The 249,049-nt window shown below is 41.1% G+C and overlaps 2 protein-coding genes across 8 annotated transcripts in view; both read right to left on the reverse strand.

Annotated features, from left to right (window-relative positions):
* Nucleotides 1-73,570, reverse strand: part of SNED1 (sushi, nidogen and EGF like domains 1) — a 269,441-nt gene extending 195,871 nt beyond the window's left edge. For 2 of the 7 annotated variants that reach the window (XM_089665825.1, XM_089665812.1), the window contains exon 1: nt 70,950-73,570. In XM_089665825.1, the coding sequence (XP_089521951.1) occupies nt 70,950-71,147 (198 nt within the window). In that variant the 5' untranslated portion in view covers nt 71,148-73,570. The remainder of the gene's footprint in view (nt 1-70,949) is intronic. The other 5 variants (XM_089665804.1, XM_089665792.1, XM_089665819.1 and 2 more) reach the window with 4 other exon arrangements.
* An 11,309-nt stretch (nt 73,571-84,879) lies between these two features.
* On the reverse strand, nt 84,880-243,189 carry CROCC2 (ciliary rootlet coiled-coil, rootletin family member 2). Its single transcript, XM_089665869.1, has 36 exons — nt 242,997-243,189; nt 202,029-202,182; nt 200,928-201,073; nt 194,586-194,738; nt 186,034-186,117; nt 179,638-179,744; nt 179,151-179,316; nt 169,421-169,527; nt 168,999-169,211; nt 162,465-162,540; nt 139,103-139,192; nt 135,278-135,463; nt 134,833-135,023; nt 133,781-133,963; nt 131,948-132,092; nt 131,333-131,479; nt 130,641-130,871; nt 129,557-129,750; nt 129,339-129,466; nt 126,033-126,202; nt 124,818-124,997; nt 124,443-124,577; nt 123,800-123,943; nt 123,387-123,625; nt 122,280-122,439; nt 121,492-121,659; nt 118,513-118,864; nt 117,146-117,315; nt 115,954-116,065; nt 101,027-101,190; nt 100,327-100,767; nt 98,548-98,697; nt 94,713-94,892; nt 92,397-92,528; nt 91,818-91,997; nt 84,880-88,224 (listed from the first exon to the last, which is right to left on the reverse strand). Exons 1-36 carry the CDS (start codon nt 243,042-243,044, stop codon nt 88,153-88,155), a joined length of 5,898 nt encoding a protein of 1,965 aa, XP_089521995.1. The 5' UTR covers nt 243,045-243,189; the 3' UTR covers nt 84,880-88,152.
* Between the last annotated feature and the right edge of the window lie 5,860 nt (nt 243,190-249,049).

Here is a 249,049-nt window from a genome sequence, read left to right on the forward strand (position 1 = left end):
CCTTTAGGCCTCATGCACACTGGACATTATAAAAATGCCAGAAGTGTTACCACGTTAAAAACGCGAGTTTTGCAGCATTTTGCAGCTGTTTTTCATTAGAGTTTTTTAGCAATAAAACACCTTTCTGATATTTTTAAATCCCACTTTACCATAATGCATCACTGAATAGTCATTGTGTAGTTGTTTAGTCACCATTTTCAGAGTAGAGAGCACTAGAACAGAGATAGCAGTGCGTTGTTCAGAAGCAATCTTTTTTTTGTGTTTATTATGGATCATGTAATGCAGAAAATTGATGAGACCATGCTACTAATTCTGTTAAGGACGGTGATAAGACAGAGATAGCTGGAGGAGAGAAGCAGCTGTTGACGACGATTCTGGACCCATCCTTTGATATCCCGTTGTGTATCCTCTGGATATTTTGCCAACATGTACACTGGGCTGCATAATTATCAAGAAAATTTTTTTAACTTTACGCACATGTCCATTATATCTTTTGATGATCTTCTGGAGAGGCTTCAACCAAGACTAAAAAGAGTTGACACCAAGATGTGGATGAGCATTTCACCAGAGGAACGTCTCCTTATCGCATTCATTTTTTTAAACATATCCATAATTACTGTACATACTTTGGAAATTGAATGTTTAAATATTTACATCTTTTGTTGTAGCATATTGGCTTTTAAAATTTTTTATTACTATTATTTTTTTTACATAGGCGTATTTACACTATATTGCCAAAAGTATCGGGACACTGGCCTTTACATGCACATAAACTTTAATGGCATCTCAGTTTTAGTCCGTAGGGTTCAATATTGAGTTGGCCCACCCTTTGCAGCTATAACACCTTCAACTCTTCTGGGAAGGTTGTCCACAAGGATTAGGAGTGTGTCTATGGGAAGGTTTGACCATTCTTCCAGAAGCACACTTGTGATGTCAGGCACTGATGTCAGATGGTAAGGTCTGGGAAGTTCAGGACTCTGTGCAGGCCAGTCAAGTACCTCCACCCCAAACTTACTCATCCATGTCTTTATGGACCTTGCTTTGTGCACTGGTACGAAGTCATGTTGAAGCAGGAAGGGACCATCCCAAAACTATTCCCACAAAGTTGGGAGCATTAAATTGTCCAAATGTCTTGGTCTGCTGATGCCTTAAGAGTTCCCTTCATTGGAACTAAGGGGCTAAGTCCAACCCCTGAAAAACAAGCACATACCATAATCCCCCCTCCACCAAACTTTACACTTGGCACAATCCAGTCAGGCAGGCACCATTTTCCTGGCAACCGCCAAACCCAGACACATCCATTTTACCAAAGAAGCGTGATTCGTCACTCCAGAGAACACGTCTCCACTGCTCCAGAGTCCAGTGGCTGCGTGCTTTACACCACTGCATCCAATGCTTTGCATTGCACTTGATGATGTAAGGCTTGGATGCAGCTGCTTGGCCATGGAAACCCATTGCATGAAGCTCTCCGTGCACTGTTGTTGCGCTAATCTGAAGGCCAGATGAAGTTTGGAGGTTTTTAGCAATTGACTCTGCAAACAGCTGGCGACTTCTGCTCACTGTGCGCTTCAGCATGCGCTGACCCCGCTCTGTCATTCTACGTGGCCTACCACTTCGTGGTTGAGTTGCTGTTGTTCCCAGTTGCTTCCACTTTGTTATAATACCACTAACAGTTGACTGTGGAATATTTAGTAGCAAGGAAATTTCACAGATGGACTTATTGCACAGGTGGAAACCTATCATGGTACCACGCTTGAATTCACTGAGCTCCTGAGAGCGACTCTTTCTTTCACAAATGTTTGTAGAAGCAGTCTGCATGCTTAGGTGCTTGATTTTATACACCTGTGGCTATGCAGGTGATTGGAACACTTGAATCCAATAATTTGGATGGGTGTCTCAATACTTTTGGCAATATAGTGTATGTTGTAATCATATAAAATTTTGATTATTATATATTTTATTCTAGGTTTCTGGGTTTCGTTGCACCATTATTTTTTTATTTAACCCCTTCATGCTTAAGGCTAAAACAAATCCTAATGCCTAAGCACAGTTCCAGAATTGCATTGCTGCCCTCGATGCGAAGCATGTGAGGGTAAAAAAGCCTCCGCACGCTAGCTCTCTGTATTTAAATTTAAGAAAAATATTTTTCTGTAGTTCTCCCTAGACTGGCCAGTGCAAATCTACACTTTGTGCATGTGAATGTTGGTGCATACGGGAGCTAAGGATATGTGCGCATCTTCAGACAATTTGCCTTAGAATGTGGCCTACATAAAGGACACCTCAACATTCCCCCAAGTAGGCCTCTATCCTGCAAAAAAAGTGTCAAGTCTGCCAATGGTCATTGTGGTGGATAAGGTGTTCAGACTCGCTGAGAATTTAATGCAGCCATACAGTGGTTTCGGACTCAGCCACACATATTTAGTTATCTTCTCAGCTCTGCCTGTCACGTTGTAGAATGTGCCTTTGGTATCCTCACAGGATAGTAGAGAGTCCTGCTGTCATGCATTCAGCTGGACATTGAGAATGCCATTAAAATTTATACTTGCCTGCTGTGTCAAGCACTGGAGAAACGATGCCTGCACATCCAAGTTAGCATGTCCAGTTCATGGACCTACGACGTGTTATGATCATTCGCAACCAGTTTGATTAATTTTTTGTATCACTGGATGGTGAATTGTCATGGCAGGATCAATATGTGTAATGTTATCAATCTGTTTGGTTTGCAGCAGAATGTAAATATATATGACATATACGTGACATATACTTGAGCTCAATACAGATGAAGACCTTTTCACTTTCCATCTGCGGATGGAAGAGATATGAAGTTGACCATGCTAACTACATACGTGAACTACATGCAGGTGGAAAAATGTTCACTTTCCGTCTGTGAGTGGAACAAATATGCAGTTGGCCATACTAACTACATATGCGAGCTACACAGAAATGGAAAAATTTTGTCCATAAAAGGAATTTCCTATTTGCACACAGGTCAGACACTGAAAACAAGAGCAGAAAAGCACACTGGGAAATATAGGAATTTGCTGTAGAAAAGTGGCCAAAAAATAATGCTTTAAAAAAAAGTTTGATTCTCAAAAACGCTCATAACTGCCGGATAGCTACGTTTTTCAGTGTTAGAGCATTTTTACAGCTGAAAAACTCTTCGAATGCAGTAGTTTTGAAGGGTTTTTCTAGCCTGAAAACACTGAAAAAAGCCTGTGCTGGACACATAGGATAACATACTGTGGAGTTTAATGACTGCATAAAAAAAATGCCTTACGCCAAAATCAGCAGCTGTAAAATCGTCCAGTGTGCATGAGGCCTTAGTCTTGTACAATTGTACAGACTCCTCTCATGTAGTGACATTGCTTACTGATTTTTCTGCACACTGTGAGCTTCTCTCAGTGTGCATTAGAAGTTGCAGAAAATCAGACAGAGCCCTGCTTGTCCCTTAGTTTGAGGACACATCATCTAGCCTTTTCCTCCATAGACTTACTGTACCGGACCTGCTCCTTTCTTTTGTTGGATTTCAGTTCTTCCAATCATATGAGCTCAGCATTACATGTGGGTGTTACCTACATACATATGGACATAGGACAGTCCACTGCTTGGAAAGCTGAGGGCACCTGAGAGAAATATTGAGGTAGAGTGCAGTAATGTTTTCAGGAAGCTATGTACATGATTAAACTTCAGCTATAATGTTTGTTTAGATAAGAAGGAAAATGTGTTCTGCTTGTTATAATTAGTCAGTTGTTGATTGTAATTATATAATGATGGTATAATGATGCAAAAATTAAATAATGATTTCATGTAAAAAAATAAAACAGGCTAGTTGTACTGAAGTCGATCGAATCTTGACTTCAGTACAACCAGCCTGCCCATACACTGATCGAATCTTGACTGGTCCCAGCTAAACCAGCCAAGATTTGATAAAGTGGAATTAAAGTCAAAACCTAACTAACTCTAAGCCTCCTCTCAGTCACATTCTAAGCCTAATCTATCTAGCCCTGTAAAGAAAACAATCACTATACTTACCTGTTCTATAGCCATTCCAGTCCGGTCCCACGCTGAGCTGTTAGCAGTGGCTTCAGTGTGTAGGAGTACGTAGGAGAGACAGCCGACAACAGAAGCCCCATAGTAACTCTGTGAGTGATGTTACTTCCCAGACGTTTTCCAGCCATTGTCAGTTGTCTCCTGCACACAGAGGGCACTGCTTGAGACCAGACCAGAGCGGCTGCAGAACAGGTAAATATAGCACTTTTTTGCTTTGCAGAACTAGATAGATAAGCTTTAAATTGTGGCTTCTAGGTTTAGAGTTAGTTAGGTTTTTTCCTTTACTTCCACTTTAAATGTATACTTTGCCAATAGTGCACAACAATGGTCACTGATTAGCAGTGGGTGGAGGAATCTCCACTGACAGCTAACCTTTTACACAAAGGGTCCGATCAGGTCCGCCTGTTCGTTTTTCGACCTGATCAGATGCTTCATTCAGCCCTATGGACCGAAAAATATATATATAAAAAAAAGAAGGGGACCCGTCCTCCTCTGTCTAGGTGGATTGTAGGGTAGTTGGTTGTCTAGGCAGATCAGAGGGTAGTCGAGTGTAAACGGACAGACAGCAGTCCATTTACTCCCCATAGAGCAGAGCGGGCTCCTTCCATGTCTGCTCTGCATCAACGAAGCAGACACTGATGGCTCATCCACCTGCTCTTCTCAGATCAGCACGCGATTAGCGGACAGATTCCCTGCTAATCAATACAGAGTCCACTCCACGTGCAAGGACCCTTAGAGTTGTACTTAATAGTCTATAATATTTTGTACTAGAACTCGGTATAGTTTCCCTTCAATTTCATTTTTATTCAAGAAGCCCATTGTACATTTTGTGGAAAATTACAAAACATAAAATATTTACTACAGTAAATGATTTACATAGCAAACCACAAACATGCAATAAGAAAGAAAATGCAAAAAAAAATGAAATGAATAAAAACAGTCAGTATTATTCTGCATTCAGCAAAAAAAAAGTTATAATGCTATCCGATGGGAAACCTTTCTGTTTATATTTTAATCCTGCCATTCTTGCACTCCACATAACCACTCCTTGAGGAATAGCGTAGAATTACCCTGAGAACATACCAGTAAAAAATAAAGTCATTCTAATTGTTATTTTCTTGTTACTAAGCTGCATGACCAGGGGATTCATTTCTGTAATGGGAAGAAGCCTCAGATAACAGAACATCCAGTCTCCCCTCTTCTTGCTATAGTTAAATAAACAAATATTATATATACGATGAAATCTCTGTCATGTAAACAATTTAATCTTTACGCGTTCTTGCTGACCTTAATTAAACCATTCCCAGCTTTATGTGACTCGCTGAGGTTACATGAGGTCAGACCCAGACTGCTAACACTAATATTTACATGATGCCCCAGTACACTCATTGTACTTCCCTTAGGCATAGTCTGGTTATTCACACTAGGCTGGTGGGAACGCGTTCTTTTTAAAGGTAGATTCTTGCTCCTGTTCTTGCTAAGTGAGAGCACCTATCTCTGCCCCTCCTCCATACAGCTGTGTGCATTTAAGATTTTTCTGAATTGGAATCTTTCATCTGACAGTAATAGAATGCAGTGTTGTGGGACATTAAAAATTGCAACATCCATTTCTCAGTAGGAATGCCTGACTCCAAAATAGACAAAGGGCAATATTTAAGAAAACTGACGCCACTGAGGATCATGAATCCAGTCCAAAAGCACAACACATGGTGCAATAGGATGACTACTCTTCGAATCTCATTGACAATATGACAGAGATTCTTGGCTGTGAAATGCAGACTCTTACTTAGAGAGGAACCCTGGGCAAACATCTACTGTAAATGCACAGTTGTAATACATATATGTAGGTAATCTCTATCTCTTGTTATCAATTTGCATGGTGAAGTTTGGAGCTTTTCTGTAAGCATGTGTCATATATATATATATATATATATATATATATATATATATATATATATATATGTACACATGATGCTCATACTTTTATCCTAACAATGTTAAACTCACAAGATTTCTGTTTTTACTTTAGGATCACTTTGCAGCATACGTATTTTAGTTCAGGGATTCATGGAGTAGTAAGAACTCTTAATTTCTATACTCACTAGAATGTATTGAAGCTCATTTTCAAGCCTTGATGCAAGGATGAATTATGCCCTGTGTGCATGCATGATAGTTACAGTAGATCAACCCAGCCTGGCCAATCTAGATGGCTGTAGGGTGCCAAAATTGGAAGAAGACCAGCAAAAGATTTCAGTGACATCACATCACTGGAGGAAGTGAGCATTTGGGACATTAGTTCTCCTTTATGCAATGGTATTCTCCATATTTCTGTTATTAGATGTGTATTTTAAATTTCTTTGCAGTGGAATCATAAGCAAGAGGCCATATAGCATTTCAGGATTTCTAGTGTTAACATGTGGCTACACCCCTTTAGGACCCGATAGATAAATCCACGTACAAGCTATTGGGATTTGAGCACAGGTATACCTTGTTTCTGTTTCTCAAACAGCATTCTATGGAATCTTAGCATTCATCCAGGGTTACAAGGGGATTCTTATGCAATAAGTTATTTCTGCCTACAAATAACTTACTGTGACACTGATCCAATTTTTCATTTGCAAGTGGCGCATTCTTTCCATTGACCATCAATGTAAGGGACTATTCTGCCTTTGTCTATTGGGCTCCACTCTTACTGAAAATCAATGTAAGGGGCTCCTAATCCCAATGGCCAGCAGTGTAAGGTGGCTATTTTCCCAACAAACACTATTGCAAGAGGACATTTCACTGACCACCATTTTTCCACTGGCCAACAGTGTAAGGTGCCATTTTTTTCCCACAAACCATCAGGGAAACAATTCTATTTTCACTGTCTGCATTTTTTTTGGGGGAGCCAAATTACTCTTAATTTCATTTCTTTGTTACTAGTGGAAATAATTTTGGCATTTGGAGCAGTTTTCAAATATGCTAAGTAGGCCACATTCCTTACTTACTGTTCATGCTAATGTATCATGAGCCACAGCTATAGTAATTATTAGCAGGTGTTCCCTGTGACCTAAAATTTATTTCAGGGTTTCCTCCATGTTAAAAAGTCTGAGAAAGGATAAGTTAAACTGTGCCCTTTTGTCTAGAACAGTGGTGGGCAACCTTTTTTTTCAACTGAGCCAAATCTCGCCAAAACCATGATTGAAATTTATTTTGAGAGCCACATTTTTAAAACTGAAAATACATCTCCCATATAGTAATTCATCCCCCATAGTGTAATTCATCCCCCATGGTGTAATTCATCCCCCATAGTAATTCATCCCCCATATAGTAATTCATCCCCCATATAGTAATTCATCCCCCATATAGTAATTCATCCCCCATAGCAATTCATCCCCCGTATAGTATTTCATCCCTCGTATAGTATTTCATCCCCCGTATAGTATTTCATCCCCCATATAGTATTTCATCCCCCATATAGTATTTCATCCCCCATATAGTATTTCATCCCCCATATAGTATTTCATCCCTCATATAGTATTTCATCCCTCATATAGTATTTCATCCCTCATATAGTATTTCATCCCCCCATATAGTATTTCATCCCTCATATAGTATTTCATCCCCCCATATAGTATTTCATCCCTCATATAGTATTTCATCCCCCCATATAGTATTTCATCCCTCATATAGTAATTCATCCCTCATATAGTATTTCATCCCCCCATATAGTATTTCATCCCTCATATAGTAATTCATCCCTCATATAGTATTTCATCCCCCCATATAGTATTTCATCCCCCCATATAGTATTTCATCCCTCATATAGTATTTCATCCCCCCATATAGTATTTCATCCCCCCATATAGTATTTCATCCCCCCATATAGTATTTCATCCCTCATATAGTAATTCATCCCTCATATAGTATTTCATCCCTCATATAGTATTTCATCCCCCATATAGTAATTCATCCCCCCACATAGTATTTCATCCCCTCATATAGTATTTCATCCCTCATATAGTAATTCATCCCTCATATAGTATTTCATCCCTCATATAGTATTTCATCCCCCCATATAGTATTTCATCCCTCATAAAGTAATTCATCCCCCATATAGTATTTCATCCCCCCATATAGTATTTCATCCCTCATATAGTAATTCATCCCTCATATAGTAATTCATCCCTCATATAGTAATTCATCCCCCCATATAGTATTTCATCCCCCCATATAGTATTTCATCCCTCATATAGTAATTCATCCCTCATATAGTAATTCATCCCTCATATAGTATTTCATCCCTCATATAGTATTTCATCCCTCATATAGTATTTCATCCCCCCATATAGTATTTCATCCCTCATAAAGTAATTCATCCCTCATATAGTATTTCATCCCCCACAGTACTATTCCCCCCCCCCCCTTCTAGTAAGCCAAGTCCCCCGTGTCAATTCACTTACCTTTTGCGTTCCTGTCGCTGTCTTCCCGCGCCGTTCGGGTCTTCAGGGCGGACTGTGAGAGGAGCCTAGCTCCCCTCCCCTCACGTTCGGCACGCTGCCCCGCCTACACACATCCTGACAGCCACATCCGTAGGCCGGATTAAAAGGTCCGCGCGGACTTTTGGGGCTGCCAACCGAGAGGAGGCAGGGGAGCGGCCGACCGAGAGGAGGGAGGGGAGCAGGCGCCCGGCACACAGAAGAGCCGCATTAGACTGGGTAAAGAGCCGCATGTGGCTCGCGAGCCGCGGCTTGCCGACCACTGGTCTAGAAAAATAACTTGCTAGAACGAGTGGCAGGCTGACCCCTACGGGGGCCCTCTGCGATGGCAAAGAGGCAGTAAGTACATCTAGAGGAAGCCACAGCTGAGAGATAAACTCTAACAACCCATACCACATTTAAACAATAAAAGGAGATCATTGCACAGAGAGATGGAAGATGGTATTGGTTAAGGTTGAAGGAAGATACCACCTTAGGAAATAAGAAGGCCTTAAGACAACTTTTTCTCAGTGAAGTGCAAGAAAAGGTTTCTTAGAGGACAAGGCTGCTAACTTAGATACTTATCTTACCAAGGTGATGGCAACAAGAAAGGTCACCTTGTGATTGGGGATAGAGAACCAGATAATTTTGATAGGTTCAAATGGAAGTTTTTGAAGAACCAACATATTCAGGTTGAGGTTCCATGTAGCTTCAAGTGGACATAAAGGCAGAAATATGTGAGAAACCCTCCACCCAGAGGTTTTAACAAAGAATGAGAAACAAGAGGTCTTTGAATAAGAATCATTGGGGTCTATATCAGTGGTCGGCAAGCCGCGGCTCGCGAGCCACATGCGGCTCTTTACCCAGTCTAATGCGGCTCTTCTGTGTGCCGGGCGCCTGCTCCCCTCCCTCCTCTCGGTCGGCCGCTCCCCTGCCTCCTCTCGGTTGGCAGCCCCAAAAGTCCGCGCGGACCTTTTAATCCGGCCTACGGATGTGGCTGTCAGGATGTGTGTAGGCGGGGCAGCGTGCCGAACGTGAGGGGAGGGGAGCTAGGCTCCTCTCACAGTCCGCCCTGAAGACCCGAACGGCGCGGGAAGACAGCGAGAGGAACGCAAAAGGTAAGTGAATTGACACGGGGGACTTGGCTTACTAGAAGGGGGGGGGGGGGAATAGTACTGTGGGGGATGAAATACTATATGAGGGATGAATTACTTTATGAGGGATGAAATACTATATGGGGGGATGAAATACTATATGAGGGATGAAATACTATATGAGGGATGAAATACTATATGAGGGATGAATTACTATATGAGGGATGAATTACTATATGAGGGATGAAATACTATATGGGGGGATGAAATACTATATGGGGGGATGAATTACTATATGAGGGATGAATTACTATATGAGGGATGAAATACTATATGGGGGGATGAAATACTATATGGGGGATGAATTACTTTATGAGGGATGAAATACTATATGGGGGGATGAAATACTATATGAGGGATGAAATACTATATGAGGGATGAATTACTATATGAGGGATGAAATACTATATGAGGGGATGAAATACTATGTGGGGGGATGAATTACTATATGGGGGATGAAATACTATATGAGGGATGAAATACTATATGAGGGATGAAATACTATATGAGGGATGAATTACTATATGAGGGATGAAATACTATATGGGGGGATGAAATACTATATGGGGGGATGAAATACTATATGGGGGGATGAAATACTATATGAGGGATGAAATACTATATGGGGGGATGAAATACTATATGGGGGGATGAAATACTATATGAGGGATGAATTACTATATGAGGGATGAAATACTATATGGGGGGATGAAATACTATATGAGGGATGAATTACTATATGAGGGATGAAATACTATATGGGGGGATGAAATACTATATGAGGGATGAAATACTATATGGGGGGATGAAATACTATATGAGGGATGAAATACTATATGGGGGGATGAAATACTATATGAGGGATGAAATACTATATGAGGGATGAAATACTATATGAGGGATGAAATACTATATGGGGGATGAAATACTATATGGGGGATGAAATACTATATGGGGGATGAAATACTATACGGGGGATGAAATACTATACGAGGGATGAAATACTATACGGGGGATGAATTGCTATGGGGGATGAATTACTATATGGGGGATGAATTACTATATGGGGGATGAATTACTATATGGGGGATGAATTACTATATGGGGGATGAATTACTATGGGGGATGAATTACACCATGGGGGATGAATTACACTATGGGGGATGAATTACTATATGGGAGATGTATTTTCAGTTTTAAAAATGTGGCTCTCAAAATAAATTTCAATCATGGTTTTGGCGAGATTTGGCTCAGTTGAAAAAAAAGGTTGCCCACCACTGGTCTATATCAACAGATCATAGTACTTAGGGTTTTCCAGATTAGACTGGAGAAAAAAATAGGATGTGTACCACTGAGTATTTACTAGGATGGAATTTTCTTGCTTTGCACCAAGCGAAGTATGCTTTTTAAGTTCAATAGTAGACCTTGCGAAAGGTGGAATTCTTGGGTTTAATATGCTAAGGAACAAGCCATTCATATAGACCCTAATCCCTTAGGCTCTGGGCTTCAACAGCCATTCCCTAAAGCCAGCAACTGGGAAGCACAGTGGTTAACCATTCCTTGGAACCACTGTTACTACTGACATCAAATTTTGATTTAGTTTTAGTCATAGTCTTTTGACTAAAATGCCATTTTACTTTTAGTCGTATTTTATTCATCTGAATTGAAACTGAATTTTATTTTTGTTTCGTTTTCGTCACTGAGAACATGCAGCTGATGAAAACTATGACAAAAATATGTTTGTCTACAAAATTAACACTGCTTGCGACAAGAAATCTGGATAGTCAAGAAGAGCCCACAGACAATCTGCCAGGAATCTGATGATGTTGGAATACCACACCTGCCTGGACCAGTTTGATGTAATGAGTAACTCCAGAATGCCCTCTGTTTTGATCCTGCAGAGCAGACAAGGGAAGACCTTCAGAGAAGGGAAGGCATAGATCAGGTTGAACTGATTCCATGGAGCAACTAGTCAGGGCTCTCCATCCATAGTCACCAGCTGCCACGTGTGTCACTTCTGCCGGGGGGGGGTCCACACCCTCTGAAAAATACTGCCCTAGGCAAATACCTTGTTTCCCTTGTGGTAAATATGCCCCTCAAACGCTCTTGAATTAGGAAATCCACCTGTGTTGAAATTATATATTCTGGTATTCAGGAAGGTAGTAGCAGCAGTTCACTTTTTCACTATATACAATATTGGGCTAAGCGCAAAGATTTTCTTCTTTTTCACTTAGGAAATCCACCTGACAACTTTTATTGCCTGTAAAACACAAGCTAGACAGTGCTGCAACATGAAGTTCTAGCCAAGTTAGAATCCAACTGGCTTTCTTTGGAGCTTCAGGACTTCCTTTTCCTCCTTTATAATTGATGTATGCCACTGCTGGGATATAGTCTGACTGAATCCAGATCACATGACCATGCAATTGAGAAGTCCAATATTGAAGGAACAACCGACTCCAGTATGCCAACCAGGAGACGAGCTTCACTTGGGCGATTAAGTTTCCTGCCCCATGAAGATACACAGGATTCTTCATTGTCTGACATCTGTAGTGAGAATCTTCCAGAGCAGTGGGATAAAGGATTTTCCTGACTCCCAGGCTGAATTTGTGAGCCACCATGCCAGGAATAATATGGTCTTGGGTGTCAGATGCATGTAATGTGCTTTCTTGTCCCAAGCAGCGAGAATATTGAGTTGCAGTGGTTTGGAGTTCAAATGAGCAAAAAGGAGGCCACCATCAGACCCAGACCTCTCACGTAAAAGCAGAAAGTAGGACAGCTCTTAGACTGCAAAATCCAAAACTAGGATTTAGGGATCCAAATGTTCTCCCATTGAAAGATACCCTTGAACTAAGCAGTATCTAGAAGGAGACCTAGGTAAATGTTATGTCAATTCGAGCACTGAGTTCTGAGGGTTCAGGATCCAACTGAACCTTTGGAGAGGCTGAACAGTGTGATTGATATTGACTGATAAAGTCTGTGCTGACTGTTCCCTGAGTAGGAGGTTGTCCAGGCATCCCAGAATGGCGATGTCTTGAGATTATTGCAAAGCCAGAATGGGAGCCAGATTGTTTGTAAAAACTTAAACTGCAGTGGACAGCCCAAAGGGAAGGACAATGAACTGGTAGTGGTGAGTATTCACAGTAAAATGCAGGATGCTGAGCACTTTAAAATGGGGGGATTGCCTGCTTTTGTTGAGCAGACAGTGAACAAATTGGAGTAGAAATTCTGAAACATTTCTTGCTCTGAAACAGAGGCAATAACTCCTTGGGAGAGGAGTTGCGCCAGGGAGGTATGGAGGTCTGATAATGGTTATGGGGACATTGGCAGATGAGACAGCATAAAGCATGATGGAGGTAGAGATTAAAATACCAGACTGTAACCCTTGGATAACACGTCTTTCACCTATGCATTTGATATGCTTTCAGATCAGGTGGTTACAAAGGCTAGCAGGTGTCCCTTCATTGCGAGGAGGACTTGCTTGCAGGTTTGAGTGGTTTCGGCTTGTGGATTTGGGAGGTTTTCAGACTTGCATTTGCATTTAGAAGTCTGGGAGAAAGGCGTAGAAATATGTACCACCTGAGTTCCAAGTTCACAATACTGATCTTTGGCATAAATTTGGACATAGTTGCAAAAAATCCTCCCTGGATAATGCAGAGAAGGGAGCTAAGAAGTACAGTCAACGAAATGTGCAGGAAAGGGCAATCCAGGCTTTTAGCATCAGGTCCAAAAGAAGATCTCTGCAAACTGCCCTGGAGCTGTTCATGGATTAAGAGCTTCACAGGACTGTTGCCCTTGTGCTTATGATTTGCCATAGCATACCTCCCAACTTTTCCTCACTTGGAAGGACTATCCCTTCTTTGGAACCAAATCAGCTGTCTCCTATTTTGGACAGATGTGTAGGCCTCTATAATAAATGTAATACTTAACCAGCAGTATTATAATGCGCAAAACTTTTCACACAAACCACCTTATTATCATGTTATTAAAAAAAAAAAAGTGATGAAAAAGCACTTCTAGGTTTTGCCAATCACTTTTTGCTAGTTAGTTCATCATGGGCCACATAACTGGGGGTGTGGCAGGAGGTATGTCCCTCTTTCCCATCTCAAAAAGTTGGGAGTTATGCCATACTGCTAGAATAGAGGTGAGCTAAAGCAGAATGCGTACTCACATACCTAGCTATAGGAGCGAGAGAGTTCAGGGGACCCAAGTCACTGTACGTAGTAGCGAGGAGCACTTACTCTCAAGTGAGTGTGCTGCTAATTGTATCTGAAATAGAAGGAACCATAAATATACATTTTCTGCATCTTTTATTCACACATTATAAGCAAAAGGCATACAAACAAACAATCGATGATCTTCATCTCCTCAAGATTATCAAATTATTCAATGAGTGCCTGAAGTATACATTCCAAAGCAAAACTCTCTACAGTTAACAGAAAACATATGGGGTATGAAATCCATTTAGGGAAAACATTATTGCCAAACATAGGTCTTGATTTCCACGTTTTATATTTGCATACAGCTGTATAATATCTGGAGTACTGATCATCAGATCTGACCTGCACTGCAAGCAAATGCAAACAACTCAGTTTACCACACATATGGTTGATGAAAAAATTCTAAAGTTATTTTCAGATTAACCTGTGTCTAAAAAAATCTTGCCAATCAAAACCATCATCGATTGTTCACTAGCTAAAAACTGATGAAAGTGGGGAGTCTTTCTGAATGGACAGCGAGTAGGTAGCTGATACTCTACTCAGTGATAATTACATGCTTGTGATGGATGAGATGAGGGGCACAATTTTAAGCATGCTTCACCAAGGGATGGGACTACTAGAAAAAGAAATGTAACTTCAAAAATTGTGAAACTGACAATGACTTGAACTAATTAATTTTCAAAGTTACAGGTTTTCTTAATGAATGTATGTACAATTTATATACACTGCTCAAAAATTCAAGAAACACTTTTTAATCAAAAGTATAGCATCAAGTCAACTCCTGGGATATTGATCTAGTCAGTTAAGTAGCAGAGGGGGTTGTTAATCAGTTTCAGCTGCTTTGGTATTCATTAAATTAACAACAGATGCACTAAATAGGCATCAATGAGATGACCCAAAACAGGAATAGTTTTACAGGTGGAGGCCACTGACATTTTTTTCTCTACTCATCTTTTCTGGCTGTTTTTCACTAGTTTTGCATTTGGCTAGGGTCAGTGTCTCTACTTGTAGCATGAAGCGATACCTGGACCCTACAGAGGTTGCACAGGCAGTCCAACTCCTCCAGGATGGCACATCAATACTTGCCATTGTCAGAATGTTTGCTGTATCTCCCAGCACAGTCTCAAGAGCATGAAGGAGATTCCAGGAGACAGGCAGTTACTCTAGGAGAGCTGGAAAGGGCCATAGAAGGTCCTTAACCCATCAGCAGGATCGGTATCTGTTCCTTTGTGCAAGGAGGAACAGGATGAGCACTGCTAGAGTCCTACAAAATTACCTCCAGCAGACCACTGCTGTGAATGTCTCTGACCAAACAATCAGAAACAGACTTCATGAGGGTGGCCTGATGGCCCGACGTCCTCTAGTGGGCCTGTGCTCACTGCCTAGCACCACAGAGCTCGATTGGCATTTGCCATTGAACACCAGAATTGGCAACTGGGGCCCTGTGCTTTTCACAGATGAGAGCAGGCTCACCCTGAGCACATGTGACAGACGTTAAAGGGTCTGGAGAAGCCTTGGAGAACGTTATGCTCTCTGTAACATTGTTCAGCATGACCGTTTTGGTGGTGGGTCAGTGATGGTCTGGGGAGGCATATCCATGGAGGGACGCACAGACCTCTACAGGCTAGACAATGGCACCCTGACTGGCTTTAGGTATCTGGATGAAATCCTTGGACCCACTGTCAGACCCTACGCTGGTGTAGTGGGTCCTGGGTTCCTCCTGGTGCATGACAATGCCCATCCTCATCTCATGTGGAGACAGTATGGAGGCAGTTCCTGGAGGATGAAGGAATTGATACCATTGAATGGCCCCCACGATTGCCTGACTTAAATCCAATAGAACACCTCTAGGATATCATGTGTCGGTCCTACTGATGCCGCCAAGTTGCACCTCAGACTGTCCAGGAGCTCAGTGATGCCCTGGTCCAGATATGGGAGGAAATACCCCAGGACACCGTCCGTCGCTTCATTAAGAGCATGCCCTGATGTTGTCAGGCATGCATACAAGCACGTAGGGGGTCATACAAACTACTGAGTACAATTTTGAATTGCTGCAATGAAATTTCTGCAAAATGGACTAGCCTGCTGCATCATTTTGTCACTTTGATTTTCGGACTGTCTTTGAATTCAGTCCTCTGTAGGTTGATCATTTTCAATTCCATCAAATGATTGGGCATCCTTATGTTCCTAACACATTACCCAGTCCATATCAGTATAGATATCCAGCATATTTTTCCTCATTGAGATCTGATGTGTTTTCAAAGTGTTCCTTTAATTTTTTTGAGTAGTGTACGCACACACATACACAAACACACACACACACACACACATATATATATACACACAGAAAAGACTATAACTATTTTTAAAAAAGCGCCCCCCCACACACACACACACAATCCTCCTACCTATCCTGCATACCCTGTATAAAAGATCTTTTTATATAGGGTATGCAGGATAGCTCGAGCAGGAGGGAGGGAATGTTTTTAAGAATAATTAGAGTTAGCCTTTGTTACCAATTTAATTTAAAACTGATCCTAGATTGTAAGCTCCAAGGAGCAGGGCCCTCCTATCCCTCTTGTATTGATCTGTATTGTTGCTGTATTGTCTCCCGTTATATTGTAAAGCGCTGAGCAAACTGTTGGTGCCATATAAATCCTGTATAATAATAATAATTTGCAGGCAAGAGAACAAACACCAATCTAAGTTGGTCCACTGTTCTACCTCCACTGACATAATATTAGGTGCTGGCCCTGTTTGCAGCAGGCTTCGTAGCAGGAAAGAGAAAAGATTTTAAATGTGATGTTTTGGATGTGCAGACAACCCAATCTTTTCTCTTTCCTGCTATGATTTGCAAGCAAATAGTTAAATACACAGTTAAATGCACATATGGGTGCTGTTATTCTTTCCAATGTATTTATTTTCTGTCCATCCTTTGATTTACACATCCTACCAGATAGCAGATCTAGGTTGGCAACCTCACATCTTTACTGCAGTTAAAGCATATGAAAACCCTAACAATAAGCTTCTCTTATATGCTCCCTTTTGTCGGTAAATATATCTCTGAAAGCATTTTATTAGATCTGCTTAAAGTGATATTAAAGGCAATGAAAAAGAAAAAAAAACATGATATACTTACCTGCTCTATGCAGTGGTTTTGCACAGAACAGCCTTGATCCTCTTTTCGGTGCCCCATTGGATCTCCCTCCTTCCTGCCGAGTGTCCCCAGAGCAAGCAGCTTGCTATGGGTGCACCCAAGCAGGCTCACGCCCAAGCCCCTGCTCTGCGTGTCCATTTACACACAGAGCCGTAGCTCTGCCCCACCTCCTCTCTCTCATTGGTTCACTGGCTATGACTGACAACAGTGGGAGCTCCCACTGCTGTCTCAGCCAATGAGGAGAGAGTCCCCGAAGGCCAAAGGCTCTTATGCACATCGCTGGATCATGATGGGGCTCTGCTAAGAACTAGGGGGGGCTGCTGAGAGAAGGTAGAAAACCTTGAGCCTTTATACCCACTTTAATAAGTGCAAAAAATAGGATTTTGTTATTTACCATAAAATCTATTTATTGGAATCCACTGAGGGACATGGGAATTAAAAAATAGTTGGGTTATACTGCTGCCTGCAGGAAGTTGGGACACTGGCAAACAGGCAATTTGTAAGCCTACCCCTGTATAACCACTCTTCTACCCAGCATGCCTCAGTTTTGTGTAAAAGCAATACCAGGGGAAAGCAAAAAACACAGAGGGGTGAGGCCTGTGTCCCTCATGGACTCCAAGAAATAGAATTTAAAGTTAGTACAAAAATCTTATTTTCTGTGTCGTCCATTGAGGAACACAGGAAGTCCAAAAAATGTCTAATCAAGGGGTGGACAACAGCCACATACAGGCCCATAAAAAGGTACTAGAGATTGTCTCTAATAGAAAGCTGCCTAAAGGACCAATGCATAGATCTAAACCTGATGTGATGCTTCCCCACAAGACAGGGGAAGCTACCAACAACCAAGGGAAAGCCACACAGGATGAGTCTGATTTTCACGACCAGGACAGAAGAGGTTACCACCAACGGGAAATGACTCACTGAAAGGAACACACTGCTGAACCAGCGAGAGGATGTGAAACCAGAAACTCTTCAAAACAGGTGGAACAACATTATGGGTTTATGCACAAGAGGCTTTTATAGGCATATTATACACCTAGCATAATTTTCCCGTGCTTGGGGATCCACAACTGCCACATACCGCCTGCCATACAAGTGAATGGTTGTACACAGCTGTGCTCTTGTAAACAACGATGCTTCTTTGCATCGTGCTTACACTCACATCATACATATTTTACAAATGCGGAAGTTGTGTCACCTTTACAAGAACATGGGCACATACAACTATTCACTTGTATGGCAGGCTGTACTGTGCATAGCACTGGGAAATTAGGCTAGGTATGCAATATACCTATAAAAGCCCCATGCACATAAACCCTTAATGTGGAAATCAGATGCTTTTATGTGGAAAAGGGAAATTACCTGGTTGGAGTCTGTACAAGACGATACTGTGCAACCTGTGGATAAGCAGACAGATCCTCTACTGATTACAACGGAATCCACCTCATGTGAAAGGCCTTTAACATGAATTGTTAGACAGGGTCAATTTGTTTTTTTTGCAGGCTAGCTGGTAAATGTGCTGGGAAATCTGTTTGATATGAGTGTTGCCCTTCCATATGCACCTTACTGCAAATTCCAGTGATAGGTTGGGGTGGCTGCCACTTTTTTGTACAGTTGGTTGAAAATTGATCCGGAGATGTACTGGATGTCTTCAGCTGCCATTGTGCTCTTGCTGGGTGTCCTGTGCCTCCAAGGAGGAGTGGCTCCCTCCAGGAAAGCCTGCCCTTAATCTAGCCACTGCTAAATGAGCTCAAACTTTGGAGACTCTGAAAATTATAACGTTAGGCCCACAATACACAGAGGAGGCTTGAAAGGGACCTTATACTAAATTAATGGCCCCCCTCACCCCCAACACGCACACATTCCCAGTGTATTCTAGAGAGGATTAACTGGAACCTCCATTCTAACACCTCTCTAGCTGCCACTAGCCATAGAGTAGAATGGGTCATCTCCAGAGTGAAATGAGGAGGGCAAGGGTGTTTCCTTATGCCTACAGAACAAACTGCATAGGTTCTGAAAGTCCTCAATGAAATGTCTTTTATTTTATGAAGAATGGATATGCTGGAGAGCAAACACATGTCAGCTCAGGGCCACAACTGAGACGGACAAAATTGCAACTGCATGTTAAGTTAAAGTGTTACTAAACCCCAGACCCTGCATTCACTATATCTGGTCTCCCACAATACACAGAACATGAAAATGCAATTATTTTAGTAAATATAACTGCATTTTCTCATCAGAAGTTAGAGCAGTCTTGTGTCTTCTATCAGTGTTCAGCAGAGCACTAGCTAAAGCAGGGGTGGGAGAACTTTTTGACTTGAGGGCCGCAATGGGTTCATATATTGGACCCGGGGGCGGGACCAAGAGTAGATGAATGATGTGTATGTGTCATCCATAGTAAGTATAGTAATATTCCCCCATAGTAAGCATAGTAATTAATCCCACATATAGTAATTCATCCCCCATAGTAATTCATCCCCCATATAGTAATTCATCCCCCATATAGTAATTCATCCCCCATAGTAATTCATCCCCCATATAGTAATTCATCCCCCATAGTAATTCATCCCCCATAGTAATTCATCCCCCATATAGTAATTCATCCCCCATATAGTAATTCATCCCCCATAGTAATTCATCCCCCATAGTAATTCATCCCCCATATAGTAATTCATCCCCCATAGTAATTCATCCCCCATATAGTAATTCATCCCCCATAGTAATTCATCCCCCATAGTAATTCATCCCCCATATAGTAATTCATCCCCCATAGTAATTCATCCCCCATATAGTAATTCATCCCCCATAGTAATTCATCCCCCATAGTAATTCATCCCCCATATAGTAATTCATCCCCCATAGTAATTCATCCCCCATAGTAATTCATCCCCCATAGTAATTCATCCCCCATATAGTAATTCATCCCCCATATAGTAATTCATCCCCCATAGTAATTCATCCCCATATAGTAATTCATCCCCCCTATAGTAATTCATTCCCCATATTAATTCATCCCCCATATTAAGTCCCCCCTGTGTCAATTCACTTACCTTTGCTCCGCGCGTTCCTCTCGCCGTTCCGGTGTAGCATGAAAATCTGTCTCCTATGAGGATCTGTCCCCCTCGACGTATCTGCGCATGTGCCAGTTTCAGGCATTAGCAGCCGATCGGCGATCTCCGGCACATGCGCACATACGTCGAGGGGGACAGATCCTCATAGGAGACAGATTTTCATGCTACACCGGTCTTCAGGGCGGACTGTGAGAGGAGCCTAGCGGGAGCCTAGCTCCGCGGGCCGGATTAACAGGTCCGCCAGGCCGTATATGGCCCGCGGGCCGTAGTTTGCCCATTGCTGAGCTAAAGCTTGTAGAAGGTGTTTTATTTCTGCTCTAGGAGGATGCAAAACCCCTGACCTCTGTCCGGACAGTGCGGATTGGCTCTGTGCTGATCACATGCACTCTAAGAAAAAAAAAAACCTCTCTAGCAATACACACCAAACTGAGCATGTGTAAATGCCTACAGTTGACTCTGTCTTATCAGGAGATAAGAGGTGGTCGCTTGAAAAAGGGGAGGTTCAGAGAAGTCAAGATCAAACAACCTTTTTACACAATGCAGAGGATTAACCCCTTAGGTTCCACAGTGAGTATAATAAGCATGCTTTACTGCTTATACAGAATGATTTTACTGTTGTGGGTTTAGTAAAACTTTAAGGGAACTGTGGTAACCTGCAATGTGCAATGCAGTATCTATCCGCTATACAGCTCAACAGGGTTGTGAAAACTCTGTGGGTGAGAAGGTTATGGATCTTCAAGCCCATGTAAGGAATGCCTAAAGAGGGAGGTTAGTAGTCATGCCTTTTGTAATTATGTCAAGAAAGAAGTACTTTTTATTAAAAACATTCTAATAAAATAGAAAGGAAATGTGCCCTACTGAATAATGTCAAGCACTGATTTTAATTATAGGTCTGCTTTGCCGAAAGGCTTTCATGGTGAGTACCTTTTCCTTCTGAGCTCCAAATCAAATGCCTATTTTGTCTTAAAACCAAAATCAACCTCAATTTACATAATCCTCATTTTAATTGTTTCATAGTGGCAGGTCAAAATAAAATTACATAGCTGCATCACAACAGTGCAGCTACTAGGTCGTCCCTGTGGGATCTTTGTAATTCAATTTAGAAAATATTGTGCAACATTTGCTTGGCAGAGAAGTAATGCCAGATTAAGGATCCAGCATAAAAAGCATGTGCTTTACTTAAAGTGGTAGTAAACTCATTTGCAAAGAAAAAAAAAAGTTTCCTGCTGCAAGGTAATATCATAATGTGCTAGTACGCATTGCATTATAGCACATAATGAAAGACTTACCTTGGAACGAAACCCTCCAGCGGCGCACTGTCACCACTGCAGAAGGCTTCCATCTTCACCTGGTCTTCCTTCTGGGTCCCCAAGCTGCAGCTGCTTGAATGGCTGAGACGCCAATGACGTCACTCCCACACATGCGCACAGGGGTTTCAGCCATGGCACACAGCTCTGAAGGAACGGCACGGTATGCCATTCCTTCAGAGCACAAGTATCAGTACTGTCACCGGCTGCTGCTCCATAGAATATCTCCTAAACGGTGACATTTAGGAGATATTAATTTTACCCACAGTTAAGTTTTATTATAAACTTACCTGCAGGTAAGCATATTAAAAGTGACTTTACTACCACTTTAAACTGAACAAAACCATAAAAATGCATGTATGACCAAACATTTCTATAGATTTTAAAATATAAACATAACTAAATAACAATAAATACATCTGAGCTGTCATGCAACATTTCTGAGTAACTGCAAACATTAGAATATTAGCACACAAATATAACCTTTATCCTTATCTGTTAAGTGCAATCCCAAGACGTATTACACAACTGCCATTTATAACAAAAGAGACACAATTCTGAAAAGGTAAAAATGTTTCGGCCAATGGCATCCTCACTTATTTTTTATCTTGTTCAAATGGTTATAGTTTGCTGTTAGACTTGTGTTTAACCAGCCATGGGATCGGAGTTGGGAAATGCTAGTAGTTACCGGTAAAGCATTTGCCTCTAAATTACTGCAACAGAAAGTCTGCTCCCTACAATGTTGATGTAGGAGATAGTGGCACCGAAGACTAGTAGTGGAGGACTAGGAGGCCATAGCATGGAAGAGACCACAGATGTTAAGACCTAGGTGCTTGCCAAGTTGAAATCAAAGGTGTCATCTCTGAGTTTCCTTTCCGTCAATGGGAAAGCACTGGCAACATGGCCAGAGTGGAAATTTAAATGGCAACAACCTGTAAGAAGGTGCAAAACTTTAAGAGCTAAATCTCTATAAAACCCATTTACTATAGAATCATAGGCTAGATCACAAATTTTACGCCTCTGCCTTCAAAGGCTGTTGGGAATCCTTTGCTACATAAGACCATATAAGACTGCCAGATGTGCACCAAATTGGTGCCTGATTCTGTCACTAACTTGTTTGATGAATCTTGCTCAGTGCATCTACAGTGAGTATGTACTTTCTATTACTGAAGATTACACAAAAAATGTTTATATTGCTTTTATATTTGTTCATGCTTGCAGTTCCATAGTTACATGAGGGCATGTCACATACAGTAGATTTGCAGAATCTCCCTTAAGTGGGTAACTGTATTTCAGACTGACATGTTTACAGCCTTGATAAGTGATTGTTGGGACTGAATGGAAGCTTTTTTTTTACAATTAACCTTTCTATACCTTATATGAACACATAGCCAAAGCTTTTATTTTAGATCTGGAGTAGGGAAGGGTTAGAGCTAATTGTCAGTCAATGGCAAAATATAAGTAACATATAATTCATTATGCTGCAGAATCAGCAGTCCTGCATTGTACGTGAGAACACTGAGGAACCATCCACATACTAGGAGCAGAGGAGAGCCTCAGCTGTCAGGGAGAAAAGAATAAGAATAAGTTAAAGGATAAGTTCACCTTTGGGAACATGCACCCACAGCCCTCCTCCTTATGACAGATAATACAGGGAGAAGTCTCCCCATACTATCTGTCAGATTGAAAACAGAGCCCCGCCCACGCGGCCGTGTCATTTATTCACAGACTTTCATGAATGAATGAACTGCAAGTCCCGACAGCCTTAGCGGCTGTGGGCTTGTAGCTTTCAATGAACTGCCACCGTGCTGTGGAGCCCCGTGGTAATTCATTGACGCTTCGGGGTTTATTTACTAAACCTGGTTGACTCAGAATCTTGTCCACTTCTGCATAAAAACCAATCAGGTTTTATTGCTGGAGCTTAACTGAACATGCTGAGGTTAGAAGCTGATTGGCTACCATGCACAGGTGCCCAAGATTCTGAGTCAACCAGGTTTAGTAAATAAACCCCTTTCCTGTCAGTATATCTGCTTGACCATACATCCCATACGGTAAGCAGATATTCTGAAAGGTCTGCAGGAGACCTACATGGCATCAGCGATCTACTAAATGGCGAACCACGGTCCGAATACAGACCGAGTGACAGTCCTGTCCGGACCGTGGTCACACCACTTAGAAGTCTGAGTGGACTCCTCTCCTCCCATCGCTGCAGCTGTTAGTAATCAGGAGCAATGGCAGGGTGGACTCCTGTTCTGTATGTACTCTTCTGCCATGGCCGTTGTCGCTGCTGCTGTTGAATTTCAGGAGGGAAGAGGGCAGGAGGAATGGAAGGAAGGACTCCTCATCTGAATGTACCAGCTTGCTGCTGCTGAACTCAGAGCAGGTAGGAGGGCGGGAAACACTGCAGGTCTACAGGGGAGCGGGGAAGGGGAGCATAACTTTCTTGTGGGTCACTTGCTTTTTACCAGGAAAAGTTGGGCAACTCCCACACTCAGGGAAGACCTTTTATTCCTCCCGTCCTCCTCCCTGCTCTGAGTTCAGCGACGGCAAGCCAGTACATTCAGAAGAGGAGTGTGATAAGGGGGGCTGTGAAGTGAGAGGGGGGAACTGTGATATGGGGGACTGAGAAGTGAGAGGGGAAGCTGTGAATTGGGGGGGCTGCAAGGGGGGCTGTGATATGGGGGGCTGTGACATGAGTGGGAGGAGCTGTAAAATGGGGGGCTATGATAGGTGGGATTTGGGATTTGAGGGGGGAGCTATAATACTGGGGGGCTGTGATGTGAGGAGAGCTGTGATATGGGGGGCTGTGATGTGAGGAGAGCGGTTATATGGAGGAACTGTGATACGGGGGGCTGTGATGTGAGAAGAGGGAGCTGTGATATGAAGGGACTGTGATGTCAGGAGAGGGGGAGCTGTGATGTGGGGGATTGTGATTGCAAGGGGGACTGTGATGTTTGGAAAGACTGTGATGTAAAGGGGGACTGTGATGTTTGGAAAGACTGTGATGTAAAGGGGGACTGTGATGGAAGCAGGGCTTTAACATTGGGGAGCTCTGATGTGAAAGGGAGTTGTGATGTACGGAGGGCTGTGATGGGAAAGGGGGGGACTGAGAACATTAATGCAAAGTGGGCTGTAATGTGGAAGACCTGAGTAATAGAAGTAAAATGAGTTTCGGCCCTCTGCAGAAAGAAAATGTTACCAACCGGACCTCCGTGAATTTAAATTTAGTACCCCTGCTTTAAGCATTCCTTTACTTTAACCGCTTCATGACCGCCCTATAGCAGATATACTGCTACAGGGCAGCACGGGTGCACAAAATCACATATATATATGTGATATTGCATTTCCGAGTAGGGGGTGCCCTGCCAGCGCTGCTGTTCGCGGCCGCAGCTGTCAATCACCGATGAGTACTCGCTGGCGCCCAGTAGTTGCTGAGCATCTCCAACGGGGAGGAGAACTGTATGTAAACAATACAGTTCTCCTCCCTGTCAGCTCGTGCACACTGCTTTGGATGGCTGTGCACAGCACAGCCATCCAGTGTGATTACAGTGAAGCACACAAACAGAGCTTACTGTGAAACATCACAGAGCACACAGTTAACCCCTTGATCGTCCCTAATGTTAACCCCTTCCTGCCCAGTGCCATTAGTACAATGTCAGTGCTAATTTTTAGCACTGACCACTATATTGGTGTCACTGGGGATGTCAGTGACACCAAGTCAGTCCCCCCCAGTGTCAGAATCCCCCCCCGCGCTATCAGTCGCTGATCACCACCATTACTAGTAGAATTTTAAAAAATTAAAAAATTGCAGTATCTATACCGCCTTTAGTAAACGCAAACCAATTAATTTATACATATTGGGTTTTTTTGTTAGCAAAGGCATGTAGCAGAATACATTTTGGCCTAAATTTATGACAAATTTTGATTTTTTAAATTTTTTTACTGGACATGCTTAACCACTTGCCCTCCTGAGAATTTACCCCCCCCCCTCCCCCCTCCTGACCAGGCCAGTTTTTGCACCACCAATTAAAGTAATGAACATGAATATATTGCCAAGGATTCTTTACTTATTATATACTACCCCTGTAGGATTACCAAAATAGTTTTTAGGCAAATATGTAGACTGATTATAGAATTTGTTTTGCATTGCAAACAACCTAAATTGACGTACTCAATACTGCGGAGACCAAAAGCGCATGGGGGTTTAGGTCTCCATGATATTAATCTATACTATGGCATTAGTCCATATTTTAAATTGGCGTCAGGACACCACGGATAAATTGTGGTTCCTCCTAGATAGCAGATCTCAATTTGGCTGGCGCACCTTGGATCCCGCTGGTATAAAACTTTTACCCAGTTGGCAAAGATTTTTCCTGGCGCGAACCCTAAGTGCTGGAGAAGTTGCTTACAAGAGGGGTCATTTATACATATATAGTGGTCGTGTCCCAAGACGCAAAAGTGTTGGAAAGCTATCTCACCGTGGATACAAAATACCTCTTAAAATAATCCAGTATTCTCCCCTCCACTTGCTTTTCCATTACACTCCTTTCATCAAGTCATAGCAATATAGTGTTACCTGGCATTTTCTAAATGCTACCAAAAGTCTGATACCCAGGTTTTGGAAGCAGGAACAATACCCTACAATATTATAATGGAAGAAGGAAGTTGATAAGATAATGGAAGCTAAGTAATGGGTTACTTACAACTAAGGATGAACAGGATAAAATCTGGCTGGATGTATTATTCCTTTGAAATAGATGGTACTACTTAGGGGACTTTGCCCACTCCAGCATGATCCTCAAGGCCATTTATTCATCTTCCCCCAAAAGATCCATGAGCTAGGCTGGTTCTTTTCGACTACTTTGAATTCTCAGGTTGTACTACCCTGGGTTTTAATTGATTTGTCCTATTATATCATGCCTTACACTGTTCATTCTTTTGTATTTGAGAGAATGAAGATTTCAAGCATGAGTATCCACTAACGTTGGGTGTGTTGTATGGCATTAGATTTCACTCATAATTTCATATAATGCAGGTTTGACTTTTCTCTACAAAGTTCATTCATTCAAAATGTTCTGATTATTATCTTTTTTTCTCTTTCCCATTGTAGCAATTATGTAATACTATTGATGTATTACAGACAGGTGACTTTTGTTACCTTTGTGCTTCTTTTACCTGGTACTTGTCTCTCTCTGATGCTCACACTATAGACATGTTTAAAGTGTTACTAAACCCACAACAGTAAAATCAGTCTGTATATGCATTAAAGCATGCTTGTTATACTCACTGCGGAACCTAAGGGGTTAATCGTCTGCATTGTGTAAAAAGACTGTTTGATCCTGACTTCTCTGATCCTCTCCTTCTTCCAGCGTCCCCCTCTTATCTCCTGATAATACATATTGTGTGGAGTCACTCTGCATATGCTTAGTTTGCTGTGTATAGCTTGAGAGGTTTTTTTTTTTTCTTGGGAGAGTGCATGTGATCAGCACAGGGCCAATCAGCATTATCCAGACAGAGGTCAGGGGTTCTGCATCCTCCGAGAGCAGAATTAAAACTCCTCCTCTAAGCTTTAACATGTGCTCTGCTGGACACTGATATAAGTCACAAGACTGCTGTAACTACTGGTGAGAAAATGGTATTTTTTTGTACTGTAAAATCCCTTTCTCTGAGTTCACTGACTGACACAGCGGCTTTTTCTTTAACATTAAAGAAGCAGTGATTTATAGCCCCACCTACAGGAGTAAGACACTAGGCAGGAAAAAAAGACTTGGCACCTCCTATGGGCAGTCCTCTCTGTTTATAAAACCCCCTCTCTGCTATAGGTCTCCAGTCCATTACAAGCAGTGTCAAAGGAGAGATCACCCCAGAGGGGTGGGTGCTGTGTCCGTCAATGAACTCAGAGAAATGGATTTTAGGGCGAGTACAAAAAAATCCCGTTTTCTCTTACGTTCATTGATGGACACAAAGGCTTTTTCTTTAACATTAACGAAGCAGGGATGTCCCCAAGCAGTGCCAGAATAAGGGGAAGGCAACCATACAATGTAGAAAGAAAAAACCCCAGGTCAACAAGCCAACACTCCAAAAGACCCAAAAGGGGGCGACCCAGGAGCCCTAAACAACTGCCTGCAACAGTTTGTGGCCAAAACTAGCATCAGAGGATGCCAACACATCAACTTTATAGAACTTCATAAACATGTGCACAGATGACCAGGTCTGCAAACTTGAGAAACAGATGCCTTATGTTGGAATGTCGGAGTGTACTGTAACCGGAAAGGGAGGTTCCTGCCCCTTAACATTATATGCCTGAACAATCGCCTGCCGAATCCAACATGAAACAGTAGCAGAAGATGCCACCAGGCCCTTTTGCGGACCATCCGTGAGGACAAAGAGAGAGTCGGACCTCCAAAAGGCAGCCGTTAAAAAGAGGTACATGTGAATCGTGCGGACCACATCGAGGGAACGCAGGGCCACCTCTTTGGGGAAAGTCGGTCGAGGACACAGTGAGGGGAGAACAATATCCTCAATGAAATTCCAACACCACCTTTGGCAGAAAGGATGGGGAAGGTCGAAGCACCACCGTATCCTTGTGCAAAACCATATAAGGCGGCTTACAGGACAAAGCAGCCAACTCCAACACCCTCCGAGCAGAAGTGATAGCGACAAGGAAGGCAACCTTTTGGGAAAGCATAAGCAAGTCGATTTCCTGAATGGCCTCAAATGGTGGCTTCTGAAGAGCCAACAGCACCAAATTCAAATCCCACGGTGACAAGAGGGAGCATACCTTTGGGACCACATGACGAACACCCTGAATGAAAGTACAGACCAAAGAATGCGTAGCCAAGGGCCGCTGAAAGAAAACAGCCAGAGCAGAGACTACCTTGATTGTACTCAGCGCAAGCCTCTGATCCACACTCCATTAGAGGAAGGCCAACATCTGAGCCACAACAAAGGAACATGGATGGAACCCCAAGGCTTCACACCAACCAACATAGGCTCTCCAGGTGTGATGATGAATCTTGAGGGAGGTAGAATTATGGGCCTTCAACATAATGGGAATCACTGAGCCAGACAACTTCCTGTCCTCCTGAACCTGGCTCTCAATTGCCACACAGTCAAAGCCAGCGACGGTAAAGCAGGGTGGAAGACTGGACAGAAGAGGCAGCCTCCAGGAAGTATCCACCACCATTCGCACCATACCACAGACGATGAGGCCAGTCCGGAGCAATGAGGATGGCTAGGATCCCTTCGGCCTCTATCCTGTGTAGTAGACAAGGAATCAGTCAAAGGGATGGGAAGTCGTAGATGAGAGTGTACTGATCCCACAGCGCCACCAACTCATCCGCTGCATCTGCCAGGGGATCCAACAATCGTGCCATGAACCGTGGAACCTTCTGATTGAGGCAGAAAGCCACAAGATCTATATGCGGAGTTCCCCAGTGAATGCAGAGCTGATGAAACACTTCCGGATGTAGGGCCACTTGTCCTGATCCAGCGTCTGGCGGCTGAGATAATCTGCTTGCCAGTTTTTGACGCATTGAATGTGTATGGCGGAAAGAGCCACAAACCTCTCCGCCCATTGCAGAATGTGAGATGCTTCCAGCGCCGCTGCTGCACTTCTCATGCCCCCCTGATGATTGACATACGCCACCGCAGTGAATCCTGGTCGGCAGACCTGATAGATGGTCCATCCAATGTGTCAGCGACAACCTGATCATTCGAAGCTCCAGGATATTGATGGGTAAGCAAACTTCCCCCGGAGTCCAGCGACCCTGAGCAGAGTCCACTCCCAGGGCTCCTCTCCAGGCCGACAGGCTGGCATCTGTCGTGTCTACAGTCCAGCAAACGGGGAGGAAGGACTTTCCATTCTGTAGAGCCAGGGACCTCATCCACCAAAGAAGGGAGGTCCTCGCGACTGTTCCAGGTGAATCCGAAGGTCCAAGGAGGCAGAAGCCCTATTCCATTTCGAAAGGATTTCCCTCTGCAGTGTTCTCATATGAAACTGGGCATACGGAACCACTTCAAAGGTAGCCACCATCAAGCCTAACAGCCGCATGCAAGAGACGCAGAGAGGGCCGCTTGCAGGCCAGGAGTAGCTGAAACGCCGACCAGAGCTTTAACAATTTCTCAGACAGAAGGAACACCTTGGCCTGCTCCAAATCAAAAACCAGCCCTAGATACTGCAGGTACCTGGACGGAGTCAACACCGACTTCCTGAGGTTTAGGATCCACCCGAGATCCCGTAGAGAACTCATGGTGATCTCCACACTGTCCAATAGCGAGGAGCGAGTCTTCGCATACAGGACCAAATCGTCCAGGTAGCTGCTCACTTCAATCCCCCGTTGTCTCAATAAGGCCAGGATCGGGGCTAGGACCTTGATAAACACCTGCACCCGGGGTGCGGAGACCAGACCAAAGTTCAACACTACAAGTTAATAATGCGCGTCCCTGATAGCAACCGTAGGAAACGTTGATGCCCCTCGCAAATGAGGATATGCAGGTAAGCGTCCTTGATGTCCAAGGAGGCCAGGAAATCTCCCTAGCAGAGGGAGGCCACCACAGAGCGAATGGACTCCATCTTGAACTGTGAACCCACACGAAGAAATTCAGGGCCCTGAGGTCCAGGATTGGACGAACCCCGTCCACATTGGGAACAGTGAACAGGTTGGAGTAGAAGCCGTGAAAACACTCCGAATTCGGTATTGGGACGACCACTCCATGGAGCCGCAGTTCCTGCACAGCCCCATACAGGGCTCACAGGCAACCTGGCGAAAGAAGCAGATTGGATGGGAAAAATCTGTCCGGCGGAAAGGAATGAAACTCTGTCTTGTATCCTGACAGAATGATCTCATGAACCCACTTGTCGTGAATGCGGGAGGTCCACAGGCCCTGAAACCTGTGAAGACGCCCCCCCCCTAGAAGCGGGTGCGGCAATCCTTCATGCTGAGGGAGAATTATCCGTGAGCTTGGAGGACTTCTGGGGCCAGGGATGCTTGGTGCCACCTGCCAGGGCCTTAAAGGACCTAGAGCCCTTGGCTGCAGAGCCAGAGGGACAAAAAATGCGTTTATGTTCCGTCAACGTTGGCCCCAACTTCCGACGAGGTTTCTTCCCTTTTTTGGCCTGAGGGAGGAAGGTGCTCTTGCCCCCTGTAAGGTTCTTGAAGATGTCATCTAGGGTAGTGCCAAAAAGACGGTTGCTCAGAAAGCGCAGGTTCGCCAGAGCCTTTTTGGAGATCTGGTCTGCCGACCAACACTTGAGGCAAAGGACCTGCCTGAGCACAACGGCCGAGGCAGACAGCTTTGAAAGAAGTGGAGCTGCATCAAGGGCAGTGTCACAAATGTACTTGAAACCCTGGACCAACTGGTCCACCAGCTTCACATACGCTTGGGGCAACTGACTAGAAGATAAGCCTTGACGTAGAGCCTTGGCTTATTCTGTGATTTTCAGTGGGCCATTAGGTATGAGATATGTATTCATTGTGCCAGGCAGAACCAGTGCTATAAAGATCATACCTGGATTTCAGCTTTAGAAACTGAAGCATAACTTAATCAACATTGTGGCAGGTAGGCATTGTGGCAGGTTACCCCCTACTGCACTGCGATGCCCCTGATCACTCTCACTGCGGCTGACAGATTCGCCCAGTATTCAACTGGACTCATTGGCTGCAGAGCATCTTGTACATGCGCACATTAGTTCATTTATCCATTCAATGGAAAAAAATGTCTACCTACCATCAATATTTCATGCAACGCTATTGCTGTAAACCACTCAAATATTATATAAATTTTTCCCTGGAAAATAAAAAAACACCTAACTGTTTATTATCAAACATAGATTTCTACACCTCTCACGATATGACTTTTTCACTCACTTGTTTTTTTAAGGAAATAATGTTTACTTTTTATTATGGTCACAAATTAAAGAACAAGAGGTACTCTCAGCTACATTTCATTTTTTTTCAGTTTCTCCTTTTTAAAGACCTAACTGGTCTTCCCTTTCCCAGATGTCCTTAGTGTATGTACAGGTAAAACAATTTTTTTTGTTTTGAATGTCTGTTGGGTTTTTACCTCACTTTCTGTCCCATTGACAATATTATCACCAGACAGAGAGTAACATAATTTTAGTCTTCTATTAACTAAAAAAAAAAAAATTCCATCAGTGTTTCCCTCACTGTCTGTCTGGACAGTAGGTGAAGGAGAAATCTACTAATGGAAACCTAGAAAGCAGTAAAACCAAAGAGGGGTTCTAGTCCTTTCACACTTTATCCAAAATCAAACAAAATGTTTGGCTCTACATACTATTTATGACAGCTTCATAGCAAGGTTCAACCAGGACCAGAGTGGTTGAAATGGAAGAGATTCTACTGCTCTTAGTGCTTTGCGAATATTGTTCCTCACATGCACCCTGTATTCTTTGTAACACGAAATAAAACGGAATCACTTTGAGTCAGAGGGGGGCCATGCTTTTTAAAGGAGACATACAGCCAAAGCTCTTTGGCTGTACTTCTGTGGATCACAGGAGTGCAGTTCCTTCTGCACACCTGTGACCTGTTTCAGCCGACAGCGGGCTAAAGTCCACTGTCAGCTGACGTCACTCAGTCAGTTCAGGCTGGGGACAAAAAAAAACAACCATATGGTTGGGATCCACCCATGAGCCTGGACCAGCACCTGGCTCAGTCTTCTCAGCAAACTGCTGAGAGCCTGAGCCAGCCGCTTCTGCCCCCTCCACAGCCCAGTGCTCCGGTGAGCGTTGGGGGGCAGAGCAGACTGTCAGTCACTGCTCTCTGCTAAGAGCAGCAGGGAGAGATGAGCGATCAGCGGTGTCTGATCCATATAGCTATGGACTCTACACATTACATGTTTTGTCTGATTGGTGAATGGCGATCTAATCAGGTTCGCCTGTCAGTTTTTCAGGCAGACCTGATCAGAAGGTCCATGCATGGAGGGAGGGGCCGAAACATGTCACCACGAGGACGTGAATGAGAGGAGCTCCGGGCACCTACCGCTGGAGGAGATGACCGCTGCGCAGAGCACAGACAATCAGAGTACAGCCCGCATACAGCACCCAGCCTCTGCTCTGTGAAGTGGGAAGGCCATCTGCGATCTCTACGCAGTCTCTATCGGGATCGTGTGTGGGGAGGCGGAGTTGACACGGAGGTGAAAGCTGCAGAGTAGGGAGAGAGGTGCTGGCCCAGAGGCTGGACAGAGCAGGAGCCAGGTTGGGTCTGCAGGAGACCAGGTGGAGGTAGCTGCAGACTGCGACAGAAGAGGGCTCCTATCCTTTAAGAGTTCAGGTCTGGGGAGCAGGAGAGTGCGGGAAGCGGAGACGCCCTTGGAGACTCAGCCGCCGGGCTGAGGCTAAAGAGTGGAACCCGGTGGAGGAGGAGGGGGTTGAGTATAGGAGGTGAGTCCCCCCCCACCCACCCTACTCCTGGGGAAAACATCACTGGGTGTCTGGGGGTCCCTGTCACTGAGCTCTATTAAATTGCTCCCTCCTTCGTGGTCAAACTCTGAAATAACTAATCGTACAAACTAAAGATCGGAGTAGGCGTGCGTGGTTTGAGTCTCACCCCAAAATAGGAATCTCGAGTGGGGATTCCATGGCAATATGTAGGCCATTTGGTTTTTAGGGGTAAGATAATTAGGGAGCGGGGAGGGTGGGTAAGGGGATGTTATAGCTGGGGAAGGGAGAATGTCCATATCCTAAACTGTCTGTATCTGTTATCTCTTGAAGGAAAGCCAGTAAGATAGTGTAACTATAGTAGAAATGAGTCTGATTAAGTTTATGACCTACAATGTAAAAGGGTTGAAATCCCCGATAAAATGACACAAGATACTTAGGGAAATCCATCAACACTCTATAGAAGTAGTGTTTCTTCAAGAAACACATATAACCCGTGATATGAATGTTAAATTATATTCGAAGTATTATCCAGTGTGGTATTATGCTGACTCACCAGTTAAAGGAGCCAAAGGAGTATGAATTAGGCTCTCAAAAAATATTAGCTTTTCTCTGGAAGGTGGATTGGAGGATCCAGAGGGTCGGTTCCTATTTCTGAGGGGCAAACTACAAGGATTGGAATATAGATTAGCTAACATTCATTGCCTGAATAAAAATCCAGTGATTTTTTTAGAGGGGGTGTTAAGGAAACTCTCTGAATTTAAAAAGGGAAGTCTGGTCATGGCTGGAGATTTCAATTTGTGTTTGGATTCTCAGTTGGATACGTCATCAGGTACACAGAGAGGGGGGGGGGGGGCAGGAAATTGAAATTATTGAAGAGGTGTTTATATCAATATCACCTGGAGGATGCCTGGAGAGTAAAACATCCAGGAGAAAGCGAGTATACCTTCTTCTCTCATGTGCATGGTTCGTATTCAAGACTGGACTATATAATGATAAAGCATAGACAGTTGGAGTCATTGCTCTCACATAGAGGTCATGTCCATTTCTGATCATGCTCCTGTCACAATGAGACTATGAGTAGGAGGAGGCTAGGATAAAATAACTATGTGGAGACTAAACAAAATGCTTATACAGGACCCTGAAGTAGAGAAAAGGTTAAGGCTGAAAATTGAACAATTTTTTTACCTCAATGAGACTAATGAGGTTTCAGTGACCACAGTCTGGGAGACATATAAAGCGTACATTAGAGGAATACGGATTTCTATAGGAACAGAAAAAAAAGAAAGAACGGGGGAAAAAATGAAGGTGACGGAAGAGCTTTACAAACTGGAACAGTTACATAAAAAAAGATAGGAATAGACATACGTCAGAAGATAATCTTTAGAGAGATGAGTTAAAAGATCTTATGGAACAAGAGTCAAGGAGGATACTTAATGTGGTCCACAGGAAAGATACCAGTGGGGGAATAGACCCGGAAAAATTAGGAAGTTAAAGAGTAAGAAATCCCAAAATTTTATAGAAAAAGTTAATGATGGGAAAGGAGAAGTAGTGTACACTACTTCTGATATTGCTAATAGATTTCAAAAATATTATAGCGAACTGTATGATGTGAGTTGTAGAAATCAAAAGGAAATGGAGGAGGAAAAGAAAAGAATCAGGCAGAAATATTTAAGTGAGGTCGAGTTGCCAAGATTAGCGGAAGAAAAATTAGAGGCCCTTGAGAGAACTATTACCCTGGAAGAAATTAACTTAGCCCTAAAGAACACGGTTGGAGGTAAAAGCCCAGGCCCTGATGGATACGCAGTGGGATACTGTAAAAAATGTTGAGATCTTCTTGTTCCTAAAATGTGTAGCTATATGAAAGCACTTGGGGAGGGGTTGGAAATGAGGGAGGAGTCATTACAAGGTCATATACCAATTATCCTTAAAAAAGGGAAGGATAGCTCACAGTGTGCCAGTTACAGGCCTATATCTTTATTAAATATAGATACAAAACTATATTCTAAGGTACTGGCAACAAGACTGAAGGGTCTGATGTCGGAATGGGAACATCTGGATCAGGTGGGCTTCATCCCTGGAAGAGAAGGTAATGATAATGGTTTAAAATCCTTGATTCTTGTACAAAGAGCTAAGAGAGGGAAAGTGCTGGCAATACTCCTATCGATTGATGCTGAAAAGGCTTTTGATATGGTTAATTGGGGATTTATGTATGATATGCTAGCACTAGGAATAGGGCCTAAAATGCTAAAAATGGATAAAAGGGTTGTATAATAGTCCGTAAGCTGCGGTTAAGGTTAATGGATCCCGCTCTCAGTTTTTTAGAATGTACAATGGCACTAGACAATAATGATCCCTTTCTCCTTTGTTATTTGCACTGTCCTTGGAACCTGTCTAGGCGGCGGCAAGGATGTGTGTAGATAAAGCAGGAATAAAGATAGGTGAAGTGGAACATAAAGTAGCTGCATACGCAGATGATATGTTCTTTTATATTGTTAATCCTAGAATAACGTTGCATAATCTAAAGAGAGAATTAAAATAGTACAGTGAGCTCTCAAATCTGAAAATAAATCTGGTAAAGTCAGAAATTTTAAATATCAACCTTTCAATGTCAGAGAAGCTGAGCTTACAAAAATAATTCCCATTCATCTGGAGGGAAAAGGAAATAGGCTACTTGGAAGTAAAATTAACCCCCTCAATAAAAGGTCTATATCAGGCAAACTATATCCCCTTAATAAATTAAATTAAGGAAGAGGTAAGGAGACTTTCAAAGGGTGGAGCCTCTTGGATAGGGCGTATAAATCTGATAAAGATTGTGATAGTGCCAAAAATTCTGTATACGTTCCACATGCTTTTGGTGCACCTTCCAGGGTCTTTTTTGGGATAATAAAGAAGATGATACTCAGGTTCATATGGGCAAATAAGAAACCGAGAATCAGTTACGAGGTCCTGAGTAGAGCAAAAAAGAGAATGGAGGTTTGGGATTGCCTAACGTGAGGAATTATTACCTAGCAGTGATTTTATCACAAATAGTAGATTGGACATTTAATTCACAAGGGAAGGGATGGGTAAATATGGAAGGGATTTTAAGTAAGACACAGAGAAGAATGTATGGATACCACATAGGTTTCGCACATTGGATGTAAACACTAGTTCACTGACAAGGAAAGTTCTGAGTGTATGGAATAGAATGTATAGGCAAGAAGGATGGGAATATAATTCAATACTGACTCCCTTGGTGGGAATGGAGTAGTTCCCCCAGGGAAGGATAATATTTCCAGGAAATGGATAAAAGATAAGAATGCACGTTTGAAGGATATATTGAATAGAGGGAAATTGCACACTTTTCAAAACTTAAAGAAGAAAAAAGATTTATTTATCACATTTGATGAGTGGGGGTATTGTCAATTAAACCATTTTGTTTCAAGGTTTCCACAAGCACTGAGGACGTCAGATGACATGAATCCATTTGAAAAATTGTTAAATGAGAATATGGCCCCAAAATAAGCCACCTCTAGGATATATAAGATCTTCATGGTTATGGAAGTAACTGATCCTCCGGGGTTCCTGGAAAAATGAGAAAAGGAGCTTGGAACAGAATTGAATGCACAACAAAGGAATAACATTTGTAAATTAACACACAAGGTGATAAATATGAGCACAGTGGAAATTAATTATAAATGTCTGGCTAGATGGTTTATTACAGCAAGTGTAGCACACAAGAAACAAGTAGATATCTCAACAATGGCACATTTATGGTGGGTTTGCTCGATAATACTGGATTACTGGAAGAAAATAATTCAGTACACTCAGGAAATATGTGGGATGACTGTACAGAGAGATCTGTGGAGGTGTCTATTCTATAATTTTGAGCCCTCAGTGAAACTATATAAAAACAGGGTACTTTAATCACTAAATCAGTGCGGCTAAGGTTCTGATCCCCAAGTTTTGGCAGGTTCCGGAAGCACCAAGAATTAACGAATGGATAAGAAGAGTTGAAAATATCTATAGGATGGAAAAATTATATCACATAGAGGAGGATAAAATAGAAAAATTTAGGAAAATGTGGTGTAGTTGGTCAAAATTTAAAACTTCTGAAATATACACTGAACTGGTTGGAGCTGAGGAGGAAGTTAGGAGAGAGCCTTAGTGGAGAATCTGAGAGAGAGTAGATTCAGATACAGACAAATAATTATGAGAGCAGATATAGATTAGGAAGGAGGATGTGGATGGGGATATTGGGTTGGGGGGATGGTGGGTAGGTGAGTGGGGGTGGGATTAATGTTGGGGGAAAATGGAAGTATGTATATGTGAAATATTTTTGTAATCAAATTGTTCTTTTTGTACTGGAAAATCAAATAAAAGATATAATAATATTAAAAAAAAAAAAAAAGAAGGTCCATGCATTCCTATGTATAGACAAGTCCGTTTACACCCACCTACCTCCGGGTCTGACTAGCTAAAAAAAAGCAGAAGGGGATCTGTCCTCTTCTGTGTAGGTGGATCAGATTGGCAGGTAGTCAGGTGTAAATGGACAGCAGAGTCCAAAGAAGTTCCACTTTAAGGTGTAGGTATACTGTTCTATCCTTCCCAGCAACACTTGTGCTTGGCAATGTACTTTCTGGCACAGTTCCTTCAAATGTCTGCTTGTGCCATCACGTAACATCTAATTGGTTACTAAAGGTACCATTCCTTTTCCTCCATTTTTTGCAATAAGCACTGTTGAGTACAATCTTACATAATAAAGAAAAACACAGCCCTGCAGGATTACAGGAAACACAGAGTCAGTATTTATGAATGGTATCATACTCTAAAAAATCATATTTGTATATTTTGCTATTGATGGCTTCCATAGCAAAATGTGCTTTTAGTTTTGATTTTCCTGGGTGTCAGCCAAGCTGACAGCTGTCACCTGGACATTTGCAGTAAATGTCTCCCGGGTGGCATAGTCTTTGGGGTAACATTCAGTCCCAGTTCTATAACATAGGATGATAAGCTGACAGCTCTGCAAACATAAATAGTAAAAATGCTGATGAAAGGGAAAACTGCAGTAATAACTTTCTCTGGGGCACAGGTGCTGCCTATTGAAAGTGTTGCTTTAATAATGAAATCTGTAACATGATGGCTGGCTGCAGTCAAGTTTCAGTTAATTTACTATACATCAGTCTATGCCTCAGTGCAGCTTTCAGTCAAATTACAAACACATATTTCCAAATAGTAAAGAAAATTATATTATGCAGTTTATATTACCCACAGCCCCATAAATATTTTTTTTAGCAAAAGACATGTAGCAGAATACATTTCGGCCTAAATTTATGACGGAATTTTTTTTTTTACTTGACATGTTTAATAGCAAAAAATCTTAAAATATTTTTTGCTTATAGTGCAAAAAATAAAACAACGCACAAGCGAGAAAATACCACCAAAAGAAAGCTTCATCTGTGGGGAAAAAAGGACATAAATTTCATTTGGGTACAATGTTGCATAACTGCGCAATTGTCAGTTAAAATAACAAAGTGTGGTATCGCGAAAAATGACCTGGTCAGGAAGGGGGGGGGGGGGAATCCTCTGGAGGGCAAGTGGTTAAAGAAACCCCATGTGGCAGACTTTGCGGATTGTGTGCGGACACAGTACAGGAGATGACCAGAGACTGCGGACACAGTACAGGGATGACCAGAGACTGCGGACACAGTACAGGGATGACCAGAGACTGCGGACACAGTACAGGGTATGACCAGAGACTGCGGACACAGTACAGGGATGACCAGAGACTGCGGACACAGTACAGGGATGACCAGAGACTGCGGACACAGTACAGGGTATGACCAGAGACTGCGGACACAGTACAGGGATGACCAGAGACTGCGGACAGTACAGGGATGACCAGAGACTGCGGACAGTACAGGAGATGACCAGAGACTGCGGAAAGCACAGGGATGACCAGAGACTGCGGACAGTACCGATGACTGCTGACCTTTGGGGAGGGAGGGGGAGCGGGTACCTGAATTTGACAGGTACCCGCTCTTACTTCCGCAGAGTTTTTTTTTTATCTTACCTGTTCCTTTATCCAGCCGCGCGCTGTCTTCCCGGCTTCTGTAGTGTGGGCGCTCGTCGGACAGCCGAATGCCCAGTGCGCATGCGGGAGAAGCGCTGCGCTTTGTGATTGGTCCGGCGGCTTCTGGGATCTGTCATGTGTCCCAGGTACCGCCTTACCATTCACAAAGAGCACTGCTTCTTGCGCATGCGCACTTGGGACCCGGCTGTCACGCACACTACAGAAGGCGGGAAGACAGCGCGCCGCTGGATAGAGGGACAGGTAAGGTCCCACTGCAGAGCTGAGCGGCCGGCCCGGTATTCTGACACGGCGGCGGTGGAAATACCGGACCGGCCGCTCTATATTCGCTCCATAAGACGCACTGACATTTTCCCCCCTTTTTTGGGGGAAAAAAAGTGCATCTTATGGAGCGAAAAATACGGTATTCTCCTGGCGTGCCCACAGATAAGGCTCGGCGTGCCGGCTGTGGCACGCGTGCCACGGGTTCGCCATCACTGGTATAGACATTTCTCTTTTTAACAGCCCAGCTGCAGTTCTCCTTAACTTAACTCCTATGTGAGGGAACTTTGTTTATTGCTTTAATTATGTTTTTTAATCCTTCAGTTGTACACGCTGCATACATTAATGCTGACGATTATCATTGTAAACAGACTGTCCTGTCATACTACATAGTCTTGTTGCATAGAAAACTAATGCAGTCATTGCATCTAACTGGTAAGCTGCATTATGATAAATGTTTGCTTTTGCGTTTAAAGCGGTAGTAAAAAAAAAAAATCTTCTCCCTGCAAGGTAAGAGCATAATGTGCTGGTAGGCATCGCATACTGGCACATTATGAAAGACTTACCTGAAAACGAAGCCCTCCAGAGGAGTGATGTCATGGCTCCCCAAGGCTTCCATATTCACCCGTCTTCCTTCTGGGTTCGCAATGTCGTCACTCCCGCATTTGTGCAAAGGAAATTTCGGCCGCGGCACGGCTCTCAATGGACGGCGCATGCCATGACATCACTGTTGCTTCTACAGTAACTATCTCCTAAACGGTGCACATTTTGGAGATATTTCCAGTTTCTACAGGTAAGTTTTAATAAAAGCGTACATGTTGGTAAAAGATGGAAAATAGAGTTTACTTCCACTTTAATATCGCCTTATGAATATGTAACAAAATGCACCATTTAAAAAAACACTGCTTTTAGCATTAAGCTACATTTTGCTAGCATTGCAAGATGCAGGGTAACACAATTAGTGCAAACAAGCCCTAAAAACTCTACAGCATCCCATGCATGTAAATCCAGGGCCCACTTTGGGCAGTATGTCATAAAGTTCTACACAGAATTATGTAGTAAATATTTTTTTTATACACATGCAAACAGAATAGCTTGCAGTGGAAATGCACAGCAACAGACAAGTCAGAAGAAGGAATGTGGAAAGCAATATTGGCCATAGATAGATCAAAATTTGGATAATTCAGCAGGGATTGGCCAAATTTTGATCCATCTATGCCGTTCCTGCTAGAGAGAAGTCGATCTGACAATCGGCTACTCTTGACCAGGAATGTTAGTATATTTCACTTATTCAGCGCATGCAGCCAATCAGTGGTACCGGCACTGAAACATGGGAGAAAGGGGAAGAACCTACAAGAACCTGTTATTTCTAATCCCAGCATGAATAGAGTGGTGGTGGTAGAGGGAAAGGAATGCTCATACCGCTGTATCGGTTGACATTACAGTTTTTTTGGCTTGCTTTGTTTGGAGACCATTGTCTTTACTTCTTTGGCTCTAGATGTTGTTGAAACCATGAGACCAATCGCACTTACTTAAATCTTTCAAATAAATAATGAACTAAAATGGGTCAGGTTTGAGAGTCATCCTGAAGATTAACCTGGCTGATCTGCTTTTAAACTGGATTTAGACGAAACTGATTACATTGCTCAGCAGTAACAATGTAAGTGGATGTAACAATTTAATGAATCCTTTGAGGAGAACTATTGTTTTGACATACTGTAAATCTCTGTACTAGCATTAATTGTAATCTCTGTGCTAATTTAAATGAGCCTAAAATTGTAGTGCAGAAGTAAAGTCACATCACGGATCACATTATCAATGGGCAGATTGTGTGGAACATTTTATACATCAGCATGTATATGTGACCATATACATGTAAACCACAGCTTTTTCAACCATTATCAGCATCATACGCTTCCATTTACTGTATTTATACATATTATTTTAATAATGTGAATTCAAAAGCCTCTTCTTCTATGCAGGTTAAGTATTAGTGAGTGCTAGACATAATATTACCTGACTATGGAATTTTGAGCAAAAAATAAACTTTATAAAACTTAAAAAAAAAAACCTTTTAATAAACAGAGGTGTGGACCCAGCCATTTATACTTGCACAATTATATAACTATATTCCAATTAAGAATGTTTCATAGTTTCAACCATAAATTGGAAACGTATATGAAAAGGGAGTGCAGGGGGATATACAGTGCTATTGTAAGCAGAAAAACTGCCCGGAGCATTGAGCCAAGTGCCACAGTAGTTACACAATTTCTGACTCTGATTATGCTGAATCCACCGATATCCGCGGCTTACCTCATCAACTTACGAGACTTTAAACAAAACAAAAAAATGTTGAAAACCACAGGGCTGTTAACGAGAATCACAAGCCAACTCTCAGATGTATGCCAGAGTTTCAGCAGTCTAGAATCTAGGACCATTACAGATACCCTTGAAGACTACAGCTCCAAAATATATATACAGACCTGGAATTTGATTAAATCATGGTCAAAATGTAAGATCTTGAAAACCGGTCACGCAATGCTCTTTGGAGAACATCAATTTTGACTCAAAGTATGGAAAAAAGCTAAACTCCCTAGCGGCTGATTTTTAAAAACCGGTCGTTCTTTAAGATATTGCATAAGCCCTCTTTTTGCCCTAAAGAACTACATAATTAGAAGGTTTATTTACGTTCACTGAAATAAGCAGTAGGTTTGTGTTCAAAAGGCTCATGCAAAACACTGCGCAACCTCCTTAGTTGCCCAAACTAACTAGCAGAACATGAAAAGGATTGAAAGACTCATCTCCACCCTCAAAGATGGACCAAGACAATTTTTGATTGAGTCCAAGATGCCAAATCAGGCATCTATCTTTGATTGCAGTGAAGAAAAATTCTATTGTATTCACCAAAATGCCTTTTGAACCTAGCTATGGACATTTTTCTCCAGTTTACTTTTTCCTATACAGAAGACTTTTTAGAACCAGACTGTAAACTTCTACTATTTTGAAACTCGTTTTCTTTGATAAACATATACAATTCACTAACAAAATCATGGCTAGTAGAATAAAAAATAAAGTTATTTTAAGTTGAATCCACACACATCGAGTTGGCATCATACTCTTAAAATTTGGCCTCAACATCTTACATAAACAATAAATAACTAAATAAGGCCAAAAACATACATTCCTGCCAATCTCACTGAAATATATTCCAACATTTTTCTACCTACATTATGTTTGCAACACACCAACGTATTTATTTATAGCACAAAAGCAAACTTAGTTTAAATGTCTGAAGAATGTAAACATATGGCGGGACCAGGAAAAGGAGCCCATTTCCACAGCTTTTTTTTGCCCTGGCAGTTAATCCTCTTATCACAGGGTTTACGCACTCTTACATACCATATTAACTCAAACATAAAAAGGAACCCTTGTGAGGCCCTCCTTTTTAAACCCATCAAATCACTTTTCCGGGCAGAATGCGAGTTAGCGACGCATCTTTTTAATGCTGCGAAGCTTACAATAGCTAAAGCTTGGAAAACTCCTGCTCTCAGTTTCGAAGCAGTAAAACATTGCATAAATGATATCATGGTCAACGAGAAATTGACATACAGTTGCAAGAAAAAGTATGTGAACCCCTTGGGATTACGTGGAGTTTTGCATGAATTGGGCATAAAATGTGCTCTGAACGTCATCTAAGTCACAACAATAGAAGAACACAGTCTGCTGAACATAATACTACACAAACATTAGATGTTGCCATGGTTTAATTGCACATAACATGTAAACATTCACAGTGCAGAGAGGAAAAAGTATGTGAGGCCCTAGCTTAATGACTTCTCCCAGAGCTAATTGGAGCCAGGAGTGAGCCAACCTTGACTCCAATCAGTGTGATGATATTGGATGTGTTGCTGACAGCTGTCCTGCCCTTAAAAAACACACACCTGTTTTGGGTTTACTGGTTTCAAGAAGCATTGTCTGATGTGAACCATGCCTCGCAGAAAAGAGCTCTCAGAAGACCTACGATCAAGAATTGTTAACTTGCATGAAGCTGGAAAGGGTTACAAAAGTATCTCCAAAAGCCTTGATGTTCATGTGTCCACGGTAAGACAGACTGTCTACAAATGGAGAAAGTTTAGCACTGTTGCTACTCTCCCTAGGCGTGGTCGTCCTGTAAAAATGATTGCAAGAGCACAGCGCAGAATGCTGCATGAGGTAAAGAAGAATCCCAGAGTGTCAGCTAAAGACCTACAGAAATCTCTGGCACATGCTAACATTTTTGTTGACACATCTACAATAAGGAAAACATTAAACAAGAATGGAGTACATGGGAGGACACCACGGAGGAAGCCATTGCTGTCCAAAAAGAATATTGCAGCACGTTTGAAGTTTGCAAAAGAGCACCTGGATGTTCCACGGCACTACTGGCAAAATATACTGTGGACAGATGAAACCAAGATTGAGTTGTTTGGGAAGAACACACAACACTTTGTGTGGAGAAAAAAAGGCACAGCACACCAACATCAAAACCTCATCCCCACTGTAAAACATGGCGGATGGAGCATCATGGTTTGGGGCTGCTTTGCTGCCTCAGGGCCTGGATGGATTGTTGTCATTGATGGGAAAATGAATTCCAGAGTTTATCAAGACATTTTGCAGGAAAACGTACGACCATCTGTCCGCCAACTGAAGCTCCGCAGAGGATGGGTGATGCAACCGGACAATGACCCAAAGCATACAAGTAATTCAACAAAACAATGGCTGCAACAGCACAGAATACACCTTCTGGAGTGGCCCAGTCAGAGTCCTGACCTCAACCCGATTGAAATGCTGTGGCATGACCTTAAGAGAGCGATTCACACCAGACATCCCAAAAATAGTGCTACACTGAAACAGTTTTGTGAAGAGGAGTGGTCCAAAATGACTCCAGATCGTTGTGCAGGTCTGATCTGCAACTACAGGAAGCGTTTGGTTGAGGTTATTGCTGCCAAAGGAGGGTCAACCAGTTATTAAGTCCAAAGGTTCACATACTTTTTCCTCCCTGCGCTGTGAATGTTTACATGTTATGTGCAATTAAACCATGGCAACATCTAATGTTTGCGAAGTATTATGTTCAGCAGACTGTGTTCTTCTATTGTTGTGACTTAGATGAAGTTCAGAGCACATTTTATGCCCAATTCATGCAAAACTCCACATAATCCCAAGGGGTTCACATACTTTTTCTTGCAACTGTATATTCTTTCTGATTCTCACAACCGGTTCCTGCATGTTTGGCAACCCTGGATTTCATATGTATATCCTTCATGTTTTGATCATACATCATTAGCACTGTGATTTCTTGAACACGTTACCCCCCCGAGACCATTCTTCTTATTTCTTCTTCTTCTTTTTTTCCTTTATCTTTCTCTTAATGACTGTTCTTGGGGTCATCGTGTCTCTCCTGTTTATGAGCTCTACCTACCCTAGCACCATTCTTGTGACGCAACTAGGAACAAATTGCAACTTTCAGCCAGGGTGTGGATGACCCTTCTTTTTTTACATTATTCGCTCTTTCCCTTTCTTCTCTTTTCTGGTTCTTTTCTAATATTTTTTTGCTAACTCTTCTTTCCTACAATGTATTTCGTTGTCTTGGCTTCCCACCGTTATATTGGCTTTAGGGTCAAATAAGCACAGTAACTCCGTGAGATGTTATTCTTCTCTTGTATGGTAGGGCTTGTTGCCCTTAGGTTCTACTTCAAATATCATAAGCTGTTACTGGTTGTTATGCTTGAATTAAAAAAAAATGTCAGAAAACCATTTTCACACTTAGTTTTGGTCCTTTGCAACTGCCACTTGTATACTGTTGCTTCTAATATTTTGTCATGACTTGCTGCTGTAATTTGTACTACAATGTATACATTTTTCTGATGTTTTTGTTATTTGGCTCTGTATCTCTGTGTGCCATTTGTCAATAAAACCTTTTGTTAAAGTAACCTCTTCGCACAACCCAGTTAAGCCTAATTTAATGATAATTCACTTAGGAAATCATGCAACTGCAGCTTGTTCGTAGATGCTTTATGGACTATTACATGACCCACAACCCTAACCCTTCTTCCAAGTGTTATTTGTATATTAGAAGCCTTGATCAGGGTATACACACAGAATTTTTTTTTCTGTTCAACCAGCAGTTCCCTGCATCTATAAAAGCAATGTAAATATAGGGATTTCCACCACTGCGCTATTGTATTCTGACAAAGGGACTACCCTTCATCAGAATACACAGACCAGCGCTGCAGTCATTGGCTGCATGCGCTGATCGAATGCTGGTTTTCCAGCAGGACCATTCAACAGAAGCTGGTCTAAAGACTGGCTTTTGTTGAACAGAGAGGAGTACTCATGTACCAAAAGTCGTCTCATACCTGCTGAACCAGACAAATTTTGTTAGGTGTATGGCATGCTTTAGGAAGTATTTAATATATCTTATACTCTTCGCTTGTGCCAAAATGCTTTTTGAACTGTAATTTCTTTCTGCCAATTCCAATATATTAAATGCATGGACTTTGCTCACAGTAAGCAAAATAATATGTTTGCTTTACAGAAGGTACAAAAGCATATTGCACCTAACTTCCCCAGGCTCCTCCACTGCCCTGATCTACAGCCAAAGCTATAAGAAACTCCTGGGCAAGTTTATACTATCTCAACATTTTTTTAAATAACAGCCCTTGTGTGTGTCATGTGTTTCCCAAAGGACAGGCTAATGCTTACTGTGCCTCCTATGAAGCAAACCTGATACTGGTATGGGGAATGTAAAAGATTTGTTTTAGACTGTCAATATTGTTCTCCCTTAACTGTAAAACTACTTTGCACATACTAAACTAAATAGGTCACATATTATCAGAAAAAATGTGTAATGCTTGAAATACTTCACACCTAGGGCTTTGGTCACTCGGTGATCATAGAGAAGGCTTTGGTGACTGAAATTCAAGCATAGCCAAACTCAGTTACTCTTGCTCAACACTAACTCTCCATTTTGGGATCAGGTACCCTGACAGGTTAGGCATATAAGGAATATAGTGGAAAGGATACAACTCTTCTAAAGAACCATCGTACCAAAACCTGATGTTAGTTTCAAAAGAGACCATAAATTTAGGCATCAAACAATTTCCTACAGAGAAAATAATGAAAACATCACGAGAAAAGAATTTTACTCTGGAGTATCAATCAGCACTTTGATGTGAGTTTTCAATAAAAGAAAAAACACAAGGAAGATATCAGAGTTCCAAAAGATATAAATTTATGCCCCATAAAGTATTCAAGCTGATAATTCACACTTTTCCCACAATTTTCAATTTGCACAATATATTCATGGTTGTTAACAAATATTTCTTTCATATTAAATATATCCTAACTTTTGTTATATACATTCAGGGAGATGATAATATCTGCCCATTGGTTTATCTGTGTATTCAGGTTTTATAGTTGCTGATTTATTCATATTTTTAATGAATTGCTATGAAATATTCAACTTACTAAACACCCTTTTCAATCTGGGGGACACACAGTAGAGCATACAGGTCAGGCTTACCTTTTGGTTAGCCAGGGCAATTGTTTATACTGGCCAAAAGGCCCGCTATCTACTGTACATGTTTTTGTAAATCAACCCCTTTGTCTTGGAATGGCTGCCATAAACGAGCTTGTGGTGCCTGTTTTGCTAAACTGCCCTTCATTCAACAGATTTGGGTTTCCACTAGTTTACTTTAAAGTGTACAAAACATAATCAAAGTGCTAAACAGTACAAATAAGAAATCACATAATACAAATTGCACTAACATAAATCATGTTAAACCAGCTTAAAATGTAACACAGCTCAGGAAAAACCACACCGCACGCAGGGCTGCACCCAGCGTGTGTTCCCCGGGCCAGAATATTATGCGATTTGTAATAAAAAATTACTACGCAATGAAGGTTCCCTCTTTCCTTTTGATACTCTTTATTACTTGAGGTTGCCATTTCACCCTTTGTTCACTATCACCATAGGCTGCTATTTCTGGAAGTGGAGAAAGGAATCTGAAGGAGAGCGGAGACCATAGGAGAGCCATCCTTTAAAGAGCTTGTATGCTTGTTATGCTGTTGGCAGGGGATTCTTCCCATCAGGTGAAGGTGAGCACATCAGAAGATGCACGGATCACTTTTTTCTGAGCATGAAGTCACTTTATTTTATGCAGAGCACAAAGCACTTCACTAAGGAAGAGACTTTTTTGGAATATTTGTTATCTGTGCAATTGAGTGTCACATATCACAAACTGGTTTCATTTTACGTTGGTCACAATGGAAATAATGTATATTACTGACCGTATTTTGTTTCTTATATGTATTGTTTAGCACTGTGATTATGTTTTCTATTATTTAGTGTTTTTTACACATTGCGCAAAATCATCAGTACCGTTTATAGTTGTATAACGTGGGGTTTCTTCTACTTTAAAGTGTGACTTTTAAAGCTTAACCAAAAAAAGTGTCACCTCTCATGGTCATGCTCTGACCTTCCCCACCCACATTCCTATTGACCATCAAATGTGATATGAGTTGTGGTTCACTGTAGGAGGTGAGCTAAGGCACAACCATGAAAGCTATGGTGGGAAACTGCATGATAGGGTATCAAGCTAACAATTCTTTATTCTTCATTTCATTTACATTTCATAGTGTTGAAATAGCAAAGACTTTCTACACCCTGTGTGCATAATGATTTTTTTCAAGAAATGTGTACAAAAATGTTTGTGTCCTGGAGCATTTGTAGCAGTTGAGATGAATATAAAGACAATAAAATTTACCTTTGTTTAAAGTTGCTGACTGAAGAGGGGCTTTGTCAATGCAAAGTGTAATTAGGTTAGGGTTGAATAAATTTATAACAGTTTTTGTGCTGATCTGTTCCATGTTTAGGAACTATAATAAAACTTCCAAACCCACTTCCTTGTGGAAGAAAAATATGCATGAAATTTGGAGTCTGCTACCTTACAAATTAAAGTACATGTATAACACTCAACCATTTGAAAAGACAGTTTAAAGATTCTACAACTACATTTTTGCAGCAAATGGGTGTTTTCCTGTGGCTGATTTTGTACCAACATAAAACAATGAAGTTTGTATTCCGGTTTACAGTGCCATGGGGGAATGCGTACTTACATAAATAAATAATAAATCTAAGGTCTTTCATTTTTAATCACCAACATCTATTAACTTGAATACAATTGTTAAAATAAAATTATCACTATTATGCATAATTTTAAATCCTACCGACTGTTTATTCAGCAGATAAATGCAATTTTTCATTTCCCATGCATTTATTTATGTTTCCCCACATTTACATGCAGACTAAGCGGTCAACATACGGTGAAAGTGACAGGTGTAGGGACAAACTATTGCACTGTGTGGGGTACTTAAGAAGTTGCAGCAAAAACCTCTTTTTCCTTTTTTAAAAGAGAAGATTTAAACCAGGGGTGTCCCACAGGTCAAGTGTGGCCCAAATGGCTAAGAATGCAGCCCAACACAAAATCATAAATGTACTTAAAAATGCTGATTTTTGTGGGAATCTTTTTTGTAAAAATGCCTTTACACTTAGCGAACACATGAGGCCAAAGAAACAGTTGACAGTGTCTGTTTACTGTACTTTTATAAGTTTTATCTTTCCAAAGAAAAATATCCCACTCTTCACAATCATGCCTTATTCATGTCATGAATTTTTGGCACCACCTACAGTATCTCACAGAAATGAGTATGCCAATCACATATTTGTAAATATTTTATTGTATTTTTTCATGAGACAACACTGAAGAAATGACACTTTGCCACAATGTAAAGTAGTGAGTGTACACCTTGTATAACAATGTAAATTTGCTGTCCCCTCGAAATAAATCAACACACAGCCATTAATGTCTAAACTGCTGGCAACAAAAGTTAGTACACCCCTAAGTGAAAATATCCAAATTGAGCCCAATTAGCCATTTTCCCTCCCCGTGTCATGTGACTCGTTAGTGTTACAAGGTCTCAGGTGTGAATGGGGAGCAGGTGTGTTAAATTTGGTGTTATCGCTCTCACTCTCTCATACTGGTCACTGGAAGTTCAACATGGCACCTCATTATTATTATTATTACATCGAGTTTATATAGCGTCAAAGGGTTTACTCAGCGCTGTACAATAGAGGGGGACGACGACAATACATGAAATAGTACAACAACAACAAACAGCACACGAGGGGTTAGAGGGTCCTACTCTTTCAAGCTTACAATCTAGAAGGGAGGGGATAGTGGTACAGGAGGAAGTGGCTGTGGGGGATGGAGTGGTAGGAGGAATGAAGGAGGGCGGCTGTTAGGTAAGGGTGGGGTACCTTACCTCATGGCAAAAAATGCTCTGAGAATCTGAAAAAAAGAATTGTTGCTCTACATTAAGATGGCCTAGGCTATAAGAAGATTGCCAAGACCCTGTAACTGAGCTGCAGCATGGTGGCCAAGACCATACAGCAGTTTAATAGGACAGGTTCCACTCAGAACAGGCCTCGCTATTGTCGACCAAAGAAGTTGAGTGCACGTGATCACCGTCATATCCAGAGGTTGTCTTTGGGAAATAGACATATGAGTGCTGCCAGCATTGCTGCAGAGGTTGAAGGGGTGAGGGGTCAGCCTGTCAGTGATCAGATCATACGACGCACACTGCATCAAATTGGTCTGCATGGCTGTTGTCCCAGAAGGAAGCCTCTTCTAAATATGTTGCACAAGAAAGCTTGCAAACAGTTTGCTGAAGACGAGCAGACATAGCTTATTGGAACCATGTCCTGTGGTCTGATGAGACCAAGATAAACTTATTTGGTCCAGATGGTGTCAAGCGTGTGTGGCGGCAACCAGGTGAGGAGTACAAATACAAGTGTGTCTTACCTACAGTCAAGCATGGTGGTGGGATTGTCATGGTCTGGGGCTGCATGAGTGCTTCCGGCACTGTGGAGCTACAGTTCATTGAGGGAACCATGAATGCCAACATGTACTGTGACATACTGAAGCAGAGCATGATTCCCTCCCTTCGGAGACGGGGCCGCAGGGCAGTATTACAACATGATAACGACCCCAAACACACCTCCAAGATGAACACTGCCTTGCTAAAGAAGATGAGGGTAAAGGTGATGGACTGGTCAAGCATGTTTCCAGACTTAAACCTTATTGAGCATCTGTGGGGCATTCTCAAATGAAAGATGGAGGAGCGCAAGGTCTCTAACATCCACCAGCTTCGTGATGTTGTCATGGAGGAGTGGAAGAGGACTCCAGTGGCAACCTGTGAAGCTCTGGTGAACTCCATGCCCAAGGGGGTTAAGGCAGTGCTGGAAAATAATGGTGCCCACACAAAATATTGACACTTTGAGCCCAATTTGGACATTTTCACTTAGAGGTGTACTTACTTTTGTTGCCAGCGGTTTAGACATTAATGGCTGTGTGTTGAGTTATCTTGAAGGGACAGCAAATTTACACTGTTAAAACAAGCTGTAGACTCACTACTTTACAAAGTGTCATTTCTTCAGTGTTGTCACATGAAAAGATATAATAAAATATTTACAAAAATGTGAGGGGTGTACTCACTTCTGAAGTTTTGCTTCATTCAGTTTACTCAGATAGGTACATTACCTAGATCAGATCCTTGAGCATGCAGAAGCCATAGCACAAACCTAAATGACTACATCATATACTGTACATAAATTGTCAAAATAGCATAACTTTTGGAGCAGGGTGTCCAACCTTCAGTCCAAAACAGCTATAAATGCGGCCCAACACAAGAACCTAGACTTATAAATGTTGATTTTGTTTAAACTTTTTTCTAAAAATGTGTTTACAATTAGCAAACACATACAGCTGAAGAAAAAATTGACAGTGCCTATTTATTGGACTTTATAAGTTTTATCTTCCCAAAAATAAATATCCCACTCTTCACAAACATGTCTTATTAATGTCACCAGTTTTGGCAGCACCTATATTTATGAGCAACACAAAGGCCAAAATTAGAACCAAAATATCTGATAAGCACCTTGAGAATTCACTGAGAATTGTTACTACCACCATCGAGTGACTATACTAAAGTAATCCAATCATTAAAATGAGGTCAGCAATGTAGTTTAAAGGTGCCCTGTCCCAAAATAAAATATACAAAGTTTGCCTAGTTACTGCATCTGCTCTTCTTAAAGGGGAGGTTACTAAGGGTAAACCTATTCCCACCCCCATTCTAAGCCTAATGTAACCCTGTAAAGAAAAGATGTGTATACTTGCTTATTCTGAAGCCACTCCATTACGGTCACATGACCTCTCCAGCAGCGGCTTCTGTGCAGAGGAGAGATCGCTAACAACGTCTGCATTGAAGCCGCCACTGACAACTGATCATGAAACCTGAGCAGATCAGAATAGGCAAGTATAGACATTTTTCTTTCCTTTCACAGGGTAGTTTGAATAGGTGGGAGTAGATTTAGCTTTAGTTAGCTTTTGACTGAACCATGCCCTGATCCAAATACATTTCTAAAGACCTTTAAGATGCTTAAAGATAAGCAAGTATACAAAAGTATATATGTAAAAGTGTTCATCAATCCACTGTAGGAAAAAAGTCTACAAACAAAAAGTAAATACTGTATTGTTGCTACTCTACCTATCAGTGAGCAATTTACAAAAACAGTGCTGAATGCAATGCTGAAACAGATGAAAAAGAAACCAAGATAAGGACACCACAGAAGAAAATCATTTTTTGAACCACTTTTTGGACCACCAGAATGTTTTACCCCTTCGTGACCAAGGCATTTTTTTTGCTATTCGGCACTTCGCTACTTTAACTGCCAATTGCTACACCGTACCCAAATGAAACTTTTATAATTTTTTCACACAAATAGAGCTTTCTTTTGGTGGTATTTAAAGTGATACTAAACCTGAAAACCTTTTTTACCTTAATGCATTGCTTGCATTAATGTAAAAAACGTTTTTAGTTTCCCTATGCTCCGCCTTCCCTGTGTGGGGAAGAGAGGGGAGAACAGATTAGAGCTGTGCATGGCTGAATCTCTTCTCCCCTCGCTTCCTCTGCACAGGAAATTGAACAGCAACAGAAGCCATTGGCTCTTATTGCTGTCAATCAAATGCGGTGAAGAGGAAGTGGGGGAGCGGGGCTAAGTCCCACTGTGTGTGTCTATGGAGCGCGGCTCTGTAGACACACAGGTCAGGAACGAGCAGGCAGCGCGTGTCCCCTAGCAAATGGCTTGCTATGGGGACACACAAACAACAGGAGGAGCGAGGATCTCCAGCAGGGGACCAGAGAAGAGAAGAAACGTGGCCGCTCTGTATAATACTACTGCACAGAGGCGATGAGTATAACATGTTTGTTATTTTAATTTTATTTTTAAATCTGCCTTTAGTAACACTTTAATCACCACTGGGTGTTTTTATTTTTTTACTATATAATCGAAAAAAAAACACCAAAAATTAAAAATAATAACATATTTTTCTTAGTTTCTGTTATAAAATTTTGTAAACAATTAATCTTTCTTTATAAATTTATGCCAAAATGTAGTCTGCTACATTTCATTGGTAAAAATATTATTTAGTCTGTGTGAAAGTTATAGAGTCAACAAACTATGATATATACAGTTAGGTCCACATATTTGGACACAGGCATCATTTTAGTCTTTTTCAGGTATTTATCAAAAAAATATTCAAGCTATAGTTATATAATGGATATGGGCTGAAGGCGCACACTCTCAGGTTTAATTTGAGGGTATGTACATCCAAATTGGAGGAAGGGTTTAGGATTTACAGCTCTTAAGAATAGCCAACCCCCCTTTTTCAAGGGACCAAAAGTAATTGGACAATTGAATCAAAAGCTGTTTCATGGCCAGGTGTGGACTACTCCTTCATTATTTCTTCAACAATTAACCACTTGCTCTCCTGAGGATTTAACCCCCTTCCTAACCAGGCCTATTTTTGTGTTACGGCGCTATGTTACTTTAACTGACAATTGCGCAGTCATGCAATGCTGCACCCAAATGAAATTTACTTTCTTTTTTCCCCCAGGAATTGACCTTTCCTTTCGGTGGTATTTAATCGCCTGCGCGTTTCTTATTTTTTGCACTGTAAAAAAACAAGACCAGCAATTTTGAGAAAAAAACAATATTTTTGACTTTTTGCTATTAACATGCGCAGTACAAAAATTTAAAAAATCAAATTTCATCATAAATTTAGACTAAAATGTATTCTGCTACATGTCTTTGCTAAAAAAAAATTTGTGTAAATTAAATGGTTTACGTGAAAGTTTAGCATTTACAAATGGAGGTATAGATACTGGAATTTTTTTTTTTGTTACTAGTAATGGTGGCAATCAGTGACTTACAGAGGGACTGCGGCGGGCATTCTGACACTGTGGGGAACTGACTTGGTGTCTCTGACATCCCTAGTGACACTTTACTAATAACCCTGGGCAGGAAGGGGTTAACATGAGGGGAGATCAAAGGGTTAACTGTGTGCTGGGAGTGTTTTACTAGGGGTCTGTGTCAGTGTGTTTCACTGTAAGCACACTGCTTTGGATGGCTGTGCTGTGCAAAAAAACTAAAAATCCCAGTGGTGAATAATTACCACCAAAATAAAGTTTTATCTGTCTAAAAAAAATTCTAAAAAATTCATATGGGTACAGTGTTGCATGACCGCGCAATTGTCATTCAAAGTGTGATACAGGACAGGAGGGGCTAAACGTGTCCGAACTTCAAGTGGTTAAGTAGATTGCGTTTGTATATTTTAGGAGCCATTGATGTAGAAGTGCAGGGCCTTTCTCAGTTATTCACAAATTAATTCTTGCATCTTTATCCTTGCCAGATTCATAATTCTTTCCAATAAGGCTGTACGATATACACAATTATGCAAAATGCACCAAAATAGATCTGTATCATAGAAATTCTGAATGTGTATACATTATGTGCTTCGGGTGACATCTGTCTAGCATTAAGTTTATGGTGCATATCACATGCTGCACTGGAAACACACAGATGTACATACATGGATAGTGATTCTACTGAGTTTTCCTACATGTAGCTATATTTTTTAGAATTCGAAATGGCCACATCTTTCTGATCATCAGCCATCCCAGTGATTTTGGATGGATACTGTTAGAAATGTTTTGTCTATGCTTACCACAAGATCACAGTAGAATTCATTCAGTGGGACAGGCAACAGACAGTGGTACATTTTCACAGCCAGACAATATTATTTCACAAGATTATAATGGAGAAGAAGACTTTTCATAGCGCATAAGTTTACACTTTTTTTTGCCTATGTACTACCCCAAGAACTCTAAAATGTTTAATAGCTTTAAGCGAGAGTACCACCTACTGGTGTCTCTATTTACTCACCTACTCTTTATTCAAATATGCTAACAAGACATGTTTAGTATTTAACTGTCTTAAAGAACATTGTGCTGCACCTCTTCCCATTGGTTTGTCATGTAACAAATGCCCCTGCAAACGTTATGTGTTTGATGCCACAGTGCTTGAAGGACACCCTTAACAACTGATTGAGCAGTCCACGCCATGGCATTGTTTATATGACACAATGCAATGAAATATAGGACAAGTTTATTCAGAACAAGTAATAGTTACTCTACGCCCATTTTAGTACTGAGCTGGGAAAGTAAGGTAGGTTAGGGTGGACCGCTGCTGACGCGTCACTTTCAAGGTACCCACTTTATTTCCAACACATTAAAAGCAATCCTGTGATTTTGGTTCTCTAAATATAGATGTTTTGCTCAGCATAAATGAGTATACCCCTTTTGAAAAGTCAGATTTTGTATTTCAATGGTTCTTAATAACTGTTGTAAACAATTTAACAAGAAGGATTAGAGCAAAAGACACACCCACGCAGGGGCTATCAATGGTACGTAAAAAAAAAAATCAGTATAGTAAATCCAACAATGCAAGAAGCGTGCCCATGTAGGGGCTATCAATAGCACATAAAATACAGAAACAGTGATATAAAACCAACAAACATTTCCAGCCAAAGGCAAAGATCTATAGCCTCACGTAATCAAACAAAAAAGAAAGGAAAAAAGAGTAGAGGAAAAAAAGAGTAAAGGAAGAAGAAAACAAGACCAGAAGCAGTGTTCCGGGAATGCATTTACCATACAGCGTCATAAACTCAGACTAGCTGGGGGCAGCGTGGGAAAAGCATGTCAACCACGGCTTCCATATTTTCAAACATTTTCATTGGGAGTCATTACGGATACTCGACATCTGTTCATTGAGCATCAGAGTGGTCATAGCCACAGACGGGCTCTTCCATCCCTGGGCAATTTTTCTAGTAGCCTACAGACACAGATAGGAAGCCAACTTCTGCTGATGAGCAAACAGCGTATAGAGAGATAGAACAAGGTGTAAAAAAGGCCAAAGACCCTCCTGGAATTACCTAATTGTACTCCTATTGCGATATCGACACTTCTATGGCTTCCCCCTGCCCTGCGCCCCATGGCACTGAGTCCAATTTTGCTCCATGGCTTACAAGTGTGGGACTCGGTATGTTACTCCAGTGGCCTAATGTCACCTTTTGTCAGGGCTCCAGGGTATGACCAGAGGTATGTGAACTGACGCAGGGAAACGCAGGCTTCAGATATGTTATAAACAATATAATTTATTAACACTAACAATACATAAACGCAGTGCAATACTAAAACATAACACAGTGCAAACGAACCGAACCCAACCACCCACAGATAACAATACATACAATGCAAGCGTCGTCAGGCAGGCCGGGTCAATAACAATCGGGCAGGTAGGAACAGGAGGAGCAGGCAGAGAGTAGTCAGGTCACGAGCCGGGTACAGCAACTAACGGGCAGGTAGGTAACGGGGGGTCAGGCAGAGAATGGTCGGGGTCACAAGCCAGGGATCAAACAGGAGAAGTCAGCAGAGGTCCGGATCAGGCAGGGTCAGCAACGAATCAATCAGACAGGGACAGGGATTCAGGTAACAAGATACAGGGGCCCAGGAAAAACACACACCAAGGCCCAGACTGCAGGTCTGGCCATCCCTTAAATACACCTGCATAATCAGCTTCAGGTGTTTGGCTGGCTGCAGGGTTGAGTCTCTGATTGCTGGGAGCACCTGCTGGCCAGCCCTGGTACTGCAGCCCACAAGGCAGGTGAGTCCCACCATTACTGGCAAGTCCATTCCTGACACCTTTTTTGCCTTTGCTCTTAATCACTAACAACCCCCTCTTCCCACCAGGTTTAGATCAACCAAGGGCGTTTTCTTGGTGGGTGACCAATGGTTTTTCACAGGTACAACACTTTTTGACCTCTCGGTCCTTCCCTACCTGGAATTCTCTTCAGAAGTCACGGGATGTCCCTCTGGCGGAATGTTTTCGTTACCTTCAATTGCAGCATTGGCTGCTCTCATTGCGGGGCACTTCTGTCTTCCCGTACCAGAAATCTGCCTTTGAACTGCTTTGCCAACAGCAACCGGGCGCCCCAGGCCTTATTTCCCTTCTTTATGCAGCTTTCAATAGACGCTCGTCGCATACTTCTTTTTCATATGTCGTTCAGTGGGAGCGCGACCTGGGAGTGGCTGTGGATCCGGGGGACTGGAATAGGGTCTGGTCTCTCATAGCTAAATGCTCATTTAATACGAGCACGCTGGAGGTGGCTTACAAGGTATTGTTTTGTTGGTATTGGGTTCCGGCTCGTTTGGCACAGGCAAATCCTGCCTGCAGTGATCGATGCTTTCGGGGTTGTGGCCATCGTGGTGATTTATTGCATATCTGGTGGTCATGCATGAGGCTGCTTCGTTTTTGGTCTCGTGTGTTTGGCCTCCTTTTCACCTTGTTCCATCTCTCTATACGACAGGATGCTCGGTATGCTTTGCTTCATTGTCCCATACCAAGCCTCTTGGCTCATCAGCAGATGTTGGCTTCCTATTTGTTTTTGTCGGCCTCTAGAACAATTGCTCAGGCCTGAAAGAGCCCATTTGTCCTCTTCAGGGAGTGCGGGAACGTATGACCACTATGATGCTCAATGAACAGATGTCGAGTATCTGCAACGACTCCCAATGTAAATTCTTGAAAATATGGGAGCCGTGGTTGCAATATACCTTTCCCACGCTCCCCCCGGCTAGTCTGGGGATGTGATGTTGTTCGGCTTTGGCGTTCTTGGATCCCTGCTCTTGGTTTGGTTATCTTTTTTCTTTCGTACTTCTCCTTCCTCCCCCCCCCCTTTTTTTTTTCTGTTTGCTTTTGGTGTGGCAGTGGATAGCTGCCTTTAGTCTGAGTTATTATCAGTGTTATATTTATGTTTTGTTATTTAACCGTTTCAATACCGTGCAATTTTACACCTTCCTGCCCAGGCCATTTTTCAGGTTTCAGTGCTCTCACACTTTGAATGACAATTGCGCGGTCATAAAACACTGTACCCAAACTAAAATTTTATCATTTTCTTCACACAACTAGAGCTTTCTTTTGGTGGTATTTAATCACCGCTGGGGTTTTTATTTTTTGCTAAATTAACAAAAAAAGACCAAAAATTTTGAAAAAAAAAACACATTTTTCTTTGTTTCTGTTATAAAAGTTTACAAATAAATAATTGTTCTTCATAAATTTAGGCCGAGATGTATTCTGCTACATGTCTTTGGTGAAAATAACCCAAATTAGGATGTATTTTTTAGTTTGCAGGAAAGTTATAGAGTTCACAAACTATGGTATAGATCTGAATATTGATCAATCCTGAAGTACTGACAGCCAATCTAATTTCTTGATGTCCAAGAATGTCAGAATAGTACAGATATCCCCAAATGACCCCTTTTTGCAGAGTAGACAGTCCGACGTACTTCATAAGAGGCATGGCGAGTTTTTTGAAGTTGTATTTTTTTGTCATAATTTTTCGGAAAATGAAAAAATTAAAAAAATTATTTTCACTATTTGTTTTTTTACATACTGTCACCAGTGCAGTACAGCATCATCATATAACTGGCATGGCGGTGAACAGGGACACTGACTGGTGACAGTATGAAAAAAAATATATATATTTTTTATTTTTTTATTATATTTAATTTTTTATTACATTTTTTTTTTTTTTTTTTTAAGATTTTTTTTTTATTTTACTATACCATAGTAACATTGTACTACTTTGGGGAAGTGATCAGCATTTTTTTTTTTTTTTTACACAATTTGCTTATAGCAAAGAATTACTTTGCTATAAGCAAGCATTTACCTGAATGAAATCGATTCATTCAGCTTTTTTTTTTTTTTGTTTTTTTTTTTTTGTGCTTAGCTGTGATTTGGTCACAGCTAATCACATGACATGTGCATGTGATTAGCTGTGACCATTCACAGCTAGGCACTAGTATACAATGGATGGCATCATGAATGAAGCCATCCATTGTATACAACTGTCATGTGACCTGCTGTGATTGGTCACAGCAGGTCACATGGTACCAGCAACGGGAGCCGGTACTCGGATCTGTCATCGGCCGTGTCCGAGGTGCACGGCCGGTGACAGATCGCACTGCTGCGCCGCTCTGCATTAGCGCAAACTGCGCATGTGCGGGAGCACGCCAAATGGCGTGCACCCGGAGTGCAGAGGCACATTTGAAGCCGCCAAACGGCCATTGGCCGGGCGGCTAATGGTTACGCCCTGCATGGGCGATCTTTTGCCCTGTTGGTGTTAGAGCACTGATTTCTTTAATTTTCTACTTCTTGTTTGTGCAATTGATAGCCCCTGCGTGGGCGTGATTTGTTGCTCCTGTGTTAATTGTTAATATCTAATAAAAACCATTGAAATACAAAAAGGCCAAAGACACGAGTACAAAAACAAGGCAGCCTCGGACATGACCACCAAATATGCAACACATCTCCACGATGGCTGCAACCCTGAAAGCAGCAATCACTATAGGCAAGGTGCGCCTGGGCTATACGAGCCGAGACCAAATACCAACGAAACAGTACTTTGTATCCCGCCTCCAGTGCCGTATTAAATGAACATTGAGCTACAAACGCTCCCACTGGACAACATATGATAGAGAATTACGCTTATCCAAACCCGCGGAAAAGGAGGATTATTGATAATCGGGAGCAAGGGCAGAAAGGACGACATCAAGCCACTAAAGTAGCGTACCGAAACCCACACTTGCAGGCTGTGGAGCAAAATGGGACTCAATTTCCTCAGGCGTGGGGCCGGGGGGAGTCATAAAAGCGTTGACATCAGATTTTAATCAATATCTCAATGAACAGAAAACAATTTCCAAAATTTTGACAAAACTGGGTTTTAAAGAACATTTGATTAGCTCATTACATGAAAATACGGCTAATAATATAACTTAGATTACAAAATCTTCAGTGCAAAAATGAATACACCCCACAACAAAAACTACCACATCTAGTATTTTGCATGACCTCCATGATTTTTAAGGACAGCAATAAGTCTTCTAGACATGGAATGAACAAGTTGGCGACATATTGCGACATCTATCTTTTTCCATTCTTCAAGAACGACCTCTTTTAGAGCCTGGGTGCCAGATGGAGAATGATGCTGAACATGTGTGTTTTGGATCATTGTCATGTTGGAAGAGTGCACAGTGACCAAGGGCACAGAGTGATGGAAGCATCTTCAATTGCAATATAGAGCTGTACATCTGTGAATTCATGATACCATCAATGCAATGCAGCTCCTCGACACCAGCAACAATTATGCAGCCCCACAGAAGGACACTGCCACTACCATGTTACACTGTAGGCACCATGCATTTTTCTTTGTACTCCTCACCTTTGAGACGCCATACAGTTTTGCAGCCATCAGTTCCAAAAATAATTATTTTGGTTTCATCACTCCAGAGTACAGAGTCCGAGTTGTCTTATTCTTTTTTAGCATGGGCTCTGGCAAATTCTAGGCTGGATTTTTGTGCATGGGTTTTAAGAGATGCTTCCTTCGTAGACAACACCCATGCATGCCATTCCTTCATAGTGTACACCGTATTGTGTTACGGGAAACATTCACCCCAGTTTGGTTTTCTACTTCTAACTGCAGTGAACTTGCATGCTGATTTTCTTCAACCCTTCTTATCAGAAGACGCTCCTGTCAAGGTGTTAACTTCTGTGGATGGCCTGGACGTCTCTGTGAGGTGGTTGCAGTTCCATCTTTGTTAAATATTTGTACCACTTTTGCTACAGTATTCTGAATGATAAGTAAAGCTTTGCTGATCTTCTTGTAGCGTTCACCTTTCTTGTGTAAAGAAATTATTTTCTTTCTCAGGCCTTGTGACATTTCTCCTTCATGTGGTGCCATTGCTAACAGCATGAAATGGGAAGGGGTTTTCATTGTTCAGTAACGCCCCTGTATAATCAACTGTTTGCTGTACACCTGTTTAATGAATAATTAGACTCACCTGTAGTTGAATTCTTGTTAATTAGGATTTTGTTGTCTATAATTTATCTTTGCTCCTAAGACTTTCATTGAGGTGTATTCATTTTTGCAACATGGTGTTGAATTAATTTGTTAGGAAAAATACTTTTTTGTGTGTTCAAATGAACAAATCTTGTTTACAATCAATGACCTGCATTTGTGGGAGTATTTTGTAGTATAGTGTCCCACAGAAAATTTTGATTCTGAAAGGAAAGTAAAGGTTTTCTGACAAATCTGTTGGCGTGTACTCATTTATGCCGAGTACTGTACACTGACTAGCACATTATAAAATCTCATGCACTCTGGAACAAATACTCTATACATGGTAGATTGCTATGACTACATTCTGTCTTAATTAATAAATTTCATCAACTGTGCTTCAAATAGGTCAATCAATATATATTGCTTGGAAAGTAAAAATCACTAGTGTGCCTGAGAAATAATATTTTATTTACCCTAATCTCTGAAATAAAACTGGACCAGGAGAAGGCTTTCTCAACTAGAGTTCCTCCAAAGGTTGCTAGTGGTTCCTCAAGCAATTAACAATTTCTGCCTCTCAGATGGATAATCACTGACAGCAATATTTTTTTTCAGCTATCTGTGAGGGCGGATGCTCCCCAATGACCACAAATACAAGGAGCATTCTTCCTAGAGACAATCATACTAATGTAGCTGTAGATATAGCAATTATTAGCAGGGGTTCCTTGAGACTAATTTAAGGGTTCCTCCATGTTAAAAAAGGTTGAAAAAGTCTTTGAGAGTCTTTCTTTAGGGTTCATTCAAACACATTTTTCCCTCCAGGTTAGTAAATTCAAGAGTTATATGCAGTGCTCACTTCAATAAAAGAATTAAATTTTCGGATAAGCCAAGAATTGTTTATTGAAAACTTCACGTATTTAAACTTTAACTTTGAATCAGTAGATCATTTCAGATTTTTTAAGATACAACTTAGAACCTTTGTTTTTATTAACACTATACAAGTTGGTATATATAGGAAAAGTAAACAGAAACCACTTTTGGAGGAATGTGGTCGTTATCTCTCACTATCACATGCATGAAAGACATAGTTATGATCCTAGGCTGACCAGCTCCCAGTAAACATATTTATATTAGAGTATGGGGAAAAGCAACTAACTGGAGAGTGGAAAGAATCTGCAGATCAACAAAGTTCTAGGATCCTTGCAAGATACAGTATCTATATATGAAATGTTATACATGGATATTTAAAGCTATTTCTTTATTAGGCTGCATATGATAATTTCTACAAACATAAGAAAGACAGTCATGGTTAAAGTAAATGGTAATTCAAAGTGAGTACAAAGAAAAAATACATAGGTAGAGATTATATACAGTAAACACTAAAATACAGGGAGCGGCAGTTATATTGAATTCTCAACTTTACTGTAAAAAGTGAAGCTGCTACTTGTAAAAAAAAAGTGATTTTCAGCCAGAGAAATCGCTGATGAAGTGGGAAAATGGGAAGGTATGTACAGACATTTTGGATATCCCATGATGCCAGGTATTCTTTTTGTTTCAGAGAGGCAATTACTGACCTCGTAGATTCCATGTAGAATTTTGTAATTTGAAGGAATCTGTTGATGGAAACCACTGATTGAACCCACCCACGTCTGTGTCCCACAGAGAGGCACAGTGTAACAGACATCCCCCCCCCCAACTCAAGAGAGTGAGGGCACCCCCTTCATTGAGAAAAGAGCATTGAGGAAGGCTTTAAGGCTTTTGTGGGCCAAGCCTTGTGCCAAAAGAAAGGGCTGAACTTTATGAGGTTGCAAACTGGGTAAAGTGGGCAGGAGCTCGACATTTTGAGGAACTAGGAGATCCTATGGAAAAGGCTTTTGGAATCTTCCTTTGAGGAAGTAACATCTTTCCTCCAGTGACCTATATGATAAACTGGTCAAGTGCCTCACCAAACAGAAGTCTTATTTGGAAGGGCATACATGTAATGTGCCTTTTATTAGCAGTTTGAGTTTTCCAAGTGTTCAGTCAAAAGATTCTGTGCATGTGAATGGATATTAGAGCCATCCTGGAAAATTGTCTCATGACATGTTCTAGGGTATCCACATAAAAAGCAGACCAGAAGGCAATTGCTGCAGTTGTTCTGTAACAGAATGATCCTGAAATACAAGGTCATGTTGATTGTTTATTGTCCTAGTCCAATTAACTGCAGTTTGACATACTCAAATGGCAGCGAGAGATGGTTTAAAGGCTGGGCCTGTGAAAGCAAAAAGAGCCTTAAGGAGAGTCTCGCACCTTCTATCTCCAGAATCTTTGAAAGAAGTAACATCTTTAAAAGGTACAGTGAGATATTTATTTTTAACAGAGACGGCAGGATCAGTCATAGGATTTGCTTCCTGCAAACTCTTTTTCCACTAAATGAAGATCAGCAAAGACTTTGGGGGGAAAACAAAATCCTTTTTGGCATGATCCTGTTGCCACTCCCTAGCCACCCTGCAGCAGTTTTTAGAAAAAAGTGGAAAATATTTTTTTTTTTTTAATTTTCTGCCTTTTTTCATTCATTGCGCAAAAAATAAAAAACCCATTGATGATCAAATACCACCAAAACAGTTTCATTTGTGTTGCATGACTGTGCAATTGTTAGTTAAAGTAGCACAGCGCCATATAGCAAAAATAGCCTGGTCAAGGGGGTATAGGTAAATCGTCTGGAGTGCAAGTGGTTATAGACTGTAAATTCTATATGTTCATGCACAGGGAATATTTTGCAGGATTTAGTGTTTCTTTGTACCCAAATGTCCATGATGAGACAGAGGAGTGCAATGCCAAGGCTCTTGCAGACATAAGCAATGAGCTCTTCAATGTTATGTTAGCAAGCATGTTGCATGAAGCTGCCTCTTCAACATAGTGGCAATCTAGGGAAGGGAAATTTTCCACAGGTTCTTCCAATACTGCCTCGATATCCTTTTCCTTTCGTGTCTGCATCCTCTAGGACTGGCAGATCAGGATCAGACTCAAGCTGAGAAACAGGAACAGGAGAAGAAAAGGGCGCTTCTGAACCCTGGACAAAGATGGCTATATTAAGGCCATAATCTGACCAAGGAATTGTGACATAGATGCAGAAAATTCTGCTTTTGTCAGATCGGCCACATGTTGCGTGCTGAAACAGAGCTAGAATCAGATACAGACGTTGTTTGAACTGGGTCCTGCTCCTATGCAAGGGATGTATCGTCACTCTGTGGGAGCCTTCGGCAGGGCAACTGTTCACCTGCAATTTCGAACAGGTTTCCTATCACATGGTGTCCACCATAGCTACAAGTGAGGGTATTTCCCCGTCAGTACTCGCGGAGTAAAGTGCAGGAAATTGCGTAGGCATGTCTGTAAGGAGTACATGGTAACCCAGGTATAGACCATCCTCTAGTGAATCCCCATGGCAAAAGTGTGGGAGGAAGTGACTGAGTACCTTATTAGGGCTCCTGGAGGAAGTGGTGTTATATGATGTAAGACCGGGTCATCCATCTGAGCTCTGAGCTCTGAGAAGTTTAAATTTTAATGCCAAGTTTAAAACGTATGCACCATGAAGTGAGTACATTCCAAACATAGCCCCGTTCTTTACAGCAACAGTCAGAGATACAGGGTGACCTTGTCTTATATGTCCACGATGCTGGACTGTATATATTAAAGTCCAGACTTTGCCCGTCATGGTGGGCATGCCCCATAGCGGCCTTTAGGCACTGGGTTCCATAGCGATGGACCATGACCCTGGACCTGTATAGCACTCTATGGCTGCCCCAAAGTGTTGCACCAAGTGCCAAAGTGAACGCCTATGCAGGATCCAGTGGCCAGAGCTGGGTACAGCTCCCAAAGTTTTACTGAGGTTGCACCAATCCGGATACACTGCTTCTATGCAGGAAAAAGACTGAAGTGTTGACTTAAGAATTTGAATAAAAATAAAGAATTAGTGAAGTGAATTTCTCCATGAAGGTAAAGCGGTCCATCACCTTTAGACACTAGCAGAAACCAGAGGATTCACAGAATAGGGTAAGGTTATACTGGAGTTACCCCGCTTGCCAGAGTCCAATCACCTGAAGGTATGCCCCTATAACTCATGGTGTTTAAATATAATGCCTATACTGTTCAATCAAGATATTCAGCTTTTTGTTTCATTACTGTACCTAAAACACTGTGATGACTCATTTGCAGTCTGTGGTATAAAGCAATATAAAGCACATCATAAATCTTACATACACAATGAGAACAGAGATGTACACTAACACTTAATTTAACCTGTGTGTCTAGGAAAGTAAACAAACTTCTATGTGTACAAGTCTATGCGTTTCATGTGTGCAGCTAGAAAATGTTCTGCTTTGAAGAATAAAATGTATATGTGTTTTTAATCCAGCACTGCTGAGATCCTCTGCTTCCAGCAATTTACATCTGGATTTAGTTCCACTACTCCAAGGAATTAAATAGTCAAATTTCCACATTTTTTTTCCTTTCAGTTAGAAAAAAACTTTACAAACTTTAGGGAGTGGAGTTGCATACTAAGAACAAATTGTTTTCACTGGGGCAAAAAGCTTTCTATATTGTTGCATAAGCTGTATAAATTGTTATAAAAGAAGGTCAGATGGCAGAGACCTTATTCCCCTACACCCACCCACCTCTCTCCAGTCTTATAAATACTGCCTTTTTCTATGGCGTTAACCCTTCTGCTCTCCGAAGTATTATCCCACTGTACACACACTGAACATGATTGTTTGAGTCACGATTTGAACACAACACAATATGTGTCTAAGTATGTTGCAAGAGCCCGTAAAGCCACTGATTTGGGATTTCCTAGGAAAAAAAACACAGTCCTCGGTTCCTCTACTATCTGGCTGCAAATCAAATGTTGAATCTCTACACATTTTAAATAACCAAACACTGTATCACACTTTCATATTTAGCAGGATAGAAATGATCACAAAAAGACCCAGCAGAATCATCATTAAGCAGTCTCAAAATGACTTGAACTCCACACAGAGTTCCTACCACATTTGTTGGTCATTTGGCTTTCCTTAGAGTGGCAATCTCACAGGCATGGTTCACTGGTTCTGTGTACCCTGTAGAGTCATTTACAATATCTTGGTGCTAAATAAATACAAGAATTAAATAAAGGGGCTATGATATAGGAAAAGTCAAAACTGTACTGACCTACACAGTGGTGATGGGGCAACTGGGCTTAATAAATGCTGCTTCTGCAGGAGTTTTGCAGGGTTTTTTCTGCCTGTAGAAGCAGCTCAATGTTATCCTATGTGTCCATGCACATTATGACATTTAGAGGAATATTTTAAGATCAGTGTTTAGAGGCAGAAAAAAAAACTCTTCTGGACTGCGTTTTCTGGTGGAAAAACATGCTAAACACGTGTACAAGAACACTTTATATGAGCATGTTTTTCTGCCAAAAGAACTGTTTAAGCCCAGTGTGCATGGCCTCTTAAGATGGGTACACATCATCAGTTTCTTTTTTCATTCAACCCAGTGGCTGAATGAAAAAAACTGAGAGCTCGATAGGAACTTGTTATACTAACTATCCAATGATAGTACAGCGATCTCCCTGCTAAGCTACTGTGCTCTGACAGGGGGACTACCCATCAGCCAGAACACACCAGTTGGCCATTGGCTGCCAGCACTGATCAGATGCTGATCAGATGCTAGTTTTCCAGCATGCCCGTTCGGCCAACTTCTGTTGGACAGGCGTGTGTACACAAGGGCCAAATGTTGGACGGTTTCTATTGAACCGGCCGATATTGACCGATATTCGGCCCATGTGTAAGGGGATTAATAGGACATTTATTTGATACATTCATTGTGACAGTTATATCAGTATTTAACTCAGCTTGATAAACCTCAATCTGAAGACTGAAAGAGACAGGTGAAAAATTGCACCAGAATAGTGATTGCATTCTATCAGCTGCAGTTACTGTTCAAGTATTCTGACAGCTGCAGGTGTTGGCTGTCAGAATGCAATGGTCATTAGGGAAGATTCCTCCATCCATGCTGTTTAGCATGAATGGAGGAACCTGTTGGATTTCTTTCATTATGCCTGCAGGTTGAACGAAAGAAATCTATGGTCAGCTTAAACGAAGATGATTGTAACACTGCCATCCCTGTTGAAAGAAATCATATGCTGTGGTTCCTCGTACCGGCTACTACATCACTACAGGACATATGAGCCTGCAGGAGAAACCACATTCTGAGGGGGAGCAGAATTTCAACACACCTGTAACTTGCATATATACAGCAGCTGGGGAATTAGCAAAGCGGCAAAGTTTCAAGACATCGGCCTCCAAAAAGACAAGTATACTGCATCTTCTTTTACAGTGTGGGTTTTACTTACGTAGGACCCAGGAGGATTATTTTAAGCAGAAAGCTTTCCCTTTAAAAAGACACTGGAGTTGATTTACTAAAAGCAAATAGGCTGTTCACTTTAAGTTTACTGAATGATTCAGTTTGCAAAGAATACCCCAACGTGCAAGGAAACTAAAAAAAAAATGCATTTTTACCTTGAACATAATTGAATGGATGGAAGCAAGAAGAGTTTCACCACAATCACTATGTTCCTTAGCCCTTGCAAAGAGCTACTTCGCTTGCAAAGTGAACAGCGCCCCACTGTCACCTTGTGAATCATTCCCATGCAATAATGCTTGGATCTAATATCCAATCACTAGGACCGAGCGCTGTCACCTGATTGAGGGAGTGATGTAACCACCCCCCCCTAGAGTCAAAAGCAAAGCAATGTGCAAATTTGCAGAATATGCTGGATAGCAGACACAGCTTTTTTATTTTTTAGAGATGCTGCAGGATCTATTTTCTGTTTACCAAAGTACAGCCTGAGAAGTAGATCTGGCAGCAATACTTACTTTCAATTCATACTGAGAGGGCAAGTTATCATCAGGGTGTGTCACCATGGCGTTCTACAGTCACAGTGTTCTGCTGCAGAGGGCGACACTCATGTATTCACACCAGGGACACTCTCTGCAGGGACCATGCAGTATCAAGTGACTGGCCAGGAGACTTGAAAAAATTAATTAGTAAAACTAAAAAGCATAAATTACTAGTGAGGGTCAAATGGGAGGGGGAAGCCTGGAGTCGGGCTTTTAGTGTCGTAGACGACAGTAAATCAGATTCATTTTAAGTCTCATCACACCATGTGTACCATCATGTAATTTACAGTCTTTTTCAAAATACACAAAACATGGCAAACAAATATTGTTCACAACTTGGTTGTCACCAATGTGGTGAACTGGTTGCTGGATTTCTGAGGCATTGTGATCTGTTTTGCCCTTTAATTTACCTGAACTGGTTCCTGCAAAGATGTAATACAGCGCTTCCAAAAGGCAAGGCAATACACATTACTGCTATGCATTTTCCTGAGTATGCTTTAAAACATATTTGCTAAGAACAAGACCTTTCTGTAGACTTATCAGATAAAAGGTGATATACATATGAACACTTTTATCTGCTTTCTTTGCTCTGTTTTCTACACATATACACCAGTGTCCCCTAACATAAAGTATGTTCCTCTGACATCATTTTTTACACCTGAAAAGTCAGGTGTATATGTGTTATGTATATGTGTAGAAAACAGAGCAAAGAAAGCAGATAAAAGTGTTCATATGTATATCACCTTTTATCTGATAAGTCTACAGAAAGGTCTTGTTCTTAGCAAATATGTTTTAAAGCATACTCAGGAAAATGCAGGAAAAAAAGTCGGGTTAACAATGGCAGCATGTGCAGCATTTAGCTTGCAATAGATGGCTGGGTATCTACAAGTTCTGCCAGTCTTCATAATGCTCTTACCTAGCATTACAACTGTCCTAAATCTGTGATAACACTGCATTTAATATGTGTGCTATAGAAGAAATATTCCCTTTTATGAAGTTACAGGAAGGCAGATTCACAATATTTCTCAGTATGTTAGAGCAGGGGGTCTCTAAAATTTCAAAAGGGCCCTTCAAACTTTAGGGGGCCGGACTGTGGCCAGTGGGAGTAGAAAATGCCCTGGCATCAGTGGGAGTAAACAGTACCATAGCCTTGGTGGTCAGTGGGAGAAATAGTGCCCCATCATTGGTGTCAGTGGGAGAATTAGTTCCCCATCTCTGGTGTGGGTGGGAGGAATAGCAACCCATTGTTGGTGTCTGTGGGAGTAATAGTGCCCCAAGGGCACTTTAAAGGCTAGCAAAGAGCCACATTTGGAGTTTGGTTTCCTCTGTGCTACAGAACTCAACTGAATGACCATGGGCTCTATCAGACATGTCCAACACACAACACAATTTTATCTGACCATGCTCAGGCTGCTCAAATAGCTACAGAAATCTGTGCATGAATTATCCAAGGAAATGCTTGACTCTAATATTTAGCTTGCAAATCTTCATGTTTCAAAGACGTCAGGTTAATACTATACCTATTGTTTACTTTTAAACAAGGAAGTGTTCTAAATGTATATGACTAAAGAGTTTAACATTTCATGAATATTTATCAACCCTGAGCCACAATTACAGCCCATGGTAACAAACTTGCTTCTAGAAAGTATCTTATTACAGAACTAAATGTACAGGTTCTAAGTACTTTAACTGCTCAGCTGTCCGAAGACTATGGCTCTTCACACCCCCCCCATGCACTTTGCCCAGCACTTGGCACCTACAATGCTCAATAAACCCCATAAGGGAGGACGTAGCACTATTTTTACCCTAGGATCATGGAGCATAAGTTATAAGGTTCTATATGTGTACAATAAACATTGTACTGACCTTATCAACAAAATCCAACATTTTCTCAGCAACTTTCTAGATGTACAAGTCTTTCGAACCATACTAAATGGTTTGCTTCCATTCAACAGCAGACATCTTAACGGTAAGATAATACACTAGTTTGGCAAGCAAGATCCTACAAAAATATTGTCAGTACACTATATACATGTATTGTTTGTGGAAAAATTTACATGCATATCCTTGTCCCTTCCCACCTACAGTCCTAGGCTAGGATGCAGACAGCTCCTGTTATGTAGCATCCTTCTTTGCTAGGACCCAAGTGGCTCTTGCCACCTAGAGTCCTTCATTGCTAGGATACAAATGGCCTTTCAGGACCAACATGGCAATTCAATAGCCTGTAATCAAGCTGATTACACATTATTGATATTTACATAACAGGCCTCAAAAGACCAGTACATTTGTGGTGGGTATACATGTAAACGTTACATGTATAGAGCGTAAAATACAACCCATGCACAGGACTTTGGACACTGATTTTTCTATTTTAAATTTTACAGATGTAAGTGCAGTACAGGTTTACTGATCTTTATGCAGCTGTATACATGGGCCAATAAAAAATACATCTGAAAAAAAGGCTGTACTGAGAAAAACACATTTCTTTCTTCCTGGCTGTGTGCAAGGCCATTTGATGCTCCAGTTTTGCATAGTTGATTCACCTGTCAGGTTGTGTCTCTGGTAGCTGTAGTGCTGAAGGATTCCTACCAGAATTCTTTGTTCTGCTCACGGACATTACAAAGCTTGGTGATGGTGTTATGCTCCCCCTGATGGATTTTCCATATAATAGAAACCAACAATTTGTGAATCCAACTAAGACACAGTGACACCTTTGTTATTGCCTTGAGAATGGGGAACAAACTACTACCAGGACACCTTACTCCTGGAGCTTCTGTGAGATGGTGAATGAATAAAACCACCAATGCCAAAACAGAAACTGAAATACCAATTTGATCTGTTGTTTGCCCTAACATCATTTGTCTTAGGTGCAAAAGTGCCAAAAAGGTAGTAGTCACCAGAAGGTATGCCATTTCCTTATTTACTAAGAGAGTGCTAGGTGCAATGACCTATGGCAAAAAAATCACATTTCAGTTTAATAAAGTGAAACGAAAAAAGCTGATATCTGGATAGTTGTCTGCCAATAGTCAATACACTTTGAACTGCCTTACTCTGCAATGCGTCTACATTTAGCAATTGTGATCCACATCAAGTTAGTATGAATGGTCAGCATGATGTTACATAGTATTGCAGTTATCTCTTTAAGAGTAATCTGTGTATTATTCAGCATGAATATCAGTGTAGTTTCAGGGTACAGTTTAAAAGAGGTTTCCTTTTCCATACAAATGTTCAAATTCCCAGAGTTGTGGTACTTAGCTAATATTTAATCATAAGCACTTAAAAATGACCCAGTTCAGCTTGCGCACAAGATACAAAGAGAATAAATGTAGACAAGGTATCATTAATGTGTTCAATCTATTACTCATCATTTCTATATCCTACTGGAACACTCTACATGATTGATAGATAAAGTCTATTAGAATGGCAAGGCAGGAAACTTTCTTTTACATCTATGTCAAGATAACAATGAATAGTAATGTTCTGTAATATACTCACATAAAGACCGCTGTGCTTGTCCCCAAAGAAAGTAAATGCTCTAGAGATAGGTAGTAATCCTGATCCACCATCGTCTTGTCTTCGGGTCACTGAGTCACCCTCTTCATGGCCAAAGGCATAGAAATCGGACAACGGTACCAAGCCATGTGCAGTAGAAAATACATACCACAGAAGCAAGATCTGGGCAAGTGAACCCATTCCCAGAGATGACAGCACACTAACCAGGGTGATACTGCTGGACACAGATAGTGTGTATGATGCCCTATACTAATATAATGGCCACACCACACTGCCACTATTCAAGTCCTTTCTGAAAACCACTGATGACACTGTCCAATGGCTTGAGGTCTTATATTTCTCCCAGAACATAGTGCAACTGTATCATCTTTATGTTGTCTTCTATAATTGTGCAATTAGGTTGGGTTATAATTATCACTACACAGCAACAACCTCACTAGTCCTTGTGATATCCCAAATTTTGCAAAGGATGTGAATTCCGTCAGCCTACCTTCTATCTCTGGCATTACTCATCCAGCCTCATAACCAACAGAATCATCTCTCTCTTAAACTGTACAACCCCCTTTGCTCACTTTCTCCTGCATTGTCCCTCTTTAACCATTTCCCTGAAATGTTCTTTTCTACAAGAATATCCACCAAGGTGTGCATGAACCACACGTCAACAAGCAGGAAAACACTGTGCAGCCCTTTAACCAAGCCTATATCCCCTCTAGGACCTTCAATGCATCTGCCACTGCACCATCTCTGACCTACAATGTTCCTACACTAAGTCTGAACCAGCCTGCTCCTGTAGAACCCCTACCAACCCTGATCCAGCTTTCCCATGTGGAATCCCAAGCAACCCTGAACCAGCTTTCCCATGTGGAATCCCAACCAACCCTGAACCAGCTTTCCCCTGTGGAATCCCTACCAACCTGTCCCTCTGGTATCCCTATCAGTGCTGAACCAGCCTGTGTCTGTGATATCTCTACCAACCTTGAACCAGCCTGTCCTGTTAGTTCCTCTACCAATTAGTCTGTCCTTTTGTTACCCCTATCAACCCTAAACCAAACTGTTCCTCTGATGTTCCAATCATCCCTGAGCAATTCTATCCCTCTAGTACCCCCACTTAACCTAAATCAACCTATCCCTATGCTGCCAACTCTATATAGTACCCCAACAACCCTGAACCAGCCTGTTCCCTGTTACTTCTACCAACCCATTCCTCTGATACCTCTAACAACCCTGAATCAGCCCGTCCTCTGGTACTGCTGCCAACCCTGAACCAGCCTCTCCTCTATTACCTCTACCAACCCTGAACCTGCCTGTCCTGTGGTACCTCTACCAACCTTGAACAGCCCCTCCTCTGGTACCTCTATCAACCCAGAACTAGCCTGTTTCTCTATTACCTCCTCCAACCTTGAACTGGTTCATCCATCAAATACCCATACAACAATGAACTAGATTGTCCACCGTTACCTCTACTAACCCTGAACCAGCCTACTCCTGTGTCAACCCTGAACCCACTGGTCTTGGTTCAATTCTCCCCAACCCTGAACCCTAGTTTTCGTTTATATCTCTCCAACCCTGAACCAGCCTGTCCCTCTTTTATTTTTCAAACCCCAGTGTATTTTGTTCTTCTATTATCTCTAACAACCTTGAATCAATTTGTCCTATCTCCTCTATCAGCCTGAACCTGCCTGTGCCACCGATACACCTACCAACCTTAAAGCTGCCTCTCCTATTACCTTCACCAACCCTGAACCAAGTTGTCCCTCTGGTACCTCCAGCAAACCTAACTCAGCCTGTTCCTCACTCTACCAACCTTGAATCAGCCTGTCCTATGACCTCTACCAACCCTGAAGCTGCCTGTCCCTGTGGTTCCTCTATCAACCCAAGCTGTCCTGGTGGCACCTCCAGCAAACCCAAAGTAGCCTGCCCCTGTGGTACCTCCACTAATCCTGAATCAGCCTGTCCCTGCAGTCCCTCTACCAACCCTGAAGCAGCCTGTTCTATTACTTCTAGCAACCCTGAACCAAGCTGTCCTGTAGTACATCCAGCAAACCTAAAGAAGCCTGCCCCTGTGGTTCCTCTACCAACCCTGAAGCAGCCTGTCCTATCACCTCTAGCAACCCTGGACCTGCCTGTCCCTGTGGTACCTCCACTAACCCTGGACCAGCCTGTCCCTGTGCTACCTCCACTAACTGTGGACCAGACTTTCCCTGTGCTACCTTCACTAACAGTGGACCAGCCTGTCACTATGGTACCTCCACTAACCGTGGACCAGTCTGTCCCTGTGCTACCTCCACTAACCCTGGACCAGCCTGTCCCTGTGTTACCTCCACTAACCCTGGACCAGTCTGTCCCTGTGTTACCTCCACTAACCCTGGACCAGTCTGTCCCTGTGTTACCTCCACTAACCCTGGACCAGTCTGTCCCTGTGCTACCTCCACTAACCCTGGACCAGCCTGTCCCTGTGCTACCTCCACTAACCCTGGACCAGCCTGTCCCTGTGCTACCTCCAATAACCCTGGACCAGCCTGTCCCTATGGTACCTCCACTAACCCTGGACCAGCCTGTTCCTGCGCTACCTCCAATAACCCTGGACCAGCCTGTCCCTATGGTACCTCCAATAACCCTGGACCAGCCTGTCCCTATGGTACCTCCAATAACCCTGGACCAGCCTGTCCCTATGGTACCTCCACTAACCCTGCACCAGCCTGTCCTTATGGTACCTCCACTAACCCTGCACCAGCCTGTCCTTATGGTACCTCCACTAACCCTGGACCAGCCTGTCCCCGTTGTCCCTATACTAACCCTGGACAAGCCTGTCCCCGTTGTTCCTATAGTAACCCTGGACCAGCCTGTCCCTATGGTACCTTCACCAACCCTGGACCAGCCTGTCCCCGTTGTCCCTATACTAACCCTGGACCAGCCTGTCCCCGTTGTCCCTATACTAACCGTGGACCAGCCTGTCCCCGTTGTCCCTATACTAACCGTGGACCAGCCTGTCCCTGTGCTCCCTCTGTGGCAGGATGTCCCTATGACAGTCCCGAGACAAGTTGTCCCTCCAGCTACAATGTACCCTGTGCTCAGTCCTCCACTGATAATCCTGCCCATGCCATGCTGTCCCTGGGTTACCTTGCTCCCCTCAGCCTGTGGCTGTCCCAGGTGGTGTCCCTGTGCCCGGTCCCCCCGGTGTCCTCCCGGCACCTAGTGACTGCTCCCTTTGTAGCTCTCAGCCCTCCCTATCCAGGCTCAATGCACTCTGATGAGTCTCGCTGCGCTGCCTGCGGCTCAGTGACACTGAATTCTCTGTTCAGAACTTACTGGGGGGTTCTGTCCCCTCCCCCATTACTCCAACAAACCCCCCGGAATGAGAGGAGGGGGCCCCTACCAATCAGCTGCAGCCGTGTCCGCGGTGACGCCGTCTCTTAAAGAGCCCCGGAGGGCCGACCGTGAACTGGTTAAAGTCAGAAGTTTGGAGAGGAGCTGAGGAATGTGTGAGGCTCGGTGCAAAGCATCATGGGACTCGCAGTCCGCCCGCTGTACGGGAGAGCAGTGTACGGGATGGCGGGGGATGCTCCTGGATGGCTCCCTGCTCCTGAGGGGACGAGGACTGCGCGGGGACCGGCTCTGCAGCCCGCCCATTAACCCTTAGTAGCCCTCACCTGTAGTTCTACAGGACTAACATATTCCTCCTGGGACTTCAGTCCTTCCTGAGGCACTGACCTGAGACCAGTGTGCAGACCAGGAGTTCTGACCAGAGGGGCTCTTTCACATGGGCGGTGAGGGCCGCACACAGCCCCCAGTTAGGGTTGCCACCTCATCCCTTTCAATCCGAACACATATTAATTACACAGGTTCTGTGGTTGTCCAAGGTGGTCATTAGAATGTGGCCACCCTAATCAGAGTCCTGGAACCAGGTGTTTCCAGTCAAGAAAACCTGTACAGATCAATGACGGGTGGCCATGTCACATGTGGAGACATTACCTGAGGTGAGGGGCGGAGGTGTACACCTGGATGTGGGCTGTCTCCAGTGGTACACATCCATCCTTGATCTCAGGTGATCGATCTGTGTGACATTGATATGTCCACAGCCAGGGGCAGACTGACAAGTCATGGGGCCCCTGGGCAATAGGGGATCATGGGGCTCCTGTGTCCCTGCCCAAACTCAAAAAAGCCTATGAAAAATGTACCAGGGGTATCTCATAGGGCCCCCTACTGACCCCGGGCCCTCAGGTAGTGCCCGAGTTTCCAAATGGTCAGTCCGCCCCTGTCCACAGCTGAGCTGTACCCAGCACAAAAATACATCCATTTGGGCAGTCTACATCCCACCCTAACCCTCCATGTGCATGTACCTCCATTGAGTCAGGCAACCAGTGTTTTTATGGATGAGGTCAGCTGTGGCAGCACCCATATTTGTCTCATCCAACCTTCCTGGCTGTATCCTACTCTGTCCACCTTTAGGCAATCCCTGACACCCATGTCTTCAGTAGAGGTCTATTCTGCATCTAAGGCTTTGTTCACACAGATGTACCACAGCGTAGCCCCCTGCATGGGTCGTGTTTACTCACATGGCGATGCACAGGTGCTCCATGCATCCCCTTTCAGACAGCCCCATTCATGTCAATTGGGATGCCGTACTCCCAATTGTACATCCGTGCAGGTGAGGGTGTACGGCCTTGAACGAACACTGTCTGCGCTGCCATGTATCCACTTCGCCCACATGTAAAATGTTTATATGTGACTTTGTCCATGAAGCCAATGTGTCTGCATCCACTTCTTTGGGGTGTCTGCACACAGCTTCAAGATGGATGCAGATGCAGTAAAAAGCATCTCTGTATGGAGGATGGGACTCAGCACCCTTCTGAACGAACCCTCAGGCAGGCCATGGATGGTGCGAATTTCTTTCCTGCAAGGGTCAGTGGCTTGAAATGGCCCAGAAATGCAGTACAGGCACTTTTCTGCCTACTCTTCCATTGTCCTTTCTGTAATTGGTGGCATTATCTCCAAACAGTATACTAAAATGGCACCCCTAAATGTAACAAGAGCCTGACATCCATCAAAATGAAGGAGGCCTGAATGAGCATTGTTGCTAGTAACCAAGACAATGAAAGACTTGAAAGAGACTCCAGTGTCCACAGCAGGGACGGGCTGACAACTCATGGGTCCCCCGGGCAATAGGGGATCATGGGGCCCCTGTGTCCTCGTCTACACTCAAAGAACACCCAAAAAAGCCTATGAAAGGTACCAGGGGCATCTCATGGGGCCCTTTATTGACCCCGAGCCCTCGGGCAGTGCCCGAATTCCCAAATGGTCAGTCCGTCCCTGGTCCACAGTCATCAGTGCTGCCAAATGTAATTGCTTTGTTTCCTAGCTTCCACATCATCCTGCCACAATGGCCCCATTAGCAAAGGCCCTTTCCCCCCTATTTATTTTATCATTTTCCTCATTTACCCTTGTCTAGGCACATGTCCAAGCACATAAAGGGTAAAAAGTATTGGGAAGTTGGAGAACTTCAGCTAACATGTCCTTTCCACAAATAAATTCTAAGGAGCATCTCAGTTATCTCTACCCACAAATGCTAATTATCTTTTTAATGTATTTATTTTCTTTTTTACATCTCTGTTTCCTTGTATGCATTTATACATATCTTTTGTTGGAATGTAAAAAACGTGCTTTAAAAATTACATGTATTAAAAATGTTATTGGTAGTCACTATGATAAATTGCTCGTTTGAATTGAGAGCTTGTTATAATTCCACTACAATAATCCGATATATTCATTACTCTTGATTCTTGCCCCCTGGAAGTGCTATTCTAATCAGTTTCACAGGTAAAATGATACCATACTTTAAACCATTGGTCTCCAAACTGTGGCCTGCCGGCCAGATGCGGCCCTTTGCTTGCTTTTATCTGCCCTTTGGGGCACTATTTCATCTACTGATACCAACAACTGGGTACAATTGTCCCCACTTACACCAATGAAGGGGGCACAACTCCTTTCAATAACACCAATGATGGGGCAGAATTCCTTTCACTGACACCAAACAATGGGGCATTATTTTTTTTCCACTGACATCGGGACCTTGTCTACTCCACCTGGCCGCAGTCCGGCCCTCGTAAAATCTGAAGGACAGTAAACTGGCCCTTTGTTTAGAAAGTTTGGAGACCCGTGTTTTAAACCATTGTTTGAAATGCTATATTTACCTGTACATAATATTTTTTGCATCCTTCAAATGGGGACACCTATGTCTGGATTCTCATCATCATCTTTAGAAAATGTTGCAGGCATTAATTCTTTGACCAGCTTAACTTGAATTGTTTTCCCCTTTCAAAGCCACAATGATGGAGTTGTCTTGTAGATAGACTCCTCAGTTATTTATGTATGTCACATTTTTAAGGATCCATTGGAGGAGATGTAATTACGTGACTTGACTTTGTTACGGTTGTTTCATCTAGGCAGGGTTAGGATTTTAACGAAGATATGTTATGTATTGCCAAAAACAATGATTCTATTTGAATAAATAATATTATTAAGTTTGCGCATTTTAAAAGTTTTACATCTTTAAACACGCACATGGAAATGTCTGGTGGGCTCCCCCTGGTGCTTTTTAGTGTCATTGCAAATGTAATTTTTAGATTTTTTTTTTTTTGCAGAAATCATAGCTCTGCTTTACTGCAGTTCTATTTCAACTGCAAGAACAGGATGTGATTTGGAAATCACAGGTATAGAATATTTTATTTTAAACAATAAATAAATAAAATTACACACATAGATCCACAGAGGGGCGTGAGATAGAAAACATGCTACTTGGAAAATACAGGAAAAAAACAGGAGGGGTCTGCCTTTATGAAAATTTCTGTATTGAGTTAGTGTTACAATAGAAGAAACATGAGCTAAACTGAAAAGATCTGATAATCAGAATTTACTGGAAACTGAAAAAAGCATTTAGTTAAAGTGTGTCTAAACCCAAAAACAAAAAAGTAATATATTGCAAAAATGTAAAATATTTATAATTCCATAAAAAATATACTTATTATCCTTGCGTATCTATGCATGGCCCTCAACTGTACCTATAGGAGACAAGGTAGTTATTCAAGCTGCACTTTGTTCATCTCCATTACATGGGTGATGATGGGGTTAGTACCTAACAGTGTTTTATTCTTTACAGGTTACCTTACGAGAAGGTAGTCGCTAAAGATGTTCTTAGCCATGAAAAAGTAAACTAATGCAGGCACTAAATTTAAAGACTGTTAAGCTGCAATATAATAGGACTTTTGTACTTTGCAGTTCATTGAGGGACACAGCTTCATGATGATTAAGCAGCCTATGGGTTGTTATGCTGCCTACAGGAGAAATGGACATTAATCACTAAGAAGACTGAAGGCCAGCCTTTTTTGAGGCTATAAACCCTTCCACCTCGCACCTGCTCAGTTGTGCAAGCAGTGCAAAGAGAGAACAATAGCATAGGAGGGAACTGTGTCTCTTAATGGACTCTTAAGAAAAGGATTTTAGGTTGAGTACATAAATCCTGTTTTTGCTATTGTCCATTGAGGGACATAGCTTGATAATAATCAAATAACCTAGGGTTGTCCAAAAACAGTCCAAACAACACGAAGCAGATGAACAAGGAAAAAACAAGGGCAATAAATAGCTGCTTGCAGAAACTTTCAACCAAAACTAGCATATGATGAATCAGACACATCAACCTTGCAGAACCTTATGACCACAACTGTCATCTGTGGAAGCAGACACATTGACCTTGCAGAACATTTTGACTAAAACTAGCTTCTGTTGAAGCAGACACATGGACCTTGCAAAAACACAAAAATGTATGTGCCAAATTTGTGGCACTAAGGCTTGTGATGACAATCCCAAGAAACACTCACTGCCCTAGTAGAATGGGCATTAATAAGGAATGAAGGCACTTAATATCACAAATCATAAGGCTGCACAATAAGTTATCACATCCACTCAGAAATAGTGTATCTGAGAGAGAACATCTGTGGGACCTTCTGGAATGACAAAAGGGCATCAGTCTATCTAAAAGAAGCAGTGTAAAAAAAGGTAAAACTGGATAGCCCTCCAAGCAATGGAGATAACCTCTTGGGGTAAACCAGTGCTAGACACAATGAAGGCAAAACAATATCCCCATTTAGGTTAAAGGGCAAAACTCACTTTGGGTAAAAAGGAATTCTGTGGTCCTAAGCAACCTTAGCCTTATGTAAGACCAAATCAGGTTTCCTACAGGACAATGCTGAAAACTCTGAAACTGTTTTCGGTGAAGTAATGGCCACAAGAAAGGCTACCTTAAGAGACAGTAACACCAAGGGGATGTCCTGAAAGGTTTGAAAGGAGGTCCTTTTAATACCAACAATACGAAATATAAATCCCATTGTTGGAGAGAAGACCTAACAGGGGAAACAATGTCTGTAAACCCTTTTATAAGAGTGCATCTCAGCAAAAGATGAACAACAGAACACAGAAAAAGAACAGACAGTGCTGACACCTGCCGTTTAATGCTGCTATGTACCAAATGTTGTTATACCCCCAACTGGAGAAATCAAAAAACACATCCCACTGAAAAAATGAAAAAAAGTCTATAACATTTTATAAAAAACCTTGTGGAAAGTGGATATGCAAGCTTTGAGCCTGGTTGGAATCACTAAATCCAAAATAACACTGTCTCTTCAATCCTAGGTTTCAACAGCCAGGATATCAAAGTCAGTGAATGAGAAGCATGATTGGACACTAACATAACAGTATTGGTTCTGGAGCCAATTCTGTTCAGCTTCTTGTTGAGTTGAGAATCCACAACTGGTATTCCCCAACACTGGCATGGGTCCCAGAACACCTCCTGATGAAGAGACCATTCTCCCAGGTTCAGACATTGTTTGCTGAGAAAATCTGCCTTCCAGTTCAGCACCCTAGAATGTGAACTGCAAAGTTTGCTGGAATCGGAAACTCTGCCCAGGGCAAGATAGACTCTACCGCCATTGACATAACAGCACACATAGTGTCCCTCTGATAAATGTTGTAGGCCCTAGCTGAGGTATTGCCCAATTAAATTCAGATCAAGCGACTAGTTAGAAGGCAGGTCCAGTAAATTAACAAAAATGCATATTGCTCATAATTCAAGGATGTTGATTGGAAGCATCAATTCCTACTCAGATCGAAAAAATCATCTAACAGGGCAGTGGTGAATTTATCCACAGGCTTGGTTCATTTAGTTTGTCATGCAAGCTCAAAACCTTCTAAATCTGAGGAAGTGGAAGAAGGCTTGTGGGCCTTGGAACTGGAACCTGACTTAAAGGAACATAAAGAAACAAATTCATTCGGGATCAAAAAGTGTCAATCTGCGTCATTAACATTTAGATGTGCATGGAATGAGTACTCATATCCCCATCACAATTTTAGTGATTTAGTCCAGCGAAGAGCCAAAAAAGACGGTCTCCCATGAATGATAGGTGTAACAAAGTCTATCTTTCTTACACACTTGCTCTTTTGATGACCAACACTCAAGGAATGTCAGAATGTAAATCTGGAGAGTAGAAGCCAGTACTGGAGACATAGCCCTCTGTTTCCTCTTGTACCAAATTGTATTGTAACTGTTATGTCTACCTTCATTTTGTAAAGCGCTGTGCAAACTATATATATTAATATATATAAATACTGTATAAATACTGTATAATAATAACCCAACTAGCAATGTAGAGTGCCAGGAATGGCTTAGGGGCAAGAGATTGTTTGCCTAGGTGTTTCAAATATTTATAGATAAAATATTAGAATAGAAGATGATAAAGAAAACACCTTGGTGGAGCGTTTAGGTCTATGAGAACTGGGCCCATTTACCGGTAAAGGGGGAGAAACAGTAGAATATTTCAATTTAGGGTGGATCTGCATTAATAAGAAAGGACAAGGATTCCTTCTGTGATGGTAAAAAAAACTGCTAACTAAAATTTAGGTGGCAAAATGTATTTTTCTAAGAAAGGAAGGAGCTTAGCATTCAACAATGAGTCCCCTGGAAGTTCTCTGACAGAATCAGAGATATTAGGCCTCTATGCATCAGACACCCCCAGACAAGGTGATGATGGGTGTTTTTAAACCTCTGCAATCAGGTTGAGCCACTGAGATATAAAATCTTAGCATATCTAAAGAAACCTCCTCATCTGTAAGACAGGAAGAGGAATAAGCCTCAGAAGAAGAAAAAGTGGGGGAGTTATAAATGGCCAGTGGCTCCAGTGGATCTGAATGATACCTATGAGAAACGCATATGGTGAAATCCTCTCCTGCACCAAACACAGCTTTGTCCAAAGTGCAAATTAGGTCATGATAAGCTGCCAGCAAGTTTACTAAAACTTTAGCAATGTGCTGCATACACCTACCCTGAAGAGGAAGTTTTCTCCAAAGTGAGGTTTCATCTAATTATTATACAGGCTTTATATAGCGCCAACAGTTTGCTCAGCACCTTACAATATAACTTAAGGTTTGTTGTCCTTTCAGCCACAGTGGAACAATGACATATGTTTTTTATTTTTTTAGGCTTACTATTAAAATCATTCAGGGGATAAATGATGGTGTGCTAAAATGTGAAAATGTACTGCACTAAGAAATTTGGATGACGAGAATGGCGTAGTGTGTGATTCTGGAAGGTGAGTAGAGTGACTTATTCAGTGTGTCTCTGACAGCTCTCATCAAGTTGATAGTTCTGTGTATGTGTGAACTTTGTAAAGCAGCAGGGTCAGTGTTTACACAGTAGTGCTATTCCTTAAATCATCTTCACATGCCATAACTATTCATTGCAGGAAGAGAGAGCCCTTTTACTTTTTCAGTTGAATCAATCATGAGTTTTGTTATTTACATTCAAATTTGTGAGCGTCATTTACACCACAAGTACATATGCTGGACAATTTGGAAAGCCTGGAATTCCTGCTGTCAATGGCAAAGTGTCAGAATGACACTAATTACTATATTGTTAGCTTGTACCTTTAGCTGCTTCTTGTTTCTTTACATATATTACCACAAGTTTGCAAACTTCTGTATGATGGGGCTGTAAAACACAAGGCACTAAAATGTTACAAAGGTTTCTTTCTTGAGACGGGATAACATCTAGTTTTTTTTTATTAAACTACAGATCCTATAATTACACAGTTGCTAACATTTTAAAATCATTCCTAGTTATACCTTGAAGCTGCAGTAATATACATAAGCTCACAGCACTGTCCCAGAAGACAGAGATGCATTTTAATATCCCAAATACAGAATTACATACAGGGAAATTATAGTTGATTGTACTGATTCATTATTGTGGTGTTTGACTTTCACATTTTTTTAAATACATAAGCTCCCTTTATTTGTGTTACTGTTTTAGATATTTACATTTGTAAATTAAAGCAGAACTTAGGACATAAATACCAAGCTAAAAATGATTAGCCAATTAAACTATAGAATAACAAAACCAACTTTTGTTGCAATATTCACCTTCGATCCAGAGCATTCCAAAGACACAGTACTTTTTTTTTTACAACTAGATGAACTAAGTCTGATTGCCATCTTCTTTCAACCCACTTCTTTTGAGCACAGGTTGCCCTAAACAGTCGGGGGCTGGTCAGTGAAAGAAGAAGCAGCACAGTGATAAGCTGATCTTTTGGTCACTCTGCTTTCTCCTCCCATCAGCATGCTTCTTGTCAGCACATGAACTGATTGACTCCTTGTACTGCTGTTCTTCTCATACTCCAGGCCTGCTATACACAGACTAAGGCTGATACTAGATCATGTTCAGGTATTTACATTACTTATATTTAAAAAATGTTGCCATTTGTTTGTACTGTTGATAAACTGGGGAGGGGCACACTGGACACCTTAGCTTCCATTGTGCTTTATGCTGGGTGTCCAGTGCGCCCCTGTGCCTGTAAGGTGGAGTGGGCTTCCTTCAGTCTCACCTGCCCTCAACTATCCATTAATATACATGTGCTTCTAATATGGAGGTTCTCAAAATTATAGAGTTAGGACTGCATAAAATAATAAGATGCCATGAAGAGGCTCTGCAGCTTACGCATGTATTTGCAAATGTGTGCAAACTAAACCCCTGTTTTTAACGCAAACCATTAGACAGGACAATTTGGTTGGTTGCAGGCTGGTCAGTAAGTTGAGCTGGGAATTTTTCTTTTTTGTAGTTTGACTTGTATTTAAAAAATACATTTATGCCCCTTTTACACAAGCGTCCTCTGATCCAATCAGTAGAGGATCCATCAATAGTTCCCTAGCTGAATTAGTGCGAAATGGAGTTTGTCTATACATTAGGTCCACCTGAGCTGCATGAAAAGGGCGCGAATGATCTCTTAATGGTTGTAGAGCTACATTATTTGACTATGTCTACTTGGAGGTCAGTTTTAACTACTGAAGGAAACTCTACATTTTCCTCAATGTCACTACTTAAAGTAGAAGTCTATCCAACTTTTTTATTTTTTTAATAGAGTTGGGAAGGGTAGTTTAATAGAGTTGGGAAGAATCTATGCAAGTTTGAGTTCAGTGACCCGCACCCGCATGCACATGGATGTCATATTAGGACAAAGTGGCTGTGTCTGTGCAGCTGTGTGTCCCAATAGACAACAGTGGGACTACTGGCATTGGGATGCATGCAACACCCCATGTGAACAAGGCCATATATGAGGGGCGTTCAAGTCAAACTATGACTATTGAGTTTATATAATAAAATAACAATTTTCAAGAAGTGGAAACTGCATTTATTTTTCAACATACTCCCCTGCTACATTTATACACTTATCCCAGCATTTAACTGATGCCTGGAAAGCTTCGGCATAGAAAGTGGAAAGCTTCGGCATAGAAAATTTGTCAGTACACCTGAACCATCTTAGGAATGACTGTGTTCACTGTTCCCACAGAAAGATAAATCTCTTGTGCAATTTGACGACAGGTTATGCATCGATTATGCAGGATCAGGTGTTCCTTGTGCTGAATGTTCACAGGAATGGCTGCTGTGAGCTGGGAACCACCACAGCCAGGATCATCACTGATGGACGTACAGCCATCTTTAAAATGTTTACACCATTCAAATGTCTTACTGCAGCTGAGAGTCGCAACACTGTACTGTGCTTGAAGTCTTCTGTAGATATCTGTGGGTTTTATGTCTTTGTTTATCACCACATGCTGTTCCATGCATGCACTAACACTGTTGTCTGCCATCTCCAATGATTCTCTGGACTGGCCTACGACATATGCACACCTATCAGTAATAGGACACACTTACTACTGCATGTAGTACCACCGCCCTAGCATCCCTTTTTATAACCGTAAAATTAAAAGTCCCGGTTTGACTTGAACGTTCCTTGTATATTGGAAAGACTATTTGTTCTCCTTCAACTGAATCACAAAGTAATTTTAAATATTCTAAATATAGTAGAATGGTTTTTACTCTTTCCGTGTTGCTCTGGGTCATAAATCTGAATCCCACTGAGCACACTATCTGCACTGTGTTTGCAAGTCCTCCTATGTTTGTGTGGGTTTCCTACCAAAAAACATACTATTGGGGTTAGCAGGCTTCCTCCCTAAGTTGGCCCTAGTATGTGTATAAGTGTGTGGTAGGGATGTTAGATTGGTGGCCAGGAACTGCTGTAAATGGTGCTTTATAACATTTATATAAATGCGGGAGATAATAAATGAAAGAATTGCATGTACACACCAAAATCTACAGGAATAACACAAATATTTCATTTGGAAGGTAAACCAATTTAACATTTCTCTTTATATATGACTGCAGTGACAACATACTGTATGTATGGAAACAATTAAACTCTATCTACAACAAAAGCTGTTACACTGCAATACAAATTATTTTGTTTCCCTGCACCTTTCCCTTCTCTTACAGGTATACATCAGACATTTGTTTAGAAATCACAAGATAGTCTTGTATGAAAAGAGTTTATTAATACCAAAATGTTTGCAGATAAAAAAAACATGACATGATATAAATGAAATGATATAAAAACAATTCTGTTTATAAAACACTGTTCCACCACAAACATGTATAGTGTATGTCTAATATAATTGCAGATCAAGCAGCAAAGGTCCCTATTGATTGGCCGTTTATGACTGCAAATTAAGGGAGCTTGTTATTTTACAGAACACATTGGGGGAATTAAATGAGGTTCCTATGCCATTATAAAAGCACAGGGAACTATTTCAGAATGAAAGTGAAACTGACATGGGTGCCTAATTAACAAAAAGGAACTCTGCAGTTTAATACAAAAAGTTGGCGCAGATCCCCAACAAATCAAACATGGCATATAGGAGTTGAACTGTCTGACACAATCACAGCATAGAAAACGAAGATCACTCCTAATTAATAAAGGGGCTTGCATCCCTTTGTTAATAAAGGGCAAGGTCTGCTCCATTTTCCCAGTTTAGAAGGGTGGCATAGGCTTTATGCCTGTACCCCTATTGGTGGTTATTTCCAAGAACTAGCTGCATACACCCACATACACTATTTAAGGATATGAAGTTAGGAATCTGTTTTATGGATACCTGGCATTAAACACCTAATTCTAACCCTGTGTTGTACAGTACTACTGCTCCAGTAACCTAATTTTCAGTAAAGTTTTTGTATGATTATCCCTGACATATGTTCATCAGCAGGTTTATTAGGTTGGTGTGTCCGGTCAGCCCCCTACCTACCTCCTTTTACCTATTGTCATTTGAAAGAAATGTTCTCTTTTGTGAATCTGTTGAAAAATGTATTTACCTGAAGATCCTGCCAGTAACAGCAGTTCCTGTTGCAGACTGACAATGCTTATGTGGGGCACACACAAGAAGTTTTTTTATGTTCAATCCTGCGATGTTAATGTGGCGATTTTCCCTGCTGTGCCTGCCAGAACACACTGATCAACGCTCACAGCCACTGGCTGCCAGTGCTGATTGGATGCTGGTTTTCCAGCATACCTGTTCAACAGAAGCCAGTCATGAGAGAGAGCTGTACACAGACGTCTGAAAGTTGGCTTGTTCCTGCTGAACCAACTATTTTCAGCCAATTTTTGGCTTGAGTGTACCCAGCCTTAGCCACAGCCTTTCATGTAGAAGCAGTGATGTCAGCCTTCTCTATGAGCTCCTTTAGTTGGCCATTGGGCTGCATATCTGATGTGACATGATAAGCAGACCAAACTGAAGGAGTTACATACTGTATATAGAAAACAGATTGACATTGGTTGTATTTCACACTTCAAGACATTTTTTTCTGTAGTGTTCTGTAAATGTTGAAAATTTTTATAAGCTGACATAAAATCAATGTATCTTGTGGTTACAAAAGGTACATATGACTAATTCAATAGGCAGACGAAAAACACAGTCCAATAACGCAACCAAATCAGCATTCACTTTACTACATTTATACAGGAAAGTGATGATTTCTGGATGGCTGTTGTTGGGATTCCGCTGCAATATTGAATACGATCCATGGTCTTTTATGTGATATAGGGACTGACTCAGAAAAAATTGAGAAAAGAAAATGAGAACAATGGCACAATCTTTTCTATTTCCCCCCATAGGATTAAAACAGAACTATTATTTGATGATGCTTCAAGTAACTCTTTTATAGTAACTACAGTACTTATTTTCTTTTATATAGTTTATTATTTAGTCTCAAAGCCTCCTATGCAATATTGGCACAGAATCTCTTATGTGGTGTGATTTCACAGCAAGTTATATGATATAAATGCATATGAACCTATACTAAGTAGGAAGAATATTATATTTTGATTTACCTTGATTGTCAGACTAATTTTCATTACCATAATTTTACTGATATAGAAATTGACATAGATCACACCATTTTTCATTAGATGTGTATGCAAGATTTTTATGGTAATGTTTTATTGGTTATTGCTTCTTTTTTTTTTCCTTTTAGCCCTGAAGAAGGGGGAGTCCTTTCCCCCTTCAAAACATTTTGGCTGTGTCTGATGCTTTTAAACATTAAACTAATCAAATAAACTTTTCATGTGATATGAACATTTGAACTAGGCACTCTTCAATATACATGCAATATTTAGAATGAGCTGTATATAAGTGTGAGGCTGTGTAGGAATGCTGGCCATGCACGGATTGAAAATGGAAGTCAGGAAAGGTAGACAACCTGGGTTAGTGTAGTTTACAGTAAACTCACAACTTTAATTAATATGACATCATATTATTAGTCAGTTTGAATGCCATCTATTGTATAAGATGTGACACTGGACTGGAGGAAGGGAGACCTACAGATAATCAGGCAGGGCATCTAAGGATTCTGCCTCTCTCAAGACAGAAGATTGCAGCTATCCATGCCCTAGATACACCCCTCTTTTAAGGTTTATAGGGACTTTGACAATAAAACAGGGGTTATGTTTTCAGAACATATTATTTTAGATAATTCTAGAAATACAACTGTATTGTGGTTGTAATGTATGGTAGATCTAAAAATGGTGTGCTGTGTTTATCATATAAATATATGCAGCAGTTTTACAGAGTCAAAAGTCCATAGAAATTCCAACAAAATCAAGGGGGACATCAAAGATTATCTCTGGCTATAAATCATACTTTTTTTCATGTGATTCCTAACCCACCACTCAAGGAAAAACCCACCTTATCTATTTATTACACCAGTCACAGTAAAAAAAAAGTTTTATAATAGGACAGAAAATAATTCACATTTATATAATTGCAGCTGATACAAATATGATAGTCTCCAGTCACTTAATTCAACATGTAATCGAAAGCTCTATTCAGAAATATATAAAGGTTGCCATTTGTGACCTCCTTCAGAAAATGCTATCTGGTTGGCTGTTTCTGGCTCCCATACTTTCTGAGTCACTGACATAGAACTAAAATGCAGCAAACAAAGTCACAGTGAAGTCAGAACTTCTGAAATGCATCTTTTCCAAGTCAGAGATTAAAAAAGCACTGAAGCCATTGGATCGGTGATACAGCATCAATAGAATTTTCAAAAGGAAAGGTCAACAATGACAAGTCAATATTTCTTTCAGTACAGGTTTCCTTTAATAGACAACTTTTTATGTCTATACCTGTATAAATATAAAAAATACATGCAAGTTTCTTGACTCTCCTCTTTACACAAGATTGTCAATAACTCATCTAGCTACAGGTAGTTTCAGTTTGCAGCTTCAGTACTTTGGTTATACTCTTCTCTGCCAGGTTAATGGGCGGAACGTAGGGCTTGTTGTCTGCGTTTCAACTCTTGGTCTGTTTGCTCCTGTAGAGTGCTCACCTATTAAATTAAAAGGAAACAACATAAGTACCTATACATTCTCACTGCAGAAATACTGTTTATAAGGTCAGCATCATTGTGACTTTTTCTTCTATTTCTGATTCAGGCATAGGCCTATAACCATCACTAATACAGCTGTTTACATTATTCCTTGCATTTCTCAGAAATATCAAGCACTGGAATTTTAAAGGGTAAATCAACACAGATAGACTGATATGCTGGCCATACATATTTCTTTTCATCAGCCTTTCACTGAAAAATTAGTAAATGTGACAGAACAGTCCACAGCAATCTGTCACACATACCGTAATCTAAGAATTTCCTAGTTTCAAGCAACCAAACATGCAAAATTGGGTGTAAACAGATCAAAAATGCAGTGGTCCATATATATTTCCATCATAACATTAACTAGTAGGTCGCTCAAAACCTGTAAACGATGTGCACCATGGTTGATGAATGTTGTTTTTCCAAGTGAAAGACTATTAAAAGCTTTCAAAAATGCCCTTTCTTAGGCCAACATAAGGAAACACATATCGGTGTAGAGTGGACAAACTAATAAATTCTTTAGAAGAGCAAAAAAACATAAGATCCACATATAAAACAATTTTTAGTGGAGGTCTTGAATTTACAACCCATTTGTCAGTGATTAATTGCTGGGGTTGCTAACATGGAAAATCAGAATTAAATGACACAGAGAGCACACTGGCATGGTCCTGGAAAAATAAACAACTATGCTGCATTAAAATTGTGCTTCACAAAACTTTCTTCAAGTCCCACCAACAGTTTATGCTTTGTATATAATGAAAGTTAGATGGGGATAGTCACAAAACAAGAACTATCACTTGAGGACAAGTTTGGGAAACTATGAAATAACAGGACTAGAACTGAACACATTATTACTGTTCATGCTGCTTTTCCCCAACCAAATTGAATCTTTTTAGATACATCTTAAAGTGGTTCTAAAGCCTAAACATTTTTTACCTTAACGTATTTCTTGTATTAAGGTAAACATTGCAATGTATTCCTTGTATTAAGGTAAACAATGCAATATATTCCTTGTATTAAGGTAAAAAATGTTTAGGTAAATGAATTACTCCCCAGCACCCCCCCCCCACCCCAAAATGCTTAACTGAGTCCTCACTCGATCCAGTGCTGTGCCCACTGTGCCCCGCTCTCTTCCCTCACTTCCCCAGTCTCACAGGCTTTGCTGGGCCAGCATTAGCCATTGGCTGGCACACAGAGAAAAGAAGTAGCCGGGAGCAACAGCAGGGAACAGGTTCGGGACCACTCTATGCAATTCCATTGTAGAGAGCAGGTAAATATAAACCTTTTTGGGGTTTTTTGCATTTACAATCACTTTAACTGTTGCCCAACACATTATCATAAAATCCTAGAAAAAAGTTGCCAACTCTCCTACTAGCTGAATGGAAGGATATGATTAAAGAAATTATGAGACTGAATGACCCATATTTTATGGTATGATTTGGCAGCTTATCACAAGGTTTCCTTACTTCTGCTGACAATGCACTTGGCTGATTAATAAAGTATGTTTACTGCCAATTTCACCTCTTCAAAAACATTTGACATATAGACTGGTTTTTGTTTTCCTGTAAATAATGCTTTCTGCAACAACCGCTGTTAGAGTTACTACAAAGATTCATCAGTCACAATTCAGCACTTTAAACTGGCACAGTACATTATTTCCAATTGAAACTCGCACTTCTTAAACCTTTTGAATACATTTGCTACAAATTTGCTGCAGATCCCCAATACCTTAATGTGGGCTCATGATGGCACATCTGGGCAAATAAATGCACCTGAATTTGTTCTCTGTTTTATATCTAAAGCACTACTCTCTTCTGATTACAAGGAAACGTTCTGTAATTCGTGCTTACCTTGTCTTATATTTTGGGATTCACCAGATATCACACACTTATACCATATACCTGTCAAGTAGTCACACTAACCCTGATAACCTAATCACAAAGGAGCAATAAAACATGATATACAGTTATGCCTAGTACACATGATGAGATGAGAAATTTGGACGGAAAATATTGCTTTCAAAGTGATCGTCCGATAATCTGATCGTCAGTACACAGCTTTCGAGAGCTGATCATGACAGTTCAGGCAATATTATTCGAAGGGACAAGCATGAAAATTTTTTTCGTGTGATAACAAAATGAAGATTTTTGTTTAACTACTTGCCCTCTAGAGGATTTACCCCCTTTCCTGACCAGGCCATTTTTTGCGTTACGGCGCTGCGTTACTTTAACTGACAATTGTGCAGTCATGCAACGCTGCACCAAAATTACATTTACATCCATTTTTTTCCCACAAATTGAGCTTTCTTTTGGTGGTATTTGATCGCCTGTGTAGTTTTTATTTTTTGTGCTATAAAAAAAAAAGTCCGACAATTTTGAAAAAAAAAACAATATTTTTGACATTTTGCTATTAAATATGTCCAGGAAACAAATTTTAAAAATCTAATTTTGTCATAAATTTAGGCCAAAATGTATTCTGCTACATGTCTACATGTAAAAAAATCCCAATATGCGTAAATTATTTGGTTTGCAATGAAAGTTATAGCATTTACAAATGGAGGTATATATACTAGGATTTTTTTTTTTAATTTTTACTAGTAATGGCGGCAATCAGAGCTTATAGCAGAACTTCGGCGGGCATTCTGACACGGAGGGGAACAGACTTGGTGTCACTGACATCCCCAGTGACAGCAATACAGTGATCAGTGCTAAATAAAAGCTGTGACACTGGACTAATGGCACTGGGCAAGAAGGGGTTAACATGGGAAGTGATCAAAGGGTTAACTGTGTGCTGTGTCCATGTGCTTCACTGTAAGCACACTGCTTTGCACAGTCATCCAAAGCAGTGTGCACGAACTGACAGGAAGGAGAACTGTTTTGTTTACAAGTTTACAGTTCTCCTCCCCTTCGGAGATGCTCAGCAATCACCGGGCGCTGGCAAGTAATCACTGGCCAGGGCCTGTTGATTGACAGCAGCGGAGTTGAATTTCCCTACCCGGAAATGCAAAATCACGTATATATATGTGATTTTGCGCATCCGTACCACCCTGTAGCAGTATTTCTGCTATGGCGCTGTCGTGAAGCGGTTAATCCGTACAGTATTTGACCCATTTATCATTATCATTCAAAGTGAAAGTAAAAGAAAATCCCTAATTTTGGTTTATGCCCAGAAAAGTAATAAAGCGGAAAACTTCAAATGGGGACACTAGTATTGGTGGCCTGGGGGGAACAAAGGGATTCCCTTCATTTGCAGAGATTTTCTTCCACTTCCTGTTTTGGCTATAGGACAGGAAGTGAAAGGATTCCCCCCAATGGGACACAAATGGCAAAAAAAAAAAAAACTGACAGGGGTTATAACAGTCGCATACTCTATCCTAAATGAAAAAAAAAGTTTTGCTTCTAGTTCTACTTTAAGGCATTTTTTTTATTGAACAACAGAAACCATTATCTGAAAGATTCCAACCTAGTAGATCCATTGGAGCAAAAAAGACATCTGCTTGTCATCTACCCCTGTCAGATTCTCAGTAGAAGACAGACCCATTGGTTTACCTGTTCCTCCAGGCCTCTGATCCTCTGCCTGTGTGCTCTCTCTCTGTTCTCCAGTGTGATCTCTGCCTGTTGCTGAGCAATGCGAAGCCTCTCGCTCTCAGCGTCCAGCTCCTGCCGATGTCTCACACTCACTTCCATCAGTCTCTGAGAGTGAGCTCGTTCCAGATCTGTCATCTGAGCCTGTTCACAGACAATGGAAATATTACTATTTTACCTGGAGAGCATACATTAACACCATAGAGAATAACCACTATTAAGCTAGCTGCATGTTCAGGGATCTATTTATCTACTAATCTTTCAATGAAAATATTCATTATTCAGGAAGTGTAGGGTGATCTCCCCATTGCTCAGGAGCTAGTAATAGTATAAGTAATATGAATAGAAAAGGGTAAATTTGAATTTATCTTGTCACTTCCTGCAATTGTTCATTTCCTATAGGTACCATCATCTCATTGTTTATGACATGTGAAAGATCATGTGATATCTCCTCCCATGTATAATGAAATGTGATATATTCCATGTAGGGCCAATTTTAGTCAGCACCTAGCTCTGCTGTTGCATTAACAAATGGGGTGTTACCTCCAGGTACTGATTCTGTCTTTGGGATTCTGCCAGATCTTTTCTCAGGGAAATCAGCAGTTGGTTGATTTGTTCCTTTTCTATATTGAGGCGTTGTACTTCCTCCTCCAAACGCAGCTGCTCGCGTTTTACCTGAATGAAACACAAAACTTTACACCTAGATAACCACAAGAAAATGAATTCACAAGTATGACAACGTTAGGCTCCATGAACATGGGGCGTTTTAATAATGCTGGTAACGTTAGCTATGTAAAGTCACATTAAAAACGTGAGTTTTTAGTGTTTTTTAGTATTTTTGTATTAGTGTTTAGTGGTATTGTGCTGTGTTTTTTCCACTTTTTTCTGTGTTTGTGTTTTTAAGCATTTTTTAGAGGTTTTTTTGTCATAAAAACATCCCAAAATACTGGTTTGCTGCGATTTACCTCGTTTTGCCACGTTTTTCAACATTAGAGCATTTTTACAGCTAAAAAACTCCTCTAGAAACCCACTAGTTCTGGGGTTTTTTCCAGCCAAACAACGCCCTGCCAAAAAACGTTGATTACAGTCTATGTGTGCATGGACACATAGGATAATATGCTGGGGAGTTTACTGACTGTAGAAAAAAATGCCAAAAGCCAAAAACAGCCGCTGTAAAAACGTCAAGTGTGCATGAGGACTTAAAAGGCTAGAAAAACAAAATACAAGAAATAACAATGCTGTTACATTTCTATTACCAGAGTTATAACACAGAAATTGATGTAATATCTTGACAGAAACTGCTTCATTATCTCAGCTTTGATGTTTATTTATTCATGCAATTAAAAGGACAACAGTTTATTCCTATTAATATATGTGCTAGAAACTCAAATAGTACAGTGAAAATGGGATGTAAAGGAAAGCGAGCTTGATCCCAGAATCTGATGGATATCTAAGTATACATATGAAAGAGAAGAGTAGATGATCTTTCAACATAAGAGTGTTTGACTAAAGACAGTAATCATCATAACATAGGGGTTGGAAGAAATTCAGGATTTTAAGACAAATGTTTAAATGATCTTTTGGATGAACTTTGTCAGAAAATTTGACTGTAGAAAATGTGTAAATCTACATTTTTTATTTGATTGCATGCCTATTTTTCGATATTGGACACCTGGAAGCATCATAAAATGAATATTTTATTTATAAAACAAATTACTGTTAGGAAAGAGACAAGCAGATGGGAGTGAGTGGGGAAAGGTTTAACATTATATTATATTTGAGTGACTTATAAAGCACATTGCTTTCAGAAGTGAAGAAACACTTTTAGAAAGCTCTTGTTATGATCTAATATATATATATATATATATATATATATATATATATATATGGCTTTTTTTCTCAGAGAATAGGTGCAGGGACTCCCCCTTCGGAGTCAATTCTTGTCTCCGCCCCCTACCCACCTCCAAGCATTGTCCCTCTTAGTTCCTCACCCTACCCACCCCCCAGTAACTTTTAGAGAATACACGACCAAGTATCTTTTTGAGGTGATAAGAAATTTGTATGCAATGTGTTAATGATAACAATAAAGCAGTAAATTAGATCCCCTGCAACCAGCAACAATAGACCACCCCCAGCACCAACACTCAGCAAAAATAAACACCTCCCCCGCAAAAAATACCCCCCCAGCAACAATAGCTCTCCCAGCAGCCAGCATCAATATACTTTCTAGCAGCCAGCAACAACAGACCCCTCCCTACACAGTATGTCCCTCCCAGCAACAAAGGACAAACCCCTAGCAACAATAGAACCCCAACCAGCAACAATAGACCTCCCCAACAACAGCAGACCCCCCAGTGACAATAGATCCCCAGCAGCCAGCATCAATAGACCCTCCAGCACCCCTTGCCATGACATACAATCAGTGCTGGAGGTGCCGGAACTGTGCTCCCCCCGCAATCTCACTGAAAAATTGCCCTGTATATATATATATATATATATATTTATATATATAAAGAATTAGCACCACTTTTTACTCCCACGTACAGGTACACTTTGAGTGTGAAACTCTTCAGTATTGCGGAATTGTACAAACACACAATTAACGTGTCCACCCTTCTTCCAACTCTTACACCAAAATCAATATTTCTGGCTGTGGTTCTAATGACAGTACATTATAAAACTTTATAGGTAAAAGCTAATACAGTGTGATTCAATATTGTGGGAAGAAATTCATGACACCCATGTTAAATACTATGTTACTTCTATACACATTGCTAGAGTTCATTATATACTTTACAGCTTTGTATTATCGGTAGGTAAGACACATTTTTACATGCTGGAAAATGTTCATACACTGACCTTTTCCAATGCATTTCTCAGATTGTTGTTGCCTTTCTCCAAAAGGACTGTAGAGTGCTGCATACCCTGTTTGTCAATCTCAGACTGTGTCTTGTCACCTTGCAGAATCTTCACCCTTTCCTGCAGCTCAAGAATCATGACTCCCTGCTCCTTCTCCCTCTGCTGTTGCTTCAAGAGAGCCTGCAGGAGACAGAACCTTTGTATTTCAATATACAACATCCTACACAGGGAATGCAGTGTTAGAAAAAAGTGCTACATTACACATGACTGTATCTAGTGATCATGCTGTCACAGATTCCTTTTTCCATGGGATCCATCATTTTTGATACTAACCACATTACATTATTATTATTGAAGGCCCAATAACAGACTTGGGAAAAGCATTCCACTAAAGTATATAGAGTCTCTGTTTGCATGGGGGTGCAGTACAAGTGGGAGAGAGTCTGAAAGTTTGAGGCAGGGGTGTGTGCCAACCTGCCAGGCCTAGGGTTGGCGATAAAGAATAATACACTAAACCATTAGAGAGAAAAATGTTGACTGGAGGAAGCTTGTAGGAGTCTAGTGATTCCTTTAAAGAGCCCTTTCAATCCTTTTCCTTCTACTCTGTTGCTCGATTTTATTTGAAGCTACCAAGAACGTTAGCAAAATAAACATTTAAAAAGTATGTATAGTTGGAATTTAAATTATGTATAGCGAAAGTTTTAATTTTGGATACCGTAAGGAAAGGTTAAAATCACAGTCAGTTTTCTTGTTGTCTACATCCTGTTGGAGAAATCTCATTTTTTTTAACAGGTACATTTTATTAAAAAATCTGCATATACAGTGAGAAACAGAAGTATTTGAACACCCTGCGATTTTGCAAGTTCTCCCACTTAGAAATCACGGAGGGGTCTGAAATTCACATTGTAGGTGCATTCCCACTCTGAGAGACAGAATTTAAAAACAAAAATCAGGAAATCACATTGTATGATTTTTAAAGAATTTATTTGTCTTGCACTGCTGCACATAAATATTTGAACACCTAAGAAAATCAGTGTTAATATTTGGTACAGAAGCCTTTGTTTGCTATTAAAGAGGTCAAACGTTTCCTGTAGTTCTTGACCAGGTTTGTACACACTGCAACAGGGATTTTGGCCCACTCCTCCACACAGATCTCCTCTAGATCTCTCAGGTTTCGGGGCTGTCGCTGAGCAACACGGAGTTTCAGCTCCCTACAAAGATGTTCTATTGGATTTGGGTCTGGAGACTGGCTAGGCCACTCCAGAACATTGATATGCTTCTTACAGAGCCACTCCTTGGTTATCCTGGCTGTGTGATTCGGGTCGTTGTCATGTTGAAAGACCCAGCCACGACCCATCTTCAATGCTCTGACTGAGGGAAGGAGGTTGTTGCTCAAAATCTCACAATAAATGGTCCCATTCATCCTCTCCTTAATACAGTGCAGTCGTCCTGTCCCCTTCACAGAAAAGCACCCCCAAAGCATGATGTTACCACCCCCATGTTTCACAGTAGGGATGGTGTTCTTGGGATGCAACTCATCCTTCTTTTTCCTCCAAACACGACGAGTGAAGTTTAGACCAAAAAGTTCTACTTTGGTCTCATCTGACCACATGACTTTCTCCCATGCCTCCTCTGGATCATCCAGATGGTCATTGGCAAACTTCAGACGGGCCTGGACATGTGATGACTTGAGCAGGGGAACCTTCCGTGCAATGCATGATTTGAAACCATGATGGCGTAGTGTTCTACAGACAGTGACCTTTGAAACTGTGGTCCCAGCTCTCTTCATGTCATTGACCAGCTCCTCCCTTGTAGTTCTGGGCTGATTCCTCACCTTTCTTATTATCAGTGATACCCCACGAGGTGAGATCTTGCATGGAGCCCCAGTCCGAGGGAGACTGACAGTCGTCTTTAGCCTCTTTCATTTTCTAACAATTGCTCCAACAGTTATTTTCACCAAGCTGTTTGGCAATTGCCCCGTAGCCCTTTCCAGCCTTGTGGAGGTCCACAATTTTGTCTCTGGTGTCTTTTGACAGCTCTTTGGTCTTGCCCATGGTAGTAGTTGGCGCCTGACTGACTGTGGGGTGGACAGGTGTCTTTATAGAGCTCAGACAGGTGCTACTAAGTTAGATCAATGAGTGGAGTAGAGGTGGACTTTTTAAAGGCACAATAACAGGTCTTTGAGAGCCAGAATTCTTGCTGTTTCTTAGGTGTTCAAATACTTATGTTCAGCAGTGCAAGACAAATAAATTCTTTAAAAATCATACAATGTGATTTCCTGAATTTTTTTTTTAAATTCTGCCTCTCAGAGTGGTAATGCACCTACAATGTGAATTTCAGACCCCTCCATGATTTCTAAGTGGGAGAACTTGCAAAATCGCAGGGTGTTCAAATACTTCTGTTCCTCACTGTACAAACAGGGTGCAGCTGACATAGTCATTGCATATCAAGCAGTAAAAGGGAGTAGTAAGGGGAAATCACATTTTATTTAATGTCCCAGAGCTGCAACAGGAAGTGAAAGGAAATCTTTATAAATTCAACAAGCAGCCAAAATTATACTAAAAAAGTTTGTTTGCTGCCAGTGTGCTGCAGACGGTCAACATGTCACCTGCTGAATCAAGGCTAGAGCTCTCTATTGAGCAAAAGTCATATTTCTTACTGAATGGAGTGGTCTAGTTCTGACTGAGCAGGGGGTGATGGACCATTGCAAAAAGGCCACTTTACTGCAGCATGCAGGTGGTGGACAGGCTTTTTTACTATTACTTTTTTACTTTATAGATTAAACCAGGGGTCAAAACTTTCTAGACAAAGGGCCAATTTACTGTCCTTCAAACTTTTGGGGGCCGAACTGTGGCCAGTGATAGAAGAAAATGTCCTGGCGTCAATGGGAGTAAACAGTGCCCCATCGTTGGTGTCAGTGGTAGGAATAGCATCCCATTGTTGGTGTTAGTGGGAGGAATAATGCTCCATCGTTGATGTCAATGGGAGGAATAATGCCCCATCCTTGGGGTCAATGGGAGGAATAGTGCCCTATCATTGGTGTCATAGGAGGAATAGTTCCCCATCATTGGTGTAAGTGGGAGAAATAATGCCCCATCATTGGTGTCAATAGGAGGAATAGTGCCCCATAATTGGTATCAATTGGAGGAATAGTGCCCCATCATTGGTATCAATTGGAGGAATAGTGCCCCATCATTGGTATCAATAAAAGAAATAGTGCCCTATAATTGGTATCAATAGGAGGAATAGTGTCCTTTTGTCAGTGTCAGTGGAAGGAACTATGCCCCACTGTTGCTGACAGTGGGGGGGATAATGCCCCAAGGGCCACATAAAAGCATGCAAAGGGCCACATTCGGCCCCCTGGCCACAGTTTGGAAACCACTAGATTAAACCATTGATAAATCTGTAATTACTTATCCTTTGCTGAGAATTCAACTGAGCTATAAAGGTAAATCCTGCATACATTATTACATTAACACTAAGCATGTTACACCTAACAGCAGCAGCAGCAAGGATAATAGAAAATGCATGTAACTGAAAGCAATTAATGTGTGCAAAAGAAGAATGGAAAGGAAAGTAAGACAAAAGGAAATGATGGATGGTATTTACACCTGAGGAGTCTGTATACAGATATGTCATACAGAAAAGGTTTTGGAAAGATCTGAAAATATGGAGCAAACTGTAGTCAAACATGGGCAGGGAGCATGTTAGTACCATGAAGACTGAAGAGAAAACCTGCACTAAAAAATACTCTTTGGAATTCCAATTAATTATCCTATCAGTTTTCAAGTATCCTCTTTTAAATAGTCTCCTGCCCTTCATGATCTTGTCTCACCTGCTGCAGATCTTCTGCTCTTGCCTGAAACTCTCTGCATGCCAGCTGTATGTCCCCCAGCTGCTGCTGCTGCTCCTGCACTGTCTGCGAGAGACGCAGGTTCTGTCTCTTGCTGTCGCTTAGTGCTTGCCGGACAGAATCTAGGCGCTCCTGAGAAGGAACAACAAAACACCTTGTCATCAGAAGCTGAATAATTCATTGTGGGATCTAATGTATCTTATTTATTTCTACATATCGACATTTGCAAAAAAGTCATATAGGTAAAAGCCTGCAGTGGCAAAATATGGAAAATGGAAGCAGAAGGATCCATCTTTCATTATTATCAGTGAGAACAATCTGAAGTTAATTAAATTAATTGTTATATGATTTTCACAAACTTGTTCTTCACTTTTATTGGTATTAAATATAGACATCTGCAGATTAGCATCTCATACACTTGCATTGTTAGGGAACAGAAAAGCTGTGAATCATAGTATATTGCAATGCTGCCCCTATGCACATACTGTATGTCATTACAAATTATTATTATTATTATATTGGATGTATATATTTTATACAGAGACAAGTTTTTTTTAACAATTAACACATATTGATAAGATTATTTACATCAAACCTATTTCTTTGATTCTTTGATAAAATCTTGATTTTATGTGAAAACATTATAATGACTATACCTTTCCTTTAAATAGGACATTCACTTTTTATCATTTGGCTCTGAAATCATAGTAACCCATAGCAACCAATACGAATGCACTTTTACTACAGTCACAAGTGCAATGGATTCTGACTAGTGGCTATCAGTACTGTACCTATGCTAGTAATACACAACTTGAATTTTATCAAATTTTAGCAGAATTGGATGAAATTAGAGCCAGTTGCGGACACCAACGACTTGGGAAACTTCAATTTGAAAATGAAGCTGCTAGCTGCACCCGGCTAGTATGGGTGCCCCTGCTTAACATGGTGTTATTCAGGCTGCAGGAACCTTTCCTCTTTTCCTAGTTCTGTCTTGCTCTTCTTTCTTCCCCCTCCCCACCCTCTTCTCCGTCCTGTCTCTACCATGCCCACTCTTATATTCCCTCCTTTTTTTGTTTTTCTCTCCCCACCCCTCCCGCACCCAGCTTGAGGACCCCCCCTACCCTCTGTAGATAGGGGTCCCCCCACCCTTTCTTTTACACTTAGCCTGGTCCTTTGTGGTTACCCCCTGCCCTGTTGGTTGAGGGTAGATGGTTCACAGTCTTGTATATTCAAAATGTATGCATTGATATTGTGATTATTTTTCCGTACTGTTCAAGTCCCCTGTGTGGGAACTATGTGTCACTCCTGTTCATTTTGACATGTTCCTCTATTATTTAAAAAAAAAAAAATTGTACCACAAAATAAAGTTGCTGGGCAAAAAAATTCACTCAAACAATGACTGCATTCTATCAGATGCAGGCACTGTTCGGGTATTCTGACAGTCGTGGGAACAGCAGCCGTTAGAATACAATGGCTAGCAAGGAAGATTTTTCCATCAATGCTGCTTTGTGTGGATGAAGAAATCTATGTCCGTATGGCTAGCCTTGGTTTCTTAAGCCGTGCTCCTGAACTAAATTACTATGTACTCCTAGATTGTAAACTCGAAAGAGCAGGGCCCTCGAACCCCTCGTGTATCACAAAGTATTGTTTTCGTACTGCCGCATGTTCTGTCTCCCTTTGTAATGTACAGTGCTGAGCGAACTGTTGGCACTTTATAAATACTGTATAATAATAATAATGTGGAGATGGTGGAGACATTACCTGTAGGACACGTCTATCTTGCTCAGCTGCTGTCAGAGCTCCTTGTAATCTGTTCACATCTTCCTGCAGGTTACCCCTGCCAGCTGCTGCTTCTCCTAGAGCCTGTGTTAGCCCCTGTGATTTCTCCTGCAGCTGTCTTTCTCCATCCTGTGCCCTAGACAAGGCCAGGCTCAACTTTTGCACCTCTCTCTGTAAGCCAGCCTCTCTGTCTTCACTCTCTTTCAAATGTTCCTGTAAGTCTTGCGCTTGGTCCTGTAAAGCCAGAACTTCTGCTTCTCTTTCTGCTAGACAAAGCCGTGTCCTCTCCAGTTCCCCTTCTAGAGAGCGGCGCCTGAGTTCCAGATCTGTACTGCGGTTCTCTGAAGCCTCCAGTATTTCTCTCAGGCTCTTACATTCCAGCTCCTGTCGGCTTTCACAACTGCGAGCCCGACACAGTCGCTCCTACAATAGTGCAGATTGTAGAAAAAATTATCTGCAATATTCACTTTCAATGCAGAGATTTTTTTAGGTTCGAGTAGTGTTTGGTGGCTTAAGAAGCTAAAGAAAAAGTTATTGTTTACTGGCTAACTGAAGTAAAAATATTAATACAAAACCTTTTGTTAGGGGTACATATATAGGGAAGTTTCTGATCTTTAGGTGAGGAATGCTCAGAGAAAACTGAATTGAATCATTGCTCATGCTCTAGTGCCATGCTACATACCTGTAAATCCCTCTTCTCATCGTCACACATACGTAGGCTATGCTCCAACTTCGATGCACGTTCAATTGCAGTTTGACGTTCCATCTCTACCTGACGCAGGTTGTCCTGCAGCAATCGCATCTCTGTGTGTGCTGTGCCCAGCTGTTCCTCCGTCTTATGTTGGCCTACAAAAAGTGATAATATAGGTCACCTGCACAGAAAGTAGGAGAACATTTGTCTCATAGGAAAACAGACATAACCAAAATCTTGACAGGTGTTCTAAACTTCCTCACTATACTATTAAAGGTGTTTTATTGCTGTCTATTGCTTGATGGATAGGGAGGAGCTTCCTTTATTTCCTGTTATGACACCCATCAAATCAATAGGAAGTGGTGACATTTTCCCTCACTTCCTCATCTGTCTAAAACATGTCAAATATATAGAAGTTGAGGAAAAATCTCCCAAATAGAAAAACATAAAAAAGTTGATGGGATCCAACCTTTCCACATTTGAAAAAAATGGCTGGAGTTGGGTTTTAAAGTGGACTGGAGACAAAAAGTGAAGATTTGCCTTGTCATAGGGAAATGTTATTTGTGCCTAAGCAATACCCAGAATAATTTAGCTTTTGCCTGGAACTCCTCCTAAAGAACAGAAGTGTAGTTCTTGTCATGTAAGAGTGCCTTGCCACTCCTGTGTTTACAGCTGCTTAATTGTATATCTGCAGTGTGAGATCTAAGGCACTGCTGCCTCTGACTCTCAGGCGATTTAGAGTGGGATCTGGTTATGTCACTACAGTGCTGCTCACTGTACTTCTTACTAAAGGCTCTTATATAAGGAAGCAGAAACCCTGCCTCTATATATAGACACAGTGCAGAACACGGCTTGATGAATCAGTAATGGGGGGGAGGTTAGCTTCAAGAAGATCACGGGCAAAACTGGACGCAAAGATGGTGAGGACTGCGCATCTGTAAACTGAAGGGAGAAGTCGGTTTCGCACATGGTATAATCCTTATATCTCTAAAGTTCACAAATCTGCAACAAATTAGTTAGATTCAAGTCTGATGTTTGTGGCCCCAGCCAGTGACATTTTTGAAATGATATTCTTTCTCTGATCCCCTTCCACATTAGAACACAGTCCAGAACATCTATTAAGCCTCATAGCTGTGTATCAATCCTTACCAGTTGGAGGATCATACTGAAACCCAGAAATTCGTATTCAGCATCAGTGGTGTATTTAGGTTTTGTGCTGCCCTAGGCAACACAAAAATTGGACGCCCCCCCCCTTCACGGCGGAGAGTGCCTGACACTGACCACCAACACCCCTGCCCCATTCCCCGCACCCAAGAGAGCCTTCCACTTACACCCAACCCCCCCCCAGCAAAAGATAGAAAGACACCTTCACACCGCTGGACATGGGACACCTTCACACCTCTGGACACCTCGGGAACGACAATTGGGCTCTGCATACACCATCAAGCAGCCCACAGCCTCTCTCGGATCACACCTGGTCCCCATTCTTTATATGTCCCTTCTTCCAGGGGGCAGTGCTGCCCCCCTAAAAAATGCCACCCTAGGCAAATGCCTTGTTTGCCTTGTGGTAAATATGCCCCTGTTCAGCATACCAAAAACTATTAATTACAAGATTCCAGTGTATAGCATTTCTGAGCCAGGTCTAAATATTTAAACCCATTAGGAAGACATTTTTAAAGCCAACAGCTTAATAATAGTATTATTATTATTATACAGGATTTGTATACCGCCAACAGTTTACGCAGCGCTTTACAACGTAAGGGCAGACAGTACAATTACAATACAAATGAATACAGGAGGATTCAGAGGGCCCTGCTCGTTAGAGCTTACAATATAAGAGGGAAGGTCAAGAGCTGCAAAAGGTGATAACTGTGGGGGATGAGCTAATGGACAAAATACATGTACAGTTGTTAGGTAGGGGCAGGATAAGCCTCTCTGAAGAGATGAGTGTTAAGGGATCGTTTAAAAGTGAACAGAGATGGAGATAGTCGGACACATTGGGGAACGGAGTTCCAGAGGATGGGAGCGGCTCTGGAGAAATCCTGAAGGTGAGCATGGGAGGAGGTGACAAGGGAGCTAGACAGCAAGAGGTCTTGGGAGGAACAAAGAGAACATTTTGGTTGGTATTTTGAGACCAGGTTAGCGATGTAGCTAGAGGGTGAGGTGTGGATGGCTTTATAAGTTGTTGTAAGTATCTTGAATTTTATTCATTGGGTGAGTGGGAGCCAGTAGAGGGACTGAAAAAGAGGGGTGGCAGACACTGAACGGTTGGCAAGGTGGATGAGTCTGGCAGCAGCATTCATGATGGACTGGAGGGGGGATAGCCTATGTAAAGGTAAGCCAGTAAGGAGGGAGTTGCAGTAGTCAAGGCAGGAGATGACCAGGGAGTGAGTTAGAAGCTTTGTGTTGTCATTGGTTAGGAAGGGGCGTATCTTGGAGTTGTTGCAGAGGTTGAGACAGCAAACTTTGAATAATAGATATTATGGCACATCGTATATATTTTGGCTTGTGGGGGGGAAAGCAGGCCACATTCTTGGGTGTTTTGCACTGCAGAACCAAAATCCAGCCATGTTTTATAAACTATTTTATTTATTACAGGTATTTATATAGTGCTGTCAATTTACGCAGCCCTTTATATATACAGTTGTGTTTAAAATAATAGCAGTGTGTTGAAAAAAGTGAATAAAGCTCAAAATCCTTCTAATAGCTTTTATTTCCATACACACAAATACATTGGGAACACTACACATTCTATTCCAAATCAAAACATGAAGAAAAATATATCAAATTTGTGTTGTTCCTCTAAAAAAATTGAAGAAAAGTGAATATTAGACTGTTCAAAAAAATAGCAGTGTTTGTATTCTTCTTTACAAACTCAAACATTCACTATTTAAACTGAAAAATGTTTGAAGATTTTGCTTTCCTTTGAATCACTTAATTAATATTTAGTTGTATAAGCACTGTTTCTGAGAACTGCTGTACATCTGTGTTGCATGGAGTCAACCAACTTCTGGCACCCTTGAACAGGTATTCCAGCCCAGGATGATTGGACTACATTCCACAGTTCTTCTCTATTTCTTGGTTTTGCCTCAGAAACTGCATTTTTTATGTCACCCCACGTTTTCTATTGGATTAAGATCCGGGGATTGGGCTGGCCACTCCATAACATCAATCTTGTTGGTCTGGAACCAAGATGTTGCACGTTTACTGGTGTGTTTGGGGTCGTTGTCTTGTTGGAACACCCATTTCAAGGGCATTTCCTCTTCAGCATAAGACAGCATGACCTCTTCAAGTATTCTGATGTATTCAAACTGATCCATGATCCCTGTTATGCGATAAATAGGCCCAACACTGTAGTATGAGAAACATCCCCATATCATGATGCTTGCACAACCATGCTTCACTGTCTTCACAGTGTACTGTGGCTTGAATTCAGTGTTTGGGGGTCGTCTAACAAACTGTCTCCAGCCACTAGACCCAAAAAGAACAATCTTACTTTCATCAGTCAACAAAATGCTGCACCATTTCTCTTTAGGCCAGTCAATGTGCTCTTTGGCAAATTGTAACCTCTTCAGCACATGTCTTTTTTTCAACAGTGGGACTTTGCGGGGGCTTCTTGCAGATAGCTTGGCTTCACATAGGCGTCTTCTAATTGTAACAGTACTCACAGGTAACTTTAGACCTTTTTTGATCTTCCTGGAGCTGATTCTTGGCTGAGTCCTTGCCATTTTGGCTATTCTTCTATCCATTCAAATGGTAGTTTTTCGCTTTCTTCCATGTCTTTCAGGTTTTGCTTGCCATTTTAAAGCATTTGCGATCATTTTAGCTGAGCAGCCTATCATTTTCTGCACTTCTTTATATGTTTTCCCCTCTCCAATCAACTTTTTATTCAAGGTCTGCTGTTCTTCTGAACAATGTCTGGAACGACCCATTTTCCTCAGAATTTCAGAGAGAAATGCACTGTAACCAGCATGTACAACATTTGCTGCCTTCCTTCCTTAAATAAGGGCAATAATTGCCACCTGTTTTTCAAAGAATGAATGACCTCACTAATAGAACTCTACACTGCTATTATTTTGAACATGCCCCTTTCAATTAGTGATTCAATTACACAGAATCAGCAGCATGAATGTCATGACTGTTGGGTCTGTTGGATTTCTATTACTCTACTACACCTGCTAGTAAATTATTTGCCATGTAGAAATATAATTTCTACCAAAAACAGTGATTGATCAGGTTAGTGATGTCTGATGCTATTATTTTGAACACAACTGTATATTATACATTCACATCAGTCCCTAACCCTCAAGGGGCGTACAATCTAAGGTCCCTAACTTACATTCATACATACACATACTAGGGCCATATTTGACAGGATCCAATTAACCTACCAGCATGTCTTTGGAGTGTGGGAGGAAACCCATGTAGGCACAGGGAGAACATGCAAACTTCAGGCACATTGTGGCGTGGCTGGGATTCAAACCAACGACCCTAGTACTCCCAGGCGGAAATAGCTAACCATTTAACCACTGTGCTGCCATAAATCCTGATCTGATAAAATGATATTACTTAGACAGTTTTATCAGTAACAGACCATGGAAAGATTTCCCTTCTAATTCTGTTTCAGTGACGATGGCTACCAGGTCAAATAGAAGGGGTGAATTTCACACAGATAGTATTGAAAACCTGAGAGACTTTCTAACCCTTTAATACTCTATCCAAAACAAACAAACAAACAAACTGCGCATCCAAAACAAACAAAATGTTGGCTTTAGGATGGCCATACATTATACCATTTTCTTCAGAATTTTTCTATAGATTTACCAAAAACCATATAATATGAGTTCAAACCTAAAAAACACTTTCAGTTGTATCCAATTAGGCAGGCCCTTGCACTACATAGTTGAAGGTAAATCTAAAGGAAATTGGGCAGAAATTGGAAATAAGAAATAATAAGAAATTTATATAGTGTATGGCCAGCCTTAGATTCACTTTACATTTACATTAGTGAGGGTTAGTATTTGGGTTGAGCTTGAGGGGTGCCTTAAAGGATGAGTTCACCTTTGGAACATGCTACATGTTCCAGCAGTTTTTAGGGTGGAACACGTAACATGTTCCCATGGCCACAGCCGCGTGCCCGCCACCCCCCCTCCCTCTGACAGATAGTACGGGGAGACGTTTTCCCACACTATCTGTCAGATTTGAAATCAGCGCGCCCATGTGGGGCTCTGCCTACACATGGCTGCGTCACTCATTCCCAATGTTCTGTGAATGAATGCCTACAAGTCCCGAGTGGGCTTGTAGTTTTCAATGGACTACCACTGTGCTGTGGAGCGCTGTGGCAGTTCATTGAAGCTTCCTGTCAGTATATCTGCTTGACCGTACATCCCGTATCGCAAGCAGATATTCTGAGAGGTCTGCAGGAGACCTGCATGGTATCAGTGATCTACTGATCGCTGGTGCAATGCTTTCCAGGCTCCTTTGGACAAAAATAATAAATGCACATTTTTTTTACTGGAAAAAAATGTGCATTTATTATTTTTGTCCAAAATGTGAACTTATCCTTTAAGGTAGGGCATTGCTCTCTGTCCTGGTAGCTCTACACCAAAAAATATCAGCATTCATCTCCCCAATCTGAAAGCTAATGTATTAAATACTGTATTTCATACTTATCAAGAATGAAGATAATTCTGATTCATCTGTTATCATGGGAGCAATTTGTTTTCTACATCTGTTTTCTTCCAGTCCAGTAAGCCTGCTGAAGGACTGTGTGAACATGCTATCTTTCCCTTCTGCCAAATCTAAAGTGGCTGATAACATAATTCATGAGGCTGGGTTTGACTTGTGAACTCCAAATCAGCAGTTAAACAAGAACTGCAGGATAAGAGTGCAATGCTCACTCAGAATATTTGGCTGGAACATGGTCTGTATTCTCACACAGACATCTATTACAGAAAAAGAACTTGATATTGGATTATTTACTTGTATGTAGTACTAGTTGTAAACATTTCAGATCAGTTAGTTAAACCTCAACATGTCTTGTTTCTAATAGCTTGGAGTGTTTGCTGCATCTAACTGGAAATGTTAGGATTAACAGTAAATATAATTTTATTGATATATTTGTAAACTGGTTAACATTAAGGATAAAGAAATTAGTAAGTTTGCTGACATTAATTAAAGGGTTATGTCACACTGGGCAATATCCCTAATAGAAAAGTAGTGGATTATTAGATAATTAGCTGAATTATCTATTTAAGCCACTATGCCCAATAAACTTTGGAGGAGATCAGTACAGTAAGGACCCATTCACAATGGTGTGTTAAAGTGTTACTAAACCCACAACAGTAAAATCAGTCTGTATATGCAGTAAAGCATGCTTGTTATACTCACTGTGGAACCTAAGGAGTTAATACTCTGCATTGTGTAAAAAGGCTGTATGATGCTGTCTTCTCTGATCCTCCCCTTCGTCTACTGTCCCCAGTCCATCTGCTGATAGTACAGAGCTCTAGGAGTCACTCTGCACATGTTCAGTTTAGTGTATATTGATAGTTTTTTATTCTTTGGAAAGGTGCATGTGATCAGCGCAGGGCCAATCAGCACTGTCCAGACAGAGGTTCAGGGTTATGCAACCTCATAGGACAGTCAGAGCAGAATGAAAACTCCTTCTACAAGATTTAACCAGTGCTCAGCTGGACACTGATAGATGTCACATGACTGCTCTAGCTGCTTATGAGAAAAGGTATTTAGCAGTTTATATTTACTAAAATAATTGCATTTCCATGTTGTGTGTATTGTGGGAGACCAGATATAGTGAATGCAGGGTCCTGGGTTTAGCAACACTTTAAGTTAGAGACTCTGTCACCAGACCACTCATTTCAACAACAATCTTCTGTTCATTTAACATACAAGATTGTATGTACTTAAGGTATTTTATGCATGTTATTACCTGTAAAAGCCTTGCTGTGTACATATCCAATAGAGCCCAAGACACCCACTGGGCACCGCTATCTAGAATGTAATGTCAGCAACCCCAGCAGACTTAGGGCTGTCACATCAGTGACACTCTACAGCACAGGTGTCAAACTGGCGGCCCTCCATCTGTTGTTCAGAGTGGTAGAGAAAAGAAAAGCACTGTGATAATAGGATTTATACAGTGCTGTGACATAACAGATATAAAAAATATAGCTGATTGAGGACAGTGTTCACAGATAACCTTCTCTTTAACCTCTTTGCTCTCTCACTATCCAATTACAGTATTGATCAACCTGTATTGCTTTAGCTGGAGTAAAGAAAAGTAATACCAGGACGTGGCTTTGGTGCAGGGCTCTCTGAATTTAAAAAGTAGTTAAACAAAATGTAAAGTTTCTACTGTGTGTTTAGTTGTATGCTTTCACTTTTGCTCTACAGGTCTTATAGAAGTATACTGAGAGCTACTGTAAACATACAAAAAGCAAGAAGAAAGGTCCAGACTGGTAGGAGGCAAACAAACACGGTGGCAGTCCATATCCTAAAGAACTCAGTATGTACCCATAAAAGAGCTTTGGTCATACTTTTCTCTTAAATTGTTATACTATAATCATGTCATAGTTTTAATATGCCTCTCTGGGACAGCTGTTGTGCTTGCAAAAAGAAGAAATTGCATTTATGTGTGTTTTTAGGTTGCAAAGAGTAACAAATCTAATTTTATCCAAAAAAAGCAGTATTTTTTAATATCTTTTATGGGAGCCGTAAAGTGAGACTATCATGCAGGACAACAAAAGGGTGGAACTAAGAGCGGGAACTTAAAAAACCTTAGTCCCTTAAATATACCATTGAAACTATTTTGTTATCTCTCTTTCGTAAGTGGAAAGAATACTTTGTGGACTACAGAAGATCCTCACAAATGTTATGGAGCTGTGAAGGGAGGTGTTCAGTTGGCTTAACCTACTTTCTACACTTTTGCTCCTCCATAGATACAGTACAGATCGGGGGGCATAGTTACAGATGGGGTGCTGTTTTTGCGTGAGTGCTGTTTTGATAGAGTGCTAAGAAGCAGTTGAACACATCAGTCTAATCATGGCTCCCCTGCTTTTCACAGGCAAATGCTGCTATCTGCTTTCTCCACTGTAAACTGCAACAACGCATAGACTCCTATTAATTACAGAACAAATAGTGTATATATATTTTGTCTATGTTGATTAGTTCTTACCTCTAGTTGCACTCTTTTTATGACTGTGGCCTGTGTCTGGTCTGTGTTTGAGAAACATCCCCCCAATTCATGTGATCCTTATCAGTTCCTAATTGGGTGGAGAAGAGTGCTCATTTGACCATCTCCCTATAAATTTAGATCAGCTCATGGGGGGTGATCACAGATCGGGGGGCATAGTCACAGATGGGGTGCTGTTTTTGCGTGAGTGCTGTTTTGATAGAGTGCTAAGAAGCAGATACAACAACAAGAAACTCTACTGCATCCCTTCCTTTAGATTGTAAGCTCCACGAGCAGGGCCCTCCTATTCCTTCTGTACTGAAATGTATTGTAATTGTACTGTCTCCCTTATTGTAAAGCGCTGCGCAAACTGTTGGCGCTATATAAATCTTGTATAATAATAATAATAGATAGACTGCAAGCAAACACCCTGGGAAACATCTCTTACAAGTCTGAGTCCCACTCCGTGTACCTTTTAATATGTCCCCTCTACTCCTCCTTTTCATATTACTATCCTGCGTTCCCAAAATCTCACTTACTGTCAGGGCTCCCAGGTGTGACCAGAGGTGTGTGACTGACGCAGGGAAACGCAGACTTCAGATATGTGATAAACAATATAATTTATTAACACTAACCATACAAACATAAACGCAGTGCAATACTAAAACATAATACAGTGCAAACAAACCAAACCAACCACCCACAGATAACAGTACATACAAGCAAGCGTCGTCAGGCAGGCCGGGTCAATATCAATAGGGCAGGTAGGTAGTGGGGGAGCAAGCGGAGATGGGTCGGGGTCACAGGCCAGGTTCAGCAGGTAGCTAGCAGCGTAGTACAGAGGGTCAGGCAGAGGGATGGTCAGGGTCACAAGCCAGGGATCAGAACAGGTAGCAAGCAGCGTGGTACAGAGGGTCAGGCAGAGGGATGGTCAGGAGCGAGCCGGGATCAGAGCAGGAGAAGTCAGCAGTGGTTCAGATCAGGCAGGGTCAGCAAAGGAACAGAAACAGGATGCAGGACAGATACAGGGCCCAGGACAAACACAACACCAAGGCAGAGTCTGCAAGTCTGGCCATCCCTTAAATACACCAGTATCATCAGTTCCAGGTGTTAGCTGGCTGAAAGGTTGAGTCTCTGATTGCTGGGAGCACCCGCTGGCCAGCCCTGGTACTGCAGATCAAAAGGCAGCTGAGTCCCACCATTGCTGGCCAGTCCATTCCTGACACTTACCCTTCTGCTCCACCCCAAAACTTGTACCTCTCACCCTCACTGCTACCATCTCCCTACTACTGCTCTCATTACCTCCTGGTGATACTTTACTCTCTTGCTGACCCAAACACCAGGACTGGAAGGCATGTGCACTCGTGTACATCCTGCTCCCATGTTACTTTCCTCACCCTTCTTCTTCTCCTAACCTCTGGGGATATTTGCCCAAACCCTGGTCCTCCAGTATCTCACCCCCACACCAGGCATCCTCGTTCTTCCGATAATAGCCGCAATCCCCTCAATTTAATATCAGTCCACGTGCTCCCAAAACCACCCTCCCTTTTTCATGTGCGCTCTGGAATGCCCGCTCTGTCTGTAATAAGCTCACCTCTGTTCATGACCTTTTTGTCTCTCGCTCCCTTAACCTACTAGCAATTACAGAAATCTGGCTTCAAGCAGCAGACTCTTCTTCTCCCGTAGCACTTTCCTATGGAGGCCTTCTCTGGACCCACTCACCCAGACCCAGTGGTCGGAAAGGTGGTGGAGTTGGTTTGCTTCTATCCCCACTGAGCACCTTTCAAGTTCTCCCTAATCCTCCCTCTCTATGCTTCTCTTCTTTCAAGACTCACTGCATCCGGCTGTTTTCTCCCATTTCTCTGAGAATTGCAGTGATCTATTGGCCTCCTGGACCCGTGTCCCGCTTTCTTGATTATTTCTCTGCCTGACTACCCTACTTTCTGTCCTCTGAACTACCCACTATCATTCTCGGAGATTTTAACATCCCCATTAATGTCAACAACCCGGCTACATCCCAACTCTTCAACTTAACCTCATCTTTTGCATTAGCACAATGTATACAGTCCTCCACTCACTCTGATGGGAATACATTAGACCTTGTTTTCTCCCATCCCCCTTTCCTCTCTCTAATCACAATCTCATCATCTTCACAGTGTCCTCGTCTTCAAACACCTATCCCTCAAAGCGGCAAACAAGTACCCACAGAAACCTTCACAACTTGAACCCTGCTCTTTTCCACTCTGCAACTGACCAACTCTATGACAGAATCTCTCCCCTGTCCTGCCATGACCTGGCCACTGCTGTCTACAACAGTTCGCTTTCATCCACATTAGACTCACTTGCTCCTCTAACAACACGAAGCAACAGACCCCGACCGTTACAACCTTGGCAGACTGACGACACCAGAAATCTTAAATGATATAGTCGTGCGCTGGAGCGATCATGGCGTAAAACCAGATCTCAACAAGCATTCACCCTATATAAATCTGCTTTCTTAACGTACAATTCCTCCCTTCATGCTGCCAAACAAGCCTACTTTGTCACTCTTATTAATACCTTGTCATCCAGTCCTCATCGTCTCTTCTCTACTTTTAACTCTCTACTTTCTCCACCTCCACCTCCACCCAGTACCTCACTCACTGCTCACGAGATTGCAAATCATTTCAAAAACAAGATTGACGCAATTCGTAGGGGCATCGCCACTGCACAGACATCCATTCCACTTAGCATACCTTATACTAAACCTCCCTCAACACTTTCCTCTTTTGACCTTGCTACTACCGAAGAGCTCACTAAGGTATTCTCAGAAGCCCATCTCACTACCTGCCCCCTGGATCCTGTCCCCTCACAACTACTACGGTCACCCTCTTCTTCCATCCTATGCTCCCTCACTCACATCTTCAATCTTTCCTTCTCTACTTGTGCCCTCCCCTCTAAAGCATGCACACATCACTCCCATACTTAAAAAGCCCTCTCTGGACCCCACCAACCTGCACAACGTAAGACCCATCTCCCTGCTGCCATTTACCTCTAAACTACTAGAACGCTTAGTCTACAATCGCCTGAGCTCCTACCTCACCGACAACAACCTTCTTGACCCTTTACAGCCTGGCTTTTGCTCACTACACTCCACTGAAACTGCCTTACTAAAACTCACTAATGATCTACTAACAGCTAAAACCAATGGCCACTACTCCGTACTCTTACTTCTTGACCTCTCTGCGGCTTTTGATACGGTTGACCATCCCCTCCTCCTCAAAAAACTCCACTCTCTTAGTCTTAGAGACTCTGCTCTCTCCTGGTTCTCCTCCTACCTATCACAGCACTCCTTCAGTGTTACCTATAAAGCTGCCTCCTCCTCTTCACTCCCTCTTTCTGTAAGGGTCCCTCAAGGTTCTGTCCTTGGACCTCTTCTCTTTTCCATCTACACCTCCTCCCTTGGTCACTTGATAAACTCCCATAGCTTTAAATACCATCTCTATGCTGATGACACACAAATCTATCTTTCTACCCCTCACCTCACCCCTTCAGTCTCCTCTCGCATTACTAACCTACTAAGTGACATATCGGCATGGATGTCACTCCACTTCCTCAAGCTCAATCTTTCCAAAACTGAGCTCTTAGTATTCCCCCCAGCCCGTGCCCCCTCCCCTGACTACTCCATCAAGATCAATAACACAATCATCAGTCCCTCCCCTCATGCCAGGGTACTAGGTGTAATCCTAGACTTCCATCTGTCCTTTCAGTCCCAAATCCATTCAATGTCCAAATCTTGTAGACTTCACCTCCGTAACATCTCCAAGATACGCTCATTCCTAACCTCAGAAACCACTAAGCAACTTATTCACTCCCTTGTTATATCTCGCCTTGACTATTGCAACTCCCTCCTCATTGGTCTACCTCATCGCAGGCTATCCCCTCTTCAGTCTATCATGAATGCTGCTGCCAGACTCATCCACCTTACTAACCGTTCTGTATCTGCCACCCCTCTCTGCCAATCCCTCCACTGGCTTCCCATTGCCCAACGGATAAAATTCAAAACATTAACAATAACATATAAAGCCATTTATAACTCTGGCCCAAATTACATCACCGATCTTGTCTCTAAATATCACCCAAACCGTACTCTCCGCTCCTTGAAAGACCTCCTACTCTCTAGCTCCCTTGTCTGCTCCTCCCAAGCTCGTCTCCGGGACTTCTCCAGAGCTTCCCCCATCCTCTGGAACTCTCTACCTCAAATTATCAGACTATCGCCTAATCTGGTCACTTTAGGCGATCTCTGAAAACCTATCTCTTCAGGGAAGCCTATCCTGCCCTCAGCTAATAATGGAATCTTCTACTCTTCCAACCAGTCCATCCCCCACAGTTACTACCTTTTTTACCACTTGCCCCTCCCTCCTAGATTGTAAGCTCCAAGGAGCAGGGACCTCCTATCCCACTTGTATTGAACTGTATTGTTGCTGTATTGTCTCCCGTTATATTGAGCAAACTGTTGGCGCTATATAAATCCTGTATTATAATAATAATACAGTAAGTGAGCTTTTTCACCATAGGACAGTAGATGTGCTACTGGTGAGATCACCAAATGCCTTTGCTGAACTGTTGTAGAATACATTGTACTGAGGAATACAGCTATCTTGTGAACTAAAGGACGCATAACCGTATACACATAATTTATACTTGCCCAAATTACCGTTTTTGTCTGTTTGAGCACATAACAAAACAGAAACAGTTCATGACATACGAAAGCAATAACAATTACTTTTTTGTTACAGAAATACAGGCGGGATATTGCATGCAGACTCCATGTTGTTACCCTTGTGTATGAATGACATGTAAAAATCTTTCATCATGTCTTTCACTTTACATAGTTCATTAGAGAGGTTGGATTTTAAAGAACAAAAAGTGCCGTTCCACATTTATGTCATAATCTTAGCCTTTATGTTAGAGCCTGTGAAGATTCTCCAGTGGAGAACAGGATCAAGTCGTTCCCTTCACATCTCCTTGCTAAGGTTGCAGGGTCACACCCTTTTAAAACATAGCCCGGGGCTGCAAAGTTTTCATTGCTGAGAGTTGTACATAACATAAACTGAGGGATAGAAAATATGTCATCAAATACTTTTAAAGGTTAACAGACTGATTAAACTCGGCATACCTTTGACTGTATAATATTTTTGTGTTTTTTCAAAAGAAGAAATTAGGCGTAAAATGATTCTTTGTAATGTCTGCATTTCACCTCCACGAAGCTCTGCTGGTGAACTTTTTTGACAGGTGGTGATTGTAATAACCTGCTGTGGAAGCTCATGTTTCCTTTGTAGCTTAGTGTATAAATAATGTAGCACATATAAATAACTTGACGATTCTCATTCAACCGGAAAATTATCCTAATCTAGTACCTGCATACATAGTGTTATTGATGGAGAAGATCTGAAGTCTTTCTGTCATTTGAGTGGTTGGAGGCAGGAGAAACCCATCAGCCAGTGGGTAAATGTAAAGAGAGAGCTATGCTATGGCTGTTATACCAAGTACTGGTTATTTCATCATCATTTCTCATATTCATACAATACCAGCATATTACAGAACACACTGACCATTTAAATCATTCCCTGCTCTATGGCAGCTTGCTATCTGATGTCATGCAGACACCACCAAAGCACTAAGTAAACAGAAGCCAGTTACACACAGAGAGAAACTCGGGCACTGTCCGAGGGCCCGGGGTCAGTAGGGGGCCTCATGAGATGCCTCTGGTTCCTTTATCATAGGCTTTTTTAAGTTTGGGCAAGGACACAGGGGCCCCATGATCCTCTATTGCCCGGGGGCCCCATGAGTTGTCAGTCTGCCCCTGGTTACACATATATGCTTGGGCAAAGAAAGTGGGCCTTAACGTACAGCCACTGCACATACTGTATGTGTCCATTGGTTGCTTCCAGCACACTTGCTGAGCTATTTTTGACAACTCTCAAACATGCGACTGCTGTGAAAGCCAATCACAGCTATCACGTGATTGGGAAGCCACTCTGCCTCAAGGCATTAAAGCCACCAAGAGGTGGAGGAAAGGGGTTAACAATGGGAAGATTTATTAAACTGGAGCACTTAGAATCTGGTGCAGCTGTGTATGGTAGCCAATCAGCTTCTAACCTCAGCTTGGTCAATTAAGCTTTGACATAAAAGCCTGGAAGCTGAATGGTTTCTATGCAGAGTTGTGCCAGATTTTGCTTGCTCCAGTTTTAGTAAATCTCCCCCATTGTGTTTTTCTTAGGGGGAAGCTAAATATTGAGAGGAAACTTAATATATTTAGGAAGCCAATGAAAACAAGGCGAGATCACTGCAAGGCTAACATGTTCCCACCTAGATAATGTATTGTCCCATCCCTTAAATAACACCTACACCAAGTAAATATTAAATGTGATGTTTAGATTGTAAGCTCCACAAGCAGGGCCCTCATATTCCTTCTTTACTGAAATGTATTGTAATTGTATTGTCTCCCTTGTATTGTAAAGCGCTGTGCAAACTGTTGGTGCTATATAAATCCTATATAATAATAATAATGTTTGGAGTGGCTCCACTACCAGCATATATTGGAGTAACGTTTCTGACATATTTACAAGCAAATCCCAAATTAAAAGTGTGAACCTGAGGAAATTCTAGCACAACAAATGTGTGGCTACACCTGGCAGGGATAACAGCTTGTCCAGTAATGCGGTCATTGTTCAGTAAAATATATACATACCTTCTTGGAGCTCTGTGACCTGTCTCTGGAGTTTCTGCAGCTGACTCTGTAATCTCTCACACTGATCTGTGCGATCATCCAGCTGTCTACGTAGAGACAACCCGGTATCATCCTGTCAGAGAAAGGAGAAGCTGTTAACAGGATGCATTTTAATATTCAATGGTAAAACTAAAACATATTTCTTTGACATAAGCAACAAGTCTACCAATGATTACCAATATCTACCAATACCAATGACAACAGGTCATTTCCTAGCTTGGTGAGGAAAAATTGCCCTAGTCAAGCACTCAGGAAAGCCATTCATTACCACTGACTACAGTATATAAACACCAAGGCAAATTCCAGGTAAATATAGAAAAAAAAACAAACAAACATTTATTTCAATAACGCATTTACTTAAAAAATAAGTGTATTATAAAATATGATTAACAGAATTGGCTTAAATCTATCTTTATATTATCTTCCCACAATTCCCTGTACAGCAGTTATCAGAGTAGAAGGATCTATATAATCTATCTATGCGATACAGCTATTCAGGCTTTATTGCATTCAATCTATTCCAGTGCTGTCAATCTGTCATGTTTCAATGCATCTCACAGGACAAGAAAAGTGCCATCGTTTTATCAGTAGACAGATGACACCGACAAGGCTGCAACAGAAAATGCAGAAGCAAATTGGCAACTTGTTCAAATATACCTTATTATATCAAACATATCTGTTTTTAACTCCTTGGCATTTTTAAATCACTAATTTGGAGCCGGAGTTAAATTTTGCTAGTTATTATAACAAAACTTTAGTAAAGTCCCAACCACGGCACCACCTGCCTGGAGTTTGCATGTGCTTCCTGTGCCTGCATGGGTCTCCTCCGGGTACTCCGGTTTCCTCCCACACTCCAAATACATGCTGGTAGGTTAATTGGCTCCTGTTTAAATTGGCTCTAGTATGTGTATGTATGAATGTGAGTTAGGGACCTTAGATTGTACGCCCCTTGAGGGTTAGGGACTGATGTGAATTCACAGTATATATGTAAAGCACTGCGTAAATTGATGGCGCTATACAAGTACCTGTAATAATAATAATACTAATACATTTCTTTTTCTTTCCATTAAATTAATTAATGGATAAGTAATTTATCCTCTTAAACACAGTCACATCCAGTGAGGTCACAGTATTATGCTTTCTAGCTCCTTACCCTCTCCCTCTGAGTGTCCCTCAGTTCCTGCATAAGGTTCTTTAGCGCTGCTTTCACGGTTTCAGGTTCAAGCTCAGGGTATGGAGAGCGGCTGCGATCTGGGGAGCCACTGCGGGAGCTTGGTGTTCTCCGTCCTTCCAAAAATGTACTAACTGATCCAGCAAGTCCTCCTGTATACATAAATGTTTTAGCACTTAGTGATTTTCCAGTTTACGGGGCACATGTCTCACATCTTCTTCAGCATAGGTGAACTATGTTGTTTATTTTCCACATGTCATCACATGTGCACAAAGAAAAAGAATATGGAAAAATAATAGTTTATATAGAACGTCAAATGCCACCATCTGAATCTTAGATTTAAAGTATACATACTGTAATCCCTTGTTATATATTGCAACCTACAACTTCTTATGTGTGGTGGCAACATTAGTTTTCTTTTTTCAGGCTAACTGCATTTTCAGAAAGTACTGAAAATAATCTATTGATCCTGTTAGAAATCTTGTGTCTTTTAACCTTCTGTAGAATGAGCTGAAATCCCATGCAATGATATCAGTTTACCCATTTATCTTCTATGAATTACAAAGCAATGCAGTTCTACTGTATGTAACTGAGATGAAGAGGGGAAGCTACTAGTCTAATTATATTAGGCTACCCGGGGCCCCTCACCCCCCCTTTCCCTTCCACTCCCATTCCCCCCCCTTTTTCCCCCCACCCCCTTTTTTTCTTTTCTTCTCCCCACCCCCCCTTCCACCCCCCCGCTTTTATATTTATTCTCTCATGTTCATCCCCTGAAAAAACAAAAACATTTTTGTGTACAGGCATGGGACACGGGTCTCTGGTAGGCTGCTAGTGCGGGAATTCCACCTATGGAGGCAGGGGTTATCTTAATGTTGTTCAGAAAGTTTTTATGGCTCTGGATTTTGTTGTTTTTGCTGTGGGCCACTGGCTGTCTGCACCTTCCCAGAGTTTCTGTAATTTTTTTTATCTCTTTGACTCCTCAGCTGCGTCTGAGTAGCCTTCTTTTTGATACATCTGTAAATGCAGTATGTACTCCTTTGTCTTTCGCTAAATAAAGAATTAAAAAAAAAAGAAGAGGGGAAGGTGTTTTTAGTCCAAAGCAGGAGAGCAGCGTAGGGTAACAATGCTGCTCCTTCATAGTGGAATGAGTGTGTGCTGTCAACCTGGTATAGGAAGTCAATTATTGGAATACCCACCAGATGAAAAAAAAAAAGGAAAAAAGACTGAAAAAGAAAACTAATAATGCCACCACAGGTTTTACTTTTACATGGGTATAATACTTTTTTTAGGGTAAAATTAGCCCATATTTGCTGTCTGTTTTACTTACAAAGCCCATTGGAATATCTCACCTTTACTGGGAGAGCCAGCTCTAAGAGGAGAGGGACTGCGACCCCTGATGCCCAGAGTGTTCCTGAATACTGAATAAAGGCTGTTTAATTGGTTTTCTGCATCCCTGCGTGCTGTCTGGATCCTGTTCAGTTCAGTTTCAAGCGCTCGCACTCGAGTTTCACATGCTCCAAGCTTGAGCTTGAGATCTGCAGCCTCACTTGTAACCCGCTGCAGCTGCTCCTGCAGTGTCTTGCATCCTTCCTGTAGCCTCTGCTCCCCTGCTCGGCTCTCACTGAGTCTCTGCTCAAGTTCTTTTTCACGCTGGCGGGAAGAAATCTCTAAAGCTGAGAGCCGCTGCTGCAGAGCCAATATCTAAGGAATTTAGAGAATATAGAAATGAGCAAAACTTGCCTGGTAACCCTGAAAAATTATCTCTTAATATCATCTGGCTGAAGTAAGTCTGCAGGCTTTCATCATATTGATTTCACTTTATTATATAAATGTATTTTTGGAGAATCTTTGCCACACATCATCAGCTTCAATAGGTAATGCTTACTGATTTTCTGATTGTGTTGAAAAACAAATAAACCGTACAATACTGCAGCACTCTGAGCTACTCTACCACAAATACCTTTAAAAAGTGTCAGTCATATTGGCCTTTGTTCAATCCTGACTAAACATTTAAAGGTCAGGCCATTCAGATATGGCCATACAGTCCAATGGCCAAACCAGATGGATTCTATAATTTAGAAACCGTTCTGAACTTCCAGATATGTGTGGCAAACAAAAGTCACATAACAACTATATAAAAAGACAGAGGTGTTTATCTTACAATAAGATTTTCATCCTTTGTTATCAATAGGTTAGTAGATAATTATTACAGTTGCAAGAAAAAGTATGTGAACCCCTTGGGATTACGTGGAGTTTTGCATGAATTGGGCATAAAATGTGCTCTGAACGTCATCTAAGTCACAACAATAGAAGAACACAGTCTGCTGAACATAATACTACACAAACATTAGATGTTGCCATGGTTTAATTGCACATAACATGTAAACATTCATAGTGCAGGGAGGAAAAAGTATGTGAACCTTTGCACTTAATAACTGGTTGACCCTCCGTTGGCAGCAATAACCTCAACCAAACGTTTCCTGTAGTTGCAGATCAGACCTGCACAACGATCTGGAGTAATTTTGGACCACTCCTCTTCACAAAACTGTTTCAGTGTAGCAATATTCTTAGGATGTCTAGTGTGAATCGCTCTCTTAAGGTCATGCCACAGCATTTCAATCGGGTTGAGGTCAGGACTCTGACTGGGCTACTTCAGAAGGCGTATTCTGTGCTGTTGCAGCCATTGTTTTGTTGAATGACTTGTATGCTTTGGGTCATTGTCCTGTTGCATCACCCATCCTCTGCGGAGCTTCAGTTGGTGGACAGATGGTCGTATGTTTTCCTGCAAAATGTCTTCATAAACTCTGGAATTCATTTTCCCATCAATGACAACAAACTGTCCAGGCCCTGAGGCAGCAAAGCAGCCTCAAACCATGATGCTCCCTCCACCATGTTTTACAGTGGGGATGAGGTTTTGATGTTGGTGTGCTGTGCCTTTTTTTCTCCACACATAGTGTTGTGTGTTCTTCCCAAACAACTCAATCTTGGTTTCATCTGTCCACAGTATATTTTGCCAGTAGTGCTGTGGAACATCCAGGTGCTCTTTTGCAAACTTCAAACGTGCTGCAATATTCTTTTTGGACAGCAATGGCTTCCTCCGTGGTGTCCTCCCATGTACTCCATTCTTGTTTAATGTTTTCCTTATTGTAGATGTGTCAACAAAAATGTTATGATGTGCCAGAGATTTCTGTAGGTCTTTAGCAGACACTCTGGGATTCTTCTTTACCTCATGCAGCATTCTGCGCTGTGCTCTTGCAGTCATTTTTACAGGACGACCATGCCTAGGGAGAGTAGCAACAGTGCTAAACTTTCTCCGTTTGTAGACAGTCTGTCTTACCGTGGACACATGAACATCAAGGCTTTTGGAGATACTTTTGTAACCCCTTCCAGCTTCATGCAAGTCAACAATTCTTGATCGTAGGTCTTCTGAGAGCTCTTTTGTGCGAGGCATGGTTCACATCAGACAGTGCTTCTTGAAACCAGTAAACCCAAAACAGGTGTGTGTTTTTTAAGGGCAGGACAGCTGTCAGCAACACATCCAATATCATCACACTGATTGGAGTCAAGGTTGGCTCACTCCTGGCTCCAATTAGCTCTGGGAGAAGTCATTAAGCTAAGGCCTCACATACTTTTTCCTCCCTGCACTGTGAATGTTTACATGTTATGTGCAATTAAACAATGGCAACATCTAATGTTTGTGCAGTATTATGTTCAGCAGACTGTTTTCTTCTATTGTTGTGACTTAGATGACATTCAGAGCACATTTTATGCCCAATTCATGCAAAGCTCCACGTAATCCCAAGGGGTTCACATACTTTTTCTTGCAACTGTATGTTTGCTTGTTGCCTTGATTAAACCCATGTTGGCTGAAAAATGTAAGCAAGGGCTACTTTATGTTTTACCCTGTATATTAATAAAGTCATTTATTTATTTTAAGATCCATTGCAGGTGCTGGTTTTTGCTACAATTGTTTTCTAGAGCTGCTTTGAGAAGTCTTTACCCTGTTGTGTACTAGTTAGCCAAGTCATCCTTAAATGTTGGAGATCAACTGCACTGAAATTTGTGAGAGCAAAGTGATGCGTCCTTCCTTCCTAGCTATCCATCATTTGGCTCTCTTTTTAAAAATATGTAAACACTATATTATCTAAAGAACAGTAGCAGGTAAGGTCCTGAAATATTTTTTTCTAAAATTGTCATAAAATATATAGACCAAACATCAAAAGCAGAAGAGATATCTGTAATAAGGGTTTACATTCACATTTTGAATCAGGAAGATAATATTACACATGGTTGTGTAGTACGTAATGGTATTTCAGAATGTCACACACCTCTCTACGAGCAGCTTCTCTCTCTGCCTCGCTCTCTGTAATACGTTGTCTCAGCTCCAAGGACTCTCTGCGGCTCTGCTGCTCTTTATGCTCTTCCTGCTGGATCCGTGCCTGAAGTTCAGCCATCTCTTGCTCCTTCTGGCTGCTCTCTCCACCCAGCGTCTTCACCTGTGTGCAAGGGAATAATGTACGTTTTCAAATACCCAATTTGTCCAGGCATGATATAATTAAATATCATTTAATTTCTAAAGGTTTATTTAAATTTATATTTTGAAATATATGAAGAACTATTATGTGGTAGGGCTACACACCTTATGCACAATTGAAATACTTATATGTAATAACAGTGTGCTGTAACCTAGCCAGTACAGTGAAAGATCAGCAGCACACTGACAAGATCCTCTCTTTGTTCTCTCCTTCTGTGAGCATGTGCAAAGTGTTAGACTGACAGCACCACACAGAACAATAAAGCCTGTTAACTGACACTGCAGGTTCTCCCTCCAGTCAGAATTTTGCTGTGTAGGGGATTATAGGAATCTGCTAAAAGCACTTTACAGAAAATACACACAATAATTTTAAACAAATATGTTACTGTATTAAAGGGTATTTCTTACATTGGGTTGGAGTTTAGCATAAGACAAGCTTTGTTTGAAGAGCTTTAAAATCATATTTCAGACACATTTCAAATGTCATTTATTGTATGTGCTTTTGGAAGCCGCAAAACTCTAGTATAAAACATGCAGAGACTGGCAGATATATTGGTAATTGAAGTGACATCTAATGCACACCTGTCTCCGTAGCTCTTGCAGCTGTCTTCGGGCTTCTATATGAGCTCTCTCCACTTCTCGTAGGCTAGTTCTCAGTTGTGCTGCTTCACGATCAACACATAGTTTTGCCTCCTGCAATACAGCCATTCGCTGCTGTTTTTCCTCTATTGCAACCTGCAGACTGTAAAATAGTGACCGTGTCATCAATTCAACAGAATCATCTATTCACAATATTATATACTATCCTCACTTAAAGGTCAATGCCACCAAAAACTGCTATTTCAGTTTTAGGCAGGCGTCTATGGGTTATATCAAACAGCTTTTTAGATCTCTTGAAGACTCCAGTTGTAAGATTTGCCTTTACCAGTTTGTGTCTCCAGCTCCATCCTCACGGAAATAAGGAAGGTGGACTAACCATTGGGTTATAATGAAAGCCATATAGGCCTTTGTAATGGCATCACCAATTGTAACGGCATCAGCAATTGACTGGAACTGGCAGTTGCCAATGAACACTCTGGGAGACTAAACAAGTGAAAAATATCATTAGGCTTGCCATGAAACACTCCCAGCTGAAAAACCCTTTTTATCTTAAAAGAATAAAAGCTGTAATACATATACACATTGTTTTACCAATTAACATATACCTAAAGATGAAAACAATACCACATCAAATTGAAATCAATGTTTTTTTCATTAATATAAACTTCCTTGAATGGAAAATTATAGCATGTGTATACTATTTAATTTATATATTTTATGATTAAATAAATACATAATTTACCCTATTCGTTATTTCAGTATGACGGTCACAGTTGTATACTAGTGTATACTAAGTAAATAGTCGCTATAATAATTAAAAGCATAATCATACAATAAAGTTAAGAAAAGGTGCATTATGTTCAGTAGCAAAAATAAATTGGCATAGCTGGTGATTTATTGCCCTGTTGATCGGGCCATTATTATAGTTTGTAATCTATGGCACCCATACTTTATTTCTGAGCTTAGGGACACTTATGGTGTTTCCACTGTGAACCAGGGTCTTATCATGTTCTGACATGAATATATAGCCTCTATAGCCCAACCTGATAATGCAGGTTACCTCCTAAATCTCACTCTTATATAACTTACCTGCTCTTCTCTGTTTCTGTCTTCTTAATGGAAGCTCTCAGCTCAGTATTGGATTGTTGTAGAGTTTCACTTTCTCGAGTCAGATCTCCAAGATCACGGCGCAACTCCAGAGATTCCTTCCTCTGCACTTCACAGGTCTCTTCCATCTCTCTCAGCAGGCGCTGTACTTCGATAATATCTCTGCGTAACCCATCTCTGGCATCCTCTGCTACACGCAGCTGAGTTCTCAACTCTTCCACCTGCAAGGATGAACATTATTTATCCCGTGTATTGGCTTTCTAGAACCCAGTGTTATGATTATCTAATAGAAATTAAATTATCATATCTCCAATCAAGTACATAGAGAATAAATTCATGAAGCAATAAAAATAGGAAGTGGTCATACAACCAAATATGTAAATATCTCAGCTTACCTCCTTGTTTAGGCTCTCCCTGTCTTGGCTCAGTTGTCTGACTCGCTCACAAAGACTCTTGTTCTCTTTTGAGTGAGCTGACACAGCATCCTCAAACTCTGTCTGCAGTGCTTTTAGTTCTGAAGAAACACCATCCAGCAATGTCTGCTCAAGTCAAAAAGAAAGATCAAAGGACCAGTTGATATTTTTACACCTTACTGCCGTATGCTCAGTACTATACAGTATTTTCAGTGTCACCATATAGGAGTAGATCTTCCTTCAATACGACAAGTGATCTTAGCATGCTTCAAGATTCTTGACCAATGTTACAGTATTCGACACACTCAGTGAACCCACCATTCCCTGCCTTATGGAAAATAATAACTATTGGCTGCAAAAATGTTTCCAACACAAACTGTAGAATACATTTCAGACTGCAACACTGAGTATTTATAGTACTGATTATCTGCTTTTATTATAAATGTGCATATCAGGACAATAAAGATGAAATTATTCACTTATGAAGTCATTTGCATGGAAATAGTTTGCAGTCCTTAAATCAGAGAATGAGTAGATCGATCAGATCTTCTCACATAGGTGTTTTATATGACTCAATGATTGCATGACACCTTAAGGAAGACTAAGTTACATGGTAAACACTGACCTTGTCCTGATCTTGTTTGACTTGAGTCTCACGTCTAAATCTCTCAGCCTCCAGCCTAGTATCAGAAAGCTCTCTTTGAACCTGCATCAGCCGCTCACTTAGAGAATTCTTCTCAGTCTCCTTATGGAGTAAAGCCTGAAAAAAAGGGAGTTCACTGATTCACAAGCAAATTAAATATGCATTTGAATGACAGATGGAATATGATTTAGACATATAACAACATATTTAGAACTATAATCCATTCAAGATACAGTAATTCCTGCAGCCAGCTGCAGTTATTTTATCTGTTCAAATGGGAAGCCACAATCCATTTAGTCACAAACCGCAGTGGTTGAATAATGAATTTATATCCATGAATGAACTATATTTTCTTACTTTTTGCTTCTCATTCTCCACTCTATATAGGCTCTCTTCTCTGTCTTCCTGCAGGCGTACTATTTCTGCATTCAGTTTCTGCTTTATGTTTTCATGCTCAGATAGAAGTTCTTCTTTCTCCATCTCTATCCGCTGCACTGCTTCCTGCTTCTCCGCCATCACAGCTAAACCCATAGACTCCTAAGCATGAAAGATAACAGCAAAAAAAGCGCATTACATGGTTATGAACTAAAATGAAACACTTCATGCTATAAGTCTGTGGCACATCCTCTTTGATTAACATGTTCAGAAGATAAGAGCAAATGAAAATAGACAGAAATAAACTATGCTAGAATATCTATACTTAATCATTTGAAAACAGCAAATCAAACTTATTTCCCAACCCATTAGCCTGAGTTTTCAATGGTCAATGGTCTACTAATGAAGTTGTTTTCACTCCATAAATAATGTTTTTGAATCAGAAATGTTGGAATTGTGTATTCAGTTAAACTATATTTCACTTCTAATACATTTTTTTGAGAAATTGTCAAGTGCAGATAATAACATGGAGAAGCATGTGAATACAAGCAATGCTGTAGCTCCCAATAACGTGTTCATATTTGAGCATAACAACAGTCTGTAACTATATAGAACAATGAACATGTGATGCAGGGATGACCTGTTGCTATCTTTCTATATTGGGAAGAATCAAGCGGCTGGCAAGTCATTGGGCAAAATGTGCTGCTACATGTGCTGAAAAAGTTTAACCAGTTAAAATCTATTTCAACAAATTTTACTCTTACTCTCTTGTGAAAGTAACATAAACAGACACCGTTTCAGTAAACCAGATTGACATATTGTGCTGTTTCAATATCTTATATATTGCAACCTACTGAGCTTCGCTGAAACTTAATATGGCTTATTAGAGTGAAGCACGTAATCTGGTATTAGAAAGGAATACAACAGTCTGCCTGACAGAAATAGCATTACCAGTATATTGCATATTGTCCTTTCGTGGTGGAAAAAATGAACTGGCTTTGTGCACGCTCTTAGAATAGGCTATATGCGATCTGGAAACAAGATAAGCTGACTACACAGCAGTTTTATGGGAGGCAGAAGGGGAATTCTTCTATGACTAGGCAACCCTTACCACTCCAGTGCTTTATTACCCTTATAATTTGTATTCTGTTATACATAATACAACATTCCGTCAAGCAAAAAAAAAACAGTAAAAACCTTTTCTTTCTTGAGGCGCTCTATAGCATCCTGATGCTGCTGGGCCTGGTTACTGAGAGAGAGCTGTGCTGCCTGCTCTGTCTGTGCCAATTGCAGCTCCAGCTTGACCTTCTGCTGCCTCAGCTCTGCCATAGCTTCCTCGGCTTCTAGTGCCTGGTGCTGTGCTTCAGCTAATGTAAAGGAGCAAAAATGACATTATACCATGAAACAGATACATGTAGCATATTGTTCTGGTATTTGTGCACATGAAAAATTATATTGAAAAAAAAAAAACTAACAATCAATTATGCATTTAAAAAAACCATAGACCAATTTTATAGGTAATACTGATTGTGCATCCTTATCATGGTTCACTGAGGCTTAATTATAGAACTGTAGAAAGAAAATGTTTTCCAAAATTAACTGGCAAATAAATGCTTTTGCTTTCTGACATCTGTAACTTTTTAATGATATGCCTTCATGAGACTTTTAAATGGTAAATCCATGCAAACAGCTAAATACATTTGCAAGTTCTCCCCGTGCTTGTGTGGGTTTTCTCTGGGTACTCTGATTTCCTCCCACACTCCAAAGACATACTGGTAGGTTAAACACTTGCCCTCCAGAGCATTTACCCCCCTCTTCCTGCCCAGGCCATTTTTTGCGATACGCCACTGAGTTACTTAACTGACAATAGCGGCGGTCATGCAACACTGCACCCAAATGAAATTTACGTCCTTTTATTTACTTGTTTTTTATTTTTATAAACAAAAAAAAAAAACAACAATTTTGAAAAAAAGTTATATTTTTTTCTGTGTTGTTTACACACAGGTCTCTCCCCCGTCGGTGATATTTGGCAATCGCCGGGTGCAGGCAGGGAATCATCTGCCGGGACCCAGTGATTGACAGCCAAGGCCGCGAATGGTGGCGCGGGTCGGGCAGCACATGTGCCCCCTATCCGAAACTGCAAAATCACGTATATATATGTGATTTTGCGCAGCCATGCCACCCTGTAGCAGTATTTCTGCTAAAGGAAGCGCGGAAGCGGTTAATTGCCTCCTGTCTAAATTGGCCCTAATATGTGTATCTATGAATGTGAGTTAGGGACCTTAGATTGTACGCTCCTTGAGGGTTAGGGACTGATGTGAATGTACAATATATATGTGTAAAGCGCTGCGTAAATTGATGGCACTATATAAGTACCTGAAATAAAATAGGAGCTCTTTTCTTTGCCAAAGGATTTGTCTTTCCATTCAGTTTACTGCATTTTGCATATTTTGAGTTCCAGGCATGCATACCTGAACACATACAGCCCTAAATATGAGTACCATTTGGTAAAGCATCCAGCTGCTGACGATTTCAGCCTGCCACAAATTTTAACAGGCTGCTTGCAGTGAGGCTGGATGCTGCACATGTGACTCTTGGGTACACAAAAACTTCATGATTTGACACATATGGGCTGAACACCCAGTATGCATGTACTTAAGGAGGTGACCTGACTTTTCCCTGCTGCAGTTATGAATTAAAGCTAGGTCTCCTTCCAGCCCCCAGCCTTTGATTGGACAGTGAAAGAATACAGTGCTGTCTGTGATGCTTATTTTATTTCCACTAACAGAAAGCAAAAATTCACTAATAAACTCATCCAGCTCATCTCTCCTGTGAGAATGTCCCTTGCCAATACATGTGCATGAAGATAATCTGATTCCTAGTGCTACTTTTCCCTTGGAGTGCTGCCTTACAGGGAATTAAAGTGGTTCTAGAGGAAAAAAAAACACCATGTGTCTGTCCTCCCCCCTACCCCTTAAATACTTACCTAAGCCCGATTTCAATCCAGCGCTGTGCCCGTCTGCTCTTTCACCTCTCTCTCTTCTCACAGGAGATTCAGCAGCAACCAGAGCCATTTGCTCCTCTGCTGCTGTCAGGCAAATCCAGTAGGGGGGGGGAGGGTGTTGGGGTAATACGAGCTGCACTATTTGTGTCTACAGACACATACTGCCTGGCTCAGGATCTAGCCCACAAGTCTGTCTCCATAGCAAACCGCTTGCTATGGAGATAGACACAGAAGAGGAGAACCCAGAATTGCTGGCTGGGGACCCAAAAGAAGAGGTGAGGAGCCGCTCTGTGCAATACCATTGCACAGAGCAGATAAGTGTAACATGTTTGTTATTTTATTTAAAAAAAAAACTTTACAATCACTTTAAATTCAGGTACAGTTGTGCTCAAAAGTTTGCATACCCTGGCAGAAATTGTGAAATTTTGGCATTGATATTGAAAGTATGACTGATCATGCGCTTTTATTGAAGGATGATGATCATATGAAGCCATTTATTATCTAATAGTTGTTTGCCTCCTTTTTAAATCATAATGATAACAGAAATCACCCAAATGGCCATGATCAAAAGTTTTCACACCCTGGAATGTTTGGCCTTGGTACAGACATACAAGGTGACACACACGGGTTAAAATACCAATTATAGGTTAATATCCCACATCTGTGGCTTTTTAAATTGCAATTAGTGTCAGTGTATAAATAGTCAATGAGTTTGTTAGCTCTTACATGGAAGCACTGACTAGGCTAGATACTGAGCCATGGGGATCAGAAAAGAACTGTCAAACGTCCTGTGTAACAAGGTAATGGAACTTTATAAAGATGGAAAAGGACAAAAAAAGATGTCCAAAGCCTTGAAAATGCCAATTAGTACTGTTAAATCATCTATTAAGAAGTGGAAAGTTTGGGGATCTCTTGATACCAAGCCTAGGTCAGGTAGACCAAGAAAGATTGCAGCTATAACTGACAGAAGAATGTTTACTAGTTGCCTTTAAAACACATTTATTTACACATTCATTTTTAGAAATATCTAACTGCACTAATCAATGTTTTTTAGATTTGCCTGAAGTTCAGCTTTAAACAAACATTTCACTTCAAAAAGCATTTGTCTTTTTAAACAAAATAAATATTAAAAAAAAATTGTAAATTTTTAAATGATCTCAGGGGATTTTGTGGAAAGCTCTGAACAGCCATTTTACAGCCTTTTAATATCCTCCCAGAAATCTTAGATATGCATTACATAGAGATGAATATAACTGAAAGGGCTTTCTTTGAGTGAAGATGAACAAAGTTTGATATACAAGCACATTGGATCAATGACACATAAAGGTGCTTAACAGTGTCTATTATATCCATGATCTTTGGTGGTTTTACTATCCAGGTGTTACTTACAGTATTTTTACAGGGAACAGATCAAAACAGAGTTTTCCTAAATGTATACTGTAGTTCACAGTCTACAGTAAGTTATAAAATATTATTAAGACATGTTGCTGGTTTCATACCTTGTAGGTTTTGTTTTGCTAGTATAAGGGTGTGGATCTCTCCTTCAAGTTGTTCTCTGCGATCTTCTAGCTGAGCTGCACGACGCTGAGTATCATACAAGGTGCTCTCCAGAGATTCTTTTTGTGCTCTAGTTGATGGCAACAAGAAAGAAGACCCTCAGTGAGCTAGCACTGGATGCACTGCAGAAACTACACAACACAATGTGCTAGAGTATTACCGAAGCTGTTCCACTTCATCTTCCTGCTCCTGCCTTTCAGCCTCCAGAGCTGCTACCTGCACACCAAGCTCAGCATTCTGATTGGTCAGGTCTTCCATGCGCTGAGCAGCACGCTGCAAAGCTGCTGACTGTATGTCCAGCTCTCTCCGAGTTTCTTGTAACTGTTCTTGGAATGTTTGTACTGATGTGTTGGCCTGAGAACAGTACAAAAGTCCAAGTTTACAAAAAGTTTAATACATCTGAAATGATCACTCAACCTAAAGGCCTAAAAGACAGTAACTGGTTCATCACTGTCTTTTAAACTAGTATAATACAATTTCTGGAAAAATCCATATGTAAAGGATAGAAAACTGGCTAAAAGATCGTATTCAGAGAGTAGTGGTTAATGATTCATATATAGAGAGAGATCATATCACATTATTATTAATATACAGGACTTATATAGCGCCAACAGTTTGCTCAGCGCTTTACATTATATGTATAAATACATCAGTGGTTCATATAGTGAACTCGGTGTAAAGCTATTCACCCTGAGGTCATCACAGAGGACAAGGGGGCACTCTTTACGTCTGGAGGAAACTAAATTTAATATCCAAACATGGAAAGGTTTCTTCACAGTGAGAGCCGTGAAAATAGACTCTCTCTGGCCAGCTCAGTGGATTGCTTCAAAAAATGCCTGGATTGTTTCTTAGATACACAGAATATAACTGGATACTAACATTTATAGGTAAAATTGATCCAGGGAATATCCGATGGCCTCTCAGGGGATCAGGAAGGAATTTTTTTCCCAGCAGGTACAAATTGGATCATGCTTTGCTGGGTTTTTTGCCTTCCTCTAGATCAACTGTGGGTGTAGGATTATAACTTTCTTTTTCTATAGTTGAACTGGAAGGACTTTTGTCTTTTTTCAGCCAGACTAACTGTGTAACTTTGTACTCACTTTTTAAATTCCCAGGACAGTAAACTCTCCTGATATATGGCAAGTTATATATTTTGTGGTCTTAGTGTTACTTACAAAATTACCCTTTGTCACCTGAAGAGAGCATTTCAAGTTTACTATTTTCTTCCCCATTTTCATTGTTACCTGTGCAAGCTGTTCTTTTACTTTTGTTCTTTCTCTTTGCACACTGTGAAGCTGCTCGTCCAATTTCTGCAGCTTTTCTTCAGTGTCTCTGCATCTCTGCTCCAATCTGGCTCTGTCTGTCTGTAGCTGGGACACCTCTAGCTCCAGTGCTTCCCGCTGCTCCTTCAAAGCTGAACAGCTGGCCTCACTAACACGCCGGTCCTCTTGCAAGGAAGCCCGCTCTGCCTCTAACTATAGCCGCCAATTGAAAAATAGGACCAATAGATAAAGTTAATAAAGGTTTGCATTACATTATAAACATTTTGTACAAAAAACATTAAGTTTGCCCACTAGCATGTCAGTTTGTGTGCAAGAGTTTAATTTGAGAAACCTTTAGATGTATATACTATCATATATAAGCAGTCATAATAAATCATTTGGAAGAACAGTCAGTACATACCTAATTTAAAAATGCTTTGTTAAATTGTGTAATGTATTTTTGCAAATACTATATTTTAAATGTTGTTTGTTGCATAGTGCACACTAGTTAAATAGTGCTGTGCATTATCACTGCAGGCTTGATGGAAACTTTTATCTGGAGAACAGACTTCAGGTAATTACGCTGGTTAAACTGATAGATAATGGAAAGATGTTTGAAAGGAAACACATTTATATATTACTGTGTCATGCTATTATATATATAGCACAAGTACCTGTAAGATGACACGGTTCAGAGCCACCTTATCTTGTGCTAAACCTTCATTCAGAGCACCCATCTTGGCCAAGGAGTCACTCAGTGCCGCCTGTTCACTTCGCATCTGGTTTAGTGCCAGTTCCAGCTCTGCCCTGCTTGATTCAGCCTGGCATGGAAATCCATGTTAAAAACACAATCTACACCAGAGACACTGTGTACTGTACTAAAATCAATATTTTCCATCTCTTACTGAGAACCGGATTGTCTATGTGGCATGTCCCAGAGATGACCCTTCTCAAAGTGAAAAGTAGCATTTTCAATATTATCCACGGCCTGGAAGCTTACATTCTATGGCGGTTAATAATAATTAATTTGACATTGCCACTGAGATTTTATCATTTAATTGGTCTTGGTATACAATATGTACACTATGTATAGTGCTAATAAATAAAATACTTAGACATTTGATATAAACTGCAAAGGTTCTCACTGTAATGGTTGAAATTGTTATAAGCAACATAGACAGAGAGGAAAGCCAGTCCATATAGTCAGATGACAGCCCACCACTACCAGCAGTCTGCTGGAAGAAATGAACAGGGCAGCCAAGTGATAGCCATCCATCACATAGACACACCTTGCTAAGAGCACTAGTAACAGCTTCCTTCTCTCCTTGCAGGACATCTCTTTCAAGCAATGCTTGGCTTAGATTCTCTCGGACAGTAACCAGATCTTTCTTCAACATTGATACCTTCTCTTCCAACTTCTCTTGGGTTCTCTGCCTATTATAACATGAAAAACGTCAATGTTCATGCTGTACTTGGGCAGTTACTGACCCACCAACATGGTGCACCCCAGCAAGTACAAAAAATCCGCTCCTGAACATTTCTCTACCTTTCTATTTATACTCACCTGACTGTTCACAAGAGGATATTGGCTAAACTTGGGAGATCATGATCAGAATGGCAGATCACTTTGAAGAGCCTGTGCTTATACAGTATGTACTATGATAATTCTACAAACTCATTAGAGAGTGGATCTAATGGGAGCTTTCATTACTCACATATTCAATTTTTTTTTAAAAAGTATCTTAAAAAAGTATTGGCTAAACTCAAGAGGTGATAATCAGAATGGCAGATCACTTTGAAGGGCCTGTACTTATACAGCATGTACTATGATAATTCTACGACCTCATTAGAGAGTGGATATAATGGGAGCTTTCTTTGCTCACACATTCAATATCATAAAAAGTATGTAAACGCAAAAAAGTAACTCAATGCATTAAGGCATCTAGACATGGTGAAGACAACTTGCTGAAGTTCACACTGAGCATCAGAATGGGGAAGAAAGGGTATTTAAGTGACTTTGAACATGGCATGGTTGTTGGTGCCAGAGGGGCTGGCCTGAATAATTCAAAAACTGCTGATCTACTGGGATTTTCACATACAACCATCTCTAGGGTTTACAGAGAATGGTCCGCAAAAGATAAAATATCCAGTGAGTGAGCAGTTGTGTGGACTAAAATACCTTGTTGATGTCAGAGGAGAATGGGCAGACTGATTCGAGATGATAGAAAGGCAACAGTAACTCAACCACTCATTACAACCAAGGTATGCAGAATACCATCTCTGAATGCACAAAATGTCGAACCTTGAAGCAGATGGGCTACAGCAGCAGAAGACCACACCAGGTTCCACTCCTGTCAGCTAAGAACAGGAAACGGAGGCTACAATTTGCACAGGTTCACAAAAATTGGACAATAGAAGACTGGAAAAACATTGCCTGGTATGATGAGTCTCGATTTCAGCTGCAACATTCAGATGGTAGGGTCAGAATTTGGCGTAAACATAAAAGCATGGATCCATCCTGCCTTGTATCAATGGATCAGGCTGGTGGTGTAATGGTGTGGGGGATGTTTTCCTGGCACTAGCAAGGTGTACATAATAAAGTGGTCGGTGAGTGTATAACTGTGTAAATTGTCATGTTGGCGAATTTATAACTGGCTAGGAAGTGACAATAATAAAGTGGACATAATGTAAAAATTTGACATGAGGTATAATACTCTCCCTTGCTGCTCTCATGAGAGCAGCAACATTTACAACCCTGCAATATCTACCCACTCAATAGCATGGGCTCTCTTTCGCTGCCATTTCTTTGCCTTGATCAATGGAAGATTCTGTATGAGGCAGCATCACTGATTGGTTGCCTCATCCTGAGCAATCGGCTCCCCTGCTTCACACAGAACCTTGGTGAAAAAGTGAATGTGTTGCACACCAACATGGAACTCCCAAATATCCCAGAAGAAGGTGAATTGTAGAACATCCATCATGCTGAAGTACTCATACATAATGCTAATTTGGTATTTGTAGATATAGTTAGCTTCTATTATGTTGCATAAATGACCCCAACACCTTACACAAGCTATCATCTGAATTGTGCATACATGACATAAAAATGCAGCTCCTCTCACCCTCTTCCCAGCTCTTTCTGGTTGCGCTCTCTCTCCCTGTTCAGCTCCTCCTTCTGCTCCTCCAGGACATCCCTCTGGCGTAGTAACTCTGCATTCACTGCCTTCAGTCTTTCAATCTCCAGCAGTGAGGCCTCAGCCCGCTGCTTTGCTGTCTGCAGGGATTCCTCCACAGCTTCCTTCTCTCTAAGAACAGCAACACAATGGCACTTAAGTCTGTTCAGCAAATGTATAGAAAATTATTCAACTGATTAGAACTGAAGAGTTCCTGGAAGTTCCTTATTACGTACCTATCTCTGTTAAATTGCAGCATTAGGGCCTTGAGTTATAATACTAAAGGATAATAAATGCATGGGGGGGGGGTTCTATTTTTCCCATGTTAGAGTGTTTTTCTACTGAGTACTCCTCCCAGGATTGAAAATCATACTAGTAAATATACTGGCCCTATTAAGTATGCCTGTTGTACAATGACTGTAAGCTCCTTTGGAGTCAGGGATGAAAATAAATGTAAAATGTTGCAGAATACACCAACTAAATACTATTACTTCTGTTAAATAGAAAATAAATAGTGGGCAAATACCCGTGGAAATAAAGACTGTGTCCAGGAAAGCTTCTAGTGTGGGCCATAGATGGTCTTTTCATCTAGTCTAACTTATACTGAAATATTGCTAAATGCAGTCTTTATATTTATGGTTCCCAATCTTTAGACTGTTAAACACATGACCTCCCTTATTAAACCAAGTCTCTGCCCCCCTTTCATCTCCCTTTTTTGTGTTCCCATTGTCTTTGTGGTTGAAGGTACACTTTTTAAAGGTCTGTTTTCTTTGTTGTTCCGGGAACCCTATTACAACCAACCTATTGCATCATTCTACTTACCAACTACAAGTGTACCCAACTTTATAGAACTATCATTAGATATCAAAAGGAGAAATGTTCAGCATGTGGAAAGCAGGATACATTATTTTAAAAATATTGCATGGAGTATTATTGTGGTAACATTTTTCAACAAGATGAAAATGTGAAGCTTGCTGTTATGCACACCACTTGTAGTGTACCTGTTCAGGGAATCCAGGCTGGCCTGACATCTCTGAGATTCTTGTTTCACGCTCTCCAGCAAGTTACCGATCTCATCCTTCTCTCTCCTGAGCTCTATTCCTCGCCTCTCAGCCTCCTGCAGACTCTCCAGCAGTTGCTTCTTAGTGTCCTCCACTGACTGCCGAACCAGTGTCAGTTCAGACACAAGCTCCTGCCCAAGGACAAGTACAGTAAGTACAGACAGGAGGCTGGGTTTTGTACTGACTTATGAAAGCAATAATAAAAAGAAATAGTAATATAGTAAAAGAAATCTGGTGGGAAATACCATTTGTTTCAATTATATTCACAAGTTTGTGTATGCAGTTGAAAAAATTGTTTATCAATAAGTTATGCTGCCACTTCATAGATTATGATGAATGTTAAAGTTGTATACAAAATATGAGATATAATGTCATACTATCCCACCTTCTCTCTTTCCTGGCGCTTGTGCAGAGTACTCTGAACCATTTTAGCAGCTGCCTCTTGTCTATATGGGGAACGGCCATGACTGGGAGATCTCCTACTTGATGGAGAAGCAACCCGTCTAAGTTCATCACCTCCAGTACTCGCTGAACTGTCCGTATCAGGGTTTACACTATCTGTTTGGCATATCTGGAAAAACAAACAGCAAAATGGTCTATAGTTTAAGGCTCACAGATGTATCACCAGACAGTAGCCTACAGAATGGGTATTGTTTGCCACAGTTGTACTATTTGCCACAGTGAATAAGAGATTGTCAGATAATGCAACACAAACAAAATGAACCGGTCTGCACTTATATTTCCTTAGTCTATGTTAAACGGATAAAAATTCAAACCTGACTGGTTGCAGATGATTATGCTATAAATATTTGCTTCTTTTTAGCACCATTGCATTAAAGTGGTTGTAAACCCATACATATACCCAGTGAATTGACTGGCCTCAGGTGATACACAGAAATGAAACAAATCCTCCTACATAAATTGTGCCTGTTTATCTGCAGTCTTCTCTCCTCTACATCCCTTTAAAAGGCAAAACATATCCAGCTTGTATGGGCTTCCAAAAAACAGGGGACAGGGAGCTGAATTTAAGGGACATACACCCCTTCACACAGGAACAGAACTGAGGCTGTCAATCACAGTCTGTGCACCGGAGCTCCCTTCCATCACCTTTTTTCTCTTGGAGTCAGAAAAACTTGTCAGAAGTGACTCATGCTGATAGCAGAGGAACAAAGCAGCAGACAGAAATAACACCTAGTGCTCTTAAACTATAACTATAGTCAAAACTTTTTTTCATTATGGATAGAGCAAGGGAGAGTTATAATCCCTCTCAGATTTTGTTTTACCATCTGTGTCCCATTGGGGAGATTTTCCATCACATCCTGTGCCATAGCCAAATGGGAAGTGAGAGGAAATCCCTGCAGATTAAGGGAATCCACTGGGGATCCTCAGGTCACAACTGGAGACAATCAAAAATTTAGGATTTTCTTTACTTTCACTTTTAATGATAATGGTAAACACGACACATAGAGAGGGTGCATCTGCCCCCAATGGGGACACAGACAGCAATAAAAACTGACAGGAGTTCTAATCCCTCCCCACTCTATCCAAAATGAAAATGTTTTGCCTTTAATTATACTTTAATTGAGGGAAGTACACACTAGAGATAGATATGCTTTGCTCATATTTCCTGTCTTAGATTTTAGACTTTTAATACAAATTACAATTTATTTCATGTTGCAATTCCCCAGAATGAATAAATGTTTTGGCAGTAACTGTTTCCCATTTCAGAGAAATCATTTTCAACTTCTTTTTAATGGTTTCATTGCAGGTGTTATGCTGCTCCTGAATCCCCAATCACTGAGTAATGGGCAGTAAGGCTGTAAATTTGTGTCTGGGTCTGAACCCAAAGCCTCTCCATTTCTGGACATGCTCCTTATTTTCTGGACTATGGATGCAAGTGCTTTTGCATTTTCCTTGTGTAATTAGTCTTTGTAGGTGTCCCTGCTCTTTAGACATTTTGTGTTATTATAATTGTCATTTAGATTTAGTCTTGTGTGTAGGCATTGCTGGATCATTGTGATTCTGGATTAGTCCAAATCCCATGCTCTAGTCTACTCTTTGAACTTTAGCCTTGTGCTTTTTTTGTTTGTATGGTGTTTTTTTGTTTGGTCTTTCCATTTCCCAATCAGGTTTTCTAAACTTTTTTTTGTCCTCATCAGTTTTATGTACTATGTATATTTCCCTTTTTTCTTGTTTGGGGCTCCCTGCCTCGTGCCACTTTATGATTGGTACCTCTGTTGTGTTTTAGAGACTCTAGCAACCCTGTTGTCTTTCATGTTTTTCAGCATTCCCTTGTGTACCTGTCTCCATCCACCATGAATCTGCATCTTATTTTCACATCATGCCTTGTGGTGTTTTGGGTCCTTTGTACCCTGAATTGGTTGCTTGTGTCTCTTGGACTCTGCTGCTTCATCACTCTCTTGTCACTTTATCCCTTATCTGTTCTTAGCACCCATTTATGTGTCTTACTTACAGCACTGCTACATCCAACTCTGGTAACCTTGCTTGCTCAAGACTTGGTTATGCTGTACGTTCTTGGATCATATCAGCACTGCTGAAATGAATTACTTTGATAGGAAATGCTGCTGATATAGGCTCAAGAATACTCAGAGTCCACATGTCTCTTTTACTTGCGGCTGCAATAAAAGTATCTCTTTCAAAAGGTATGTGTTATGTAAATGATAACTGCGTGCATGTTGGAAACACCTTAATAATAAAAAAGTTAATTTTCAGAGGGAAGCAACTGCCATAAAAATTATAGGTATGATGACCTGGAACAGCACACTTTGTTAACATCTTGCCTTAACAATTCCCTTTTTGAAATGTTGTAAGGAATGTTCATGTTTATTATATTTAATGGCATAATTCAAACTCCTTACTTACATCCAAACTGAATGTTCATACATGAGCCAAATAGAACATACAAGTACGAGGATAAAGTTCAAAAGGAGGTGGAAAGCTGAAGTTACATGTCATTAAAGCCACACAGAAGTCTCAGACATTTGTATTTTTCTATAGCCTTGTACCCATGCAAGTTATGAGTTGTGACTTCACAAAATCTTATTTTTCTCAATGAAATTGCTGCTTCCTGCACTTCTCTCCAATACTCTGTGCTGGCAGAGCTGAGTAATAGTCACTCCCATCAGCATGTCCTCACACAGTCTTGTACTGCTGAGAAGGGGAGGAGGAGTGTCTGGCCACGAGCTGTGTGAATTACGTCTTTTTTGCTGGCTGACTATAAAGTCATATTTAGGCACAACTGCTGCAATAGGAAAGTGCCAGTTATTAGTACAACATTTATATGGCTGATTATCTCTCTCTGTGACTTTAGTTGGTAGGCAAGGATCTAGTGTGGTTCAACTGAAGAAGAAAACAGAGGAGCATGGTCCAAATGCAGGATGTATGGTTAGAATTAAATAGTTTCTCCACTCACATTTACAAAGTAGAAAAACATCATATACAGTAAAAAAAAGAACTTTGGTGTGTTTCTCCCTTACTGGCTCCACCAATCATTTGACTGAGATAACTCTGAGGCTCGGTTTACACTAGCCCGAATCAGTGCAACTTTGGAGTGCGACTCTGATACAATGTTGTAGTGACTTTGTACACTCTGTGGCAATGAAGTTGTATCAAAGTCGGACCAAAGTAGTGCAGGAACCTTTTCTAAAGTCGGACCGACGTGTAGTATCAGTTAAGATGGCGCTCATAGGGAAACACTAAATTTCACGTGTCACCTGACTTGGAGGTCTCACAAGTCAGATCCTATGTCGCAGCAGTGTGAACCAAGCCTTAAAGTCTGAAGTTATTGCTCCACATCTGAAGGGAATCACCTGGAGGGAATCACCAAACTTTGGGCACTCCAGGCTGCAAAAGAGCTCTGAATTAGTGGAATAATACAGGGAAATAAAGAGAGTACCCTGGCAATGAGTGTAAACAAAACTTAGTGTTTTTTTTTAAAGATGTTTAAGAGGTGGCAATGCTCAGCTGTGTGATAAAAGCAGACGAGGAAAATCAAGCTTTATCAAAGATATACAAAAGGAAGAACCAATGTACTCCAGACTTTATATTGCTGCATTCAGTAATAATAGTTCTAAAATACATTTGGACACATCCACAAATATGTCCACAGCCAGCCAACAAAATAGACAATAGGCTATCCATTGTTAAGAAGCATATTAAAAATAAGTAATGGTCCAATGAAGCCTCATACCTGGGTTATGGTATTTAGTGCTTGTTGCAGTGACTCACATTCTTCTCTGACACCTTCCAGCTCTTGCCAGGTGTTACAACCACTGCTCTCCTGTAAATATAAAGCATACATCTTTATCTGTATCTTGTAACTTAATGGATATCTACCATCTGTGGTCAGCTTCAAATATTCAGCACTTACAAAGAAAACCTGCCATAAAAGAGATAAGACAAATTTGCGTGTTTTCTGAGTTCCACCTCTTTTGCAACTCAGTGCTACTACAAAACAATACTTTTTTTTTATGTAGCTGGATTTGACTTGATATTCCTCTATAAATATAAAATAAACAAGACATATTCTTGGAAGTACATTTCCTTCTTTTTTGAAAACTGTTAAAATAACTTGTACTGGCTAAACTAGAGGCCTTAAGAAAATTTTAAGTACTATTGTTAAAAAAGATAAACATCACTAATATTTCTTTCTAAATAAACATTTAAAACATAACTATAAAATATTTAGAATGTTAATTTTATAAAATAAAAAATATGGAAATTTGTAAACTGAAATTATTGGCTCTCCAAGGCAGGAGGGGCTTAAGCATCCTTCTCATTCGCACCTAAGAAGTTTTTTCTTTAAACCCATCTAACATTCCAGGTTGTCAAACACATGGCTGCTGTCATAAGGTTGAATTTCTGTTTAGGCAAAGCCACTGGCTCTGGCTAAGCACCATCCTATAACAGCAGCAACATAACCCATTGGAGTTGGTTTACTAAAACTGGAGCGTGCAAAATCCAGTGCAGCTGTGCATGCTAGCCAATCAGCTTCTAACTTCAGCGTATTCAATTTAGCTTTGATTAAAAAAACCTGAAAGCTGATTGACTTCTATGCAGAGCTGCACCAGATTTTGACTCTCCAGATTTAGTAAATCAACCTCATTGCAGCAGATGTGCTCTGGTGCTGACCACCACCATCAGTACTATATTTCTGGCAAGATAAACAGGTATATTTTTACACTTATCGGACATAACAAAATACTATAATGGTGTATTTAACTGACCAAAAGAGAGCAGGTAAAAGAAGTTAATTATAAGGGTTTACATACATCCAAACACGTTAGATTCGTGACAGGCAGCTGGAGGGCTGCATAATAGCTTTGGTAAGAAGCAGAGTTTAGTTTCACTGTAATCTGCTTAACAAAGAGACCTTGTGTCTTAAAAGCTTGCTATGATTTCCCCTATAATTTACCATCAAAGGTATGAGTTACTTTTGATACTTTAACCCATAACGTCTTCAGCACAGGACAGAAACACAGAATGCAAATGAGTCCATTAACACATGACATTATGTAGACTCAGTTATGACTAAACCACTGAGCTGGTTATACGGACAGGCCTGGTAAAGTGTTATAAGTAATGGAGATATTGATGCCAGGTAATGGCTGCCTGGATAGGATTTTAGAAAGAAAGCCAAGAGGAAATCAAACACAATTATGGAATTTAGGTTTCAAGGTGAAAATGCCAGGAACAATTTTGAGCTTATGCTCAAACATGTATAAATATTTAAAGTTATGTTTAAAATGTATCAGTCCTTGTCTATATAATAATAATCATAGCTGTTACTTCATTTCTTTCAGTGTCTGAGCTGAAACTAAGAGGTGTTATGTATGTTGCCTGTACACAGGCTAGAGTCCAATGACACAAAATGTAAGTTTGCAGGGAAATCCCAGATCAAAACTCAAACTAATAGTCAAGACAGATGGCAAATGTCATATACAAAATCAGATGAAAGGCTCACAAGCACAAAAAAAGCAGTTACGTATGTGATACATCCACTGGGAGTGGGTCCATGTAATTGTCCAGCAGTGATAACCGTTGCACTGGGATTAGTTCCATCCTAAGTATTTATTTTATTTATTTTTTTAAACATTATTTTTAAAAACAAATTCTACATCTTTTTATTAACAGACTTTATTGAAATTTAAACAATACAGAAAAATAGAGATGTAAAAAAAACTGGAACAAAAAGAAAAAACAACTATAACTGGAACAAAAAGAAAAAGCAAGTATTGTACAACATACCATAAGGCTCCATTCACACTTGTGTGACTTGTCATGCGACTTTGAACACATAAAGTCTCATGGCAAGTCACAGCCCATTGTTTTCAATGGCAACCATTCAGATCTGTGCGACCTAAAGTCGCAGTGATTTTGAAAAGGTTCCTGCACTACTTTGATGTGACTATGATGCAACTTATTGCCAGAGAGAGTAAAAATAGATCATAGTCGCACTCAAAGTCGCATTCCAAAGTCGCTCTGGAAATCGTGCAACTTTGGAGTCCCACAAGTGTGAATGTAGCATAAGAGTTAAAAAGTGCAAGAAATCCAAATGCAAGGAAACATCCAAAGAAGAGCATAATACATAAGTACATAAGTAAAAGTAGGCCAACAAAACAGTGCGGGATGTAAGCAACAATCGGAATCAAGAAGGGGGTAGTTGGATAGCCATTATTTATTTTTTTTATTTATAAAGAATCACAGGAAGATACAAGTCAGCATCAGAAAGAAACAATATATTTGTCCACTAGACAAACATAGGATTTTTGTCGTTATTGAAGAACATTTCTTAGGGTTCATTAAAGACACAGGATACAGGATTCTGAGACAACTGGTTTTTAGTTCTATCTACAGAAGGATTTGAACACTGGCAAATAAAATAGCGACCAGCCTGGTATAACCCCTACCGCTCCTGGCACACCTCAGTTTGAAAAAAAAAAGTACGAGAACTAGATCATAACACACCTGTGTCCCTAATGAACTCTTGCAGGCCATACATGGGTTGAATTCCAAACAAATTTTCTTTAGAAAATTGGAAATTTGATGCATTTTGTAATCCGTTGGTGCCACCACTGATTTGGAAATTTGACCAACCAAGCCTTTCATTTCACCTGATGTTGCTACAGAAAAGAATTTTTGTGGCCAAGAATGTTCTTTTTTTTCCAGGTTACAGCTCATGCTCATTTCTTTTTGAATTACATTTCTCACATGATTCTCTGATCATTAATTAAAAATTTGTTTGTTTTTCAAAAAATTTCCAACTTGCCCAATCAGTCAAATTCGATGGTTGCTCGAAAATCGGCTGTTGCTGTGGCCCGCCAATAGTGCAAAATTCGAATTAGAAAAGATTTTCAAAGAATCCTACAAAAATCCTATTTTCTTTTCCCTTCATTAGGGGACACAGGATTTAGAGACAACTGGGATGCCCAAAAGCAATCAATGTGAGCTACACAGCAAAACATGCTAACAAGCCAACATAACAAAACAATGAAACTGGGGGCTGCCTACAGCACAAAGAGTTGTGTGATGGACCTTTACATCCAAAGCTGAGATGAGGCCTGAACACCTACCTGGTAAAACTTAAAAATTGTGTTGGCAGAAGACAAGGTGGCAGCCCTACAAATCTGGGAAACAGTTGTCTGATGCAAAAAAAAACAATGAAGCACACATAGATCAAGTAGAGCAAGCTTTAATCTTTAACCACTTGCCATCCTGAGGATTTAACCCCCTTCCTGACCAGACCTCTTTTTGCTATTCAGCACTGCACTATTTCAACTGGTAATTGCACGGTCATGCTGTACCCAAACAAAATTTACACCCTTTTTTTCACACAAATAGATCTTTCTTTTGGTGTTATTTGATCACCTGTGCGCTTTTTATTTTTTGCGCTATAAACAAAGACCAAAAATGTTGAAAAAAACCCCAATATTTTTTACTTTCGGCTATAAAAAATATATAGTAAACTAAAAGTTAGTCATAAATTTAGGTCAAAAGGTATTCTGCTACATGTTTTGGTAAAAAAAAATCCCAATAAGTGTATATTGATTGCTTTGTGTGAAAGGTATAGCATCTACAAACTATGGTATAGATCAGGGGTGGGCAAACTTTTTGACTTGAGGGCCGCAATGGGTTCATATATTGGACCCGGGGGCCGGACCAAGAGTAGATGAATGATGTGTATGTGTCATCCATAGTAAGTATAGTAATATTCCCCCATAGTAAGCATAGTAATTAATCCCCCATATAGTAATTAATCCCCCATATAGTAATTCATCCCCCATAGTAATTCATCCCCCACATAGTAATTCATCCCCCACATAGTAATTCATCCCCCATATAGTAATTCATCCCCCATAGTAATTCATCCCCCATATAGTAATTCATCCCCCATAGTAATTCATCCCCCACATAGTAATTCATCCCCCACATAGTAATTCATCCCCCATAGTAATTCATCCCCCATAGTAATTCATCCCCCATATAGTAATTCATCCCCCATAGTAATTCATCCCCCATATAGTAATTCATCCCCCATAGTAATTCATCCCCCATATAGTAATTCATCCCCCATAGTAATTCATCCCCCATATAGTAATTCATCCCCCATAGTAATTCATCCCCCATATAGTAATTCATCCCCCCTATAGTAATTCATTCCCCATATTAATTCATCCCCCACATAGTAATTCATCCCCCATATAGTAATTCATCCCCCATATAGTAATTCATCCCCCACATTGTAATTCATCCCCCATATAGTAATTCATCCCCCATATAGTAATTCATCCCCCATATAGTAATTCATCCCCCATAGTAATTCATCCCCCATATAGTAATTCATCCCCCATAATAATTCATCCCCCATAATAATTCATCCCCCATATAGTAATTAATCCCCCATATAGTAATTCATCCCCCATATAGTAATTCATCCCCCATATAGTAATTCATCCCCCATAGTAATTCATCCCCCATATAGTAATTCATCCCCCCTATAGTAATTCATTCCCCATATTAATTCATCCCCCATAATAAGTCCCCAAGTCCCCCCTGTGTCAATTCACTTACCTTTACTCCGCGCGTTCCTCTCGCCGTATTCCCGCGCCGTTCCGGTGTAGCATGAAAATCTGTCTCCTATGAGGATCTGTCCCCCTCGACGTATCTGCGCATGTGCCAGTTTCAGGCATTAGCAGCCGATCGGCGATCTCCGGCACATGCGCAGATACGTCGAGGGGGACAGATCCTCATTGGAGACAGATTTTCATGCTACACCGGTCTTCAGGGCGGACTGTGAGAGGAGCCTAGCTCCGCAGGCCGGATTAAAAGGTCCGCCGGGCCGTAGTTTGCCCATTGCTGGTATAGATACTGCAATTTACGACATTTTTAACTATACAGCGCTGCACTAGTGTAACTGACAATTGCGCGGTCATGCAATGCTGTACATAAATGAAATTTATGTCCTTTTTTTCACATAAATAGAGCTTTCTTGCGGTGGTATTTGATCACCTGTGCGCTTTTTATTTTTCGCGTTATAAACAAAAAAAGAACAAAATTGATTTTTTAAAAACAATATTTTCTCATTTCTGTCATAAAAAATATCAGAAAAACTCACATTTCGTCATAAATTTAGGACAAAATGTATTCTACTACATGTTTTTGGTAAAAAAAATCCCAATAGGTGTATATTGATTGCTTTGTGTGAAAGTTATAGCGTCTACAAACTATGGTATAGATAATGGAATTTACACAGCTTTTACTTGCTGACTGCCCATCACATTTCTTTAGGTTCTAAAATACCAGGACAGTACAAAAAAACCCAAATGACCCCTTTTCGGAAAGTAGACACCCTAAGCTATCTGCTGAGAGGCATATTGAGTCCATATAAGATTTATTTTTTTGCCACAAGTTTTTGGAAAATGGCAAAATTTTATTTATTTTTTACACAAAGTTGTCATTTAAATTATATATTGCTCACTCAAGTCATGGGTATATGTGGAATTACAACCCAAAATACATTCTGCTACTTCTATCGAGTATGAGGATACCACATGTGTGAGACTTTGTGGGAGCCTAGCCACATACAGAAGCCTAAAATCCAATGACCACTTTGAAAGCCTGAAGGTGCGTAACTTCCTCATTTCACTTCTTCACTACCTATCACAATTTTGGAGGCCCGGAAATGCCAAGATAGCACCAGACCCCTCCAAATGACCCCTTTTTGGAAAGTAGACACCCCAAGGAATTTAAAAAGAGGCATTGTGAGTATTTTTCCGATCTCATTTTTTCTCACAAGGTTTTCAAATATTAAAAAGAAAAGAAAAAATATGTTTTTGTTTTCTTTCTTCATTTTCCAAAAACTTGTGGCAACAAACGAGATCTGCAAAATACTCACCATGCTTCTTATCAAATTCCTTGGGGTGTCTACTTTCCAAAAAGGGGTCATTTGGGGAGGGGAGTTGATGCTATCCTGGCATTTCAGGGCCTCTGAAATTGTGATTGGTAGTCAGGAAGTGTAATGAGGAAATAAAGCCCTTTAAAAGCCTGAAGGTGCTTATTGGATTTTGGGGCCCTGAACTTGGCTAGACTGCCAAAAAGTCTCTCACATGTGGTATCCCCATACTCGAGAGAAGTAGCAGAATGTATTTTGGGCAGAAATTCCACATATACCCATGGCATCTGTGAGCAATAAATTATGTAAGCGATAATTTTGTGTAAAAAGAAAATTATTTTTTTTTGTCATTTTCCAAAAACTTGTAAAAAAAATTAATTATTCTATTGACTCAACATGCCTCTCAGCAAATAGTTTGGAGTGTCTACTTTCCAAAAAGAGGTCATTTTACGGGGTGGGGGCATTTTATGCCCAGCATTAGAAGTTTATGCCACACATCACTCACTTTTCTAACCACCTGAAGACCAAGCCTTTTCTGACACTTTTTGTGAAAAAAAATCTGTATTTTTTGCTAGGAAATTACTTTGAACCCCCAAACATTAAATATTTTTTAAAGCAGACACCCTAGTGAATAAAATGGTGGGGGATACAATTTTTTATGTCACATAGTACCCATGCAGGGATTTTTCAAACGCAAATTTAAAAAAAAAAAGAAAAAATACTTTTTTGTACTTTTAATGCACAAAAACACAATATATTCACCAATTATTTGGTAAATCATAACAGATGATGGTATGCTGAGTAAATAGAAACCAAACATGACATGCTTTAAAACTGTGCATGCCCTGTGCAATGGCAACAAACTGAATACATTTTTAATATCCATAGGCAACACTTTAAAAGCCCTTACAAGCTACCAAGCGTGGGGGGTGGGGAAGAGGGTTTTTTTAAAGTTATTTTGATTTTTTTAGTTATTTTTACTGTTCCTTTCATTTTTTTTAATCACTTTTAATGCTATCACAGGGGATGCAAATATCCCCTATAAGATCAATGGGCATTGTCATATATTCTTTTTTGAGAAATCTGGGGTCTATCAGACTCTAGATATCTCCTCTGCCCTTACATTATCTAATCTCACCAAGATCGGTGTGATCAGATGCTTTCCCAATTTAAAAATGGTGCTGTTTATACCGTGCAAAACTGAAGTGATGAAATGCTCGTAGCTTCCAATTTCTTAGACTGTAGAGATGATTGGCACCATTCTGGTCTCCAATCAGCTCTATGGTCAGCTGACAGAAACACCGGCTGCATTCTCAGGTTCCCCGTGGAAGGCAGCAGGGGGGGCATCTTCTCCCACTGCTTGTAAAAGCAATCCTGCAGCTAATTAGCCACTAGGATTGCTTTTACATGAAAGCTGATCACCGGCTGAAAAAAACGATACCAGGATGATGCCTGCAGCAGGCATCATCCTTATATAACCACTCAAATTCCATTGATGTACCAGTAGGCCGCTGGTCCTTGTTGGGTGTATATGCTATATTCTTTTTTTTTATGTGGGCTTAATAAAAAAAAGAGAAGAAATCTCTGCCAGAAAAAGTGTGTGGTACCGCCCTTCATCCACCCACTTGTAATGGTGTTAGTCCAGTGATGTACCAGTACGTCGCTGGTCCTTGCTGGGTGTATATGCTATGTTCTTTTTTTGTATGTGGGCTGAATGAAAAAAAGAAGAAGAAATCTCTGCCAGAAAAAGTGTGTCCGATATTCTCATCATGTGTACAAGGCTGACTACTGGCAAATCTTTTATTTGAGAAATTGCAATTTACACACCCTTACACACTCATAAAGGAACATATATGTTTTAACATGCAGTGTTAAAGTATTACTAAAGGCAATTTTTTCTAGTAGTTTTGGAAAGAGTGGAGATGGATTAGAACACAGCTTTTAGGTTTTTATTGTGGTCTGTGCCCCTGTTATTGAGATTCACCCTCTCTATTTGTCCTATTTATCATTATCATTACAGAGACGAGTTCATGAAAATCCAATTAGACTCTTCTTCTAAATGGCAAGGCATTTCAAAATTTTATTAACTGCTTAATGTTTTGTTTAGGAGGGTGTACTAATGGGTTATTTTTTTGCCTATCTTGTAGTTCTTCTTTAACAATAAGGGGTGATCAAAGGGTTAACTGTGTGCTGGATGTGTTTTACTGGAGGGCGGGGGGTGTGTGCTTCACTGTAAAGCACACTGCTTTGGATGGCTCTGCTCAGCCATCCAGAGCAGTGTGCCCAAGCTGAAAGGGAGGAGGACTGTTGGTAAACAAAGCAGCCCTCCTCCCTGTTGGTGATCCTCGGCAATCAGCGGCTGGGACCTGGTGATTGACACCCCTACCCGGAAATGCAAAATCACGTATATATACGTGATTATGCGCACCCGTGCTGCCCTGTAGCAGTATTTCTGCTATAGGGCGGACGGTAAGCGGTTAAGAACAACATTTTTAACATAGATCTGTCTGAGGAACCACGGAGCTACAGGCTACTCTTCTGTTTTTGAAGTGGTACTATATTACAGTAGGAATCATTATGGTTTCTTTAAGCATGGGAGTTATGGCAGTGGCCTGCTGCTTCTCCAGAACAAATCACGTAGGGATTTTTGGGACTAATCATAAGATATAGTCTCTTCAGGAGGCTCTAAAGCTCCTATAGCTGCAGGTATGTCAGACGATGTTTTTGGGGAAGACGGCATTGATATATGCTTCCAGTATCTGCATTCATTCAGTAATTAACAACATTTTTCATAACTTCCAAGATAAGGCGGAGGAGAGTACTATTCTTTACAGAGCTAATGAAACCTCAGGGACATGTATAAACCAGAGACGGACTGACAACTCATGGGGCCCCTGGGTAATAGGGGATCATGGGGCCCCTGTGTCCTTGCCCAAACTCAAAAAAGCCTATGAAAAAGGTACCAGGGGCATCTCATGGGGCCCCCTACTGACCCCGGGCCCTCGGGCAGTGCCCGAGTTTCCAAATGGTCAGTCCGCCCCTGGTATAGACTCCAACAAACACCAGTTTATCTGTGTCAGGTCCATGGGGAGTGACACAGCAGGCCACCCCAGAACCAGTAGCGGGACAAGGTCATCCGGCGCCCAGGGCAAAGATGTCAAACTTCATCCCCCCCTCCCCAGGTGGAGTAATAGGCAGGCTAAAAACAGTGCATGCGGAACCGAGCTGAAATGCAGTGGTTGTGGCATGCACTAAAATAGTGCTAATGGTTGGGGCACACCACAATGAACTTTGTCGTGCAGAAAAATATGGGCTAACAGAGGTGAAGGAAGAAATGTTCTGACTTTGTTGTGAGGCAAAAATGCCAGAAAATCCTCCCTCCAGCAGCTATGAGGGCCCCAACTCCTTCTGACATGAGTGACACTGCTGTCACTCTTGTCAGTTAGGCAGCAGAAGAAAGGAGCGGCTGCAAGCTTCCACAGTCTTCTGCCCTACTACATAACATTGTTTCAAAGGAACATGCCTTTTCTGCCTTCCCCCTTCCTTGTTTTGGCCTTGAGAGAGACCTCTGTACTTACAGGCAAAGAGTAACAGGAGACCTCTGTACTGGAGAACAGAGATACCATATTGAAAGAATCAGAAAGCCCAGTAATGGATAATGAAAGTTCGCTCCTCAATGGAAATACATGGAGCTACTTTAAACCATACCTACAAAGCTCAACCACTAATGAGGATCTGGAAATAATCAGGGGCCCCCATACAGGAGTGCAGGCAGTAATCTGAGACCCATAACTGGAGTACAGGGAAACACCCCCCCCCCCTCCACAAACACACACTTCCAGGTGTATTCAGAGATCCGCCACTACCAAGGAGTTCATGGGTGTGATCAGAGGGGGCCCCTCACTCCCATTCAGAATACAGACAAGTACAGGCAGCCCCCATCCAGCAATATAGGAACATCCCTCCCTACGCCCTGTACAAGGAGACCCTCAATCAAGGATGGAGTGCAGGGGGGTGATTAAAGGGGACCCCTCACTCCCATCCAGGAGAGGAGCTTTTGGGCAGAAAAGACATGAAATGTGCATAAACACTAGACACATTTAGAAGCATTTGTGCATTAATGCATTCTAATGGCCAGAATATAGTTAATATTCTGGCCAATAGAATACATTAACACTGAGTGCGCATAAAAGTGTATAAGCGAATGTACATATGCTTTTAAGCTGATTTTTCCTGCCAGGAGTAAAATGCTTTCATAGAAGAATATCAAACACCCTGTGTGCATGTGGCCTAAAGAAGGCCCGGCCAGAAGGATTGCAGGCACCCACCCTCCCCCCTGCTGGAGAAGGTGAATAAAGTGAACACATCCCTGGAGTCATATGTACACAGGAGCCCTTGGTCCCACTGCAGGGGGAAGGGGGTGACTCCCTGTACTGAATGGGGAGAAGATTCTGCACTGTCCAGGCATGGCGATCATGGAGGCCCTTTTTTTTAAAGCATACAAAGTTAGGAAGGGCTGGGGAAACCACCAGCACCAAGGGAGTTGGCACAATCAATCAAGATTTAACCTTTTTGCTGGCAGGCTCTGCACTCATTTTTTAAACTAAGACCATTTTTGCAATTTTTCCATTTTTTTATTTTTCATTTGCAGCTTTCAGAATTTGCAAAAGATCCAGTGAACTATAAATTTTCTGAAAACATAGTAGAGACCAGTAGAATAAAAAGAAGGTTCTGGTGATTTTTTAGACATAATTTTTATCTGTATAAACGTTTATCAAAATATTTCTGCAAAAAAATACACTAGAATCATTATTAGCGGGCACAAACTCAGTAACACACACATTCTTACTAAACATTAAGCTTGGAATCCTAAGCTAATCTTTGGAAATGTTAAATTGCACCTTTTTGTGAAACAGCAAAAATCGAAGGTACACATAACTTTAAATAATTACTTTAGTCTAAAAATCTGGGTTATACTTTTTTACTTACGGCTTTCAGAGTTTGTAAAAGGCCCCACCAAACCATATATTTTCTGAAAGCACCAGATGAGACCAGACCAGAACAAGATGAGTATAATAAAAAGGAGGTGCTACTGATTTTTTAGGCCCCTGCTATAATTGCCAAAACATACCTTACAACATTCCTGCTAAATTCCTACTAGATTTTAACATGGTGATGGACAGCCACAGGGATAAATTTCCTCCCTCATATAGGATATTTGTTGAGGCGGGATTGAAGGATATTTGGCGAATTCACCATCCAGCAGATCAGTTTTTTTCTTGTTACTCAGCCACTCACTCAATGTTTTGTAGACGTCTTGTAGAATAGATTTATCTGTAGGGAATGATAGTCTACTACCACTGGTTAAGGATATAAGATATATAGCTGTCAGACCACATTCCATTGGTTTCGTCAATGGGTTTCGGGGAGCGTCAATAGCTAAGAGAATGGAAGATGAATCCTTTGTGATAAAACTTGATTACACCTAACGAATATATGTTAGGGACCCTGAGTGAGTTTCTAGAATATAATAGAATGTTAATATCGCAGGGAATGGTATGGGACTCTCTGAAGGCCTTTCCTAGGGGGACTCTTAATTCAGTAAGTTTCTAAGATAAAAAAAAAACCTTGAAAGATTGGGAGTTGTCAGTTATGAGAGAGGTGGTTGAAGTTGAAAAAGTATATATTGAAGATCCATCCCCAGATAATTTTTCTAAGCGGCTTGAGATACGGCAAATGTACCATATGGTCTTCCTAATAAAAGCTGAAAACAAAAGGTTCTTTATGAAGCAGTGATATTATGAGGAGGGAGAAGGCACTGGGCATATGTTGGCCTTTCTGGCCAGGTGTCATAACGCTTCCACTATTGTATCACCTATTGTGACTGAATCTGGAAGGGTCACCACATGCCCTGAGGAAATAACGAACACTTTTAAAAATGATTATACAGACTTACTGTATATAGAACCAAAACACAGGAGGTGGAAAGGGAGATGGGGAATTTTCTTTCCTGAGATTCCAGTCCATTCAGATAAGGACAGAAATATGTGGGAAGCTCCTATTACCACTGAGGAACTTCAGTGGATAGTGTCAAATTATACTAATCATAAAGTAGCAGGGCCAGATGGGCTTCCAACTGAAATTTATAAGCAATATGGAGAAACATTACTTCCAGAGTTCCTGAGTGTGTTAAATTGGGCAATTGATAAGGGAGACCTACCTCCATCCATGACTGAAGCCACGATTATAATGATACATCCCCTCCAGCCCACATCGTATAGAGCAATTTCTTTGCTTTGAATAGATATTAAGCTGTAAGTGAGTGTGTTGGACTCTAGATCGAATAGGGGTATACATACCCTGGTCCACCCAACTTAATCTGGATATATTCCTGGAAGGTCAACAGTCTTCAATATCAGAAGGTTATTTTTAAATTTACAGATTCCAAAAGAGATGAAGAGAGCAAGAGCAGTTCTCTCCCTTGACACAGCCAAAGCGTTTGGTTAGTGTGGCACTACTTGTGATGAGTTCTGTCAGTTTTTGGATTTGGTCCTCTATTAATGAAGTGGGTGAGATTGCTGTATACTGCCGCTAGGGCACCGGTAAAGCTTAACGAGGGTTTATTGGAGTACTTTCCATTGACCCGAGGAACAAGTCAGGGGTTCCCTTTATCACCAGCGGCAATGGGCAAATTGCCCTGTGAGCAGCTGGAACGCATAGCCGAAACGCACAAGCAGTGATGCACTTCCGGTTTTCAGCTTCCTGTATTACCGGAAGTGATGTCTATAAATGGCGGCTGGAATTCAGGCTTGCGCCATACTTCCAGTTGTCGGACAGCGTGCGTTCCACTGATCCACCGTGCATTTCGGACATATCCCCTGCTGCTATTTTGATGGCGATTACTACCATTTTTAACCTTAATTTGGGAATGAAGTACTCCCCCATTTTTTGCACCCCAAGAATTTCATGGTTGAAAGGGTATGCCAACAATAGTTCATCTGATTAATATAAATATATATATATATATATATATATATATATATATATATACTTGGAGAGCTCCTGATTTGCTGCTACATATGAATTCGAGGGTCATGATGACCATTAGTATTTATATTTAATCATATTTATTTATTTATATTTACATATACATTGTTTCATACTATATAATTTTATATACAGTCATGGCCGAAATTGTTGGCACCCTTGATATTTTTCCTGAAAATCAAGTATTTCACACAAAAAAGGTATTGCATTAACACATGTTTTGCTATACACATGTTTATTCCCTTTGTATGTATTGGAACAAATATAAAACAGAGGCAGAAAAGCAAATATGACATAATGTCACACAAAACCCCAAAAATGGGCTGGACAAAAGTATTGGCACCCTTAACTTAATATTTGGTTGCACACCCTTTGGAAAACATAACTGAAATCAGTCGCTTCCTATAACCATCAATAAGCTTCTGACACCTCTCACCCGGAATTTTGGACCACTCTTCCTTTGCAAACAGCTCCAGGTCTCTCTTATTGGAAGGACACCTTTTCCCAACAGCAATTTTAAGATCTCTCCACAGGTGTTCAATGGGATTTAGATCTGGGCTCATTGCTGGCCACTTCAGAACTCTCCAGCGCTTCTTTGCCATCCATTTCTGAGTGCTTTTTGACGTATGTTTGGGGTCATTGTCCTGCTGGAAGACCCAGGATCTTGGACGCAAACCCAGCTTTCTGACACTGGGCCCTACAGTGCGACCCAAAATCCTTTGGTAATCCTCAGATTTCATGATGCCTTGCACACAGTCAAGGCACCCAGTGCCAGAGGCAGCAAAACAACCCCAAAACATCATTGAACCTCCACCATATTTTACCGTAGGTACTGTGTTTTGTTCTTTGTAGGCCTCATTCCGTTTTCGGTAAACAGTAGAATGATGTGCTTTACCGAAAAGCTCTATCTTGGTCTCATCTGTCCACAAGACGTTTTCCCAGAAGGCTTTTGGCTTACTCAAGTACATTTTGGCAAACTGTAGTCTTGCTTTTTTATGTCTCTGTGTCAGCAGTGGGGTCCTCCTGGGTCTCCTGCCATAGCGTTTCATTTCATTTAAATGTCGACGGATAGTTCGCGCTGACACTGATGCTCCCTGAGCCTGCAGGACAGCTTGAATGTCTTTGGAACATGTTTGGGGCTGCTTATCCACCATCCGGACTATTCTGCGTTGCAATCTTTCATCAATTTTCCTCATCCGTCCACGACCAGGGAGATTAGCTACAGTGCCATGGGTTGCAAACTTCTTGATAATGTTGCGCACTGTGGACAAAGGCAAATCTAGTTCTCTGGAGATGGACTTGTAACCTTGAGATTGTTGATATTTTGCCACAATTTTGGTTCTCAGGTCCTCAGACAGTTCTCGTCTCCTCTTTCTGTTGTCCATGCTTAGTGTGGCACAGACAGACACACAATGCAAAGGTTAAGTGAACGTCTCTCCTTTTTATCTGCTTTCAGGTGTGATTTCTATATTGCCCACACCTGTTACTTGCCCCAGGTGAGTTTACAGGAGCATCACATGCTTGTAACATTCTTATTTATCCGCAGTTGTGAAAGGGTGCCAATACTTTTGTCCAGCCCATTTTTGGAGGTTTGTGTGACATTATGTCGAATTTGCTTTCTTTCCTCCCTTTTTTTGTTTTGTCCCAATACACACAAAGGGAATAAACATGTGTATAGCAAAACATGTGTTAATGCAATACGTTTCGTGAGAAATACATGATTTCCTGGAGAAATATCAAGGGTGCCAACAATTTCGGCCATGACTGTATATATATTGTAACAAGGTTAGCTCAGCAGCGGGTGTGTGTGACCCCCTGGATGGGTGCACAACACAAAAAGATAGGCACAGCACAACAATAGTGGAGGTGAAACCAAACAGGTGCAATTTATTTACAATATTTACAGAAAAAATGATAAACCAAAAAGAAACATCAAAATAAATCCTGGCCAACTTGGCTACTTACTGCAACAACAGCTTTTCCCTAGCTACCCACTAGGTACAGCCTGCTGCTATACCTAGTTGCTAGTACTGGGAGGTTAGCCACACAGGCTTTGGTCTCTCTGCACACAGATAACAGGTCAGCTCCCCAGACAGTTCAGGCACAGATCTGGTTCCAGGGTGGAGCAACTCCCTAAGCACTCTGGGAAGCTTTATACAGGTGTTAATGAGCCCACTACCTTCAGCTGGGCTCATTATCTCAGTGCTGAAGGACTCAGCACTTCCCTCTAGTGGTACAAATCCCCATAAACCCTGAACCTCGGACAAATATATCGTCCATCCAGGACGCAACCAGGTGATTTCACCTGCCTACTGTCACATACCCCCCCCTCTTGTTTCAACCTTGGGGTTGTAACACCAGTAGCCAGGCAGGCGTGTACCCGGGATAAAGCATCCACATTTCCCATCTGAACACCAGGGCGATGCTTCACCGTGAAGGTAAATTCCTGTAGGGCCAGAAACCACCTATTTACCCTTCTATTGGTCTCCTTATTTTGAGCCATCCATTTCAAGGGAGCGTGATCTGTGATCAGGTCAAAATGTCTGCCCAGCAGATAGTACCGAAGGGAATCTAGGGCCCACTTCACCGCTAAACACTCCTTCTCAATCGTGGCGTAATTTTCCTCGTGAGACTTTAGCTTTCGGCTGAGATAGATTACTGGGTGCTCCTCCCCCTGCCAAACCTGGGACAGCACTGCTCCTAAGCCAACATTGGATGCATCCGTCTGGACCACAAAGTCTTTTGAGAAGTCTGGTGAGTATAGGACTGGCTGGCTACATAAGGCCCTTTTTAAAGACAGGAAGGCTGCTTCAGCATCAGGGGACCACTTAACCATGACAGACTCCTTCCCTTTTGTCAGGTTGGTTAGGGGTACTGCCATAGAAGCAAAATGGGGAATGAATCGCCGATAGTAGCCAGCAATTCCTAGAAAAGCCCGTACCTGCTTTTTGTTATTTGGGCGTGGCCAATTCTGTATTGCTTCCACTTTGTTTATCTGAGGTTTTATTACCCCTCTCCCAATAGTGTACCCCAGGTACTTGGCCTCCTCCTGTCCAATCGTACACTTCTTTGGGTTGGCCGTAAACCCAGCTTTCCGTATTGAGTCTAGCACAGCCTGAACTTTTGGCAAATGTGAGGCCCAGTCTGCGCTATGGATAATCACATCGTCCAAGTACGCTGCAGCATACTTCTGATGGGGACGAAGAATCTGATCCATTTTTCGCTGAAAGGTGGCCGGTGCATTCTGTAACCCGAACGGCATTCTTTTATACTGGAATGACCCTTCTGGGGTTACAAATGCAGTCTTCTCCTTTGCCGACTTAGCTAGGGGAATTTGCCAATAACCTTTCGTCAAGTCTAGTGTTGTCATGTACCGGGCTGCTCCCAGTCGGTCGATTAGTTCATCTATCCTTGGCATGGGGTAGGTGTCAAATTTTGTAACTTTATTCAACTGTCGAAAGTCGTTACAAAATCGCCAGCTCCCATCTGGTTTGGGCACCAACACTATGGGGCTGGACCAGTCACTTTGGGACTCCTCTATCACCCCCAAATCTAGCATTCTCTGTACTTCCCCACGTATTGCCTCCCGTCGAGCCTCTGGGATTCTATAGGGTTTCAGTTTTACTCTTTCACCCGGTGGGGTGATAATGTCATGCTCCACCCCCGAGGTTTGTCCCGGCAGCTCAGAAAAAACCTCTGTGTTGCGGAGCACAAACTCTTTAGCCTCCTGTTTTTGAATTGTAGACAACGTGACTGCTATTCCAACCTCCGGAACCAAGCAGCTAGATGGCGCTGGTGACAAACCCTCAGCAACTAGGGATTCCCTGTCCCTCCAGGCCTTTAGCAGATTAATGTGGTAGATCTGCTCCGGTTTCCGCCTTCCTGGTTGTCTGACCCTGTAATTCACCTCACTCAGTTTCTCAATCACCTCGTATGGGCCATGCCATTTGGCCAGGAATTTGCTTTCAACCGTAGGGATTAGCACTAGCACTCTATCTCCTTCAGCAAACGACCTGGTCTGGGCCCCCCGATTGTACACCCTCTGCTGCGCTAACTGTGCTTGGGACAAATGTTCCTTTACGATAGGCATGACCTGGGCAATTCTATCTTGCATTTGGGCGACGTGCTCAATCACACTCCGGTGGGGAGAACTCTCACTTTCCCAAGTTTCCTTGGCGATATCTAACAGCCCCCTTGGGTGTCTCCCATAGAGCAACTCAAATGGTGAAAACCCTGTGGAGGACTGGGGTACCTCCCGGATGGCAAACATCAAATAGGGTACTAAATAATCCCAACCCCTTCCATCCTTATCTACCACCTTCCTTAGCATTTGTTTCAGGGTTTTGTTGAACCTTTCCACCAACCCGTCAGTTTGGGGATGATACACAGAGGTGCGCAACTGTTTTACCTTGAACAGTTTGCACAGCTCTTTCATCACCCGGGACATAAAGGGGGTTCCCTGGTCCGTCAGCAGTTCCTTTGAAATACCCACTCGGCTGAAAACGAGGAATAGCTCCTTAGCTATTGTCTTGGCAGAGGTATTTCGGAGTGGAATTGCTTCTGGATAGCGGGTGGCATAGTCGAGTATGACCAACAGGTACTGATGCCCCCTAGCGGATTTCACCAGCGGACCTACCAAATCCATGGCAATCCTTTCAAAGGGGACCTCAATGATGGGAAGAGGTACCAGTGGACTACGGAAATGGGGCATTGGGGCCGACTTCTGACACACAGGGCAAGAGGAACAGTAATTTTCCACCTCCTTAATGACCCCAGGCCAATAGAACCGCTGCAGTACTCTTTCCCGTGTTTTCTCCGCCCCCAAATGACCCCCAAGGATGTGTCCATGGGCCAACTCCAACACCAACTTCCTGTAAGGTCTGGGCACCACCAGTTGCTCAATGGTTTCTTCTGCCCCCTGAGCAACTCGATAGAGTAGGTCCCTTTCCACAAGGAAGTATGGATAAGCAGCAGTTTTCTCAGGACTCACTAGTTGGCCATCTACTTTTACTACATTTTCCCGGGCTTTTATCAGCGTGGGGTCTTTCAGCTGTTCGGTGGCAAAATTTTCCCTATGCACCTCTAAGTCCGAGAAATCCACAACCGGCAGATTTTCATCTGAGGAGGCGGGCTCCTCCCCAGTTCCTTGGGTCTCCCCAGCTAGTACCGACAAGGGGAACTTGGGAGAGACCTCACCACACTCAGACGCTTTCTGGGATTTACCTTCCTGGTCTGCAGGGGAGACAGTGGGGGGGTCAGAACAATCCCAGAGTTCCCAGAATTTTGGAAAATCCCTCCCCACAATGGCATCATGTGGTAAATGAGGTACCAATCCTACCTGATGAGACAGGTTACCTTTGGGGGTCTCAAAAAACACAGTAGCCACGGGATACTCCCTAGTGTCCCCATGCACACAAATCACTGCCACCTTTTTATGCCCAGAGAGCTTTGTAGTGACCATCTCCTCTCTTATCAAGGTTACCAGGCTACCTGAATCCAGCAACCCCACAATATTATTTCCATTAACAGTCATTTTGCACAAATGTTTCTCAGTGCCCGGGCTGGCCGTGCATACCACTGTCGCAAACAGCGACTGACGTCTATTGCTCAGAAAGTCACACTGCATAGGCTCATCCACCACTGGGCAATTGGCTGCAATGTGTCCCTCTTGCCGGCAGCGGTAACAAATAATTTTTTTCACCGCTTCTTGCGGCCTTGGCCTTCCTGGCCGATCTTGCCAGACATTGGGTAATACTCCCACCCTCTCACTCTCTCCACCCTCACCCCTTGTAGTCATCTTACCCGCCGCTGGGGATGGTCTGGTCTTAGGGTGGAAAGTCCGTGAGTCTCTGGAAGAAGAGGTCAGGTTCTCAGTAGCCAAGTATCTCTCCACTAGATCCACCAGCTTGTCTGCAGTTTCTGGGTCTCCATGGCTGACCCACTTTTGAATAGTATTAGGCAGAGACCTTAGGAACCGATCCATGACGACACGTTCCACAATTTTTGGGGCGGTCAAAGTCTCTGGCTGCAGCCACTTCCTGCTCAGGTGAATGAGATCATACATCTGTGACCTGGGAGGTTTCCCAAGCCGAAAAGTCCAATTATGTACCCGCTGAGCACGGACAGCGAGGGTAACACCCAACCGGGCCAAAATTTCCACTTTTAGCACATCATAGTTTTTGGCTTGGTCCGGCTCCAGGTCATAGTAAGCTTTTTGCGACTCTCCAGTTAATAATGGGGCCATCAATCCAGCCCACTGTTCTTTAGGCCACTTTTCCCTTTCAGCAGTCCTTTCAAAGGTGGTTAGAAACACCTCTGGATCATCCTCTCCAGTCATTTTTGGCAATAAACGGCCCACAGAAAATGATGGTGTTTTACCAGAATCATCACCAGCCTCAGTCTGCTGCCTCTGCTGGAGCTGCTTCAAAACAGCCTCAATTTGTTGCTGGTGTTTCTGGTCCTGTTGCACCAGCAATTCCCTATGGCGGACCTCTGCTTGTTCCAAGGCCTTCTGCTGGGCTGCAATGCTCTGCTGGAAACTTGCATTTGCCTGCTGTTGATTGGCATTTGCCTGTTGTTGATTGGCATTTGCCAGAGCCAACTGTCTGATTATCTCCTCCATGCTGGCCTTTAGTTACCACAACTGCCCGCCGTCCTCCACCATATGTAACAAGGTTAGCTCAGCAGCGGGTGTGTGTGACCCCCTGGATGGGTGCACAACACAAAAAGATAGGCACAGCACAACAATAGTGGAGGTGAAACCAAACAGGTGCAATTTATTTACAATATTTACAGAAAAAATGATAAACCAAAAAGAAACATCAAAATAAATCCTGGCCAACTTGGCTACTTACTGCAACAACAGCTTTTCCCTAGCTACCCACTAGGTACAGCCTGCTGCTATACCTAGTTGCTAGTACTGGGAGGTTAGCCACACAGGCTTTGGTCTCTCTGCACACAGATAACAGGTCAGCTCCCCAGACAGTTCAGGCACAGATCTGGTTCCAGGGTGGAGCAACTCCCTAAGCACTCTGGGAAGCTTTATACAGGTGTTAATGAGCCCACTACCTTCAGCTGGGCTCATTATCTCAGTGCTGAAGGACTCAGCACTTCCCTCTAGTGGTACAAATCCCCATAAACCCTGAACCTCGGACAAATATATCGTCCATCCAGGACGCAACCAGGTGATTTCACCTGCCTACTGTCACAATATATATATATATATATGTGTGTGTGTATATTTTTATGTTCATACTTGGATTTGTTATTTATCGACTTTTTACTGTTATCGTTCTATTTACTATTATCTGGATACCATGTAATTGTATCTGTGGCTGTGTTAGAAGTATTGGCTTATTTATTCATTTATATTTGCCAAGCACCCACCCACTGGTGGGAGGGGCTGGCAGTGGATACCATGTGATCTGTATAGTCCCTCTATAAATGCATGAGTTGTTCAGCATCCAAAAGTTGGCTCTGAGGAAGAGGGAATCGCCCCTCCAGAGTCAGCCATTTGGATCACCTATCCTCAATCAGGACTTGTTTAGGGGACCAGGTTGTTTCTATTACTGTGATCTATGTTCCATTAATTCTATGTAACTTGTGAATATACATCTGTCGGGAAGATAAGTATTTATATGACTTAATGTTTGTTTTTGATATCTATATGTATGGAGAAAAAAAATGCTTAATAAAAATTATTTAAAGAAAAAATTCCTACTAGGGCCTCTTTCACTTGGGGTGTACTAAAGCATGTATCTGTGGAGGGCATCATTTACTCACACAGGGATGCACAGGTCTTCCGTGCATCCCTGTGCAGGCAGTCCCATTGATGTCAATTTGGAAGTAGCGGCTGCATAGACCTGCACTCAAACAGATGTAATTTTGTGAGCAGTGGCTATGTTCTTACAGCCACTGTATCCCAACTGACATAACTGGGGCTGCCTTCACAGGGATGCACAGTACACCTTTGCATCACTGTGCAGGTAACCCAGCCTCACATGGGCATATGCTTTAGTATGCCCTGTGTGAATTAGGCCTTACATGTTTTTAAATATTAATATTTTTAATTTAAATTGTATTTTTTTTTTGGGGGGGGGGCTTTGGTAAAACTTCAGGGGTCTAAACAGAACACTGATGTCTCTTTTGAGAAAGAGAAAGGGACTGAGGATAGAGATCCCAAATTCCTTTCTCTGCAGCCTAAGCTGAACTGGAGATGAAGGAAAAGGAAATGCTCTGTACAGAGTCACTCTTAAATACAGTTTACTATGCTTCAGTGATGAATGAATGCAGGAGCAATCGGTAATGATCACTCACTGTGTTCATTCAGGAAGGGGCTGGTAAACATGACATGTTGCACAGTGATTTACAGCTATGCTGTGAATAGCCCTGAAGAGCAGGATATCAAATGGCATATGCACAGCTGACTAAATCAGAGCAGGGGCACTCCTCCTGTATCCCAGCTTTTTTATTAGAAAGCCCAGTGTACACTACAAACTGTCAGAAGAGAATCATATCTTTAACGTGTATTTGCAAACAAACACAAAAAAAGGTATAAAAAACCAATTTATAAATTTGTTATCACTACAGAAAACAATAACATAAAACTGACCAGAAACCTTTATGGTTACCCTATATACCACCTGTAGTTTTATATTAGGTTGCAATGTTATTATTCTATTTATTTAAAACATTTATTGCTTTAAGTTACTTTCTCTCTAGGTTTTATACGCTATTACCCTTTTGGTAAAGCCATCATGTGGCTCACTTGGATTAGCCTGAATAATGGGTCACCCAGTCAGCCTTCACCTGGAATGAGATGTCAGCTCTCAGTGACCTAATCTCACACAGCAGAGCCCTGTTCACTCACTACTTCAGATTTATAGCCTTTTTATGAAGTGTCTGCAAGTGACCATGTTAACAGAAAATCCCTAGAGAGTAATGATGGAAAGTGTCAGTCAAAGAAAATAATCACAGTGTGTAAAAAACAGGTTCTCTAAATACTGTTTTCAAGAGCCCTACAGGGAATTTCACTCGGAGTGGAGCTCACAGTTCCTGCTTCATAAGGTGCCTGTGCAGCAACTCTATTTCATAGCATAGATATAATAATCTTTCTACAAAGGGTTTACAAAACACCTGCAGGAGTTCCATGGGGGTGAAGTTTAATGCCACAGTGTAAAGTAAAAACACCAGATATTTCCAGTAACTGTACATTATATTTTCACATGAATGTTTAAATTTAATTCCAATAAAAACTACAAGGATGGACTTTAAAGCAGAGCTCCACACAACTTTAAGGACTTTTCCCCTGCTCCCCATTAAGAATTGGTACCTTTGGGTAGGGGCGGGTACTTGTCAAAATCACTTCCACTCTGAACACCTAGGTGAGTGGAAGTTCTCCCCCCGCAGTCTTTTGGGACATGTGACTGGCACCAGAAGACTAAGGGACCATTCACGATGCGCAGCACTGTTCACGCATGTGCAGTGGGCACCTAGCTATGAAGCAGCAAGCTGTCAAAGCCGGGTGCCCACAGTTAAGATGCCAGAGCAGAGGACAGACAGTGAATCTGGCTGGGGTGAGCACACTGCTGGATCGAGGGACAGGTGAGTGGCTGTTTTTTAAAAGTCAGCAGCTACAGTTTTTGCAGCTTCTGACTTTTATGTTTTCACAGGAGCTTGGAGCTCTGCTTTACTATACCTATATTCTCACACTGCAAGGGGCGTCCCTAGGGTTGGTGTCACCCGGTGGGGTAACACTTGGTGACACCCCCTCCGACGATCCCCGCAGAATGGATCGGATCTGCAGATTGAGCATAAGGGCCCGGGCTCAGTAGGGGGCCCCATGAGATGCCCCTGGTACCTTTCATTGGCTTTTTCATAGGCTTTTTTGGGTTTGGGCAAGGACATAGGGGCCCCATTATCCCCTATTGCCCGGGGACCCCCATGAGTTGTCAGTCCGCCCCTGGTATGACAATAAAATTAATGAACATTTTTAAAAAGCTGCACAGTTTTTAAAGGTTTTTAATGTCTACTGTGGCCCCTTGACTATACAGGCTATTTTCTGATAAAGGTGAACTTAGCCTTAAACAACATATTTTATTACCAGTTAACTCACCAGTTTGTGTTTCTGCTTCTCTAGCTTACTGTTCTCTTCTTTTAGCTTGTCAACCTTAAGTGACAGCTCTGTTAATCTGCAGGAAGATATGTCAAAGTATTACAATTATTAATGTAATAAACAATCTGAGTTTACTTTTTTTTTTAACCTTGCAGCCACAGCTAGCTCACATCAGTCAAAAGCAGCAGCAAGAATTGTGAATTATAAGATCCCTGTGTATTACCTGAAGCTAGTCACTTCACTGGGTAAATGTAAGCGTTTACAAGCACTTAAAAGAACAACAGCACTTTTTGGACCCAAGCTGAGATAACAATAGACCTGGGTGCCCATTATTGCCTAATGGCAATATATAAAGGTCCTGTTTGTTCCCTGTCATACCCCAGCAGGTCTAAGCCAATATACAGAAGTGTAGGTCCCATTTCGCAACAGATGCTACTTAATGTAATTCAATAAACATGTGAGATTCATGGGTGGGCGCAGACACAAACGTTTGCAGGGTGTCAGGCCTTGAAAAGCAAATTTGCCTCTCTCACTTTATAGTGAAGTAGGTAAAATAGTTACAGTGCCTTGAAAAAGTATTCATACCTCTTGAAATTTTCACATTTTGTCATGTTACAACCAAAAACGTAAATGTATTTTATTGGGATTTTATGTGATAGACCAGCCTTTTTCAACAGGGGTGCCTTGGCAAAATGTCTAAAAGTTGCCCAAAACTTGTATACAAGCCAGTGGGTGGAACAAGCCTGACTTTTAGTTACACAAAGCCATAGGTTTTCATTGTGCACCATTACGACCTTCTAGCCACCAGCGTCCTGACAACCAATGACTTCATCAGTTGATAAGGAGGATGTCAGTTGCCTGCACAGCATCCTTGTTTGACCCTCCCCTGCCCCTGTCCATCTGGGGTCACATTAGCTCAATGATGGAGAAAAGCTGAGGGAGAAGAGAAAAACTGGAATACTAGTCAGTAACAGTGTGCAAAAGTGTATTTTTTTTGGAAGAATAAATCAACTCTTAGAATGGGGTGCCTCAAGACTGTCCATAATTTTAAAGGGTGCCTTGGCTGAAAAAGGTTGAGAAACATTGTGGTGGACCGACACAAAGTGGCACATAACTGTGTAGTGGAAGTAAAATGATAAATGGTTTTCAAACTTTTTTTTACAAATAAATATCTGAAAAGTGTGGCGTTCATTTGCATTCAGCCCTCCTGAGTCAATACTTTGTAGAACCAACAAAATCTTTACCACCTTTGCACATCTAGACAGTTCATTTTTTGCCCATTCTTTTTGGCAAAATAGTTCAAGAAATGTCAGATTGGGTGGGGAGCGTCTGTGAACAGCAATTGTTAAAGTCTTGCCACAGATTCTCAGTTGGATTTTGGTCTGGACTTTGACTGGGTCATTCTAACACATGAATATGCTTTGGTCAAAACTTTTTTATTGTAGCTCTGGCTGTATGTTTAGGGTCATTGCTCTGCTGGAAGGTGAACCTCTGCCTTAGTCTCAAGTCTTTTTCAGACTCTAACAGGTTTTCTTCTAAGATTGCCCTGTATTTGGCTTCATCCTTCTTCCCATCATCTCTAACAACTTCCCTGTCCCTGCTGAAGAAAAGCATCCCCACAACATGATGCTGCCACCACCATGTTTCACGGTGGGCATGGTGTGTTCAGGGTGATGTGCAGTGTTAGTTTTTCAGCACACATAGTGTTTTGCTTTTAAGCCAAAAAGTTAAAATTTGGTCTCATCTGGCCAGAGCACCTTCTTCCAAATGTTTGCTGTGCTGTGTCTCGCAAACTGCAAAAGGGACTTCTTATGGCTTTCTTTCAACAATGGCTTTCTTCTTGCCACTCTTCCATAAAGTCCAGATTTGTGGAGTGCACGACTAATAGCTGTCCTGAGGACAGATTCTCCCACCTGAGCCGTGGATCTCTGTAGCTCCTCCAGAGTTCCCATGGGCCTTTTGGCTGCTTCTTTGATTACTGCTCTCCTCGCCCAGCCTGTCCGTTTAGGTGGATGGCCAAGTCTTGGTAGGTTTGCAGTTGTGCCATACTCTTTCCATTTTTTCGGATGATGGATTGAACAGTGCTCTGTGAGATGTTCAAAGCTTGGGATATTTTTTTTTATAACCTAACCCTGCTTTAAACTTCTCCACAACTGTATCTCTGACCTGAATGGTGTGTTCTGTGGCCTTCACGATGCTCTTTGTTCACTAATGTTCGTTAACAAACCTCTGAGGGCTTCACAGAACAACTGTATTTATACTAAGATTAAATTACATGCAGGTGGACTCTATTTACTAATTAGGTGACTTCTGAAGGCAATTGGTTCCACTAGATTTTAGTTAGGTGTATCAGAGTAAAGGGAGCTGAATACAAATGCACGCCACACTTTTCAGATAGTTATTTGTAAACTTTGAAAACCATGTATCATTTGCCTTCCACTTCACAATCATGTGCCACTTTGTGTTGGTCTATAATATAAAATCCCAATAAAATACATTTATGTTTTGGTTGTAAAATGACAAAATGTGGAAGATTTCAAGGGGTATGAATACTTTTTCAAGGCACTGTAACCGACTGCATTTAGTGATTTCAGTAGCTCCTCTTCTGATAACAATATCCCACTTTTCCATGGGTTTCAATTTCTCTTATAAAGCAGAATTGTATGTATAACAACTTGATAAAAATAATGTTCTTTAGCAAGGAACATACATTCCACAATAATATTTATGCTACCAAAATGATTGTGTGCTGTACATTTCCTCCAGCATTGTTCCTGTTTCTTCTTGCTGCTATTTTGCTGAGCGCCCCTCAACAGCAGTAAATATGTAGGCTTTCCCCAGATCGGCCTCCACAAATTCAGCACAGTACCAAAAAATAGAACATGTGCAGAACAGGGTGATACAGTGTATTACTGGATTTTAAACAATATAGGCACGTAATTGTAATGTTTCACATCGCTATATGTGCATAAGGGGCCAACCTGAAGAGATCTATCAGGACTCAATTTTTTGACTAAAGTGCCACTTAAACTTCAGACATCAAATGTCCTAAATGTTGTGTGTAATAAGTTCAACCAATGATCATGAAAAAGGGCACTACTGCTTTCCCTGGACACAGCAACATCACTGAGAAACAATGCAATGTTCATATAAAAAAAATGCAAAACAGCAGTTAAAGGAGCACCAGAGGCTTTAACCTCCAAATGATTTGTCTTTCAGAGATTATTCATAATCAGTACGCATAATTAACATGTTTATGTTAACTATGACCAATAAAGCACCTAAGCCAGTATTAACCTCCTCCGGGTAAAGTGTCTATGTCTACTTTGTAAACAGATGATTGGGTGACGTACAGGCTACACTCCAAGGTAATGAATCACACACGCTGCTAACACCATCTCTTGGATTCCGGGTGTTGTCTACAAATACGAGACAAAGGAATCTATTTATTCCGATCATAAGAAATGTATCAAGCCTTCCTGTTTCTTTCTGTTTGCGTTTTCAGCCTCTCAAGAAGGTCAGAAGGTTATTGCCAATCCGACTACTTATACAGGATAATACTTCCGATCCTGACAAACTGTTTCCAGCTTACAGCGTCAGAAGTATTGGCTCAACCATGCCATCAGCACTTCTCATAACAGTTACTGTAATATTTATCTAAAGTTCCTACAGGTGCTGCAACTGTCAAGAACAGGAAAAACAAATCTTGACTGACTTAAAATAAATCGTGTTTACATACACTTTTTACACTTGTTTTAAAGCTAAACTCCAGGCAAAAAAAACTCTAATTTAAGTATATTTCTCAATAGCAAAAAAAAAAAATGAACTCCACTTTGTATGCACCAAATGGCTCCACCCACTAAAGGCTGCCTGCAAAAAACTACCGAAGGGGCGAATATAAGACCACACAGTGAGTGAGCAGCAGTGACTGGTCTTTATTACAGGAAGTTCCTGTACGAAGGCAAAGTTACATACTGGATTACTGCACAAATCTGGATACACAAAGCACACAAAGATTCAAGTTAAAATATAATCTTGTATTTGAACAATATTTGAATATCCTGGAACTTTACTTCAGCTTTAGGTACAGAAATATCCACGTTTTAACAATTAAAGTGGTTCTAAAGGCTGATGGTTTTTTTTACCTTAATGCATTCTCTGCAGTAAGGTAAAAAACCTTCTGAGTACAGCTCCCCCCAGCCCCCACTAATACTTACCCAAGCCTGATCTTGATCCAGCGATGTGCACGAGAGCTTTCTCTGTTCTCTCCCTCCTCATAGGCTCAGAGACAGTAACGGGAGCCATTGGCTACAGCTGCTCTCAATCACAGCCAGGGAGGAGGGAACAGGGATGGGGCCCAGCTGCGCTCTGAGTGTCAATGGTAGCTTGGTATCAGGGCACTCTGCGGGGGGGGGGAGGGGGGCAGAAGCACCCGCAGGAGACCAGAGAAGAGCAGAACAGGAGCTACTCTGTGCAACCCAATTGTACAAAGCAGGTAAGTATAACATGTTGGTTATTTTAAAGTAAAAACAAATGGGTTTATGATCACTTTAACTTTACTGACCCCGCACCAAATGCAGAAGATTCTATAATGGTAATATTGGTTGTTTTGCATAGCAGCTATGTTTGGTCCAGTTTTATACACTCTGTTTTTTTTATAATCCAGCATAACTCTACCCCACTCGACTGTCCAAAATCCAGAGTTCATTCTGAAATAATCTGACAGGTATCAAGATCTTTGTTTCCAGGAGGCCCCCCTTGCTTTATAATACTGCAGTAATTTAGTAAGATTAGATAAAATACGAAACAGTTGCCCATAACAGGTGATCAGGTTTCATCTTTCTATTTGAGTGTGATTTTAGATCATTTGTAAAGAAATAAATACAGCATATTTTATACAATTCAGTAAAAAAACCAGTATTCATCACTTATTTAGAGAGGGGTTACATCAGAAAGGAAAGGCAAGAGAGGACTCATCTCTCAGATATGAGGAATCTGACTGATTGTTATGGGTTACTCTTCCAGCTATCTCTGCTCAAGTTTTTGCAAATTAGAGCCAAAATGTAATATTATCTGCAACAGCCACATGCATGTAGCAATTATTATTATACAGGATTTATATAGCGCCAACGGTTTGCTCAGCGCTTTACAATATAACGGGAGACAATACAGTAACAATAGATTAGAGGGATTAGAGGACCTGCTTCTTGGAGTTTACAATATAGGCGGGCGGGGTGAGCAATGAGGGGTATTATCCTAAACAGCACACTGCATGATACTTGAATGGGATAATACACTCTGGGGAGTTAATAAAGAATCCCCTTGTGCCTCTGCGTGACCAATGTTGGTGCAGGTGACAGATTGGGGCAGACAGGGCAAGCACTGTGTGCAGAGGTGCACTGAGACTGGAGAGTCCATACAGACACTCTGTCCTCAGTGCACCGATGTAGCTTGACAGCAGGCAGTGGGTGGATTTCATAGCTAATAGACAGCCTACTATTGGTTATGTCATCTTCCCACTGCCTGCTACAAATGGCAAGGAGGGAATAGACCTGATTGAGAACTAGTCCCTTAGCTTCCCCATCATGCACTGCCCACTCTCAGCATCATTGGTTGCTAGTAGACTGTCAACTGTGAAGCCGGCGACCAGTGACAGGTGGGAAGGGGCAGAAGCCCTGACAACATGCTGCTCTGCTATAGAATGTACAAAAACAGACAATCTGGCTGTCTCTGTATGCCAGCTTAGAGTTGGTCTTAATTATGTCCAGTTTAATTAACTACAAACTGGAGGTATTTTTTTTTCTATTTAGTGCAACTAGGATGCCACTTTACAAAAGTCATGCTATTAAAAACTACCTGAATAAGTTGTACTTTTCAATAAAGCTACCAAAACCGGTGCTAAGGGTATTTTAGTCTGATGTTGGCCATTTCAAAGGGGCCATACCCCTAAAAAAGTGTCATAATTGCTTTACTGAATTCCTGCCACTGTCTGCAGGACAAAATAAAGCAGAGTTCAGCTGTCAGTTTCTCATACTTACATGCTTGCCACGTACAGGAGAATTTAAGAAAAGCTTTAAAAGTTAGGTTAGTCTGGCATCCAACGATCTTCGACTTGTGTAATCAAGCAGCATGATAGGGAAATGTGGGAGTGAACAAAGGTTATAGTGACAATATTGGTAAATGCTACAGTCTACATACAGGTATTGTGGTGCTACATTAGAGGTATTGTGGTGCTAAGCAAATGGACCATGTCACCTAGCAAGCATATGCACAGGACCACTGGCTAAAACACATATTTACTGCATCTGGCTGTCATAAATACCCATGGGGTTGTAAGACAAGAACCCTCATCAAAATATACAAGCCCTTAGATGACTTCGGAGGCACTGGTTACTTGGGTGCTCCATTTTGATTCTGCCTGCATCAGAGCCAAAGAGAAAAGCTGACCATTCAAAATGTCTTGCATTTATCACAATCCAGTCATTATAATCAGCTTATTTATTGAATGACAAAATTGTTATGTGGTGCTACTACCTGGAGTTCAGTTCCACTTTCTCAGCATCCCACTGGCTCTGCATTTGGATCATTTGTCGTACTTTGTCTCGCAGTTGCTGTTCAAGGCGCGCTGTATGAAGGGATGCCCCAGCAGCATTCTGAGAGAGACGCAGGTTGGAGTCTAAATTCAAACAGGCTGTATGCATGCGCCGTGAGCTACGGGAAATTTCGCTCTTCATCTCACCAAGACCCCTGGATGGGAAAACAAAGCACAATGTATACAATTAATTTTTTGCCCTACAAAAGTGGAGGCAGCCATTATTTGGGCTGTAGCTAATAGTTCTTTATGAAATAGTGAAATATTTTTGTCTTGTGCCTTAATGTTACCAATTCCTAGGCAGTTCCTTCTTAGGCAGAGAGAGATATGTGTTTTTCTTGCAAATCAAGAATAAACCCCTTACCTGTCTGCCATAGAACGTAGATCAAGGAAATGACTACGCAAGGTGGCTGTCTGCCTCCACAGTGTCAGGATACTATTTTGTTCACTGCCCAGGTAAGATGTATAACTCTACAAAAGACAGAGAAATAGGTTGAAATAAAACCTCATTTGTTTTACTAAATATCATTTTAATGGCATAAATGTGTAAATTGATCATTACTGAAAGTTAAAAATACTGCCATTTGCTGCCAGACGCAAACGACAGCTGACATAATGAGCAGGAAAGTAACTACAGGCGTCCGAATTGTGACCTGGCCCCATGCTCCAGGGGGTGTGTGCAGTCCCCTGAACATCAGGATAAAAGATGTGACGGGGCGGCATATACAGGAAACAATGCCCTCCAGCCATACATTTTCCTCCAGCAGCCGCTGAATGCCTGCCTCTTCCCCTCTCCCTCTCGCAGACATTCAGCGGCTGCAAAAGGTAAATGGAGGGCATGGGTTCTTTTATATGCTGCCCGCCGTCCCTCCTGTCCAGCTTCCTCTTCTTTCTGCTGCCCCGGGCCCCCATGTTATCCCCTGGCCCTACCTCCCCTCTCCAGCCAGCTGCTGCAGGAGATGCGTCAGCATAGAGAGTAGGAGAGTGAATCATTTACGGGCCCCTTCCTTTTCTGTGATGCCCCTTCCATTTACTGTCTCCTTCCTTGTCTGAATAGACAGAGTCAGTGATCTGTACCGATCACTGACTCTGTCCATTCATAACTGAAGCATAGTAAACCGTGTTTACTATGCTTTTGTTTGTGAATGAATGGGAAACTCTATACAGAGCTATTCCTTTCCATTCATTCTGTGCTGTTGAGGCTGCAGAGATGGAGACTGAGTGCTCTGTCCTCAATCCCCTTTCTCTGCCTCAAAAATGAAACATCAGAGGTCTGTTTAGACCCCTGATATTGCATGAAAGTCCCCAACTAGGCTCATAAAAAAATGTGTAAAAAAATAAAAAAATAAAATTGTTAAAAAAAATAAAATAGTAAAAAGTAACAAATAAAATAACAAAAATAAAAAACTACTGACAACAGTGGCGGAAATACCGAGGTCACGAAGGTTGCACTAGCAACCGAGCATGGTTTCCTGCACTGGGGTCCTGAAGGGTCTAGTTATGCCTCTGATAATGAGGCTGATTTACTGAAGGAGTTGAGAATCTTTACTGAATAAAATGAATAAAAATTTACTTGAACTATCCAATCATGTGAAAAAGCAAATTCTTGTTAATTTTATCTGCACATGATTGACAAAATGAACACAGTAAAATGGTAGAGCAATTCTCACCTTTATCTGACATATATGTGATACAGTGAGAGACATTATCTGTAAACATCCATGGCAATCTTAAAAATCACCACCAAATTCCTAAATAATTCTGAAACTTCCTAATTTTTGTAAAGCAAAAAAAACAAACAAAAATGGAGCCCCCGCCTTACCTCACTGTTTGGGTCAGAGATATTAGGTTCAAAATCAGGATTTATATTTATGACCTTTTACTGTATTCTAACTGTGTACACTCTCAGCAAACTCAGCTGCTGAAACAGCAATTCTGTTGATTCATTGGCTCTCCATTGTAAGATCTATCTTTCTTATCTATGAAATGAAGTAATTATTTCTCCTTAGGAACTTTAAAAAACATCAGTAAAATGCTACCTGTTTATTTATGACTTTTCACATGAGAAATATGACAATTGGCAACATTCCCAAGCATGCACCACAGAAACAACTTTGGCTCCGTACATTTACTTTAGTTTAAAAGCTCTGGCTATTCTATTTCATGTGTAAGGAGAGTGGGAGAATGTTGAAGCAAATATTAACCACTTGCAGACCACCCACCGCATTTATACTGTGGTAGAGTGGCCCCGCTGAGCTGGATCATGTACATGTATGTGATCCAGCATTTTTGGGCAGGCACGAGAGCCCACCACCCCGTCTGTTTTGTCATTTACTAAGGCACACATCACTTAGCAGGTCCCAGCCAATGACTTATGGCTGGAACCTACTGATCTGCTTAGCGAATCACAGTACAGAGCTCTGTGTTTACTAACAACACAGGGCTTTGTACAAGGAGCAGCAATGTGGCTGTATTTTCTCCATGAAAAGCAGGGAGAAAACACATCAACATCTATTAGTAAATGCAGCACACATTACACATTGTTAGGCACACGGTTAACCCTATGATTGCAGCTAGATGTTAACTCCATCCCAGCCAGTGTCATTAGTACAGTGACAGTGTATAGTATTATCACTAATTACTGTATTAGTAAGATGGAGATCAGACTGCCAACGCACTGGGCCAATCACAGTCCCACTATAAGTGGCTTGTCACGCCATAAGTAAAATAAAAACTAAATCCATAGTAACATTGTACTACTTTGGGGAAGTGATCAGTATTTATTTTTTTTTTTTTTACACAGTTTGCTTATAGCAAAGAATTACTTTGCTATAAGCAAGCATTTACCTGAATGACATCGTTTCATTCAGCGCTTTTTTTTTTTTTTTGTGCTTAGCTGTGATTTGGCCACGGCTAATCACATGCCACAGCTGGGCATGTGATCGCTGTGACCATTCACAGCTAGGTACACTAGTATACAATGGATGGCATGAAAGAAGCCATCCATTGTATACAACTGTCATGTGACCTGCTGTGATTGGTCACAGCAGGTCACGTGGTACCAGCAACGGGACCGGTACTCAGATCTGTCATCGGCCATGTCTGAGGTACACCGCCGATGACAGATCGCGCCACTCAGCGGCTCTGCAGGCGCGCAAACTGCGCATGCCCGGGAGGACGCCATATGGCATCCACCCGGAATGCTGAGGAATTTTGCCGGCCATCATCTGGCCATAGCCCGGGCGGGTAAAGGTTAAAGTGGATTGCAGACTGAGAAAATTCTGGTGCAAAAGGAAGTAATAGGAAAGAGCAAAGATTTTGATTCCTGTGTTGTAAAAATTGAATTTCTTTACAATGCTTACAGATACAGAGAAGAACAATGATTTTTTTCAAGTGCTTTCCTGCTTGTTCAGAATATGTATGTTAGTGTGCATTATCTGGGCCCCAGTTCACTTTAAGACTTATTACTAGTTAATCACAGCACCCCGCAAGTTAAAAAAAGCTGAAAAAAAATTTGCAACATCTTAAAAGAATTTTTTATCTCGGCAAAGATCATTCAAATAAGTAGATAAGAATTATTTTGACCCATTTTGTTAGTTCATGTATAATTTTAGAAAGTCTTGTTTGAACAGAATCAAATCCCAACTCAGCATTTAAATGAGATTTTGGCCAGGACTTTAATTTGGCCATTCTAAAGTAACGGATTTCCTCTCTTTGTTGTTAGTTCACTGGAAACAATTTTGATTATGTAATAGTTTTTTTACCTTTAAAATTCACAATCAAGATCATTGATAGAAAAAAATGTGTAAATCTCTATAATAAGGATACATTGAAAGAGGGTAGTTGGTGTTGGGTGTTCCAATGACTTAACGTTTTCCTTAAATTACACAATCTTGATTGCCTGCTCATATAAAAAGAAAATCTGTACATAGGAATGGACCCAGAAGGATTTTTCAGACTTGGGCCTCCATCAGTTAATTCATCTTCCATTGGGAAGGGGATCATTGAAGGGCATGATTGAAGGAGATCTCTACATAGTCCTTCCACAGGTGGCTAAGAACCTCTCCAGACACCTTTTGATCTTGATAACATCTATATTTATGAGTCTACCTTAAGAAAACACTGACCAAAACTGGTTTAAATGGCACATTACCTCAGAGAAAACCACTACTCTATAAACAGAACCAGAAATGCTGCCCATCTCAAACTTGCTAAAGACTACCTGAATGTTTCACAGCACTAGTGGAATAACAATAACATTTTGAGAAAGGTGTCAAGCATGACACTTGGCAAAAACAAAATTGCTGTATCAGGAAATTCTACAGCTAAATACTAAATTGCATGCCTGTGATCTTAAATTCAAACCAAAGGAGGGTCATGTAACATGGCAGTAATTCAAAACAAAAGAATGAATTAACAGTAATCACAGAAAAGCTTGTATTTTTGAATGGTCAAGTCCAAGTCTGGTTAAAATTGCATTTAAATGCTGCCTAAGGAATTGATTCTGTTCAAATAAGACATTTACAAATATGTATGAATTGAAACAAAGATATTGCACATTTTCAACTGCAAAAACAGTTTGTTTGAAGTTATTGATAAGTTGCAAAGTTGTACCTGTTTACTTAATGGGGTGGAACTCAGAAGTGCTATGAATAGGTGTCTGCATGGTTTTTCCATCACCAACCTTGATTATTTCAACCGTTTGTTTAGTAAAGATATAGCTTGCTACTGTAAATGCTGTGCAGGTTTGTTAAATAAATATGGCATTATTATGGCTTAGAGGAGGATCAGATCACATATTCTCTTTTGATGGGAAGCAGGTTTTTTTTTCCTATTAGTAATATTTCCCATTCGTTTAGCATTGCAATGAGTGACAGCGGATAGTGCACATTCACAAATGTATTCCAATAGAAAACTGAGATGTTAATACTTTTGTAATGTAAGATATGGAGCAGCTTGGGACCTGCGCCATTTGTTTAAACTTACAAGGTGCAATATTATTGGCTATATATGTAAAAACAACAGAATGTGTTTTAAGATAACAGCCAGAGAGAAAATAATTAAAAAGACTGGTAGGTTTTAAAACTCACAGCTTTTTTAAACCTACAGTCTTTTTTCTTGCAAGGACCTGTATTAATTTGGTAATAGGTGATCAATCTCAATGAGCCCCTTATCAGTTCACTATATGGCAGGGCATAATTGAAATGGGCAAAAAATAACAACATCAATGCTGACGAAGACATGCACCTATGTTGTAAATATCCAGTTAAAGGAATAGATAATTAAAAGGCCTCTGCAATATAGCCCACACAGAAGGAATGTATTACATAGACACTTGGAAAGTTATCAAATTGCTGAAGTCAAATTAAATCAGAGACTTAACCCCAGTCTTTTTGTAGCAATGAGTGCAAAATAATATAATAAAGTCCATATAATTAGCGTATACTCAGTTGAGAGACTATGAAAACCAAAACCCAAATTGTCATATGCAATCTCAAGTACAGGGATATTTAGAATTTAGTACCCTAAAATATAACAGATCATACATGAGTAAATGGCACTGCAGCTGGAGTACATCAGACCTAAGAACATAAGAGCCGCTGGTCAAAATCAAGTGGGAGCTGGGTCTAATAAAATTTTAAAATCATTAGTTTGGGAAAAGCTCTAGCCATACAATTATCTGCACATGGTAACCATATGTATCAGAAAAATATAGCATTTGGCAAATAAATTTCTTTTTCAATCTGGCTACATGAATTTAGGGACGAGGGCATATAGCACACAGTATCTTGGTTGATTCATCTGAGTCGAAACATAAAATAAGGCAATTTATGATCCATAGTAAAATAGATGCTATGCTACTTGACCGTGTACCTAAACACCCAACAATCTGGTTGATCATTTCCTGCCCCTGGACTTTCTCCAGTCCCCGTTAAAACCTTGACTGAGTCTCTCACGTGTATTAGGATGTGCTTTGGCACCAGTGGCATAGTTAGGTTTTGTGCTGCCCTAGGCAACACATAAATTGCCCCCCCCCCCCCCCAGAGAGACCCTGACACCGACCAACACCTCCCTCCCCCACGAATAGTGCCTGACATTGACCAACTACACCTCAGCACTCCCACCCCCACCTGAGAGAGCCTTCCACTACCACCACCCCCCCCCCCCATACACTGACAACCCTCATCTTCACAGATCTGGACATCCCCGGGAACAAGAGTCAGACTCTGCATACACCATCAAGCAACCCGCAGCCCCTCTCAGATCCCACCTGTTCCCCATGCTGTGTGTGCCCCTTCTACCATCCCTTCTTTTGGGGGGTGGCGCTGCCCCCCTGAAAGATGCCGCTGCCCCCCTGGAAGATGCAGCCCTAGGCGAATGCCTTGTTTGCCTTGTGGTAGATATGCCCCTGTTTGGCACAGCATAAGTATGTGCTGCTTCAACATCAGGAGCCCCCGACCCTTCCCTCTTTTTTTCTTCTTTTCCTCTACTCTCTTCTATTCTTCCTTTTGTTCTGTACTTATTACATATGAACACCAGACTACACTCCATTAGCTGTACCTCAGAGCTCTTAAGTGTAATTTTCCCTGCAACTCAGTGTTACCTCTTTGAATCCCTAATGATTGTACATTGTATAGCTCCAAGAATTATTGTTAATGTGGTGGATCATTTTCATGGAAATAGCCATTTGGATTTACACTGTTACAAAAGTGTATAAGAGGATACTTTTGGATTGTTCCGAATAATGACTGTCCACTGCTCTTTTAACCTAATAAAATATTAAACAAGGAAAAAAGTAAAAACAAGTTAATTTGGTGGGGTGAGTTCTTGATAAATTGGCCCCAATGTGAAATTAATTTATTAATATATTTTTTATAGTAAGACAAGAAATAATGGTAGTGAGAACAATGACTCACGTAAAAAGATGAGTGGGAGATTTTTGGTGTGAGCCTGAGCAGTCATTTGGCAACAGAATGCTGACAATGACATAGAGTACATAAATGTACAGCTCTAACTGTGATGGTTAATAACTATAAGATAACATAGCTGGTCAGGAAAACGTTTGCACAAGACAAGTTGTTGGGTTTCATATAATCAAATCATTTTAGAATATTTTTTAGCTTACTAAAAATGTGCTGACTTTTATTTTTATATGTTAAATTAGTTTTACAAAGCAAAATAATGTAAGAGCAAGTGGCTACAATTGGTTATTAATTCACCAATAAGATGTATAGGTTTGCAGTAGTGTAGAAAGTTGTGTCATGTTAGTGACATTAGATACCAGATAATCTGCTACTTACTCAAATGTATTTTCATTACCATGAATGCTGGCTCTGCACTATCCATGTAGTTAAAGGGAAACCACATGTTTTAAACAATCTCTTTTTTTTAACATATATTTTTGCATTACTTTTATAAAAATCAACTTTTTCAGGCTATTCACAGGATAATTGTAAATCACTGTGCAGACAAAAATGCCATTGTAGCCTCCTTATGCTGGGTACACTGTAAGTGGAACCTGTTTCCTACAAATTACAAATATTATACACTCACCGGCCAATTGTTTTAGGTACACTTGTTCAATTGCTTGGTAATGCAAATTACTAATCAGCCAATCACATAGCAGCAACTCAATGCATTTAGGCATCTAGATGTGGTGAAGACAACTCACTGGAGTTCAAACTGAGCATCAGAATGGGGAAGAAAAGGAATTTAAGTGTCTTTGACTGTGGCTTGGTTGCTGGTGCCAGATGGGCTGATCTGAGTATTTCAAAAATTGCTGATCTACTGGGATTTTCACAGACAACCATCTCTAGGGTTTACAGAGAATGATCCAAAAAAGAGAAAATATCCAGTAAACGGCAGTTGTGTGGATGAAAATACCTTGTTGATGTCAGAGGAGAGTGGGCAGACTGATTCAAGATGATAAAAAGGCAACAGTAACTCAAATACCCACTCATTCCAACCAAGGTATGCAGAATACCATCTCTGAATGCAGAACACGTCAAACCTTGAAGCAGATGGGCTACAGCAGCAGAAGACCACTCCGGGTACCCCTCCTGTCAGCTAAGAACAGGAAACAGAGGCTACAATTCACACAGGCTCACCAAAATTGGACAACAGAAGACTGGAAAAATGTTGCCTGGTCTGATGAGTCTCGATTTCAGCTGCAACATTCAGATGGTAGGGTCAGCATAAACAACACAAAAGCATGGATCCATCCTGCCTTGTATCAATGGTTCCGACTGGTGGTGTAATAGTGTGGAGGATATTTTCTTGGCACACTTTGGACCCCTTAGTATCAAATGAGCATTATTTAAATGCCACGGCCTACCTGAGTATTGTTGCTGACCATGTCCATCCCTTTATGATTACAGTGTACCCATCTTCTGATGGCTTATTCTAACAGGATAATCAACCATGTCACAAAGCTCAAATCATCTCAAACTGTTTTCTTGAACATGACAATGAGTTCACTGTACTCCAATGGCCTCTGCAGTCACCAGATCTGAATCCACTAAAGCACCTTTGGATGTGGTGGAATGGGAGATTCGCATCATGGATGTGCAGCTGACAAATCTGCAGCAACTGTGTAATGCTATCATGCTATCATGTCAATATGGACCAAAATGTCTGAGGAATGTTTCCAACACCTTGTTGAATATATGCCACTAAGAATTAATGCAGTTCTGAAAGCAAAAGGGGGTCCAACCCAGTGCTAGCAAGGTGTACCTAATAAAGTGGCCAGTGAGTATATACTGTATTCTTAAAATAGTCTGGGAATTTGTATAGCTTTCTTTGAAATGTAATGCAGTTTATTGTCAGCCAGGGGCGGACTGACCATTTGGAAACTCGGGCACTGCCCGAGGGCCCAGGATCAGTAGGGGGCTCCATGAGATGCCTCTAGTACCTTTCATAGGCTTTTTTGGGTGTGGTTTGAGTGTGGGTGAGGACACAGGGGTCCCATGATCTCCTATTGCCCGGGGGCCCCATGAGTTGTCAGTCCTCCCCTGTTGTCAGCACATACGAAATGGTTTCAGTGCAGTGTATTTAAGGTCTCTTTTGGAGAAACAAATAAGTTGCAAAAAATATGAAATATTCCTATGCAATAATAAATATAAGTTAACAAAATATTACATTTTTTGGGGAAAGGAAGGAAAGAAAGAGAGGAAGGAAGGAAGGAAAGAAAGAGAAGAAGGAAGGAAAAAAAGAAAGGAAAGAAAGATGAGGAAGGGGGTTCATTTACTAAAGCAAATAGATTGTTCACTTTGCAAGTGGAATAGTCAATCACATGCAAGGAAAATAAAAAAACAGCATTTTCTCTTGCATATGATTGGATGATGGAAGTCAGCAGAGCCCTAATCTGCAGCTGCTCCAAGGCTTAGTAAATGAGGTGCAGCTTCACTTTGCAGAGAATATCCAATCATATGCAACGAAAATAAAAAACAGCATTTTTGCTTGCACTGGATTGAATGATGGAAGTCAGTAGAGCTTATTCTCATTTACCAAGTGCTGGAGCAAAGTGCACAGTCTATTTGGCTTTAGTAGATCAACCCCTATACATTTTCTAGTAAACAAATCATTGTGGAAAAGATATTCTAATTTTATGGTGTATGTATGAAAAAAATAAATATCTATTTGGCACATTTCTCCAATACAGAATGTGTCAACAGGGTTTGCGCCTGTGTCCATTGACATCAGTCTGAGACGCTTCTGAAGTCATTCAGAATTGATTGACAGGTGCACTTGACCTGCAGTTGAGCTCCTACTGCTTTGTACTTGACCTGCTTCAAGCAGGTTTTTGGATCTCCTAAGACTTGTATGGGAATGCAAAACGCAACCAAAAGCTCATCAACACAGGCCTATACATGTACAATATCCGATGCACTGAAATCCCAAACAGCCCTTTCATAAGCTCTGCCATGTTGGACTACACAGCAACCTCCCTTATGTTATGAAGATTAGGAGTACTGTAGTCCAGTAGGAGATCTTTAGGTTGTATATTTAGCAGGATATTTCAGGTTGGATCTTCAAAGATCAAAGTACAGGAAAATAAAACACTTTATATTATACTGTACATTAACTGAAATCACCTCTTTTTCTTTCCTCCAATCTGATTCCCGCTGCTCCAAGTTCTCATGTGTTCTGTGTAGTTCAGAGGTCAAATGTCTTATGTCTTCTGTCAAGTTGTCATTAGTTAGCTTTAACTGATCCATCTGCTCTCTCAGGGTCATATTCACTTGTGCAAGGCTGCTGCTCCTGTAAATTAACAGGGAAAATAATTCACTAACATCCACACTAAAGGATGGCAGTTCATCAAAAACTGCTTTATTATGTAAACATTACATTATATTTCTCCAAAGTCATGTTCAGATAGGCTGGCAGAGTGCTAAGGTAATATTGGATGGCTAGAGTGGTGGTAGCCTGTTGACCAATATGAGGAGGCAGAAACTGTTTCCCACATAGGAATACATATAGGTAGAAAATCTTTTTAACTACAAGGTACTCAGTCTTTTATATATGTACTTAACTCAATGTGTAGGCAGAAGTGAAAGCTGATTTTATCATAGTTCTTCATACCTCTGCTGTTCCTCCTCCAGCCTGGTCAAGGCATTTTTGAGGTCCATACTGTGATCCTGATCCAACCTGTGCAAAGTGGACTCCGCTGTATCTAGCTGTACCTGCAACTAACAGAGGTCACAGATCTTTTAAGTCATAGCTAGCAGATGCTCCATGTCTACAAAGCATAGCTAAGAGTAAGCAAGAATACCACAATCTAGGAGGACCAGAGTTGAGCAACAATGATTCAGACTAGATTCTGCAGGTGCAGACAAAGAGCGCATTATCCAACATAATAAAAAAGCTAAATTTTTCAGTAATAGTGTAAATGTCACATAAAGTTTAAACTTAGGGACTCATGCACACTGGGTTTAAAAAACACCCCCTTCAACAGGCGTTTGACATTTTTTTCAGCCTGTAAATGCACCTCTATGTTAGCTTATGTATTCATACACACATGGGCTTTTACAGGCATATTAGAAAAGGAGCATTTACAGAGGCTGAAAAAAAAACATCACCAATGCATTCAGGAGAGGATCTTTTGAGCAGAAAAATAAAAATTGATGTTCCTAAATGCACCTAAACGCTACTCGTTTAGCGCTTGAAAGTTCATTCATTCCAATGGGCAGAATAAATCAATATTCTGACCAATGGAATCCATTAACGCTCAAATGTTTGACGTGCCTACACATGTGTGCACTTTTTTAAGCAGTTATTTTCTTTCAGGAGTAAAAGGCATTCAGAGGAGAAAATCAAACACCATGTGTGCATGAGGCCTAAAGGGTTAGTTTACCTTTTCACAAAAAAAGAAAAGGTGAACTAACTCATAAGGCCCTCTCCACCCCTCCAGTCCCCGCTGAATGTATAACGGGTCTGGCACTTTAAAACATCACTACATAGCACTGGAGGCAGTGCAACAACATAATGTGAGCAATGGCAAGTGCTTTTGGCCAGCGCTCGCCATATGACCACACAGATCAATGGGAATCCTTTTGAGGCTCCTTTCTGCTGAGGCAGAAATTCATACTGGTCAATGCAGTCACATAGCCAATGCTGACCAATAAGCACTGGCCGTTATAAGCAATTTGTATTATATGGCCTCTAGCTCTGTTTGGTGGAATTTTAAAGCAGGGATCATATAGATACATGCAGCAGGGGCCAGAGGGATGGAAAGGGTGTTGTAATTTAGTTCCACTTTTCATCTTTTTGAGGAAGAAAACTTTTTTTTAGAGTAAACCTCTACTACTCTAGGGGTGCCTCTCATTACATCGTCTGTGTGGTGTGAGAGGCACCCCTAGAGTGTCTGATTCTATGGTGGGAGCCATTGAAGGGATAAACTACCTAAGCAAGTTTGACCATTTCTAACTTTATGGTCCACCATATCTGGTAAGAGGCTTCTAACAATGGTGGCACAAGGTGGTGGAATCTTTTCAAATTTAATTATGCATTATTAGCAAATGGATGAGCTGTGGCCTTCTCCACACAATCTTTCTGTGAAGTGATTATATCTGCACGTGGGATTAAGTTGTTTATGTTGAAGATTTATTGGCACGTGGACTATTATGGATTTTCACCTATGATTTTTTGGTTTGTGTTGTATTTGAATGTTTTATTCATTATTTTAACATTTTCAGAGTGCTACTTTATGAGAAAGTTGAAACAAATGAGAATCAGAATTATAGATAAATGATCTGGAATTATTAAGTTTCACACAATGTCAAGCTCTGAATCGACCCTAGATTGTCACCTTCAAAATGCTCAAGCTGGCCATACACTAAAAGATTTTCAAATGAACATTCGCACAAAACATTCATGTGAAAATTCTCAGTGCATTCGATAACTTGCCAAATGTCATTCAAATGTACTTTAAAATTGCGCTTTCTCTTAACATTCAGTTTTAAATAAACTGTTAGAAATTTGTTCATGAAAACTTTTCCATCTTGCTCCCTCACATTTTCTCATCACTGCAGTCAGAAAAGATTTGACCCCACTAACTATTAGAAAATCAAATTAATATTTTCATAAAAAATAATTTTTTTGAACAGTATTCTATTAAGTAGGGTCAGCTTGTGAGATTTAAAAACTGGGTCACTTGAAAGCAGATCTGCTTTGTTGTTATGTGCATTTTTTTTTATGCGCATGTAATTGTATGAAAAAGTATCCTGTTCTCTTTGTATTGCTTCCTGTGTATGAACTCCCTCTTGTTCCTGCCAGTCCCTATCAAAAAACTGACGACACTTGGCAGGAGAGCACAACGTGGCCAGTTCTCTAGTTGGGAACTCAACCTACTCTCCTCAAATAATCAAACTTGTGCTAACACACCTCCTCCCCTTTCCTGCACAGCCACTCACTGGGAAGACCAGCGTGCTTCTGTTTCTTCACCCCCAGCTCTCTACGCAGCTGAGAACAGAGGGTATGCGAGCACTTATAAAAAGGGGGAAAAAAGGTATTTATAATGTCTTTTTAATATCTCTACACAAAGGTTTTACCATTCATTTCTATTTTAAACTGAATGGGTTGTTTTAAAAGGTGAGGGTTTACATATACTTTAAGTCTACACAATTTTAATGTTGAAATTAAATGAAAAAGACTTACAGTTACATTTAGCAATCTACATTTTTTTTTAGCCTTTCTGTGACACATCACAACTGTAACATTCTTTTTAAGGAGAGGCAAGTAAAAAGAATCAAATTCCATTTTTTTTTCATCTCCAAGAATCACAAAGTTGCACACACCTGCATCCCAGCGGTGGGAAAGAGGCATTCCAACTCAACACATAATACAAGAGAAGACAAAAGGTACACGGCTGTAGCATGTTAATAAGTATTCCCAGCCACCACAGGTGCCCAGAGGAATGGGCTGGAGAGGATTTAAACAAGACATGCTTAGCAGCACAAATACGGTGCCAAAGCTGCTTAAATGTAATAGTAAACATTGTTTTTAACTTAGTAATTGAAAGACCAATTCAGACTTGTTTAGCACGTTATTCCTAAATATTTTTCACATTCCTAGCATTTTAAAAACATGGGCTGAACATGTTCTGTGTAAAACGTCAATAATGCAGTATTTCCCTCCATCACTCATAGGCGTCTCAAACCTCCAACTGACTTACAGGAACGACTATGCAGCTTTGTGTAACAATAACAGGAAATGTCCATGTTTACACTTTGACAATTATTAGCTATGCTGATAAGGCCTATGATTTAACCAAGTGCCAACAATAAAATTCCTTATGCTTCATTATGAAATTTTGATGTTAATGCGAGAAACAATATCAAGGTATATCTAAAGCCAAAACGTTTTTTAATTTTGGACAAAAGTGTGGAAGTGCTTAAGCCACCATAACATGTCTATTGTTTATGTGTCCCTATTCACCATCTCTGGTTTTCCTGGTGAACATTGTTGCTGGGACAGAAAGTGATTGGGCGTTGGAAATTTTATGGGTATCTTCAAAACAGCAACCTGTTCTGAAGGTTGCTGGGGGACACCTGTTCTGGTGGCACCTGTCTAATGCAGGCCATAGACAGTTCGTTTATTGGCCGATTTTTGGTCCAAAAAATTTAACATCGGTCGTTCTGCTGCCACCAATGATTGCAAAAATTGGCCGTTTTTCACAAATTTGTGATAAAAGAAATGAGGAGGAACCGCGAAAATCGGCCGATGCCATTGCCCCACTAACAGTGCGAAAATCAGCCGATTATTCTTTCGGACGAAAAATCAGCTGGTAAACAAACTGTCTATGGCCTGCATAAGGAGGGATTTCTTCTCATTTCCTGTTGTGTTTATGGGACAGAAAGTGAAGGGAAATCTTTTCAATGTAACATAGAAAGACCAAAAATGGATTTTTCCGACTCAATACAAAATGTAAATAATTGTTTTAGATATAGTTTGACTCTGGATTGGACGAATTGCGATCCATGTATGGCCGGCTTTAGTTTGCATGGACACTGCAGTTACTGGTCACTCCTATTGCTTCCATGGTAGGTCCTTAGTATTAAAAGGACCAACCATTGTTCACAACTCCAGCCATACAATGTAACCACGTACTACAACTGTAGATAATGTAATGCCTTTCAGTAGCCCCTTTAAGCCACTAGGCAGAGCATTGCTCTCGCAGTGCATAAATTGCTTCTCCCTCCCTGCCATGAGAATGACAATCTAAGAAGAGAATACAGAGAATGACATTTATTGGCTGCAGTGCAGCCAGTGGACTGGGGGAAAGATGTAACCTGATTGGTCACTAGGAAAAAAGAGGGTTTTTATTGGATGCCACAGAGCTAGAAGAATTAGTCCCACCCTCCAAGGCTAGCATGAAATTTTAAAAGAAGTCAGCCAGGCCTATACATAACTCTGAGCTACCATGCAGCCTATCTGCCTTTTATTCATTGTGCCTTTTGGGCCCATAGAAACAAAAGTGAATACAGTAAAATGCACAGATAATTGTTTGGAGTAATTACATACAAGTAAGCAGAAAAATAAAACTAAACATACAAAAGCACACAAAACTACATGGCACCCTTTAATAATGTGTTATGAATTTTTACAAGAAAAGAGCCAGAGCCAGAAATTCCATTATTTTAAAATGGCTAGTTGTACATCAAATATATGTAATAAAAATACACATTCATAAAAACACAGATCCTTTTACAGGGAAATATCAAGAATGCACATTTTTTTTAGCACTGTCAGCTTCTTAATAAAAATTGCATTTTTTTTCTTTTTCTTTTTTTTTAACAGCTAGGATTGTTGACCCTTTAGTAATTTAATCAGTCTAGGGCAGACAAGAGTCCTTGCATTACATCTGCATGCTTGTAGTCAAGATTAGCTAACAAGTGAGCATTCAGCCATCTCATGGATATAAGCAATTAGTACACTCTAGTTCCCAGAATGGAGTTTTGCACATATACCCCTTTTACTTTATATGCAGTTAATTGGTCGGTACCTTTTTCTGTCTGTGTACAGGAGTGTATGGTGCTTGTTTGGCTGACAACATTGTCATTTTTTGCCTAATATACATTTACAGTGGGAATTGTTTTGCCATGTTGTGACCTTTAGGAGGAGGTAGAGGAAAAACTGAAAACCGTGTTTGATAGAACTGTGAAAAGGATGAAATTAAAACATTATTCAAGGCTCATAACAGTCTGACTACACGTCATCCAAGATAGAAATGGGATGTGTGCACCTTGGAGTCTTATATTAGTATAGGTATGATTTACCCAGAGGTTTCAGAAAAAGAGTTGTCTCCTCTGGATATTTACATAATGAAAGGGTTCTGATAAAATGGCAGATTGAGTACATTGCCCATGGTTTATATGTGATGGAGATGATAGTTGAGAAAAAATATAATTGAACAAGCTTGAAAATAACAGATAAAAAAATAGCACTGAAAAGGGGATAATATAGATTATTGAGGGACAGTAGCCCTCAATGAGGACAGGCGAGACCTTGTACAAAGGAGTGCAGTTAAATGAAGGTCCAAGGACACCGTATTCTTTATCATTACATTCTATGGTGCACATTGGGATGCTTTACATAAAATTTTTCAAAAGCATTGGCACATTCTCATGGCTAAGTACCAGACATAGTGGAACCTAGACCCCCTAGTAACAGCCCAATGAGCAAAGAATCTAAAAGATCACTTGGTAAATTTGGTAAAATGTGCTTTGTTTCCACTCTTCTTTGTATTAAACCAACATAATGGTCCAGTTTGCTCAGTTCGTATGGAAAGGAGACACAGTTGTCCATGAGCTGCTTTACATGTTAGTTGAGGACGCCACTTTTGATGGTATATTATACTGTTCTTTCCATGCATACTGGGAGCTGCAACATACATTTTGGATGCTAGCAGGCAAGATTAAGCCTAATGCTGTTCTAGCAGGTGAGAGTCCAGCCACCTCATGGATATAGCCAGTTAGGACCTGAAGCAGACATACAATATTGACAGTCCTCAAAAAAGCCAAAAAGGATGTATTTCCTGCGCCTGCTCAGGAAATTCAACCTCCCTCAGAATCTGCTAATATAATATTACAATGCAGTGATCACATCTGTTGATTGTGCAATCCCCATATTTCCTCATGATAAACATTTAAAGGCCAATGATCACTTATACACTACTTGCTTTATTACATATATGGTATCCTGCAATATTCTGTATATGAGTGTTAGTTTCAAAGGAAGACAGAAGTATGATACTGATTTCTAATTGCTGGATTTATTATACTTTTTTTTAGAAGTGCCTTATTTGGGTAAATATGGCCATGGTGTAATCAGAACTTTGGGCTGATTTATAACAACTTTAGCACTAAAGTATTGCCAGATGTAGAGATGCAGCCAAATAAGTGGACTCTGACTGGCTAATACGATCATTAAAAACATGGATCTTCAGTTGCAAAAAATCAGCCTCCACTGAATACTTACTGACAGTCTCTGTTGCTCACTCTCTGAGGTTTTCTCAAGGAGCTTCTGTTCCATTTCTCCACACTTACTCTTGTACAGTAATACCTGCAAATTAAGCATATTAGTGTCAGAACAAGTGTTTATTGGATAACAAGAAATATGTAGGCTGTCATTACTGACCCCCCTCTGATTGTTAGTAACCTGCCTGACCCCAGCTTCAAAACCCTTTGAATCAGTACTCTGGAACAAGCATGCAGAAATGTAATCAGCGAGACAACTCCATTTTTCAGAGGGAGAGATCAGCAATGACAGATGATGCAGACAAATCTTTATCAATACAGATTTCAGTAAACCAAATGTCTAAGAGCCAACATTTAATGACCCACCAAATTGCAACAGATTTGGCAAAAACGTTTTACCTTTTGAAGGTCAATGTAAAAGATACCCTAGCACTTTTAGGCAACTCACTGCCTTCCAAGTGCGTCTTGTGAGACTGATGGTGCCATTAATGGTCTCATTCATGCATTGTCTATTTCCTATGAAACATCTTGAAAAAAGGTCCTTTCCTCATCACTATGACAATATGAACATAGGGGAAAGACCGGAGTAGACAACTATAAAAAGATGTGTCATAAGATACTTTCCTGCTGCTTTGTTCAAAATTATTGACAAGGTTATAACACCTAAGGTATAAGGCAGGCATTTTAGAACTGCAAACATCAGAACACAATTAGACCAAAGAAAGCCAGGGGATGCTGTCTTTATGAAAGACTGTTTTCTGTATAACTAAGGAGGGGAGCTGGTTATATTAGCCACATGACATCAATTTCCCAAAATGCAGCTGAAAAACAGAGTTGCCTGAACTGTTTATGAATGGGAAGTGCTGGTAGTAATATATATATATACAGTGGGGATCGAAAGTTTGGGCACCCCAGCTAAAAATTTGTATTAATGTGCATAAAGAAGCCAAGGAAAGATGGAAAAATCTCCAAAAGGCATCAAATTACAGATTAGACATTCTTATAATATGTCAACAAAAGTTAGATTTTATTTCCATCATTTACACTTTCAAAATAACAGAAAACTAAAAAATGTCGTCTGCAAAAGTTTGGGCACCCTGCAGAATTTATAGCATGCACTGCCCCCTTTGCCAAGCTGAGACCTGCCAGTGTCATGGATTGTTCTCAATCATCGGCTGGGAAGACCAGGTGATGTCAATCTCAAAGGTTTTAAATGCCCAGATTCATCTGACCTTGCCCCAACAATCAGCACCATGGGTTCTTCTAAGCAGTTGTCTAGAAAACTGAAACTGAAAATAGTTGACTCTCACAAAGCTGGAGAAGGCTATAAGAAGATAGCAAAGGGTTTTCAGATGTCAATATCCTCTGTTCGAAATGTAATTAAGAAATGGCAGTCATCAGGAACAGTGGAAGTTAAAGCAAGATCTGGAAGACCAAGAAAAATATCAGACAGAACAGCTCGCAGGATTGTGAGAAAAACAATTCAAAACCCACGTTTGACTGCACGATCCCTCCAGAAAGATCTGGCAGACACTGGAGTTGTGGTACACTATTCCACTATAAAGAGATACTTCTACAAATATGGTCTTCATGGAAGAGTCATCAGAAGAAAACCTCTTCTACGTCCTCACCACAAAAATCATCGTTTGAACTTTGCAAATGAACATATAGACAAGCCAGATGCATTTTGGAAACAAGTTCTGTGGACCGATGAGGTTAAAATTGAACTTTTTGGCCGGAATGAGCAAAGGTATGTTTGGAGAAGAAGGGGCACAGAATTTAATGAAAAGAACCTCTGTCCAACTGTTAAGCATGGGGTTGGATCAATCATGCTTTGGGGTTGTGTTGCAGCCAGTGGCACAGGGAACATCTCACGAGTAGAAGGAAAAATGGATTCAATGAAATTTCAGCAAATTTTGGATGGTAACTTGATGCCATCTGTGAAAAAGCTGAAGTTAAAGAGAGGATGGCTTCTACAAATGGATAATGATCCTAAAAACACCTCAAAATCCACGGGGGATTACATCAAGAGGCGTAAACTGAAGGTTTTGCCATGGCCTTCACAATCTCCTGACCTTGAAAATCTATGGATAGACCTTAAAAGAGCAGTGCGTGACAGACAGCCAAGAAATCTCAAAGAACTGGAAGACTTTTGTAAGAAAGAATGGGTAAAGATACCTCAAACAAGAATTGAAAGACTCTTGGCTGGCTACAAAAAGCGTTTACAAGCTGTGATACTTGCCAAAGGGGGCAGTACAAGATATTAACTCTGCAGGGTGCCCAAACTTTTGCAGACGCCATTTTTTTGTTTTCTGTTATTGTGAAAGTGTAAATGATGGAAATAAAATCTAACTTTTGTTGACATATTATAAGAATGTCTAATCTGTAATTTGATGCCTTTTGGAGATTTTTCCATCTTTCCTTGGCTCCTTTATGCACATTAATACAAATTTTTAGCTGGGGTGCCCAAACTTTCGATCCCCACTGTATATATATATATATATATATTTTTTTTTTTTTAAGAGTTTATGGAAAAACATTAATGTATACATATCTATATTTATCTTTACCATGAAAGATTTTTTGAACACTTTATTTCATTCTTATATATATTTTGCAGCCACCCATGGGACTGTTTATTGTTTACTTTTAGACATTACTCACACATTTGTGCTGAAAAGTTTGCATACCCTGGCAGAAATCGTGAAATTGTGGCATTGATACTGAAAACATGACTGATCATGCCAAAAATTTTTTTATTTTTTTATTTAAGCATAGTGATCATATGAATCCATTTATTATCACATTCAGAAGTTTGGCTTCTTTTTAAAATATAATGATAACAGAAATCATCCAAATGTCCCTGATCAAATGTTTACATACCCTGGGATGTTTGGCCTTGGTACAGACACACAAGGTGAAACACACAGGTTAAAATGGCAGTTAAAAGGTTTCTCACATTCCCACTTATGTAGCTTTTTAAATTGCAATTCGTGTCTGTGTATAAATAGTCAATGAGTTTGTTAGCTCTAATGTGGATGCTCTGAGCAGGCTAGATACTCAACCATAGGAAGCAGAAAAGAACTGTTGAAAGACATGTGTAACAAGGTAATGGAACTTTAAAAGGATATAAAAAAATATCCAAAGCTTAGAATATGCCAGTCAGTACTGTTCAATCACTTGTTAGCAAGTGGAAAAATTTGGGGATCTCTTGTCAATGTGCCCGACAAAACCTTGACACTCCTCACAACTTCTGGCACACTGTAATTTGGAGTGAAGAGACCAAAATAAAGCTTTATGGTCACAACCGTAAGCGATATGTTTGGAGAGGGGTCCACAAGCTCTATAGTGACAAGAATACCATCCCTACTGTGAAGAATGGTGGTGGCTCACTGATGTTTTGTGGGTGTGTGAGCTCCAAAGGCACATGGAATCTTGAGTTGCCTTGTTTTCTTTTATGATTGTGCCATTCTGTTATGACCTACAGTTAAATATGAATCCCATAAGAAATAAAAGAAATGTGCTTTGCCTGCTCACTCATATTTTCTTTAAAAATGGTACATACTGTACCAGTTCTCTAAGGGTGCAAACATTTGAGTACAACTGTAGGTCCACTTTAAAGTTTTATACTCACTCACCCACCTACAAAATGAACAGATTTGTCATTATGAACATTATTATACAATCACCACAATACACATAATACCGCATAAATGATAAAATGATTCTTTGATAGAAAAAAGAACAACCAGTTTATTTATTTTGGATTCAGGTAATATGCTAACTGTTTATTTGTAACAAAGAAAAGGAAACATTAGACAGCTGTACAAAGGTCTTTTTAGTGTTGTGTATTTTTGAATATGATCATCCAGAGCAAGGTCAAATGAGATGTACAGTGAGGAACAGAAGTATTTGAACACCCTGCGATTTTGCAAGTTCTCCCACTTAGAAATCCTGGAGGGGTCTGAAATTCACATTGTAGGTTCATTCCCACTCTGAGAGACAGAATTGTTAAAAAAAATTCAGGAAATCACATTGTATGATTTTTAAAGAATTTATTTGTCTTGCACTGCTGAACATAAGTATTTGAACACCTGAGAAAATCAGTGTTAATATTTGGTACAGAAGCCTTTGTTTGCAATTACAGAGGTCAAACGTTTCCTGTAGTTCTTGACCAGGTTTGCACACACTGCAACAGGGATTTTGGCCCACTCCTCCACACAGATCTCCTCTAGATCTGTCAGGTTTCGGGGCTGTCGCTGAGCAACACAGAGTTTCAGCTCCCTCCAAAGATGTTCTATTGGATTTAGGTCTGGAGACTGGCTAGGCCACGCCAGTACCTTGATATGCTTCTTACGGAGTTACTCCTTGGTTATCCTGGCTGTGTGCTTCGGATCGTTGTCATGTTGGAAAACCCAGCCACGACCCATCTTCAATGCTCTGACTGAAGGAAGGAGGTTGTTTCTCAAAATCTCACAATAAATGGCCCAATTCATCCTCTCCTTAATACAGTGCAGTTGTCCTGTCCCCTTCGCAGAAAAGCACCCCCAAAGCATGATGTTACCACCCTCATGCTTCACAGTAGGGATGGTGTTCTTGGGATGAAACTCATCCTTCTTTTTCCTCCAAACACGACGAGTGAAGTTTAGACCAAAACGTTCTACTTTGGTCTCATCTGACCACATGACTTTCTCCTATGCCTCCTCTGGATCATCCAGATGGTCATTGTCAGACTTCAGACGGGCCTGGACATGTGATGACTTGAGCAGGGGAACCTTCCGTGCAATGCATGATTTGAAACCATGACGGCGTAGTGTTCTACCGACAGTGACCTTTGAAACTGTGGTCCCATCTTTCTTAATGTCATTGACCAGCTCCTCCCTTGTAGTTCTGGGCTGATTCCTCACCTTTCTTATTATCAGTGATACCCCACGAGGTGAGATCTTGCATGGAGCCCCAGTCCGAGGGAGACTGACAGTCGTCTTCCATTTTCTAACAATTGCTCCAACAGTTGATTTATTTTCATCAAGCTGCTTGGCAATTGCCCCGTAGCCCTTTCCAGCCTTGTGGAGGTCCACAATTTTGTCTCTGGTGTCTTTTGACAGCTCTTTGGTCTTGCCAATGGTAGCAGTTGGCGCCTGACTGACTGTGGGGTGGACAGGTGTCTTTAAAGAGCTCAGACAGGTGCTACTAAGTTAGATTAATGAGTGGAGTAGAGGTGGACTTTTTAAAGGCACAGTAACAGGTCTTTGAGAGCCAGAATTCTTGCTGTTTCTTAGGTGTTCAAATACTTATGTTCAGCAGTGCAAGACAAATAAATTCTTTAAAAATCATACAATGTGATTTCCTGAATTTTTTTTTTAATTCTGTCTCTCAGAGTGGGAATGCACCTACAATGTGAATTTCAGACCCCTCCATGATTTCTAAGAGGGAGAACTTGCAAAATTGCAGGGTGTTCAAATACCTCTGTTCCTCACTGTAATACATGGCACTTATCTTAACATGAAAGTACCATAAGTCTACCCCCTTGCTGAGTTTTTGGGGACAGCAATCCATTCTCAAGAACACTATAGGCAACAAGACTTTAGGCATTGGACCTTTCTAGCTATACTTTTGTAATAAGTAAGAGAAATTCCTTCAATTCCATGTCTTAAAAACACCCCCTAGTATTTCTGGCTGTGGACATCTTGAGTAAGGATAGATGATTCATGTAGCAGTTACTTCCTGGAATCTGTCTGCCCTTAACTCAGACATGCAGGCAGGAGGGTGTGCTTGGCTAAGAAAACCACACCTCCCATCCTCAAGACTCCTGGTATTCATGACATCAATTGCCAAGGCATGGAAACCAGGAAGTAACTAAAGAAATGTAAAAAACAGTTTAAAACAAGTATATATGATAAGGATTCAAAATAGTCATTGTTGATTGAGAGAGCTAAGTTTCATTTTAAGTAACAGCTAAGGAAAGGTTACGAAAACTGTCAAGTAGTTTGGAATGATTACAGCAGGGTGTTTATATCCAATCACATCAATAATAAATACAATTGGGGGAAACTCAATAAAAATCTTTTTCGATATAGCAGGAAAGGAGGAACTAGAGAATCATATAGCACTAACAAGGGCTCATTGTTTGTTCTGGTGGCAATTTGCTGATCCATGGTGACTATGTCAAATGAAAGGCATCTATCTTGGATTTTAAATTGTATGAGATCATTTTAATGTTTTATGTCCATCTGGTTAACAAGTTGAGCTATTTTGAAAGAAAAGGACAACAGCGACAAAACTATAGCAGATACAAAGAACAAATGAGTAAAAACTGGGACAACCTGCAGCTCAAATCACCTCACGTCTAATCTGATCTAAAAAGGCCTAAAAATCCACCTGGTAAAACTTAGTGTCCTGGGGTATTTCCTCCCAGATCTGAACCAGGGTATTAAGGTGCAACCTGACGGCGTCTGATGGACCAAAACATGATATCTCAGAGGTGTTCTATTGGATTTAGGTCAGGAGAGCGTGGGGGCCATTCAATGGTATCAATTCCTTCATCCTCCAGGAATGGCCTGCATACTCTTGCCACATGAGGCCGGGCATTGTTGTGCACCAGGAGGAACCCAGGACCCACTGCACCAGCGTAGAGCCTGACAATGGGTCCAAGGATTTCATCCTGATACCAAATGGCAGTCAGTGTGCCATTGTCTAGGCCTATAGAGGTGTGTGCGTCCCTCCATGGATATGGCTCCCCAGACCATCACTGACCCACCACCAAAATGGTCATGCTGAACAATGTTACAGGCATCATAAGGTTCTCCATGGCTTCTCCAGACTCTTTCACATCTGTCACATGTGCTCAGGGTGAACCTGCTCCCATCTGTGAAAAGCACAGGTCATCAGTGGCAGACCTGCCAATTCTGGTGTTCAATGGCAAATGCCAATCAAGCTCTATGGTGCCGGGCAGTAAGCACAGGGCCCACTAGATGACATTGGTCGCTCAGGCCACCCTCATGACATCTGTTTCTGATTGTTTGGTCAGAAACATTCACACTAGTGGCCTGTTGGAGGTCATTTTGTAGGGCTCTGGCAGTGCTCATCCTGTTCCTCCTTGCACAAAGTAGCAGATACCGGTCCTGTGATGGGTTAAGGACCTTCTTTGACCCTGTCCAGCTCTCCTAGAGTAACTGCCTCTCTCCTGGAATCTCCTCCATGCTCTTGAGACTGTGCTGGGAGACACAGCAAACCTTCTGGCAACGGCACGTATTGATGTGCCATCCTGGAAGAGTTGGACTGCTTGTGCAACCTCTGCAGGGTCCAGGTATCGCCTCATGCTACCAGTAGTGACACTAACCATAGCCAAATGGAAAACTAGTGAAAAACAGTCAGAAAAGATGAGTGGTGAAAAATATGTCAGTGGCCTCCACCTTTAAAACCATTCCTGTTTTGGGGGTCGTCTCATTGCCCATCTAGCGCACCTGTTGTTAATTTAATTAACACCACAGCAGCTAAAACTGATTAACAACCCCCTCTGCTACTTAACATACCAGATCAATATCCCAAGAGATTAGTTGACTTGATGCTATACTCTGATTAATAAGTGTTCCTTTAATTTGAGCAGTGTATATAACTTTTTCACCAACATATTTTTATCATCTGTTTTTGGTATGGTGCTCCTTTCTGTATTTCTATGGTTTATGCTGATGTGCATGTCCACCAGCAATGCAGGGTGTGTGGCAAGACATTTGTTTAAAGTGGAACAGAAGGCCAGAAAGAAAAAAAATGCTACGAGTTAAGTGTTTTTTGCAGAAGAGACATGCAAATTCTCTTTGACCAAAAAACTTCTTACCTGGACACCCAGCAAATAATTTTTTCTGTGTATGTGCACCATGCAATGTAAACCCGACCTCATTCTCAGCATGTGCACGACTTACATCTTGAGTAATCACGCAAAGGAAGATGAGCAGTGATGTGGGCCCCAGAAGATGCAGCAGAGAAGTTGGTGGGGGTGGGGGATAGAACAGGGACAGCTAACCTGGACCTGTCATCACATTATGGCAAAAGCCCCCCTACCTAGCACACACATACTCAAGGGATCTCATTTCTGCTTTACATTTTGCAGAAGATCTGTACCAGTTGTACAAAGGTTTTTAATTTCAATTTTATTTTGGCTACTGGCTGTATTTATCATGAATACGAACCCACCATATTTTTATTGTGGTTACTAGGCATAATACTAACTCTCTATAAAGCTATCATGTGTACTGAGCCTAAAGTTAGCATGACTACAGGTCATTTATTTTTTCATCATATGAGGTAATCTGGAAATCTGATACCATTTTACCATGACTGCTGAGACTCCATAAAATGTTCATCATCACTGATCATCAGTTTTCTTTTCATTATAACCCATCATCACATCAAAATTACTGATCTTCTATCTCATCATGATTACCATTTCATCTTAGCATAGTTGTTAATCTTGGTCAAATCAATGTACATCCAAATATGAACAGTTACTGTTTTATAAAAAAAATGGAAAAACAGAAGTGTATTATGAGTGGCTACCTTATTCTGTAATCTTTGTACTAGCTGAGCTTGCCTCTGCTGCCCCTCCTGGTAGGCAGCCAGTTTGCGTTTATAAGCCATCTCCTCTTCCTGGAAGCGTCTTCTCAGTTCTGAAACCGTTTCACTCTCTCCAGATCTCATCATCTGTTCCAGCTGTCAAGAGGTGAACATAAACAAGTTTGCAAAATGTACATATCTAAATCACGGACTACAAATCCTTAATGGCAGTCACAGTAGAAAATAGCAACTTTGCACTGTATGTAAAAGTATTAAACAAAAATGTTAAGTAGGTATCTGGTAAGTGTGGATGTGAACATAAACAACAGAATCCTGCGTTAATGCTCTGATTTTTTGAGTATTCAATAGACAGCAAACTCATTGTGTATTTTATAGTAGAAGACAGAAATCACAGGAAAGTTTCACTTAGCTTAGTGAATTAGGTGAAGCTGTGATGACTTCAATCATCCAATAATGTGTAAGCAAAAATTATTTTTTTTAATTTCTTTGAAAATTTAAAAATTATTTGCAAGGAGAATTTTTACCTAATTTAACCTCATTCACTTAGGCTTCGTTCACACCATACGTGCATGAGAACTGATGGAAACTGACACGCAGATTTCACTTGCAGAGACATCAGTTTCAATGGGTTTTAGACAGTTTGCAGGTTCCTGCACAGATCTGCATGTGATACTAGTGTTGTGCTAAGAACAGGGCACATGCAGAACAATTGATTTTGATGTGGCCTTGCAGAAAGCGTGCAGAAAAACTGCATCATGGCGTGAATGAGCCCTAATGCCGGCCATAGATGGGTTAAAAATCAGCCGATTTTTCGGCCAAAAAAAAAATCGGCCAATTTTCGCAGTGTTAGTGGGTTAATTGGTCAGCCATTTTTCGCACAATTTTTTCATCAGTCATGTTGGAAAATTCGCGGCCGATTGTGACGATCGGCCGATTTTTCCGGCAATGATGGGCAAATCGGCCGATCGTTTTACTGATAAAAAATCCACGCATGAGCCGTGACCTGCAAGGGACAGAAGTTATAGGGTGAACTTTATGATTTTGTCGGCCGATTTTTTTTACCATTGGTGGTAACGTCGGCCGACCGAGCGACTGATTTTTCGGGGTTTTTTTTTTTGAAAAATCGGCCGATGTTTGACCCGTCTATGGCCTGCATTAGTCAAATGAAAATTAACTTTGCAAAGTAAATATGCACTAGAAAGATTAGACTGAATAAAAATGGCACAGATAATTTACTGCCAAAGTTGCCTACACACATAAGAAACCGTTAGATGATCAAACTCTCTGGTATTACCAAAAAGGTTGAATGACACTTTAACGAAAGGTCCTTCTCTGCCATCACTTTACGGAAAATAAGAGATAACACCAGATCTATGGCGACATAACAGCTTCGAGAAAAGGCAGCTGAATATTGGAAGTTAAATTTCCCATGAAACAAATGACACAATATATATGATTTTATCCTTTTATAAGCATTCCCCTATATGTACTCTGTAAACAGAATAACACATGGCAAAAGGTTTAGTATTTATTCATGCTAACATTTGGAAGTGATCTGTAGGAGTGGCTGCTCCAGAGAGAATTCTGTTGCTCACACACTGTGGCCCTGTTATAAGGCAATGCTAACTCACTGTCCTTTTAGCTTCATGAATGCTGAATGAGCAAGTCACTGTGTGGAGTAACTGGTCCCCATGGGATCACATCAACCTGACTCAACCATGGGATAAAAAGGCATAACTGACTTATTATGTTCTTGCTGATACAACCATTTTGTTGTTTCTCCGAAAACCTCTAGAATTAAATGCATTGGTGCATTAAAGAAAATGTCATTCATAAATATACATACACCAAAGAAAATGTAAAATCTGCATCCTATAAAATAATTCTGTTCCTTTTTTTCACTATTTGCTATGTAGCACAGTGGCATATTGTTAAATCTCTTCTTTTGCATTGCTAGGCATTTTGGTCTGCATAGAGAATGTTTCCTGCAAATCATTTGGAAGTCAACTGTTTGTAGGAATATTTGTCCTGCACAATGACAGCATTATTTCAAATATGGTCAGTAGTGACAGCCTTCTGTATTGTTTATAGGCAGTTCTCTAGGTTGTGTACATCTGGAAATATATTATAATAAACAGTGTTTCTGATGTGCTGAGTAAGGCCGATTGTCAGAAAAATGTACTGTTGCACACAGAAACTTACGAATTGGTATTGTTGCCACACTTGATCTACTTTTGTATTGTCCAATCACAGGACCACCAGACCTGTCAATTTAAGTCTACAGGTCTGCTTACTGTGCCTGACAGAGCATTTATTTATAAAACACAATAATTGGTAATCTTTAATGCAGCATGTATTATCCCAAAAATAGCTAGAGCAGCTCTTTTCAATCTGGGTGCACTAAAACAGTACCTCCAGGGGTTACCAGGGTTCTTTGAGAAGTAGCACATGAAACTACTGTCTGATGGTGCTGACATAGTTGTGGCACCAAGATTTGGCACAGCCACAGACATAAAGCCAGTGAAGCCTCTCCTGTTGTTTTCTAATGTAAACAACCATTAACACCAATGAAAATTTCTTTATGGGAAGAATTTTTCCAACTGATCACCAGTGTAAGGGGAATTCTTACCACTAACCATGAATATAAAGTAGGACTACAATGGCCATCAATATATGGACATTCTTTTCACAAACTCTCAATGTAGCAGGGCATTCTGTCCACTGACCACCAATCTAAAGTGGCATGTCTCCCACTGACCCCAATTGGGGGTCTTATCCATTCTGCCATTGTAAGAGGGCTCCTTTCAAGTAACCACAAATATAAGAGGGAACCTTTTTACTGATCATCAGTAAGAGGGTACTTTTACATCAACCACCAATGTAAGGAGGCACTTTTTTAACCTCTTCATGCCGACAGTATGCAAATATGCGGCCTCTCGGTGGCTGGGCCTTGACACCGAGCGGCCGTATATTTGCAAACCATTTATAAATAAACATGTGCTGAGAGCGCACGCCCTGCACGCTCGCAGCACATGAGTTGGTGTCCCACGGAAAGGTCCTGATCTCTCCTTGTGATCGGGACCTTTTCCATCATGTGACTGCCATGACAGCCAATCACGCCAGTCACATGACCTTAAACCCCGCCCCAGCCTCCCAGTGTCAGAAACCCCTTAAAGGGTTGGGAAGCACCGGCGTGAAGGGGTTAATGAGCACCAATGTAAGAGGGCATCATTTCAATGACCACCAATGTGAGGAAGCACCTATTTAATGAGTAGCAATGCAGGGAGACACCTTTCGAGTAAAACTTAAAGAATACGTAAACTCAGCATTTCATATTCCTGATAAGTGCCTGCTGTACCATGTACTTGTAGGAAAAATTATCCTGTTCTCTTCGTATTGCTTCCTTTGTGTGACTTTCCTGGTGTTCCTGCCAGTCCATCTGCTTTCCTATTAAAAAATTGTTGACCACAGTAGGCATGAGAGCACAGCCTGGTCAGCTCTTCTCCAATGATCAGATTTGTCCTGACATGCCCCCTCTGCACAGCTATTCACTGGAAAGATCAGTACACTGCTGTTTCTCCACCCCTACCTCTCTGAGCTCTTTATGCAGCTGAGAACAGAGGGTATGTGATCACTTATAAAAGAGGGGGAAAAACGTATTTAGAATTTTTTTTATATCTATACACAAATGTTTTACCTTTCATTTCTATTCTAAACTGTATGTTTTTTTAGGTGAGGATTTACATATACTTTAAGTAAGAACTAATTGTGCAAAGAGGAAAGTGCCAGAACCATAACATGTAAAGTCCATATTAAATTTTTATGCATCATAAAAGAACAAAGCATATTGGGGATCAAAGAGTTCCCTTCACCACAGTCTGGCAGTGTTTAATAAAGGTGAACGTAAAAGGTATAATTGAAGGGATCCTGAGAGGTATAGGTATGATTGTTTCAGTTGCTGCTTGTCTTGTTATATAGCACCAAAAAGCCTATATTATAGCCATAGATTTCATTGCTGGTCAACCAAAAATTGTAAGATATGTGTTCTACCGCAATATTCAGACATTGTGCTGTTATTAGAATCACAAATGTTTGAGACTATAACAGGGCTCCCATGATATGTTACAGGCACTGTAATAAGAAAATGATTAGTTGCAGTCAGTAATAGGAGTTTTCACTCATGCATGATGAAAAATTTAAAAAGAACCTTAAACAAACTGATTGGAGATCTTTGGTTGCATGGCCTCTTGAAAACTAGATCTGTTTACAGCCTGGCTAGTTATCTATTGTTGCCAAACCCCCTCCTCACCAAATGTTTCAGAATAGCTGTATGTATGTTTTTATTTCACTGTATTCGTAAGTTTAGATCCAGTTAAGCCAATTTTGATATTTAGCCAGCAGCTGACTGGCGCCATTAGCATGATGCTGCCACAGTTTTAAAGCTCAGGTACAGACGGGGTGATCTTTATAGTTTGTTTTACATTTTTTCACAGCATACGCCCTAAAACCACTGAGCCAATTTGTAACAAAAAATGTCCTTCAAAACATATGCCCTTTAAAACAGGCCATATACACTAATCTTTTTGTGCCAGAGGATACAACAACATTGTTGAGGGGTTCAATTAGTGGCTAAATGGCACTAAAACTGTTTGGAAATAATTATTAACTTGACAGCTCTCAATCTGATATAAAACATTCGTGCTGAACAAAATCCGTGGAGAAATATTTATGTTGTCCAATAAAATGTGTCACTATAGAAGCATTTCTTTTTGAAAGTGTGAAAGTTTGACGGCTCTTGTGCAGCTAGAAGGGATCTATGGGGGGAAGGGATAGGAGTCGGAGATCACACGTCCCTGGGAAAGTGCTTGTGGGGAGGGCAATGCTCCCACTGGGTTGTTAACAGCCAGACAGTTTATTTAGTGCTGTTATGAGAGAGCGTTAATTCTGCTCGGGAAGGTGGGAATGTGGCCCCGTGGGGGGAGCGGAGGGATGCAGCTGGAGGTAATGATGCAAGCTCTGCTCTCAGGGACAAGGTCACAAGGCAGTCAAGGACCCTGCTGTCACTGTGTTGGCTTGTAGTAGGCTGCCAAAGGCTGACACAGCACACAAACAGAAATTTCAGCCTCTGCTTGAGACAAGATTAGCATGGCATGCAGATGGCATTGTGAAAGAAACTTGGTTATTGCTTTAAACTGTACTAAACATACACACATGCAGGTACGTTAGTATCATATTAAGGATATAGTTAATAGTAAAATACAACTAACACTATAAACTGACTCTGAACACCTGTAATTTTCACCCTGACATTCATAACAACAATCTGAAGGCCCTCCCTGCTTTCCTTTTCTTCATTGGCCATGAACTTGAGTCTGTAAATTGCAGGTCAAGGGATTCCTACGTTCATTCACCACTCTATTCCTGTAAGAGTGTAAAAGGTCCACAGCCAAGATTGTAATTAAAAAAGGCTGTAGCCCTGCTCAGAGGCATGCAAACCCTATTATATGTCAGCATTTCATTATAATAAACTCACCGTACAACAGTACAAAGGACCTTCTGACTTTAGTGACTCTGACACTCCCTCCTAAGGTATCCATTCATGTGCCAATTAAATCTAACACAACAATGTGACAGTATATAGATTGATATAGAGTGATTATAATCACAATAACCCCTAGGCATTGTGACCTCATGTAGCTTATAATTTCACTAGCATTCTTAATAATTAGCATTTCTTGCTGATGGCATAGACGGAGTGTAATGCTAAATAATATTCCTTTCCCTAGTCAAGGTCTTTGTCTCCATGACTCACGGATATAATGCTGTCTCAGGTCTTTGACACAGAGCAGCGCCCCCACCTCTCCTTCTGGTTTCCAAATACTTTCCAGATCTGCCTACTCATGTACAGTCCAAGGGAAAGAACACAGTAGGGGAGATTTGCTAAAAACAGTGCACACAGAATCTGGTGCAGCTGTGCATAGTAACCAATCATCTTGTAGGTTTTAGTGTCAAAGCTTAAGTGAACAAGCTGAAGTTAGAAGCTAATTGGTTACTACGCACAGCTGCACCAGATTCTGTGTAGTAAATCTCCCCTAGCGATGCCAAAAATATGCAAGCAGTAGCATACATAGGCCTTAGCAATGGAATCAGGCCTAAGAACTAAGGTGGAGGAAGGGGCATTAAAAGAACTTTCTTGGATAGCACTATTTGTCTGGATGCCTCTGAGAATGTTTTAAGATTTTTAGCGCAAAAAAAATCAGCTGGTCTAAGAAAACATAGGATGTACATATAGGACATCTGTATGCATGTACTGATCCTGGTTACCTTTTCGTTCAGCGCATGGTTCTTGATGGTGAGGTCATCACGTTCAGAACGAGTTAGTGCCAGCAGGTCTTTCAAGCGAAGTAACTCATCTTGCAGAGATCTGTTCTCCTCCTTCAGATTTAAATCAGTTGATGTGTCTGTGAAGCCTAAAGAAACAGAACAATTAATGGAAAGAGAAAAAACTTTTATTGCTACCCATAGACATAAGATATTGAGTATCCTTAAAGTAAAATAAACATTAAATACATGACAAAGGATTACCACTATAGGTTAACCAATGAGATGGGAGCCAGAAAGGTCTGATAAAGGCTGAGCTACTTCTGTGGTTCAGTTCAATGTGTAAATTTCAGTTTCAACTATTGGTCTTTGTGAACCACAAACCCACAAGAGCTCTGCCTGCTAGTTGGATAAATGAATGCATAACATTTAAATGTATATATTTCATATTTAAACTCTTTTTTACACTCAACCTACAGTTAAAATAATTTTTTATTGAACAAAGAATTTCTTTCTGTAGGATGACTGCAATCCACATGTACATCTTCTGTATCTGGAAGCATTATGTGAGTATTACCTGGCAATGTTTTGGGAATCCCCCCCCCCATCCACCTAGAACGTTTTCCATTTGATAATTTGGCCTCACCTCTTGCACTGGTGGCAAGTCTAAGCTGTTGGCTTTTCCCTCAATCTCTGTCCTGGTGACTGTCGTCATCAGGACAAACAGAGAGGGTGAAGCTCCCCATCAGGGACACAGATAAATGAGGTTCAAACCCTTGCACACTGTAATCTAAAAATTACATGAAAAAGTTTTGCTTTTACGTGCAATTTAATACATATCAGAAAGACACATCCTTGATTTTGCTTAACTTGTTAAAGGATCTAACAGTTGTTACTTACAGCTGATGAAAATATAGGAAATCTGCATCCATGGAACGCAAGAGCAGGACAAGAAGGAAGTATTACAGGAAAGTACATCCATAAAAGCTTACATGAATAAATAAGCAACCTATAATGTTTTAAATAAAGTACAAAATGTATCTGAAAAACCATCCTTCTGGTCAGGTATTGACATCAGAAGCAGAAGGGATACAATGGACTTACTATATGGAGAGTCGCTACTCAGATTCTGGGTGATGATCTCACGAATGCGAGCAGGGACAGGAGTAAGTCTGTCTCGCTCCCCTTCTCCACTGCGAACACTCAAGATTCGGTCTTCATCTGCACTGTCTGGATTGAGTACTGTGTTCTCCAGGCGCTTAAACGAACATTTTACAAAGTTAGACTTAGAAACAGAAGGTCATAGACATTGATAATGAAATTGTATTGTTACTAAGCACTTATGAAAATATCTGAATATTTCCTGACAAAACAACCACATTCCAATTGTATGTGTGCATATACTTAAACAGTAGAGAATTAAAAGAGGAACGACCTGCGCAGTAGTTCAGGACACACAGTGCTAATGCAACCATACACATAGAGCTACATCCATTTTCCACTGGATCAGATAACAGCCTTATGAATATAATGGTAGACAGACACCAACTGGCTCCAGTAGATGCATGCATCAATCAGGCAGATTGGAAAACCTATCCTAATCACTTCCCAGTCATCTCTGCCCTCCATGTTGGCATAAACGTGTAAAATTAGAAGAAATTATTTTGCAGACTTATGGAGTGTACTACTACTCTGAAAATGTGAGGCTCTGAGGGAAAACTGATTGTGCCTGGGCATCTGAAATTCCCATATAACATCTATAAAGAAGTTATATATCTGTGGTGCTAGGTCCATCATTAGTTCTCCATAACCAGCTGCTAAATTCTGCAACCTACAAACATTTATGAGTCTGCCATTTTGTTCCAAAATGACTTTTTTTAGCCTGGATGAAATAAATAGTTCTGGGCTCTAATACTACTGTTGTGGTGCTCTCCCTCCCCAACCTCTCTATTATATATAGGCAGCCAAAAAGGGGCCTATCATATTTTAAAATAATCACTCAAACTATGACCTTCAATAGAATGGAAATAATGCTGATGTGAGAAGCTTGCAGTATATTCCACTAAACTTACAAAGCTGGTATTATCTTGTTGCATTAAAGTAGAAGTGAAAATATTAAATTGATGGGCAGGCATCAGTCATATAAAACAGCTTCTTTTCCTGACTACTTGAGCTGCTAAATGGCTAAGAAGCATTTGCAATGTGCAGAGATTTGTCCAGCCATTGATATGGCTATTACCAGTGGAGTGAGAGCAGCAAAGGGATAACATTAAAGTGGCACTAAACCCCCCTATCCCTTACAGCCAATGAAGCTGCCATCTTAGCATGTGTTTGATCTGCAGTTGCCATAGTGCTGCACATGTTAGTATATTATGAGTGTACATGTGTCTGCCTACGCATGTATTCAGGTATGACACCAGCCATTTGAGGGTTTGACATTTTAGCTAAGAGCATAAGCGCATGTGACAGTTATCAATCTTGGCATGCCTTGAATGTAACTGGTTTGGGCAACAGTTAGGCCTCGTTCACACCATACGTGCAGAAAAACTGATGGAAACTGAGGCCTCATTCACACTATTATGCAGAGATGTCAGTTTTTGCTCTGCAAGGGCAAAATTAAATCAATTGCTCTCTATGTGCCCTGTTCACACCACAACACTAGTACCATGTGCAGATTTTTTTCTCTGCAGGAATCTGCAACATGTATGAAGCTAATTGAAGCGTGCATGAAAGATGATGTAAACTGATGTCTCTGCAAGTGAAATCTGTGTGTCAGTTACCATCAGTTTTTCTGCATGTATGGTGTGAATGACGTTTTACACAGATTTCACTTGCATAGACATCAGTATACATCAGTTTTCATGCACGTCTCAATGAGTTTTATAAACATTGCAGATTGCTGCACTGAAAAAATCTGCATGTGATAGTAGTGTTGTGGTGTGAACAGGGCACATAGTGCACAATTGATTTTGTTGTGCCTTTGCAGAACTGATGTCTCTGCACTATGGTGAGATCGAGCTCTTAAAGTGGTTGTAAACCCTATCTGCAGACTTCTCTTCTCTGCATCCATTCAAAGTGCTGAATTTATAAAGCCTGTCTGTGAGTTCAGAAGAAAGGGGGAGGACAGCTGAAATTACACACTGCAGAGCTCAGTGAGTAGAGCTTTGAAAGCTGATTGGAGGGAAGAGACACTCCCCCTCTACACAGTTCACAGGAACAGAGCTGAGGCTGTCAATCTGCTGGAGATCCCTCCCCTGTAACCATTTCTCTCTTGATGTCAGAAAAAAAGTGACTCATGCTGATAGCAGAGGAATGAAGCAGCAGACAGAAATGACACTTCTTAATTGAGACGAGTACACATTGTTGAAGGATATTGTTTATATTTGTTTATATGCCTGCGAGGAATATCCATCTGTACTATCAACCATGCCATGTATGAATGCTAATTCACCCTGCACTGCTATATGGTAAATGTCTACAAGCAATATCCATCTGTACTATCACCCATGCCATGTATGAATGTTAATTCACCCTGCACTGCTATATGGTAATCTATACTACTTTTAAAATCCACCTCTAACTGAAGCTGATTCATAACTACCAGTGTTCTTATTGGTAATTCTTACTGCTTCCAAAATCTCTAACTCTGTCTATATTACTGTGGTGTTTATTTTGCTTTTATTGTCTAACCCAAATTTATGAGTTGATCCTAATCTTTACATCTCTGCCCTCCTGCTCTCTTGTTGTCTTGTAGTCCTTCTTTGGTGTGAGAAGTTTGCCCTGCTAGCCATGTGACTCTGCTATGCATTCCTAATTGATTAATTGGCACTACCCCCAGCCAACTCAGTATAAATTTAGGCCTTTCTTAGGGGAGGCACAGCCAGGGGTAGCATTGGCAACTTTCATCTTGGATCCAAGCTACTGACTCTACCTCCCCTGCGGCACTCTCCTTTGGAGGTCTCATCTGGACCCACTCACCCTGACCCAACGGTCGGAAAGGTGGTGGGCTTGGTATGCTCCTGTCACCACAGAGTACCTTCCAAGTCCTCCCAAACCCCCCCTCTCTATCCTTCTCTTCTTTCGAGGCCCACTGCATCCGGCTATTCTCTCCAGTCTCTCTGAGGATTGCAGTAATCTGTCGGCCTCCTGGACCCGTGTCCCGCTTTCTCGACGACTTCTCTGCCTGGCTTCCCTTCTTTCTCTTCTCCGAGCTACCCACCATCATCCTTGGAGACTTCAACATCCCTATCAACATCGATAACCCGGCTACATCCCAACTCCTCCACTTAACCTCTTCTTTTGCACTCGCACAGTGTATACAATCCACCACCCACTCCGACGGGAACACCCTAGACCTTGTCTTCTCTCACCTCTGCACTCCCTACAACCTCACAAACACCCCCTCTCCTCTCTCTGATCACAACCTCATTACGTTCTCCGTCTCTTCATCCTCAAACACCTATCCCCCCAAACGTCATACTATCACCAGCAGAAACCTCCGCAACTTGAACCCTGTCCCTTTCCACTCTGCAGCTGACCAACTTTACGACAGTATCCTTCCTCTGTCCTGCCCTGACCTGGCCACTACTGTTTATAACAACTCGCTGTCAGTCGCTCTAGACTCGCTAGCACCACCAACAACACGAAGCATTAGACCCCGACCGCAACAACCCTGGCAGACGACCATACCAAAAATCTCAAACGACGCAGTCGTGCGCTGGAGTGACTATGGCGCAAAACCAAATCCCAACAAGCGTTCACCCAATATAAATCCGCCTTCCTAACCTACACTTCCTCCCTTCACGCAGCCAAGCAAGCCTACTTTGTTACCCTCATTAATACCTTCTCCTCCAGTCCTCGCCGGATCTTCTCTACTTTTAACTCTCTATTCTGTCCACCCGAACCTCCACCCAGTACCTCACTCACCGCCCACGAGATTGCTAACCACTTCAAAAACAAGATCGACGCAATTTGTAGGGACATCACCGCTGCTCAGACTTCCACCCCACCTAGCATTCCTCACACTGAAACTGCCCTACTCAAACTCACCAACGACCTGCTAACCGCCAAAACTAATGGCCACTATTCAGTGCTCCTTCTCCTCGACCTCTCTGCGGCTTTCGACATGGCTGACCACCCCCTCCTCCTCAAAAAACTACACTCTCTTGGCCTCAGAGACTCCGCTCTCTCCTGGCTCTCTTCCTATCTAGCACAGTGCTCCTTCAGTGTTACCTATAACGCTGCCACCTCCTCTTCACTCCCCCTCTCGGTTGGGGTCCCTCAAGGTTCTGTCCTCGGGCCCCTTCTCTTCTCCATCTACACCTCCTCCCTTGGCCAATTGATACATTCTCACGGCTTCAACTACCATTTCTATGCCGACGACACACAAATCTATCTCTCTACCCCTCACCTCACCCCTTCACTCTCCACCCGTATCACAAGCCTACTGAGCGACATATCGGATTGGCTGTAACTCCGCTTCCTCAATCTAAATCTTTCCAAAACTGAGCTCCTAGTTTTCCCCCCTAGCCCGAGCCCCCCCCCTGACTTCTCCATCAAGACCAACAACACTACCATCAGTCCCACCCCTCAAGCCAGAGTTCTAGGTGTCATCCTAGACTCCAATCTGTCCTTCCAGCCCCAGGTCCAATCGCTAACAAACTCATGTAGACTTCACCTCTGCAACATCTCCAAAATACGACCATTCCTAACCCTGGAAACCACTAAGCAACTCATTCACTCCCTTATTATATCACGCCTTGACTACTGTAACTCCCTCCTCATCGGCTTACCTCACCGCAGGCTATGCCTGCTTCAGTCCATCTTAAATGCTGCGGCCAGACTCATCCACCTTACTAACCGCTCCGTATCCGCCACCCCCCTCTGCCAATCCCTCCACTTGCTTCCGATTGCCCAACGGATAAAATTCAAAATGCTAACACTGACGTACAAAGCTGTTCATAATATTGCCCCAAACTACATCAATGATCTTGTCTCCAAATACCACCCGAAACGTCCCCTCCGCTCCTCACAAGACCTCCTACTCTCAAGCTCCCTGGTCTCCTCCTCCCATGCTCATCTCCAGGACTTTTCCAGGGCTTCCCCCATCTTCTGGAACTCCCTACCCCAATCCATCAGACTATCACCTACTCTGCTCACCTTTAGGCGCACTCTGAAAACCCATCTATTCAGGGAAGCCTACCCCACCCTCAGCTAATTACTGAACTCCTCAACTCTTCCTACCACTCCATCCCCCACAGCTATTTCCTCCTGTACCACTATCCCCTCCCTCCTAGATTGTAAGCTCCAAGGAGCAGGGCCCTCGTACCCCTCGTGTATTGAATCGTATTGTTACTGTACTGTCTCGTGTATTGTCTCCCACCTTAATGTAAAGCGCTGAGCAAACTGTCGGCGCTATATTAATCCTGTATAATAATAATAATAACCATCTTGGCTAAAGTATTGATTGTGGCTTAAGTATTGAGCATTGCACTTTGGCTCTGCACTTCAGCAAATGCACAAAGCGAGAAACCACAGCAGACAACTTCAAATACTAATCAGACTACAGGTGATCTGTTTCCCCATCCAGCTCTTTCAGCTATTACCCAGTCTGCTTCTTCATCTCACCACTCTGTAACATGCACTCCCAACTCCTCCTTCTCACAGTTGTATTCTCTCTCTTCAAACTCTCTCTCCTTCATCCCTCTTCTCCACCCCACAACTTATATATATCACCCTCACTCCTGTCTTCACCTTTTTACTGTACTCATCAACTCCTGCTAATTCTGAGCCAACATACTTATAAAACCTCCAGGACACTGGGACCTGTCTCTCCATACAAGTCATACTCCCATATTACCTCTCTCACCCTTCTGCTTCTCCTAACATCTGGAGACATTTCCACAAATCCTGGACCGCCATCTTTTTCCTTTGACCAATACACCCAGCACACCCTATCCTCTAACAGCGGCTGCAATCCACACAATCTGGTTACTATTCCTCTTCTTCCTAGAACCAGCCTCCCCTTTTCTTGTGCCGTTTGGAATGCCCTCTCTGTAACAAACTCACCTCCCTCCATGACCTTTTTATCACAAACTCCTTTAACCTGCTTGCAATTACAGAAGTATGGCTTTATGAATCTGACTTTCCCTCTCCTGTTGCCCTCTCCCATGGTGGTCTCCTCTGGACTCACTCTCCCAGGCCTAGTGGATGGAAAGGAGGTGGAATTGGAATCCTCCTATCCCCACAAAGCACTTTTCAGGTCCTTCATTCACCTCCCTCTCTGTCCCCCTCCTCATTTGAAGTTCACTGTATTCGTCTATTCTGTCCAGTTTCTTTAAGAATTGTTGTGATCTATCGGCCTCCTGGACTGGTATCAAGCTTCCTTGATGACTTCTCTGCCTGGCTGCCTTACTTTTTCTCTTCTGAAATACCCACAATCATTCTTGGTGACTTTAACATCCCTGTTAATCTTAACACTCCTGCTACTTCTAAACTCCTAAACCTAACCACTTCTTTTGACCTAAAACAATGGACACATGCTTCTACTCACTCCAAGGGTAACTGCCTCGACCTTGTATTCTCCTACCTATGCATTCATTGCAACCTCACAAACTTGCCCAACCTGGCCACTTCTGTCTACAACAGTTCACTGTCATCCACTGTGGACATATTGGCCTCACTACACACAGAATTAGGCCCAGACTGCTACAGCCCTGGCAAACAGACAATACCAGATTCCTCAAAAAACGAAGCCGTGCTCTGGAGCGCTTATGGCATAAGAATAAGAATGATCAAGACTTCGACTAATATAAATCTGCCCTTCACTGCCAAACAGACCTATTTTATCACTCTCATTAAAACCCTCTCATGCAATCCCCATCAACTCTTTTCTACCTTTAACTCTCTACTTCGTCCTTCTTTACCTCCACCCACTAACTCACTCACTGCCCAGGAGATCGCTAATCACTTCAAAAATAAGATTGATACAATTCGTGACAGATCTCCACTGAACAGATATCTCCCTCACCCTACACCCCTTGTCCACCTGCACAATCTATACTAACCCAGCTACTATAGAGGAGGTTGGTAAACTTTTTTCTAAAGCCCACCTAACCACCTGTCCCCTGGACCCTGTTTCCTCGCAAATACTACGTCACCCTCTGGCTCTATCCTTCACTCTTTAACTCATATTTTCAATCTCTCCCTTTCTACTGGCATCTTCTTCATCTCTATAAAACATGTGCTAGTCATCCCCATATTTAAAAAGGACTCAATGGACCCAGCCAATCTCAACAACCTAAGACCCATCTCCTTACTCCCTTTTGCCTCCAAGCTCCTTGAACGTCTAGTCTACAACCAGATGACCTGCAAACCTTATTGAGAATAACCTTCTCGAACTCCTTCGAGCTGGATTTCACCCACAACACTCCACAGAAACTGCTCTCCTAAAACTCACAAACAACTTGTTTAGCGCTAAAATGAATGGTCACTATTCCGTACTCTTGGACCTCTCCATTGCCTTTGACACAGTTTACCACCCCTTCCTCCTCAAAAAACTTTATTTACTCAGTCTCCGTGACTGTACTCTCTGTTGGTTTGAATCTTACCTATCTCAACACACCTTCAGTGTCACTTACAACTCTACCACCTCCTCTCCTACTCCTCTTACTGTCGGAGTCCCCCAAGGTTCTTTCCTTGGACCTCTCCTATTCTCTATCTACACCTCTTCTTTGGGTCAGCTGATACCCTCCCATGGTTTCCAATACCATTTCTATGCTGATGACACACAAATCTATCTCTCTATTCCTCAACTCACCCCATCAGTTTCCTCACGTATCACCGATTTACTAACAGACATATCAGACTGGATGTCACACCATTTCCTAAAACCCAATCTATCCAAAACTGAGCTCATAATATTTCCTCCCCAATGTGCCTTTTCCCCTGATTTCTCGGTCAGGATCAATAGCACCACTATCAACCCATCCCCACATGCCAGAGTGCTAGGGGTAACCCTGGATTTTGAACTATCCTTTCAGGCCCACATCCAATCCCTGTCCAAATCATGCCGCCACAACCTCAGCAACATCTCCAGAATACGCCCATTTTTAACCAATGATACCACAAAGCTCCTAATTCACTCCCTGGTTATCTCTCACCTCAAATACTGCAACTCCCTCCTCATTGGCTTACCTTTACATAGGCTATCCCCCCTCCAGTTCATCATGAATACTGTTGCCAGGCTCATCTACCTTACCGATTATTCAGTGTCTGCTACCCCTCTCTGCCAATCCATCCACTGGCTTCCACTCACCCAACAAATAAAATTCTAAATACTAATAACAACTTACAAAGCCATCCACAACTCTGCCCCCAGCTACATCACTAACCTGGTCTCAAAATATCTACCAAACCGTTCTCTTCGATCCTCCCAAGACCTTCTGCTATCTAGTTCCCGTGTCACCTCCTCCCATGCCCACCTCCAGGACTTCTCCCGAGCTTCTCCCATCCTATGGAACGCCCTACTTCAATCTGTCTATCTCCTAATCTAGCCACCTTTAGATGATCCCTGAAAACAGTTCTCTTTAAAGAAGCCTATCCTGCTGCTAATTAGTAAACTGCCTTTTATTTCCTGCATCAGCTCATCCCCCCACAGATATTACCTTTTGTATCACTCAACCCTTCCTCCTAGATTGTAAGCTATTACGAGCAGGGCCCTCTGTCTCCTCTTGTACCAAATTGTATAGTACCTGTTATGTCTACCTTAATTTTGCAAAGCGCTGTGCAAACTGTTGGTGCTATATAAATCCTGTATAATAATAATATTTCATATCTTAGGTTTACAACCACTTTGAAGCAGAACTTTACCCATAACAACTTGATAAAAAATAATGTTCTTTAGTAATGAACATACATTCCACATTAATAATTATGCTACGAAAATTAGTGTGTGCTGTAAATAGCCTCCAGCATTGCTCCTGTTTCTTCTTGCTGGAGGCTGCCATTTTGCTAAAGCCCGGAGCCCCTGCAGCAGTAAATCATAAAGTGGAACTAAACCCATCGATTTAACAATTTTAAAAATCAGTTACATCATGCCGGGATTGCTGTCACATTTGCTTGGGTTCTCAACCAAACTGTCAAACCATCAAATGGCTGGCATCAGAACTGATCACATGTGCAGCACCATGGCAAGTGCAGATCAAACCGAAGCAGCTTCCTTACCTGTAGAGGATAGGAGCGTTTAATTCCACTTTAAGGCTGTCAGCAAATCGGCCTCTATAAATTCGGCACTGCCTAAAAATGCCTAAAATAAGAGAGCAACTGAGCATGTGCATAGTGGGTTGAGACAGTGTATTACTGGATTTTATACAGTATATGCACTTATTTTTTTAATGTTTTACATAGCTATACCTTTAAAAGTAGCCAGTGTGAAGTCATCTAGCAGGACTTAATTTTCTGACTGATGTTGCACTTTAAATCAATGAGTTTTGTTCTGCTTTAATTTTTCCTAGAATAACGTGTGTACCTGACACATGAACAATAATTTGAGCAATCTATTTACTTGCACTGTTTGGATAATTTCTTCCATCAACTGACATATCTGATCTAATTGCCCTTGTGACCCTGTCACATTTGTACCAACTGAAATAACGCTGCATTCACATTCCTGGAACTATTGCTTCCTTCTTTTTAAAAATAACTGAACATAGCATACAGGTTGAAACCTCAGGCTCTGAAGATAATTATCCAAAATGACAAGCAAAAGACTAAATTTACTGTTACATTAGAACTTTATGTTTAGACATGTGCATGGTGGGCATTAAATACACGTGGTTGAGCCATGTTTTTAGCATCCCCAACTGCCCTCCCTTAAGCTGCAAAAGCAGCAGACAGGAGTGTTTACATGCTGTGGCTGCGATGCTTTGTTTTGCACACATGGCCTTATAACATTAATCCAAAAAATGTATTAAAGCTAAACGCCAGGTGCAAACATTTTCATTTAAATATATCATTAGCCACAAAAACAACTTTGTGTGAAGCAACTTTGCACGCCCAGATATTATTTTTCAAAACAATATAAATCAAAAGATGCAGCGCTACAGAAGAGGAACACTATAAATAAATGAATGGATGTATAGATACAAATATGTATACACATGAATAAATAAATGAATAGAACAGTTCATATGATAATATCAAGGTGACTTCAAGTGCTCTCCTCTATTTCATATCCTCCTGATAATCAGGTGCTGTGCGAAATAGTGCTGAAGAAATGCACACTCACCAGAACGCACAGTTAAACCCACAGTGGGTGTGGTGATGTCATTGGTGTGAGCTTTCCTCTCCGGTCGCACTGAGGTGATGTCAGAGAAGTAACGGCTTCTATTTCCATGGTGAAATCCAATGTGTGTGTAAGACGGCTACTCATCTCTCTGCTGGGAAAGGAACGTGTGTAGGCATTAAGGAGCAGTCCACAGGCTACCTTCCAAGGGATTACACAGTAATATCCAGGAGCTCTGGAGGGAGGCTATCATATTGCAGACCCCATCCTGACCAGCTGATGACTCCAAGGGAAATTTATATTTATAAACGCCCATTTAACTGTGCGTTCTGGTGAGTGTGCATTTCTTCAGCACTATTTCGCACAGCACCTGATTATCAGGAGGATATGAAATAGAGGAGAGCACTTGAAGTCACCTTGATATTATCATATGAACTGTTCTATTCATTTATTTATTCATGTGTATACATATTTGTATCTATACATCCATTCATTTATTTATAGTGTTCCTCTTCTGTAGCGCTGCATCTTTTGATTTATATTGTTTTTTTTGGGGTTTATGGTTACCTGGTGCACAGCTGCTACTTTGCATTTATAGGTGCGCTCGTATACATTTTTTATCATTATTTTTCAAAAGTAGAAGTGACATCATCACAGCACTATACATAGCCTATGAAGAGAGAAGAGCTGTGGGTGGGACCCAGAAGGTCCACCTACAACAGGCTGCCTAAGGAAACCTCAAAAAAGTCAACACTGGAGTCCATACATAATCTGCAGAGTTTATATATTAAAAATCAAATTTACAGCAAAAAAAAATAACGCATTTTGGCTCACAAAGAGAGCAGCTGGGATCAGTTTTTTATACAGGGATGTCCTGCACACATAAAATGTCACGGAGTTGTTTAACACTGGTTTACTACTCCCATCTGGAATAAACACACAAATACCAAGATTCTAGTACGAATACAAGTGCCTCATTTAACCCCTATCCAGGCAAAAGTGTTTTTCTAGTTTTGGGTATAGTAAGGAAAAATGATAGTATCTATCAGGTTTTAATTTCTGTCTGACATCCCATTGGGTAGATATACCTTGGCTTCCTTTTCTGACACAGGAACTGATAGTAAGATCTCTCCAAAAAAAGATTACAGCAATAAAAACTTACATTCCTGGGCTATTCTTAGACAGGACAGTTATCTCCTCAAAAATGACAAATGTAGAGGTATCTATTCTGTAGTACTGAGGCATGGCTAATGTATTCAAGGGTGGACTGGGACCAACAGGGGGAACAGAGGCTACCAAATGGGCATGTGTACCTTGGACACAGCCAATGACAGATCTGTGTACTGGCCCGTTACCAGTACCATGTGACTTGCTGTGACCAAGCACAGCAGGTCACATGACAGTTGTAAACAATGGATGGCTTGCTTTCATGCCATCCATTGTATACAATTGTGTCACTAGTTGTTATTGGTCACAGGGATCATATGCACAGACAGGGCCAATCATAGCCCAACTGTGTCACGTGATTAGCTGTGGCCAATCACAACTAATCACAACAAAAAAACCTGAATGAATCAATTTCATTCAGTTAAATGCTTGCGTATAGCAAATAAATTCTTTGCTATAAACAGTCATATTGTGTAAAAAAAAAAAAAAATACTGATCACTTCCCCAAAGTAGTACAATGTTACTATGGTAACATTATGCTACTATGGTAACATTATACTGCTTTGGTCATAGTGTAAATATGAAAAGCAAATCGTAAAAAGAAAGAAAAAATGTAATAAAAAAATAATAAAATTAAAAATAATTGAAAAAAAAAAATCATTTTTTTTTCGTATTGTCACCAGTCAGTGTCCCTGATCACCGCCACACCAGTTATATGATGATGATGTACTGCACTGGTGACAGTATGTTAACCATTAGCCACCTGGCCAATGGCCGTTTGGCGGCTTCAGATGTGCCTCTTCATTCCGGGTGCACGCCATTTGGCGTGCTCCCGCACATGCGCCGTTTGCGGTAATGCAGAGCGGAGCAGCAGCGGGATCTGTCACGGGCCGTGCACCTCGGACACGGCCAATGACAGATCCGAGTACCGGCTCCCGTTGCTGGTACCATGTGACCTGCTGTGACCAATCACAGCAGGTCACATGACAGTTGTATACAATGGATGGCTTCATTCATGATGCCATCCATTGCATACTAGTGCCTAGCTGTGAATGGTCACAGCTAATCACATGCACATGTCATGTGATTAGCTGTGACCAAATCACAGCTAAGCACAAAAAAAAAAAAAAAAAAAAAAGCTGAATGAATCGATTTCATTCAGGTAAATGCTTGCTTATAGCAAAGTAATTCTTTGCTATAAGCAAATTGTGTAAAAAAAAAAAAAAAATACTGATCACTTCCCCAAAGTAGTACAGTGTTACTATGGTAACATTGTACTACTTTGGTCATAGTAAAATATGAAAAAAAAATCTTAAAAAAAACAATGTAATAAAAAATTAAATATAATAAAAAAATAAAAAAAAAAAAAAAAAAAAAATATATATTTTTTTTTTCATACTGTCACCAGTCAGTGTCCCTGTTAACCGCCATGCCAGTTATATGATGACGCTGTACTGCACTGGTGACAGTATGTAAAAAAAAAAATAGTGAAAATAATTTTTTTAATTTTTTCATTTTCCGAAAAATTATGACATAAAAATACAACTTCAAAAAACTCGCCATGCCTCTTATGAAGTACGTCGGACTGTCTACTCTGCAAAAAGGGGTCATTTGTGGGATATCTGTACTGTTCTGACATTCTTGGACCTCAAGAAATTAGATTGGCTGTCAGTACTTCAGGATTGATCAATATTCAGATCTATACCATAGTTTGTGAACTCTATAACTTTCCTACAAACTAAAAAATACATCCTAATTTGGGTTATTTTCACCAAAGACATGTAGCAGAATACATCTCGGCCTAAATTTATGAAGAACAATTATTTATTTGTAAACTTTTATAACAGAAACAAAGAAAAATGTGTTTTTTTTTCAAAATTTTTGGTCTTTTTTTGTTAATTTAGCAAAAAATAAAAACCCCAGCGGTGATTAAATACCACCAAAAGAAAGCTCTAGTTGTGTGAAGAAAATGATAAAATTTTAGTTTGGGTACAGTGTTGTATGACCGCGCAATTGTCATTCAAAGTGTGAGAGCGCTGAAACCTGAAAAATGGCCTGGGCAGGAAGGTGTAAAATTGCACGGTATTGAAATGGTTAAAAAAAATTTGTGAAAATAATTTTTTTAATTTCTTAATTTTCCAAAAAATTATGACAAAAAAATTACAGCTTCAAAAAACTCACCATGCCTCTTATAAAATACATTGGTCTGTCTACTTTGCAAAAAGGGGTCATTTGGGGGATATCTGTACTGTTCTGACATTTTTGGACCTCAAGGAATTAGATTGGCTGTCAGTACTTCAGTCTGATCAATTTTCAGATATATCCCATAGTTTGTGAACTCTATAACTTTCCTACAGACTAAATACAAAATACTGATTTGGGTTATTTTCACCAAAGACATGTAGCAGAATACATCTTGGCCTAAATTTATGAAGAACAATTATTTATTTGCAAATGTTTATAACAGAAACAAAGAAAAAGTTTTTTTTTTTTTAATTTCCAGTCTTTTTTTTTTAATTTAGCAAAAAATAAAAACCCCAGTGGTGATTAAATACCACCAAAAGAAAGCTCTAGTTGTGTGAACAAAATGATAACAATTTAGTTTAGGTACAGTTTTGCATGACTGAGCAATTGTCATTCAAAATGTGAGAGCGCTGAAACCTGAAAACTGGCCTGGGCAGGAAGGGGGTAAAAGTGCCCAGCATTGAAGTGGTTAAGTTGTAATGTTTTGTTTTAATTTTGTGGAAAACTAAGAAATGAAAATAAAATTTTCTAAATTTCTTTTTTTGCTTACATACTGTCACCAATGCAGTACAACGTCATCATATAAATGGCGTAGCAGTGATCAGGAATACTGACTAATGACATTATGTAAAAAAAAAAAGATAAATAAAAAAAAATTTAATTTATTAACCACTTGCCGCCCAGCCACCGCATATAAATGGTGGCAGGGCGGCGTTCGTAGGCAAAAGCACGTTTTAAAACGGCTGCCTTCAAAACAGGTAGGGGGCGCGCGCAAGGCGCGCCCGCCCTACCAGTCCCGCGGGTGTCAGCAGCGGGTGTCAGCCGACGGGTCATGGCCGGTTTTTACCGGCCGTTTTCCCGCGATTGCTGGTGATCGCTAACACAGAGCAGGGCTGCATTGTTTACACACAGCCCTGTTCTGTGTCAGTTCTCTGACAGTTTGTGAGAAGCTGCAGAGTTTCTCTCCCTCGATCAGCTCCCCCCTCCCTCCCCCCGTCCAGTACACCCGTCCAGTACACCCCCCCCCCCGCCCCCTAGTAAAACACTCCCCTTACACTGCAAATTCTAAAAATGTTAACCCCTTCCTCCCAAGTGACATTAGTACAGTTTCAGTGGTTTTTTTTCACTGATCACTGTATTGGTGTCACTGGGGATGTCAGTGACCCCAAGTTAGTTCCCCCCCAGTGTCAAAATGTTCGCCGCTGTCCCGCAGTCCTGCCATAAGTCGCTGGTCGCCGCCATATGTCGCTGATTGCCGCCAAGTCGCTGATCAGCGCCATTATTAGTATAATAAAAATTCAAAATTCCAGTATCTTTCCCGCCATTTGTAAACGCTATAACGTTCACGTAAACCAATTAATTTACACGTATTGGGATTTTTTTTAGCAAAGACATGTCGCAGAATGCATTTTGGTAGAAATTTATGACTAAATTTGATTTTTGCATTTTTTTTTACTGGACATGTTTTATAGCAAAAAGTCCAAAATATTGTTTTTTTTCCTCAAAATTGTCAGCCTTTTTTTTTTATAGCGCAAAAAATAAAAACCGCACAGGTGATCAAATATCACCGAAAGAAAGCTCAATTTGTGGGGAAAAAAGGATGTAAATTTCATTTATGTACCGTATTGCATGACCGCGCAATTGTCCATTAAACTAGCGCAGCGCTGTATAGCAGAAAAATGGCATAAATTGCAGTATCTATACCATAGTTTGTAGACGCTATAACTTCCACACAAAGCAATCAATATACACTTATTGGGATTTTTTTTACCAAAAACATGGAGCAGAATACATTTTGGCCTAAATTTATAACCAACTTTGAGTTTACTATATATTTTTTATAGCTGAAAGTAAAAAATATTGTTTTTCTTCAAAATTTTTTTTGTTTATTGCGTGAAAAATAAAAAGCGCACAGGTGATCAAATTACACCGAAAGAAAGCTCTATTTGTGTGAAAAAAAGGACGTAAATTTTGTTTGGGTACAGCATTGCATGACCGCGCAATTATCAGTTGAATTAGTGCAGCGCCGAGTAGCAAAAAGAGGCCTGGTCATTAAGGGGGGTAAATCCTCAGGTGCTCAAGTGGTTAAAAAAGTTTTATTACATTTTTTTTTTTTTAACTATTTTTCTTTCTACTCCTGTGACCAGAACAATACAATGTTACCATAATAACTTATACCAACAAATTACATTAATATAAACAAGCATTTTTACTAAATGAAACTGATTAATTCAGTAGTTTTTGTTGTGATCAGCTCTGACTGGCCATAGCTGATCACATGTTACAGATGGGCTGTGATTGGCCCAGTCTGTACATGTGATCATTGTGACCAATCACAGCTCACAGCACAGTTGTAAGAAAGCCATTCATTGCTTACAACTGTCATGCGATCTGCTGTGATTGGTCATAGCAACCACGTGACACTGACCCGTGAACAGAGCCGATGCCCATGGGAAACATACGCGGTACAATCCTGGGAGGACGTCACATGATGTCCCCCCAGGATAATAGGGTTCCCGCTCGGCCGTCATTGTATAATAGGCTGGGCAGAAGGAATTTCGGCTTTGAAAAAAAAAACAGGGAGCTGATGGGTTTCTATGCAGAGCTGCAACAGATTTTGCACTCTCTAGTTTTAGTAAATCAACCCCTATGTATCTGCTAACTTTGTGATATTTCTATTCCTACAGGACTTACAGCTTTTACCCTCACAAATATTTTTTCATCTGAAAAATATCTGATTTTATCATGTGTGACAATTTTAAAGTTACTATAATAGTTAAAGGACAATTTTTTAAGTGTATATACAGGCGAAACTCGAAAAATTTAAATATTGTGCAAAAGTTCATTTAATTCAGTAATGCAACTTAAAAGGTGAAACTAATATATGAGATAGACTCATTACATGCAAAGCAAGATAGTTCAAGCCGTGGTTTGTCATAATTGTGATGATTATGGCTTACAGCTCATGAAAACCCCAAATCCACAATCTCAGAAAATTAGAATATTGTGAAAAGGTGCAATATTCTAGGCTCAAGTGTCCCACTCTAATCAGCTAATTAAGCCATAACACCTGCAAAGGGCTCCTGAGCCTCTAAATGGTCTCTCAGTCTGGTTCAGTAGGAATCACAATCATGGGAAAGACTGCTGACCTGACAGTTGTGCAGAAAACCATCATTGACACCCTCCATAAGGAGGGAAAGCCTCAAAAGGTAATTGCAAAAGATGTTGGATGTTCCCAAAGTGCTGAATCAAAGCACATTAATAGAAAGTTATGAGGAAGGGAAAAGTGTGGAAGAAAAAAGGTGCACAAGCAGCAGGGATGACCGCAGCCTGGAGAGGATTGTCAGGAAAAGGCCATTCAAAAGTGTTGGGGACTTTCACAAGGAGTGGACTGAGGCTGGAGTCAGTGCATCAAGAGCCACCACACACAGACGGATCCTCTTGTCAAGCCGCTCCTGAACAACAAACAACGTCAGAAGTGTCTTATCTGGGCTAAAGAAAAACAGACCTGGTCTGTTGCTCAGAGGTCCAAAGTCCTCTTTTCTGATGAGAGCAACTTTTGCATCTCATTTGGAAACCAAGGACCCAGAGTATGGATTAAGAATGGAGAGGCACACACTGCAAGATGCTTGAAGTCCAGTGTGAAGTTTCCACAGTCTGTGTTGATTTGGGGAGCCAAGTCATCTGCTGGTGTTGGTCCACTGTGCTTCATTAAGTCCAGGGTCAACGCAGCCGTCTACCAGGAGATTTTGGAGCACTTCATGCTTCCTTCCGCAGATGAGCTTTATGGGGATGCTGACTTCATTTTCCAGCAGGACTTGTCACCTGACCACACTGCCAAAAACTCCAAAACCTGGTTCAAAGACCATGGGATTACTGTGCTTGATTGGCCAGCAAACTCGCCTGACCTGAACCCCAAAGAGAATCTATGGGGCATTGCCAAGAGAAAGATGAGAGACATGAGACCGTACAATGCAGAAGAACTGAAGGCCGCTATTGAAGCATCCTGGTCTTCCATAACACCTCAGCAGTGCCACAAGCTGATAGCTTCAATGCCACGCCGCATTGAGGCAGTAATTGCTGCAAAAGGGGCCCAAACCAAGTACTGAGTACATATGCATGCTTATACTTTTCAGAGGTCCGATATTGTTCTATGTACAATCCTTGTTTTATTGATTGCATGTAATATTCAAATTTTCTGAGATTGTGGATTTGGGGTTTTCATGAGCTGTAAGCCATAATCATCACAATTATGACAAATCACAGCTTGAACTATCTTGCTTTGCATGTAATGAGTCTATCTCATATATTAGTCTCACCTTTTAAGTTGCGTTACTGAAATAAATGAACTTTTGCACGATATTCTAATTTTTCAAGTTTCACCTGTATATTTTACTATGTTTATTCTTTATTTTAAAAATACACAATTGGTACAGAATGCATTCATGATACCGGTGAGCATTCTAGGTTTTCTAAAAAGACGGCACAGCAGAACCCATTTACCTTCAGATTATCTCTCTCCGACTGCACCCTATACTTTCCAAATGAACAGAATAGGTAGGTAGAGGCAAGAATGAAACACATCACTCGAGCAATTGACTTGTATGTGCATATTTGCTCTTGATCTATTGACTTGTAGACATATAATTAGAGATACCCAGCTCTGTAAACAATGGGTTTTTTTAACACAGAAGTTAATATGTGAAAAGAAGCCAACAGCTCCACCTATTGACAATAAATTTTACTATGACATTTTAAAATACAATATTTCATATTTACCCAGCTAAAACATTTTGAAAACAATTTATTTGTCTTGAGCATAGTAAACAACAAATACATACATAAAAGATATACTAAAACACTACACGCATTACCTTTTACCATGTTCAGCTTTTGTGAGAATGACGTACTTGTTGCTTTATTGATAAAACCAGCATGTGTAAGCTGCATATTCATCTTTTACACTTTCATATATACAAGAATACAAATGAACCACAATGCACATTTAGTCAGAAATGGCACTGCATGAAGAGTCATTACCAAAACTATATTTCATTGTCAAGAATGTGGTATTCCTGTTCCCCTGCTGAAACCAACAACATAGTGCACATAATACTGTGCATTGTACAGTACCTTTACTGTACTAATCTTATGTAATATTCCTGTATACATTTTTTTAAGAATGTGAAACTATATAACCACTTAAGCTCCGGAAGGTTTTACCCCCTTCATGACCAGGACATTTTTTGCTATTCAGCACTGTGCTACTTTAACTGGCAATTGCACGGTCACGCAACACTGTACCCAAATGAAATTTATGTCATTTTTTTCACACAAATAGAGCTTTCTTTTGGTGGTATTTTATCACCACTGGGGTTTTTTTTATATTTTATTATATAAATTATAAATATTTTATACTTTCTGTTACAAAGCACATCCAATAAAAAAAATCCTAAAATCAAATTTCTTCATAAATTTAGGCCAAGTGTATTCTGCTGCATGTCTTTGGTAAAAACAAATCCCAATAAGTGTATAATAATTGGTTTGTGCGAAAGTTATAGCATTTACAAACTATGGTATCTATACTGGAATTTATGCAGCTATGATGCTGTACTGGCAATTTCAGTGATTAGTGACATATAGTGTGACTGTGATAGTGTGGCGGGCAATCTGGTGCTAGCTGATGCTAGTATGGAGGGACACTAACTGACTAACTGACATCAATAGTGTCACTAATACAGTGATTAGTGCCAAAACTGTACACTGTCACTGTACTAATGACACTGGCTGGGAAGAGGTTAACATCTAGGGGCAATCAAAGAGTTAACTGTGTGCCTAACAATGTGTAATGTGTGTAACATGTGCTGCTTTTAATAATCGAGGTGGATGTATTTTCTTCCTGCTGGTAGTAAACACAGGGCTCTGTACCGTGATTTGCTACAACTTATCAGCAGGTCTTGGCCATAAATCATTGCCCAGGACCTGCTGACCAACTAAATGACAACACAGATTGAGCAGGGGGCACACATGCACCCTCTACCCTGACAAACTGGATAATGTACATTTACGTAATTCAGCGCAGTGGATCATGAGCGGCCAGCGGGCTACCTGCCCACAGTATATGTGGGTGGTCTTATAGTGGGTAACCTCTGCCAGGTGCTTATTGCTGTTTCCCTGCTGTGAAGATTCACCCTATTTGTTCTGGTGAGCATTTTCATCACTACTGGCAGTGTAATGGTCCGGAGATTTGAAACACTCACTCTTCTCCCTCTTCTGCAGAGCTTCTGGGAAGGATCAGAGCAATTCTGATTGGTCATTTCCAGCACAGAGCACAGCTCTGATCCATCCCGGAAGCGCTGCAGAAAGAAGAATGACAACAGTGGGGTACTAATACAGCGGCTTCATGGGCACTGACAGCTCATTACTCACAGAGGTAAGTACAGTGGGGACCAGGGGGTTGAGTGGGAAAGCTGTAGGCTGTTAGCTCAGCTTTTCATTTATTATGAAAAGGTGAACTAACCCTTTAACCTCCCTGGCGGTATGATTCTTTCTGATTTTTGGCGCTGAAAGCGGTACCATTTTTTTGCATGGAAATATGTAGTTTTTTTATTGTAGGCCTGTAATTCTTAGGAATAACTCACTGATATCTGTCCGAACAAGAGTCTAGTAAACATCCCGGGTAGGATAAAATTTGAAACACGTAATCATAAATTATAATTTAATAAATAATCATAAAAAAGAATAATATAATAATAATACATTTAATTCAATAATATAATCAAACCAAAAACACTGAAATGTGAAATATAGCGCCAAGTTAGCACATTGCTGAGCAAAGTCGCAAAATCGTTTTCAGTGTCTGATGACGAATTTCCCCACAAATCATTATCACTCAATTCTGCAAGTGGTTCTGATTTACTATTGCTGTTCTCCTAGCTGGTCTAAAACCGCTTTTGACCTAAAGGGACACTTTTTGGATGCCATGGACATTTCTCAGTTTCCAGGCAGAAAGAACAGACAAAATGCAGGCAGGGCACAGGACAAAGCATTAGGGACAAGATGTATGTGAAATTGGTTGAGACAGCAATGTTTTACTATGTAAAATGTAAAAAAAAAAAGACATTTTTTAAAATTTTTAAATTTCCCGCCGCCGACGGCGCCCGTACGTCCCAACGTCACAGGGACAGGACACAGAAGCCGAATGCTGGCATCGGCCGGAGGAGATGGCCGGGGACGCTGCAGGGGACACATCGCGGGAGCGCAGGGTAAGGTAAGTGAAGAACAAATGCCGGAGCAGTGCCGCATGGTATTCCCGAGTGGAGCTCGAGGTTACCGTTTGTGGTACTGAAATGTTACCCCGAGCTACACTCGGAAATACCGCCAAGGAGGTTAACCACTTCCTGTCTGGCCCATGTATATAAATGGCCGGACGGGAGCATTGCAGGAGCGGGTGGCCGTTTATAAATATCCTCCCCGCTCCTCGCCTGTACGCACGGCTCCGCGATCCGGTTCCTGCTGTGTCCGAACACTGATCGCTGTACAAGACCTCTGTGTGAGGTACCAATCATGTGATCACTGATCGGCCAATCAGTGATCACATGAACAGTAGTAAACCAGATGTCACTTCTGACATCATTGCTTACTACATGTGAAATCTGTCACATGGTACAAGGCTATTCACAACAGCCTTGTATCATGTGACAAGCTGTGACCAATCACAGCTTGCACAGTATTTCTCAATGGCTGCAAGAATGCAGCCAGAGAGAAGGAGAAATTATTGCTTTTACAGCTTTTATGGGTGTAAAAGCAATCAGTGTAAAAAAAAAAAAAATCTTCATCACCCCCCACAAGTAGTACACTGTCACTATGGTGACACTGTACTGCTAGGGTAACAGTATGTTAAAAAAAAATTAATAATAATATAAAAAAATAAAATGAAAATGTCAAAAATGTTTTTGAAAAATTATAATTTTTGGTTATAAACTAATTTGGGTTATTTTATTTTTTTTTTACTAAAAAGATAGCTGAATACATTTTGGCCAAGATTTATGAAGAAAGATTATTTATTTGCAAAAATGTTATAAGAAAAACACTTTCTTTTCCAAAATGTTTGGACTTTTTCATTTATATAGCAAAAAAATAACAATCCCAGTGGTGAATAAATACCACCAAAATAAAGTTTTATCTGTCTCAAAAAATGCTTAAAAATTCATATGGGTACAGTGTTGCATGACCGCGCAATTGTCATTCAAAGCGTGATAGCGCTGAAAGCTGAAAATTGGCCTGGACAGGAAGGGGGTGAAAGTGTCCGGACTGGAAGTGGTTAAGCAAGAATCAGCAAAATATGTTTGTTCGGTGAACAGTTCTCTGTCACCCTGCACATCTACTGTCCTTCTTCTCTGTGCAAAACAAGGTGCACTGCATGCCTCCCCAGGACATCACCGCTTTGGGGATGGTGTAGAGCTGTAGCCAGTACACAGGACTAACATTCCTGTATGACCATGCCGGCAGGTGTTACTCTATATTTATCCTGTGTAGTGTGTACACAACATTGTAGAAAGCACGCTGGTTTCCTGCATCCCAAGGGAGCAAGCAGCGGCTACATGGAAGGAGAGGAGCCCAGGACTGGTGCTTCCATTCAGCCCAGTCTCGGGGTACTGCCGCCCCCACCCTAGCCCGGAATTGCTTCCGCACCTGTCGGTGGCTGTTGTTGACTCAGGAGGCCGCCCCACCCCTTCCAGGCAAGCTCTGGAGCCCAGCTCAAAGATTTGGCAGGTTCTTGGACTGTTTTCTTTCCCTTAACAGTCTGGGCAGGTGCCAGCCTAGGAACAAGGGAGTCAGTATACAGAGAGTGAGTGAGAGAGAGCTGGGAGGAGGGGAGAGGAAGGAGACGACGAGTGGGAGAGCAGAGGGGGTGAAAGTGTGAAGAGAGGAAATGGACAAAGTCAAAACTGCAAAAAAGCACGAGACGAGTTCAGAGATGTAGAACATGAAGGCTGGTCACCTCGGGCACAATATTCCGTGGCACTGGATGTCCTGTTTGAGATATAAGTGATCCAAGAATAACATTGGTAACCAGAAGAAGGCAACCAGTGATCCTTGACCACTTTCTGGCCGGTCCTGATATGAAAAGGGAACCTGTAACTAGAATCTCTCCCCATATATTTTACAACAACCATCACACAGCATGACAGTGCACGGGACTGGGGATAGTATAGGAGTACATCCTGCAGTCAGAACACCCCCTGCTGTATACACGTTTACTACAACTACACAGGTATGGATTGCAGAAGCTCAAACTGAACAGATCCAGATTTACAAATCTCAGTTTAAAACCATTGACAGTTGTGAGCAGTCGGGAAGTGACACCTCCTGACATGAAATAGATCACCCTACATGTAGATTATCCCACTCTTTACAACTCAGTGGGTTTTGTGTTTTAACCACTTCATGTCCGGACACTTTTACCCCTTCCTGTCCAGGACAATTTTCAGCTTTCAGTGCCATCACACTTTGAATGACAATTGCGCGGTCATGCAACACTGTACCCATATGATTTTTTTAGCATTTTATTGAGACAGATAAAACTTTATTTTGGTGGTATTTATTCACCGCTGGGATTTTTATTTTTTTTGCTATATAAATGAAAATGTCCAAAAATTTAGAAAAAAAGTGTTTTTCTTATAAACTTTTGCCAATAAATAATTTTTCTTCATAAATCTTGGCCAAAATTTATTCAGTTATCTTTTTAGTAAAAACAAATAACCCAAATTAGTTAATTATAATTAATTATAATTTTTTACATTTTTATTTTATTTTTTTATATTATTATTTATGTTTTGTTTTTTTTTAACATACTGTCACCCTAGCAGTACAGTGTCACCATAGTGACACTGTACTACTTGTGGAGGGTGATGTAGATTTTTTTTTTCTTTTACACTGATTGCACGGTGGCTAAATGGTTAGCCCCTCCACCTGGCAGTACTAGGGTCATTAGTTCAAATCCCAGCCATGGCACCACCTGTCTGGAGTTTGCATGTTCTCCCTGTGCATGCATGTGTTTCCTCTGGTTACTCCAATTTCCTCTCACACTCCAAAGACATGCTGGTAGGTTAATTGGCTCCTATCTAAATTGGCCCTAGTATGTGTATGTATGAATGTAAGTTAGGGACCTTAGAGATTGTACACCCCTTGAGGGTTAGGGACTGATATGAATGTACAGTATATTTATATATAACGTGTTGTGTAAACTGACAGCACTATATAAGTACCATAAATAGATAAATTGCTTTTACACCCATATAGGCTGTAAAAGCAATAATCTCTCCTTCTCTCTGGCTGCATTCTTGCAGCCATTGAGAAATATTGTGTGAGCTGTGATTGGTCACAGCTTGTCACATGGTACAAGGCTGTTGTGAATAGCTTTGTACTATGTGACCTCTGTGATCATTCACAGATTTCACACGTAGTAAGCAATGATGTCAGAAGTGACATCTTGCTTACTACTCTTCATATGATCACTGATTGGCGGGCACCAGATCGCGGTGCCGCATGCTCCCAGGGAGTGCGCACAATCCAAAATGGCGGGCGCCATTTATGAATGCCAACCCGCCCCTGCACTGCCACCATCCGACCGTTTATATACAGCGGCCGGATGGCAAGTGATTAAAGGCATACTCCACCTTTTGCAAAAAAGTTTATAAAAGCCTCCACATTAATTAAAAAACACATGTGCGCTCATTTGATTTCTACTTAGAGCTTGCAGAACATTGCAACTTAGATCAGTGCATTGTTGGGGCAATACACAGGGGTAGATTTACTAAAGACAAATAGACTGTGCACTCTGCAAGTGCAGTTGCACTCGTGCTCTCCAGAGCTTAGTAAATGTGGTAAAGCTCTGCTGATTTCCATCATCCAATCATCATTTTTATTTTACTTGCACCTGATTGGGTATTCTTTACAAAGTGAAACTTTACCACATTTACATTTACTAAGAAAAAAAGAGTGAAACTGTACTTGCAAAGTGCACAGTATATTTGCCTTTAGTAAAACAACCTTGCAGTCTCCTACAAACATTCCTCCAGCCCCAAGCTCATACAGAGCTGCTGCAACACCCACATGGAAGAAAAATATATTTGAAACATATTTTTAAAATATTCTTCTCAAATATTTTGACATATATCTGAAATACTACAATTTTGGCCATATTCAATATATATATATATATATATATATATATATAAAAAGTATACATATATATATACACACACTGCATGTTGAAATACAAAATATATGAAAAATATTTTTAAAAATATATGTTTTTTAAATATATTCTTCAGTTTTTTTTTACATATAAAAAAGTCATTTTAACATATATTTTTGCACACATTTGTAAATGCATTCCAAAAATTTAGATTTGTATCTTTAAAGACATACAGTATATTTGAAATGTATTTTTAAAAATATTTTTCATATATTTTGTAATAAAACCACATTTCAACATACAGTATATATATAGTATATATATATATATATATATATATATATATATATATATATATATATATAATTTATTTATTGAAATATGTTAAATATGGCCAAAATTGTAGTATTTCAAATATATGTCAATATATTTTGGAATAATATTTTAAAAATATATTTTAAATATATTTTTCTTCCATATGGGCAGGGCTGAAGGAAGAAAGCAGTGGACTATAGGTGGGGTGATATTATAGCACATTTGTGTTGCATTGGGATCTATGAGTCCCTGTTTTTGGAGTGTTTCAACCCTTGAGTACAGTCATCTGCTTTCCTCTTGTCCTGTGTTTCCCGGCCACGAACCGGACCGGCACCTTGCAGAGTGCACATCTATCGGCACCATTACATTTACACTGATCTCGCCTTGAGCGGTGTTTCCTGTTTGTACCTAGTTTTCCCTCTGCTACGATGGGAGATGGAACTCATATTCTTTGCATTCACGGATCCTGTGAATGGACCTGTGAATAGATAACATGGCTATGTGGGTGGAGACTTGCAGAAAGGAAGGATGCAGGGAGAAGCACCCATGTAATTAAGGTAAGTGTATTTGTGGTGGGAGGGCTGGGGTGTTATGGTTGGGGGGGGGGGGAGGTAAAGGTTGCGGCATGTGACCATACATTTGTTCTGTGTGAATGTGGCAAAAAACCAAATGTAATTAGCAAGGATTTTATTCTGCTGGAACTCAGCTCCACCACCTCTGGCTCAGACCCTCTCTTTCCTGCTCACCACTATCATTACTAAACACAGAAGTCCAGCTTCTGTGTTTACAAGTGACAGCTTGTCTCCCAACAACTCCCACAGATCTGATCTCTTGAGTGGCTCCCACTGAGTCCAGGATGGGGACAAGGGAGATGCAAGCGCTTGGGGTGCAGTGAGGATGCTGACACGCCCACTGGATGATCTCCCTGCAAGTGAGAGAGGCGGAGGCTCCTACAGTGTTCAGGGAGGAACTAGAGCCGGCTGGGTGCTTCAGCATAATACAGCTACAAAAGTAAGACATGTGGAAGATGGTGGAGCTTTTAAGGAGGTTTGGGGGGGTGGATGTGGGCAGTGAAGGGAGGTTGAACGCAGAGGTCAGAGCTGAGTGTAGCACACCCCTGAACTTTGTAATCTATATGTAGCGCACACCCAAACTCTACACGTAGTGCACCCCTGAACTCTGCGTTTAACCTCTACCAAAACTCTGCACTTTAATGCCCCATTAAGACTGGTAGTGAAATCTGACCACACCTACTATTTGATGTGGTTTGGAGGAAGTGTGTGTGTTTGTAGGGGGGGGGGGGGTTTGTCGTGGTTGAGTTCCTGTGCTCGCCATGTTTTTTTCATGGGAATTTCTTTCCTATCTAGCTAGTAGCCAATGTGGTATTTTCCATTTTAAATCAATGGAAGACATTCGCTCACTAGGGAAAAAGGCTAAGAACATTTGTTTTTTTGCCCCATCTGCATAGAACAAAGTTACATGCATTTTTACTGGGGGAATTGCTATGTGTATTTTTTATAGATACACCCTATAATATTAGATTACTGCAAATCAATTATTGCAGATTTCATTCATCAAATGTGGAGACAGCTAATGAGAAGTTTTATGCAATGTATGCAACATCTATCACTGCCAGAGCTCCATTATTAAAACACATGTGCAATCTCTAAGCTGCAAATGTAAATTCTTCTCTTACAATGACGGCTAGAATTGCAGTAACCTTTATAGCTCTACTCCACTGCGTCAATGGCAGCAAGATAAAACATTGTTCTCTGCTATAGGGAGAATCAAGTCCAATAAAGGTGAAATACAATTTCTATAGAATGTGAACCAAAGGCTCTATGTGTGTTTGTATATAGATGGAAGTATTTCTTGAGTAGAGCCATATTTATGATTGTTTTTATTTATATTTGTTTTTAATTTTCTTTTTTTTTTGCTAGTTGCCTGTCTTTTTGCCATTCAAGTGAGAACAGTGGGTGTTTATTTAATGCGTGTGGATTAAGCTGTGAAAGGTGCACATATTGAGCACTGAAATTACAGGGACTAAACAAATCTGCTACAGAAAGTCAAACAAGCTAATAATAGAGGTACCAGAGTATGCCTAAACTAAGTAATTGGAGCCACCTATTGTCAACAAGGAATTAGACATGCCAACTGAAGGATAAGATTGCCCCCTGCTGGACATACACGGAAGTAGTGCAAGCATCAAGACAGCAGTAATTTTACTTGCTGTACATACACTCTCCGGCCACTTTATTAGGTACACCTTGCTGGTGCCAAGAAAATATCCCCCACGCCATTACAACACCACCACCAGCCTGAACCATTGATACAAGGCAGGATGGATCCATGCTTTCATGTTGTTTATGCCAAATTCTGACCCTACCATCTGAATGTCGCAGCAACCAGTCTGCCGATTCTCCTCTGACCTCTGACATCAACAAGGCATTTTCGTCCACACAACTGCCGCTCACTGGATATTTTCTCTTTTTCAGACCATTCTCTGTAAACCCTAGAGATGGTTGTGTGTGAAAATCCCAGTAGATCAGCAGTTTTTGAAATACTCAGACCAGCCCCTCTGGCACCAACAACCATGCCACATTCAAAGTCACTTAAATCCCCTTTCTTTCACATTCTGATGCTCGGTTTGAACTTTAGAAAGTCGTCTTCACTACGTCTACATGCCTAAATGCATTGAGTTGCTGCCATGTGATTGGCTGATTAGCAATTTGTGCTACCAAGCAATTGAACAGATGTACCTAATAAAGTAGCCAATAAGTGTATATTATTCATTCTGTTGCTACAAGATAATATATGCATTTACATATTGATAATATATTTAACAATGCATTCTAGTCTGAATAAAAAGCACATTATTTCTTTAACAAAGGCACTGTTGAAAGAAAACAAACCAGATTACTACATTATCTACTTGATTGATGTAGGGAAGAGTCCTGTATGCACCCTAGGACCTGTGAAATATCTACACCTGGCCTCTCTGTTACTTTTACACTAACAATATAGGAGACACAGAGAAAATGGGGAAGCTCCTATAAGTGAGCTTTCTGTTCCTGGTTAAGACATACTCAGCAATGACATGCTGAGGAGGAGTGCCAACACACAGGACCAGGTGCGGACTGACCATTTGGAAACTTGGGCACTGCCCAAGGGCCCGGGGTCAGTAGGGGGCCCCATGAGATGCCCCTGGTACCTTTTTCATAGGCTTTCTTGAGTTTGGGCAAGGACACAGGGGCCCCATGATCCCCTATTGCCTGGGGGCCTCATGAATTGTCAGTCCGCCCCTGCACAGGACGTAGTATTAAAATTCCAGCATGAGTGGGTGACAGATCTGAATGTGCAGAATGGGTTCATGTTTTGCAAAAATTTTGATTATTGACAATTAGATTTTATGACAATTTTACAAATAAGTAGTTTGTTAAGCTCAACTCCATACACCAGAAAAAATACAGTTGCAGTGGTGCCTCCACACTGCAAGAATGAAAATGGTACTAAACCCACAACAGTAAAATCAGTCTGTACATGCATTAAAGCTTGCTTGTTATACTCACTTTGGAACCTAAGGGGTTAATCCTTCACATTGTGTAAAACGGCTGTTTGATTGTTCTTCTCTGGTCCTCTTCTTCTACTGCCCCAATCCATTTGCTGATAGAATAAAGCCTTGGGGGCAAGCTGCACACGCTCAGTTTGGTGTGGATTGCTAGACAGTATTTTTTCCCTGGGAGTGTGCATGTGATTAGCACAGGGCCAATCAGCACTGTCCAGACAGAGAGTCAGGGGTTATGCAGCCTCATAGGACAATCACGGAAGAATGAAAACTCCTCCTACAAGCTTTAACCAGTGCTCTGCTGGACACTGATAAAAGTCACAATACTGCTCTAACCACTGATGAGAGAAGGTATTTAGCAGTTTATATTTACTAAAATAATTGCATTTCCTTGTTCTGTGTACTGTGGGAGACCAGATATAATGAATGCAGGGTCCTGGGCTTAGTAACACTTTAAATGCTTATCAGGTCTAAGGTTGAGGAATAGTAATACTTATCATATCCCTTGCTCAGGCAGGCTTCCTTTATCCAATAGTCCTGCATGGACTGCCAATGATGAAATGAAAATAATTAAAGCTGAACTCTGGGAGTTGCCTCTACCTTTGCAGTTGGGTTTCCTACATTGCAAGGGTTAAATGCTTGTTAAGTCTAGGGTGCAGAGGAAAAGGCTGTGAGGCTGACCTCACATTGTATATGAGGACACAAAGACCTGCCCACAATACACAGTATCAGAGAAAAGTGTACCAGCATAGTGAGGAAATAGGTAAGTATTAATTTTCTTTAGATTTACCTTCCACTATGTAGTGCAACGGCCTGCCTGATTGCATAAAAATTTTAAGTGTTTAGGCCTGACCTCATATTATATAGTTTTGGTAAATCAAAAGGAATATTTTGCAAGAAAATTGTATAATGTATGGCCAGCCTCACAGCCTCTATCTCTGCACTCTAGACTTAACAAGCATTTAACCCTTGCAGTGTAGGAGGCCCAACTGCAAAGGTAGAGGCAACTCCCAGAGTTCAGCTTTAATTATTTTAATTTCATCATTGGCAGTCCATACACCATCTCCTACTGATCTGTAATCATCACAAAAGTATCAAAACTAAGTATAAATGTACATTCTAACACATTTGTTACTTTTTATATGTCATGTGTAACATTTCTTGTTACAGCTTATTTACTATTTTAATAAAAAGCCATGTAGCTATAAAAAGGCCCTAAAATAATAGCAGGCATAAGGGGCCTATGGCATTAAACAGTGCCTTGTGTTCTCAGGTTCACATATTTTCATCTGCAGATGATATATGAATCATTGTCATTTTTACTAAACCAGTTGCTTTTATCCTAGATTCTGTGATTCTGTTTCTGTGTTTTACACTGCTCAAAAAAATTAAAGGAACACTTTTTAATCAGAGTATAGCATCAAGTCAATTATACTCCTGGGATATTGATCTGGTCAGTTAAGTAGCAGAGGGGTTTGTTAATCAGTTTCAGCTGCTTTGGTGTTAATGAAATTAACAACAGGTGCACTAGATGGGCAATAATGAGATGACTCCCACAACAGGAATGGTTTTACAGGTGGAGGCCACTGACATTTTTTTCCATACTCATCCTTTCTGAGAGATTCCAGGAGACAAGCAGTCACTCTAGGAGAGCTGGACAGGCCATAGAAGGTCCTTAACCCATCAGCAGGACCGGTATAAGCTCGTTTGTGCAAGGACTACAAGATGAGCGCTGCCAAAGCCCTACAAAATGACCACCAGCAGGCCACTGGTGTGAATGTCTCTGACTAAACAATCAGAAACAGACTTTATGAGGGTGGCCTGAGGTGCACTGTGCTTTTCACAGATGAGACAGATGTGAAAGGGTCTGGAGAAGCCGTGGAGAATGTTATGCTGTCTGTAACATCGTTCAGCATGACCGTTTTGGTGGTTGGTCAGTGATGGTCTGGGGAGGCATATCCATGGAGGGACGCACAGACCTCTACAGGCTAGAAAATGGCACCCTGACTGCCATTAGGTATTGGGATTAAATCTTCGGACCCATTGTCAGACCCTACACTGGTGCAGTGGGTCCTGGGTATCTCCTGGTGCTCAGCAATGTCCGGCCTCATGTGGCGAGAGTATGCAGGCAGTTCCTGGAGGATGAAGGAATTGATACCATTGAATTGCCCTAACGCTCACTTGACCTAAATCTAATAGAACACCTCTGGGATATCATGTTTTGGTCCATCCATTGCCGCCAGGTTGCACCTCAGACTGTCCAGGTGCTCAGTGATGCCCTGGTCCAGATCTGGGAGGAAATACCCCAGGGCACCATCCGTCGTCTCATTAGGAGCATGCCCCAACGTTGTCAGGCATGCATACAAGCACATGGTGGCCATACAAGCTACTGAGTACCATTTTGAGTTGTTACAATGAAATTTCAGCAAAATGGACTAGCCTGCTGCATCATTTTTTCACTTTGATTTTTGGGGTGTCTTTGAATTCAGTCCTCTGTAGGTTGATAATTTTCATTTCCATCAAATGATGGGGCATCCCTACTTTCCTAACACATTACTCAGTCCATTGAATTTGGGATGGGTGGTGTTTTATAATAATTAACACTGCGTCCAATGAAGCTGAGGAAAAGTGGGGTATAATAACACAATACGTGCATTGAAAATCTTCCTTTCCTCAACTTCATTGGTGCCAGTGGAATTTACTTTTCTTGAGGAAGGTGGGCCCAAACTTATAATCTTGCACACAGACCCACTGTATTCAATAAACACCGTGGACATCTGTGTCATATAAGCTTTACACCACTAAATGGACTAAATAAAAGGTACTAAAGGTGTACCTTGCTATTTTCTCCCCAACAGGGCTGGTCTCATCACCCACGGAGACCATGTGGTTTGGTTTCTCATTGTTAAAAAGTATATATAGATCTGAACATTTAATGGTGGAGATGAGCACCTCTCTAGTGGCTAAATTATGTCACTATGGAGTCATCTTAATTTAGTAAGACCTTCATGTTCATTGTAGCACATTATTAATAGCCATTTGTTTTTCATTACTGGTTATTATGTTTACTTACAATATCCTTCTAGAACTAAAGCTTCAATAGGTGGCGCATGAGTGATTCCAACTGCAAAGCAATTTATTATCAAGTGCCCAGGGAGAGGCCTGCCTTATCTGTCCATAACAACCTAACAAACCCAGCACAGGAAAATAAAAGATTGACTGCTATTAAAACATTCCTTTTAAATGTAGTTTCAGAAATGTTTTCCTGAACTGCGGGAGTTAGTTGTCCATACAAACCTGCCCATTATGGCAGCTTTTCTCTGGTACTCAGTCTCCATTAGTACTATAGCTAGTTAACTGCACCCAGGCCTAGGCGGTATGTTGCTTTTATAGAGAGTATGTCAGTAATGCTTTCCCTCTGAGAAAAATAATGTGGAATGTTCTTATGAAAATCAAGAGGGACACATCCACTGGACACAGCGGTTTGCAAGTCCCGGTACCCAGCCACACTGATCTTCCGGGGGATCATGTGATTGCTATGCGATGACATGATCACAATGTCAACAAAGCTGTTATGAATAAGTTTCATTCATAACAGCTATGATTCGTATAGTGATACTATGACTGGCCATCAGCTGTCACATGGTACCTGTGCCAACCATAGCACCCTGTACCATGTGATAGTCAACCACAGCAAAAAATAGTAATCACAGCTGTTATGAATGTAACCCATAAAAAAAAAAATGTATCCAAATGCACCCCCCCCCCCACCTTGGTGACACTGAGGTACACATTTTAATAAAAACTAATGTAATTTTTTTCCAGCATACTGTCACCAGTCAGTGTCCCTGATCACCAGCACACCAGACATATGATGATGCTGTACTGCACTGGTGACAGTATGTAAAAAATGTATTATATGTGTTATATTCAAAAAAATAGTGACAAATAATTACAACTTCAAAAAACTTGCCATGCCTCTTACTAAATACCTCAGACTGTTTATTTTCCAAAAAGGGGTCATTTGGGGGGTATTTATACTGTCCTGCCATTTTAAGAGTGTTGAGAAATGAGACAGGCTGTCAGTATACTTCAGGCTTTATCAATTTTCAAATATATGTATTGTATATACCATAGTTTGTGGACGCTATAACTTTCACACAAACCAATTAATATACAATTATTGGGATTTTTTTATCAAAGACATGAAGCAGAATACATTTGACCTAAATTTATGAAGAAATTAGATTTTTTGGTATATGTTTTATAATAGAAAGTGGAAAATATTGTTTTTTTTTCAAAATTTTCGGTCTTTTTTTGTTTATATAGCAAATAATAAAAAACCCAGTGGTGATCAAATATCAGCAAAAGAAATCTCTATATGCGTGAAAAAAATGATAAAGATTTCACTTACGTACATCGTTGCATGACCGCACAATTGCCAGTTAAAGTAGTGCAGTGCTAAATAGCAAAAGATGGTGTGGGCAGGAAGGGAGTAAAATCTTCCGGATGGCGAGTGGTTAAACAAATCAGAGCTGTTGGAGGCTGTAATATCATTCTCAGCTCCAGCAGGCCAGGAAAGCTACATACAACCAAAGATAAATAAAACCTTTCAAAACAAAGTGACATCTTTTTCAATTGCTCACAAGAGTCTCTATGTTAGTGTTAGATGCAGGCTTGGTGCCACCAGTTGCCCACCACTGTCTTATAGATTCCTAAAGCTGACTGTACATATAGATTTTTGGGGGGGGGGGTTTTTTTGCAAACATGTAAAAAGCTAACAGGTTCCTCCATCCATGCTATACAGTGCGGATGAATGAATATCCTGCTGCAGCCAAGGGCGGACTGACAACTCATGGACCCCCGGGCAATCGGGGATCATGGGGCCCATGTGTCCTTGCCCAAACTCAAAAAAGCCTATGAAAAAGATACCAGGGGCATCTCATGGGGCCCCCTACTGACCCTGGGCCCTTGGGCAGTGCCGAGTTTCCAAATGGTCAGTCCGCCCCTGGCTGCAGCTATTGTATTTTGACAACTGGCATTTGGATGTGCAGCTGACAATTTTCCACCCTACTCCTTTGATTTTTCAATTAAGGGATTTGGGCAGGAGGATGGTGACAGGGACATCAGAACTGGCTAAAATACATACAGTGTATGACCAGCTTAGAAAAACAAGTGTGCCACCAATGGAATTCTGTATACTCTTCAGGGAAAAGTATGAACTATAATCACCCATGACTGTTTGCTAATTGTGGTAGCACAGAAGAGAGATACAAAACAACATGTCTCCCTAGTAAAACACACACAGCACACAATAAAAACACACACAGCACACAGTTAACCCTTTGATCGCCCCAGATGTTAACCCCTTCCTGCCCAGTGTCATTAGCACAGTGCCATTGCTTTTTATTAGCACTGATCACTGTATTAGTGTCACTTGGGATGTCAGTGGCAGTTAGTTCCCACCCAGTGTCAGAATGCCCACTGCAGTCTCGCTATAAGTTGCTGATCGCCGCCATTACTAGTATAAAAAAACAATTTAAATTCCAGTATATATACCACCATTTGTAGATGCTATAACTTTCACATAAACCAATTAATTTACATGTATTGGGATTTTTTTCAGCAAAGACATGTAACAGAATACATTTTGGCCTAAATTTATGAAGAAATTAGATTTTTTAAATTTTTTTATTGGATATGTTTTATAGCATAATTCAAAAATATTGTTTTATTTTTCAAAATTTACAGACTTTTTTGTTTACAGTACAAAAAATAAAAAATGCAGAGGTGATCAAATACCAATGAAAAAAAGCTCTATTTGTGGGAAAAAAATTACATAAATTTCATTTATGTACAACGTTACATGACCGCACAATTGTCAGTTAAAGTAACGCAGTGCTGTGTCGCAAAAAATGACCTGGTCGGGAAAGGGGGTAAATCCTCTGGAGGGCAAGTGGTAAAGCGGAGCTCTACCCAAAAGGATTTTGACAGGTACATGTTCCCACTTCCGGTCCGATCGTCGATCGGAAATGGAAGGTGTCCTCCCTCCCTCCCTGTAGTCTTTTGGGACACGTGACAGGTCCCAGAAGACTACAGGACCATTCATGAAGTGCAGCGCTACTCGCACATGCGCAGTGGGTACCCGGCTGTGAAGCCACAAGCTATCACAGCCGGGTGCCCACACTGAAGATGCTGGCCTCCTGGAATACAGGACGGCCGGTGAAATGGGCTGCGGGGGACTCACCATGGGATCGAGGGACAGGTAAGTGGCTGTTTTTTAAAAGTCAGCAGCTACAGTTTTTGTAGCTGCTGACTTTTATTTTTTGACAGCATGAGTGGAACTCCGCTTTAGGATTAAGCAGCAACATCCACACAGGTAGGACACCAAACGTTAGAGGTTATTTATTCTTCCAAAGCATATACACCTTTGCACACTGGTACTGACTAGAATTCCAGTGTTTCTCTTCTCCCTCAGTTTCTATCCCACATTCAGCTAATGTGATACCAGTGCTGCTTGTGTGGGGAGGGGAGAGGCAAAGAAGGATGCTGTGCAAGCACCCAGTGTCCTCCTTATTAAATACTGACACCATTGGTCGTTAGGATGCATGTTGTTAGGACTCAAAGGTTGTAATGGTGCACAATGAAAACCTGTGGCTTTGTGTAACTAAAAGGTAGTCTCGATCCACCCACTGGCTCGTATACAATTTGGGCAATTTTTAGGCATTTTGCCAAGGCACCCCTGAAGAAACCTGAAGGCACCCCAGGGTACCTGGGCACCCTGGTTGAAAAGGCTGATCTATGCACATTACACATTCTCTAGTCCATGGTCCAACTCAGGAGCGAGCAAGAGAAGGTGACTATGTTTCTACATACAGTGCAACCATTGAGAAAAAAATTAGCCAACCTCTAATAGAAAGTCTGATTACAGCATAAAAAAAAAAAAAGAAAATGGAATTTTGAGATTTGGAGGAGGGTTAGAGTAATAGAAGGGACGCTTATGAATTAAGAATACATACTGTACTTGGAAAAAAAAACATTTGAGAGTGTAGTGTCATTTTACCATTTTATGTCCAATAAATTTAAAGCTGTAGTAAACTTGACTTAAAAAAAAATAAAATTCTTCGCTCTGCAAGGTACCGTAATGTCATAATGTGCAAGTATGCATCACACACTAGCACATTATCAAATACCTTGAAATGAAGCCGTCCAGTGGAGAGCTGTCACCTCTGCAGAGGCTTCCATCTTCACTCAGTCTTCCTTCTGGGTTCGCGGACTCTGGCCGCTTGACTGGCTGAGCCACATTGATGTCACTTCCACGCATGCATGCGGGAGTCTTGGCAACGGCACAGGGCTCTGAAGGAATAGCACAGGTATGCTGTCCCTTCAGAGCGCGTGGACCGGTGACGTCACTGGCTGCAGAGACACTGAATATCTCCTAAATGGTGCATATTTAGTAGGTATTCCTTGTACCTTCAGGTAAGCTTTACTATACCTTACCTGTAGGAACAAGCGTCCAATGGGGGTTTACTCCCACTTTAATTGTGATTACACTTTAGCTAATTATGTCCAATGGTTATTTTGAGTTGAGAGAAGCTGGAATAATACAATAATAATACATTTCAATTTTAGGTGCCTTTCAGAACACCCAAAGTCACCTTACAAAAGAGTAACAAAAAAGTAAATAAATAGAATAAATATACATTACATGAAACAATAATTACAAAACAAATCAATGAAGTCAGACAGAGTATGCTAGTTTATGTTTAGGAATAGTCTATCATAGGTGTAGGTAGTGGGCCCAATTTAGTAAAGGTTTGTGTCAATGAGCTTTGGGCCGCAAATGAAGCACACACTCAGTTTATTATAATGGGCAGTTTGTCATGGAGTGTACATTCCAGGAACAGGACCTATGCGTTTTAACAAAATTAAAATATGATTTTGTAGTATGTTTGGGTCTATCTAAATGGTTTGATCTGTTTTTTATGCACATCTCAGGAACAAATCTGCATGAAGTACATACTGATAACAGTAATGAAGAGTGTAAAAAAATCAGTAAGTTAAAAAACCCATAGCATCCACTATGCAGGAGGTATCACAGCGTACGTGCGCAGATATGCCGAAGCTACAGCACTGCTGCCACTGAACAGATTTCCATTGATAAATACCTATAATACATTGGTTTTTTTGCTCCATCAGGTGTATGGGCCATTTTGGTACTCCACTTTTCTAAGATTCCATTTGGACCTTGGTGTACTGGTGCACTGCATTAGTGTGCGTTTTTTTTATATGTTAATGTGCATTTGGTTAAGGCAGCCTATTCATATAAATGGGCCAACAAAACATTGAAACAGGCATGTATTATTTTTGGCAATGCATCACAATGAACAGTATCGTGTTACCATGCAATGTGGTGCACACATTCAGGGCCGTGGATAAGGGGGTACCACCAGTCCCTCTGTACGGGGCCCAGGCCAGCAGATGGGCCCAGGCAGCTGGGTGAATTGGATGTGGGCAGAGAGGGTGATAGGGTGATGGGGTGAGTGGGGGGGGGGCAATTACTGTAACCGATCCCCTGTATGTCTCTCTTGTGCAGCAGCTAAAAACTGGCTTCTTCTCTGGCTTTCAGCTGCTGCAGGAAGAGCCATACAGGGGAACGGTTCCAGTAATACCCCCCACCACACCAATCCCCCTCCCTGTGCACCATACCATACGTTCCCCCCTGCTGTCCAGGCCCTCCTGTGTGCCCCCCACCCCCACAGTGCTGCCGGCTTCCCTCCTCTTCTTTCCAACAGCAGCTGTAAGCACACAAAAGGATCCTTCAGGATGGAAAGTGGGGGAAGGGTCCTGTAAATATGTCACATTTACCAGACCTTCCTTTCCTGAATGAACACAATGAGTGATCGGTACCAATCATTTACTGTTTTCATTCATAACTAAAGCATAGTAAGCATAGTCAACTGATTTTTTGGGGGTTTTTTGGGAGGGGGGGGGCCTTTCAGGTAGGTTGTATGGGGCCCTGTGATTTCTAACAGCAGTCCTGACTGCATTGCATGTGTTTTGAAGCATAGTTGCCTTAGTGCATTGGGGTGCCATGTTATGTACTAATGCACGTAATATGCCTTGTACGTTGCATTGATACACACATTCCTGCCATGCACAGCACTAGAAAGGTGTGAATAGGCATCTACTGAGCATTTGTAGTGCTTGTTTTACACTGCAAGCTGTGGCTGCACTTCATGATGCCTCTGAACAAATTTCCAATTATATATTTATACAGTCTTTTTTGCCCCAACAGAGGTAGGGGTGATTTTGATTGTTTTTTTAGTATACCTCATTCCTAAGGACCCATTCAGACCTTGGCGTCCTGGTGCATTGTATTATTCTGCATTTTTTTCACGCCTAACTTGCTATGCGTTAAGGAAGTTTATTCAAATAAATGAGTTGGCAACGCACCAAAACATTCAAACGAATGGACATGCATAATTTTGGAAAACACAGCGAACAATAAAGAGCATTGTGTTACTATGTGCTATGCTGGGCTGCAATACCTGCATGGTGGAGCTTTGTCACCTTAGTGCACTGGGATGCCATTCAAAATGAATGTCATGTGTTGTAGCAAACAGCGTGTTATCGGGACACACTGCACTGGAAAGGTGTAAATAGGCTGAGACTGTACATCATGCAATAAATTATATCTGAATCTAAAAGTCTTTTGTTAGCTATGGATAGAGTGGGGACGGTTTAAAACCTTTGGGTTTTTTTGCAATCTTTCTCACATTTGGAAGCTTTCTCTTCACTTCCTATTTCATTGACACAACAGGAAGTGAGAGATAATCTTTAGAAGGGAAATCTTTTCTTAAAGTGGTGCTCAACTCCCCCCACCCTCATACATGTTTTGTTTTCTCTCTTACCTGTACTGCTGCATTATTTTAAAAACACAGCCTGCCCCATGCAGAGGATCCAGCATTGTCCTGCTGTAATACACTGTATGTTTCAGGTGCCATACAGCTGGTACTGTGCTGCCATCTTATTTTGGTCCTCTTTAGCCAGCTACCTCTTCTGGGTGCAGGCAGCCAGGTCTGATGACGCACCGGCCTTCCCACCCACGCTCTGTGTGCTGAACCTTCAGCCTCCCGGGAGATATGATGTAAGTATACCAGGACGCTGCAAGACCAGGTACATGTCATTCTGGCTTAGGCTGGAATACCAGCGGGGGGGAATGAGGCTACAAAATAAATAAATAAATAGAGGAGGGAAGGATTGTTTAAAACTGAGTTAACTCCCTTTTGGGAGTTTTAAGCGAAGTTCCACCCAAAAGGGGAAATTCCACTTTAAGGCCTCGTCCCCCGCTCCCCGTTAAGGATTAGCACCTTTAGGGAGCGGAGGGGGAAGGGGATACCCAAATTTGACAGATACCCGCTCTCACTTCCGCTGCGATCACCTACGCAATTGGAGTCTTCTGGGACACATGACAGATCACAGAAGACTGTGGGACTGTAGGGCTACTTGCGCATGCGCAGTGGATACCCAGCTGTGAAGCCACAAGCTGTCACAGCCGGGTGCCCACAATGAAGATGCCGGCACCAGGGACACAGGACGGCCAGTCAACCCCACTGCGGTGAATAAACCACTTGATCGAGGGACAGGTTGTGTCTGTTTTTTAAAAGTCAGCAGCTCCAGTTTTTGCAGCTGTTAGCTTCTATTTTTTTATATTGTGACTAGAGCTCCGCCTTAAGTTCTGCTTTAATGCTCACCACACACAATAAAATCTTACTGTACAATCTTTGTACAATCTCCTTTAGATATAATCTATGCAATATGAGAACCCACCTTATCTACCCAATTTGTATCCAATCAGGCGAGCCCTAGGTGTTGGCAGATCTAACCAATGCTGTACAGTCCGGTTGTATCGGTGTGGCTACTCTTTAGACACTTGCCACAGCAAAACGTTCCTGTGTGTGTTTGTCCTGTCTGGTGTGAACTCAACAGTTTGGGATTTCCTCTCACTTACAGTCCCAGTGACAATGGTCAGCTGGATGAATAGAGACATTTATACTCCATAGCAGGGACATGAACATCATCATCAGGGGCCATATGCTGGTTTTCGATACACTTTAAAGCAGACCAATGCAAGATCAACATATATTGTCTGAACCCCCTACATCTTTAACCACTAGCCTACAGGGCACTTTTACCCCCTACCTGCCCAGGCCAATTTTCAGCTTTCAGTGCTGTCACACTTTAAATGACAATTGTGCGGTCATGCAACACTGTACTCATATGACATTTTTATCATTTTTTTGTGACAAATAGAGCTTTCTTTTGGTGGTATTTAATCACCTCTGGGTTTTTTAATTTTTGCTAAACAAACCAAAAACAACTGAAAATTTTGAAAAAAAAAATTTTTTTTCTAAGTTTTTGTTATAAAATTTTGTATATAAGTGATTTTTCTCCTTCACTGATGTGCGCTAATGAGGCTGCATTGATGGGCACTGATAGGCTGCACTGATGGGTGGCAATGATGGGCACTGAGGAGGCACTCGTAGGTGGCACTGATGGGCACTGATGAGGAGGCACTGGTAGGTGGCACTGATGAGCATTGACAGGCATCACTGATGGGCACTGAAAGGCAGCACTCATATATGGCACTGATAGGCGGCACTGACTGGCACTATAAACCGTCCCTTAGGCTGGCCATACACTATACAATTTTCTTGAGTATTTTACTTTAGATTTACCAAAAACCATATAATAGGCAGTCAAACCTGAATAACACTTTCAATTGTATCCAATTAGGCAGGCTCTTGCACTACATAGTTGAAGGTAAATGTAAGGGAAATTGGGCAGAAATTGTATAGTGTATGGCCAGTCTTAGGCTATGCTCACACTTCTGCGTGTTGGGAATGTACAGTTTCGCACAGAAACATGCTGCCCTTTAGAAGACATGTGGGGGTTCCATTCATTCTTAATAGCACCTTCATCTGCTAATGCGCACATTTTTGCGCACCTCCTGCTTGTGTTTATCATGTGATGCCTGAGCGCCATGCGTTTCGGTGCGATTTTGTACAAGATTCAGAGACTTTTGTGTTTATCGTGCATAGGAATGCGCAGGACCCTGTATGCTGTGAATGGAGACTTCATCAATCTGTACAGTTAGATCCATTCTCTATACAGTACAGCCAGGGGCAGTACATGCTCAGCCTAGTACCTCACCCTGCCTCCAGCTTCTCTGTCCTCAGTACAGCAGTGTTTCCTCACACAGCCCCATCCCTCTCAGCACTCTCCCCTCACCTGGATGACAGCCTCCAGCTTCATGAGTGAGCCTTCCTCGCCGGCCATGGTGTCACACAAGCTGCTCCTCTCCGCTCTGCCTTCTACTTCTCTCTGAACTCCTGCTTTGGGCCAAGAAGCATGCTCCTTGGGTTGGCATGGTAACAGCGGACGCTGAAGCCCTGGCAGTTGCCCTGGAAACAGGAAACGGCGGCAGCGACTGAGAGTGATTCAAACAGGGAAACAGCAGGGATTGCAGTTGTGGGCGGAACTCGGAGGCAGTATCCGTGGAGATGGCGGCTGGGGGCGTGGCTACGGAGCTGGTTTGGCTAGTGTGGGATAGCTGCTTAGTGCGGGAAAGAGCGGGGGAAGGAGGGAGAGGGGTGACTGCTGGAGTCATTGGTCACTCAGCGCATGGGTCATGGGCTACGGAAGGTGCTGATACACCGGTCACGCGTTGCATACAGGCACCCTTCAATATCCCCCACCCCGGACTATTACTTCTTGGAATTGATACACAGTCCCCAATATACTGAGAGTGTCAGGTCTGCGCGGGCTTGGATGCAGTATCCTAGGAGATGACGGCTGGGGGCGTGGCTGAGGAACTGGTTAGGATAGCGGGAGGGAGAGAGGTGACAGCGGGATTACTAATGAGATGTAAACAGTCCTTCCACGTGTCCCCTGTCTGTGATCACACCGAACGTTCCAACAACACTCCATTGTTCCACCATCACCCAGATCAGGTCTGTTCACTGACACACTGGGGGGTTGATGTACTAAAACTGGAGAGTGCAACACAAGGCTCACTTCTGCATAGAAACCAATCAGCTTCTAACATTTGGCAATACAACCTGGAAGATGATTTTTTTTATTTCTGGTACTTATATAGTGCCATCAATTTTATGCAGCACTTTATATATATATTGTTCATCAGTCCCTAACCCTCAAGGGGTGTACAATCTCTAAGGTCCCTAACTTACATTCATACACATACTAGGGCCAATTTAGACAGAATCCAATTAACCTACCAGCCTGTCTTTGGAGTGTAGGAGGAAACCAGAGTACCTGGAGGAAACCCACACAGGCAGAAAATGCAAACTCCAGGCAGGAGGTGCTGTGGCTGGGATTTGAACCAATGACCCTAGTATTTACCAGGCAGAAGTGCTAACCATTTAGCCACTGTGCTGCCCATTATTGGCTTCTATTCAGAAGTGAGCCTGATATTGCACTCTCCAGCTTCAGTAAATAAACCCCATACTGTACTTGGGGCCAGATTGCAACTGTGATAGAGGTTAGGTATGAATTCTATACAAGCTAGGTTTGTTTAATTAAAAAAAATCATTTTAACCACTTGAGCTCCAGAAAGTTTGACCCCTTCTTCAGACCTGGACTGGGAGAAAAAATAGGCCCAGGCATTTTGGACTGAGCAGCCCAAAGCCCAGGGAACCTTTCCTCGCATGAACGACCTTTGCGACCCTGGTAGTTCCACCACTAGTGTCAGTAGGCTTTTCTTTTTATTTAATTTTTTTACAATTTTATACTTTATTTTTTTTACATTTTTTGTAGGAAGGAATGAGGGAAAGAAGGAAGGAGGGAAACAAGAGACAGAGAGAGAGAAAGAAAGAAAGAAAGATGTATAGAAGGAGGGAAAGGAAGGAGGGAAGGAAGGAAGGAAAAAGGGAAGGAAGGAGGGAAAGAAGGAAGGATGGAAGGAAGGAAAGAGGGAAATAAATAAGGAGGGAAACAGGAGACAGAGAGAGAGAAAGAAATAGAGACGTATGGAAGGAGGGAAGGAAAGTAAGAAGGAAGGAAAGAAGGAGGGAACAAAAGAAAGAAAGAGAAACAGGAGACAGAGAGAAAGATGTATAGAAAGAAGGAGGGAATGAAGGAAGGAAGGAGGGAAAGAAGAAAGGAGGGAAAGAAGGAAGGAGGGAAAGAAGAAAGGAAACGAGACAGAGAGAGAGAAAGAAAGAGAGACGCATAAAAGGAGGGAAAGAAAGGAAGGAAGGAGGGAAAGAGGGAAGGAAAGAGGGAAATAAAGAAGGAGGGAAAGAAAGAAGGGAAACAGGAGACAGAGAGAGAGAGAGAAAGAAATAGAGACGTATGGAAGGAGGGAAGGAAAGAAAGAAGGAGGGAACGAAAGAAAGAAAAGAAAAGAAAGAAAAAATAGGAGAGAGAGAAAGAAAGAAAGAGGGATGTATAGAAAGAAAGAAGGAAGGAGGGAAAGAAAGAGGGAATGAAGGAAAGAGGGAAGGAAAGAAAGAAAGAAGGATAGAAAGAAGGAGAGAAATAGCAAAAGAAGGAAGGAGGGAAAGAAAGAAGGAAGGAGAGAAACAGGAGCAGAGAGAGAAAGAAAGAAAGAGAAATGTATAAAAGAAGGGAAAGAAAGAAGGAAGGAGGGAAAAAAAGGAAGGAGGCAAAGAAAGAGGGACAGAAGGGAGGAGAGAAAGAAGGAAGAAGGGAAAGATAAAGGGAAAGAAAGGGGGAAAGAAGGAAGTAGGGAAATAAAGAAAGGAAGGACGGAAAGAAGGAAAGAGGGAAATAAAAAAGGAGGGAAAGAAAGTAGGATTATAAGAAAGAGGGGAAGGAAGGAGGGAAACAGGAGACAGAGAGAAAGAAAGAGATGTATAAAAGGAGGGAAATATAGAAGGAAGGAAAGAAAGGAAAGAAATAGGAGAGAGAGAAAGAGATGTATAGAAAGAAAGTAGGAAGGAGGGAAAGAAGGAAGGAAGGAAGGAGTTAAAGAAAGAAGGAGGGAAAGAAAGATGGAGGGAAATAAGGAAAGAAAGAGGGAAAGAAGGAAGAAGGGAAAGAAGGAAGTAAAGAAAGAAAGAAGGAGGGAAAGAAGGAAGGAAGAAAAGGAGACAGGGAGAGAGATAAAGAAAGATAGATGTATATAAGGAGGGAAAGAAAGAAAAAAAGAGAGAAAGAAAGAAGGAAGAAGGGAAAGAAAGAGGGACAGAAGGAAGGAAAAAAAGAAGGAAGGAGGGAAAGAAAGGAGGAAAGAATGAAGGAGGGAAAGAGAGAGACATGGAGAGAGGGAAAGCAGGAAAGAGGGAAGGAACGAAGGAAAGAAAGAGAGAAAGAAAGAGAGAGGGAAAGAAAGAAGGAAGGGGGGAAAGAAAGAAAGAAAGGAGGGAAAGAAAGGATGAATGAAAGAAAGGATGGAAAGAAGGAAGGAGGAAACCAGGAGACAGAGGGAGAGAGAGAAGGAAAGAAGAAGTATAAAAAAGAAAGAAAAAAGAGAGAAAGAAAAAATGAGAGAAACGGGAGACAGAGAGAGAAAAAAAGAGCGAGAGAAAAAAAAGAGAGAAACAGGAGACAGAGAGAGAGAGAAAGAAAACAAGAAGTAAAGGAATAAAGAAAGAAAAAAGAAGGGGGAAAGAAGACACAAGGCTGGCTGGAAGTGTGGGCGGGACAGACACAGGAGGAGATTGCGGGAGGAGGGGCAGTTTACAGGAACCAAGGGCATGCAGCTTGCAGGAGATGGATTGGAGAGGTGGCCAGACAGAACATAGAGGAACCAAGAAATGCACAGTCCTCTATGTGCCGCCCAGCCTCCTCTCCTATCCAGGCGGCCCCTGCCCAGTGGGCAAATACTCGATGTGCCCTATGGCCAGTCCGGGCCTGCCCTTCATGATCAGGGCATATTTTTTCTATTTGGCACTGCACTACTTTAACGCACATTCATGCAACGCTGTACACAGATGAAATTTATATCATATATTGCACACAAATATAGCTTTCTTTTGGCGGTATTTGATCACCACTGGGTTTTTAATTTTTTTCAACTAAACTAAAAAAGGCCGAAAAGTTTGAAAAAAAAACAATATTTTCTAATTTCAGTTATAAAACATATCAAATAAAAAAAATAAAAAATAATATTTCATTAATTTAGGCCACAATGTATTCTGTTACCTGTCTTTGGTAAACAAAAATCCCATTAAGTGTATATTAATTGTTTTGTGTGAATGTTATAACGTCTACAAACTGGTATATACTGTATATTTGAAAATTGATCAATCCTGTTGTATGACAGGACAATTACCACCCAAATTACCCCTTCTTGGAAAGCAGACAGTTTTAGGTATTTAGTAAGAGGCATGGCAAGTTTTTTGAAGTTATAATGTTTTGTCACAATTTTTTGGAAAATGAAGAAATTAAATACTTTTTTTCACAATTTATTTTTACATACTGCTTTTTACATACTGTTACTCACCAGCACAGTACGGTGTCATCATATGACTGGTGTGGCGGTGATCAGGGACACTGACTGATGATAGTGTGTTAATTAAAAAAAAAATTTTTTTTTCAATTTTTTAAAACTTTTATTTTTTTAACTTTTTTCACAATTTGTTCACATACTTTTATCAGAGTAGTTCAGTGTCACCATAGTTTTTTTGACAGTGTTTTGCACTGTCATGAATAGGTTACATTCCTAGTGATCTGTGATTGGTTACAGCTACTCACATTGTACAGGGTGCTGTGATTGGTCCAGGTACCATGTGATAGCTGTGGGCCAATCACAGCATTACTACTGGAATCGCAGCTGTTATGAATTAATCAAGGCGGCTGGGTACCAGAAGACAATTCGCTTAGGTTGTGGGAAGGGGGGGGGGGGGTGGCTGTTGTTTAGCCTGTAGCTGCTGCCCACAGTATATGTATTGCGGGTGGTCGACAACTGGTTGATAGGTGATCGCTGCTGAATGATATCTGGGCTTCTATACTAAATTGTCCCTTGTCTGTAATATCTCACTTAAAGTGTCACTAAAGGCAAAACTTTTTTTTCTCATTTTGGATAGTTTGAAGAAGGATTAGAACACCTGTCAGTATTTATTGCTGTCTTTGTTCCTGTTAGGGAGATTCACCTTCTCTATTTGTCCATTATCGTTGAAAGTGAGAGTAAAATTTTGTGTTGACATCAGAACATTAACAGAGGGGAAATCTTCCAATGGGGATACTAGTTCTGGTGATACACAGGGATTCCTTCCTGTTTTGGCTATGGGACAGGAGATGATGGGAAATCTCCCCATTGGGTCACAGATGACACAGAAAAACTGACAGGGGTTACAATCCTCCCTTATTCTATCCAAAATATAAAAAAACTTTGCCTTTGGTTACACTTTAAAGATGAATTCCAGGTATGGATTTTTTTTATACAGCTTGGATCAATGTAACTCTTATATACCATATCTGGCTGATGTCCCTGGAAGGTGGAAATCATAGAAGCAGACTTTACTACTCCAGTGATTTCCACTTGCTTCTGAGTCCTGTGCCGAGTGGCTGGCCTGATACATTGTGAACACAGGAGGTTGGCCGCTCAGTATATGTGGCATTTAAAGAATGCTTTGCATTTTCTGATTGAATTAGTTCCGCTTTAGTTTCGGTTGGTGGTTCTAGTTGCAGCCAGCCAAAGATGCTGGGGGGGGGGGGGGTATTGAGTGCCACTAATCACCAGTGCCAGGGGAGGGGTGGGGGGTTTATTGCTCCAGTAAGCTACTGACCATTAATGCTGAGTGGGTTATTGCACCAACCAGCTACTGACCACCAGTTCTGGGGGAGGGGGTCTTTTTACAGCCGACCGCTGACTGCTTTTGACTAAAGTGTATGTTGTTTCAACAGTTGCTGGTTGCTAAGTAGTCACTGACTATTTTATTAAGTTCTACTTTAAAGTTAGCTGAAAAGTATATGTAATGGAAGAGTTTGTATTAAAAAATGATTGTGCTGAGTGTTGTATGTGTATATATTTTTTTAATATGTGGAATAAGGTGTTAAACAAAATGAACAGCCCAGGTGCCAGATATGCTAGGTACACCACGGGGTATAGCCCAAACCATTTTTCAGTTTCCATAGCAAAATCCTCAATGTGGACTTTTCTAAAACGTCCAGTGCTATGTTCATCTTCCATCCCCACCTTTTTACCCATTGATCCTTCCAGCATACCCCTCTGTTCAGCACTTCCTTTGAGCTGACAGCTTTACACAAGTGCTTCTCATTTTTGCATCAGCGTTGTGACCCTCAATGACCCAAGTGCCTCCTCGTTGGTCAACTGAGAATTGTAGTTTCAGCGGTGT

The sequence above is a fragment of the Staurois parvus genome, unplaced genomic scaffold, assembly GCF_062004578.1.
Source record: "Staurois parvus isolate SC_StPar_1 unplaced genomic scaffold, SC_StPar_1.0 ptg000049l, whole genome shotgun sequence".
Classification (NCBI taxonomy): domain Eukaryota; kingdom Metazoa; phylum Chordata; class Amphibia; order Anura; family Ranidae; genus Staurois; species Staurois parvus.

What these genes read in the sequence shown, in the direction of transcription:
- CROCC2 (XM_089665869.1), bottom strand. Translation starts at nt 243,044, where the DNA reads ATGGCCGGCGAGGAAGGCTCACTCATGAAGCTGGAGGCTGTCATCCAG. An exon ending in GAGTAGCGACTCTCCATATA is followed by an intron (nt 201,074 to 202,028) that starts GTAAGTCCATTG and finishes CTGTTTCTTTAG; the next exon opens with GCTTCACAGACACATCAACT. An exon ending in TTACTAGTGCTCTTAGCAAG is followed by an intron (nt 131,480 to 131,947) that starts GTGTGTCTATGT and finishes TTTCCATGCCAG; the next exon opens with GCTGAATCAAGCAGGGCAGA.